Consider the following 242,356-nt stretch of genomic DNA (forward strand, 5'->3'; position numbering starts at 1 on the left):
GGTCACCAGCAAAACCCAAGTCATTATTTACCTTCTCCCTTACTCTTACTAGTTCAGCTGTGAATTCTCTCTTCTGGTTCAATCTCCCCTTTCTCTTCTCTCCTCTCCTCCATCTCTCTCATTTTCCTGTTGTTTCCTCTAGTGTTCTTCACTAACAATTTCATCTATGCTCTCAGGCTTTCTACCATTGTTTCCCTTGGTCTCCTTGCCTACCTGTAGACTGGCTTGTTTCTGAAGACAGTACTTCCCTGCAGCCCTTTCAAATGCAGGCTGCTAGCTTTCCCACATTCCCTGGGTGTTGGAATCTGGACACCAGTTTGCAGTCTTTTTCCCATTTCACTGCAGCTTCCAGACATTTACTCCTCAACCCTTATGTAAATTTCTTGTGCCTTTGAGGTTAATGCTATCTGGCTATGCCATCTGCCTCTTACATTGCTGTCCACCAACCTCCTTGTCTCTCTATTCATTCACTAAAGTTTGGGCACCTGGCTCTCAGCCTTTGCTTCAACCCTACGCCCTGCCATCACCCTAGGAGACGTCTGCATCCACGTGGATGACCATCTGGCACTCTGGCATCTTCAGTCTTTGGTCTCCTCATTTTCCATGAGCTTTTCCTTGACCCTATCTTCCCATCCAATGTCACTGTTATGCTTTGGGCCTTTGCCATCATGAAGAGCTCACCATCTGTGAATTACTGTCTTCCATCATTCCAGCCCATAGTCAACCACCTAACATCATAATCATAAGAAGCTTATCCAGAATAGGATTTAATTCCCTCTTTTTAGAGGAAGGCCCTGCACGTGGGTACACAACTGGGCACATGTTGCTGATAAGGCGGCAAATAAAATCTTACATTATTTAAAATCTTATATGCAATAAAATTGATGAACTTGTGTACCTAGTATGTGAAATAATGAAATTCAGAAGCCTATTTCAATGAACTTAAATTCTTTTTTTTTTTTTAATATTTATTTATTTTGACAGAGAGAGAGAGAGAGAGCAGGGAAGGGGCAGAGAGAGAGAAACCCAAGCAGGTTCTGCACTGTCAGCACAGAGCCCGATGTAAGGCTCCATCCCACAAACCATAAGATCATGACCTGAACCAAAATCAAGAGTCAGATGCTTAACTGACTGAGCCACCCAGGCACCCCTCAGATTCTCTTTTTTTTAGGAAAAAGTAATCTATTATAAAAGGAGACTCTCTTTGGGGCTTTCTACACAGAAACCTGAAATGGGTAATATATGGCCCTAGGCATCCTAAATTGCCTTACCCAGATACCTCAAAGTTTTACCCCTGACATTTTATCCTTAAGCTAGAGATAGGTAACATTATTATTATGTTTTTCTCAGATATTTAGGTTTTACAGTGAAAAAGTTTCAGATGCCTTTTCTGAAAAGGTTATGGGCCTTATACAAGGAATCAGCTTTCTATCAAAGCATGATTCACAACATGATTCTGCGATATGTATTAAGAATATTACAAATATTTATACCCTTGGACATTTAAAAAATTATTTTATTTTATTTTTTTAAGTTTATTTATTTATTTTGAGAGAGAGAGAGAGAGAGAGAGAGAGAGAACAAGCAAGTACAAGCAGGGGAGGGGCAGAGAGAGAGGAAGAGAGAGAATCCCAAGCAAGCTCCGTGCTGTCAGCACAGAGCCAGACACAGGGCTTGAACTCACTAACCACGAAATCACGACCTGAGCTGAAATCAAGAGTCAGATGCTCAGTCTATTGACTGAACCACCCAGGCACTCCATACCCTTGGACATTTTTATGGGCAGAGGGAACACAGGATAGGGAGGCAGGGACACATGCGGGCGGGTCCTTTCTATTTATTTCATTCCTCCAGTAAGGGATGTGTGGAAAGGGAGATTGCTTCCCATCTTTTCATCAGGCATAAAACAATGCACAGTGATCTTGAAATTCAGTTCTCTCCAGAGCTATCATTCTCGGTTGGGAGGAAGTTCAGGGATGTTGCAAGGAGACATGTTGACTTATTTATCTACGAACACACTTTGGACTATTTTTTAGTATCTCTGTGTCACTGGCTCATGGTGTTTTGTTTTCCTACTTTTTATGTGTGCATAAGGTCTGGATAGTTTGGCTGGCGATGATGGGAAATGAAAGTAGCCTGAAGGGAATGGGTAAGGCACAGCTGATAATTATTTGATAGAGACAGGCATACTCTGGCCCAGGTACAGATATTGGGTGCACAGAAAGATAGCAGATACAGTGGGACAGTGAAAACAGCAGAAGACCAGAAATCAGAAAATTCAGAGTAAGGATTTTTTGACTTAATAGCCTTGTGACTTGAGACCGTTTGCTTAGTTTTTCTGAGCCCCGATTTCCTTACCTGTAAAATGGGGATTTTTTTTCCTTTCTCTTTTCCTTTCCTCTTTTCCTTTTTTTTTTCCTTTCCTCACAGGGTCGTTGTGAGGATGAAATAAATCACTTAATGTGTGTGAAAGTGCTTTCACAATAGTAAAGTACTACAGAATAAAGGTAAGGTGTTCTTGGAGGGTGGGGCGTGGTACTCTCCTGAGCTCAGAGGTGAATTTGAAGATAAGTAGATAAACTGACTTGCGAAATCTGTGAGGCTGACATGTTAGCAATGATCGATTGTAAACTTACAAAAACGGTTGATGGACGCCTGGGTGGCTCAGTCAGTTAAGTGTCCGACTCTAGATTTCGGCTTAGGTCATGATCTCACGGTTTGTGAGTTGCAGTCCTGGATCAGGCTCTCCACTGACAGTGTGGAGCCTGCTTGGGACTCTCTCTCTCTCCCCCTCTCTCTCTCTGCCCCTCCCCAGCTCACTCTCTCTCTCTCTTTCTCAAAGTAAGCAAATAAAAACTTTAAAAAAATGGTCAAGATAAGTTGTAGTTTGGGGAATTATAAAATGATTGAGTGAAGATGAAAAAAATATCAGAAATTTAGTATATTAAGAAGTACCTCTAATTTTGAAAATATGCTGCATAGTTAAGCTACATCAAATGTTTTACTATGCAAATAAAAACACATATAAGCCCTTTCATAAGACCTTTTTCTTTTTTTTTTTTTTTAATGTTTACTTATTTTTGAGACAGAGAGAGACAGAGCATGAACGGGGGAGGGTCACAGAGAGAAGGAGACACAGAATCTGAAACAGGCTCCAGGCTCTGAGCTGTCAGCACAGAGCCCGACGCGGGGCTCGAACCCATGAACCGTGAGATCATGACCTGAGCCGAAGTCGGACGCTTAACCGACTGAGCCACCCAGGCGCCCCGACCTTTTTCTTTTAGAATAATGATTTCCCGGTTTAAAAATATTCCCTAGATCCTAGTTAGATGTAGGAATGGTTTAGGTGTTCTACTTTACTTACCAAGAATAATCTTTTATAATTTACTTAAAACAATCAAACAAACAATAATCAAGCAAAAAGCAAAAGTCGATTCCAAAATCCTCAATCATAATCACATTTTTCTGGCAAAGGTATGGATGTTCCTCCTAAGGAACATATCTCCTAAGTTTTTTTTTTTTTTTTTAATGTTTATTTATTTTTGGGAGAAAGAGAGAGAGGGAGAGAGAGGAGACATAGAATCAGAAGCAGGCTCCAGGCTCTGAGTTGTCAGCACAGAGCCCAATGTGGGGCTTGAACCCACAAACTATGATATCATTTACCTGAGCTGAATTCAGACGCTCAACGGACTGAGCCACCCAGGCCCCCCCTCGTATCTTCCAAGTTTTGACTTCAGTTAGTCCTTTATCCCTCACATCCTGGGCTTCATAAACCCCATCGCTTGTTTTATGCACACCAGTTCTCAAATTGGGTTCCCTTCCATCATCTCCAAAACCATCTTCTTAACCTATGCTTGTTAACCTATGCTCGTTAACCTTCTGCCTGGGTAACTTCCAGAACCTTCAGTGCAATGTTCTGTGGTCATACTTTGGCATTGTTTCAAAGCAGTGCAAAATTATTTATTGAATCTTTACTGCTTTCTACTCCTTTGCCTTTTCTTTAAGCTAAACCAATCCTTTTGCCTGTATGTCCACCAAATAGAATGTTTTGTTCATTTTAGGTTTTTAGTACATGTTGAATCCAAGAGAATAGTTTTGTTTACCAAACTTGCAGTGTAAGCTGGACACTATTTGAGCAAACACAAATGTATGTATCCCTGTTTATTATATAAAACATGAGTTTAGAGTTTTCGATTTGAAACCACCATATGAGATGGTGAAAAGCATAACACACTCCCTTCTTCGCGGGAAGCAGTTCTTGGGAACTGTAGAGGTTGTCCAGGATCCCAGCAGAGAAGTTGGACTGGTTAGAGGTGACAGTGGAGCTGTGAAGTGGATGAATTTGGCCAAAGGAGCATATGATTGAGAAAGAAAGGAGTCATTTTCTAAAGGGAAAAATGGCAGTTGGGCAAGCTTGGAGGAAGGAGAATGGGAGAGCTGAAACGTGAAAGAATTCAAAAATATTTGTAAGAATGTAAAGTCCATGAGGACAGGGATATTTCTGTCTGTGTTGTCCACGGTTGTATCTATTTCTAGCACCCAGAATAGCACCAGACATGAAACAGACACTCAATAAACATTCACTAAATGAGTAAGTATATGAGGAATAGATGATCCGTGTGTAAAAGATGTCAGAGAGTGTGAAAAAAGTCAGGGCTAAAACAAAGTCGCACAAACGTCATGGCAAATGCTAGATAATGGGAGATTGAGAAACAGAAACTGAATCTGTTTTTTTGCAAAGCTTGTTGGTTCCTCATCCCAATTCCAAATTCCTCATCCAAATTCCCCTCAAAATGATCAAATGAATATGTGAATAGGGTGACTCCAAGTCAGCCCTGTCCACATGACAGAAATAGCAAGTAATTTTTACTGGACCCTATATGGATGGGTGGTTCTTCATTGGAAGCCCAAGAGTGGAAGTACTCTTGTTCTGAAACCACGACATCTTTGGAATGCAAATGGAAAAGGCCTAGTAGTTTCCCTTTAAGAGGGACAGGCAATGAGGTAGGCAGTGAGGCCATTAGTGGCACATTCTTTGGCCTCTCTCCTGTTCTGCATGTCTTATGAAAGCCTGAAATCATTATTCAGGCTCCATCCAGAGACCACACTCTGTAGGTCATCCCTCCCAGTCTATTAGAAGGCTGTACTGATGTGGGAAACAAAGGAAAATGAAAAACTGAATTTCCTTTCTGCCTACAGTGCATTGACAAGTCCTTGGGACAGGCAGAGTGACATTCCTTTGGAAGCTCAGCTGCCTTGATGATGACCCTTTGCTAAGGGCAAAAGGGAATCTTAGGTTAACATTATCTCAACCTTCAAGATCATGTAAGTCTACTTTAACATATAAAATTCCTTTGGAAACTTCCTTTGTCTCTACCTCCAAAGATGTATGTCAGCAATCATCCTCCAAGCATATGGCCCTCTGATATACATCTGAAGAGTCTCTTGACTAAGGTTTTACTAGACAGTTATAAATGACCTTTTCCTAACAATAGCCAGCCCCCTCAAGGCCCTGGAAACCATGTTTCTAAAATTCTTTAGTGACTTATGCTGTCTCTAATCCCCTCCCAATCTGAGGGTATATAATCAGTCACTCATCACAACCTCGGTGCAACTCTTTCTGCCGATGGATCCTGTCCCTGTGCTTTAACAAAACCATCTTTTTGCACCAAAAATGTCTCAAGAATTCTTTCTTGGCTGTTGGTTCTGAACCCCAACACTTCAATCCACATCATTTGGCATCCTAACATGGGGTTAAGACTTCTCATCTGGACTCTGAGCCTCGGTACAAACTTGGTGAGTATTTTCTCTTCTCTTCCTTTACTTTCATTTCATTTCAGGGACTTTTCAGGGAGTATGGTCTTATTGGAACAATATTTTCTTTCCTTTTTCTTTTCTTGTCTTGTCTTTTCTTTTCTTTTGTCAATGTTTATTTATTTTGAGAGTGCATGGGACAAGGGCAGAGAGCAAGGGAGGGAAAGAGAATCCCAAGCAGGCTCTGCAGTATCAGCACAGAGCCCAGTGGAGGACTTGAACTCATGAACTGTGAGATCTTGACCCAAGATCTGAAATCAAGAGTCAGACATTTAACCAACTGAGCCACCCAGGTGCCCCAGTCTTATTGGAACACTTTCATGTCGATTGCTCGGGCTGCAATCCTCTAGCTTGTGGCTACTCTACAGGGAGGGGAAAGCCTGCCTTTTGGCTGGAAGTTAGTACCATGGCCAGAATGGAAAAAAGACCCAGAAACTTGATGCCCTCTTTTTATTCCTGTCCTTGCACAAAGTTGTCTGTCTTGGGCATAGGACAGCCACCTAAATAACCAGGACAATTGCTAATCTTAAGACTCCTATGTGAGGTTTCTTCTTCATTGGTCTAATATGATGCCTTCCACATCCCTGGTCTAGCAGCTTCTGGCCAACAGACTTCCACTGGGAGTGGCCAGAACCCGATTGAATTAAAGCCCAACCAGGGACCATTTCCTAGAGATGTTAGCTATAAAAACTATATGTGTTGGAATGTCATTTAGACTATGATGGACTTCTATCTTTACTGTTTTATCTCAATGTCCATTAATAACTACTTAAGCTACAGAATTGGGGAATTTCCCCTTGTAAAGCTTTTCTAGTGTTTTCCATGGGTTAAAAACAGCACAACCTTCACAGCAAGGCTTGGACATGGTATGGCACAGTATTTCAGTCCATTTACCAGGCACCCATCCGTAGCCTAGGATACAATAGGGAAGGAAGGGGAAGGGAGGGGGAGGCTAGCATCCTTCCTACAGGGCCTTTATGGCAAGATGGTGATCAATAGTGATTTTCATTGGAGGGACATCTCTGGTCGCTTTTGATATGCAGAACCTCTGACATACCCTGTGTGTGATGCCATCTGGGAGTTAGGGGGGATTTTTGGTAATGGACCCTCTCTCTTTAGTTCTCAAGGACTCATCCTTGGAATGCCTTTTAACCCACTGGAAAAAACTTGGATTACAAAATTTAGAAAAGGACTGGTCTTCTGTAACACTGCATGGCCTCAGTAGTATCTATTAGTTAGATCTCTTTTGCAGAAAACAGGGCAAATGTTCAGAGGGACCTTAGGTCCAGGCCTTCAGGGCTCTAAATCAGGACCCGGACCTAAGGGCCTCTTCCAGAATGTGTTTGGTCACTAACCAGGCCAGTAAACTCCCTCCTGATATATTGGATGATAATTATCTAAATAGGCCTCCTCCTAAGAGAAACCAATTGCTTGAGGGAAAAATAGGCCATCCCTAACAAAGGGGATACTGACTCTCTCACTGTTCCTCCTCCTAACAGATGTTGGGCCTTCTCCCTCATTCATTTCCCAGGTTAATGGCTGTAATTGGAGCCAATTGTGGCTAGTCTATCTTAGGACAGAGACTTTAAGGAATATTTCCAAACATCTACTGAAACTCCCTTTGTTTCAGGGAAATTCTCTGTCTTCCCTGGCCCAACATGGACTGCATATTTCCACTTTGGTGGAAAAAAGCCATGGCATCTGCTCATCTGTCTGAGCTGATGAAGTTTAGAACCAGGAACCCTCTTTCTCTGCCTTCTGGTTGCCCCTCACCTCTTCTGCCTGCCCCCCACCGCCTCTCCTGTTTCTGCACCACCTTGGGTGCAGCCTGTATAACTAGTTCCTATACCAACCTCGGTACCTCTGGCACCATTGGCTCCTTCTCCTACCCTTGAGGTCAAGGAGTGAACACCACCCCCCTAGGACCACCCACTTCAGGTTTCCCCAGAGGTGCCCCAGGTAAAAATTGACAATGGGGTACAAATTGATTGACTTTTTTAAGCAGATCCAGGTAGAAGAGAATTCTGTATTTAAGCTAATTTAAGTTTGTTGGTTTAAGTAAAATAGACATGTCTTTAGAGTTGTCAGCATTAAATGTGAAACTTCTATTCTACCAAGGTTTATTAAGCTCACGTTATCTCTGTTGCAATTTGTTACCAAAAAGGTGACTTAAAAATGATGGTTAATTTTGTCTGTCTCAAACCTTTTCATGGTTAATTGTTAAGATCACTCTCAAAGTCTTTGGTAACCTGAAACTTTAAAGTTTTGCTTGGATAATAAATTGGGTTGAATTCATTGGAACCCAGGTTTTTTCCAAATAGGATAATACTAAAGCATTGATTACTAAACATAAGGTTTATTTGCTTTTGACTTCTTATTGCAGAGAAACTAAGGATATTTGGGTCTGTTAGAAAACATGCTTTGTGCTTGACTGATTCATGAATTTGCCGTCTAAAGAATTCTGGTGTAACAGTTCACAACTGATTACTACTTAGTTTTCACCGGAGACTAAGATTTCTAAGAATGCAAAATTCTGCTAAATGTAATGAAGACTGAAATAAGGGAAGCAACTCTGTATGTAGGAAAGTAGGAGATGTGTAAGGAAGGTATAAGGAATGGAAATACATTTTTGTTGAAGGTAAAAGAAGGTAATTTTGGCCTAAATGAGACTGATTGGAGAGAAATGGCTTGGGACAAAATCTGAATGTAAAGGAAAGTTGTAGAGGGTTTATGAAGTGGAATCTTTGGAAAGGAATTCTATGTGTGGTCAGGATGGCCTAAGGTGAAAATGAATGAATTTTAAAAGTACACTGGTGGGGCACCTGGGGTGGTTCAGTTGGTTAAGCATCTGACTTTGGCTCAGGTCATGATCTCATGGTTTGGTTTGTGAGTTCGGGCCCCACGTTGGGCTCAGTGCAGAGCCCACTTTGGATCCTCAGTCTCTCTCTCTCTCTCTCTCTCTCTCTCTCTCTCTCTCTGCTCCTCCCACCTCTCCCCCCACCTCCTGCTTTTACACATGTGTGTGCACTCTCTTGCGCATTCTCTTTCTCAAAAATAAACATTAAAAGATGAGCACTAGCATAAGATTGAAATTCTGCTTTCTCTTTGTTAAAAAGACAAAGTTTCTTGGACTGTTGGTCTTCTCTTGATAAGAAAATGTAAACCAAGTTGTTTTCTCTTTTCTTTGCCCAGAAAAAAGTTTCTATGTTGTGCCTTTATCAGGTCTTTGGTGAGCTACAATCCTATTTAGGCATGTGCTTTAAAACTTTCTAAGGTTTTAACAAACTTCCCCAAGATTTAAATCATAAATGAAGTCTTTTTGACTAATTAAGCTTGTTAATTTGGTATGCTACATTCTGATATAAGGTCATCACTCAATATTCTGATTATTGAAGTGTTCTGTGTCACAGAAAAAACCAAATATCCTTATCAACTGCATTATAACCAACTCTCATATCAGATCTTTAACAATGTCTATTGCTAAGTTTGTTGTCATTTATAATTGTTCTCATGATCTTACAAAAGGTGTTTCATTTTCAAGGAGACTCATAATAAGGACTTTTAGGACGAATAGAGATATTTGACATCTTTAAGATCGTAAAACTGAAATGATCTTTAAGATCATAAAACTGAAATGCATTTCCAGAACTAACTAAAAGCTGCAATCAAACTGAAGAAAAATTAGTAAAGTGGGATTAAATACATTGAGAAAAGTGATTATAGTTTTTGTGACTTTTGTTTGAAACATTGCTGGTTCTCTTGTGTTTGCTCTTCCAGATTAAGGAAACTTAAGATATCTCTGATTTAGAGAAACATGATCAAGTATTCACTTGGGAACAAACAGAAGCATATAACTTTTCTCTCTATCTGAATCCTCTGAAAGTCAAAAGTCTCAGTGGGAAGTCTTTCTTCCATGGCAATCATAGTCATTTGCATAAGTTCAATAGGAATCTGTTCTCCTCGTAACATGATGCCACTGGAAGCACTGGTGATTTTACCTAGATTTGACTGGAATGTCATATTTGACAGAGACATGCACAGACTCAGATATGTCCAGACAGCTTTAAGCAAGTAAGGTTGACTTTATGAAACATGGAGCAATAAAGCTCCCGGGAAATGTTGCTTACAGAGTTCCCAGCAGCCTTACCAGGAGAGTAAAGAATGTCACTTCCTGGCAGGTGCAGGAACCTCAGGATGCTTTGAGGACCTCGTGAAGAGGAAACTCATGCTATCCTAACTACCTCCCAACCTGAAGGTATATAATCAGTCACCCATCACAACCCCAGTGCAGCTCTTTCTGCCCATGGGTCCTGTCCCCATGCTTTAATAAAACCATCTTTTTGCATGAAAGATGTCTCATGAATTCTTTCTTGGGCATCGGTTCTGAACCCCAACACTCCAAACCACATCAGTAACTGCTGTTTCTATAGCTGCATTTGCCTCAGTCCACAAAGGAAGGAGGAGGAGAGGGGAGGGTCTGAGATCAGCAGTTAAGTACAGTCTAAGCTATTGTTTGAGCTGAAGGGCTGGGTCTGGGATTCAAATGGCAGCCCATGCTTCTCAGGAGACTGCTGATGGATGCCCCCTTACTGGGTTAGGAAAAGCTGAGCAAGATCAGGGGGAAAGAACACATGTGATCCAGGTGGCCATGGGGAAGAGTAAAGGAAACCAGAAGGTCAAGGATGGGGTTTACCTTTTAGTAGCAACAAAGAGAAATCAAGGGAGTGGGGGGTGTACAGAAACCTGGAAGGGAGTGTGACCCAGAAAGGACAGAGGGACATCTCTGAATGCAGTAAAATGAACTGCCACTGCAGTACGAATCAACTCCTTTACAAGTTGACTGAGAATTCTCGCCTTTTCCCTCCCAAGTTCTTTTCCATGCCACAGAGAAGCAAACTAAGAGATGAGGAAGAAGAGTCAGAGTATAGTGCATGTGTAAAAGCCATCTATAGGCTTGAGATCCACTAATTTCTATTAAGGTGCTTGATGATTGTGACCAGAAAAGAATGATTTTATGGCTCATTAATGAGTACATTAACATATTTCCTCCTACTTGGTAGTGGGGAAGTACATTTTCTTTCTTTGCAGGGGGTCCATTTTCAACATTTGCTCCTGGGAAATGTTTCTTGTGATAGAACCCAACAGCCAGAGATCACCAGAAACAAATCAATATCTCAGCAAAGTTAGATTTATTTTATTCTTTCTCTTGTCTTCTCCCTCCTGGGAGACTGTATTAAACCAAATGAGGGGTGCCTGGGTGGCTCAGTCGGTTAAGCGTCCGACTTCGGCTCAGGTCATGATCTCCCAGTTCGTGGGTTCGAGCCCCACGTCAGGCTCTGTGCTGACAGCTCAGAGCCTGGAGCCTGTTTCGGATTCTGTGTCTCCCTCTCTCTCTGACCCTCCCCTGTTCATGTTCTGTCTCTGTCTCAAAAATAAATAAATGTTAAAATAAAAATAAAAATAAAAAAACAAACCAACTGATACCAAAGGTGTGTATGTGCTGAATAAAGATCATTTACAAGCATACTGTTACTTGATGCCCCACAGGTGACACAAAGGAAGAGTTGCCATCATGAAAGAAGATGGGCCAGAATTTGAATAACCCTAATGAAATGCATACTGTAAAGGTCAGGTTTCTTCCCAAGATCTGTGCCCTCTAGCTGTTTCAGTGAAGAGCTGACAAGTATCAGCATATAATGAATATGACTTGCGATGGAGAAGAAAACAATTTATTTATAAAGTCCAAAATCTAGAAACCAATAAAAGTAAACCAAAATGTATGCCTCAGTATATCATTGTATATTCTGATTGTATGTAATTCTTCCTTTTTTTTTATTCTTAGGAAGTCATGAAAATCAAGATCTGTGAAAATCAGCAGCTTTTTATTCTTGCTGTTTTGATGTTATTAGATTCAGGTGACAAACCATTCATTCATTTAAAAAAAAGTTATCATACTGCTGGGATACAGAAAAGAATCTGACACAGATCCAACCCTTTAGGAACTCAAAGTCCCAAGAATACCCTTCCTCCATGGTGTTTTAGAACCACCTCTAAAGAAAAGAAAAGGCAGGATGCTTCTTCTTTCAAGATATGGTATATATATATGGCTATTATATTTATGATTCCTTTAAACTTAAATTAGGAAGAAGTTCTAGGAGTATTTTGTAGACTAAGAAAAGATAGTTGTCACAGATTGAAAAATAGCCACATATTATTTCATCCCTGTACGTATGCCCATTAGTAATGTGGCTTTCCTGTATTCCCATTCACAGGCTAGCTCTATTTCTCCATCCAGTAAATCTGGGCTTGGCCATGTGACTTGCTTTGCCAACATTAGCCACATTAACAAATGTGCTACAAGTAGACGCTTGAAAAGTGCTTGTGTGTTAGGGCTTGTTGTCTTACTGCACTTGGAACCCTAAGAGAACCATGTGAATGGGCTTGAGCTACCTTGCTGAAGGAAGAAAGACACATGTGAGAGGCTAAGAGAAAAATTACCAGGTGTACTCAAAACTGCAAAGAAAAGATCCCCCCCCCCGCCGTTCCTGAAACCAGCCAGGGCGTGCCCGGTTGTAGTCTGACATAAAGGCGGGAACCAATCAAGTTCTGCTGAATGGTTTAAAATAAAGGCGGGAACCAATCGAGTTCTGCTGAGCGTTCAAATTTAAATGTTAACCAACAACAGCTCTGTAACCTCTAAAAAAGGTCCCTAACTTGTTTGTGTGGGGCTATAAAAGAAGCTGTAAAATCCTTACTCGGGGCCTCTTAGCGCCACCGGCAACGAGTGCGCGGAGGACCGGGTTCGAACCTGCAATAAACGACCCTTGCCGCTTGGCTTTGATTCTGGACTCTGGTGGTTTGTTTTCGGGGGGTCTCTCGAATCGGGGCATATCAACATGGTCATGTCCATGTCACCCTGCTAACAGATGCCAACCACCATGAGGCTCCCCTGGACCATGAAACTCCAGCTGAGCCGCCTACCACCTGGAGATGTAGGAATGAACCAGCACACATCATCTGAGCAGACCCAGACCACAACTACCCATTGGAAAGCATGCACTGCATTTTTCCCATCCACAGAATTGTGAAAAGTAATAACGTTTGTTGTTTTAAGCCGCTAATTCGAGGTGCTGTTATGCAGTAAAGCTAAATGATACAATAGTATTTCTTAATATCTTAAAACTTTAAAAACTTTAATTTAACCCAATGCAACCATGGGATTAGGATGAAGTAGAGAGTAAAGATATAGTCGTATCCTGTAACATTCCTCAAGACTGCCTATCAATTAAACGTTGTATGGTGTGATTGACATACAAAAAGCTGTAGACATTTAATGTACACAACTTGATGTGTTTGGGAATTGGTAGAGGTCTCTATTGTTTTTTTTATGATCTCTAGTACAAGATCTGAACTTGAAATTGGTTAGGGGTAAGATTTCTAGCTAGTAGATGAATAAAAGAACAGCTGAATGTCCCGGCTTTTGTTCCGGCTCTAACATACTATGAGTCAATGTTTGCTTTAGTGAATGATCAGTATTTATTGCCTTTTAGTTCAACATTGGGCTATGTTTTAAACATGAAAATTATCATGCTGAGTTCTTCCCACCAACCACTCATCACTCAGCTGCTCCTTCCCTCTATGCAATGGCTCCAAGGCATACATTCAAGGAAGTGAATGTGCTTGGCTGTAAGCCAGGTGGACACAGCAGTTGTCTCTGTGATGTCTTTGTCACCTTCTATGCCTCCACCTACTTTAATTGAGATTTCTGTTCCACGATGCCAACCAAGTGCTTCTTGTCAAGGTCACAAAGAACTCCATATTGCTAAATCCAATGGACACTTTTCAGTTTCTATTTTAACCTCTCAGCAGTATACGACACTGCTGACCAATCCCTTCTTAAAGTATGTTCCTCCTGTAGCTTCTATTACCACATTGTTTTCTGGTTTTCTGCCTACTACTCTGAACATTGCGCAGTCTTTTTTGAGGGCCCTTTTGTATCTCTCCATCCTTTAACTATTGGTGTTCCTTTAGGTCATGTCCTGGGTCACCTTCTCTTCTTGTTCTACACACCCTTCCAGGGCAGTCTCATCTGTGACATACCTTCATGTCTTCTGTGTATTAATCTCTTTCAAATTCAGGTCTCCAGTTAAAATCTCTTTCCTGAGGATCAGAAATCAAGCCATCTACTGAGCAGCTCCTTTTTGCTCTCTCCCAGGCCCCTCAATCTCAACATGTCCAAAACTGAAGGCTGAATCCTTCTCTCCCTCCCCCAGTCCCCAGCCCCTCTACGGTCCCATCTATAGCATCATGACACCACCATCTATGTGGTTACCCAGGACAGAAACTCAGGAACCATCCTTGATGTCTTCCTCAATTAATTAACAAAACCTGTTGGGTCAACCCTCTCCACAGTTCTTGAATAAATCCTGGTCTCTTTAGTTTTCTTTCTTCATTTCAGAGAATGTGTGTTCCCAAATCATTTGCATCTCTATGCCAGCCAAGGCCCAGCCTTTTGAAAGTAAAATGCCAAACACTTGACTCCATTGCTATTTTTATTTTGCCAGATAGTACCTGCCTTGAAGCAGAAAGAAAAATGCCCAGGATGACTTAATCTGAAAGGGCCAGAGGGCATACAAATGTCAGTGGATGTATGTGAAACTTTATTTTAAAATACTATCCAGCCACATCTATAGGAATTTCTACAGCTTAACAATTTCCCCATTTGTTTTTCTAGAGCTCCGTATCTACTTCATAGCAAATAGTAATTATATAAATAGCATAGATTGTTTTTTTCATCTTCATCATTTTAGTTTTGAATCACCTATGTTGGAAACTCAGATGTTTGTTTTCTAATCTCTTGCATATCCTTGAAAGATACTTTCCCAGTCTGCAGAGATTTCAAAACTTTTTTTAATGTTTATTTATTTTTGAGGGAGACACAGTGTGAGTGGAGGAGGGGCAGAGAGAGAGGGAGACACAGAATCCAAAGCAGGCTCCAGGCTCTGAGCTGTCAGCACAGAGCCCAACGTGGGGCTCGAACTCATGAACCACAAGATCATGACCTGAGCTGAAGTCAGACGCTTAACTGACTGAGCCACCCAGGTGCCCCTCCAGTCTGCAGAGATTTTTCATTTCCACATTTGTTTGGTATTTTTCACCCCAAACTGTCTACTGTACACCACAAAATTATAATTTTGTAAAATAAAAGATCACACTCTCAACTGTTTAGTGACTCCTCACTGTTTACAGTTTTGTTTTGTTTTGTTCTTTCTCAAAGATAATTACAGATAATTTTTTTTCTGTAAAGATAATGACAATCAAGAGGACCACCTTTGAAAATCTCCCTGTGCAGACATCACTAATATTTTGGACTGAGGAAGAAGATGGGTTATGGGAATATCTTCTCCCAAAATTCTTCTTCATGTATTTCCAAATATTTGTTAGGTACCATGTGGCAATCGGCAGGCCCATGGACGATGGCTCTGTGATCTGAGAGCTCTGTGTGGGCTAGAGATCAGAAGATTAAGGACTATATGCACATATGTTTGTAGTTGGTGGGTATATGGGATACCTCTTGTACATCATCTGGCACGAGTGACCAGATGTGTAGGTGTAACTTGGGGGTGCCTGGTCTCAGCTGTACTGTGTATCCCTGGCTGGCCTATTACTTCTCTGTTCTTGCTGTGAAGGATGTCTTCAGGAACTCACTGAGACATTGTGACAGATGCACAAACTAGAAGTACAAGAGAACAACATTCCATGGGGCAATCTTAACCAATCAGGGATGGCAGCCAGGGTATAATGTGCATAAGTTTACTTTCATTACTTCTTTTAGCCTCAGTCCCTTGCTCTGTAAACTATAGAGAAAAATTTCTACCTAATAATAAATACCCTCCAGTGTAATGGGGATTAAATGAGATAAAGTATGTATAGGTCTACTAAAGAATAGATGCTCAATAAATGTTAATTGCCCTCTCCTTTCCTACACTTATAAAATTGTGTTAATGAGTGTTACTATTTTGGTTATTTTTTTCACTATTAGGCTTTAAAAATAATTTAAAGAGAATAATCTTTTAAACATAAAACTTTTGTTGTTGTTGTTTTTTAAGTAGGCTCCATTTAAGTACTTTTTTTTTTTCAAAGTAAAATGGAACCCAAAGTGGGGCTTGAACTCACAAGTCTGTGAGATCAAGACCTGAGCTGAGATCAAGAGTCAGACACTCGGGGTGCCTGGGTGGCTCAGTCGGTTAAGCATCTGACTTCGGTTCAGGTCAGGATCTCACAGTTCGTGGTTTGAGCCCTGCATTGGGCTCTGTGCTGATAGCTCAGAACCTGTACCCTGCTTCAGATTCTGTGTCTCCCTCTGTCTCTCTGCCCTTCCCTCACTAGTGCTCTGTCTCTCTGTGTCTGTCTGTCTGTCTCTCTCTGTCTCAAAAATAAATAAACATTAAGAAAAAAAGAAAAAAAAAAAGAGTCAGACACTCAACCAACCAAGCCACCCAGCTGCCCCAAAACATAAAACTCTTTGGAAATTGGAATTGCTAACCAATAATCAATCACTATAGTCAAGAAGCATAGTTGAAAGAACATCCTGTGTATAATCAGAAAAATCTAGATTCTAGTTCTCCTCTCAACTATTACTGCCTATATCACTCTGGACAACTTGTGGCAACTCACAGAACATTGGATAAGGAAATAGGTTTGTTCCAACTCCTAAGCAACGGTTGGCAGGAGGGCGGGAAGCAAGAAGAAGAGAATGTTTAATAGTAACACAGTCAACAGAGAATTTATTTCTAGCTTTCATTCCAAGTAGGAAGTGATTCTCAACAACTAGGTTTAAAAACATATACCATACAAAATGATTTGTGGAAAGGACACCATGACTCCATATTCCACAGATGTAGCAACAGAGCTCAGTAATTCATAGCCATGTGGGAATTTTGCAGCCACTAATAGGCAAAGAGCTTTATTGTAGTTAGCTGATAAAACCCCAGTCTTCAAAGAATTTCTGTGACCAAGCTAAGAAGCAAAACTAACTCCCTGACATCACTTTTAAGGACCCCAAAGCAAGAAGCAGGCATCTAAATGAGTGGGGAAGCAAATTGTGAGTCATACAGAGAATCCATACTGAACTCTAACTAGTGCCTTTAGGCCACTAAGGATTTTAGGAAAGAAAAGCTAGAGATTATATCAAGACATGCTCTACATCTTTTAGAATTTGTCATAGATGTTTATGGACAGCGAACTGTTTATATGTCTCATTAATGGGTGTCAGTTCAGTTATTCTCACCAACTTTTATTTCTTTAAAAAATACTGAGCTATTTTTGGGTGTCGTTTGAGGTGTTTTCGTGGTGGTAAAAAACATATAACATTAAATGTTCCATCTTCACCATTTTATTTCTTTTTTTAAAGTAAGTTTATTTATTTAAGTAACCTCTACACCTGACATGGGGCTCAAACTCACCACCCCGAGATCAAGAGCCACAGTCTCCACCAGGTAAGCCAGCCAGGTGTTCCTCTATCCTAACCATTTTAGAATGTACCATTTAGAGTTTCAGTAGTGTTAAGGATATTTACATTGTTGGGCAACAGATCTCTAGAAACTTTTCATCTTGCAACACTGAAATTTGACACCCACTAAACACTAATTCTCCCTTCTTCCTAGCTCTTGGCAATGACTTTTCTACTTTCTATGATTTTGACTACTTTAGATACTTCATTTGAGTGGAAACACATAGTATTTGTTCTTTTGTGACTGACTTATTTCACTTAGCATAATGTCCTCAAGATTCATGCACAGTTTTAGCATGTAACCGGATTTCATTCTTTTTAAGGCTGCAGAACATTCCATTATAAGTATATACCACATTTTCTTTATCCATTCATCTTTCTAAAAAAACTTTAACTGCAGTAGTTAACATACGGTGTTGTATTAGTTTCCAGTGTATAACAACAGTGATTCAGCACTCATACATCTCCCTGCCCTTATCACAACAAGTGCACTCCTGAATCCCCATCACCTATTTCACCCCCCATGGCCAGTGTTTGGTAACGATCAGTTTTTCTCTAGAGTTAGAGTCTGTTTCCTGGTTTGTCTCTGTCTCTCTCTCTGTTTTTTCCCCCTTTGTTCATTGTTTAATTTCCCCCTTTGCTCATTTCATTCATTCCACATATGAGTGAAATCACATGATATTTGTCTTTAACTGATTTCACTTAGCATAATACTCTCTGGTTCCATCCATGTCATTGCAAATATCCATTTGTCTTTTGATGGATATTTGGGTTGCTTCCACCTCTTGGTTATCATGAATAATGCTGCCGTGTGTCTGATACTTCTTTGAGATCCTTCTTTGAATTATATATAAAATAATATATATAATATAATGTATAATAATTAATAATATATAATCAGACTATATGTAGTCAGAGTGGAATTGCTGGATCACATAGGAGTTCTATTTTTAAATTTTTGAGAAACATCTGTACTGTTTTCCATAGTGGCTGCACCATTTTATATTCCCACCAACAGTGCGTGAGGGTTTCAATTTCTCTGCACTCTGGTGAACACTTTTAAGTGAGCTTCTCACTGTGGTTGCGATTTACATTTGTCTTATGATTACTAATGTTGAGCATCTTTTCCTGTGCTTGTTGGCCACTCCCATATCTTTGGAAAATTGTCTATTCAAGCCCTTTCTCTATTTTTAAGTCAGGTTATTTTGTTGTTGAGTTGTAGAAATCCCTTATATAGGTCCTTTTCTGGATATCAACCTATATATGTCAGATATGTGATTTGCAAATATTTTCTCCCATTTTGTAGGTTCCCTTTTCATTCTGATGATGGTTTCCTTTGATGCACAAAAGTTTTTAACTTTGATGTCATCCTATTTGTCTATTTTCGCTTCTGTTGCCTGTGCTTTTGGTGTTGTATCCAAGAAGTCATTGGCAAGTCCAATGTCCTAAAGATTTTCCCTATGTTTTCTTCTGGAGTTTTGTAGTTTTAGGTCTTACCCCTACGTGGTTAATCCATTTTGAGCTAAGTTTTGCATCTGTTGTAAGGTAAGGGTTCGACTTCATGTTTTTTGGATGTGGATATCCCATTTCTTCCACATCGTTTGTTGAAGAAACTACTCTTTCCCCATGTGTTGTCTTGTTGAAAATCATTTGGCCATATATACAAGGGGTTACTTCTGGGCTTTTTATTCTTTTCTATTGGTCTATCTATGTGTCTTTACACCAGTACTACACCATCTTAATTACTTCTGCTTTGTAGTATTATTTGAAATGAGGAAGTATAAGGTTTCCAGCTTTGTTCTTTTTCAAGATTGTTTTGGCTATTTGCAGTCCCTTAAGATTCCATATGAATTTTAGGAATTTTTTTTTCCTGCGAAAAATACCTTTGGGATTTTGACAGGGATTGCATTGAATGTGTATATCTCCTTGGGTAGTATGGACATTTTAACAATATTGTTTTCCATTCCATGAACAAGGAATGTTTTTCCTTTTTAAGTTTTATTTTTTTGTATCTTTGAGTTTTTAAAACAGTGTTTCATAGTATTCAGTGTACAAGTCTTTTACCTCCTTGGTTAAGTTTATTTCTAAGTGTTTTATTCTTTTTTTAATGGTACAGTAAATGTTTCTTTTTTTTTAAATGTTTTTTGTTTTTTGAGAGAGAGAGAGAGAGAGCGTGCGTATGCATGAGAGAGAGAAGGGGAGGGTCAGAGAGAGAGGAAGAGAGAGAGAATTCCAAACAGGCTCCACACTGTCAGTGCAGAGCCCAACACAGGGCTCGAACCCACCAACCATGAGATCATGACCTTAGCCGAAATCAAGAGTTGTATGCTTAACTGACTGAGCCACCCAGGCACTCTAGGATTATTTTCTTAATTTCCTTTCCAGATTGGTCACTGGTAATGTATAGAAATGTAACTGATTTTTGCATTTTGATTTTTTGATCCTGCGTCTTTGTTAATTTCTTTTATTAGTTGTAATAGGCTCATGTGTGTGTACATGTATGTGTAGTATTTAGAGTTTTCCATATATAAGACCATGTCATCTTTGAACAGAGATAATTTACTTCTTATTTTCCAATCTGGATGCCTTTCTTTCTTTCTTTCTTTCTTTCTTTCTTTCTTTCTTTCTTTCTTTCTTTCTTTCTTTCTTTCTTTTAGATTTTTGAACATCGGAATTAATATTCTTGTGTGATATAAGGGGCGCCTGGGTGGCTCGGTCCGTTAAGCGCCCGACTTTGGCTCAGGTCATGATCTCACAGTTGGTGAGTTCAAGCCCCGCATCGGGCTCTGTGCTGACAGCTGGGAACCTGGAGCCTGCTTTGGATTCTGTGTCTCCCTCTCTCTCTGCCCCTCCCCCGCTCACGTTCTCCCTCTCTCTATCAAAAATAAACATAAAAAAGAAAAAGATTCTTGTGTGATATGAAGCACCTGGTGAGGAAAAACCAGGGCCTTTGCTACCCTGTATGGCATCTTTGTATAAATAAGAGAAGCAAGCCACTTCTTTCAAGTAGTTGCAGCCTGCACCAGGGAACATGATACAGAGAAGAGGGCACAGGATGAATTTCAGTCCCTCTGATCCCCTTGACTAAATGTTCTTGGGTAGTAGACACTTGTGCATCATTTCACAACCTCTTGGCCTCACCTTTTATTCCAGCCACAGCTGCAGTGACCAGTTCTGGGCAGGCATTAGCCATTTTCATGCAGATGCCCTTGAATAGTGCCTCACCCAACACCCTAGTCCTCTCACTTCCTGCTTTGGGGCTTTTGTGATTCCCTTTATGGGGACACTCATAGGAATCTTCTTGGCACTCACACATATGCAAGATTAAAGCGTGGGGTTGCGAATGGGGAAGAAGGGACAAGAAGGGACAATAGGAGGGGGGCAGTTAATAATGCCCCCTGAGGCAACCCTTGACCAACGGGGTAAAAGGGTCAATGAATAAATGCTCTGCCCCCTCCACAAACCTCCATGGAAGTTTCTGAAGACACATTTCATAAGACTTGTTAAAGGGTCCCACAGGATAGACCAATTGATTGTCTGATGTAAGACATGCTCATAGAACTGTATGTAGGAGGGGTGCCTGGGTGGCTCAGTCAGTTAAGCCTCTGACTTCAGCTCAGGTCATGATCTCACACTCTGTGAGTTCGAGCCCCGCATCTGGCTCTGTGCTGACAGCTTGGAGCCTGCTTTGGATTCTGTGTCTCCCTCTCTCTCCCCCTCCCCTGCTCATGCTCTGTCTGTCTCTGTCTCAAAAATAAATAAAAGCATTAAGTTAAAAAAAAAAAAAAAAAAAGAACTGTATGTAGCAGCGCAGACAATATCTCTAACACCACCTGCTTCAGATTTCACCTTAAAGAGACTCATTTGTTTTGGGTGCTTTACATGCTACATAACCACTTCGTAGTTTCTGAGTTCTTCATCCTCTTTATAAAACAGAAGTAAAAACATTTAACAATGTATTTAAAGTGTAAAGCACTAAATACATTTAAATTATTAAATATAAATCATTCTTTCTGTTCTCAAGTTTCACATCCATTACCATATAAACAAATATTTGCCTTTATAGAAAATCAGTTATACAGATGTCTAGACTCATGATGACAGGGAGTGAGGGTTTTAGACTGAGCTGCTGACTCTAGAGAGAGCTCTTTTCTACTTTATCTTTTAATCTATCTAGACAGCAGGATTGTGGAGCTCAATCAGCCTGATTTGGGCTCCATCATGGCCCCAACTTTCCCGAAATTAATGCCAACTCTGACCCCTTGGTCTGTGTGATTTGCCCTTCCTGCCTGTGTCCCAATGTAAGCACCACTCATCCTAGATGGGTCTTTGAAATCTTTTAGAATTTGATAATGCCAATCAGGTGAGGGCAGCTTCGATCTGCTCCCCCACCCCCCGGCCCCTAGCACCACCCAAAATTTTACCTTCGCTTCAGTCTCTTCTCTGTCAATGCTTCTATAGATGCTACTCTGTGATGCCAAAATCGGTCTACGTTTAGTTTATTGCTGTATTGGAATTTTATCTTATTTTTGTTTTCATAAATAGCCTGCCATTCACAGATGAGAGAAACTACTACATAAAAACTCTTATGTCTTATATTATTAAAATGTAATCAGATTATTGTCATTTGATAAAACACCTTTGCTTCTTCATTTGGCCCTAAATGTTTTTTCATTACTGGAGTCAAACTGGTATCGGAGAAAACTGTAGTTATCTGCTTTTTATAATGCATGATTATCACGTTACTGACTTCACTGTGCTATTTTTGGTACTGTGAAGTGAAGGCTGGGTGTTTAGGGGCTTAGGTCAAGGCCCTTTTTGCCATTGGCTGTGTGATCTTGGACAGCCACTTAATTTCTCTGGCTCCACCTTCCACCTTTATTAAATGTGACTGTTGGACTAGACATACCACCTGCTCTAAATACTATGAGTATCTCCTCTCTGCCTTTGGGTTAACTGAGCACCCTGGGTCAAGATGTCAGTATTAGTGTGTCTTACTTTCATATTTTCTCAATTGTCCTTTTCATTGTTTGTTTATTTTAAAGTCACACCAGTACTTTTCTTGGAATCTTACTATGGCATATGTCAAAGGCAAACACACCATGTGTCTTTGCCTGTGTATTTCTATTCAAGGAATATCATTAAATGTAGAGACTTCCAGCCCATATTCAAATGTTCTGGTTTTCTATATAGTACAGACTGTTCCACACTTAATGATGGTTCCACTTAACGATTTTTTGACTTTATTAGGGGAGAAAGTGATATGCATTTAGTAGAAACTATATTTCCAGTTTTGAATTTTGACCTTTTCCTGGACTGATGATATGCAGTATGATGCTCTCTTGTGATGCTGGGCAGTGGCAGCTCCCAGTCAGCCACGCTATGAGTCCAAGATCAAGGTCTAAGAAGCTTTAGTTTCTCCTGAGGCCACTCTCCTCGGCTTGCACATGATCACCTTCTCACTGTGTCCTCACTTGGTCCTTTCTCTATGCCTGTGCATCTCTGGTGACTCTTTGTGTGGTCAGATTCCCTGTTATAAGGGCACTAGTCAGGTTGGATTAAAGCCCACATTAACAGCACTATTTTAATTGACGCACCTCTTTAAAGGACTGTCTCCAGTCACAGTCACATTCTGAGATACTAAGGGTTAAGGCTTCTACATTCAAATTTGGTACGTACAAATTAGTACGTAGCATTCTCCATATAAGGTAAGATAAGATAAGGGAAGATAAGGTAAATCAGCAGCTCCAAGAAGTTTATAAGAATAAAGTTGTGATAAGAAAAGAGCATTTCATAAAAATATATATTGGGAAAAGTCTATTGAATTATTTTAACTTTTCCAATCCATTCTGAGTATGTTAAGATACACTAGGTGTCTCAAAGAGAAAGAAGACCAGACACAATACTCACTTGCTAGGTGTTGGCCAGGCTGATTTTTAAAAGTGTTTTGTCAGTTGCTGAAAGGCATTAAAGTTTCCAGTTATGGCTGTGGATTACTTCTCTCTTCAGTTTTATTGGTTTTTATCCCATGCATTTCAAAGGTCTAATATTAGAAGCACACACATTTAGGAGTATGTCTTCTTGATGAATTGGTCCTTTTATTGTATGAAATACTCTTTTGCCTTGAAATCTACTTTGATTGATATTAATATGCCCACAGTAACTTCTCACATTTACTGTTTGCATGATGCATCTTTTTCCTTCACTGTATTTGTGTCTTTATAATTAAGTTTCACCCTTTGTAAAGAGTATGTAATTCAGTCTTGCTTTTTAAATTCAAATGCCCTTGAATTAGAGTACACAGTTCATTGATATTTTATGTAGTCATTGAGATGGTTGGGGTTAGCATCCATCAGTCTGTACTTGTTTTCCGGTTGTCATGGGATCTTTGTTCCTCTGTTATTCCTTTCCTGCTTTCTTTTTGTTTAATTGAATTTTTAACATTCCTACTTATTTCTCCTATTGTTTTTTAAATTTACTGGGGTGGCTAGGTGGCTCAGTGGGTTGAGCATCTGACTTTGGGTCAGGTCATGATCTCCACCTGGTTTTGTGAGTTCATGCCCCACACTGATCTCACTGCTGTCAGTGTGGAGCCCCCTTCAGATCCTCTGTCTCCCTCTCTCTCTGTCCCTCCCCCACTTGTACTCTCTCTCTCAAAAATAAACTAAACATAAAAAAATTTCTTAAAATTATAGTCTATGTTAAATTTACACTGTAGCACTTCATGTAAAATACAGTTTACAAGAGTATAGTTCCTTTTACTCCATTCTTTATGCTAACTTGTCATCTGTTTTACTTCTATGGGCTTTATAAACCTCATACACAACGTTACTACTTTTGCTTTAAATTGTCTTTTAAAGGAACGAAAAGAAAGATAGCCTTTTAAATATCTACATGTTTATTAGCTTACATACTTTTCATGCCTTCCTATAAGTCTGAGATTCCATTTGGTTTCATTTTTTCTTTCAGCTTGAAAAAATGTCTTAGCATTTCTATTTTTATAAATCAGCTGACAACAAGTTCTTTCAGTTTTCATTGATCTGAAAAGGTTTTTATTTTACCCTCATTTCAATGATAATTTTGCTGGATATAGCAATTTAAGTTGATGGTGCTTTTTTGCCCTTGCAACACTTTAAAATTTCACTTTCTGACTTTTTTCTCCACTGTTTTTGCTGAGGTACCAGTTTGAGTTTGTATTATAGTTCGCCTGAGCATAATATACCTTTTTCTCTGGCTTCTGTTAAGATTTTTCTCCTCATCTTTGATTTTTCTGCATTTTGACTATGAAATGTCTCAGTATGTTTTTCTTTGTGTGTTTATCCTCCATAAGTTTCACCAAGCTTCTTGGATCTGTAAACTGACTTTCCAATAACCAACTTTAGGAACATTTCATCCATCTTTACTTCAAATATATTTTTTCTGCTCTGTTCTTCTTCTCTTTTCATTCGGGTACTCTCATTATACATGTTAGATCATTGGTATCTTTCTAGAGATTACCAAGACTCTATTCATTAACAATTTTTTTTTTTCATGTTCTTCAGATTGAATGATTTCTTTTAATTTGTCTTCAAGCTCACCAACTTTTTCTTATGCAATTTTTGGTCTGCTGTTATGCTTATTTCATGAATATTATATTTCAGGTAATGTAATTTACAGGTTTTAGAATTTCCATTTGGTTATTTAAAAAATTTTTTTTTAATGTTTATTTATTTTTGAGAGAGAGAGAGAGAGACAGAACACAAACAAGAGAGGGACATAGAGAGAGGGAAACACAGAATCTGAAGCAGGCTCCAGGCTCTGATCTGTCAGCACAGAGCCTGACACAGGGTTCAAACTCATGAGCCATGAAATCATGACCTGAGCCAAAGTCGGACGCTTAACTGACTGAGCCACCCAGGTGCCCCCTCCATTTGGTTATTTTTTATAATTTCCATTTTTATGCTGAGATTTCCCAGGTGTTTACTAGTTTACATTTTCTGTTATATCCTTAAACATATTTATAACGGTTACTTTTATGTCCTTGTCTGCCCATCCTAACACTTAGGTCACCTTTGGGTCTATGAACAAAACTTTATGGGCATGCAACTATGCTCACTCATTTACATGTTGTCTGTGGCTGCTTCCATGCTACAATGACAGAATTGAGACATTGTGAAAGGGCACATATGACTTGCAAGCCTGGAGTTTTTTCTCTTTGGTCTTGTAAGAAAAATTTTACCAACTTCTGCTCTAAAGAATGCCCCAGACTTGAGGCCACATTACTTCCTCCAATCACATGGCCTTTCTGGGGTCTCTGGAAGTGATCAAAGAGCCCAGAAATGTCTCCCACTCTGGTTGGGTTGGAACTCCAAAGCCTCTCAGCACTGAGCTACCTCTGTTAGTACTCAATCCTAGGGCAGCCACTCTCTGCTGGGCCTTACAGAGTTTTGCCCTGCTTATGTGCAGCTCTGCCCTCAGCCAAGGATCTATCAGGAGCTGCCACACAGACTTCTAAGAACTCATCTCTGCAGCTCCATTCTCTCTGATGCCATGCCCTACAAATTCCTTTAGCAGCCCTGAACTTCACTCTTGCCCTCTTCAGTGCAGGGCAAGAGGGACATAGAATCTGTGTCTTCCAGAGTCTTCTGTGCCCTTCTAGCACTTCACTTCTTGGCCCTGTGGTTTGGAAGGTTTCCCTAGGCAAAAATCCAGGGTGAATGTGCTGTTCACTTCATGGGCTTCCCTTTCTCAAGGACCTCTGTCCTGTGCTGCCTGGTGTCCAACGTCTAAAAATAATTGTCTCATTTATTTGTCATTTATTGTTGTTGATGGCAGGAGGACAAGCCTGGTACTGGTTACTCGGGAAGAAAGTTGCTCTTTATTTCTTTTTTACTCTTTTTTTTTTTTTTTTTTTTTTTTTAACGTTTATTTATCTTTGGGACAGAGAGAGACAGAGCATGAACAGGGGAGGGGCAGAGAGAGAGGGAGACACAGAATCGGAAGCAGGCTCCAGGCTCTGGGCCATCAGCCCCGAGCCCGACGCGGGGCTCGAACTCATGGACCGCGAGATCGTGACCTGAGCTGAAGTCGGAAGCCCAACCGACTGAGCCACCCAGGCGCCCCATTATTCCTTTTTTACTCTTACATTTAATCATATGCAATTATGACTGAAATGGCCTCTAAGTTACAGTGAATAAAAGCATAGTCTTAGATGAAATGTGTAAAGACTTTAATTAAATCTACCTAACAACTATATTTCTTTTTTGCTAATTGGGCTATCCCTCTGTCTTTTTACTTAGTAATTGGAGACATCCTCCATTCATGTATTTTGCTTTTGTTTTGGGGAAAAATAAAGATTTAATGACTACCATGCTGTTCTATACTCATAGGAAATGTTCAAACCCATTACAACATCATCTGTGTATATTTTACTTTATTTTTATTATTTATTTAGAGAGAGAGGCAGAGAGAGAGCATGCCAGAGGTGGAGAGGGGCAGAGGGAGAGAGAGAGAATCTTAAGCAGAAATTGTGCTGTGCATGGAGCCCAACGTGGGGCTTGATCCCACAACCCTGGGATCATGACCTGAGCCAAAATCAAGAGTCAGATATTCAACCAACTGAGCCACCCAGGCACACCTATTTAATTTTTTAAATTGAACGTTAGTCGACATACAATATTATATTAGTTTTGAGTGTATAACACAGTGATTCAACAATTACATACATTACAAAAAGGTCACCACAATAAGTGTAGTTACCATCAGTCACCCTACAAAGTTACAATGTTATTGACTATATTCCCTGTGCTGTATTTTCAATCCATTATGTATTTATTTTATCCTTTAAAACTACCACTACTAGAAAATAATTCAAAGCTAATAGCACTATTTCCTATGCTAAAAATATTTGTAGAATTGGGAAAATATTATCTCAAACTGTCTATAGACGTCATGTTTTATTGCTGCAGCCTCTTGTCAGGTTGTGCTAGCTGGAGTTTCTGCTGATGGTCCTTAAATTTCAATTTCAGGGAATTGGAAGCAGGTTATTTTCTAGAAGGTACTGCATTATGCTGATTGTGCAAAGTGCCAATATGGATAGCTTAGTTTCTGGGCCACAAAGAAGCTCTAAATTAGCAGATTAATTTGGACTGCCTTCTTAAAATTTCAGTTATTTGACAGTTTACCTCAACTTTAGAACTTCTTGCATCAGGAAATCTTAGTGATTTTACATTACTAAGTACCTCTTAGATGTTAAATTGATAAGCATCAATGTGAATTTTTGGAATAAGCGCCCATAGACACAGAGATAAATTCCAGTTCAGAGGAGTAACTGAAGTTCTGAGATGTGTGTAAATCATGTCATAAGAGGAACTACCAAAGGAATTAGGGCTGATGATGAAAGTGTTAAGTGTTAATTTTTCAGCACACTTTAAGGGCTGTTTTAAGTGCAGAAAGGACTATGCAGAGGCTTGTTTAAGCTTTTGAAGTTAATAAATTTATTATAGTTACACATTCAAAACCCTTAAGGTTTGAAGTTCAGCTTACAAATCTTATTTTATTATATATCAAGCACATTTTTGCAATCACTTGTAAGGGTCTTTGACTAATATTTGGCTCTATTTATGGATCTGTTAATCAAATATCTTCAAATACTTTACACTGCATTTGTATATTTAATGTATTTCAGGTTAGGTCTTTAGCCTTAAAAATCTTTTGACCAATAAACCTTTCCAAGTGTTTAAATAATTCTTAGAAATCTGATACATTAAACTTATAACAAACTTAAAATTCTATTTTTTGGGGGTGGGGGGGAAAGCCTGAAAAACAAAATGATTAAAATTAAGGACGTGTGTTCATCCAAAGACACGGCAAAGAGACTGAAAGGCAGGTCACCAAAGGACTTAACACTTGCAATTTGCATATTGAAAAAGGCCCATGTTAGAATAGGTCAGGAATTCCTTGAAATCGATGAGTGAGGCAGAAGACCTTCCTTAATACTTCCTGACCTTTGAGTGGGGAAGATCTGGAGAGGGGAATCTATGAGGTGAGTGGCTGCTGAGGTAGCTGTTTAGTGATGGTGGCAAGAGGCTGGGGGACAGAGTGTTGGATAATCCCTGGTGGCTCCAGGACTGGTGGGGGCAGGGAGACGCAGGTAGATGCCCATGGTGGGGGGGCTCCTCCTCTGTTGACACCCGTTCCCCTGGGCCTGGGAGACCTCCTCCAGGAGGTGCTGGAAGGTGCTCTGTGGAAACTCTTTCCTCCTCTTCAGAGCACTCCACTCCGGCCTGCCCTCATTTCCTGGCCTGAGGTGGGGGTCCTCAGAATCCCCTTCCACATGCTTAGGCTCTTGCTCCAGTTTCTTCTCCCAGAGTTTCAAGGTCAGTCCAGTCATTTCATCTGCCACCGAGGAGTCCAGCATCCTGGGACGATAAAGAGACAGGGGACACTACAGGCCCACCTTCCCACCTGGTGCTCAGGTTATCTGCAAGAAAGAACTGTTCAGCTGGAGAGTGAACTTAAGATTCTCTTAAATGTTCCAGTGCTTCTTCCCAATGTAGAAGATTTCAACCAAAAATTACAAGTTGATACTGACTACTCAATTACACATTTAAATTCTAATTAGGGGGCACCTGGATGGTTAAGTCAGTTGAGCATCTAACTTCAGCTTAGGTCATGATCTCATGGTTCGTGAGTTTGAGCCCCGCATCAGGCTCCCTGCTGTTGGCATGAGCCCACTTTGGATCCTCTGTCCCCCGTCCCCCTTTCTCTCTTTGCCCTTCCCTCGCTCATTCTCCTTCCCTCCCTCAAAAATAAATAAAACAAAACTTCTAATTAGAAGGTAGACACTCTGATAGACTTATTTCTCCTAAATGTTCCTAATACAGAAAGCACTAAATTTGCACACACTCTAGTCTCAATAGAGTAACATATGGCCTTGGTTATCTTAAATATTTCTGTGCTTGGTTCTGAATCCTCTGTGGAGTCAAAAGATACTTCTTCACTATGGAAACCATTTCCTTGTCCCATGCATTTTGGGGCTGACTATCTCAGCTTGCCTGACGTGGCTTACTGCCTGGAAACTTCAGCCAGAAGAAGGCTTACTATATATTCTTTTTGGCAATCTTGACGGGACACACTGAATCCGCTTTTGCAGCTTTGTCATTGACTCTGTGATTTCCGGAGCCAAAAGGTCACTTAGCCCTCAAACCTCTAATTCTCTCTACAGGAAAGCCTGCAGACCCTCTTCTCTTGACTCTTAACATTTGCGAACAAATACAACAAATACAAGTTGTCTACATACAACTTGGCTGCCCTTTGGGTTTTCTGGAAGCTCGTAAGAGCTATTGCAAATACCGAAGTGATAGCAAATTGAATTTTTGAAATCTCTTCTGGCTTTGTAGACTAGTTGGTTGCAGCTCCAAAGTCATATTCCTGGTAGGTGTGTGACTCCAAAGTCATATTCCTGGTAGGCTCCTGGAGAGCCCTTGTAACTGCAGTCACAACAATTCTGTGATTTTCACAGAATAATTTCACGTGTTTATCAGAATCAGGCATCCACAGGTGCCTTTTTGTGTCTACGTAACAGGTGTTTCTCAAACAATCTGGCCATTCAGTTATGACTCATCTTAGTTTACAGTCCTGGGTTATTGTGTTTGTAATGTTCCTCCACTCCTTCCTCCACCACCATCCATTCTCCTGAATCTCTTCTTCTCTCCATTATACACAACAAATGAGTGCCTACTTCAAGCTGGATGTGATGCTAAAAATAGAAAGGTAAGCTAGATAGGGGAGCCTGGCTGGCTTAGTCACTGGAGCATCTGGCTCTTGATTTTGGGGTCAGGAGTTCGAGCTCCATGTCGGGTGTAGAGATTACTTAAAAAAAACGTTAACAAGGCAAGTAAGGAAGACGGATATAGTTATTAAACAAATATACCCTAATAACATTTTAAAACTTTAAAAAATTGAGCTATAACTTTCATATCGTAAAACGTACACATCTTAAGGATAAGCTCAATGGGTTACCAATAAATTAGGAGTTATCATAAGTGCCAGGAAACTTATTCAAGGATAATTGCAATTTTACCAATGAGCATATATCCCAAATAAAATCAATGGACTTTGTCTTGAAATGTCAGTTTGAAGGCCATTACTCAGATATTTGTGAGTTGTTGGTTTGGAGCGGGATCAATAAACTATGGCCTATGGGGCAGTGTAGACTATTTCTGTATGGTCTAGGAGTTAAGAATGTTTTTTTTTTTTTTTTTTTTTAATTTAAAAAAAAAATTTTTTTTTTTAACGTTTATTTATTTTTGGAACAGAGAGAGACAGAGCATGAACGGGGGAGGGGAAGAGAGAGAGGGAGAAACAGAATTGGAAGCAGGCTCCAGGCTCTCAGCCATCAGCCCAGAGCCCGACGCGGGGCTCGAACTCACGAACCGCGAGATCGTGACCTGAGCCGAAGTCGGACGCTCAACCGACTGAGCCACCCAGGCGCCCCGGAGCTAAGAATGTTTTAAAATTTTTACATGATTTAAAGCAAATAGGAGAGGGAGAAGAAGGAACAGAAACTATATGTGAGCAGCAAAGCTTAAAATATTTATTAACTGGAACCTTTAGAGAAAAAAAAATTTGCTGACCCTGAAGCTACAGAGAAAAGAAAGTTAACTAGAAGCCAAGGATAATGGCTCTTTTTCTTTGCTCTCTAGCCTAGTAAGCCAGATGTGTCAACAGGTTCTCTCTCACTGGCACTGACATGTTGTTTAATCAGAAAAGGGTTTAAATTTTTACTAGCTAATGTCAGCCCCACCTAGTCATATTAAATGCAGGGAAGAGTTTGCTAAAACACCTTGCCAGACTACTAAGCCAGGACACTCAGAGGTGGTGACTCTCAACCTTAAGAAGGCCTGGATTTTTCAGAAATATAGAAATAGTTATGGCTGTGTTTACCTATTTTCAAGGCTATGCGTGTGTTTGGAAGACTTTGCCATAGATATTGTCATCATCTGGAACCTTTGCAGTAGATGGGGGCTGGGGAGAAAGCAGATCAAGTATGCATGGGGCTCTGATTCAGCACATATCCTGCCACATATCCTATCCCTCCTTCTCTCTCCAAATAATCTTTATGCTGTTTCCTCAAGTCTAATCCAGCTCACAGTATGCTTCATTCAGCAGTCAATATCCTACTCTCCAGAGGGAAATTCCGGCTCAAATAAGGCCAGGCTGGCCAGCATTTGGTCTGATTACCGATGGGGGCTACATGGGAGTTTCTAGGCAGTGTCGGTGTTAGAATTGTCGCTGTGGTTTGGGTTGGTCGATATTGCTGGATCGGCTATGGTTACTGGCATAGAGAGGAGAGGCTAGAAATAACTAAGAGAATGTTTGAGCCCTAACAAAATGGGTGGGTCTCGGGAGAAAGTTTGTCCTGGAAAGGGAAGTAGAGTGTAAGCCAAGAAATTTGTGCAAAAGCCAAGCAAGAATGACTGGGGTCAGAGACAGATTGCCATTTGTTGGGCTCAAGGCTCTGTTGGGGCACATGGCATTCCAGGCTAGGGGTAGGAAAATGAACTGCAGACCTTATCCATTTGCAGGGTCTCAAACAGCCTTGGGTTGACTGTTGGAACTGAACTTGTCAGTTGGAGGTTGAATGGCGATTGCTGAGTGTGATTGGGTTGGTAAAGCCCAGTTTTGACAGGACTAAGCTATTATTGTTATTATTATTACAAAAAGTATTTGATGGCATTTGCCATTTTATTGAGCAATTTCTATGTGCCAGACACCTTATAAATCATATCCCTACTCCTTACTACAACTTTATTGAAGCATGTACTATTACCCCTATTTTCCAGAGCAGACAACTGTAGGTCAAGGAAGTGAAGTGACTAACTTGGGCTGGTAAGTTGATTTTTTGTTCCAAATCTCTCAGAGCCCTAAGTATAAAACTGCTTAATTTTATGCCTAATGTTTCTTCCATAAGGGGCATTTAAAAAATTCTTACAACCATAAAGCAATTACTTATTCTACATCCTGGAATATGGTCCTCCCTAGGGATTTTGGATACAGAATAAATCTAACCTCAGAATCTTCTGACATGTTAGTATAATGTACTTACTTAGCCAATTCTAACTAAACATCTTTTTTATGTCATGCACTGTGCCAGTTGATGAGTGTATGGTAGCAAATGAAATATGCATGGTCACAGCCCTCATTGGGCTTCCAATAAAATGGGTTAGATAGACACTGAACAAGAAAATAAGAGGAGCCTGGGCAGCTCAGTCAGTTAAGTGTCTGACTTTAGCACAGGTCATGATATCACAGTTTGTGAGTTCCAGCCCCGCTTCAGGCTCTGTGCTGACAGCTCAGAGCCTGGAGTCTGTTTTGGATTCTGTGTCTCCCTCTCTCTCTGCCCCTCCCCTGCTTGTGCTCTGTCTCTGTCTCTCAAAAATGAATAAATGTTAAAAAATTAAAAAAAAAAAGAAAAGAAGATAATAGGTGTGTAATCATAAACTTTGCAATGTCTATCTTAGTTCACTGGGTGGTGTGTGAGGGATATTAATAAAGGGATTTACTTAAAAATGTTTTTTTGAGAGAGAGACAGAGTGAGGTCAGGGGAACAGCAGAGAGAAAGGGAGACACAGAATCCAAAGCAGGCTCCAGGTTCCAAGCTGTTGGCACAGAGCCCAGCGCAGAACTCGAACCCAGGAACCATGAGATCATGACCTGAGCCAAAGTCAGATACTTAACTGACTGAGCCACCCAGGTGCCCCTAAGGGGATTTGCTTTAGATTAAGTAATCAGGGAAGGCCTCTTAGAGGAAGTAACATGCCTGAGCCTGAAGGCTGAGCTAGCTGGAAGCACCTAGAAGCAATGGTGCTCGTGATTTGCCCCTGGGGGACATTCAGCAATGTCTACAGATATTTTGCTTGTCACAACAGGGGGGGGAGGGGGAAGGGGTGGTTTTGCTGGTAGTTTTGTCAGTATCTAGTGAATAGAGGCCAGAGATGCTATTGAACCTCCTTCAGTGCAAAGGGCAGCCCCTCACGCCAAAGAATTTTCAGGCCCCAAGTGGCGCTGAGATTGAGAAATGACATTTGAGGTTATTCAAAAGTAGTCAGCAAGCTCGCATTTTCCAGGAATTCTCAGATTTACTCCAAACAAGGGGGGATTCTTAGATGAAGCATTGTAATAACAGTTTCCTTACCTGCTTTTAGAGTCTAGTAAAAAAGCCCCTAGTACAATTTTAAGCATAAATTAAGCAGGTCAGATGCTGGCTACTGACTCTCTTACATCATTGGATTTTTCTAGCAAAAGTTGCCCTTCTCACTTTGATCTTTCACACGTGTCCACGTTTCTTGCTGGGGCTGACTAGGTAACCTCTAGACAGGGTCCGACTAGGTCATTTCTAATGGCTTAATATGTCACTATTCCCAGAACAATGCAGCACTATAGAAATTTCTGTACGTTTTTCTAGACTAAGTAGGAGCAAAAAGGTAAAAAACATTTTGACACAGCTGTCAGTGGGTGACACTGAGCAAGCTTCTAAACATCAATTTTCTTATCCGTAACACTGGCATTGCCTTCATGGAACAGTTTCTTGACTATTTTGGTATTGTGGCAATTCAGAGCCAAGGTTGAAAATCCTGACTGCTTCATGGAGGGGATTAAAGAAAATAAAATATAAAGAAAAAAAAAAGACATACCTTCTTTCATTCTGCCAATGGCATTTTCTAAACTAGCCAGAAAAGAAGTAATTTGATTAAAATAAACAAAGATACATGAAAGCTCTGTAAATAATTGGATGTGACAGAGCAAGAATGCTGTAGAAATATTGATGTGAGCACTTTTCCATTCGCTTTGATTCAGGCATTGCAGACAAGCCAATGATCTTCAGCCCTGGCTCCACTTCCCTGAAACTTTCCCTGACGAGTCTTTCTTGCTTTTCTGGGAACTCCTTATGTGAGGGCCCCCTCCCCTTTTTCTTTTTTCTTTTTCAATAACTTAAAGCTCATTTGCCTGGCCCTTACTTCAACACCCAGAATGTTGGGATAGATGGATGATCGAATGGATGGGGAAAACTGAATATTTGACACTGAACTGTTCTATCCATGGGGGTTTGATGTGAAGGACACAACACGATGACCTTTCTAGTTAGTGTACAATCTGTCCATATCATAACCAGCTGGTAGGGCTTTGCCAGTGACTTCTCAGTGTCCTGTCAGGTTCCGTCTTCCTCTGTTCTCTCTACATCAGATTATTATCTTTAAGACTGAAAGTGAGGAGTGCCTGGGTGGCTCAGGTAGTTAAGCATCTGACTTGGGCTCAGGTCCGTGATCTCATGGTTCATGAGTTTGAGCCTCAAGCTGGGCTCCCTGTTGTCAGCGCAGAGCCTGCTTGGGATCCTCTGCCTCCCTCTCTCTCTGCCCGTCCTCCATTCTCTCTCTCTCTCTCAAAAATAAATAAAAACAATAATAATAAAAAAGACTGAAAGTGTTACTCAGGATTTTTCTCTATTGGATATTTTGCATGTTCTTCACATACTTAATTGCTTATGATTTCACATGTAGGAAACGGGACTAGTTACTTCAAATTACTAGTTAAATCAAAACTAGTCAAATCAAATTTCAAACTCTACAACACAACACTCCCCAGGGTGCCTCAGTATTTGAAATGCTGCTCCAAGAACTTAAGTACAGTTTTTAGTTCTCAGCTTATATATTAGAATTATTTCAGTGCTTTAAAAAAAAACTGGGGGTTTTAGGGGCACCTGGGTGGCTCAGTTGGTTGGGCGACTGACTTCGGCTCGGGTCATGATCTCATGGTTCATGGGTTCGAGCCCCGTGTCGGGCACTGTGCTGACAGCCTGCTTCTGGTTCTGTGTCTCCCTCTCTCTGCACCTCCCCTGCTCGTGCTCTGTCTCTTTCTAACTCTCAAAAAATAAATAAATGTTAATAAAAAAAAACTTAAAAAAAAAAATAAAACTGGGGATTTTATTCTAGAGTAAGATTCCGGTACTCTCTAGCTGTAGCTCTGCCCTTTCCCCAGCATTTGACATGGGCTGGTTTCCATCCTCTCCTCTCATTCAGATACTTATCTCTTAACCTTGACTGTTGGAACTACAGCAAATGTTTTCAGGCACTGTAAATATGTCAAAGTAAACATAGTGTTGACAGTGTAAGGGCAGTGTCCAGCCCTAATGCTGACCATTTAACAGATCCTATCCGCCCCCCCCTTTTTTTGACAAATATAATTAAGAGCATGCTATTTCATGAGATCTACTGTGTCCAAAAAAAGAAAGAAGACAGTGGAGTTATTAAATAAACTGTTGCCATATATTTCACAGGGCAAACAAAAGTACTTACCATTTAAAAGTAAACCAAGAAGAAAATGCCCACTTTCACAATGCAGAAGGTTCTGGTTGCCTAGGTTAAGGAGGGGAGGAGACTCAGTGGAGTCGAGAAAGTGGGAGAGGTGGGGGACAGGAAAGGGAGAAGATGGAACCTCTTCTGTCCCTGGAAGCAGGGGGCATTAAGTTATGGTGAAGGCAAGGAATGGCACCTGGATTGTTCCTTTGTGAGCTGAGCAATGTTGACATTCATTCACTCATTTCTCAGTGTTCACTGAGTGCTTACCACTGGCCAGATGCTGTTCTAGGTGCTTGGGATATATCAGAGAACAAAACAAAGATGCTTGGCCTTCTGGCGTTTACGTTTTAGCAAGGAAAGACACACAGTACATATGGAAAATAAGTAACTGTACAGGAAGTCAGAAAGTGATAAGTGTTATGGGAAAAAGAAAAATTAAAGCAGGGGATCCACAGTATGCAGTTAGTTCATGGTCAGGACATGATATGGCCTGGATAGTGGCCAGGGTAGTTAGGTCTTCTTGAGAAGGAACGATGTGAACAAGGACTTGAAGGAAGTTAGGGGTTTAGCCAAGTAGCCAAGTGAGGAAGAGTATTGCAGGCAGAGGAAACAGCCAGTACAAAGGCCTTGTGCAGGGAGGGAGTTAGGAGTGGTCAGGAAAACAACAAGGAGCTCAGAATGACGGCACTGGCATGTAAGAGGATGAGGTGATGGCAAAGGAAGCAAATCTAAAAACCGCACAGGGCTTTGTGTATTCACTCTTTGTCTCTTCTAGCTCACCTGAGCCTCCCCCACCCCCAACTTCTAAAACCCTTCTATGATTCCCTTTGGAATTCACTACCCATTGTCACAAAACACACTTATAATATCAGCCCAGACTCTAAATAGTGTCTTCCTCTTCTTGTTCTAATGTGGACTCTACTTCTCAAGCAGCCCTCCAGGGGGTGGATAGCCCTCATGCTACTAGGCCTGGGGGTGGGGAAGGGGGGGTTCAGCTATTCTGATGGGCAAATATTTTCCACCCTTTTAAACTCCATTTATAAGATGGCTTGCTCTATTTGGTATATATATATATGTATATATATATACAATAAACCATATACCAATATGGTATACAAATATACCAATAAACATTATATATATATATATGTATGTGTGTGTGTATATATATATATATACACACACACATACATATATAATGTTATATATATATATACACACACATACATATATATATAATGTTATATATATATAACATATATAACATTATATATATATATATATATATATATATATATATATATATAATGTTTATTTATTTTTGAGAGAGAGAGCAGGAGCAGAGATGGGGCAGAGAGGGAGGGGGGAGGGAGACAGAAAATCTGATGTGGGCTCTGCACTGACAGAAGAGAGCCTGATGTGGGGCTTGAACTCATGAACCATGAGATCATGACCTGAGCCAAAGTCAAGAGCTTAACCGACTGAGCCACACTGGTGCCTATTTGTTTGTTTGTTTATTTATTGTTAAATGTTTATTTTTGAGGGAGAGAGAGAGGAGAGAAAGAGAGAGAGAGAGAGAGAGAGAGAGAGAGAGAGACAGAGAGAGAGGCTATAGCTGATTTTTTAAAAATGGTGCTTTGAAACAGAAAATCTGGGTTCAATTCCTGCTGTGACTATTAATTGTATGACTTTGGCAAGTCATTTAATGTCTTGTATCCTCTGTTCCATTCCTTATGAGATGGATGTAATAAAAATCTATCTTTCAGGTTGGTAGTGAAGGTAAAATATGGTAATGTGTCTACGAGTGCTTTCTGAACCACACAAGGATGAGCCCTGTTATCCTGTGGCCCACGTGGCCAGAGCCGACCATTATATCCTCCTGGCACTCTTATCTCTGGGCCCAAGCCTTACTGTGAACACTTGAGATTCTCTACCCAAGGGCTTTGCTCTGGTCCTGGGAACATGCACAGCAGCATTGTGGCAAGCCTGAGTGCCAGAGAGTCAATGCCCCCAGGAGCAGCTCTGAAGCAATGGTGGACAGAAATTGGTGGACAAATACCCTGGCTTCCTAGCTCCTGGTTGGGACAACTCTGAGGTAATCTCTGTTCTGTCTCCTAGGGTTCCCCAGCAGGATTATGCACCCATCGCCCCCTGTGACAGTTGACTTGATAATATACCCTTTATTAGCTTCCCTACTTTTCCTATTTTATTTCCTTACTCTCTGATGTTTCCTGAGATTACTTCCCAAATAAGTGGCAGAACTAGAGCTTGGTCTCAGCTTATCTGCTTTCAAAGTCTATGCCTTCAACCACTAAATTCTAATACCTCTGATACTGCTTCAGATACTGTTCCAGATAAGAACCCAGATGAGGGTTGTGTTATACGTGTAACTGGGTTTTCCTGCTTCATGGATCTGAGTCCCATTCGTCACATTCTTTTAGATTTTCATGTTGAGCGTAAGAGCGCTCAGGAGCCCCAGTTGCCAGGTTAACGGGCAGTCCAACAGCCCCGCTTCCAGGTTCCTTTCTATGAATCGTTGGCATACTCCGCCCCCCACCAAACACCGCGGTACTTCTAAGGTCTGAAGAGGGCCTTTGTCTGACTTTTAAGTGATCTATCAGCTGTTGCCATTCTCCCCACCCCCATCCCCACCACGCACAGCCTGTGAGAGAGAAAACAAATCCTCCCCCATCAGCAGACGATGACAGTCCCCTGTGAAGTGGTGTCTCCTGCTCAACACCTGGCGTCTCAGTTCCTCAGGGGTGGGGGTGGGGGGTGGGGGCGGGGGGTGGGGATCCCATCCCTCAGCTCGGGACCTTGATGCAGGCGCGCCCCTTCCCCAGCCCGTGTGCTCCACGCCTGTGCCTTGGATCACAAGCCCCACGTCCTGCTGGCAGGCCAGGAGGCCTCCAGCTTCAGCAGGATCTATATGTTTAACGCATTCCTTCCGCATTCACTCGGGGGCCTGTGACCTGAGCTCCCCTCCCTCGTTGAGACCCCTGTTACCCTAGAGTTAATTTCAGAACCATCCTAGTCCATCCCGATAGGCCCTTCTCTTCACATATCTGCAAACCGGGTTGATTAAACAGTCTGCTGCCTCCCTGAAGACTCCGGACTCACTCAAACTGACCCACTGTGTCCCCAGTGTTGAATTTTATGTAACAAGGATCTCAGACTTGCCTGAGACACAAAAGCTTGGGTTCCATCCTAATCCCAGGACAATGCCTGCTTTCTTGCTCTGTGTTTGTTTGCCTAAAATGGCCACTCATGTGACTACCCCAGGGCAAAAGAAGGCTCACCTCTCAGGGACAAATTATTTGAAAACTATTCATCCGTGCACACTCATGTTTTAAAATCCCGGACAAAACTTTTTGACCAGCTTCTGTTTTAAGGAGATACTATTTTTTTCAGGAGCTCTGATTCCAAAGGAAAAACCGGATAAAGTTGAAGAAAGGTCCCCCTCCCCCCTCCCCCCTTTTTCGTGCCTGGAAGAGTACTCACTTAATAGTGTTCTTTTCTTGTAGGGGAGCTGGTGCCAGAAAGAAGTTGAAAATGTCACCCTCTCTGCCTTGTAGAATCGGGACAAACATCATCCTGGAAAGAAGTGAGAAAAAGGAAGGGAGGATGACACAGACTGCATCAGAAAAACTCAAAACTCGCCTGTGAGGAGATTTCACTGAAGAGCCACAGCTGAGATGGCTGGCTACTGTTTGCATCCTAACCCCCTGTGGCTTAAATCTCACAGTCCAGCACAGGATTCATTTTTATTTTTATTGTTTTTGAATGTTTATTTATATTTGAGAGAGACACACAGAATGTGAGCGGGGAGGGCAGAGAGAGAGGGACACACAACATCCGAAGCAGGCTCCAGGCTCTGAGCTGTCAGCACAGAGCCCGACGCGGGGCTCGAACCCACAGACTGCAAGATCGTGACCTGAGCTGAGGTCAAGACGCATAACCGACTGAGCCAGCCAGGTGTCCCCAGGATTCATTTTAACATTTTTAATTTCTCTATTTAATGTATAGAACTCTTGTTTCCCCAGGTGGATTGAAAGCTCCTCAGAGCTCAGCACAGAGTGAACACAGCTGGCTTTTGCTCATGTTCAGGAATTACAACATTCTTTTCAGGTAACCTTATGTTACTGGTCTCATTCTCTTACAAAGTGGGGGAAAGGAAGAGGGGCCAGGGTGGAATAAACAACATACTTACAACGTTACCATGAATGAAATGTCATTGTCTTCAAAACTTCCTGATAAGGACAACTGCACTTATTTTCCTAAAGACGTGTTTTCCTCACTCTGTGTTCCTTTGGCACACTTGTTTCTTTTCTTGCTGCTTTTTTACGTTATTTGCAAATAGGCATGCAAGGAGGCATATTTTAGAAATTCGTGGCATCTCAAAGCCCAATTTTTTGAACACATGTAATGTGTACCAACCCAGCGCAGAGTGCTGGTTGCTGACCCAATGGCTGCCTGAGACTCCTAGTCACCAGTCTCCCTTGAGGTGAGGGGCGGCCACACAGCTTGGTTTTAGCCCACGAGCTGTAAGCAGAAGTCTTCTAGCTGAGGCTGGTGAAACAGCCTCTGCTTTTCTCAGTCAAAAGGGGCAGATTTAATTGTAAGCGCCCTTCACCTTGCCCTTTCTGTCTCAGCACAGGTGAGGTTGCCTTGGTGCATCTGGGAGGAGCTTGTTCTCTACAAGCTGCAGCTCCAGGAAGGGATAACCTGCAGCCGAGGCAGGATTTCCCGAGATCCCATCACCTCCCTGCTGTCCTAGGAGTCTATGTTGGGAATGTGAGTGATTAGAGCCCTGCTGAGGTTGTTTTTTGGATGATTTTTAAATTATATCTTCCCAGGAGAGACATGGACGTTATTAAATTTTTAAACAGTACTTTAGCTGTTTAAGTAACACATGCTTATAAAAATATTTAAACTGTCGGGGCGCCTGAGTGGTTCAGTCAGTTAAGCATCCGACTTCGGCTCAGGTCACGATCTCGCGGTGAGTTTGAGCCCCACGTCAGGCTCTGTGCTGACAGCGCGGAGCCAGGAGCCTGCTTTGGATTCGGTGTCTCCTTCTTTCTCTCTGCTCCTCCCCTCTTCACACTCTGTCTCTCTCACTCTCTCTCTAAAATAATGAATTTTTAAAAAAATATTTAAACCGTTCAAAAGGTATTAAGTTAAAGTCTTCTCTTCTTCCCCTAGAGGACTCATCATTGACATTTCTTATGTGTTCTTCCAAAAACTTTGGGTTATGTGCATGTATATTTATTTACACAAAGAGATCACAGTACGTGATATTCTTCTCTTGCTTTTTAAACCTATCTTTTTCAGCATATGTACATATGCAATATTCTTAAATTTTTAAAAAAGTTTTATTTATTTTTTATTTGAGAGAGAGAGAGAGAGAGAGGGAGAGAGAGTGAGCACATGTGTGAGCAGGGAAGAGGGGCAGAGGAACGGAGAGAGAATCCTCAGCAGGCTCCGTGCTCAGTGTGGAGCGCAATGCAGGGCTCGATCCCACGACTCTGGGATCATGACATGAGCCAAAATCAAGAGTTGGGTGCTCGACCGATTGAGCCACCCAGGTGCCCCACATGTGCCATATTTTTAATTGGCACATGGTGTAAAACACTACATGGATAAATCAGGAACATTAGAGAAAAGCAAATTAAAATGACAGCAGGATACCACACTGTACACCTATTAGAATGATCCAGATAAATTAAAAAACAAACCATAAAAAGCTGACAATACCAAGTGCTGACAAGGATGCAGAGCAACTGAAACTCTCATAAACCGGTGAGAAAGCAAAATGTTACTGCCAGTTTGGAAAACGGTTGACAGTCTCTTATAAAGGTGAATGCGTACTTCATATACAACAAAAATTCCATGCCCAGACATTTACTCAAATGAAATGAAAACATGTTCTTTTTTGGAAATGTTTATTTATTTATTTTGAGAGAGAGAGAGAGAGAGAGAATCCCAAGCAGGCTCCATGCTGTCAGCTCAGAGCCCAATGCAAGGCTCCATTCCACGAACCGTGAGATCATGACCTGAACTAAAATCCAGAGTTGGACGCTTACCTGACTGAGCCACCCTGGTGCCCCAAGACATATATTCTCACGAAAACCTCTCCATGCATATTTATAATGGCTTCATTCATAATCGCCCGAAACTTGAAACAGTGCAAAATTCTTCAGGTGGATAAACCAGCCGTGGTACATCCACACGATGGAGCAGGCCCAGGATTAGGGTGAGGCAAATGAGACACTCAGCTCAGGCACAACATTTAGGGACACCAAAGCACTCAGTAACCAAGATAAATAATATTAATGCAATATTTTTTAAAGATCAAAACTAATGCAAAAAAGTACATGACGAACAAAACATGAAAATTTAATGCAGAAACTGACCCTGCACTGCTACAACCATGAGAGTTAAGCAAGTTGGGGGTGCACGTGCAAGGTGGTAAAAATGATCCAATTTGCATTTTCTTTGGACAATCATGACCATCGTTCCCAAATGAAGGAAATTGGCAAGTTCTTTCCATCATTTATAATTGTACATCTACAGTACTGCAGTGTAAACAGGAAGGTTTTATTTTATTACAAATAAATGTGTGATTTTAAAAATAGTAAGAACTGGGGCACCTGGGTGGCTCAGTCGGTTAAGCGGCCGACTTCGGCTCAGGTCATGATCTCACGGTCCATGAGTTCGAGATCTCACGGTCCGTGAGTTCGAGCCCCGCGTCGGGCTCTGTGCTGACAGCTCAGAGCCTGGAGCCTGTTTCGGATTCTGTGTCTCCCTCTCTCTGAACCTCCCCCGTTCATGCTCTGTCTCTCTCTGTCTCAAAAATAAATAAACGTAAAAAAAAAAAAATTTAAAATAGTAAGAACTGAAGTGAGGTATACAAATTTTATTTAATAAATATTTACTTAAAAATAAAATATTTATTTTTGATTTATATTTATTTCTGAAATATATAAATAGTGTATAAATCATATATTTTACTTTTCGGGAATAAAACTTGGTCACTTCAAATGTTTTATGAAAAAAAATTTTAATCAGGAAAATAAACTTAGGAGGCTTTTACACTTTATTTACTTAAGACAATGATAAAAAATTCACTGTGTTTCATATCTTTATATCAAACCTATTTTTTAAACTACTTTTCGTTTTACTAACTTGTCTAGAAAGCTAGTATGTAATTTTCTATTTGTAATTGTTGATTTATATACATATATATGTATACACACACATATATAGAGTGGTTTTTAATTAAAATTAAAGTTTTAATTAAAGTAAATTTTAAATTGTGGTAAAATACACATAAAAAATTACCATCTTAATCATTTTTAAGTGTATAGTTGAATAGTGTTATGTATATTCACATTGTTGTACAACCACCAGAACTTTTTCATCTTGCAAAATTGAAAGTCTCTGCCTATTGAACAATAACATCCCTTTCCCCCATCCCCGGCCCTGGTAACCACTGTTCTACTTTCTATCCTTAGGAATTTGACTGTCCTTGGTACCACATTTAAGTGGAATCATACAGTATTTGTCCTTTTGACTGGCTTATTCAGTTAGCATAATGATTCATCCATGTTGCACTGTGTGTCAGAAGTTCCTTCCTTTTTAAGGCTGAATATATACTATTGCAAATGTACACATTTTTTAGTGTTTATTTATTTTTGAGAGAGAGACGGAGCATGAGCAGGGGAGGGGTAGAAAGAGGGAGACACAGAATCTGAAGCAGGCTCCAGGCTGTGAGCTATCAGCACGAAGCCTGATGCGGGGCTCGAACCCATGAACCATGAAATCATGACCTGAGCCAAAGTCGGACGCTTAACTGACTGAGCCACCCAGGTGCCCCATGTATACCATAGTTTAATTATCCATCAATCTGTCAATGGATGCTTGGGTTGCTTCCACCTTTTGACTGTTGTAAATAATACTGCTATGAATGTGGTTGTACAATACCTTTTTGAGACCCTGCTTTCAATTCTTTGGCCTATATATCCGGAAGTTGAATAACTGGGCTACACACTAATACCATTTTTGAGTTTTTGAGGAACTGCCATGCTGCTTTCTACGGCAGCTGCACCATTTTGCATTTCCGCGAACCATTCACAGGGATTTAAAAAAATTTTTGACACAAACTTTTACGTACATATACTTGATTGTTAAATACTATAATTTATATGAATTAAGCTAATTCCAATTCACTATATATTATATTTACTTGAACTGCATATGGATTAAAAATAAATATGTTTTATACTAAAATTTATTTTTCAGAAATATGGCATCTAAAACTGTATGTGATGATAAAATGCTCAGGAAAAGGAGAAAGAATGCATATAGAAATGGATCAAAATGATATGGGGCAGTTACAAGTTTGGCTAGACAGCAAAGCACTTGTACTTCAACCACTGAAGGGGAGCCTGGGTGGCTCAGTCCATTGAACGGCTGACTTCAGCTCACATCATGATATCGTGGTCCGTGGGTTCAAGCCCCGCATCAGGCTCTGTGCTGACAGCTCAGAGCCTGGAGCCTGTTTCAGATTCTGTGTCTCCCTCTTTCTCTGACCCTCCCCTGTTTATGCTCTCTCTCTCTCTCTGTCTCAAAAATAAATAAATGTTAAAAAAAAATTTAAAAAAATAATTGAGTGTCTAATATTGGCATTGTTAGAATAGAACAAGCAAATTCAGTTTTCTAAAGAATCATTTTGAATGTGAAGAAAAATCTGAAGAAAAGAAAATGTACATTTCAGAAACTAGTAACAAGAATATGAGCAAGAGAGCAAGAAAAATGACATTTGTAATAAATTTTAATAATGTTCCATTGTGGCCACCAATTTTCAGTAAAAAAAAAACTGATGTTAATAAACATAATCCAGGATAGGATCCAGATTATAATGACTTTCACATAGTGGCTGAAGATTTCAAGAGACCATTTTTAAAAAAAAAATTATTTAAGGGGGGTGAGAAGAGAGGCAGAGGGGGAGAGAGAGAGAGAGAGAGAGAGAGAGAGAGAGAGACAGAGAGAGAGAGAATCTTAAGCAGGCAGTACGCTCAGTGTGGAGCCTGACACAGGGCTCAATCCCATGACCGTGAGATCACGACGTGAGCTGAAATCAAAAGTCAAATGCTTAACAACTGAGCCGCCCAGCCACCCCTCAAGATACTTTAAAAAAAAAAAAATGTTTTAAAGGCAAATAGATTCATTGTGACTGGCTGATTTATTTTAAAAAGTGTTTTTCTTTTTTTTCACGTGTACTTTTTAGCAGTGATACTACAAAATCAGATATTTGCAACTTACAAACAGTTTTAAAAACAGATATTTGCAACTCAAAAACAGCTTTCAAAGACTGGAAGATTTAAGCATTTTTTCCCCATAAAAATTCCTTGTTTTATCATGATGCTTTTCTAAAATGAAAGTGTTTTCAAACTGTTTAATAGATAATACTTAGCAGAAGGAAGTAAAATTAGAGGAAAAAAATGGTGGAATAGTTTGTAAGTGATTTTAGATGTTATATTTGGTGCAAAAATGATTTACGTCTTAGAGAATGGCAAGAAATTATTGGAAGTCTAGATGCTGGAATGTTTCTAAATTTAGTTGAACTTATAGATCATGAATGTCAATAAAGCTAATCACATGGCTATTATAAAAATGAACCCATGATTTACTTGTCTAACAAAATTCAAAACAAATTAGTAATGCTACTAGGAAATCCTAGTAAATCTGAAAACTATTGAGAATAAAGGAAGCAGAGTAATTTTGATTGTACACCTTATATAGCTCATTGTGAACAGGTGTGTCAGATTATTAGGTATATTCACATGATGAATAATGTCATCAATAAAAGAAATTTCTACTGACTTTACTGAAATAAAAAAAAAACTGGATATGGCCTATCTTGTGAAACTATTAATAAATTAGAAAAGATAGTATTAACATAAAAATGCTTGTGTCCAGGGGTGTGACAATGGAGCAAACATGGCTGGTGTATACAAGGGTGTACAAGCCAGTATTTCCTCCCAAAATTGATTGTCCCAAGTCTGTGCAATACTTAGCTCATAGTTTTAATATGCAAAAATGTTGCTTCTGTGAATTGAAATATAAACTGTCTTGAGTATGGAATAAAGTACATTTACTTTTTTTTTTTTAATTCAATGAACATGGAACATTATTATGTCTGTTTTAAGAATGATATTATGGAACATCTGACAGGCATAAAGATCAATTGCACCAAGGGACCTTTTACACAAATTAAAAACACTCACCAAATATTAAAAGATATACTATCAAATGACAAAATACATTATGCTGTAACCAAAAGCATCTTAGTGCAATAGATTACATATTTTATGAAACTTACATGTATGGGATGTTTTAAAGCAACAACAAAAAAGTTAATAAAGCTCTATGTTAAAAACGTGACTGTATGGGGCACCTGGGTGGCTCGGTCGGTTAAGCGTCCGACTTGGGCTCAGGTCATGATCTCGCGGTTCGTGAGTTCAAGCCCCGCGTCGGGCTCTGTGCTGACAGCTCAGAGCCTGGAGCCTGTTTCGATTCTGTGTCTCCCTCTCTCTCTGACCCTCCCCTGTTCATGCTCTGTCTCTTTCTGTCTCAAAAATAAATAAAAACGTTAAAAAAAAATTAAACAAAAACAAAACCAAAATGTGACTGTACATAATGCTGCATGCTTAATAGAAGGCCTATCCCTTTGCTTATAACAAATGAAAAAATTACTTTTAAAGCATATTTGATGAATGTAAACTTTAACAAAAGATATGAATATATATCCAGAATTTGAAAATAAATGAAAAGAAAAATTAGGAAGTAAGAAATTTACAAATCACTGCATGAGAGTATCAATTATTATGGAAAAAAATGCACATCACACAAAAACTATGTCAGTTGGTGAGTTCAAGCCCCACATGGGGCTCTGTGCTGACAGCTCAGAGCCTGGAGCCTGCTTCAGATTCTGTGTCTCCCTCTCTCTCTCTGCCCTTCCCCTGCTCATGCTCTGTCTCTCTCTCTCTCTCTCTCTCAAAAATAAATAAACATTTAAAAAAAGCTTTTGGGGGAGGGGAAAATGGGTGATGAGCATTGAGGAGGGCACTTACTGGGATGAGCACTGGGTGTTGTATGTAAGCAATAAATCACAGGAATCTACCCCCAAAACCGAGAGCACACTGTATACACTGTATGTTAGCCAACTTGACGATAAATTATATTTTTCAAAAAAAAAAGCTTTTATTTTTAAGTAATCTCTACATCCAATGTGTGGGTCAAACTCACGACCCTGAGATCGAGAGTCACTTGCTCCACCAACCGAGCCAGGTCTTGATTTAAAAACAAGATTTAAAAAACAATCTCAGAAGTTATCTTGAGATTTAAAAACAAAATTTTTTTTAAATGTTTATTTATTATTGAGAGACAGAGAGAGACAGAGCATCAACATGGGAGGGGCAGAGAGAGAGAGAGGGAGACACAGAATCTGAAGCAGTCTCCAGGCTCCAGCTGCCAACCTAGAGACTCGCAAACCGCGAGATCATGACCTGAGCCGAAGTCGGAGGCTTAATGGACTGAGCCACCCAGGTGCCCCGAGATTTTTTTTTTAATGATGCTAATCTTAGTGCAATAATCTTCTACAAAAGAAAATGAGATAAGCAAAGAAGTGGATTTTGAAAATATTAATGATGAGTTTGCTTCCATTAAAGCCAAGAAAGTAAAATTACAACAAATTCTGCTTTGGTCTAAATATAATTTTTATACTTAATGTGAATTACATCCATTTTTCAAGTCTTCAATATTTTTCAGCTACTTAAATGTTCTAGAAAGAAAATGCCCATAAAATACATGAAAATATGTAGATAGGGGTGCATAGTTTTCCTTTTGCCATAGGCTCCAATATGGCTCCGCACGGCATTGCAGTGGGAATACTGCTCAGCATCGGGAAGGAACAAATACCTGACTGATGTATCTCTAAGGTGTTGCGCAAAGTTGACAAGCCAATTCAGAAGGTCCTAGATGTATGATTCCATTTAGAACATTCAGAAATAGAAAAAACTATAGGAAGGGAAAGGAAGTCACTGGTTGCAAAGGGCTGGGATTGGGGAACGGACTGGCTATGTAGGTACAGGGAAAGATTTGGGGGATGATGGAAGTGTTCAATACCTTGATTGTGGTTGTAGTTCCACAACGGTATGCTTTTGTGAAAACCTATAGAATTGTGAGCATTTATTTTTCTCTATGAGCCTTAGACTTCACAGCAGAGCAGCATGCAAAAAATTCTCTTTGGAGAGGATGACTTTGGCTATGGTAAGTAGCATAAATTGGTGTTAATGTTTCAAGAAACCAGGAGGCCAGTTTGAATCTGGTGTAATAGCCCTTATAGAAACGGTTCACTCTGAATTCCTTTTTGTCCTTCTTGATTATTGTGGTTCTCCACTTTGCCCTACTTCTTTTACGGCCTATTATCTAACGAACATCTTAGTTGTTTATGGGGTCTTACTGTTCCTTGCAAGTAATAGATCTAAGATGTTAAAGGAGTCCTCCAGAATTGCCTCACCCCACTTGAGGCTGAGATGGTTCAAAAGACTCTCGGGAGCACATATTTTTTCAAGGTTAGACTTAATTACCTTTTAGTAAAATCTTGGCATAGGGACAACCATATTCAGGGTGCATGTCAGAGCAAAGGTTTTTAGTCTTTGGAGGTTTTCGCCCACATCTCAATTATGTTTTCCATTATCCTCTTGGCAAGCTAGCTAGATTGCTAAATCACACGGAGTTCTCCTAAGACTTTGTGTATTCGAAGATGTACGTTGTCCTCCCAAGCGACGAACAGTAGTAAAGTATTATTACTCTATATTTCTGTAGTTCATTTTACAGATAGATTATACGAATCCTTTTATAGAGGATTGTAACTCAGGGTTGGAAGAAGCTTTAGGGCCTTGTTATTCAAAATGTGGCCCACCATCATGGGGTGCTTGGGTGGCTCAGTTGGTTGAGCCTCCAACTTCGGCTCAGGTCATGATCTCATGGTTTGTGAGTTCGAGCATCACATTGGGCTTGCTGCTGTCAGTGCAGAGCCTGCTTCAGATCCCCTGTCCCTGCTCTCTCTCTGCTTCTACCTTGCACCATCTCTCTTTTGCTCTTTCTCAAAAATAAACAAACATTTAAAAAAATGTGGTCCACCAGTCAGCATGTGCATCACCCGGAAGTTGGGAGAAATGCAGAATCTCAGGGCCCAACTCCAGATCTGCTAAATCAGAATGCATAGTTGAACAACCCCGCCTCCCCATTTGTGTGCACATTTTTGAAGTGTTGGAACACTGCTGTCCTTGCGCTTTGGCCTCATCACTTATGTGGTGCTCAGCTCTGCCACAGCACCCCTGCAAAGAGTTCAAGCGAGGTGAATTTATTGTATATTGCACCTTCCATTACTATTTATACAATGCTTGTGTAATATCTTGTACAACATAATATAGATATGGAACACAATAACGCATTGAATACTTTGGTTGTTATTTATCATGTAAATGAATGTGTTACAGTAGGAGTTTGAAAAGCACACGGAGTATTCACAGGGAACTACTAGATATCATTTGTATGGTAATGCTGAGAAGCCTGCTTAGGTATTTTCAGGTAGAGGATCATCTCTGAGTAACACACAAGATCAAAGACCTCTGCTGCAGCTACTTTACTTACACTGGACGTCCTGTGGCAACACAGGTGGGCAAATAGTAACATTAACTTGTACTGGTCAGTGATATTTCTGGGACTAGTCTTAGGACTAGTTTAGCATTCAAATGTATGTAATGTTTAAAATTTAGGGGGCGCCTGGGTGGCTCAGTCGGTTAAGCGTCCAACTTCGGCTCAGGTCATGATTCGCGGTTCGTGAGTTCAAGCCCTGCATCAGGCTCTGTGCTGATGGCTCAGAGCCTGGAGCCTGTTTCAGATTCTGTGTTTCCCTCTCTGACCCTCCCCCGTTCATGCTCTGTCTCTCTCTGTCTCAAAAATAAATAAACGTTAAAAAGAAAATTAAAAAAAAAATTTAGAAAGAATTCTTGATGCCCTCCTCATAGGTGACTATAGAAATGGTTTAAATTCCTAATTTTTTTTTTGAGAGAGAGAGAGAGAGAGGGAGAGAGAGAGAGAGAGATTGACAGTGAGTGAGGGAGAGGGGCAGAGGGAAAGAGAGAGAGAATCCCAAGCAGTGCAGGGCTTGATCCCACGATGCTGGGATCATGACCTGAGCGGGAATCAAGAGTCAGATGCTCAACCAACTAAGCCACCCAGGCACCCCTAAATTACTCAGTGTTAAGAGGCATATTAATTGTACCTTCTTCCAGGTTCTCAAATGTCCGCATTTTTTTAAACCTGTGATTACTTATGTAATTACCCTGTGCTTTCTGCTAAACTGTGTATTTACATCGAGATCATCTTTCTAAGTGTGGTTCCACGATCCCCTATTCAAACCATTGAGAAGAAGTTTTTCGGAATTCAGAACTTCAAATATTATTATGTAATATTCCAAGCAGAGCCTGTGACAGCACCCCTTAACCAAACATTAATATTTCTGCAACGTATGAAATAAACATTCACACTAATTCATATGAATGAAGCCTCTAAATATGTTTTTCTCATGTCAGATCAAGCTTTTGCCACAAAATCAGTTACAACATTTTTTCTGTTTTCATGGTTTTTGTCTTGTTTTTACATTTTGCAAACTGTGGATAAAGGAAGATGGACCTGTTTATCATAACAAAATGAGAAGACATTTTAGGAGTGCTTCAGTTCACCTTTTGCTTATGAGTAGGGAGGGACTAGGCAAAAATGAAGGTACATAAGATGTTTATCAAAACTAAAATGTGTTGAAATAGTCCATAACTTTCTGAATGTTTAATAAGCAACACGGTCAAAATATCATGTGAGGCCAGGGGTTAACCCTGTATCTGCTGATGCCAATTCTCACTGGCCCTGTTTCTTTCTGAAAGACCCTAATTTTAGCTAATGAGCCAAATTAAAAATACTTGCTTCATCAGACTATCTTGCCAACTTTGGGGCCATGTGACCCTGTAGCGTTGCATGAGATATATGCAGAGGGTTTCTGGGGAAACTTCTGTTTTCCTGATGTAGATCCAGCCTTCTTACTTTCTCTTCTCTTCTCCCTGCCTGGGTGTTGCTGTAGTACGTAGGGGTACAGTGGCTCCCTTGCAACAAAGAAGTGGTCAGCATGAAGATGAAAGCCTCATGTTCAGGATGGTGGAAGTGAAAAGCAGGAAAAGCCTCTTGAGCCTCCAGGGCAACGTTGGACTACCCCAGCTTCTTGTTGCACAGGGCAAGTGTATCATTTAAGATACTGTTTTTGAGTCTGTTATTTGCACCTACACATTCCTAAATGCTGTGCAGTATCACTGATTTTTCCCCTCTTTTTTATTTTTATATGCAATAAACTGACTCTACCCATCTGGCTTCCCTGGAATGATAATTATAGCTCTGTACAATGTCCATACCCATTATTACTTGCCTTACCAATTAGAAACACCTTTAACTTGCGTTGGTTTTCAAGGCTATCTTTCATCTACCAAGAAAAATTATGGTACAATGCTTCCCTCACCAGTAGCTTTTGTCCACTTCTCTTCAACATGTGTTCACTCTGGTAAAATGATGCCCTTTTCTCCTAATAAAAATGACTATCAAGCAAGGACTGCAGAGGCTGAAACAAAACATTTAGAATAATTTTTTAAAAATAACTTTTCTAAATAACTTTGGAATAATCAAAAAGTTTTATTTGTCAGTTTCATATTTGTTTCCTTCATTTTTTTGCCTATTCTTAGGCAAAATTTACAACAAAGTTTAGTCAGTAATTGGTCAGCTTTGTATTCAATACAGGTCAAATCAGTAGATTATAATTCAATCATTCCATTTAACTCCCTTCCAAATCTGTATGCTCTTTTTTTTTTTTTTAAGTTTATTTATTTGGGCACCTGGGTGGCTCAGTCCTTAAGCACCTGACTTTCGCTCACGTCATGATCTCACGATTTGAGAGTTCCAGTCCAACGAACCCCATTTCAGGTGAACACGAGCCCCACGTCCAGTAAAAACAGGAACCTACTTTGGGTGAGCCCTGTTTCTTTCTCTCCACCCAGTCTCTGCCCTTCAGGGATTCATTCTCTCTCTCTCTCTCTCTCTCTCTCTCTCTCTAGCTCTCTGTCCCTCACTCACTTGTGCCCTCTCTCTCAAAAAATAGACAAATAAACAAATAAATAAATAAAGCTTATTTATTATTTTTGAGACAGAGGGACAGAGAGAGAGACAGAGACAGAGACTATGTGAGTGGGGCAGGGGCAGAGAGAGAGAGAATCCCAAGCAGGTTCTGTGCTGTCAGAGCAGAGCCACACTCAAGGATTGATCTCATGAAAGGTGAGATCGTGACTTGAGCCAAAATAGTCAGACATTTAACCAACTGAGCCATCCAGGCACCTCCAAATCTGTATGTTCTTTTCTTGCCTTATAGATTCTCTTCCTTCTTTTATCTCTTTGACATTTGAAATGTTTGTTTTAAACTTCCCTTCAGATGATTCTACAGCATGTAGTTCATTCAGGGTGATTCCTTACATATTGGTGTCTGCCGACTCTCTCCTTGGCCTGTGAGCATATCTTCAGAAGTAATCAAGGCCTCTATTTGGGTTCTATTTGATTTCAGGGTATAGAAGAATCTCCAAGGTTTGGTTTCTTGTTGTAGAAATGTACCCCAACACACATATAATTTAGGATATGATAAAAATGGCATTTGAAATCAATAGGGAAAAGACAGTTATTTGATAAATGGTATTTGTAAACTTGAATGGTTATCTGGAAAAAGATGAAGTTATATCCATATCTTATATTTTATACCCAAGTAAATTCCAGATGAACCAGACATTTAAACAAACAAACAATTAAAGTGTCAAAAGAATTCATGGGAGAATCTTCTCTTATAATCTTTGAGTGGAAAAGTTATAAGCTACACAATAAAATTCAACTTCATAAAAAATCTGTATGGCAAATGCCAATATGGCAAAGATAAGAGATAAGCAAGAACCTAGGAGAAAATATTTGCAAGACATTTCACAATTAAAGGCTAAATTCCCCAGTATATAAAAAGTATCTTCAAAGAAATAAGCCAACAATCAAATAGGAACATGAATAAAGGTGTAAAAAGATGGTGTATAGAAAAAGATCTACAAATGGCCCTTATACCCATGAACATACACCCAATCGCACTCATAAATGCAAATTAGATCTACAGAGAGGAAATCAGTTTTTTCTTGTCAGATTGGCAAAGATCCTAAGTTTAATAACACTCTATGTTGGCAAATGAATGAGAAAACAGACCCTTGGAGCTTAAACTGGAAAAAACATGTCACTGGAGTAATTTTATAAATGTATAAAAATTGCATATACATTATGTCATTTGACCCAACAAATCCACCTTTAAAAATGTTTTCCCATAGATTTACTTCCCTGTGTGTGAAATAATACATTTAAACGTTTATCATAGCAAAAAATTAGGAAGTAAAAGCTTATCAGTAGGGGACTGGTTCATTAAAGGAATGTGTGGCAGAGAAAAGATCAGGAAAGTCTTGAATAGGAACAATATCCGTGATATATTTTGTGTGTGTGTGTGTGTGTGTGTGTGTGTGTGTGTGTGTGTGTGTAAAATGCAAACTATAGGTCACTGTGTGTATAGCATTTGGTAGAACTTGTGTGAGGAGGAAAACTATGTATATGCATGTGCATTTGCATGTGTATGAATAAATATTTCTGTAGAGATGCACAAGAAGCTGGCATCATTGGTTGCCTTGGGTAGAGGTGTGAGTGGCTGGAGGTCAGAGCTGAGAGAGAAACACCTTTCAAATGTATTGCATTTTTAAAAAATTAAATGGCACTAAAGTATATACTTTATACATTAAAGTACATACTTTAATAGATTCAAATTACATAAATCTCAAGAATGCACAAAACAAATTATGGTGACAGAGGTAAGAATAGTATTACCTCTATGGGGAGATGTTTACTGGGAACAGGCAAGAGACAGCCTTCTTAGAGGAGCACAGAGATGTCCTCTATCCTGAACTGAACATTAGTTACGTAGGTAAATGCATGTGGGAGAATCCATCAACTCCACATTTCACATGTGTGCCCTTTACAGGACATATATTGCACCTCAGTACATTTCTTTAAAGTGTATGCTTTGAGCAAGGAAGTTGATATATACAACCAAATACTAACATTCTGTGGACTCCTTGTTCACTGTAATCTTAGTTCAAGTTATAACTGTTTTCCCTCATTTGGTTTTAAGCTTTTAAAAAAGAGTTTTCATGTAAGAATGTATATGGATGCATATGAATCTCAATGCAGAGAGAAGTTGCTGCCACTCTGTAGTGTTCCTTCTCATTTCTTATGAAAAGTAATCCTTTGGTGACTTCATTTCAGTGTCCAGTTATCATTCCATTTTTCTACAGCCATGTTCTGTGTGGATGTGTGTGTGTGTGTGTGTGTGTGTGTGTGTGTACTCGTGAATAAGAACATACCCAGGTATGAATAGACCCAAGTCACATGCTCTTAAGAATTTGATATTGGACTTTGCTTCCATGTTGAATGAATTTCTAAACATTAGCTCAGTGCAGCTTGAGTACTGTACAATGAGTCAACAAAAGCTCAAATCTAAGAGTGTGAACCAATAACAAATTCCTTTCGAAAAGGAACTTTGATCTTTACCATAACACTGCCTGCTTCTACCATGTAATCTCTCATATTCTTTTTGTGTAACAAGTGTGTTTTCCCGCATGGAATGTTTTTCTAACAACAGTGGTGAGGTGTGACATGGCAACATGATTGGAGCAATGTTTGGGTCCTAAAGGAATAGGAATAAGTGCCAATGACCAAAACATATGATGGTGCTGAGTCACTGTGATTTGGTGATTGTCTAGTGAAAAGCATATACAGAGAGCTTGGCTTTCACTTCCTTTCTTTTGCTGAAATAAGCTGGAGACACTGTTACATGACTGCCTTTCTTTCACTAAATCTCACATTTCAGGTGCTTCTCCCTCACATAATAAAATGCAAAGCACACAGGTGGCCACGTCCCTGGGGGGAACTGAGCCTGTCTGGCTGCCTCAAAGCCTCAACTAGATTTGCCTTGGAATTTTAGGTAGGGGTGGAAGATTGGGATTCATGCTTAGGAATGAGCACACTGAAATTTAATGAGCAAAGGAGTGTGTGTATGTGTGTGTGTGTGTGTGTGTCTTAAACTCACTCCTAGGTAGTTAAGAAACTTATTCAAGGTTGAACAGAGTAGGGGTATTTCAAATTGCTTTAGAAAGAAAATTACAAAAAAACAATCTAGGAGCCAGAGAACCTTTTGGAATACCAGTAAGAGGGCTCCAGCATAGGTGAGATGAAGGCCTTTTTGATAAATAACAGCAAGGTCCACCTGGCAAGATTAGCCATGATAGATGTGGTGGTGACAATGTGGATGGAAGAATCAACTGAGACCATCCTTCCTCGGTATATGTGTGTGTATGTGAAGGTGTGGTGGTGGTGATGGGCGTGTTAGAGTCAAGACTTAGAGTAAGACAATGTTAAGAATGCCAAAGAGTATTGTGAGTGATCCAGGATCCTCTTGGGATAAAAGATGGGCTGGAAGGCTTGGGGCTTCTGAGGGTCTACTGAGTGGCACCCAAATCACCAAATCACTAAAATACATTTTCATTACCTTTATGTTTGTTACTCTTGTCCTTGGTAGCTCTCGGCACAACAGATGGTAGTTATCTGCCAGTTCCATTGGATCGGAAGCTCCTTGACCAAAGGGGACATATTGGATTGATCTCAATACCCCTGATGTTTAGCAAATGTTTCTATTGAGTTAGTAAATAAATCCATCTTCTAGTTTTTCTTCAAAACTCTGAGATGTGAAGAAAAACTTAGTGTTTCAGGACTTTTGCTTCTATACTCACACGTTCATACAGAGTAAGCACCATACAAGTGTTAACTATGCTTGCCATGATTACTACTATTTCTAAGTTTTCTTTGAACCCTCATATGTAAATATTTAACCGACTTTGGGGACAGCACAGTGGCTCAGTCAGTTAAGCAGCCGGCTCTTGGTTTCGTCTCAGGTCATGATCTCAGAGTTTGTGGGTTCAAGCCCTGAATTGGGCTCCACACTGTCAGCGGGATTCTCTCTCTCTCTGTATATATATATTTGCCCCTCCCCTGCTCTGTCTCTCTCTCTCTCTCTCAAAATAAATAAATAAGCTTAAACAAAAATTTAACTGACTTTGGTATTTTTATCTAATTACATTCCTCTGGTTCCTTCCTTTTATTTTTCATTTTATTTTTAAATTTGTGTGTGTAGTTTTATTTTTTAATTTTTATTTTAAGTAGGTTCCACACCCAATGTAGGGCTTGAACTCACAACCCTGAGCCAACTGAGCCAGCCAGACAACCCCTCTGGTTCCTTCCTTATAATTTAACTGTATGCCACGTGGCCTTATACACAAAAATTTTAAGTTTTATTTTTAGAATCCCACTATTTTCTGCACAAATGTTTATATTTCCCATATTTCCTGTTTCTTCTGAACATTTTCCCAATGACTGGAGTCGTGAAAGCCATCCTCAGGAGCTGATTCAATATCTACAGCGCTGGTTAGACACAGTCTCAGGGAGTTTGAAGCCAGTGTGTAGTGTTTGCTCTTAACTTAAAGAGTATCCCTCCCTTGACCTTGCTACAGCATCCAATTGCCATTTCATTTTCCACAATCATGTGTGACAAAGTGGACTTTTCCACCCTACTCACTTTTATCTCAGCTAGCTGCTGCCTGACTTTGGCTTCACTGCTCTTCAGAACACACCACTTCCTTTTTTTTTTTTTTTTTTAATTTTTTTTAATGTTTATTTACTTTTGAGAGATAGAGTATGAGCAGGGGAGGGGCAGAGAGAGAGGGAGACCCAGAATCTGAAGCAGGCTCCAGGCTCTGAGCGGTCAGCACAGAGCCCGACGTGGGGCTGGAACTCATGAACGGAGAGATCATGGCCTGAGCCAAAGTTGAACCCTTAACCGACTGAGCCACGCAGGTGCCCTGGAATACACCACTTCCTATAAGGCCTCAGTGCTTTCTTCTGACCTTGAGCCAGTAAGCTCTTTTCATACTCCTCTTTCATGCTTAGTTGGTCTGACATTATTAAAAAAATAAAATAAAACAAAAATCCCTCCTCAACCAAAAGCCTTTTCTTTAAGATAGTCTCTTCTTCCTGACAGGTATGACCCTGAGCTCCTTTTTTTTTTTTAAACCCATCTGGTGAACAGGTTAATGCTGATTTTTCTTTGTCACACCCATTATTGGCATCCTTTTGCTTTCTGAGGTGAACCCACGACTCTCTACCCTCTGTAGGTCCTCATGTGTGTGGTCCCCTTCCTGTGCATCTTTACCCTGATCAGGACACTCTTAATTCCACTTGGTTTTCTAAGCCAATTTAAAAACTCATACATTCAAGGAAAAACATAACTTCTTTTTTTTTTAATTTTTAATATTTATTTATTATTATATTTTTTTAACTTTCATTCAGTTTTGAGAGACAGAGCATGAACGGGGGTGGGGCAAAGAGAAGGGGAGACACAGGATCTGAAGCAGGCTCCAGGCTCTGAGCTGTCAGCACAGAGCCAGACATGGGGCTCGAACTTACGAGCAGCGTGATCATGACCTGAACAGAAGTAAGACGCTCAACTGACTGAGCCACCCAGGCGCCCTTTGGAAAAACATATCTTCTTAAATGTTCCCTACTCTAATAACTCCCGTAGGGTTTCTGTGAAAAGTGTTTTCTTCATATAATACTAATGTATCAACACATGTGCGCTTCCTAGTAAATATTCTTAACCTTTTGTCTTTTCATGAATGGGTATTGTTCCTTGAGACTCTTCTATTTGGGTTCTTTCCAAAATGCATAATATAATCTTCCATCCACAATGGATACCAACTAACTGTTGGTTAAAGTAGATAACAATTAAAAATATAATATTCACTCCTGCCAGCTAAGTAAATATTTAACTTACTTAATATGACTCAGTGACAATTTGTTCAGATACTGCACTTCCCTGCTCTCAGGGTACTGCTGTCTGTTGGTGCTTCTCTGGGTCTTCCGTTCCCACCTAGCTCAGATGTAGAGTGTGGGGCTTATGCAATAGACCAGAACATTGTTCTTATAAATTTTACTACCTATATCACATGCCAACCTATCATAAAAGCCACGTTTTCATTTGCTAGGCTGAAGGCTTATAAAAGAGGTGAGAGATTTATTTGAGAGAGAAGGAACCTATAGAAGCTTCTAGTGACAGATTGCTGGGGTTGAAGTTCAGGTTTTGCCATGTTCTAGCTGTGTGATTTTGTACAGTTCCTTCCTTAACTTCTGTGTGCCTCAGTTTCCTGTCATAAAAAGGCAGCCATGATAATTGTATTACTCTCCTAGAGTTATTACGAGGAGCAAATGAGTAAACATATGAAACAGAGTAAGCTCTATGTATTACAAGCTTCCACTGCCACAACTACTACTATTTTTAGGTTTGCTTTGAGTCTTTGTATGTGGATGTGGATTCAGATGCTACACATAAGGATTCATGAAAATGAGTCATTGGGTTGATTCACCCTTAAGAAATAGATTCTGGCAGGTTAGAAGAGCAGACACCAAGTTCCCCCTGCTAAGACAAAGCCAGTGCCAGAAGGGATTGAGGAGAGTGAAAACTAGTTCCTGTTCTAACAACTGCTCTGACTCTTTACAACGGTTGCTGTCAAGACAAGGAAAGGCTGAGGAACTCTTCCAGATTGAAGGAGATGAAAGGGGCAAGGCAGCTAAATGCAACTCAGAACGCTGTGTTGGATCCGGGGTGGCCATAAAGGACATTGTTCGGAAAACTGGAAGTGTGCGAACAGAAACTGAATGATAAAGAGTGATTATGGCATCAGTGCTAAATGTATAACTGCAATGTGGTTATGTAAGAGGATACTCTTGTTCTGGTTGTGTGTGTGTGTGTGTGTGTATGTGTGTACACATGGAGAGAGAAAAGAGTGAGATGAGAGAGAGACTGGAAAAGTAAATGTGGCAAAATGTTAACATTGGATGAACTGGGGTAGTACAGGATTCTCTTTCCTGTTTTTGCAACTTTTCTATAAATTCGAAATTATTTTGAAATAAAAAATGAAAAAGAAAATTAGTCCTGTGATTTGAAGACCCAGTTTTCCAACTTAAAAGATGGAGGAGTTTTAATTTATGGTCTTTGAGAAGGATTATAATATTTTCTGAGCTGCTAATTGGCATATTTTGTCTGAAGAGTCTTTTAAGATGTTTCAAATTAAAAAAATCCTCCAAAGATGACAAATTAAGGCACATATTGAATATACTTCTATTGAAAAGAATAAAAATTCATGAGAAAAAATAATTTAATAAACTGCATCTATTGGTTTATAGAAGAGTTGAATTGTCATTTGACCATTTTAAAGTCAATGGTATATTGATCCATTTGTATTGTCTGAAGAACTCAGTTTGCTTAACAATGAACTCTTTTCTCAAAATTTTGAAACAAACAACAGACTAATGGATTTGAGTTATCAATTTTGAAACCTCCAATTCATCATAAGTTCTTAATATAAAAAATACAAGGGTACTTAAAAATATAAGTTGACCCCAAAGTGAAAGGACAAGGTTGTATATTTTCTTTAGGTCTGAAATACATTCATAGAATAAAAGTTTATAAGTAAATTTTATCATCTTTGACACACTGTTTCTTTTTCTGTGTCATATTCAGCCATTAAGTGCTCTTTAATATATGCTTTTATAATACAAATTTAACTATCAAAATCATATTACCAAATAGTAGTGAATGTTCAAAACATCGCAAGTTGGTTCCAGTTTAAAATAGAATGTGCTGTAAGGTACCTGGGTGGCTCAGTTGGTTAGGCGTCTGACTCTGGCTTAGGTCATGATCTCATGGTTCTTGAGTTTGAGCCTTGCAGCAGGCTCTACACTAACAAGGTGAAGCCTGCCTGGGAATCTCTCTCTCTCTCTCTCTCTCTCTCTCTCTCTCTCTCTGCCCCTCCCCTCATTCTCAAATAAAAATAAAAAATAAACTTAAAAATAAATAAATAAATAAAATGGAATGTGCTCCAGTGCAATCTCTTCTAGTTTTATGCATCCAGTATCTTACCCAGATGAACGCACATAAAAATGATGAATCCATTATCAATTCCAGTGACACTGGAAATGAAGTTTGAGTGGCAGTCAGAATCTGAGAGGGAATGTCATTAGGTGAAAATCTTACGGAGCTTTCTGAGGATCTCTATCAGGAGCCATCAAAGCTTTACCCCTGACATGGAAGATCTTGCTGGGGGTTGAGAGAGGCTTTGCATACTCCTTGGTTCAAGAACTCAGGACAGTTGCTAGCCAAAAACTGGGCAGCCATTACTCAGCTGTGAGTGTTAAAAATAAAAAGATAAACAATGGGAAAAAAAAGGAAGAAGAAGGAAGGCAAGAAAGAAGATAAAGGTAGTGATAACAATGTCATTAAAACCAAAAATAATTTGTCAGGAAAACAAGGATCATTTTATTTTTTAAATATTTTTTTGAGTTTATTTATTTATTTATTTTGAGAGTGAGAGTGTGAGCATGAGTGGGGGAGTGGCAGAGAGAAAGGGAGAGGGAGAATCCCAAGTATTCTCTGTGCTGTCAGTACAGAGCCCAATGTGGGGCTTGATCTCATGAATCATGAGATTATGACCTGAGCCTAAATGAAGAGTTGGAGGCTTAAACTACTGAGCCACCCATGCACGCCAACAAGGATCATTTTATATAGATAAAAGAAGATGTAAAATTCCTGAGCCTTCTTAGAAATATAGCCTTAAAAGAAATAAAGAAAAAACTTTCTGGAATATCAAAGAGAAAATGATAAATATAATTGTAAGAGGAATTAAAATATTTTTCTCAAGATTTTGTAGAGAGCAAAAAGTAAAATAAGATTGACTCAGTAGGTAGGTATTGAACTTTGTATTTTATAAGCAGAGGCTATACCTTTGCCATGCATCTGTGGACCATTTGCAGCGGCTGGTCATATACTTGGACACAGAAGTCCAATTATATAAGAAAAATGAGAAAATGGGGGTACCCAGGTGGCTCAGTCAGCTGAGCATCCTAATCTTGATTTTGGCTCGGGCCACAGTCTCATGGCTCCTGAGATCAAGCCCCATGTTGGGCTCTGTGCTGACAGTGCAGAGCCTGCTTGGGATTCTCTCTCTCTCTCCCTTTCTCTCTGTCCCTCTCCTGCTCATACTCTCTCCCTCAAAATAAATAAATTTAAAAAAGAGAAAATGTAAACATATTTATATAATCATAGCTAACATACACAAAGAAAGGTTTAAGCAAACAAAACGCTTCAGTCCGTGAATTATCTAACAGTTTCCAAAATAGTCTTAGAATATAAACGTTTCCAAAACTCCAAAGTTAATTTATAATCTTTAGGCAGATATTCACTGCAACTCTATTTGTAACAATAGAATGCTGGAAATAATCCAAATGTTTGTCAATAGGGGACTCAGACACTCACCACTGGAGAAGTGTGGCTAGAAATAAGGAGCTTCTTATGCTTCTATGGATATGTACTCTGTAGAATGTTATTACCTGAAAAAAACAAGATGGAAGAAGATATATTTCACTATTTACCCCCAAAATGTGGCAGGGATATGAATATTTGCTTATATTTGAAATCATAACAACAAAAGGGCATAATAAAAACACTGAAAAAAAAATTGGTTATATTGGGACTACAGTGAAGGAAACACAGATTGAAAACTACATTTTGGATTATACCTTGTTTTGTGAATTTGAGCTTGGAACCATTTTTATATCATTATAAAAATCAAATTAAATTTCAAAAGTAATTCCTAAAACAGAAAGTAAGATAAAGATTACTGTGTTGAGTTAGTAGCTTAACTATACAAAGATAAATTATTTCAAGGGGCTTAAAAAACAGCGATTTAATGTATAACCATTGGGTTATATCCTAGGAATAAAAAGAATTCCAAGTACACCTTAATATGATAAATACTATATATATAAATACTATATATATATATATATATATATATATATATATATATATACACACACACATATACATACACACGCATATGCACACGCACATACCTACATACATACATATGTTTTTCCTTGCCAGAATGCTAGAATTTCTGGGATATTCTGATGATTCAGTAGGACAGAATATGGGACAGAATACTGGAAAGTAGCACTTAGAAAATCTAAGATTGTAAATGCTGAATCCACCTAAGGGCTATGTGTTACTGAAATTTGCAAGGTGACTGCCTTTGCTGGGACCCAAACCTGATAAGAGCAAAAATTTTATTGGGAAAATCTTTTAAGTAAAAGAATAGTTAGGGGCGCCTGGGTGGCTTGGTCGGTTAAGCGTTCGACTTCGGCTCAGGTCATGATCTCACGGTCCGTGGGTTCGAGCCCCGCATCGGGCTATGTGCTGACAGCTCAAAGCCTGGAGCCTGTTTCGGATTCTGTGTCTCCCTCTCTCTCTGCCCCTCCCCTGTTCATGCTCTGTCTCTCTGTCTCAAAAATAAATAAACGTTAAAAAAAATTAAAAAAAAAAGAATAGTTATTAAGTGGAGGTGTAGGGTATATTTGAGGTCTTAGCCTGTAAACAGAAAGTTGCAAGCAATTCCTTCATAAACTTTCTGTCTTAAAATATATATATAGATATAAACGTATCACTATATTAGTCCCTAAAAATCCCATCACTTCCCAGGAGTTCACACTATTCCTGAGATTTGCTTTCATGCAAGATTTTCTAGTGATTTAATAGTCCTTGTTTTCAAACTATCAGGTAGAAAAAATAGTCATTTCATTGGACAATAAGCTACGATTTTGATTCAAAGAAGAGTCAGAAGATTCTGAAATGTGCACTGGAGTATTTTTGGAATGTGATTCAAATGGGTAAAGTTTAAACTGGAAACAGCAAAAAGTTAAACATTTTCTATTTATAAAAAGTCAAACTATTTTTTCCTCACCTGGTTAAAAAGTTGGTACCAAAGTCACTAAATAGTTTCATATAATAGATAATCCTTTGTTGGATTGATTCCTACTTCTATTTCAGGAACGTACTGTGGTTTTCCCCTTTGGTTACCACCTCTACGTATCTTATGTTATCAAGCTATCTTTCATAAAATCTTCTAAGTGCTCTTTTATTCTGTATGGAAAATAGTGTGGGTGTGGGAATAACTAACTGGTTAAATTTAAAAACCACAAAGACAGACACAGATGTGACATGTATTACTGTCTTCATGTTAACAACCTTATGACATCATTTTCTAAGCTGTTTCTGAGAATGAAATTCCCAGCCACATCATCAGCTAATTTCACTCAAATTCATTATCTGGATTTGGTGTTTCTCCTGCATGGTTAAAGCTTGGAATTTGAAGGCTTGAAATTTCTTGGAATCAAAAGTGATTTAATAAACAAAGTTAATTTCAATGAGTGATAGATTTGAAGTTTTTGCCAACACAGAGTCAAAGAGATCTATTAAGGCTCTAAAATAAGTAATTTTTTAAAAGATATCATTGGACATTTTGGTTCCCCCAAAGGACTCTGAATTGGCTAAGCATTTAATAATAAGAATGACTTTAAACTTCCTTTTCATCTCAGTATATTAAAAAATCAGTTAATTTAACATCATCAAAGTGTAATTCCCCATTCACATCTTTCTTTCACAATAAAATTTTATCTGCAGAATTCCAGTTTGATCCTTATGCAGCACTGTGCTGAGTTCTCCTGCCCAGCTGCCTGAGGTATTCATCTGAGTCTGTAGTAGGCATATGAAAGCATATTCCACCCATGTGGGACCAGAAGTTACCCCCAGAGCAGAAAGTCTTCTATCCTCAGCCCACTGCCTTGTAAACTTGCCCTTTAACTCCATACACTTTTGGACCTACAGTTACATTAACTCCAAGGAGGCAAGTACTTTGTTCTCTCAGGAGGGAAGGCCAGATCCCCACAGTATATTGTGTAGAGGCTTCTTGGGTGCCTGCCCTCAGCCTGGAACTTTGCATTTGCTCTCTCATTCCATCCAGTCAACAACACCAAGAGGGAAAAAATCTCCATTAAAAATTTTTTTAAAATTCCAGTATAGTTTACATACAGAGTTATATTAGTTTCAGATGTACAATATAGTGACTCAACAATTCCATACACCACCTAGTGCTCATCACAAGTGCCATCCTTAGTCCCCATCCCCTATCTTACCCATTCCCCCCACTCCCTGCCCTGGTAACCATCAGTTTGTTCTTTGTAGTTAAGAGTCTGTTTCTTGCTTTGTATCTCTCTTCTTTTTTTATCTTCATCATTTTTTTTGTTTTTTTTTAATGTTTATTGATTTTTGAGAGAGAGAGAGAGAGAGAGAGGGAGAGACAGAGAGAGCATGCATGAGTGTGTGTAAGCAGGAAAGGGGCAGAGAGAGAAAGAGAAAGAGAATGAGAATCTCAAGCAGGCTCCTCACTGTCAGTGCAGAACCTGATATGGGGCTCCAATCCATGAACTGTGAGATCATGACCCGAGCCAAAGTCAGACACTTAACCAACTGAGCCATTCAGGCACCCCTTTCTATTTGTTTCTTAAATTCCACATATGAGTGAAAATCATATGGTATTTGTCTTTCTCTTACTGACTGATTTCACTTAGCATTATTTTCTCTAGTTCCATCCATGTCATTGCAAATGGCAAGATTTCCTTTTTTATGGCTGAATGATACGCCATCATATATATATATATATATATATATATATATATATATATATACACACACACACACACACACACACCACATCTTGCTTATCCATTCACGTATTGATGGATACTTGGGCTGCTTCCATAATTTAGCTCTTATAGATAATACTGCTATAAACATAGGGGTGCATATCCCTTTGAGCTAGTGTTTTTGTATTTTTTGGGTAAGTACCCAATAGTGTAATTACTGAATTGTAGGGTAGTTCTATTTTTAACTTTTTGAGGAAACTATGTTTTCCATGGTAGCTGCACAGTTTGCATTTCCACCAACAGTGCATGAATGTTCCTTTTTCTCCACATTCTTGCTAACACTACTGTTGAAGAAATCTCCATTGAAATTGGGGACACTTCCTGTGTGAACTAGTACCAACCATGGCCACATGGCAGAAAGCAGAGCCTTGGGAAACTGACTGATATGTGTTGACCAGGCCATAGGCCTGAGGGAAATAAAGCAGTTGTGGGTACACGGGGGTGGAAGTCAGGAAGTTACCACAATAACTTGGGAGGTAGGGCTTTGCAAGAAGCTGGGGAAATAAACATTTTTCAAGTTTCATATTTCTCTGTTAAGGCCGGAGAAAATTGGAGCGTGTTTTATAGTAGAAATGAGTCAGCCAGACCGCTCTGTAGGTCTATAGGGCAAAAACATTTTGTTGAAAAGCCCCATGAGTATTATTCTCACGGAATGGTCTTTTCCTAATTCTAGGGTCTTTTATGTTCTCTGTAAAATGGAGTGTGCATGTTTGGGTGGGAATATATCGGCCACAAGTCTCTCCATCTTTTATTTTTCCTTTCCATGTTGTTTACTGTCTCTTTTCCTCTTGCTCTATCCAAAGATACCAGTCAAAGGAGCCAAGCAAAGTGCCCCCCTTTTGTAGAGTTAAACATCTTCATATACGGATAGATGGTTCTGTTGGGTAGGTGAGTGCAAGATCTGGTTGTAGCAAAGCTGGGCAGCACATCAGCAACTCCAGATGCTTAGGCCACCTCTCTGTCACCCTTCTTCCCCCCACGTGGCACTGTGCCCTGAAGGTCAGATGGAGGCAGGGCCTGGGCCTGCCAAGTTTTTTTTACTGGTATTCACGTATCCTTTTTCTATGTGCCAATTCAGCATGATCTAGGCAAGGATGATTTATTTTGTAAGGACTGAAAATGACTGAAAGTAGCTCAAGTAAAGGAGGGTCGACTGGAAGACTTTGAGGTTATGTCCCGGAGTTCATTTGTAGGAAGTGTGCCTGGACCACCTGGGAACTCTTTCACTCTTGCACTGTCTCCCTGAGTGAGGTGCCAACTGGTCCTGCTATTTTCCAGGATGGATGTGGCAAGGCTCACCTGACATAACTCCAGGGCTGTAACGACTATATGACTGCACCATTTTGTTTTAAAAAGTGGTGTTCCTCTTAGCCAATGTGTTATATACAAGCTGTTACAAGGGATGCTGCAAAATGCCTGCAATAAAATTCTTGTTAATTCACATTCATTTAAAAACGTTAAGTGGATTTCATTTAATTTTCATGCAAGTGCAGGATTGGAAGTTGTCACATCAACACTAGATGGTCAAGTAGATAATGAAAGGATGCCAGAATTCCAAAAGGGTTGGGAGTCATTGTTGGGGGTATCAAAGAATTTGTTTCCCCCATAGGCACAGGGCATTGAGCCAGCATACCTCATAATTCCTTCCCTTCCATCCTCTTCTCTATTTTCCACCCCTTTCTTGTAGTCAGTTCAACCAGGGGGATGTGGATGTCAGGTATTTCTGTTAGCGTTTTAACATCCAAATAGTTATTTCTCAGACACATGGTGACTTGTAAGGGTTGGTGCTGTTCTGATACTTATCCTTTGGAAGTTTAAAAAGTCTTTATTTTGAGGGTGCTCAGGTGGCTCAATCAGTTAAACATCCAACTTTGGCTCAGTCATAATCTCGTGGTTCATGAGCTCAAGCCCCACACCGGGCTCTATGCTGACAGTTCAGAGCCTGGAGCTTGCTTTGGATTCTGTGTCTCCCTTGCTCTCTGCCCTTCCTTCGCTCATGCTCTGTCTCTCTCTCTCTGTCTCTCTCAAAAATAAATAAACATTAAAATAAATAAATAGTCTTCATTTTGTATTAAATATTTGACCAGAGGCCAGGGTCCAGAAGGTCAGACTCAGATGATAAACCAGTAGGTTGTAAATAGCTCCATAAAGGTCATTGAATCCAAACTGATCTAGAGTGAAGGATTAAGATAAAGGAACAGAAAGGCAAGTGTAGATTCATGCAAAGAATTAACAACATAAATATTCAGGGGGATAAAGAATGGAAAGAACTTGCAGTGGTCTTCGTTCTCAGGTAAAATGCCACGTTGGTCACCTCTATTGCTACGGCTGTGACCCTACTGTACTACTTATGCCACTGTAACATCCAGAAGATGGGACTTGATGAGTCATGCACACTTCCAGAGTGTTTGGTCAGGGAAACCCTGGGAGTACTAGGATGGTGAATACTGTCAGCACCAAAAGGACAAGAGATGATCTTTCATCAGATAAGATAAAGAAAGGACATTCAGAGACACAGAATATGGAAGCAATTATCTGCCCTCCTAGGAGAGGATGCTGTAATCAAGTACAACAAGCATTTGGGTGAACTCCTGCATCTAGGCTTGGAGGGAGTTGATGCCACCTGGCAGATGAGTGGGAGAACTTTCATTAGTCCCAGGTGTTCTTCGAGGGCCACACATCCAGAGCATTATAGTTGTTTTTTTTTTTTTTTTAATTTTTTTTTAATGTTTATTTATTTTTGAGAGAGAGAGAGTGCGAGCAGGGGAGGGAGACACAGAGCAGAGAGAGGGGGAGACACAGAATCTGAAGCAGGCTCCAGGCTCTGAGCTGTCAGCACACAGCCTGACGTGAGGCTCGAACCCATGAACTGTGAGATTATGACCTGAGCTGAAATTGTACCCTTAACCGACTGAGCCACACAGGAGCCCCGGGAGCCTTTTAGCTTTAAGGCAAGAGTGGGACCAATATTTCTAGTCCATTTGTGAATGATCCCAGAGAAAGAAGCAGAGGAGAGGAAGATACGACTTTTTATCCACCCTGGAGGAGGCCCTAAAGCCTCATTAGTATCTCAACTGTTTGGTCTAAATTGAAGGGTGTAAATACAGTGTTCTTTTTAAACCTAAAGTTAAATTTGATTGATTGATGAATTGATTGATCAGTGGTCACTGGGAACTTAAACATGAATATTATATGATCAAAGCCCTTAAGGAGGTTAGAGTTTAAAAGGGGAATACAAATATCTATGATACTGTGTGATAAGGGCAACAATAAAGCAAGTACAAGATATAAGGAATCTTCTGGGCTTTGCATTGGACAAAATGTCCTTGGGAGGTCCTTTCCCTGCAAGCCAGTATGGGCTCAGCTCCAACTCCAGTGATTCTAAATGAGTCTAAAGATAACAGATTATCTCACATCTGGAACCGTGCCCACTGTCTGAAATTTCCCAGTGGCCACCAATAAGGTCTGGTCCCTACAGGCCCATTAGTTATTATCTATCCTACATTGCTACTTCTGGAACAGACACCAGACATGTAGTATTAGAAACAGTACCACAGGGCTTTGTCCCAAACAATCTTTGAAATAGGCCTGTTTCCACTCTGGCTCGTGCTGGGGAAGCAGCACCTTTGCTTCCTGATTTCTGTCACATGTCTTCCTGCAGTTTTGTCTCCTAAGACCAGCTGGCGGAAGAGCTCAAAGTGCAAGGAGCCAGTCATGAGGGACCTGGAGCTCAAGAAATGAACAGTAAATACTTAGCACATCATAAACATGGATAATTTAACAAGACATACAGATAGATGGCCCCAGTGGACTTATACTGGATTAGTAGACTGCCTCTTGCTCTTAGTGGTTCTTTCCGTGCTGGTTTTTGGGGAAAAAGCATAAAAGAAATTCTGTTAGGAAGATGAGAAAAAAATGCTTCTGTTTTAGACAAAGCTTGTGAGGGTTCAAGGATCACCCATCTATTGGCCAAAATGAGTTTCAGTGGCTTAAAAATGAGAAAGATAAGTACAGGCATTTTTGCCTTCTCATTGTACTTAAAGGCAGATTTTACAAGTCTTTCTTCTCCACCTGAAAACAGGACTTGAGAAATAGTAAAAAGAGATACTGGATATGACTAGAGTTTCAGCATCCTAAAGATGAATATTGTTCTTAGAAGTAAATGCTTGGTTCCAGAAGCTTTCTGAATACCATGTAGCGCTGAAGAAACTATCACTGCTGGCTCAGACCTTGATAAGATAATAACATATATTAGATGTTTTCCCTAGTCAGACACACTTCTAAGTGTCATATATATGTGTGTGTGTGTGTGTGTGTGTGTGTGTATATGTATATGTATATATACACACACACACATATACACAATTTATATATGTATATATACACACTATATATTCTAATATGTGATAGATAGATAGATACAGATATACTAATTTATTCTCTTAGGACATAAGGGATTAGCAGACCTTTCAAGTCCTGGTATGTTCTAAGACAAGTTAACCCAGAAACTGTCATGGAAAAACAGATTCAGCAAAAAGGGACCAGCCAACACGTTATGCAGAAGTCCCCGTGGCTTAGTGGCAGGGATTGGACATTGTGCCCTTAGGGGAAAAGCGATGAGATCAGAGCAGACTGGGAGAGATCAGGTCTGGCACTTGTGCAGCAGGCCTGGATTCAAAGATGATCTGATGGGAAGCTGGGCAGACAGTTGGGCCGAGGCATTCATCCATAGGGGACGGCCAGAGAGGCACAGTTTGGATTGAGAATGTGGGTGCACCAGATCAAAGCAGCAGGCCTGAGGAAGGGGTGCTGGGGCCTAGAGAGAAACCTCAGCCCCTGGGATAAAGTGGCAGTTGCTTTTTATAGAGCACTGGTGTATGGGGTGCTCTGGGAGAACGCTGTGAAGGGTGTGGGGTCTCCAGCACTATTTGGGCATACCCTCCCATGGTTTGGTGACCCAGGCAGAAAAAGGGACAAAGTACAAGAATAACAACAGCAGGGAGAAGTTGTGCTAGATTTCATCCCAACACCAAAATGTAGTTACAAACAAGTAGAAGAAGATTTTTACACCCTACTCTGAGCCCTAGAAGGCTATACTGGACTGGGATTCATTCTCCTTTACCATCAGGTCTAGGATTCTTTTTTTTTTTTTTTTTAATAAAAAAAAATGTTTATTTATTTTTGAGAGAGAGAGATAGAGAGCAAGCAAGGAAGGGGCAGAGAGAGGGTGACACAGAATCTGAAGTAAGCTCCAGGCTCTGAGCTGTCAGCACAGAGCCCAACACGGGGCTCAAACCCACGAACCATGAGATCGTGACCTGAGCTGAAGTTAGATGTTTAACTGCCTGAGCCACCCAGGCGCCCCAGGTCTAGGATTCTGACTGTTAATAATACTGACTTTGGGGATCTCCATTCTTAGGATTACTCAGGGTTTGTTGTTTAAATCTTACTTGGCTTGTACTAATAGGCACTAATGCCAAGCTTTTACCACTAAATTCATAGGCTTGTCAAATAAATGGTAATACCAAGAGATCTGCTGCAAGTTACTACTTGTAACCCATGTGTAATCCATTCTTGCTTGGTGTCTTAAGGTATTCTTTAGTTCCTAATCCCTAAACCTAAATAAAGAGTTGGCAACCTTTTTCTTTTAAGACCAGTGGTAAATACTTTAGGCCTTGCTGGCAATATTCATTTCTGCCACTGTGGTGGGAATCTGTGATAGACAGTAAGACAAATAGGTATGGCTGTGTTCCAGTAAAACTTTATTGACAAAACAGGCAGCAATCAGATTTGGCATGTGGACCACCGCAGCTGATCCACGATAGAAATGAACAGACAAACAGATATATACATTTTATACTCTCCATGAGCAATTTTTAAATTCTAATTGTTTTTTTTTCCTAAAGGATGGGGGGTAGGAGGAACCATCTTACCTGTGTGTCCCTGTCATTTACCTTCTAGCTTCCATTTGTAACTCTGGAAGCGAATAGCCTCAAACCAAACTTCCTGTCTGCTTTTAAGATACAGAAGCAGTTGGAACGTGTTATTGCGGGTTTTTTATTTTAAGGACCGAGATCCTGTTTGCTACTTTTTCCTCCCATCTAGTGAAGTTCTTCATACACAGACGGCCTCTGGTAAGAGTTGAGTAGTGTCTCTTACGCGGCCACTACTCTTTCTTTCTCCCATTTCACTGGCAACAATGACCATCTAATTTGGCCTTCTTTGGCACTGCTTATCCAAATAGAGAGTTAATGTATTCAAAGATGAGGCAAATGCAGTTTCTTTCAAAATGCAGGAAAATACCAAACGCAGAACTCGAGTGAGAAACTACTAGAAGAGACTGATCCTGGCCAAAATCAAGTCCAAAGGTTAAACATGTTTGCCCTCCTTATCTAAGGAATGAAAATGCTCAGATGCAGGGCAGAACCTGATAAACACCAAATTGTCTTCAGCAATTAGCAACTTCCGTCACCTGTTATTGCTTGGCTAGTGTCTTCCCAAAAGATATAGGAAAATGCTAATTTAGCCCTTGAGGCCTGTGAATGTCACCTTAATTGGAAATAGGGTCTTTGCAGATGTAATCAAGTTAAGGTGAAGTCATTAGGGTAGATCCTAATCTAATATGACTGGTATTTTCATAAGGTGACAGAAATCTGGACACAGACACACACACAGAGGAGAATGCCACGTAAAGACAGAGATGTGCAGGGAGAAGGAGGCCACATGACAATGGAAGCAAAGATGGGAATGAGGTAGCCACAAGGCAAGAGATATCAGAGATGGCTGATAACTTTCAGGAGCCAGGGGAGAAGCATGGCATAGGCTCGCTCTCAGGCCTCCAGAACCTTGCTGGCACTTTGATTTTGGACTTCTAAGCCTCCAGAACCATGAAAGCACAAACAGCTATTGTTTTAAGTTATTCAGCCTGTGGTAATTTGTGGTCCTAGGAAACTAAGATACCAACTATGGGCTGACACAGAATAATTCAAATAAATTTCATAGAGCGTTCCCCTCTCCTCTTGTTAAATGTCCTGCTCACTGTCTAGATACCTCAGTAACGGAGTCAGCTCAGTAATTCTGCCATCAGATGCACAGGCCACATTTGATTTTGATTTATCTTTCAGATAACCCGGGACTTTCAAAGTTAAATGGAAATGATCATTTTAATACTTTGCCTGATGTGGATTCAGAGCCAGGCCAAAGGCAGTTTGGCAACCTGTCAGCAACTGATAGTATGACTGAAAAACCTGATATGTCAGCTATTGTTCTACCGTATTAGCTTCTTTGGGTCCTATGAACTCATGAAATATAACAAAGCGCTGTATTGTCTAAACTCTTCTGAATATATGGCTAGCGGTCACATAACTCCTTTTGTCTTAGTCTACGCCTGTCAAAGAGGAATTCTCTGGTGTCTTTGTTTTCCTTTAGAGCTTTCCCCTCTAATTTGATCTGTACTTGATGACATGGTCATAAAGAACACCACGTACCTGGTAGAGCAGAATCGCACGTAAGCATTGTTAGAGTCAAAGGAAGGAAATTTCCCAGGCAGAAGAATTCTAAGAGCTAACGTTTATTGATTCCTGTGTGCCAAACTCTTCTTCAGATGCTTGACAGCAGATACCATTTTTATTCTTACAAGGACCCTATTGGGCAGGTGTTATTTCTCTCCTCCCTTTACAGCAAACAAACCAATTGATGGCAGTGATGAGTAGAAGTCACCAGAGGTCACGGGGCTGATGAGCACCAGGGCTAAGATTATGAACCCAGGTGGTCTGGATGCAAAGTCTTTTCCTTAACCATTACTCTGTTGGCTTTCTACCTGGGAAATACTCCCATCCTGGATCTGAACCTTGGTGTGTTTTCCTCACTGAAAAGCATTGTTTTTATGGCCTTTTCAGCTAATGGAAATTTTGGATCTATGTGTTTGCCCAAGGTTGTAGGATCATCTCTGCAGGAAGGGGATGGAATGAGCCCCTGAAGTCCAGTTCTGGAGTATTTGTGATTGTTGATGTTACAGAGGCCTCTTGATCTTTGAATGATCTGGGCCACAGGGGCACCATTTTTAAGCAGTCACATTTTCTCCAACTAGACCCACTAACCAGAAATATCACCACATTTTCAAAATGAAATGTTTTGTTTTCGTATCATGTTATTATACAATAAAATTAGTGCCAGTGATTGATTGCAGGTCTACTTACCTCCTTACACAGCACACATCTGGGATGAGACATCAGAGATCCAGGGAAGAGAGGGCCAGAGTCCAGTGCCTCTTTTGGGAGGGCTCCTATAGGCCAGCATCTCCTACTGTTGAAGTGGTCAAGAGGGAAATGGATTAGGGAAAGGATGGATCAGGATTGCTTCTAGGATAGGAGTTTAATCCCATCGTCCCCAAAACCCCCTGCCCACAAAAATTTTTTTATTAAAACTCTTTTGACTATTCTAAAATGACTTTCCTAGATAACCTAATCTATTTATACACATAATTGAAAATCAATGTTATGCCCAACTGAATCATAAAGAAAGAACAAAAGGAAAGTAAGTGGAAAGTAAATAGTATGATACCTCTAGCTCAGGACCAACTATAGCAAAGTCATAATGATGTAGTCAAATGTTTGCACCCATATGTGGAATCTGCAAATGTGAGTATGTGCTGATACAGGGTGTGGTGTGAGTCACCTATCGAGAGTAGCCTTACCTCAGGAGATGAGATTTTTCCAGTGGTGAGTAATCTAAGTAAAGTTATTAGCGAAACAGCATATAAGCTCCCCCTGATTAAAAAAATTGTCAACAAAGCAACATATAATTTTCCCTCCAATTTAGTGGCGTTGCGGGGATATTCAGCCTATATCAAAACCCAGAGAAAACACTGTGTGAATGTGGGAAATAGACTGGGGTCCTGACTTTGTCACCTACGTGAATTAATTCAATGGTTAAGCAGGATGTGGGACTATCTAGTTGTGGGACCATCCACAGTTCCATGATATCCACCATACCCAAACTTCAACTGTTGGGACATACAACCGCCCCTTTAAATTTCCACACCTCCAGGTGCTGGATCACTCCAACTGGCGGCCACTAGGTTAGGGCTTCCTTATTTCCAAATGTCTTTTGTCCCCTTGTCCTCTCCTGTCTCTGCCTTCCTCTCTTCTCCCTTCTCTTTTCCTCTGCTGCCACTCCTGTTCATCTCCCGTGTTCCCTTGCCTTTCCCCTCCTTGCTCTGCTTTTCCCATCTCCTCCTCCTTCGCACTTTCATCAGGGAGGAGGTGGTGGCCCTCTTGTAAGAGCAGAGTTGAGGGGTTCCTGTCTCTGGTGGAGAGTATATCTCATAAGACTGCCTGCAGCTATTTTCCCAGCCCTGAACATCCTCACACTGCATTTTCTCTGTCTCTCTCTCCAAATTTTGATCTGTAATTTCAACTGTATAGGTCAGAAAAATACAGTCAGAGAAACACTGTGGTATCAGAGCCTTAACTCTTTAATATAATTTTAATATAGACTCTTAAACACCAAATAATGGCTAAAGTATACATACATTATTGCCTTTAAGTTTCATCTTATCCCCATTTTACAGATGAGGGACAGAGACACAGAAATTAAATGACAGGCCCAGCCTACAGAGTTCATAAACAGCAGAGCTGGGATGTTGTGTTAACTCGGCAAGGGGTGTCATGATGGCAGTTCCTATCCCCAGAGAACTGGCTACCTAGCGCACAGGAAAAACCTGAAAACGAATAGGTGAAAATTTGACAGCTAATATTTATTGGGTATTGTCATGTGTCATTAAGTGTGTTCTACACACATTATCTTATTAATTTTTTTAAATGTTTATTGATTTTGAGAGGGAGAGAGAGAGAGAGGACAATTGAGAGAGAGAGAGAGAGAGAGAGCGAGCGAGCATGTGGGGAGGGGCAGAGAGAGAGGGGAGAGAGAGAGTCCCAAGCAGACTCCATGCTGTCATCATGGAGCCTGACTCAGGCCTGAACCGACAAACTGTGAGATCATGACCTGAGCCTAAATCAAGAGTCAGACGCTTACTGAATGAGCCACCCAGGTGCCCCTCTTATTAATCTTTTTAATAAACCTGTAATGCCCATGATTTTGTTGTTGTTGCTGTTTGTTTGTTTTTTAGCGTCACCATGCACTTGCAGGTAAGGGACCACAGGTAGAGAGGCTGCTAGTAAGTACTTGGTCTGGGATTCAGACACAGACTGCCTGGGGAGCCTGGGTTCTCACCCACTAGTCTAAGCCCTGGGATTTCAAGAGAGGGAAATGTTTCTGGCAGCTGGGATCAGGGAGCGGCATTGCAGCTGAGCTTAGGGTTGGGGTAAATTTCCACAGGTGGAGAGGGGGAGGCATATTCCGTGCCTGGAATGGGTGGAGCCTGGGGGACAAGGAGAGGTAGTCACACAGTGCTTTCTCCTTTTACATTAAAAACTGTTTTTTAATTAAAAAAATTTTTTTTACATCTATTTATTTTTGAGAGACAGAGAGAGACAAAGCGGAAGCAGGGGAGGGGCAGAGAGAGGGAGACAGATAGGCTGTTGGCTGTCGAAGCAGGCTGCTGGCTCTGAGCTGTCAGCACAGACTGTGACATAGGGCTCGAACCCATGAACCATGAGATCATGACTTGAGCCAAAGTCAGACACTCAAACGACTGAGCCACCCAGGCACCCCTCCTTTTACATTTTAAAGGCATGCTTTGTTTGTTTGTTTTCTAAATGTTCATTTATTTTGAGAGAGAGAGAGAGCATGAGTTGAGGGGGACACACAGAGAGAGAGAGACAGACAGACAGACAGAATCTCAAGAGGGCCATGTCTTGACAGCCCCTACTGAGGGCTCATGTTCCATGAGATCATGACCTGAGATGAAACCAAGAACCTGATGCTTAAAGGACTGACTCACCCAGACGCCCCTGTTTGTTTGTTTGTTTTTAATTCCAGTTGAATATTGAAGAGAATGAGCCTTACTATTGAACATCTGAATTAGAACAAATACATCTTTATCTGTTCTGGGTGACTATTGAAATAGTTTGTGAGAGGGGCACCTGGGTAGCTCAGTCTTTTAAGTGTCTGACTCTTGATTTCGGCTCAGGTCATGATCTCGTAGTTTATGAGTTTGAGCCCCCCATCAGGCTCCACACTAATACTGTGGAGCCTGCTTGGGATTCTCTCTCTCTCTGCCCCTACCAAACTCATGTGCTCTCTCTCTTTCTTAAAATAATAAATAAATTTAAAAGAAAAAACACTTATTTTTAAAAAATGAAATAGTTTGTGAGAAAGCACCATGGTCATTCCTGCCTGGCGCTCTGTGCACTCTGTGTACCAGGAAATGGTCTGAAGGCAAAGGCCGGAGCTCCAGTCCTCACTCTGCCTGTCAATCTTGGGCCTTCTACCTGATCCTCCCCATTCTTCCACAAGTGTGGGGTAATGACACAGGCCATGGTTATCCTGGAAAGACCCTGGAAGGCCGAAGGAGGGAACAGGGGTGCCCAGCTTCAGAGGTGAGGTGCTACGAAACTCTAAGGCATCAAACATTTTTATTAGTCTGCTTAATCTGTCCTTTTAATATGTAGTAGTAATTAACATTGGCCCTGGGCAACTCAGAACAGGAATGTTGCAACCTCAGTTAATTTGTAGAGTGCCCTGGTGTTTGCACATACATGCTCTAATTCAATCTTTACTAATTTTCCTATGAAGGAAGCAGGATGATTATGATCAACTGCCATTTTTACAAAAACTGAGACCCAAACAATTTGTTTACCAAATGTGAGATCTGGGTATAAAATTCCAGGCTTCCGACTCGCAGTTTAGACTACTTCCCAAGGACCATAGAAGAGGCTTTCTGGGGACAACCCTTGCTAAATTTCTTGGCAAAATTCAAGACAGGCAAGAGCACAGACTTGCTAATGCTGTTTGCACATAGTACATAACCCACAGTGACACTGAATTTCTAAATCTTTTTAAAAATTCAGCTCCAAGTTTGCCCCTCTTGCTTTAACCCCTCCAGATAGAATCTGCCACTCCTGCAGCAATCCCGTGAGGCTGCCCACCTGCCCCTGTAATTACACGTACTGCGTTGTACAACAATAATTCGTTTACATGTCTGTTCCCTCCACCTCTTCCCCTTGTCTCCCCACCCCCCGGGGACAGTGACACAGGGCCAGCCATCTTGGGTCTCCAGTACCCAGCAGGTTGCTAGATGTAATAAATGCCCAAGAAGGATCTTTATGTTTTTCATAAAAGGAAAAACTTAATTCGACTGCATAAAATTCAGAAATATTTGAACAGTAAGGAATATCAAAAATGAAATAAAGTTAAAAAGAAATCGAAAAATAAGAAATGGCTACAAAATATCAAATCCTCTAATCTATGAATTAATAATAAAAATATTACTAAGTTCAGCTAGGGATGCTGCTGCCATTTGGGGCTGTGTGTATGTGTTGTTTTAAATACCAGTCAAAACATTTTGAGGTAATACTTTTACTGATTTCTAAAAAATTTTAATGTTGATTTATTTACTTTGAAAGAGAAAGAGCATACACATATGTGAGGGAAGGGCAGAGAGAAAGAGAGAAAGAGAAAGAGAAGGAGAGAGAATCCCAAGCAGGCTCCACACCACCAACACAGAGCCCAGCTCAGGGATCAAACTCTCAAACCGTGAGATCATGACCTGAGCTGAAATCAAGAGTCAGACGCTTAACCGACTGAGCCACCCAGGTGCCCGGGGACTTTTACTGATTTCTAGTAGCAGCTCAGAGGGCATAGAAATGGTCTTTACTCTTCTAAATGTCTCCATTTGGTCATGTCAAGGTTCAATGATAATTTAAGTAATAATGGACCTTTTTCTTGAAGCAAAATGCAATATATCATCTATATTCTATAGGGCCTACTGAAGTGGAAACGACGTACCTACAAGAATTACAGAACAATCATCTATATTAGAAAAACACTACCTTAGTAATTATCATTCTATCAGACCTTACTAACAGCACATGTTTCATCAATTAAGTAATAGTAGTTGAACTAAAAAGAGATGTATCAAAATGACTTCTAAAGTCTTTATTTTTTTAATGTTTATTTATTTTTGAGAGAGAGAAGAGCATGAGCAGGGTGGAGGCAGAGATAGAGGGAGAGAGAGGGTACGAAGTAGGCTCTGTGGCACAGCGCAGAGTCCTATATGGGGCTCAAACTTACGAAATGTGAGATCATGACCTGAACTGAAGTCAGACGCTTAACCAACCGAGCCACCCAGGTGTCCCTCAAAATGACTTTTAAAGAGAGAGGATGCAGGAAAATCACTCGGTTGTTGTGGATACACAGAGACTGGGGGCTTTGAAAGTTGAATCAGACCAGCATGTGACCCTGGATTCCAGAGACATCACAGCTTAACCCTCCCTTTCCCCTGGGGACCTGATGACCCAGGGGATGCCCCAATTCTCTTGGGCCTGTGCCCAGGGCTGTTTGTTGAATAATAGGGGCTTTAGTTTTCTACTGTTGCTGGACAAATCACCCCAACTCAGTGCCTTAAAGCAACACACATTTATTGCCTTTTATTCTGCAGGTTGCAAGTGTGGGTTAGCTTGCTGGTTTCTCAGCTCCAGGTTTCACAGGCTGTCATCAAGGTGTCGACAGGACACATTCTTCTGGAGAGGCTCATTCCAGGCTCATTCTGGTTGTTATTGGCAAAATCCAGTGCTTTGCAGCTGTAGGACTAAGGTCCTCATCTCCTCGCTAACTGACAGCTGGGGGCTGGCTGTAGCTTCTAGAGGCTTCTCTTCAATCTCTGCACGCGGACACCTATGCCTCAGTGGCAGCAATAGTGCAGTCAATCCTTCTCACACTTGGAAGCTCCTTTCTCTGCTGCTGCATCTCTGACTCCAGCTGGAAGTGGAGTCTCATGTTAAGGTCTCAAGCGATTAGATTGGATCCAGTTGGTTAATCCAGGCTTGTCTCCTCACCTCATGAGTCATAGCCTTAATTACATCTGTAAAGCCCCTTTCGCCATGGAACAGAACATACGTACAGGATCCAGACATTTGGGTGTGGGTGTGGACATTAACCAGCCCCGCATAAGACCCCGTGGGAAAACTAGAATTTAAACTGTGCTTCAGCCAACTTTTGGGTGTTTAGCCATTTCCTGGTCCTGGCTTGTTGAGCTTTCTCTCAGTTGGCAACCAACCTTCTTGAGCTTCTTTTCCCATAGGAGATAATCAGTCCAGCTTGCAAAGAAGGAAGCTGTGCACTGCCATTCTTCCCCCAGGTCTCCAGCCATCTTCTGGGTGGGAGCTGTGTTTCCAGTTTATAGTGCTGATGCTTTCCTACATTTTAACAAGTTTTTTTTTCTCAACTTCTAAGGTAAATTACCTCCTCAACTGGTTTTCTGCAAAGTTTCATAATATGTTCTTGACACAGTTCAGGCAGTATTTGATGTTTCAATGGAAGCTCTTAAATCTCCCCATCAGGCTGTGAATTTTCAGCCACTAAAGATGGTTGTTTGGATTAGAAACTTTTTGTGACCTGTAAGCTCATTTGATTTTATTCAAAAAACTTTTTTTAATTTTATAGTTTTTTTAATTAAAAATTTTTTTAAGTATTTATTTTTTGAGAGAGACAGAGACAGTGCAAGTGGGGGAGGGGCAGAGAGAGCAAGTGCTGCACTGTCAGCATAGAGCCCAATGCAGGGCTTGAACCCATGAAACCTCGAGATCATGACCTGAGCTGAAACCAAGAGTCAGACACTTAACAGACTGAGCCACCTAGGCACCCCAATATTATTTTAAAAACTTTTAAAATTCCTTGTTTCTTTCCTTGAAATCTTCTAAGGAAACATTTAAGTTAGCGGCATCAATGAGTTTCTTCAAATTGACTTGTGGCTGACCATTTAGGCAGCCATGTCCAGTTCTCTTTTTTCTACAAGCTGCCATCATCCACGTGGCCATCTCTAAATGGAGCAGGCGAGTGGATCATCTCCAGCACGGTTTCAGTCAGAGATTTCAATGAGCCCCCTTTATCCTGTATGGCCTGTTTTATTCACGTGGCTTAAATTTTCAAGTATTTCTCCCCCTACTTTTCATCTATCATATCACCTCTTGGGATGAGCGTTTTCATCCAAGCCACCCATTATTTTCCTCAGAAGTTGTTCTACATTCTTCTGAGATTCCTTTAAGACATTTTTTTAAATGTTTATTTATTTTTGAGAGAGAGAAGGTGAGAGAGGTGGGGCCGGGGAGAGGATCCAAAGTGGGTGCCATGCTGACAGTGGACAGCTGAATGCTGGGCTTGAACTTATGAACTCCGAGATCATGACCTGAGCTGAAGTCAGATGCTTAACCGACCAAGCCACCAGGGCGCCCCACCTTTAAAGACACTTTTGATGTAGGGACAGGAGCCAAGATGGCAAAACAGCATGGAAGTTTTTTTTGTGTCTCGCATCCATGAAATACAGCCAGGTCAACACTAAACCATGCTGCACACCTAGAAAACTGATTTGAGGATTAACACAACAATCTGCACAACCTGAACCACAGAACTCAGCAGGTACGTGGTGCAGAGAGGTGAACTGGGGGAGACAGAAGCCACAGAGGGCAGGGAACTGTTTTTGCTTGCAGGGAGAGGACAGAGATGGGAGGAGAGTACGGGAAAAGCACCACACCCCAAAAGCAGCTGGAGAGAAAGTGGAGAAGTGGAAACAGCTGCAGGGAATGAACAAAACAGGGACAAAGGAGAAAGGAGAGGGTTTAAATTCCATTAAGACTCTATAAACAGGGGAGTGCAGAGTCTGAGGCTCTGCAGCTCGGTACCTGGTGGTGCTCTGGTGGGAAGGGTGAATCCCCAGGAGCAGAGAGCAAGGTCCTCAGGTCCTTGGGCCACATGTGGAGAGGTGGTTCCCTTGCTGGGAGCTGCAGTGTCTGTGTGGCCCCTCACCCCCAAAAGGAAAAGGCCCCAGTGGACCTGGGAGAACAACCACATCCACTAGTGCTGGAACAAGGTCGTTGAGGGTGAAGCCTGGCACCAGGTGTGTGTTGTGATTTGCCATAATCCCTGAAATGTTGCTGCTGCACGATCGCGTGAACTTTTTCTGGGGTGGGCTGGCACTCAGCTGCAGTCTCTGGGCACCGGCAGCAGCACAATCATGCAAATGTTCCTGGGTGCGACCGGCACCCAGCCATTGCTCAGTGAGACGATTCCCCAGAAGGTCTGAGCTGGTCAAAGCCGCAGTCCTTCACAAGCGAGGGGCTGGGAAACACAGCCGCATCTGAGACAAAACTCGGGAGGGAGGTGCTACCTGGGGCTTGGTCACGGACAGCGTCAAAGCGGGAAGTGGGAGGAAGCCAAAGACAAAGGACAGGTGCGCGATTGCTGATCGGTGAGCAGAGTTCCAATACTAGAGACTGGGTAGCTGGGTAACACCATTTTCAACCCTGCGGCCTATGCACATACACACCTACAAGCACCATAACCATCCACCCCAGTAAGCTAAGCAGCGCCATCTAGTGGAGAATTGAGCCATTACACTAAGCCCCGCCCAACTGGGCCAACCTTGCTCTTCAGGAACACAAGTCTCTCTGCCTGCTTAGTTTATGGACAATAAAGAGCTTCATAGTTTGACTTCTAGGGGAAAATTAAGTAATTTCAATCGTATTTCAGTCTGTTCACTGGTCCATCTATTCAATTTTCTTTTTCTCTTTTTTGTTTTTTTTTCTTGAATACATAAAGAGAAAAAAATTTTTATTTTCAATTTTTATCAAAAACATTTCTCTTTAATGTTTTCTACTATATTTTTTACTTTTGTGTAAATTTTTTCAGACTCTATTTCCATCATTTCATTTTATTCTATTTCAGTATATTCATTTTTTCAAATTTTCAAATGATTTCCTTTTTAAAATTTTTCTTCCCCCCTTTTTTTTCTAATCTATGAAGCCCCATTCAACAACTAGATGGAAACATACCTAGGATCTAGCATCATGTATTTGACTTGTGTGTGTGTGTGTGTGTGTGTGTGTGTGTATGTGTGTGTTGTTTTTAATTTTTTAATTTTAATTTTTTTAATTTTAATTTTTCTAATTTTAATTTTTTTACCTCATTAATTCCTTTTCTCCTTCAAAATGATGAAACAAAGGAATTCACCCCAAAATAAAGAGCAGGAAGAAATGAAAGCCAAGGGGGCGCCTGGGTGGCTCAGTCGGTTGAGCGCCGACTTCGGCTCAGGTCACGATCTCGCGGTCCGTGAGTTCGAGCCCCGCATCGGGTCCCTGTGCTGACAGCTCAGAGCCCGGAGCCTGTTTCAGATTCTGTGTCTCCCTCTCTCTGACCCTCCCCCATTCATGCTCTGTCTCTCTCTGTCTCAAAAATAAATAAACGTTAAAAAAAAAAAATTAAAAAAAAAAAAAAAGAAATGAAAGCCAGGGACTTAACCAACACATATACAAGCAAAATGTCTTAACCAGAATTTAGAATCATGATAATAAGAATACTAGCTAGAGTCAAAAATAGATTAGAATCCTTTTCTGTGGAGATAAAAGAAGTAAAAGCTAGTCAGGATGAAATAAAAAGTGCTATAACTGAGCTGCAATCTCGAATGGATGCCATGGCAGCAAAGATGGATGAGGCAGAGCAGAAAATCAGAGATATAGAGGACAAACTTATGGAGAATAATGAAGCAGAAAAAAAGAGGGAGACTAAGGCAAAAGAGCACGATTTAAGAATTAGAGAAATCAGTGATTCATTAAAAAGGAACACCATTAGAATCTTAGGGGTCCCAGAAAGTGAAGAGAGAAAAAAGGGTAGAAGGGTTATGTGAGCAAATCATAGTGGAAAACTTTCCTAACCTGGGGAAAGACAAAGACATCAAAATACAGGAAGCACAGAGGACTCCCATTATATTCAACAAAAATCAACCATCAACAAGGCATATCATCGTCAAATTCACAAAATACTCAGGCAAGGAGAGAATCATGAACACAGCAAGGGAAAAAAGTCCTTAACCTACAAGGGAAGACAGATCAGGTTTGCAGCAGACCTATCCACAGAAACTTGGCAGGCCAGAAAGGAGTGGTGGGATATATTCAGTGTACTGAATCGGAAAGATATGCAGCCAAGAATTCTTTACCCAGCAAGGCTGCCATTCAAAATAGAAGGAGAAATAAAAAGTTTCCCAGAAAAACAAAAATTAAAGGAGTTCACGACCACTAAACCAGTCCTGCAAGAAATTTTAAGGGGGACTCTTTGAGGGGAGAAAAGATGAAAAAGAAAGAAAGAAAGAAAGAAAGAAAGAAAGAAAGAAAGAAAGAAAGAAAGAAAGAAAGAAAGAAAGAAAGAAAGTCCAAAAGCAACAAAGACTAGAAAGTACCAGAGAACACCACCAGAAACTCCATCTCTACAAGCAACATAATGTCAATAAATTCATATCTTTCAGTACTCACTCTAAACGTCAATGGACTAAATGCTCCAATCAAAAGACACAGGGTAACAGAATGGGTAAGAAAACAAGATCCATCTATATGTTGTTTACAAGAGACCCACTTTAGACCTAAAGACACATTCAGATTGAAAGTAAGGGGATGCAGAACCATCTATCACACTAATGGTCGACAAAAGAAAGCCGGAGTAGCCATACTTTTATCAGACAATCTAGACTTCAAAATAAAGACTGTACCAAGAGATGAATAAGGGCATTATATCATAATTAAGGGGTCTATCTCCCAAGAAGACCTAACAATTGTAAACATTTATGCTCCAAATGTGGAAGAACCCAAATATATAAATCAGGAAAAAACTGAGAGTTTCCTCCTAAGGTGAGGAACAAGACAGGGATGTCCACTCTAACCACTGTTACTCAACATAGTATTGGAAGTCTTAGCTTCAGCAACCAGACAACATAAAGAAATAAAAGGCATCCAAATCGTCCAGGAGGAGGTCAAACTTTCACTTTGCAATGACATGATGCTGTATATGGAAAACCCAAAAGATTCCACTAAAAAACTGCCAGAACCGATCCATGAATTCAGCAAAGTCGCAGGATATAAAATCAATGCACAGAAATCAGTTGCATTCCTATATACCAACAATGAAGCAACAGAAAGAGAAATCAAGGAATCGATCCCATTTACAATTGCACCGAACACCATAAAATACTTAGGAATAAATCTAACCAAAGAGGTGAAAAATCTATACATTGAAAACTACAGAAAACTTATGAAAGAAATTGAAGAAGACATATAAAAATGGAAAAAGATTCCATGCTCCTGGATAGGAAGAACAGATATTGTTAAAATGTCACTACTACCCAAAACAATCTACATATTCAATGCAATCCCTATCAAAATAACACCAGCATTCTTCACATAGCTAGAACAAACAATCCTAAAACTTGGATAGAACCACAAAAGACCCCAAATAGCCAAAGCAATATTGAAAAAGAAAACCAAAGCTGGGGGCATCACAATCCCAGACTTCAAGCTGTATTACAAAGCTGTAATCATCAAGACAATATGGTACTGGCACAAAAACAGACACTCAGATCAATGGAACAGAATACAGAACCCAGAAATGGACCCACAAACATATCGCCAACTAATCTTTGACTAAGCAGGAATGAATATCCAATGGAATAAAGACAGTCTCTTCAGCAAGTGGTGCTGCTGGGAAAACTGGACAGCGACATGCAGAAAAATGAACGTGGACCACTTTCTTAACACCATACACAAAAATAACCTCAAAATGGATGAAAGACCTAAATGTAAGACAGGAAGCCATCAAAATTCTCGAGGAGAAAGCAGGCAAAAACTTCTTTTGACCTCAGCCACAGCAACTTCTTACTCAACAAGTCTCCAGAGACAAGGGAAACCAAAGCAAAAAGGAACTACTGGGACCTCATCAAAATAAAAACTTTCTGCACAGCGAAGGAAACAATCAGCAAAACTAAAAGACGGGAATGGGAGAAGATGGAATGGGAGAAGATATTTGCAAAGGACATATCAGATAAAGGGTAGTATCCAAAATCTATAGAAAACTTATCCAACTCAACACCCAAAAAACAAATAATCCAGTAAAGAAATGGGCAAAAGACATGAATAGACATGTCTCCAAAGAAGACATCCAGATGGCCAACTGACACATGAAAAAGTGCTCAACATCACTCATCATCAGGGAAATACAAATCAAAACCACAACGAGATACCACCTCACACCTATCAGAATGGCTAACATTAACAACTCAGGCAACAACAGATGTTGGTGAGGATGTGGAGAAAGAGGATCTCTTTTGCACTGCTGGTGGGAATGCAAACTGGTGCAATCACTCTGGAAAGCAGCATGGAGGTTCCTCAAAAAATTAAAAACAGAACTTCCCTATGACCCAGCAATTGCACTAATAGGTATTTACCAAGGGATACAGGTATGCTGTTCGAAGGGGCACATGCACCCCAATGTTTATAACAGCACTATTGATAGTAGCCAAAGTATGGAAAGAGCCCAAATGTCCACCGATGGATGAATGGATAAAGAAGATATGGTATATATATATATATATACACACACACAAAATGGAGTATTATTTGGCAATCAAAAAGAATGAAATCTTCCATTTGCAACTATGTGGTTGGAACTGGAGGGTATTATGCTAAGCAAAATTATACAGTCAGAGAAAGTCAAATATATGACTTCCCTCATATGAGGACTTTAAGACACAGAACAGATGAATACAAGGGAAGGGAAGCAAAAATATAAAAACAGGGAGGGGGACAAAACATAAGAGACTCAAATATGGAGAACAAACAGAGAGTTACTGGAGGGGATGTGGGAGGGGGGATGGGCTAAATGGGTAAGGGGCATTAAGGAATCTACTCCTGAAATCATTGTTGCACTATATGCTAACTTGGATGTAAATTAAAAAAATAAAATAAAATAAAATCCATAAAAATAAAATAAATAAAATAAAATGAGCTTGCTTTTCCCCAGCACACAAACACACACAAAAGTAAATAAAGTGGAAGTTTGTACTATCTAACCTTCAGTTGTTACCTGTATTTCCCAAGACTATTATCCACATCCTCTGTGGATCAACATGGATCAACTGCACTTCCTAAAATCTTTTTATTTCTCAAATTTTAGGGCCTGGGTAATTGTTGTAATTTAATGGGAAATATTCTATGCAAGCCATATCCTTGTATTAGAAACGCTTGGGGCGCCTGGGTGGTGCAGTCGGTTAAGCGTCAGACTTCAGCCAGGTCACGATCTCACGGTCCGTGAGTTCGAGCCCCGCGTCAGGCTCTGGGCTGATGGCTCGGAGCCTGGAGCCTGTTTCCGATTCTGTGTCTCCCTCTCTCTCTGCCCCTCCCCCATTCATGCTCTGTCTCTCTCTGTCCCAAAAATAAATAAATAAAATAAAATAAAATAAAATAAAAAAATAAAAAATAGAAACGCTTGACTGCTCTTGCTGTGAGATTTTCCTAACCTCTTTAAATGGGTCGTATTTGTAAATTTCAACATGGCTTTTACCTTGGTCCTTTTCTCCTTTACCTAAAGAACAAATACATCTTACCATTGATGGTTTAAAAAAAAATAAAGGCATATTTTGATGTGAGTTACTAGGGACTGGAGGGATTTTGAATCATCTGCAAGTGACCATGTGTCTGTCCTTGAAGGCGAGTCTTTATTATTCCATGAAATGAAATGAAAGTTTGGGTGTCTTGCTTTTAAGGTTTTTTTTTTAAGTTTATTTATTTTGAGAGAGAAAGAGAGCAAGAGCGGGGAGGGGGGGAGAGAGGGAGAGAGAGAGAGAGAGAGAGAGAGAGAGAGAGAGAGAGAGAGAGAATCCCAAGCCCCATGTGGGGCTTGAACTTATAAATCATGAGATCATGACCTGGGGCGAAGTCAAGAGTCGGACGCTTTACCAACTGAGCCACCCGGGTGCCCCATACGTGTCTCGCTTTTCTATGATCTGTCAGGAAGGCCTGCTGTATCCTCTAGAGAAGAGATGAACTTGCTCAGCTTTCAGTCAAGGGCTGCCGAATATGGTGCTTGGCCCATCGGAGGACTCACCTCCACTGGTGGTGACTTGAGTCCTTCTTGGTCTTGTGAGCAGACCAGTCTTCTCCCTGACTTTGCCATATTCTTCCACCCTGGGGCAGATGATCTTTTGCCTAGTTCTTTTCCTCCTCTTTAAAGAACATGGGCTCTTTACTATAAAGAGCCAATGCCAAAACCATGAGAAAACCCAGAGAGAACTGGGCATTGTCTCGAGTGTTCCGACAAGCCTGGCAGAGCACAACACAGCTGCTCAGGACTGCCGGAAAGTCATTGTTGTGGCAGTCAGCAGGCCCTCCATCGCTCCAAAGGGTCCCACAGTGCCACCTCTGGTTGCTAGTATCCTCTGAGCCACATGACTGGCACAGGCCCCTGCAAAGTGTGCCACCTCGAACCCAACAACTGCCTCAATCCAGGACAGACCATTAGTGGGACTGGGAGAGGGGGAGGCCAGGGTTCGTACTTTTGCTCTGCCCAAGCAGAGAGTAAGTGCACAAAAAAATTATTTGTATGGTGCACTGAGGAGGCTATGTAAAAGGCTGATGCAGCCAGAGAAGACCAGCCTGTGAGCACTGGCCTCTCTAGGCTCCACCTGCAAACCTACAGCAAAATCCCTACAGCAAACCTAGGAGGCATCACAGCCATGCTGTGCCGGAACCCAGGCTGTGTGTGTCAGGGCATAATGGTGGCACCCACTGCAGCAGAGGACTCACATCCCCCCAGCCCTGGGTGATGCTCACTCTTCTGATTTAAAGTTTCCTTCTGCAGCCCAGAACCCTGATCTGCCTACAGACATCACAGGGAGTTACCACCCCTGAAGGCTTCCTCTCTCTTCTGTGTTTGGTCAGTGCAGGCTGGGGGTGGGGGTGGGGGTGGCCGCAGAGGACAGAGGGCTTCACCAAAGGTACTAGCTTACAGAGCTGGATTTCAACTGGAAGAATTCAGGAGGAATCAAGGTGGGACTGAGACGGACAATGTCTTAGTATTTTGGGGATTTTCGATGGAGCCAATTTGTCCCCATTCAATGCAAGCATTCCACAGGGAGACTCCCTTCCAATGGCCTTCTCACTTCCAGCGCATGGCTCCCAAGGTTGCCCAGGGTCAGTCTCCCGTCTCTCACATCACTTTCAGAAGTGTGCTTCTGCGTTGTGTCTCTGAAGGACAGGCAGATCTCCCTCTCAGCGGAATTTGCAACGTTTTATCTTTTTATTTATTTATTTTTTTAATGTTTTATTTAATTTTGAGAGAGCATGAGCAGGGGGAGGGCAGGGGGGGGGCAGAGGATCCAAAGCAGGCTCCGTGCTCAGGCCTAGAGCCTTACTGTTCATTGTTCAGGACTCTGCCTTGTCCTCTGTATCTTTAAACTTGAAAGACAGAACCACTGATGGAGGCTGCTCTGGGGTTCTGAAAGGTGCCGGGGTTTGGGCTGCAGGGACCCTGCTCCCAGGAGTCCCTCTATTTATCTCTCATTGCTGAATCAGAAGAAGTCCTCTGGGCATCAATGGGTAGGCTCCAAACTTCTCAGGTTCCTACATGTGACCATGAACACAGCTGCCCTCAAGAAGTATTTACAGAACTGAACGTTACCTATGAACTCATTTAGCTGTCATGTAAAGTAAGGTGTTGGAGTCAGAACGGCTGTAAATCTCAGGATGCAAGCATGTAGTGACATGATAAGATATAAATACAGATATGTCTCTGTCTCTCTTTATCTCCCTATCTTTGTCTCTTAGTCTGCTTGGGCTGAGACCGCCATAATAAAATACCATAGACCAGGTGGCTTAAACAACTCTTTATTTCTCACAGTTCCGGAGGCTGAAAATCTGAAATAAGGGTACCAGTGTGGTTGGATTCTGGGCGAAGGCCCTCTTCCTGGTTTACAGATGGCCGTCTTCTAATTTGTATCCTCACGTGGCAGAGAGAGCTGACTCTTCCTCTTCTCTGGGGACACTGATCCCATCATGGGACTCCACCCTCATGACCTAAGTACCTCCCAAAGGCCCCACCTCCAAATGTCATCATATATGGTTTCAACATATAAATTTCAGGGGACACATTCAGTCTGTAACAGTATAACTATATATATATATATATATATATATATATATACACACATATACATACATGCACACTCACACACACACATATGTATATATATTTATAATAGGATTAGTTTCAGCCCTTAGCTGGTGTTTAGTGCTTACTAAATATACATATATATGCACATCATTTGATAGACTGTATATAAATATGGATATATACATAAATACCAATATATGTATTCCATCAAATGTATGTATATACATAACTATATTGAATAAACAGTTTAAATATGGACACTAAATATTTATTACTAAATAAATACACTAAATAAACACTTACCAGCTAAATGCTGAAACTAGTCCTAATTTGCTTTTAAAGATTTGGCAATTATAGAGAGAAAGCAATGAGATTTTAGAAAGTTTAATGGGAAAATAACTATATAAATATTATCAATCTTTTGAGATTTTTTTTTTACAAATGTTTCTTTCTTTTTTTAATGTTTATTTATTTTTGAGAGAGAGAGAGCACAAGTAGGGGAGGGGCAGAGAGAGAGGGAGACACAGAATCCAAAGCAGCTCCAGGCTCTGAGCTGTCAACACAGAGGAGGACCTGGGGCTTGAACCCACGAGCTGTGAGATCGTGACCTGAGCTGAAGTCGGACCCTTAACCGACTGAGCCACCCAGGTGCCCCTGACAGATTTTTTTAAAAACAGAAATGTACAGTAAAGGTTTGACTGGATAATTCCTTCCACCTGTACTGTTTCTTGAAAATGTAACTCTTGGCTGCCATTCGTTTAGAGAAGACCTATTTTCGTGGTCTTGTACGGTACTTGTGCTCACCTCTTCCGGGGTAAGGGAAAGCGATTTGAGTATCATAGACACACAGTAAGTATTTACTCATTGAATAAGTGAATATCATTAGAATAGGAATCTGGCAAGCAGTCAGTCATGATGATTTTATCATTTCATTCATTCATTCATCCATTCACTCAACAAAAAATACTGATACCCTGGCTGTACACCAAGAATTGTTCTAGACACTAGAGGTACAGCAGTGAACGGGGGAGACAGTGTTCTCACTTTGAAGGAACGTATTCTGAAAGGGGTGGCGGAATGTACATAAACCGGCAAGGAAATATCCAGGAGCTGCAGGGCTGTGACGTGTTGTGTGTGAGAGGTGGAGGCAGGGAGGGGGGCTCGCCCAGCAGAAGCAGTAGTTGCAGAGAGTTGCAGCAGTGTCCAGAGTGCAGTGCAGAAGCCCGGAAGGACAAGAAACAGATGCCCCAACCACTCTCTTCTGCCCTCTGCCTCCTCCTGATGCCTCATTGGGTAAATACAACCTATGGAACAAAGAGTCTGAGTCCGGAGGATGTAGTCCCTGGGGGTCAGCCTCTGAGAGCACAGAGCAGGACAAAGACAGACAGAGCAGGATCAGGGGTATGGGGTTGGGAAATAAAAGAATACTGTCCAAGTGTAGTCAATTAGAAAACTTTTACTTCTCCTTCTTTCCCTTCTTCTGCTTCTCTTTCTTTTTGGGAGAAGGAGAGAGAGAATCTTAAGCAGACTCTACATTCGCTTAGCGCAGAGCCTGATGCGGGGCTTGATCTCATGACCCTGGGATCCCACAACCTGAGCTGAAATCAAGAGTTAGACACTTGACCAACTCAGCCACCAAGGCACTCCAACTTCCACCCCTTCTAAAAGGCTCTGTGAGGCCAGGCTCTAAGTTAGGTTTATCTTTCTCTTCTGCACAGGACCTCAGGAGCACGAAACTTGGCAATAAGTAAATGCCTGTTAATTTGATTGTACTTTGTAGGGTCGCCTCTGCCCAAATGAGTATGCATCAGGTAGCAGTGTCCCATGGGAATTCTGGTTCTTCACTTTCCCTGGGGGAAACATAGCACCTTTTCATGATGGTGTTCCAACAGTGTTCTTGGTACATGGTTATGTTCAATGAATATTTGCTAAACAAGGAAAGGATTCTTTCTGCATACAGCATTTCCTTTGTTACTCACATGCAAAATTGTGATAGAATAAAACACTTCTTGGGGGCACCTGGGTGGCTCAGTCGGTTAAGTGTCAGCCTTCGGCTCAGGTCACGATCGCACAGTTCATGAGTTTGAGCCCCGCATCGGGCTCTGTGCTGACAGCGGAGGGCCTGGAGCCTGCTTTGGATTCTGTGTCTCCCTCTCTCTCTCTTTGTCCTTCCCCTCCTTGTGCTCTCTCTCTCTCTCTCTCTCAAAAGTAAATAAATAAACCTTAAAAAAATAAGAATAAAACAGTTCTCAGCTTGGAGCTCTACACTAAATGGAAAGGTTGCATAAAGGTTAGGGAAGAAGACTTGGGGGTCAGATTATAGCCATTTCATTTTCTTTCTCCCTTTCTCATTAAGGAATCCTCTCTTCTTGTTATTAAGAATAGATCCATGTATTTCCTCTTTTAGACTCTACATAATGTGTTCTATTCTCTCCAAACAATCATGCATTGGGAACTTCCTTGTATGACTGGAGTAAGAGGAATTTAATCACAGATGTATGATTTCTAGTCAATATTGTTTTAGAAGAGGTAAAATCAAGAAGAATTTAGAGTATTCTAGAAGTAGAGGGGCAGGGAGACCCAAAGAGGGAGGGATGAGGGGGTGATTCTGGTATTGGATGGGTTTCCTTGATGATTTGGGGGAGCCAGATTTATACCAATTCTCAAGGCTTACAGAATACATGTAATGTATGCTGTAGACCTATCAGGACCCTGAATTGAGAAAAGGCTGCAAGAGTCATCTGGACTTGTTCTTCACAAAGAAAAAGGCAAGATACAATAGAGGAGCTGAGTGCAAGTCTTATGAGGCAGGAAAGGGAAAGAGGAGAACCCGCTGTGCTGTGACCACATCCAGAAGTTTAGGGGAGGCAGTTTGCCTGGGAAGCTCCTTGCTCCCTGGACAACCAGGGAGGAAGATGAGAGCAGTGGTTTCCAAAATGTAATCATTCAATGTGCAGAGACAACGCTGTATGAAATCCATTCTTCTTCCTCTTGGGCTCACATGAAGATTGTTTCTCCAGCTCCCTTGTATCTAGGTACAGCCATATGCTTAGTTCTGGCCAAAGTGATGTAGGTGGAATTGACATAGGTTACTTCCATACCTGGCCCACCAAAAACAGATCCTGCTCAGTTTCCCCCCCTAATTGTTGGTAGTGATGTCTCCAAGATGGAAAAGCAATTTCTGAATGCAGAGTCTATAGTGATAACCTAAATGTGAGCACAAAGCAAAAACAGCTAGATAAAAAGATGTAAGTCCTCCATTCATATCACTGGACACTTCCCTCCTGTGGGTACATGTTGCAACAGTGGGGATGGAGGTAAGGTAAAGAGAAATGTTTGTCACTATAATCAAGGTCTCACTTCTTCCATTTTGATATATCACCCTTATCTGTACTAGATGAATCGTAATTTTAAGAGGTCTTCTTTTTTGAAAGTTGCAGTCACTTCCATAGCTGTGACTGAATATCAAGGCAAAATCTGAACAGTAATTTCTCCAGGATGAGTCAGACTGACTTTAAAAGGTGCTTTTCTGAAAGGGATAAGGAAAGAAGACATATAGGATCTTTAGGCTAACCAGAGACTACTGTATTTGTCAAAAGGTTGGGGAAAAGGGCCTCCCCCTCACCACTCTTTAAGGAGCATGTCTGGTCTGAAACTGGGTGGAAGATTGGCATTGGCATAAGGAATAATGCATCCTACACCTACATTCATAGACCATCTTGTGAATGTAGCTAGAAAGGAAAAGAAGGGCCAAGAAGAGTATTTCTAGAGGGTGTGGGTTGGATTCCTTCAAGTCCCTTTCCTGAAATGGACTTCCTAATCCACTTCCCCTGCAACCCCGGTGAGGGGAAAGCCTAGAGGTAGTTTTGAATATCTTTCGGTCTCTAGTCTATCAAATTTGCAAACGCAGTGTGTGCAGTATGGTTATTCCTTTGATACATACTGGAGTGCCTTAGATGTAATTAGTGTCTTTAAATAATTTCACGTGTGCTAAGAATTGGATAAACAGACTAGTATGTGGACATGGGAGGGAGTGCAGACCGGTGGGGAAGCTTGGAGTTATAAATGTGGGAGTTCAAAGAAAAGTCAAGGAAGCTCTGGGGCACCTGCCAGTGTGCTCAGAACTGGGAATGTGGCACCAGGCTGTTTCCGTTTGGGGGCCGTTCTAGTCTCTTTCATGGTGGCAAAGCTTGGAGAAGTTTAAGAAAAAGTAATCACTGCCATTTAGAATTTTCTAGAAATGACTAAGGGCCTCAACTGAGTGTTATTCTTTAACTACTAAGCCAGATCAAAGACTGGGCATCTTATGTTGGTTATATTTCATTTGCTCATTTGGAAGGTGAGGTGGAAGAGTAAGGCTGTGAGGGTTTGTTGGCACAACAATACAGTTTCATTTCCTAACATGTAGTTTCGATGCAAATGATGATGAACCAGAGTCCATGCCGGGTTGGCTGTGGTCAGGGTGGGAACGAAACTAGAAACCACCACACTTCATCTATGACTTGTAAGTGGTCAGGGCTGAGACAGACCAAACGTAGGCTTTTGTCTGAGCTACAAAGCAAATCACTCTCGATGTATAAAAATACATTTTTCCTTTAGCAGTCCTCAAGCAGCTGAAACAGCTCTTCAATCATCTCATTTCGTTTTCTTGTTGTGTTTTGCTGAAGTGAGTCACCATGAAAACTAACTAGAGGAAGAAACCACACACCCCAGTTATCACACAAAGGACACTACAAAACTGTCCACGTGGATCACTGACTGAGCTCTTACTGAATGCAGCTTTATTGGTAGTGATGAGGTTACAGACACCACATACATTTTAGTTTGTTGTTCCTTATATGGTACCAGAATGTTTTAAGCAAAGAATTTTTTTTTTTTTTTTGCCAGAATTTGCTGACTAGATACAAAGTTGTTTTAAAAGGAGTATCCAAGACAAGCATTTCATCTCAAATTCTCTGGGAAGGAAATTTAAATGGTTTTTACCTTCTGAATGTGCTGGAGGGTAAATTTTAATATTTTAGATTCTTTAGTTCTCATAATTACCATGGGAGGAGCATTGAGGAAATTTTGCTACAGTTTTTACTGATATGAAGAGACATACTGAAAAATAATTCCTTATAATGCTACCTTGTGCTAGAAGACATATTCATCCGTGGCTGGGATGGGGATATAGCTCATTCAGAGAACATTCGTTCAGAAAAGAATTCAGAAGAATCATTCAGAGAAGATTACATAAACTTATTACTTTGTAACTCAGGGAAAAAATTAAATGAAGTGATTTTAGTTTCTTTTATCTAGTGCCTTGGATAAATTCTGAAGGCATTTGGCCGAGATAACCAGCAAAGAATTGACCTTTTAACACTTACATATTTCCAGGGAAGCCTCTAGTTACATGCATATTCGTAAAATACACTTACTATAATTGCTGTGATGCCTTAACCATAGAACCATTCAGTACATTTTCACTTCCTTCTTGCCTCAATTACACCTCCTCACTCGTAACACCTTGCTACCGTCTAATTACTGTTTAGAATTATATTAATCTGTACCATCACTGACCTTCTATTCATAACCAGTCTTACAACAGAGAAAGTAAACACAAAACTCATTCAATGACACCGAAAGCAACTGGAGCATCAGGGACGACAGTGGCACGCTAACAACGGACAGACCACATGACAGTCTTGTTTCCTTGAGACTCGCACATCAGGTCTCTGGCCCATTCAGAAAAAGAAAGCTTCTTATTTCAGCTACTGGGTAACTTGCTATTGCTCTGATAGGCGGAACTGATGTTTTTATTTAGTCACAGGATGTTGGCACTACAAAAATAACACGTCCTTTTCTTTGAGAAAAATAAAAGGAGGTATAGGGTTGGATCCTGAGACCAGAAGTGTAATTGAATGCTTTAAACACATGGAAAATGAAGTGCTTTTCCAGTTGGGAAACATGGAGAAACCGTCGCGGTTCCAGGGGCAACTGCTTCAATGGCAGGATTAAAGAGTACGTTTCGCTCGTGCGCAAAAAGTGACGCACATTAGTTTGATTCTACATACTTTCGTGTCTTTCAGTTGTCAGTGAGGGATGTTTCAGGACACAGCACTTTCACCAACACTTAATGTTCCATGCTCCCTACCAATTTGTTACGTCAGAAATTCCAGGATCCGAAATTCATATTGGTCTTTATTTATGGACCTAACTGTTGAAACAGAAGGGAGAGCAGCAACGTCCCCAGGAACCTGGTACGCCCAGACACGTGGGTTTTCTCAGTCTTCAAATAAACAACGTAGAAAATACATTACATGGTAATTTCAAATGATTTACTCAGCTCCAACATGTCTCCAATCTCAACTCTAAAAAGCCACTTCCGTGTCTGCACCGAGCTCTCATCAAGCTCTGATTGCTGAAAAATCCTCTAGTGTCAATCTCTCCTCATTCTTCCAAGATAAAATGTTACAACTGATTGATTGATTCTCATTTCATTCCAAGCCACAGGCCCTCCACTTCACCGAACTTCTAGGATCTCAACAGGAGAGGCTACTAGTGCACATCAGGAATTATGTCTATTTGCCCACTTATGACCTACAATCCATAAGAAATCACTTTTTTTCTCTCAAAATTTGTAATATACTATAGGCATCTCAACTGTACAAGAACATACATTTATATCAAACTAAAAGATGTTATAGTCACCCTCACACAGGCTTTGTGGGTTGTGGCCAAAATAATTTATTAAAAATGAAAAGTTTATTTTCCCAATGATGTTTCAAGGACAAGGGTTATCTGTGGTGTGTACAATGGTAACTTAAGGGGCTCAGTGATTTAACTTGCTCCATAAACTAGTTTCTTATACAGCTTTACTTTCCAGCCTGAACAGAGAGTCAAGGGAGCAGATACCTTTAGATTTGCTCCGTACGTGGAGAAGCTCTGAATGTTCTGTGTGGGGTGAGGAAACAGCCCAGTGTTTTTACATTAACAATGCCTTGTTCTCAACTTATAGTGTCGTAGGTTTTACCCAAGTGTTACCATTAAATACACAGAAATTGAACTTTTCATAAGGGGCAATGATATAAAATTGTTCCACAAAGTGTACTACATGAACCACTTTTCACAGTTCAAATAAAATATTTTAAATATAAATATTGTAACTCTAGCAAAAACCTATCTACACAAGGTAGGAGAAATGGGATTAATGAGAACCCAGTTACATTTCCACGTATCCCGTGTTTAACCATTTAAATAGTTTTATTTTTCAAAACCTAATTGCACATAACCCATAACTGATAGGCCACTTCTCCAAAACAAAGAAACTATCAAAGAATAAAGTGATAAATTATAAGAAAGGAAAATATGTATCATTTACTACAATCATTCCCTTGCTCCAAAACTTGGCAAACATGTAAGAAAATGATATCAAGTGGATACACCTTAATTTGCAAAGCTAATTTGGAGCAGACGAAGTGAAAACATATATAACAGAATGGGCATATATTATTTTGATATTTCCATGTGAGATAAATGTGTTAGATTTTTAATTAAGAAATCAAGAGGATTGCTGTGAAATGGAAAACAATGACATTTACCACCAGGATGTTATTGCCAAACCCAAGAATTCCAAACGTTCCCTTCATTCTCATCCATTAAAAAAAAAAAAAAATGGGGGAAATCACATTACTGTTACCAGTTGTATAACCTTCGGGCTACATAAGCTTTAAGTTAATGATCCTTATAGCCATAGTTTTATTTGGTGTTCTTTCTTGGGGCTTACATTGGGTCAAGGTTGCATCTCCGTGTAGTTTTTAGGGTCAGAGTAAGGCTCCCATCATACTTGCAATTTCTTTAATAGGGGAGGAAGGTTGAAGTGCAAACACTTGTAGAAAAAACAACAAAATGATCTAAATTTACACCATAAACTAAATGACTAGTGGTTCTCTTCTTTGAGAGCAGTGTTTTTTTGATAGCAACTACACTGGAGACTGAGGCACAGAGGAAAAAGAGAACAAGGGATAAACCAAAGGTATCAATGTGACAGTTACAGGGAGGAATCCCTGTTACTTTCCAGTCAGACGTTGTTTTAAGCTTTATGACTTTGTCACGGGATGCCTTTCAATATTCTTTACTCAGTCACGTATAGAAAAAGAAACTGCATTTAAATATAGAATTAAGTCTTTATGGATATAGACGGATTTCCATTTTAAAATAAAAGCTATAAATGCTTTTAACTTCCTAAAGAAAAAGAGAAAGAGGAAGATAAACTTTTGTACATGAAACTGCTTACTCGAATAAGCTTCCCGTCTACTGAAGGGTAAAAGAAAATTCTCAGATGTGGGTGTAACCGCTATGCATGAAGGGAAAACGCCCTGGTGGAAGGCTGCTTGCAATGAATTCTGTCTGCTACCCAATGGCGGGTGAAAGGAGTGGTTTCTTTTCTTTGTGGCTTACAGAAAAAAAAAAAAAAAAAAAAAAAAAAAAAAAAAAAAAAAAAAAAAAAGACCCAGAGGTAGATTAAGCCATACCCGGAATTTAAAACCACCAAGACATAGGCCTCGATATAGTTTAAGATACAATCACTGTAGTAAAGGTTATATATTTTCCTTTCCGCTAACTCAAAGGTTACCCACGAACGCCTATTTGTTCTTCCTGCGTCCCCGCATCTACCTGGGTTCAGATACTGACTGGCACGGAGGACACCGAGCTGGCTCGGGATTCCCGGGTCACGCTGTTGGGCATCGAGAGGGTGCAGCAGGACACGCCCACGGTGGCCTCCGGCAACTCGTCGTCCTCCATCCACTCGTTGAGCTCCGGGCTGAAGCACTGGATGCACTTCTTGTATTTCTTCTCGCCCTCGTTCCAGCCCCCCACGAGATAGGCGCGGCCGTGCAGCGCCGAGGCGCCCGCCGTGCTCACGCCAACCAGCAGCGGCGCCGCGTAGCTCCATTGGCCAGTCGCGGGGCTGTAGCACTCCACGGTCAGCACGTCCACGCGCTCCCCGCGCGCCCCCAGCTGGCTACCCCCCATCACGTACACCCTGTCGCCCAGCGTGACCGCGCAGTGCCAGCCCCGCGGCGTGCTCAGGCCCGGCAGCTCCTGCCACGAGTCGCCGGCGGGGTCGTACGCGCACACCGAGCGCGAGTACGCGCTGCCGATGTACCCGCCGGTCACCAGCACCCGGCCGTCGGTGACCGCGCTGGCGTGGCAGCAGCGCGCCACCTCCAGGGGCGTCTTCGGCTGCCACTGATTGGTGGAGGGCACGTAGCATTCCAGCGAGGCCAGACTGCCTTCGGTATTGCGGCCGCCCACGGCGTAAAGGAGCCCGTTGAACACGCTCAGGCTGAAGTGCGTGCGCTTCTGGTTCATGCTGGCCAGGTGTATCCAGGTGTTGAAGCGGGGATCATATCTGAAAATGGCAGAGGAAGTGTGACAGCCTTGTTGGCGGCAGCTGGAGAACCCACGTGAGTCCACAAATGGAAATGTTGACACTTCCTGCAAGGAGGCTTCCCTACCAACAGAGCGCAGCCCCTCACCTGGAGGCTGGTGTTTCTCTGTCAGCCAGTAAAAGAGCGTGACACTTGGAAAAGGCAAGGTAGGCATTGGTGACTCCTCCTCCTCCCGTTTATAAAACCCGCTGTCACTTGGAGAAGTCCCCACAGAGCCCAACCTTCCAGTCCCTCTTCCTCCATATTCAAATATCCATCATGGGGAAGATTTATGCATGTAGGGGAGGCCGTGCAAACTGGGTATTTGTGGCAAGCAGAAAGGGAACACTGCCACATTGACGTCAATTCCACATATCTACAGACACCAGCCATCCCTCGCTCATTCTCACTGCTTAAGATAGGAGTTGGCTAGTTGGATTTCTCCATCTCTCACCAATACCTTCTCATTTACACACGTGTCCTGGCCATTGCAAGAGTAAAGCTAAGTCACTCAACCAAGTCTTCTATCATCGGTTTAGAATGAGATCAATGGAACTCATATCCAAAAACATCAACAGATGCCTAATTTTTGATACCTTTCTATTTTCTAGCACCTCTGCATAGGGAAGATTTTTTAGGTTAGAGGTATATTTTTTCAGTGTTTGATATTACAGTTATTATGCCACAAGGCATTGAAATCAATACTGCAAAAGCAGTGGCTAGAATACTAATAAGAGTTACCAGCAGGAGGAAAATAAGCAGTCATAGAAAACCTGTTTCAACTGTTTACATAGTTCCAAAGTATTGTAAACACAGATTCTTTCCATTAGTTTGATGTTCCTTCATTTTTGTCCCATTTAACCTCCAAATCAAAGCTTAACCACTCTTATAAAGGACAAAAATCAGTTAATTGTTTGGATTCCTTTAAATGACACACAGACTTATAATGAAATAATAAAGAATTTTTTTCATGATATGCTGTATAAATTTTCAGATCTTGCTCATTAGTTGTTTGACTTTGTACTTGTACCATGATAGAAGCATGACTTTCTGACATTTCAAATATATGAAAGTTGTTATTATAAATATACAAAAATAACATGGCATTTGAGTTCCATTTTCTGAAGGCTTTATTATACTTTTACTGTTTCTACATGCATCAAAAATGTAGATATTTTCTAAGGTATTCAGTCCTCAAATAAATGTTTAAAATTAATTACCTGTCACGTGTTTAACGATCTCATTGTATCTGCCAATTATAAATCTGACAGTCATCAGTGACAGTCACTTAAAATAAATTTTGTATTATTGTGATCTTTCTTACCATCTAGTGTTAAAAACTACATTTGTACCTAGTTTGTTTTCAGAAAAACAATGTATTGGGAAGGGCACCATACTATAAATGAGAAAATGTGAATTACTACTTACTAGTGGTATAACTTCTCTGGGTATCAGATTTCTCACGTGTATAATCAGAATAACCACATCTTCCCAGCTCATTTCCTAGGCTTATTCAGAAATCTGGAGTGCACTATTTATATATGCATGTATTTTATGTAATGTGAACTGTTGTGTACACGTAATGTGGGATTATTGTTATTGATTTACTGAGCCAATGAACTAACAGAAATGACTAATTTACTTCTGTCAGGGAAAATGTCTTGAGTTTCTAATAAAGGATCAAATACCTGCAGAAATTGCTGACTGCGTGCTTGGCTTGATTTCTTGCATCATTCTGGTCTTCGCCACCAGCCACGTAAAGAAATCCGTCCATCACAGCCACACACTGATTAAAACTCTTGGCTGGCATTTCTGTAAGCTTGCTCCATCCATTTTCAGGGTCTCTGTACAAGATGTCTCTACTAAGGGACTTCTCAGTGAGGCCTGGGCGTCCCCCAACAGTGACAAGGACTCGACAGCCCCCACGGATTCTCGTGCGCCTAGACTGCAATGTGTTTTGATGATATGGAAGTAAGTGGTAGTTCATAGCATCTACGAGAAGTTTGTGGCAGTCAGCATCTTGCATCATTCTTGGTACAGACTGAACATAGTTGACCAGGTCTTGTGCAGAGATGGTACCAAAGCGAATATTGCTCAAGAGATCTGCAGCATACCTTACTCTCTTTTGGTCAAATTCTAACCACTTCATTGCAATCTGGAATGCTACTATTTCAGAAGGCAACTGTAAGTCATCATCTATGAGAAGTTCATTAATTTGCTCAAAGGTAAGTTTCAAAAACTGATCTGATTCTGCAAATTCAAGGAAGTTATCCCGGATAAATTTTTGGGTTGCTGCTTTTGCATTTTTCAAAGAGTATGTTTCAGCAATGTTAGCAATGTACATGCAATTCTCAACACTCATCTCCCGTATCAGAAAATCACTGCACATCTTCACAAGGGTGTGGATCTGAAGATAAACAGCAGCAGAAATAATGCTTCCTATCGTGTACAAGGAGAGAGTCAGCTTTCCGGTGTAGGCATATGCGATGACAGTAGCCAGGCCTAGTGGTGAGATATCATTGAGATCCACCCTTTGGGTAGATGGGTCTTTTTTTAGGATGTTGTAAAAGTATTCACTGCATGAAGCCATCACTGACTTGTGAACATCAAAAGATTTGGTTTTGGTGCCAATGACTAAGTCGCAAAGGAAGTTCTCCTGCCTCATTCTACTTAAGCCTTCCAAGAGATTGGGGCCGTAAGAAGCATCTGTTAGTTCAGAAGAAATGCAGTTAAGGCCATTGCCTCCCTCTAGGAGCCCATTCAAAGCATTTAATTTGTTTAGGGGGCTATCTTCTACGATTATGGTCATCTCATTGATATCTCCTTTGTTCTTTTTGACAGTCTTCTTTTTGGGGGCCATGTTGGCAAACACACTGTCACAGGCAAGATTTTGCTACAAAAAAAAAAAAAAAAAGAAAAGAAAAGAAAGAAAGAAAAAGAAAGAAAAGAAAGAAAGGCATGGTTTTATTTTAACTGTGCATTGGGCTTTGAAATGTTACACTGAAAACCATCTTTTTCATAATAGTTTTTTAATAGCATAATGTAGATTAAACCTCAAAAATGGGCTTAAAGACTTACATTAAACCAGATGCACATTTTATGGACAGTTTGCTTCAGCATCAAGCACTGAAGACAATTCTAGAAAGATTTATATTATCAAATGAGACCTCTCAATACCTATATTGCCAAGTAACTATATAGCAGAAATGATCAAATATTCTCTGTTCTAGCTGTATAGTATTTATAGAATAGTAGTTAAACATCACTTGAAGGGCTTAGTTTATTCTCATGAAAAAATGAATTATAACTACTCTGAAGTTTTCCTCAATAAAATACTAAAATTCAGGAATCCATGTGAAATGTATATATATATTAGAATAAATGTGGAATTTAAAAATCAGTGGGTAAGGATTTGTAATGACACATTAGTTCAATTAATTTCTACTCTACATAGTCACTAAAATAACTTCCAGATGGATGAAATCCCTAAGTCACACTCACACACACACATACACATACACACACACGCAGTGTGTACAAAAAGTAGAGCAAAGTAGGTGTTTTTTTTCTTTTTCTTTTTTAATTTTAGGGTAGGAAAGGCCCTCTTAAGCATAATCCCAAATCCAGAAGTCATAGGGGAAAAGACTGAAATATCTGAATACAAAAAAAGGAAACTATAAAATAACACCAGCCATTTAAAAGGCAAGAAATTGATGTTTAAAAAATGTTTGTCACATTCTTTTTTTCAATGTTTATTTATTTATTTTTAGAGAGAGAGTGTGCACGCAAGTCAGGGAGAGGCAGATAGAGAGGGAGAGAGAGAATCCCAAACGGGCTTGATCTTAAGAACTGCGAGATCATAACCTGAACCAAAACAAAAAATTGGATGCTTAACCTCTGAGCCACCCAGGCACACCCCACCTTTTTAAAAATTGTAACACTCTTGACAGATAATAAGTTAATTAACATGATATTTAAAGAACTCCAACAATTAATTAACAATAAAATAATCCAATTAAAAATTATCTAAGACTATGACTAGGTAACTAGATTGTTCACAGAAAATACAAATAGTTGATCAATACATTTTTTAAAGCTAAACTATAATCAGGGAACTGTCAACTGAAATACAGAAATCCTTTTTATTTATTTTTTTGTGGATTCATTTTGCTTATCAGATGGTTAAAATATTTTTTAATCTTCATATATCAGATACTGGTGTGGTGCTCTCCACACACATTATTGATGGGAGTATGATTGATACAGTCTTTGCTTTGATGCTAAATCTAAATCTAGGAATGTGCCTCATAGAGTATTATCCTCATAAAGATATATTTATATGGATAGTATCCATTTTCCATTATCAATGTTATAAATATTTGAGCCAGTTTAAACCGATATGAAGTGGCTCTGAACCTTTAAGGTGATTTAAGCTTTAGTATTAAACAGACTTGAAATATACTAAGTTTAACAAATACATGCTTAGCCCTTAAAATATCATTAATTAAACTGTTTCAGACTTGTTAAAAATATTGAGCTTAGTCACCAGAAGATGTTATATTTGGACTTTTCAGTGGGTTTTATTTACACCAGGATGGTAGTATTCACTTTTTTGTGAGATTACTGTTTTTTTTTTTTAATTTTGAAGATTGCAAAATCAGTATTTATAAATCAACAACTCACTTTGGTAGATATTATTCCAGATAATCGGATAAGCTTATACAAACTTATATTTGCATATTTTTGAGCAGTGATGTGTTGATAAACCAGCTCTCTTAAAGGTGAAAAAGTCCTTCTTTGTAAAGTATGGATTTCTTTAGTGCAAATACACTCATTGTGGCTGCTTTTAAGCTATCCACTGCTTAACAATCAGCTTGTCAAATTCCTGAAAATGTAACAGTTGGCTTTGAGAAGCCAGTACAAGTCAGCTCCAGCATACCACTCACTATATGAGAACTTACATCAAAACACATTGATGCTGTATTATTCAGCAGTTTGTTTTTTCTCACCTACCATAAGTTATGTACTTCCTTCCGTATCAGTACACACATGCATTCACATCATTCTGATAGTTGCATAGCATCCCATACTAAAGATGTATAAAACTTATGCAATTATTCTCCTACTGATGGGTATTTGGGTATTCAGGCATTTCATAGTTTTTTGAAGGCTGTGTGTGTGTGTGTGTGTGTGTGTCTTTTAAGTCTCACTGTTGAATTCATTCTGAAGGGTAAAACTTGGCTTTGATCCTTCTTGAACGGCCTTCAATTTAATTACTGGAATATATGTTAAGAATTCCGTAACCTTTTTATTTTGTTTGTCCTTATTCCTTTGATGTAGAAGAATCATAGCAAGTACGTGGGAAACAGAGAAGATCTATCTCTTTGCCAGGGCCTTTTGTCCTCCTCATTAAGTTCAGATTGTCATATTCATATTTATATTTGTTTACAAGACGGCAGCACATATGTCCTGCTTCATTCTTTCCTGCAAGCAATGCCAGATGCATCCTGACCTTGTGAAATAGATTTCCAAACACGCATCAGTTTAGTCTTCAAATGCCTTTGACTTAGGTGGTTAGTGTCCTCTTGATGGATTTTTCTGGGGAAATGTAAAAATTTTGTTCAGCAAGTACTTATCAGACACCTACTGCTGTCTGGGCAGCACTGTGCTGGGAGTGATGGAGTAATACAATACGTAATTTATGTTAGACAGACAAGGCATACAAGTATAAAATGGCAACAAGTAACTAGGTAAACACAATAACTTTTTTTAAACATCAGTTTCTACCATCTGGAGTAGAAGCACCAATGTCTTTGGGAAAAGCCTGGTCTATTTTCTTGGAAGAGCCCCTTGGACAATTTTTTATTCCCATAAATGTTGGGCTTATAATCACTCATTATTTTGGAGGAAATCCTGAACTTGAAGAGTAGTATCAATGTTTTAGACCGAAAAGGTAAATATTCTGTTCATCTATCATTAAATGATTACAGTAGTCCCCTTTTTATCTGTGGTTTTACTTTCCTCTCTTTCCATTACCCATGGTCAGCTGTGGTCTGGAGGCAGATGATGTCCTTCTGGACAGAAGACCAATAGTAGCCTAAATGCTACATCACAACGCCTATGTCATTCACCTCACTTCATCTCGTCACGTAAGCATTTTATCATCTCACAGCATCACAAGAAGGGTGAGTAAGGTACAGTAAGATATTTTAAGAGAGAGCACATTCACATAGCTTGGATTATAGTATGTTGTCATAGTTATTCTATTTTATTATTATTGTTGTTAATCTCTTACTGCGCCTAATTTGTAAACTTTATCCGAGGTATGTATGTATAGGAAAAAACATAGAGTGTGTGTATGTATATAGGCATATATATATATATATATATATATATATATATATATAAGCTTCAGTACTATTTGCAGTTTTAGGCATCACCGGGGGTCTTGGAAGATATCCCCTGTGGATAAGGGGTGACTACTGTATTCATTGGTAGCATATAGAATATCTTAAATATCTTAAGATATTCAACAACTGATAAAACAGGGCGCCTACTAAATAGCATGGATTCACAGGCGCCTACTAAATAGCATGGATTCTGGAGCTGAGTTCCAGAGGCTTCCCTGGAGCACTCTGTGTAAGACATCAGTTGCTGGATAACAGTGGGGCCCAGGGGCTTCTTGGAGAAGGTGGAGGGGTGGGAGGGAATCAGGGGGAGGTCAGGGCAGCAAATATCCGGATATACAGAAGGATCAACTCTGTACGGAAGGATCTCACTATTTTAACAACTGGTATACCGTACTGAATCATTATTGTCTCAGAGACAGGGTATAATCATGAGGTTTCTGAAGAAAAGAGAAAATCTAGCTTCAACAAAGCAGCAATATTATGGGGCTCTGGAGACAAAGGGCCAGCAGGGAATTCCAAAGGAAAGGGTGACCAGTGGACCCTGGGAGCAATAATATATGATTGCCAGTTTTAAATCTTCCTTTTCTACATTGTTACTCTCCTATATCACACTTAATTGAGGAATCTCAAGTATCCTTAATAAAGTCTGATAAATTGCTGACTAGCTCCCTCTCTGCCTGTAGGAGTATCATCTGGTATTGTCGTGAACACCTCAGCCTCTACAGAAGGACTGCTTCAGTTTAACAAGCAGCTCTAGGGGTGAGGGTGGGAAGCTGTGGATTGGGTGGGGGGGAGAAGCAGGGGAAACTATCAAGTGACTGTAGGGAATATAAAAAGCAGGATGTGGGGTACCTGGGGGGCTCAGATCGTTAAGCCTCCGGCTCTTGATTTCTGCTCAGGTCATGATCTCACAGCTCCTGAGTTCAAGCCCTGCATTGGGCTCTGTGCTGACAGTGCGGACAGAGCCTGCATGGTATTCTCTGTCTCCCTCTCTCTCTCTGCCCCTCCTCCGCTTGTGCTCTCTCAGAGACTCAAAATAAATAAATAAACTTAAAAAAAATAAAGGCAGGGTGATTTTGTAGAGGAGTCAAGAGTTGGAAAAAAGAAATAGCATAGGATGAGTTCCCCTACCCTTGCAAAGTTTTGTGGTGGTTTTTTTGTGGGTTGTTTTGTTTTGTTGGTGGCTTTTTGCCTAAGAGCAGACTGCAACTGGCACTTCATAGGGCAGCTACACCTCCAACAGAAAGTATCGCTGCATCGAAGAACCAGAGGACAGTTTGTGGCAATCACATCCACTGCAAAGTGAGCTGGGAATTCTGGGAAAAAGAGATCCTCAAAGGGGAACTCAGTGGAAATTTAGATCTTCAGGAAGGAATGAAAAGTATCAGAAATGATAAATATCTGGATGCATATAAAAGACTTTTTTTCCCTCTAAACTTCTTTAAAATTCATACAACTCTTCAAAGCAAAATTGATAAATTGTCTTGCGGGGTTTCTAATATTTCTAGATGTAGCACATACAACAATTACAGCATAAAGGGTGGGGTGATGGTAAGTGAATCTATATGGTTGCAAGGTTACTACATTTTATGTGGAATGGTAAATATTAACTTCTGTAGCCTGTGAGAATTTAACTTTGCATATTGTAATCTCTAGAGTAGTGCTGTCCAATAGAAATGTAACATGAGTCACACATGCAATTAAAGAATTTCCAGTAGTGACATTAAAATGTTAAAAAGAAACAAGTGAAATTAATTTTAATAATATAGTTTATTCAACCATATACATGCAAAATCTTATCATTTCACTATGTAATTGGTATAAAATTATTAATGTGATATTTTACATTCTTCATTCATCCCAAGTCTTCAAAATGCAAGGTGTATTTTATACTTACAGTGCAGCTCATTTTGGACTAGCTACACCTAAAGTGTTTAATAGTCACATGTGACTGATGACCATGGTATTGGACAGCAAAGCCCTAGAATAACCACTTACAGAATGCAGAGTACGGGGCGCCTGGGTGGCTCAGTTGGTTAAGTGTCCGACTTTCGCTCATGATCTCACAGTTTGTGAGTTTGAGCCCTGCATTGGGCTCCCTGCTGTCGACATGAAGCCCACTTCAGATCCCCTGTACCCCCCTTTCTCTGCCCCTCCCCTGTTTGTACTCTCTCTCTCTCTCTCAAAAATAAATAAAAACATTAAAAAAAAGAATGCCAAGTATAGCTGAAAGACCAATAGATTAAATGGAATTCAAAAGAAGGCAGGGAAGTTGGAGCAGAGAGACAAAAATTAGAGGGGACAAAACCCCTGCTAAGTAATTTAATGGTAAACCTAAATCCAATTATATTACTAATTATATTAAATGTCAGTGGGTTGAACATAACAGGCACAGATTCTCAGAACGGATAAGAAAAGCAAGAGTAAGACCCAAATATATGCTGTCTACAAGAGACTCACTATAAAGACACAGATAGGTAAAAAATAAATGGGTACAAAAAGATTTACTGTAGAAATAGTAGACATAAGAAGACTGGAGTGGATATGTTAATATCAGGTGAAATACATTTCAATAAAAAAACAATTACCATTGGTAAAGAGGGAATTTCATAATGATAAGAAGGTCAAATCATCATGAGAATATAACAACTATAAACATATATATGCAAATAACAGACTTTCTTTTTACTTATTTAAAAAAAAATTTTTTTTTAACGTTTATTTATTTTTGAGACAGAGAGAAACAGAGCATGAACGGGGGAGGGTCAGAGAGAGAGAGAGGGAGACACAGAATCTGAAACAGGCTCCAGGCTCTGAGCTGTCAGCACAGAGCCTGACGCGGGGCTCGAACTCACGGACCGTGAGATCATGACCTAAGCCGAAGTCGGAGGCTTAACCGACTGAGCTACCCAGGCGCCCCAATAACAGACTTTCAAAGTTACGTGAAGCAAAACAAGTGACAGAATTAAAAGGAGAAATGGGCAATTCCTCAATTATACTTGAAAATATTAATAACTCTCAGACACTAACAGAACTACTAGGCAAAGAAATCAGTAAAGTTATAGATTACCTGAACAACATTATTAATCACCTTGATTTAACTGATATTTCTATGACATTACACCCAACAACTGCAGAATACAAATTCTCCTCAGGTGCACATGGTTCTCTCACCAAGACAGATCAGACCCTATGCTGGACCACAAAACATGTCTCAGTAAATTTAAAGGCACTGAAGCCATACTGAGTACATTCTCTGATCATACTGGAATTAAATTTAGAAATTAGTAACAATAATCTAGAAAAACCACCATTATTTGGAAATTAAACAGTATACTTCTAAATAATCCATGTGTCAAAGAAGAAGTCACAAGAGAAATTAGATAATATTTCAAACTAAATGATAATGAAATGTGATATAAATACAGCTCTGCTACCAATCCAAAGTAAGACTCACCATAGATTACCTAACCTCTTAGAGTCTCCACTGACTTGTCTTTAAAGTGAAGATAATAATAGTGCCTGCCTGCAAGGTTGCAAATGAAAACGTAATGAGAAATTAATGCCTATACAGCACTCAGCCGAGTATCTAGCAAAAAGTGAGCATTCAAAAAATTTCAATCATTTTCATAAAAATCAACAACATTGTGTTGTGGGTCTTTGGGAATAGGAAAGTAACTTGTTTAAGCCTTGAGGTGAAGCGAATCAGAGAAAGATGCCACATTATGGAAAAGCAATCATGAGGAGCAGGGGACAAGCATACACAGGGACCCAGAATGAGAAATGGCAAACAGCAACCTGGAAGCAGGGGGCTGTTTCTAGAAACTATGAACATTTCTAAGAATTTTTGAAAATCCTAGAGAGAGAAATGGAATTTGTGCAATTATGCAGTATGAGGAGCAGATTATTGTTATTTTGATATGAATGATAAAGGTAACCCTAGAAATTTAGAAGACTTGGGACATTTGGTTATCGGTTATGTAGCAACACAAAATTACATGAAACAGATTGAACCTGTAAGACTGGGCCTAAGGATTCAAATACAAGGGCTATTTTGGTGAAGTGGTGTTGGGATGGGAGGGTTTGCAGATAATAGGTTTTGGTGGTCCTGGTACAAAACAAAGGGTTTTTAAGAGGAGTGGGTGGGGGGGGGGGGGTGGGAGCAGAGAAGATCACTTAGTAGTAGAGGAAATGCCTCATGCTGAAGCAGGGAGGCATGACTCAGCATGGTACATGCAGACTCAGATGGCTGTCATGAGGGATAGGTGGGCAGGCATATTAGGCCAAAACATAAAGGTTGTTGGATTCTGGGAAGGGTCTGAACTCAATAAATTAGTATGTGATCAAGAAGGATTAAGAAATCTCCAGGATGGGAGAAGAAGATGACCTGAGGCCCTAGTGAAATCAGTAAAAGTTCTTCCAGGCCTCCGTCTCTTATCTCCTGTTGCCACTTTTAATTTCCTTTATATATAGATATAGATATAGATATAGTTATAGATATAGATATAGATATAGATATATACATATCTATCTTTCTATCTACCTAGATATATATGTACATGTATATGTACAGTTGACTCTTGAACTGAACTTCCACACAGGTTTTTTCAATAAATACACTGGAGGTTTTTTTGGAGATTTGCAATAACTGAAAACACTTGCAGACAAACCATATAATCTAGAAATAGTGAAAAAATTAAGAAAAAGTCTGGTACGTCATGAATGCATAAAATGTATGTAGATACTAGTCTATTTTATCATCTGCTACCATAAGATACACACAAACCTGTTATAAACAATTTAAAATTTATGAAAACGTACACACACAAACACAGACCATGTGTGGCACCATTTGTAGTTGAGAGAAACGTAAACAAACATAAAGATGCAGAATTAAGTCATAACTGCATAAAATTAATTGCAATAATTTTTCAGCACCCTCCTGTTGCTACTGCAGTGAGCTTAAGAGTTGCAAATATTTGGGGCGCCTGGGTGGCGCAGTCGGTTAAGTGGCCGACTTCAGCCAGGTCACGATCTCGCGTCTGTGAGTTCGAGCCCCGCGTCGGGCTCTGTGCTGACAGCTCGGAGCCTGGAGCCTGTTTCCAATTCTGTGTCTCCCTCTCTCTCTGCCCCTCCCCTGTTCATGCTCTGTGTCTCTCTGTCCCAAAAATAAATAAAAAACATTGAAAAAAAATTAAAAAAAAAAAAAAAAAAAAAAAAAAAAAAGAGTTGCAAATATTCTCTTAACATGCTGCGTGACCCTAATCACCTCTGCATAAACAGTCTGTCTCTCCAGGAAATTTTTCTTATGGTCCTTGTGATCAGTAGTTAAGTTTTGGGGGAATCAAAAGCTATACGCAGATTTTTGAGTGTGCAGGGGTTTGGCTCCCCTAACCTCCATGTTGCTCAAGGGTCAGCTGTTTATTATGTATATATAATTTTATTATTTAAATGATATTTTAAATAATATTAATCAGTTCAATTAATTTAGTATAATTAATATTTTAAAAACATTTTATTTTTAAGTAATCTCTATACCCAACATGGGCTCAAAGCCACAACCCCAAGATCAAGAGTTGCGTGCTCTACCGACTGAGGCAGCCAGGTGCCCCTATTAATTAAAATTTTATTTTATTTTATTTTATTTTATTTTATTTTATTTTATTTATTTAATTTATTTTTAAGACATGCTCTTTGTTGACATTTTTTAAATGTTTATTTATTTTTGAAAGAGAGAGAGAGAGAGCGCAAGCAGGGGACGGACAGAGAGAGAGGGAGACACGGAATCCGAAGTAGGTTCCAGGCTCTGAGCCATCAGCACAGAGTCTGACACAGGGCTCAAACTCACGAACCGAGAGATCATGACCTGAGCCGAAGTCGCACGCCTGACTGGCTGAGCCACCCAGGCATCACTTAATTAATATTCTAGGTAACATTTTAATATGTACATTTTTAAAATAAGAGAGGTCTTTTAGAGCCCTCAAAATCCAGGTAACTGGCTTCTTAAGCGCTCTCTAGGCGAGTTAGAGGGAGAGAAGTCGTCAGGAGACTATAAAAGACTACTGAAACCAGAGCTTGCCTTCAACTTCCTAGTGGCCATATTTTCCCAGACATGCTCACATATTCAATCATTCTGTACTAGAGCTGCCACTACATCCTTTTTCTAGGTGTGCACCTTGGAGGTGAGGCTGTGTATCCACCTGGCCAGGTGTTCTTAGTGTGGGCTATGTTCCTCCAATAAGGACCCTAAAGTCTCCTCACAGGACTCTGAGGGTCAGTCACTGCTCTGAAGCTGGGCAAAGCTCTGATGATGTCCTCTAGGCTGCAGAGATGTTCACGGGCTCCTGTATCCCGACAGATGCTTTTCCACTGGGCCTGCTCCTCTAATTCCTATTGGCCCTGCATGGGGCTCTGGCCACTGCTTTTCTCAATTCGAGGAGGATTACAGGTCAGCAAGAGTGGTAAGGGCAGCTACTCAGGGCCCTACTGCAGAGAAGACTAGCTTTCTCATTATGGCAGATCAAAACCCAAGAGGCTCCGTTCTCATCAGGCAGACAGACAAGCCTCCAACAAACTCTACAGATCCCTCACCCTGGGGCCTTGCTGGGGAGTACAAGCACAGGGATGTTACAGTGGGCGTATGTGTGCACACACACACATATACACTCACCGTGCCACGTGACCGACCATCATTCTTTCACAGTCACATTTAAATGAAGAGCAAGGACAGCTTGAAATGAAGGGAGTTGTAAAAGGGCAGCCTAAGGAGCAGATGTGTGAAGGTAAAGTGGAACAATTTAATCCACTGCTATTTACTCATTCCGTCATGGCGCTGGGCTTCCAAGCTGATTGTACAACGAATGATCAGAAAGAACTGAATATTTACAAAATATATTACTCAGTCACTGCAAATGCAAATGGCTCAGTCACTCAGGTCATATGCAAACATATATTCAGAAACAATTTGTACAGGAACTCTTTACTGTTTCTTCTACAATTATACAAATGTTCACTGTGTGCCTTGGGTCATACTGTAAGTGATGGCTGATGATGGTCACAGTGACAGCCCCACAATGTGGTTGTGAGGAACAGATGTTTTACAAATGAGTTGCATACATATGTTCATATGTAATCTAGAGTATAACCTAGAAATTAAGCAATAAATTTTGAAAGCATTCCGCTTTCATTGATTCAATTATATATTAACTCACAGTTGGATGAGGGTTTTAATTACTGTTATTTTTTTAAAGCTTTTTTCTCTTTTTTTAACTGAGTGAGTGTCTTGTGGTCAAGCTGCTGAGACATTGTCCAGGCTTCTTGGCAGGGCAACGACCACGATTACCATAGAGGGAGGTTAGGAAGGCTTTGACTGGGGTCATGGTCTAGATGGTGAGAAGCACAGCCTTGCTGAGGTGTCCTAGGCTGGGAGAGTTTCAAGACTGTTTCTCTGTTGTTCTTAAAGCACAACAGGCTTGATTCTCCCTCCCTACCCAGGGGGGGGGGCTCTAGGAAGCTGTGGGTCTCCCCACCACCACTCCAGGATCAAAGAAAGGAAGAACCACACATGCTCCCTGAGACAGTTAGGCCTTGCAGTTTTCACACAGCCCCTACCATAGTAGGACTCACTGGAAAGAGGAACTGGTCCAGTTAGTTACAGCAGAAGAGGTTGTGTAATGGGATGAACAGCTAAGTATAACGGAAGGCACTGCAAATCCTTTCCTTTCCCTTCTCTTTTTGGGTGAAAGACTGCACAGGGTGCAGAGGGTTATAGAAAGCTCGCTATACTTCCAAACTATCCCTTCATTCTGTGCAGAAACCCCAGACAATTCTCTTTTTCTGGTGATGGACACCATAGCCTCCCTCCTTCTGTCTCTGCTCTGTCCAATATTACCCGGAGCAGCCTCTTGGGTCCCCTGGAAGGGCTGCCCATTAGAAACTAGGTAGAAGGGTACTAGAGATGCAATTCCACACTTTCCTCCCATTGTCCACCGCAGATCTTGGCTCTTGTGTAATTTCTATTACGATGGTGTCATGTATTCAACATCTGATGAACACATGGCAACAGTCATGTGAGCCATCACAGTTTTCATCATCTTTCGTATTTGCCAAATTTAAGTACATTCATAATTAATTCCTAACTATAAGCCACCAAGCATGAATCTACACTATGTATTAAATGTAAACTGTTACCTCCATGTCTGTTCAAAATAATTATATAGCTAGCATTTATTAATTGAGACCTTACTGTGTGCTGAGCCCTGAGTTAAGTACTTGATGTGACTTTTTTTTTTAAATTTAAGCATCACTGAAATCCTAAAAGATAGGGTATATTATGTTCATTTTACCAATGAAGAAATTAAGGTTCAGAGAGAGTTTAAAAACGTATCAAGGTCACACAAGTATGTAGTGTGCAGTGGAGCACAGATTCAAACCCAGATTGAGTCCTGACCCCTATAATCACCTCTCTTAGACCCAGGGTAGGCTAAACTCTGTAGCAGGTTAAAAAGTTAGCTCTTTCCAGCATGGGAAGACACAGACTAAGTGAGGCAGAACCAAGGTTCTAAGATAAAAATTTGGATACAGAGAACACGAAATGGAGTTATAAAAACTCCAAACACTAAAATAAAGGAAATGCCTTTTTGAATGTAAAATAAATTTGAGGAGGAACAGAGCCTGTGGATTTCTTAATCCTGTTACGGGTAGTAAAGATATAAAACTCTAATTGGTTGGGTAAGCCAAAAACAGAAATAGGTTCAAGGAGATCCTACAGGAATGTGTTGATCAGAGAATAAAGCACTTCCTTTTATTATGTGTTGGGATGAATATGAAATTATCAATTTTTGTTTAAAAACAAGTATTAATTCCATATGGTTTAACTTAGCTAGAGAATTGCGCCTGGCTTTTATGTGTAAAGGATACAGAAACCATACGCAGAGTTGACTGTAATTCCACTCACTAAGACCGCACACAGGATGCAAAGAACTAGTACTAAAATGTTTGGGTTTTGGTTTTGTTGAAATCTCTTCTTAGACTTTTGTATGTATACGGGTTGTGGGACTGGTTGGAAATGTAATTATTCAGATTACTGTCTCTTTGGTTGTCACAGAACTGGAAATTGAGTTTTGGTGATCTTTTTGCTCTAACCATCTAATGGAAGTATGGCAAAACCTCAACCGAGTAGGAATTCACTTCAATCATCCATCAAATGAGGACATGTGTACCTCTCAGTTCTAAAAGTTTACAGAGAGTTAAGGTGAAACAGCTGGCTTTGGCTGCCAGAATTGTCAAAGTCTGGTCCCATATCTTTTCTCCCCTCAATATGGTTTTTCAAAACCCTACAATCAATTTTATCAGATACAGATAAACCAACTGGGACAGAAGATTGCCAGATTTAGCAAATAAAAATACTAGATGTCCAGTTAAATTTGAATTTCAGATAAACCTTGAATCATATTTTAGAATAAGTATACCCCCTGAAATATTTGGGACATACTTATACAAAAAACTGGGTGGTTTATCTGAAATTCAAATGTAGTTTGGGTATCCTGTATTTTATCTGGAAACCTTGCTCTGGCTAAGGTTTCAAATGAGTCCGTGAATTCCATGAAAATTTCTGGAATGTTATGCAACATGTTACGCCTGTGTGTTTGTGTTTTTCTGTGGAGCGGGCTTAGAGATTTCATGAAATCTTCTGAAAAGGACCCGTAACCCAAAATAGACCCAGAACCATTGGGCTGAGAATGGTCAGACAAGAAATAGTCAAAATTCTACTGTCTTCAAGGAGTGGGCAAGTCACTGTGAAAGAATTACACTGTGTCCCGGCCTGATACAGCTCTCAAATGAAAATCTTCTAGAGCTGACTATAGGAAAGAATTGTCACTTTATATTTAAGAACATTCTCTTTTCTGCTGCCCTCCACCCTTGCCTCCTGGGAGAGACTCCACATGGGGCAAGCTGAAAAGCCATGTGTGCTAAAGTGTCACTGTCACTCTCATGCCAGAATGAGCTGGGATCCCAGAATGTGTCCTTGCCAAAGGGGCGAATCAGCTGCGCCTTCTCCCTGTCCTGTCACATTCCTGTGGCTGCATCTGTCCGAGCTCATCAGGACTGACTCCTGGAATAGAAACACTCCAGCCTCTGCTGCTTGCCATTTTAAGTTAAGTTGGACTTGAGGGGGGTTTTCCACTTTACCGTTTCATTTCTAACCCAAAACGTATGATCAGCATAGCCATATGTGTACATCGGGAACAAAAACTTGTCTTATGGTTCAGTCAACAATACTTTCTTTTCATAGGGGGAGTTTCTATCTTGCCAGTAGGAATATTTCTAGGAATTCAAAGAGTTTATCAACCAAAAAGTTGGTAGACTTTTGTGCTACCAACTGAATTGAAACGTACTGTATTTCATCTAAATGGATCAGGTACTAAATGTTTACATGGTTCCTGATCAAAATGAAGAGGGAATTCTAAACCTTGTGAACCAAACCTAATAATGTTACTTTGTCCCTCCTTTCTTTATAAAACAGAGAGGAAGAAAAAAAATACATTAGGCTTTAGAGACTTAAAATTATTAATAGAAACGACTAGCAATTTTACTATTTAAAGGCATCCCTCTCATGCATTTCTATCCCTAGGCATTCTCCTAATCTATGGCATTCCTTACATTTCAAGAAAATGTTTTCTGGCTCCCAATTTCCCATCCGGCACAGGCACAGAACGGTACCGCCCGCTGTAGATGGCAGTCAGTGAATTGCTCCGGAGCCGGGAGCACGCGGTCACGGCCACCCTCTCCCACCCACACACCCATACGCACCCTCGAATCTAGAAGACAGGAATTGGAGAGCGTGGCCCCAGCTCCTTACCCTCCTGTGCGAAGTGGCGTCCAGACGTGTGATGGTGAGTTTTCAGCAGCAGGCTCCTCTTGGGAAGCAATCTGTGGAAAGAGAGAGAGAGGGAGGGAGGGAGGGAGAAGGAAAATGCGGTGGGGAGCCACCAGCAGCCACCTGACAAAGTCCCAGCAGCAGCAATTTTTAGAGTGACCCTTGGCCGTCCAACCAAATGAGGTGTCAGAGCTTGAGCTCCTCAGCCCGACTGGCCTGGAGTAGGAGGGGACCCCCCCCCCCCCCCCCCCCCCCCCCCCCCCCCCCCGGGGCTTCAACTCTCAGCCTCCTGGGGCAGAGGCGGGGCTCTGGTTGCTGGGGAGGGGTTGGGTTTCTTGACCTGCTCAGTAGTTTAAAAAAAAAAAAGAGTCAAGAGTCAGCCACCCTGGGTGTGAGGAAAGGAAATTAGTTAGCTGGGTATTTAATTATTGGAAGCAGGGACCGGGAAGGCATCCTTGGTAAGAAGAAGGGAAGGCTGTGAATCACAAATTAGCTTCTAGAACGGTAAATAGCCTGGTCACCTCAGGTCCTCCCCAAAGCCCGAGTTTATAAATAGGTTGTTCTTTAGAAGAGGAGCACATGTTTAGGAGGACAAGGTGTGTTCTTTGATACCTCACATGTGATATCGACATCATTACGGTCATGGTATAGTTGAACAGAGTGAGGTTTGCGACCAGTCCCTGACTCTGCAGTGATGCACAGGGAGGTCTGCGATGAACACACGCTCTGGCATACAGGCAGGTGGAAAGATGTCCACTTTGGCAGCACTTCCTGTGAAAAAAAAAAAAATCAGAGGATTACAATTGACCACAAGCTTTTGATAGACACTATGAGTGTGAAATGGCTGTGAAGCATTAATGTGATATTAGGCTGCAATAATGGAGAAATGGATCAGGGAAAATTAATGTTCTAAATTAGTCTTCATTACTCAGGTGATGTGTTAGGCATTGCTTTGCCCCTTGGCACACTGGGAAATTATTCTGCATCCTGAAGGAGATGTCTGGAATGAAGAGAACTTCAGAAGCTGTGCATATTGGGCCTGTCTGAAGCAAAGTATCGAGAGAGGACTTAGGATAGATGAAACTCCTGTGTCAAGTGTTTTGGGGGTTGTTGTGCAACAAGGGGATTCAGTAAAAATTCTTGCAACATAACAAGGCCAAATTTGGGCCCCATGGGTGGAAGTCCAGGGAAATATTAAAAATAAGAAAGGAAAATTCCGGTAACAACTGGGTTCTAATGATGAAAAAGGATCCTAATGATGAAAAGGAGCCAGTTCCTTATGAGGGGAAGCGGGGAAATAAAAGAAGCTATAGGATTGGGTGAGGTAGGAGGGACTATCGCTCTGGCTGGCCCTTGCACTAGATCATGTCTGATATCTTCCCAACTCTATGATTCTATGATTTCCGTAGGTACTGGGCTTAGTCCTCCTGTCACCTCTCAGCTCACTGGTTAGAATCTTAGTTATCACTTCTACTTAAATTCCATTCAGCTTTTTTAGAATGGGAAACTATTTTGATTTTTTTTTTAATTCTTTGTTTTCACCCATAGATCTTCAGCTTCGAATGTGTCAGAAATAAATCAGAGAAGTTCTTTATTCTATGGTTTACATAAAGCTAATAGAGGACCACTTCCATGTGATCCTTCCTGTTTCCACCTCCTTGATTGCAGTCAAGGGCCAGGGCATTCAACTCTCACCTTAGTAGAATGATAAAAATCAGCTTATATCAGTATTTATGATGATACTTATATGATTATGGAAAGGTCCTTCAAGAAGTAAGAAGGAATGACCTGGGAACCTTGTTAAAAATCAGTTTTGATAAGGTAGGCCTGGGGTGGGGCCCGAGATTCTGTTTTTCTTTTCTTTCTAACGTTTATTTTTGAGAGACAGAGAGAGAGTGCAAGCAGGGGAGGAGCAGAGAGAGAGGGAGACACAGAATCCGAAGCAGGCTCCAGGCTCTGAGCTGTCAGCACAGAGCCCGATGCCGGGCTGGAACTCACTGACTGTGAGATCATGACCTAAGCTGAAGTCGGACACTCAACCCACTGAGCCACCCTGGTGCCCCGATTCTGTTTTTCTAACAAGCTCACAGGTAATGCTGATATTGCTGGTCCCAGGGCCACACTTGGAGTAGCGAGGATTTAGAATGCTTGGGCTACTCAACATCTGAAGGAAAGGGTTTGTTAAAAAGGCAATAGAAGCCATTCTATCAGAACACATTCAATGTTCCAATACCAAATCCACCAGGACGAAGTCCACAACCTTTCTTTCTTTGCCTTGTTAAAATGGAACAGCCCCTCCTTCTAAACCCCTCTGCTGGTGCTTTGGGTTACAGACATAGCCATCTGTTCAGGAACCTTGCTGTATCAATTCTTCCTACTCTCCTGTACCCCCCCACCCCCATTTCTGCTGGCCAATTTCTACCTATATTTAATGGTACACAAACTCTTCTATTTAAAACAAGTGCAACAAAACAAAGCTTTCAATTTTGTCCATATTTTCTCCAGATAATGCCATATTTCTCTTCACTTCTTTATAGGCAACCTTCTCAGCTGTATTGTGTGTATTTATATCTGTAGCCTCTATCATGTTGCTTCCCATTTTCTCCCCAAATCAATCCAACTAAGTTTCCCTGTTTGCCCTTCTACCAAAGTGCTAGTGCCAAGGTCATAAATAACCCCGAGTAACTAGTTTTTTGGACATTTGTCAGAGCCTGACCTTTCTGAATTATTCCACACAGTTGACCAATCACTTCTACTAAAATTTTTTTCTTCCTATTGGTTTTGACTTTTCTCCAATTTCTCTGGTCTTTTATTCTCATTTTCCTTTTCTTGAAGAAGATCTTCTGTGCAACTTTTGAAGATCAAAGTGCTTCAGAGCTGTCCTCGACTCTCTTCAATCCTCAAAGCTGCATTTGGTAGATGATCTCAGACATCCTTAGATATCTCACAGACTCCTTAAAATTCATTATTTCCAGGATTAAAGTCATCTTTTCCCTCAAAATATGTTCTTTCTACAATATTGCCTTTGGTAGTATACAAGCCATCACTCATCTAGTTCTATAAAGGGTGAACTTGGGATCATTATTTGCCTCTTCCTCACCACCCTGCACCCCTGTATCCACATCTTATAATTCACCATGTCCTGTTATTACATATCTGTAATATATTTCCCACTGCTTCCATTATGGTCCTGGCTATCATCACCTCTCACTTGAACCATTATGAAATCCCCCAAAATGGCTTTCCTGTGTCTACTCTTGCTTCTCTCCAATCTGTCCTTAACACAATGTAACCAAAGTGATATTTTCAAATCTGGTCATGTAACTTCCCTGCAGAAAATTCAATAGCTTTCCATTTCCTCAGGATAAAGTCCCAAATCTCTCTCTGGCTTACATTGCCTTTCAGCCACCTGATCCCTGTTTTCCTCTACAATATCTTCATGCTCTAGCAAAGCCAGTCCTCTCCAAGTACCTCAAATATACCACCTCTCTCTCTGGCCTTAAGTCATCATACTTGCTCCTGAGGTGCCATCTATTTCCCCTTCCACTTCACAGTTCAACAACCCCTCATTGGACTAGAAGTGCCATAAATAACAAAAGCTAGCATGTACTTACTCTGTACCAGGTAACTGTGATAGGTAGCTTCTACGATGGTCCCCAAATGATCTCTGCCTCCTGGGATTCATAGCATTAAATAATCTCTTAGCTTTCAGCAACTTACTTCTAAACAATAGAATACCTCAAAGTTGAGGGACTATGATTTCTATGACTAGATTGCAAGAGATTCCTATTTCCACATTAAAAGAAGACTTTCTCTATTCCTGTCTTTAATGAAGCTCAGTGCAACATCTGAAATACCCAGGCAAGGAACAACCTCTAGAAAATGAAGCCCTTAGGCCAACATTCCCCCAAAGATGTGAATCCTGCCAACACCCCTGCATGAACTTTCAAGTGGATCCTTCTTCAGTTGAGCCTTCGGATGAGACTCAACCTTGGCAAATATCCTGGATAAGCACCAGCAGGTGGTTAACACTGCCATGACCCCTGGCCAAAGCCATTAGCCTGGAAATCAAGCTCCGTATGTTGGTCAAAGCTTGAGAGAGTGCTTCAGTTAAAATCAAGGAGGAGGAAACTACTAAGGACTAGTTTTTTTCCTTCTGTTGCCTTTGTTTCTGGCACCAAGGATCCCCAGTGTGCACCGATGTTGTATTTTTAACATGTCAAAATCTGTCAGTTCAAATGTGTTGTGCACAGTTGTGTGTGGCCTTGGCTGACATGAAGCTGCTCTGTGAGGTTTGCTTATCAGCTAATGACTTAGTAATCAAACCGTGCAGTACTTTGTGCAGTACTGTGATTTCACAGTTAAGCTTGGATCTCTGATCTACTGAAACTGTGAGATAATAAATGTGTATTGTTTCAAGCTGCTAAGTTATGCAGCAGTAGGTAACTAACCCTTCCATGTACCTTTCATGGATAAGCTAACATAATCCTCACAACATTTTTACCAGCTAGGATTCATGTTTTATAGATTAAAAAAGTGAAGAACTCTTAACTTATCCTAGATCACATGCTGGTAAGGGATGGAACCAGAATTTAGACCCACATGGTCAGGCTCCATGGCCCATGCTTTTAATCACTTCATTTTGCATGAAACAGTGACTGTATCTGATTTGTGTATAACTCTAGTCCCAACCAACAACACAGCATTTGACACACACTAGTGCTCAATAATTGGTTAATTGATTACTTAATTTAGAAAAGTGCTAAATGAGTGATGAATAAATTTTGGGTTTGTTCATGCAAAAGAATTTTAGAAGAGTATTCTCAGTTATAATTGAGTCTCAAAGGCTTTTTTTCATTTTGTAGTATGCAGGCATAGAATGGGCTACATGCTCATTGACTGAAAATTATAGGTGCATACCAGCAGCATTTTTCACAGAACTAGAACCAACAATCCTAAAATTTGTATGGATCACAAAAGGCCCTGAATAGCCAAAGCAATCTTGAAAAAGAAACACAAAGTTGGAGTGATCACAATCCCAGATTTCTAGGCACTTGTACCCCAATGTTTATAGCAGCACTTTCAACAATAGCCAAATTATGGAAAGAGCCTAAATGTACATCAACTGATGGATGGATAAAGAAATTGTGGTTTATATGCACAATGGAATACTACGTGGCAATGATGAAGAATGAAATATGGCCTTTTGTAGCAACATGGATGAACTGGAGAGTGTTATGCTAAGTGAAATAAGTCATACAGAGAAAGACAGATACCATATGTGTTCACTCTTATGTGGATCCTTAACAGAAACAGAAACAGAAACTTAACAGAAGACCATGGGGGAGGGGAAGGAAAAAAAAAAGTTAGAGAGGGAGACAGCCAAACCATAAGAGACTCTTAAAAACTGAGAATAAACTGAGGGTTGATGAGGGGAGGGTGGGAGGGAGGGGAGGGTAGGTGATGGGCATGGAGGAGGGCACCTGTTGGGATGAGCACTGGGTGTTGTATGGAAACCAATTTGACAAATTTCATATAAAAAAAAGCTGTAGTAGTCAAAATGGTATGGTATTGGGACAAAAATAGACACATAGATCGATGGAGCAGAATAGAAAGCCCAGAAAGAAACCCACAACTATATGGTCAATTAATCTTCAACAAAGGAGGAAAGGATATACAATGGGGGAAAGACAATCTCGTCAACAGATGGTGCTGGGGAAACTGGAGAGCCACATGCAAAAGAATGAAACCGGACCACTTTCTTATACTATACTCAACAATAAACTCAAAATGGATTAAAGACCTAAATGTGAAACCTGAAACCATAAAAATCCTAGTAGGGAGCACAGGCAGCAATTTATCTGACATTGGCCATAATAACATCTTTCTAGATATGTCTCCTGAGGCAAGAAGATAAAAGCAAAAATAAACTATTGAGATTACAGTAAAATAAAAAGTTTCTGCACAGTGCAGGAAACAAACAACAAAACTAAAAGGCAGACTACTGAATGGGAGGAGATATTTGTAAATGACATATCCAATAAAGGGTTAGTACTCAAAATATATAAAAAAACTGATACAACTCAACACCCAAAAGACACACACACACAAAAGACACACACACACACCCCATGGAATATTATTCAGCCATAAAAAAGAATGAAATCCTGCCCCTTACAAACAACATGGATAGATCTAGAGAGTATAATGCTAAGTGAAATAAGTCAGTTAAGAGAAACAGAAATGCCATATGATTTCATTCATGTGTGGAATTTAAGAAACAAAACAAATGGGGGGGGGGGGAAGAGACAAACTAAAAAAACTCCCCAAACCCAGTCTTTTAACTATAGAGAACAAACAGATGGTTACCAGAGGGGAGTTGGCGGGGTGGGGGGGGGGGGGGTTGGTAAAACAGGTGAAGGGGATTAACAGCACACTCATCTTGATGACACTAAGTAATATATGGAATTGCTGAATCACTATATTGTACACCTGAAACTAATACACTGTATGTTAACTATACTGGAATTAATTTAAAAATACAGGTGCATTTCAGAGTGCAAAACAGTGTAATGTAAGCATTATGTAAGCATATGTAAGTTTAGATGTTCTAAGAGTTGCTTTAGAAATTAGAAAAGGGGAACAGATGACATTAATTTAATAATATATTTTACTGAACTCAATATATCTATAATATTGTTTCAATAGACAATTGATATAAAATTATGAGATATTTTACATTCTAAGTAAATACTAAGTGCTCAAAATCTTTTATATTTTCAGTACATTTCAAGTGCTGAAATTTGGATTTGCCTTATTTCAAGTGCCCAATATTAGTATTAGGCACTGCATACGTGGACACTGCAGGAGTATCGACAGCCTAGGTGTATGGACAACACAGGTGTATGGACAGTGCAGGTATAAAGAAAACTTGGAAGGAAGATGCAGCCTCTGGGAGTCAACAGGGTATCTCTTATTCTTGTAATTACTCCTTCTGTTATGATCTCAAGAGGTACTAGAAACTATTCAAAATAAAAACTGAACTTTAGGGACAGAAGTGGTCTTAAAGTTTTTCTTTAAGTGGGACCTGGAAAAGAAATCATGACTTGTCATCTTAAACAGTAGCCTGAGAAGAGTTTAAGCATGTCCTTCATCTTCTAAAATTTAGGTTCCCAGAAATATACAGTTTCATTTCAGGCAGAAGACAGGAAAGTTTGAGAGAACAAAACTGACAGGTTTTGCATCCTAGACAGTGAGGCTGGAGAAGATTGCCCTTTGTTTAGCAAAGGCAAGGCTATAGTAAGTCTTTGGTTGTGCAGAGTCATCAAGGAGCCAGAAAGGCCAGGAGGCAAAACAGGCGATAGAAAGTGACGCTGACACTTTTTACTTCTGGCTGCTGGACATGTGAACCCCTTGCTGATGGTTGTATACTTATTTTCTACTGTATGAGATTGGGTGGCAAGCAGAGTCTGTCTCTGCCATAAAAGCCAAGAAGCCAGATGCTTAATTTGTCAGCTATGGCATGGATGGGCATAAGTCATGGGTTTGGCTCATCAGATGCCCGCACCCCAGATTAGAAATTGGGAGCTAATGATGCAAAGAAGCAGGGCAGAGAGGAAGCTGTTCTGGCCAGAGGGGGGCGGTGGGGAATGGCTGAGCCGCATCAGCAACATCTGTCTGCCACAGCAGAACTGGCAGTGGGGCCAGTGGTGGCCTCTGCATCCAGATCTAGAGGTTTTCGGACTTCCTGCCATGGCTTCTACTGTTCTGTGGGGGCTGTGGTGTCTGGGCCTCTCCGCTCTGGCTCCAGCTGCAGAGGCTTTGTTTGTTCTCTTCCTCTCTCTGGCCTGTTTCTCTGGCCAGTCAGGAGTGAGTCCGTGGGCTCCACAGTATCCTTTCAGTGCATTTCTTTCCTCTTTAGTTACTCAGCTGACAGGCCCAGGAGCTCAGCTCCTCGGTATAATGAAATGGGGGGACTTGAGGGGGGGAAACTCAGAGGGCAGCCTGGAAGCAGGGAAGCACAGAGCCGGTGGGAGTCTTGAGGGAGAAGGGCTGAGTTAGGAGATGTGAGCTGTAGTCTGCAGGTGGTGGGGCAGGGAGTCAGAAATGGAGCCATTTCTGATGCAGGGTGGCTGATGTACCTGTAACAACAAACGTGCCTAATGATTCATTCTCAGCAGTTTGTATTTCTGCGTTGTAAATACTCTCCATGGCACAAAAGTTTGAGTAAAGGCTGCTCTACATAATGTTCTGGGTGGGTGTTTTCAGTGGAAATCATAGAAAAGTCACCCGCATTGGCGCAGAGTAAAAATGACAGGAGAGTTATGGAGATGAGCTGTGAGGAGGTGAGCAGTTACTTGGAGTCACAGGTGACATACGTGAGCCTAGGTCCCTGGGTAATTCCCCGAAATCCTGGTGAGGGCATGGCTGTGACTTAGAAAGGTGAAGCCAATTTTATTTAAATATCAGAAAGGCTTGGAGATGTCATCTGACATGTTAATCTATTTGTCATCACTAAGAAGGACTAGCTCAGGGATCAGTCACAGGGGACAACAGATAGTTTCTCATCTTTATTGTGGGAGTAAATCTTTGAAAGAGGATCTGTTAGTGACTCTCTAAAACAAATGGAACAGGCGGAGCCGGGTTCCTATGCCAAGAATTTCAGATAATAGACATGAAGCATTGCCTTTTCAAGGTGACACAAAGGGATCTATTTAATTATTGTAAACACATAGGTTTTATGGAGAAAACATTGGCTAGGTAAGTCAAGCATAGAGGCGTTCAAAGGTCCCATTGAACTCTTACTTTTGGAAGATAAACATGAGGTCAATCAATGAAGTAAAAACTTTCATGGATACTATAGCTGATTCATGAATGTATGCAGCCCATTCCAAAAGCATCTACAGATGCCAATTGCGCATGGACTGTGCTCAGTAGAGTTAAGAGGTTCTTGACGTTAAGAGGACATTTACAAGCCACATGATCTGTTGTGACATTTTAAAAGTGGCAGTTCTGTTTTGGTATAAAGACACACTTGTAAAGGAGAAAACATACTCATTGCAAGCACTTCTAAAAGTATGACAGTTTTGGGGTGCCTGAGTGGCTCAGTCGGTTGAGCGTCCGACTTTGGCTCAGGTCATGATCTTGCGGTCTGTGAGTTCAAGCCCCGCGTCGGGCTCTGTGCTGATGGCTCAGTGCCTGGAGCCTGCTTCGGATTCTGTGTCTCCCTCTCTCTCTGACCCTCCCCCGGTCATGCTCTGTCAAAAATAAATAAAACATTCAAAAAAAATTAAAAAAAAAATAAAAGTATGACAGTTTTCAAAATATATGGCATGCTTCTCCGATGATTGCAAGTGTACAGTCACTGAGGGTTGCTTTTAGACATCAAATAATAAAAACAATCTACATATGAAAGCTGAGGACTAACACTCACTTTGGTTTGGCACTATTGAAGAGTCATCTAAAATGTAGAAGCCCCTTATTCAGGGAATTTGCTTTCCCGGCCATTGTGAGTTAAAATGATATAATTTTCTTTATTCCCAAGTGTTGAGTGGTGTTTCTTCATCACTTACCTTCTTCTTGTAGAGTCCTTCCCTGACCTGTCTTCTTCCTCTTCTTCCCAAGTTGTGTTAGGTGCCTCCTTCCATGGTCCTGTGATGCCATGGATATAGCTGTCTCTTGTGGCACTTACTACATTATATTAATGTGGTTTTCTCCTCCCTGACCTGGGACATCTTAGAGGACAAGGTCTTTTTTTTTTTTTTTTTTTTCTTTAGCTTCTATATCAGTATGATGCCTGGTACATGGTCAGTGCTCAAGAAAGCTTGTCACCCTAGGGATGATCCATTTGCTTGCATTAATGACCCACTATCCCTGGAATTAAACAAGATTGAAACAAGATTAGAAAAGATGCCAAAGATTAGTTTCTCATTAGTCGCATCGTCAAATTACCTTCAAAAGGTAATTGAAAGACTAAAAGCCCCTTCCATTCAATGCCCTAGACAAGTGATGGCCTCGTTCTGTCCTTCTTGCCATGCTCTTCTTTTTTCCCATCTAGCTATTCCACTAAAATATTTTTCCTTTGCCTCACCATGATCAAGAGTGAAATCATTCTGGAAGATTTAAAGAAGTTGAAAGGAGAGATGTGAGGCCTTTTCGGTAAAGTTAAATCTATCATTTTTCATTCCTGCCCCTCCCCCTTTAAAGAAGGCCAGCCATCATAAAATTTTGAAACCATAGTGGCTTGTGTTTATGCAAGTTGAGATCAATTATATGTTATCTTAAAACAGCTTTAAATTTCAAAAGCTATTTCTGAACAGAAAAATTGATTAAAATTATCTTTTGAAAGCTTGATGTCTGTCCCTGAGTCCTCTCGGGCAACACAGTGACTCCACGCTATGTGGAAAACAGCTGGAAAGAATAAGATGATCAAAACTCAGATGTTATAGGTTCCTTATTGTTTCCACTTAGGAGGTCCCTCCACATCCTCACTCAATGCATATTCATTCTTTCTTCACATATTCCAATCAAGTTGGTTCCCAGGCAGTAAAGAAGACATTCACAGCAAGAGGCGGTGGATTGATCAGGATGGAGGCAAACTGATGAAAATGTGACACAGGACTTCCCAAACCCTCAGTTTTACATCATAGGGTAGGGGCACTCATTTCTGAGCACCATTGTGAGAGGACTCAAGACAGTTGTCCTGTGGACCAAATTTAGCCTTTACAATGTTTTTTGTTTTTTATTTTATTGGACTAATATATTTTTTAAACTTCTTTTTTTAATGCTTATTTATTTTTGAGAGATATAGCACAAGTGGTGGAGGGGCAGAGAAAGAGGGAGACACAGAATCTGAAGCAGTCTCCAGGCTCTGAGCTGTCAGCATTGAGCCCAATGTGGGGCTTGAACTCACCAACTGTGAGTCCATGACCTGAGCTGAAGTTGGCCGCTTAACTGACTGAGCCATCTAGGCACCCTGCTAATATATTTTTTAAATAAATGTATATTCATTTTTGAGAGAGAAAGAGAGCTCAAGTGAGGAAGGGGCAGAGAAACAGGGGAAACAGAGGATCCGAAGCAGGCTCTGCGCTGACAGCAGCGAGGCTGATGTGGGGCTTGAGCTCATGAACTGTGAGATCATGACCTGAGCTGAAGTCGGATGCTCAACCAGCTGAGCAACCCAGGTGCCCCTTAGCCAATAGTTTTATTTTTTTTTTTTATTTTTATTTTTTTTAAATTTTTTTTTCAACTTTTTATTTATTTTTGGGACAGAGAGAGACAGAGCATGAACGGGGGAGGGACAGAGAGAGAGGGAGACACAGAACGGAAACAGGCTCCAGGCTCTGAGCCATCAGCCCAGAGCCTGACGCGGGGCTCGAACTCACGGACCGTGAGATCGTGACCTGGCTGAAGTCGGACGCCCAACCGACTGCGCCACCCAGGCGCCCCGCCAATAGTTTTAAATAAAGAGGTTTTCACAGAACAATATCTTGCTGCATAGAACAATTTCCATAGAAAGGTGGTTTCATGAACAGTCATACAATCTAGCGATACTGGCCCTGTCCATCTACGTGAGAACAACAGCTGAAGCTGAGTGGTGACTGCACCCATTAGGGCATATGCCCCAACGCATCAGTTTCCATTGCCCACATGGGGTTTGCCCGGCACTTATCCTGGATGGTTTTCTCATTTCTCCTTAGTCATGGTAGGCAATTGAGTTTACCATGAAGAGCTTCATATCATAGTTCACTGTCTAATTGTCTACCATTCTAAAATTAGAAGCAACTTTGTAGAAGTGACTTCTTCAGGTTTGAGATTAGACTAGAATATCCTCAGCAAGGAGTCACTTAACCATTTATAGTTTTTCAGTAACAGGGAATTCTCCATGACACCAAGAAGATATTTTCACTCTCCCTGCTCTCCCCACCTAGAATTAGCTACTTTTATTTATGTAAAACTCAAAGTATGTTCTGTAGAAACTTTGTTCCAAGGGATGTTAAGATTGGTGTTACATAAAAGAAAAATTTCAGTAGCCAGGTATTTATTCATTTATCAGCAAAGATAAATGACTGCTTTTCTTTTCTTTTGTTTTTTTTCTTTTCTTTCCCCTTTTCTTTTCCTTTCTTTCCCCTTCCTTCCTTCCTTCCTTCCTTCCTTCCTTCCTTCCTTCCTTCCTTCCTTCTAGTGAAGGACTTCTTAGACCCTTTAAAACACTTATTGTGCATTGTTAGTCTCTAAAAGGAGAATAAACATGTAGCCTTTTCTCATATATATTTGATCAAAACCTATTTTCATGGGACTACCCTGTGGCACAAGTGTTCCATGGAATAACCTTAGAAAACGCATATAGGAATTCCTAGGGACTTCCAACTTTTCTTATGTGGTCTTACACTATTTCTGAAAAGTCGGTCAGAAGCAAGATACAGCAACTTGCTCCGGAACAGAAATGGTGGCTGTGATGAAAGTGGGTTGAAATCCCAGAATCCTGTCACCTAGTAGTAGCAGAATGCATATGGAATGCACACACTGATCACTAAGTTTGGGGGTAAATGGTCTTAGTTAAACCCAAAATTGTGGAGAAGGAAAGTGTGATCACCTTAAAAAAGGAACACGGATGTTAATGGAGAATCAATGATAACAAAATATATAATAATAATAATAATAATGGGAAGTGATAAGGAGATTAAGGAGGTAATTAATGAGGGTTAGCTTTATTTTCATAAAAAGTGAAAGCACTACTTTGTTTAATGTTCATGTTTTATATAAAAGTATAATATATGTTACAAGCATATCCTTTAGAAAAGCAAGCCATACCAGGGGTTAGAGTCTCATTTTTACCTCCTGTCAAAATTAAGTCCTAACAAAACTGAAATGGAAGAGAACAAAACAAAAATTTTTCCCATTATCATCATTAAATTATCATCATTAAAGACAAGCAGGCTAGTTAATAAGTCTCCTTTTGTACTCAGAATTTAATGTTAGCTAAAATATGTATATTAATGTTTTGGGGCCATCTCAAGAAGAATAGCACGGTCATAACCACTGTCAGGTGAGGAATGCAGTAGAATAGCAGTGGAGAAAACTGGAAACTAAAGAGTGTATATTCTAAAATCCCACTCCCATATCACAGGTAGCAACATTGGTGTTTATTTCCTACTATTTGTTAGTGTCCAATGTGTTTTTTATCATTATAATCTTATTATACTTATAGTTTTTATTATAATTATTTATTATGGTAAAGTATCCATAACAAAATGCATCATTTTAACCATTTTTAGGTGTACATTTTAGTGGTATTGAGTATCTTCGCACTGTGGTGCAGCCATCACCTCCCGCCATCTCCGGAACTTTTTCATCTTTCCAAACTGAAATTCTGTTAATTCTTCCACAATAATTTTATTTTTATTTTTTTAATTTTTAAGGTTTATTTATTTTTGAGAGGGAAAGAGAGTGAGAGAAAGCAGGGAAGAGGCAGAGAGGGGGGAGACACAGAATCCAAAGCAAGCTCCAGGCTTTGAGCTGTCAGCACAGAGCCCGACGTGGGGCTTGAACTCACAAGCAGCGAGATTATGACCTGAGCCAAAGTCGGGCACTTAACCAACTGAGCCATCCAGGTGCCCTTAAAATAATTTTAATTCCATTAAAAATAACTCCCTATCCCCCCCCCCTCCAGTCCTTGGCAACCACCAACTAGTCCCTTCTTGCTTTTTAATGAGTCTATTCTTTTAAAGACATTCTTTGGGATAACATCTTCTATCTGTTGGAGGTAATTCTATTCTTAGGAGTGGTAATGAATGCAAATGATCATTCATGATATTTTTGGAGACCCAGTTATGCTCATGCATCCACAATGGTTAAGGTCTTGTTTATTCACTGGGTCATTCATTCATTCAACAACAAATTGTTGCATCATATGTTGCTCTGGATTTCCCTGAGAGCAGAGCCTATATACACCTATATAGGTATACGCCTCTATGGGAGGTGTATTTGGGAAGTGATCGCAGGGAAGAGTGAGAGGCCAGAGGACTGAAAAAGAACAGAGAGAAAGACAGCACAAGGATGCATTAAGAAGTTGCCTAGCACTGTGGGCTGCTGTGCCTCAGCCCTCTGGATCTCTTGAGAAGCTTTCTGAAATGGATCTCATATAACTGTCCACTGACCAAGAGTGGCCCCACAGGCACTAACACCCTGGCTTCTGGCTTGTGTATTCTTGTGAGTCAAGTAGGTTCTCCCAGGATTCCACACCTTGGGCCAGTGACGTACTGACAGATTTTACCTGCACAATGTAGGTGAAAGTTTGCACAGAACTGGGGGCTGAGGTGATGACTGGAGCAAGGGATATGCATATGTGGTGCTCCAGACACAGACATTGAACTAGGCACTGGACTGGAGCCAAAATGGTGAGCAAAAGAAGGCAGGGGCCTTTTCTCCTGGGACTTACAGATGGTGACAGCAGACAGGAGCATGGGGGCAGTGGCAGAACTGTTATGCTGGATACTCATGACCCTGATGACTATGAATGGGCCATGCAACCACTTGAGAATAGCTGCTGGGCACTGTACTAGGCAGATGGGTGAATACACTGAGGAACCAGAAGACATAGGCTCAGCCTCACAAATCTGGTGGGGAAGGCCCTGACAAACAAATAATTCCCACCAAACAATGAACTACCATTGTAACAGGTGCTGTGAACGAGAAGTTGGCCATATTTGGAGAGGCATAACAGGGGTTCTGGTAAAGTCAGTTGTGTCAGGACAGGTTGGAAGTTTTCTTCATAGAAACTATATCTAATCTGAGACCTGAAGGATGATGCACTATTAAATAAGCATTAATCAGACATTATAGCTCAGCTGCTAGGAATGCCCTGTAAATTATTACCTTTTTTTTTTTTTTTTTTCTCAAATTGCTCACAGTCCGGTTGGGGAGATGAATGATGATTACATCATCAGAAAAAGACTAACTAGACTTAGGTATAATGGAAGCAAAGGGAAGCAGCCCCAAGAAGCTGGTGACGTTTCAGCACAGGAGATCATGTTTGGCATGGTCCTGAAGGCTTTGGAGGTATTTTCTGGGTGAGTCAGGTAAAGGACTCCATTAAAATGTGTTTCTCCAATGGGCAGAGGAAATTGCAGTGCAATTCATAAGACCTTAAAGAGAATTTCAAGTGTAGCTTTTACTTTTTTTAAGTTTATTTATTTATTTTGAGACAGAGGGAGAGAGAGAATCCCAAGCAGGCTCTGTGCTGAAGTGGGGCTCAAACTCACAAACCGTGGGATCATGACGTGAGCCAAAATCAAGAGTCAGTTGCTTAACTGACTGTGCCACTCAGATGCCCTTACCTTTTACTTTTAGGATAAACTTTTTATTTATTTATTTAAAAAAATTTTTAATGTTTATTTTTTTCCTTTTGAGAGAGAGAGAGAGAGAGAGAGAGAGAGAGAGAGAGAGAGAGTGAATGGGGGAGGGGCAGAGAGAGGGGAGACACAGAATCCAAAGCAGGCTCCAGGCTCTGAGCTGTCAGCATAGAGCCTGATGCAGGGCTTGAACCCACGAACCTCGGAGATCAAATGTGTTTATTATCACAGGGTATCAGGAAAAAATGTTTTAGTTATCTGTTGCCATTTAGGAATTTAGGCCCAGTATGTTGAGAGAGATTCTAATTTCAAGAAGAAAAAAAAAAAATCACCTTTTCATGTGATATAGCCTAATCTCTAAATGTTGGTAACTAATTTGTTTTCAACATTGCCCATGGCAACAAAACACAAAACACATGTTTTGCAACTCCTACTCTGCAGTGTCTTTGGGCATCAGGGTCATATCCACCTAATGGCCACATAGTTTCACTGCAGTTAAAGGGGCTTGAAGGAAATTTGCTTCTTTCAGTGCTGACCTTGAAAACTGTAACGTACAAGGCTGACCCAATGACAAGGTCCCAAAGAAGAACTCAGCAGGAGGGAAGTGGGGGTCTGGCCTCAGTTTTGATCTCACAATGGCAAAGGCTAGGTCTGGAGAAGCATGGGACTGGGGTGACACCCATCAGGACCATGCTAGCTTAGTCCTCTGCTGTGGAAAACACAGCTGAGCCCATGAGTGTGGACCTGGAGGGCTACCTCTCATGGCTTCAGCAACTGCATTCTTGAGCAGTGTATCATCCTATGGGGTTTATGGCCATAGCCTTTTAATTTATTTTTATTATTTTTGAGTGTGGGGGGGAGGTGCAGAGAGAGAGGGAGACAGAAAATCAGAAGCGAGCTCCACACTGACAGCAGCGAGCCAGATATGGGGATCAAACTCACAAACTGTGGGATCACAACCTGAGCTGAAGTCTGATGCTCAACCGACTGAGCCACCCAGGTGCCCCACAGCCATAATCTTTTGATAGGGTTTAAGGCTGTTTCATGACACAAATTAGGAAATATTTCACCTGACATCTCTTAAACAATCATTCTAACTTCTAAAGCAGGAAAAGAGGCTAAGATTATCCCATTCTTGTGTCTTTTTGATGCTTGCCAGACCAAGTTTTCACAGACATGATAACATAATTTGAGTGAATATGGATATTCAATGTCAATCTCTCCACCAATAGGACCCCTCTCTGGCTCCTGTACCCTTCCACTTAGATTTGGTCTGGCAGATGTTTCAAGGCTAATGTAAATTGTGCATTTCTGTGAAGCATTTCTGTGAAAGTTCTCTGAATGCCTGATTCCCTTCTGTTGGCTCATCCTCCTGCATAAAGTGTTTCCGTGTACAACAGTCATTGGGTCCACAGTTGGTCAATTATTGTTTTGTTTTTTTTTAAATGTTAACTTATTAAAACATTTTTTTAATGTTTATTTTTTACTTTTGAGAGAGAGACAGAGTGCCAGTGGGGGAGGGGCAGAGAGAGAGGGGGAGACACAGAATCTGAAGCAGGCTCCAGACTCCGAGCTGTCAGCACAGATTCCAATGTGGGGCTCAAACCCATGAACTGTGAGATCATGACTTGAGCTGAAGTTGGGTGCTTCACTGACTGAGCCGCCCAGGTGCCCCAAGTGTTTACTTATTTTTGAGAGAGAGAGAGAGCACACGCAAGTGACAGAGGGGCAGAGAGACAGGGGAACAGAGGATCCAAAGTGGAGGCTCCAATTCATGACCTGTGACATCATGACTTGAGCTAAAGTTGGGCGCTTAACCAACTGAGCCACCAGGCACCCAAAATGTTTACTTATTTTTGAGACACACACACACACACACACACAGAACACGGTAAGCAAGAGAGGGGCAGAGAGACAGGGGACAGAGGATCTGAAATGGGGCCTCAAACTCAGGACCCATGAGATCATGACCTGGGCTAAAGTTGGATGCTTAACCAACTGAGCCACCCAGGCACTCTCTTGGTCAATTAGTTTTAAAAGTCAATTAAAGGTGTAACAAGAGCAATTTCTGTCCTGTTTGAAGGAAGGTATAAGAACAAACAATAAACTCATACTCCAAAGTGTCCTATGTAAACCAGGTGGTCAAAAAAATTCTGTTTTTGTGACCCTTAGAAGTAATTTAAGATGGGGCTAGGAAGTTGAAGAGGAGAGTAAAGAGGATCAAAGAGAGAGGATTCTTATGGAGAAAGTTCTTGGAGAGCTGTGACATTTCCCCTTTAATTTAGTAGGGGGAGAGGTGTGCTTTATCACTTCCCAATCCAAGTGAAAAAGGCTTTGAGGCAGTCACCTAAGCTTGATGTGTGTTCTCTGGGTTTCAGTGAGCTAGTGACTCTGAGGATGACTGTTCAGATGGTACACTGCACAACTGTAAGGTGCCATCCACACAGATGGCAATGTGTATAATCTGTACAACTGTACTTGGAGACCCTAGGTGTTGACAAGCTCTTATGGCTAGAACTCTAAGCTGTTCTTTCACCAACATTGGGACAAGGAGGTGAGTTTTTCTGGTTTGTTGTTTGGATTCATGTGAGGGAGCTGGCCTAGAGTCTTCTTAAGAAGGACCACCAAGAAAGGGCCTTCTGGAGAGTTCTTCAGACTAGCAGCCTGAGGGTTGAGTGTAGGCAGTGAGAGCAGGCAGGCAGAGGAATGATCGCTTTCATCATGTGCTTTTCAGCGGGGATTCGCAATGGGGAGAATACCTCATGACAGACTCAACCCTGTACACCCAAGACCAATGGGCAGCCATGCCAGGTTGCGGACGTATTATCCATGGAAGACTGTGCCCTTTGTCTTAACCCGCTTGTCCCAGGCCCAACCCTGGAGGGGATGGAAAGGCAGTTAGTAAGGGGAGGCACTGAAAGAGGATGGACATCCACTTGTCCTAATGGCCCTTGTGTCCCCGACTCCCAAGACCTTGGGTTTCGTGGCCTAAATCAAGCCTCAGCTCAGGGAGGGGGAAAATATGGAATTTTGTTATTAAACTAAACTGATTATTTTAATTACTAAAACAAGGCTTTCCTTAAGACCAAAGGTGATCTCAGGACATTTCACACCCAGAGTGACTGGGAGGGCTGCTTGAGCCTTCATATAAGGACAGGAAAGAATCAGCCCACTCAGTGTGTACATTAGAGGCGATGGCAGAGACAAATTCTCTTTGGGCCCTGCAGAGTGCCAAGCCTTCTGTGACCAGAACACATGGGAAATCTTTCCAAGAGATGCCTACCCATACTGGAGATACTTTATTTTAACTTGACACATAGAGATACTCACCCCCAATCTTTTGACATAGAGCCAAGGCCTTCTGTGTGAGCACAGGTAGATGGACCTTTCTTAAATTCACGCACAAAACGTCAATTGTGAATTCAATTTTGGTTTCCTTATTTTGGACAGAAAAATTTTCAAACCTTGCCAAGCAACCTGAATATAATTGTACATGCATATGACTTCTTTTCTCTTGTCTTCTACAGTTGTCTCACCCATGCGCATTTTTAGATACTTGCATTTATTGGGTCTTTTGAAAGCCTTCAATGTAGCATTTCATGGGAACAGTTTACTTTTTGGACTCCTATTTCATTGGTTTACATAATGTTTAATTAAATTATGTAATTCAATAACAAGTGCTACTGGCATAAACAGGTTTGGGAACACACCCAGCTGCCTCTTGGTAAACACACAGCTGAACCTGTGGGAGCAGAAGCACATGGGTGTGCTGGAGAGTAGCCACCACCTCGTGTACCCTGATCATTGGTCTGTATGTCTCACAGAGAGAATGCAGAGCACAGAATTTTCTGGTGAGGTGGTCAGTGGAGGTCGGGTGGGTGAGCCATCCACTTTTGAGGCGCAAAGTTGGAAGTAACCAGCATGCAAAAGGTACCATTCACTGGGTCCCTACTATATGCCTGGTGGGGCCCTGGACACTTTACACACATAAGTCCATTTAGCTTTCAGAGATATTATTTCCCTCTATTTTACAGTCGAGAAAAGTGGAGTCTCCATACAGTAAGTAATTTACCCTGGGTCACTAAATGGAATAGTCAGCATTTCCCAACCTAATGTGCAAATGAATTCCCTGGGAGGTGTGATTCAAGATGCACACTTTGATGGAGTAGGTCTCCGGTGGGGCCTGAGAGTCTGCATTTCTAACAGGCTCTCAGATCCTGTTGATACTGCTGGTCTGCAGACCATGCATTGGGTGCCTCAGTCCTACCCCTGAGATTCTGACTTACTTGTTCTGAGATGGAGCACAGGCATCACTGTTTTCTAAAATCTTTCCAGGGAACTTTTTAAAATTTTTTTTATTTTTAAAAATTTTTTTTCAATATATGAAGTTTATTGTTAAATTGGTTTCCATACAACACCCAGTGCTCATCCCAAAAGGTGCCCTCCTCAATACCCATCACCCACCCTCCCCTCCCTCCCACCCCCCTCAGTTTGTTCTCAGTCTTTAAGAGTCTCTTATGCTTTGGCTCTCTCCCACTCTAACCTCTTTTTTTTTTTTCCTTCCCCTCCCCCATGGGTTTCTGTTAAGTTTCTCAGGATCCACATAAGAGTGAAACCATATGGTATCTGTCTTTCTCTGTATGGCTTATTTCACTTAGCATCACACTCTCCAGTTCCATCCATGTTGCTACAAAGGGCCATATTTCATTCTTTCTCATTGCCACGTAGTACTCCATTGTGTATATAAACCACAATTTCTTTATCCATTCATCAGTTGATGGACATTTAGGCTCTTTCCATAATTTGGCTATTGTTGAGAGTCCTGCTATAAACATTAGGGTACAAGTGCCCCTATGCATCAGTACTCCTGTATCCCTTGAGTAAATTCCTAGCAGTGCTATTGCTGGGTCATAGGGTAGGTATATTTTTAATTTTTTGAGGAACCTCCACACTGTCCAGGGAACTTTTTTTTAAAAAAAACATTTATTTATTATTGAGAGACAGAGAGAGACAGAGCATGAGCGTGGGAGGGCAGAGAGAAAAGGAGACAGAATCCGAAGCAGGCTCCAGGCTCTGAGCTATCAGCACAGAGCCCGACGCGGGGCTTGAACTCACAAATTGTGAGATCATGACCTGAGCCGAAGTTGGATGCTTAATCAACTGAGCCACCCAGGCATGCCCCAGGGAACTTTTTTTAAAGCTCACTTATTTTTGAGAGAGAGAGAGAGAGAGAGAGAGAGAGAGAGAGAGAGAGAGTAAGCAAGCAGGGGAGGAGCATAGAGGGAGAGATAAAATCCCAAGCAGGCTCTGTGCTGTCAGTGTAGAGCCCAATGCTGGGGTTTGATCTCATGAGAGATGATGAACTAAACCAAAATCAAGAGTTGGAGGCTTAACTGACTGAGCCACTCAGGTGCTCCTCCAGGGAAATTTTATACACCGAGGACAGGTGATGAGTAGCTTGGACCCCAGTGAGGGCAGAAAAGTTGGACACCTGGACTGATAGATACTTAATTTTGAATACTGCAGCTAAATCAAGTGTTTCAAAAACATAAGACTAATAACATTTGAAACAATATAAAAGTTCATAAAATAAAACTTAAAACTCCTCCATTCCCTACATAACATGAAGAATTTTCTTAAAACTCAAATTAAACCATCCCTGCATACACCTATGTGACAATATTGTAATTCAGTGACATGTCACAAGCTTTTTTCATTGTTGGTACACGCAGAACTATTTCGTCCTTAATGACACTGCATTGCATCCTCTAGCGTGGTTAAGTCAGAATTCATCTCACCAATCTTTTACAGGAACACATTCAGTTGATTCTAATTTTTCAGTTTTATAGGTAACACTTTGTGTACATATCCATGGTTAAGTTGTTTTGTAGAATGGACTTCTAGATGTGGAATTCCTGGGTTATTTAAATATTTATTCTCAAATTGACCCCCACAAGGCTCACCAAATTACATTCCCACCATCACGTATAGAAATACCTCTTCCCCACCACCTTGCAACTACTGGGTATTATCAATCTTTTCAATGTTAACCGATCTAATGTAAGAGACATGGATCCCAATGATGCTTTAGTTTGCATGTCATAATGAATGTATGAAGATGAATGTCTCTTCATATGTTTATTGGACTTAAGCATTTCTCCTTTGGATTTGCCCCTTTAGTTATGTGGTTGCCTACCATATTATATTAATCTTTTGTCTACAATTTATGCTACAATTTTCTTTCATGACTTCTGAATTTATTTTTACTTAAGAAAGTAACTTATCCCAAGATTATAAAATAGTCACTGGTTTTTCCATCTACTACTTGGATAGACTTGTCATTCATTAATCTTTCCAGTCAGAATTGAAGACAGGAACTCTTGAAGTAGAACTCTTACTTTGTTTCTTTTGCTTCTGAAATACCATTCTCAGCACTATTCATGGAGCAGGCCATTGTCACTCCTGGATTTGAAATACCCCCTGTATCAGATAATCAATCTCACACAGTCTGGTCTCTTCCTTCCACCTCTTTCTTTATTTTCTGTTTTAATTTCTGCAGTTTCACAGGACTTTTAGAAAGACAACTCTTTCCTTGTTATTCTTTTTTTTTTAACGTTTATTTATTTTTGAGAGAGAGAGATAGACAGAGTGGGAGTGGGGGAGGGGCACAGAAAGAGGGAGACACAGAATCCCAAGCAGGCTCCAGGCTCTGAGCTGTCAGCACAGAGTGCCACACAGGCTTGAACCCATGGACCATGAGATCATGACCTGAGCCGAAGTCAGCACTTAACTGACTGAGCCAGCCAGGCACCCCTTTCCTTGTTATTTATTTATTTTTTTTAACGTTTATTTATTTTTGAGACAGAGAGAGACAGAGCATGAATGGGGGAGCATCAGAGAGAGAGGGAGACACAGAATCTGAAACAGGCTCCAGGCTCTGAGCTGTCAGCACAGAGCTTGATGCAGGGCTCGAACTCACAGACTGTGAGATCATGACCTGAGCCGAAGTCAGACTGAGCCACCCAGGCGCCCCCTTTTCCTTGTTATTCTTTAGTTTTTCTTCTTTTTTAAACAAATTTCTTCTCTACGATGAATTTAAAATTCCCATGTCAGGTTCTAAGGAAGCCTAACTGGATTTTTTTTTTTTTTTTTTTTTTTTACTGAAATTGCATTTTAATCCACTAATGTGGATTCTTTTTTTTAAAGAGTAACCTGTTTTTTAACGTTTATTTATTTTTGAGTCAGAGAGAGACAGAGCATGAACGGGGGAGGGGCAGAGAGAGAGGGAGACACAGAATCGGAAGCAGGATCCAGGCTCTGAGCCATCAGCTCAGAGCCTGACATAGGGATCGAGCTCATGGACCGCGAGACCGTGACCTGAGCTGAAGTCGGACGCTTAACTGACTGAGCCACCCAGGCTCCCCTCACTAATGTGGATTCTTATAGCATTTTTAGTATTTGGTGTCCCACGCGGAAATAAGATATGTCTTTCCATATATATATAAATATGTATGGAGATATATATATGGATATATATATGGATATATAAAATATATATATATATATACCAGTTAACTAAACTGTGATTACAATTACGTGGCAGAAGCTATGCAAAAAAAAAGAATGAAAACTGATACAAGTAAAATGATAATAATTGTCCTCGGTTGTCGGGGTAGTTTTTTCTACATTTCTGGGGTTTTTTCTTGCATACTCATTAATTTCATATTTGAAAAAATGTACTAAGACAAGCAATTAAATTTTTAGGCCTTATGAGCCTAGTAAGATGGATAATTAGGAGATAAATATATATATTTATATTTATATAATATAACCGAGGACATACACATATATGTGTATACATATATATATATATTTATTTATTTTGGGAGGAGTGGGGAGGGGCAGAGAGAGAGAGAGAGAGGGAGAGAATCCCAGTCAGGCTTCATGCTCAGTGCAGAGCCCAACACAGGGCTCTACCCCACCACTGTGAGATCATATGAAGCATTTTCTTAAAACTCAAATTAAACTATGCTTGCATACACCTATGTGACAATATTGTAACTCAGTGACATGTTACTCACCAAACCGAAATTGAGACAAATGCTCAACAGACTGAGCCACCCAGGTGCCCCTAACTGGTGTGCTTTTTGAAAGAATAAGTGCATTCAATATGCCAACACTGTTGTACTGGAAGTTTGTTTTATAAAGAACCATGTGCTTGTCACTAATGGGCAGAAACGCTCATGTAACTTCTGCTACTCAGATTATTGGGTTCAGTCTCTCCTTCTGCTGCCAGCCTGGCTTGCTGGCATTTATACCAGCCAATTATAGCCCAGCGTCATGGAGCCCTGTCTCCCTCACACCACACATAGCTGCTGACCTCATCGCACACTCAGCCATTCCATTTCAGGCCTCTGCCGGATTCACTCTTATCGCACAGGGGACATTGAGGTTGCTAGGAGTTTTTAATTCCATTTGAGAAGCAAGCTAGATCGTGACATAGTCAAGATTTCCAAAGAAGTTGTTCGAAAACCATTTCTCACATGGCTCTCATCGACATAAACATAAATATGGTTTGGGTTTGGATGGGTTGTTTGCTGCTTCTTCTGTATTACTTTAAATTTGATTTCCTCACATGTTCATTTTGTGACTTATGCAGATTGCTCTTTATTCCTTCAGCTCTCTACTCATTCACCTTAACAATGAGGATTTCCTTGGCCTAATTATATAAAATAGGAATCCCCATCCTGACACCCCAGCCAGATAAGTCCTTCACATACACAGGCCTGGAGCAAGTGTGAAGGGAGGTCCACATACCATATGTCTCAGTATGTTAAAGGCCCAGCAGGACTTCATGTATACATGTGACCGCCTCATCAGCCTGTCCTAGCTCCCTCCACACTCCTTCCCCAAAAGCCACCTTTGGCGTCTCCTTGGGCCTGGAGGTACACACACTTGATTTTTTCTTCTTATATGATGATTATGCATTTTTTGGACTTGTTATTTTTATGGCTTAAAACCCCAACTATAGGGGCGCCTGGATGGCTCAGTGGGTTAAGCATCTGACTTCAGCTTAGGTCATGGTCTCATGGGTCATGAGTTCAAGCCCCACATCAGGCTGTGTGCTCCTCCTAGCTCAGAGCCTGGAGCGTGCTTCAGACTCTGTGTCTCCTTCTCTCTCTGCCATTAGCCTGCTCATGCTCTCTCTCTGTCTCTCTCTCAAAAATAAATAAACAGGGGCGCCTGGGTGGCTCAGTCGGTTAAGTGTCCGACTTCGGCTCAGGTCACGATCTCGCGGTCTGTGAGTTCGAGCCCCGCGTCGGGCTCTGTGCTGACTGCTCAGAGCCTGGAGCCCGTTTCAGATTCTGTGTCTCCCTCTCTCTCTGACCCTTCCCCGTTCATGCTCTGTCTCTCTCTGTCTCAAAAATAAATAAATGTTAAAAAAAATTAAAAATAAATAAATAAATAAATAAACATTAAAAAAAAACCCAACTATATCTTTTTTTCCATTATTTATCTAGTTGATTGTTGCTGCTTAATAAGAGATATTTCTAGCCACCTCTGAATATGACTTTGTCCTTCTGTTCCACCCTTCCTTTTCCTTTTCCAGGTAAAGACAACCTTTTTCAAATCCCCTTGGCCATGTGACTACATTCTGGCTAATGAGATGGCAGCAGAAGCGGGATGTGGGACTTCTAGGAAGTCTCCTTCCTAGGAGGGAAAGAGGGAAAAAAAACATCTTTCATTTTGAAAAAGATGTTCTTATTCAAGGTAAATGATTAGCTTCCTCTTTGTTTTCTCTTCTGGTTATTATACTAGTCAAGTATCCTAAGTCTTTTTGAACGAATCTTAATTTGCGTTTCTCTAGAAAACTATCTGAAAAAGTTATATAGATTTTTAAGCTTACTGACTAGTATGCTCTTCAAGTGGTTTTATTCCCTACTTCATTTATAACTATAGACTCTTTTTTATCCATAATGTTACTTATACATTATCTCTTTTGGTGTGATCGTTTGCTAGGTTAGATTTAGTAATTTTATTACTTTCCAACTTTTTATTTTTTTTAAGATACCTATTTATTTATTTTAAGTAGGCTCCACACCCAACATGGGGCTCACAACCCTGAGATCAAGAGTCACATGCTCTACCAACTGAGCATATTTGACTTTTATTTTTAATTGCTATTCGTTTTTTCTTTCAATTTCTTGGTTTCTGCCTTTATCTTCCTTATTTCCTTCCTTTCTTACCTTTTTTCTTTGATTTTATTTGTTATTTTTTGGTTTCTTGAATTTTGTGCTAGATCCATTTATTTTCAATTTTCCTTATTTTCCAATATATACACTTACAAGCATACATTTTTCTTTAGGTATGATTTTGGCTACTTGAAATAGCAGGTGTAAGGCACTTAGAAATGTTGAGGCACATGGTAGGCACAACTTTTTAAAAGTGGGCTTTCATGTGTCACGTAAAAGTCTTTAAAATTAAAAGAACTGTTTAAATTATTACCTTCACTAAATATTTTCCTAGTCACATTTCCATATATATTTACATTTCCTGTAACCAAATTAAAGAAGAAATCCTTTTTTTTTTCTTTTTAAAATATTTATTTTGTATGCTTTTAAAAATTAAAGACTTTTCCTTTAGAGCAGTTTTAGTCAGGCTCACAACAATGAGAGGAAGGTAGAGGGATTTTCCTTATGCCTCCTGCTCCCACACATGCCTACCTCTCCCTTTACCAACCCCAACCAGAGTGGTGCGTTTGCTACAGTTGATAAACCTACACTGACATGGTTAAGTACCCTAAGTCCATACTTTACATTAGGGTTCACTCTTGGTGTTGTACATTCTATGGGGTAATTTTTTTTCCTATGGGATATTTTTAATTGTTGTTTCTTTTTCATTCCTTCTCAATCTTGGCTGTTTGTCAGAATTACCCAGGAAGCTTGTTACCTGATACCAAGGCTCCAACTCAAATACTATCAGAATCTCTAAGCATTAGACCCAGACATTGCACATTTTAAAGCTCTCCAGATGATTCCCAGGTATAGCCAAGGCTGAGATTTACATCTATCTCTATTTTCTGTCCCATCTTTCCTAATCATAAGCCACAGCCCTTCAGAACTCTTAAAAGTCTAATAAAAATGGGTGGATGTAAATGTAACGCAGAAATTTTAATAACTTACATAACACTCTGGCAATATTTACTCATTGACATTGGAAATCTATAATACCTAATTGAACATTACTCTAAATATATATTAATAAATGAGTTTCCTCAGCAATTTGGGACAGATAGTTTCCTCAGCAATTAAAGGGTGAATAGATTTTCAGGCTAGTTCAGAAAAGCCTGTATAACCCGCAATGTAGCTTAAATGGTTATTTAAACAGAAATGTATTAGGCACAATTGAATTAAGGACACTGTTTTCAAGGCTGGTGATCAAATAAAATCAGTTCTAATTAGAAAACAAAGTAAAGAGAGGGTAGGATTTCCCATATATATAAATGTATAATTATTTTCCTAGTCTCTGAAAGGGGCATCCTGGTGTGGTACAAGCATAGTTATCATCTCGAGCTGAGAAATAGAGGATTTCAAGTCCAGTTTGATTACCTGCCATTTAGATGAAATTTGGGCAGAAGTCTAAACTCTCTGAGCCTTAGTATCTTTAAATGCAAAATGGGGACAACCTATCTTGAGGGAATGTTTCAGAGGTTACATTGTGTTGAGAAGGTGCTTGGTAGATCCTTTCTATGAGACCACTCACACTGCTTCTTATTTATCATTATATTAAACCTAAGATGGGGTGCCTGGGGGGCTCCATCAGTTGAGCGTCTGACTTCGGTTCAGGTTATGATCTCACAGTTCATGAGTTGGAGCTCCATATCGGGCTCACGCTGGCAGCACAGAGTCTGCTTTGCATTCTTTGTTCCCCTCTCTTTCTGTCCCTGCCGCACTTGTGCTCTCTCTCTCAAAAATAAAATGAACATTAAAAAAAATTAAACTTAAGATATCCCTTTTTTTCTTTGCTGCAGTGATATCTCCAGGGCTATTCACTAAGCATGATGAATTGTATAACCAGGAAGGAAGAAAGAAATGCTGTGGTGGTTGCTGCTGATCTCAGGCCAGCTAGGGTTACTTTTTAGCTGAGCCTCAAGGAGGCATTGCGCAACCAGACTTTCTTATGTGCCGCCTCTTTAAAGGTGAAAAGTCAAGTCACACTCTTCTGTGATCTCTGTTTTCTTTGTAAAAGTTTGTATAAATCTTATAAGGCATATAGGCACGCTTTCTCTTCTCTGACTGTTTTTCTGGCCAGTTTGAATTCGTGATTAAAATATGCCCAGAGTAGCTTCCCCCGCCCCCCAGGTTGTCACAAAAGGAGTCATTCTGTGAGTAGTAGAAAACTTATATACCAGCAATTCACTCCTAAGACTGTAAAGCTGGCCCGATTTGAGGATAATTGATGCCATCCCAGAGCCATTGTGGGGTTGTCCTCTAAATTAAAAGCAGAATGAGGTACAAAGGAACTGCTTAATTTATATTTGTGCCTAAGACTTATAAGAGACAGAAAGAGTGAGAAGCCTTCATAGTGACTGAATTACAGTATTGGGTTGTAGTTTGATTGTGGAATGCCAAACTCATGTACAACTGTGGTCCAAATTTACATAGCTAATAAGTTTTACTGGCCTGAGTGATCAGCTGTGAATGAGTTTGTCCAGAAAAGTTTAAAATATTAACTCGTTGGTCCCTCACAGAAATGGTTTGCAGACCCCTGGTCTAGAAAATATGCAGGCAGCTCTGAGAAAAGAGGCCAAGAAGACCGAGAGCCTGAAATGTCTCAGCACTGCCACAGACCTTTGCTCATTCACTGTTTCATTTAGTCCCAACAAGTGAGCAGGATAAGAGGTATTTCCCCCATTTTCACAGGGGCAAAAAATGTTGTTCTCAAGATGAGAAGTCAAAGTCTACATGGCTAGTGAATGTGGGGCTTGAATTAAAGTCCAAGACAGTCTGATGCCAAAGTTCTTTTATTTCTTTCAACAATATTTCTTCCTTCTGGGTATGCAATGTCAAAAAAAAAAGTCCAGTTTCTGAATTTATGTACAGTGAGGTGTGGCTCAAGTTCAAGAACACTAACAGCGAGCATTCAAGCAAAGGAGGCCATGAGGAACTGAAGGCAGGGTCCTGGACTAATGTTAGAAATAAGGATTCTGGAATCTTGGTGAAGCAAGAAGCAATCAATAGGATGTGTGTTCAGAGGCTTGAGGGTGAAAATAGGCTAGGGGAGGAAACATTTGGAGTTCTCCTAGGATCCTCCAGCTTCTAACCAGACTGGGCATCAGTGTGACCTTCGCATGCCCAGCCAGTCCAGTGAACCTTCTGTTAGCTTACTAAGGGTGAACTCACATGTCAGAAATTAAATTCCAATCACTGCATAACATGTTTTTGATCATAGATACATATTTCCCAATCACCTGTCTTGATTTCCCTATCAGGTAACAAAAACCAGCTGGAGAATATGGGATGTCTTATCAGTGGCACTGAGGCCACTGCTGAGACAGAGCGACTGCCCTGTCTTGGCCCCAGTGGGGACCCACACTTTAGTAAAGTCATTATGGGTCCAAGGTCTGAAACTGAACTTCAGAGTCCAAAGAACAGTATTTTCATCGGTTCATCTAGTCATGATTGGGATTTAAAGGGCAGATTCATACCAATAAAAGCCAACTAACTGATTAATCCTGTTGGAAGTTGATAGCAGAGTGGAACAGAGTGCTCATGCCTCATGACCGACATCCTCTTGATCCTCTGGACGTTATTCTTATTTTGCATCCTTCTATATTGCATGTAGGCCCCCATTGCATGTTTGCACTGGATGCTGTTCTGAAATGCTCTATGAATGAGGACCCTGGAGCCAGATCCAGGATTTGCATTCTAGTTTCCTTGGTTTCAAGCCCTATGACCTGGGCAGCTTACTATCTCTTTACACCTCCATTTCATTCTTAAAAAAAATTTTTTTTATGTTTATTTACTTATTTATTTTTGAGAGAGAGAGAGAGAGAGAGAGAGAGAGAGAGAGCATGAGCAGGGGAGGGGCAGAGAGAGAGAGGGAGACACAGAATCTGAAGCAGGCTTCAGGCTCCGAGGTGTCAGCACAGAGCCCGACGCGGGGCTCAAACTCATGAACTGCAAGATCATGACCTGAGCCCAAGTCGGACGCTCAACCAACTGAGCCACCCAGGCGCCCCTCCATTTCATTCTTAAAATGGGAATAATAATAGTAACATGGTTATTGTGACGCTAAAATGCAAAGATACCTGAACGCAATAAACACAGACCCAGGCACATAGTAAACATTTAAAAATATTTGTTTAATTTATTGGCATATATATTTATCTTTTAAAGATGTAAGAAGACCCTTCCTCCTACTTTACTATTACCATCAGCATTAGATGTTATCTCTTGGGATGGGATCTCTAATGATGACCATCTTCTATAATATTAATTCTTATCAATATCTGAAATTGGAGCTAAATTTTCTTGAACTTGTCTCAAAATAATAGTGTGCCCCATGCATCTGGAGGTGAATACATGTTTGCATTCCATCCTGATAAAAGAATAGCACTGAGGGACAGCTGTTTTCTACACATTATCTCTAACAGTTCCACCAAATGGCTGCTATGTTTGCAATCCCATGAGTGGAAATCAACACGGGTGGTCAGAGGCTATATATGAAAATTTTTAACAACTTCTGGGGGGTGGAATTATTATTTTTCACCACTTTCCATATTTTTCTGTATTTCTGAATATTTCATAATGAACATATATTGGTGTGTGTGTGTGTGTGTGTGTGTGTGTGTGAGAGAGAGAGAGAGAGAGAGAGAGAGAGAGAGAGAGAGAGACCAGAGAAATAAAAATCTATTTATGACTTAAAAATAAGAATTTTCCCAAATTGCAACTGGTAAGCAGGGCAAGTCAGTAATGAACCTGAACCTGCCCCTGGTGATAAAGCCCATGTCCATTGCATCTCTCATGAATTCAACAACTATTTGTTGGTTGTCTCCAATGCTCTGTGCCAGGTGCTGTTCTACGAACAGGGGAAGCAATGAACAAAACTAGCAAAAGTCTCTGCCCTCCTGGAGAGCATGCAGGGGAGAGAAAGACAACAAGTAATTAAAAAGTATAAATCATGTATCAGATTGTGGTCAATGCTGTGTAGAAAAAGAAAACAGAGGAAAAGCGGATAAGGAAGCACAGGGTAGGGTAGGATTTAACCAGGCATATGACTGAGAGTGACCTCACCAAATAATCTAAATTGTTTAACATGGAATGTCAGACAAATTAGTAGTTTGCATTGTACAAAAATGTTAGCATGGCTGTCATGCAAGGGACAAAAAGTATGATAGTCAACATTTTCCCTGTTCATCTGCAATGAGCTTAAGAATGCTTTTGTAGGGGGGCACCTGGGTGGCTCAGTGGGTTAAGCGTCTAACTCTTGATTTTGGCTCCGGTCATGATCTCACGTTTCGTGAGCTCCAGCCCTGCATCGGGCTCTGTGCTGGCAGTGCGGAGCCTGCTTGGGATTCTCCCTCTCTCCCACCCTCTCTGCCCCTCTCCTACTTGTTCTCTCTCTCTTTCTCTCAAAATAAATAAATTAACTTAAAGAAAAAGAATGCTTTTGAAAAATCTGATAGATTCTAAATACATTTTAAATAAATTAGCTATGTGTGTACTATCCAAATCTTCTTTTGGCCTCGCTTGTATTACAAATAAAATATAAATGCCAACGTTAAAATAATAGTCCACTCAGTCAATAAGAATTGGCTATCACATCAAAACAGAACTTAAATCCTGGATGAGTGTGTATTAAGAAGGGCCAAACCAAGAAACCAGTTATTGAAAAATTTAGGTGGGCATGCTCAAAAGTCTAAGTGTTTTTTCTAAGTCTCTCATGCAACTGATTAACGCCTGTTCTTTATCCCGTACTTTATCATTGATGATTACTTTTTAGTCTATATAAAATAATATACGGGGGGAAAAGTTAGTGAATTTAAAAAAATACTAAAATGTGCCTTACTTGTAGAGTAGGCATTATATAAAGTAAACATCATACTGACCCCTCCCACAAAGTCCAGTTAAAAGGTTCACATTTGAACATGTTGGTATGCATTATTTTCAAATCTATATTTGCACATACATACTGAATCTGTTTCTGTAACTATGTAATATATAAAACTCTTCCATACACACTCCTGTGATTTTTACATATTGAACATGGCTTGCCTTCTTACCTCCAACACAAAACATTCTAAGTGATACCTAAACTGTTTTAAATTGTCTGTAGAAACAATGATTAACATTTGTGGAATGCGGTAACTACGTGATGGCAGCAATATGACATGAAAAAAATACTAATGGGACATAGAGTTGTATGTCTGTGGTTGAGAGATGATAAATTTTATGGAAAAGGTCTTCTTCAGTGGGACTTGTCTAATCTTTAACTGGCACCAAACACTAAAATGATAGTAGCACAAAGTCAATGTCACCTGGAAGGTTGGGCCTGGTAAGTTTACCTTCAAAGTACAAATTTTAGTCTCAAGTTTGTCCGTAAAGAGTCAGACAAAAAACACCAGATATTTCACTTGTCTACACAAAATAACAAGTTTTAAAAAGTATCTCATTCTGGGGGGTGCCTGGGTGGCTCAGTTGGTTAAGCGACCAACTCTTGGTTTCAGCTCAGGTCATGATCTCACAGTTCATGGGTTTGAGTCCTGTGTTGGGCTCCATGCTGACAGCGTGGGACCTGCTTGGAATTCTCTCTTTCTCCCTCTCTCTGCCCCTCCCCTGTGTTCACGTGTGCTCTCTCTCTCAAAAATAAATAAACTTAAAAAATAAAGTATTTTATCCTGATAAAGGTGATTTCAGTTTCTTGGTAAGAAGAAAAATTTGGGGGGCAGCAAATATCACTTGTCCTTCTCCACATGCAAAACCTCTGGTGGTGAGAATGGATATGTTCTTACCTATGAATTGTCTAATAATCCTTTCTACTTTCTTAAGTATTGAAATTACCTGAATCTTCTAACTGAAATATCCACAAGTACTTCCTTTACCTTAGTCACTTTCTACCCTCCTATTTCTCAGACATCTTGGAGGAAGCCTGATATTCTAATAGCCATGTTTTCTAGGCCACAAAACTGAGGCTATGGAGGACTACCTCTATCTATGGTGATAAAATGAACACCTAAGATGCACTTCCCAAGATGCTCCACATTTTCCCCCAACTGAATGAATACTTTTGCTCTGGAGCATAAGATCCAGAGGGCAAAGGCCTCTCTGAAGAGATGATGTTTGAACTGAGCAATGGATGACCATTGCATAAAGCAGTGTTCCAGGCAGAAGGAGCAGCAATCCTTCATCCAGCAGGTGGCTTTCTTTGGGGAGGGCTGTCACAGAGGCAGCCAGTCCTAGTGACCTTCCACGCTCCCCTCCCTCCATGGGATACTCATGCCAAATGGTGGATGTACAGGGTACCCTCTACTGCCCCCCTCAGCCCTGTCATCTCTCTCCAATCTCCTTTCCTTTGTTCAGTCTGGGGCAGATCTATTTAAACAGAGGAAAAGAGAGGCAAGCCTCCCTTCCTGTCCAGAGTCTGGGGAGAGGAGATGACCTTCCCTTCTCCCACCTGGTCATCTTATAATGAATGGGGGTAGAGGTGGGTAGGTTAGGGAGCAGAACTTCTGGTTCTTGAATTGGTGCTTCTCCATCAACCCCGGGGGGAAGAGGCTGACTCCAGCTGCTAGGCGTGGTAGGGTCTTTTCCCCTTTAGGCCTCAGCAAAATTCCATACAATAGGAAAAAAACATTTACCTGATACTCTATTACTCTGGTATAATAGCCATCATTTGGGGAGTATTGGGGGGTGAGATCTGGGGTGTGTGTGGAAGCCTATGTGAGCCACTCAAGCAATGAAAAGTAGATGACTTTCCAGTACAGCTACAACCAGTGAACCTGGGACAGGAGCTTGGGATTCCACCCTTGCTGGTGTGGAAATGAGCAGAAATATCCACAAATGGCAGCTGCAAATGTTCACAGTCTAGATGAGGCTTTTGCCATTTGGAAGTGAGCCAGACTTAGTCAATGACTTTGCACCTGTTTATCTGAAGGCTCTTAAAATGATAATCCGAAGAGAGCAGGAATATTTATACACTTGATTAAGTCAGGGTTCTTGTGTGGGTGGAATAAAACAACCAAGTTTATGAGTTTTAGGGCTCAAATTGGTCAGGAGTTGGTGAAGATTTCATTTTTTTTTCTTTTAATCCAGTTAAACAGGTTTCATTTTTCTTTTGCTTCAGTTATGAAGGGTCTCAGATAATTCATTAGCCTAACTCCATATGACTGGAGGTGTCCTAAGTGGTGATCTCAGCTGAAGGTTTGAATATTTAAAAACACTGTGTGGAGCATACTCAGACCTGTACCCACAATCAGTTCTAAGGAGCTGATCAGACTGAGTCCATCCCTCACTGACAGACACCATGACAGATGCCAGAGGAGTTCTTTGAACGTGGGCCTTTCCTCTTCAGAAAACGACATTTTCAGTTGAGAGCTAAGTTGTGCAGCTGGACAGAGTTTGACATGGACAAGGCATTCCCAAACCTTATCCTGGCTATCTCCTGCAAATTTCTAGAATATTACAAATTGAGAACCAAAACTATTTGCTCACAGCTGGCGTGAAGCTAAGGCATCTTCATTTGTTGCAAATAGCCTGCCAATGCTAAGAAAAGAATTCATTTCATCAGTGGCTTAGATTACTGATTAACTGGGCTCCAATTTAAGCTGTTTCAAACAACCATACTAAAATTAACCAAATAGCCATGTTACTTTAAAAGTAGCCTGTAGCAGGCAATCAATAAATATGTGCTGAATGGAAGAACAAATCTGTCTTCACTAGTGTTTATGAGGTGGGCAGGGAGATGTTAGAAGACTGGAAGGGCTGTTGGACTTAATGCCTGTGATTGAGGGTATACTGACACCAGTGATGTGACACAGTGTCCAGTCAGCCCCTCAATCCCAAAACCCAAGGGCGATTCTGGATTACTGCTGCCCACCTGCATGTCCACAGCCTGTCAGCAAGTCCTGTGAGGCCCACCTCCAAAATATAAGCAGATTTTCTTTTTTCTCCACCTCCACTACCTCAGACAGCTTCAGTTGAAAAGACTAGCCTCCCACACACTGTTTCCACTTACACCCACACAGCAACCTCAGGAACCATCCTGGGACACTGCTCTACTGATAACCCTTCCGCGCACTCTGCTCGTCCGAGCCCACAAGGCCCTTTATAACTTGACCTCCCCTTCCCTCACCTCTTTTTGTACCTTCTATCCCTTGGCTCAATACTCTTTGGAAACATTGGCCTGCTTTTCATTCCTCAGATGTGTCTCATGGCCTTTGCACTTGCTGTTTCCTCTGCCTTGAAGGTTCCCCATGTGGCTCACCACTTCTCTCTCAGGTCACAGCTCAGACGTAATCTTCTTAGAGATGCCCTTCCTGGCCTCCTTAGTCACTACTCAGTCACTTTTTATGAAATTACCATGCTTCATTCCCTTTATAGCATTTATTGTAATCTGACATTCTGTGTTTATTTGCTCACTGTCTCCTTCTAGCAGAGGCAGTGACTTCATCTGTCTTATTCACCACTATTCCCAGCACTTGCTCATTGTTCAACCAATAATTGTTGAGTAAATGAAGTGGATGTTTCTTTTCCCCTGATATTTTCTTCTATTTGGATTGTGACAAAAAAAAATCACACAAGTATAACATGTGACATTTGAGAGGAAGGTGAGATCATCTATTACCATTTCTTCACTTTGGGATGGGCAAGTGGGGACTGAAGCTCCAAGGTGATTTGCCCAACATCACATAGCTTATCGGGGCAGAGTCCAGAATAAAGCCACATCTCATGATTCAATCTGGCACCCTCTCTACAAAAACCATGGACAGGGCCAGGCTCCAAAACAATTGGATTTTGTGGCCCAGTTAACAGTAGAAAGGAATGTATGTTGAAACATGGAAGGAAAGATGGGAAAGAAAATATTATAAGACCTCTTAAAATAACAGATATATGTAAGAAGATCTCACAATAACAAATAAAGGAAAATATGTATATGGGAAGAGTAGTCATTATTATTAGCAGTGGGAAAAAGGAGTACAATCTGCTGAGTTCTTTTTTTTAAGTTAATTTTAATTTATTTATTTCGAGAGAAAGAGAGAAAGCACAAACAGGGAGGGGCAGAGAGAAGGAGAGGCAGAATCCCAAGCAGTCTCTATGCCATCAGTGTGGAGCCCTATGTGGGGCTTGAACTCATGAACTGTGAGATCATGACCCGAGCTGAGATTAAGAGTTGGATGCTTAACCGACTGAGCCACCCAGGTGTCCCATAATCTGCTGAATTCTATCCCAGGGGCTCCCAACAGTGAATGTGCATGTGGGAAGGGTGTACTTGTTACTCTGTAAGACAACATTGATGTGGAGGCACCATGGCAGGCTAGAGAGGGCACACCTTGCCTCAGACATTCACATTCACTTAAACACTGTTCTGGACAAATATAAACTTTTTATGGGGTCAGATTCAGCCTAGAGGCAGTTAGTTTGAGTCCCCTGACATAAATCCTCAGAATCTGGTTGGTTCTCAGGTTATACCAAATATATAATGAACTTGACTTGTGGTTTAGTGTTGAACAGATCTACTCTGATGGGAGAAATGATAAAAAAAAAAAAAGCCATTGGATTGTTTCTAAATCTAAGTCATCTTCTCTTTCTACCAAAGCCATGCCCAGGGTTTCACAAATAAGTGACCACTTAGGCAGAAAATCACTCAGGAGATGGTAAGGAGAAGAGGGGTTTGGTTTGTTGGTTAGTGCTATGCACTCAGCACTCCACACACACACCATTTTTTTCTTTATTTGGATTCCAGGCTGTAACAGGTTGTGTCTGAGCCTGGAAGATGGTCAAGTATTCTGGAAAGAGGTCATTCCTGGTCACTGGGGTGGGAATCCCAGAATGTGTCATTGCGTTAGGAAGGAACCCATGGTTGGGTTGAGCGAGGGCAATGGAAAAAGGGGAAAAGGTCTAAGGATTAATATCAAAGAAGGATATAGTAAGAGGAATTAAAGTAATTAAAGGGAGAACTCTTTGCATGATAAAACCTCTGAAAGTAAGAAGACTCTTCAGGGCTTCATCAAACAGTTTATTTAGTGAAATTTAACTTATACTCCCTATGTAACAGCAGCTTGAAGGTAAGTTCTATTTATTTCTTAATATTCACTTGTTTACTTATTCATATATTATTTGTTGGGTGTCTAGCACACCCTAGGCACTTATAGACTAAGAATACGGTGGATAACAGCAACAACAAAATGACATGTGTTCATAAAGCTACATTTTAGTTGTGGAGATAGTATCTTAATAAGTAAATCACATAGTGGGTTAAATTTCAACTGAGAGGTACTTTCATAGGCGCTTCATGCATGTCTGATCTTCATGTGGGAAAGACAGATGGCATTCCTGAGAGAGAGATGGACAGTCAAGTGCAGAGCTGAGGGAAAAGTAAGAGTCTGCCAGGCAGAGCTTGTGGAGAAAGATTCCAGGAGGAGGAAGTAGCATGTGCAAAGATTGTGTGAAGGCAGGAGACCTTGGAGGAAATTCGAGGAGACCCCTGTAGCTGGAGCTGAGCACATGATTGAGCCAGAGTGCGAAAAGGAGTCAGAGCTGTAGGTGGGGCTAGACCGTGTACACGGCAGACCCAAGGAGTAAAGTAAAATAGACCAAGCAGACTTTGAACACTTTCCAGTGGTAAAATTCAAAAACAGCTGGATAATACCAGCGTGGGTGAGCATGGGAAAACAGTGCTCTTCTGAAATGCCGGGAGACACGTTTCTGGAGGACAATTGGGCGAAGTATATTGTGGTTCACTCTTGAACAATGTGGGGGGTGGGGAAGTTAGGAGTGCCACCACCCACATAGTTGAAAATCCAGTATAACTTTTGACTTCCCCAAAACTTAATTACTAATAGCCTACTGTTGATCTGAACCCTTACAGATAACAAAACAGTCAATTAACATATTTCGCATGCTATATGTATTATATATTGTTTTCTTACAATAAAGTAAGCTAGAGAAAATAAAATGTTGTTCATCAAACCTTAAGGAAAATCCATTTTCAGTACTGTACTATACTGCTAAATCTTCATGAAAGTGCATCCTCACAGTTCAAATCGTTGCTCAAGGGTCAACTGCATAAGGCTTCCTATAATATCCTTTGATACAACAGTTCTACTTCTAGGAACTTGTACTAAAGAAATAATCAGATGAAGACACTAAGAGAGTGTTATTTAACTTTGCATGAAGGAGAATTTCACAAATTGGAGGTTGTTACCGCTTTTCTGTTCTTCTGAATTTTTCTTCCTGAGTATGCAAAGCAGTTTACTCATCTGAACAGATTGCTTTTTCTGCCTATGCCCATAACCAAGTAAAAATAAAAATCAAACATTGCTAGTTTGGTCAATGTCTTAGTTGTTCTCAATATGATAAGGCCATTTGCTAAGAATGTGGGCATTTAAAAAAGAAAAATCTAAACCACATGTCTTGTGGACCTTGCTATTTAAGGTACTGTTCAGGAGCCACAAATCACTGCCTGTCCGTGGCGACTGTTTTAGGTAATGTGATTTTGCAACACGGCAGCTTGGACACTGTGCTGCTTATGTCGGCAAGTGATATGGTTCAGTTTTCCTGTCTCACATAATATGGTGCCCCTGGTACATGGATTATAAGCCTTCATGTCTACAACTATGACTTTTAAAGGTGATTTAAATGTGGTTCCATGCATTTGGAATGTCATCAAGAACTGGGGCTACCAACCATCACCCTAGAATACATATAATCGTGTTAATATTCAGCATCATGGGGCTTAATAGGGCTCCAGTAAACGGTAAATGAGTCCTACCTCAAGTTTCACAGTCAAGAAGACAGATTCAGCCTGCTTCCAATGCTCAAGTGACCAGGAAACAGGAGGTAAATGAACTTCCCTGAATCTGTTTCCTTACTTGCAGACTGGCAATAATGATAGTATCATCTCATCAGGTTATTTATGGGGACAAATGAGCTAATACAAATAAAGAACTAAGAGCCAGTATGCCCCCAAAGTGACAACTATCCCTATCCACAAAAAAGAGATGCCACGAGAGATGAAATTTTCCAAATTCAAAGCTTTGAATCCACTGGGAGGAAAATGCTGTTACTGAAGACAAAGGGGGCATGTCTAAGGGGGCATGCTGCTTCAAGCAACTCGGTCTTTTTGTTACTAGCCCAAAAGTGACAGAAGCAGCACTCCTTGGTTTCCAGGACAGAGAGGAAGGGGGTGGACCTGGGCAACAAGTGGGGATGAGCAGTGGCCAGAATTAACATTACTGCCCTGGAGGAGGGGAGGCAGTGGGGGTAAGCTTGTGGAGGCAAATTTATTTATTTATTTATTTATTTATTTATTTATTTATTTAGCTTAGATTCATTTATTTATTTAATATAATTTATTGTCAAGTTGGCTAACATAGAGTGTATACAGTGTGCTTTTGGTTTTGGGGGTAGATTCCCTTGATTCATCGCTTACACACAACACCCAGTGCTCATCCCAACAATGATCCCATCCCTCCTCAATGCCCATCACCCACTTTCCCCTCTCCACCCCCCCACTTCAACCCTCAGTTTGTTCTCTGTATTTGAGAGTCTCTTATGGTTTGCCTCCCTCCCTCTCTGTAACTATTTTTTCCCCTTCCCTTCCCCCATAGTCTTCTGTTAAGTTTCTCAAGTTCTACATATGAGTGAAAACATATGATATCTTTCTCCGGCTGACTTATTTCACTTAGCATAATACCCTCCAGTTCCACCCATGTTGCTGCAAATGGCAGGATTTCATTCTTTCTCATTGCCAAGTAGCATTCCATTATATAATGTAAACCAAACCACATCTTCTTTATCCATTTCAGTTGATAGACATTTAGGCTCTTTCCATAATTTGGCTATTGTTGAAAGCGTTGCTATAAACATTGGGGTACATGTGCCCTTATGCATCAGCACTCCTGTATTCTTTGGATAAATTCCTAGTAGTGCTATTGCTGGGTCATAGGGTAGTTCTATTTTTAATTTTTTGAGGAACCTCCACACTGAGTTCCAGAGCAGCTGCACCAGTTTGCATTTCCACCAACAGCGCAAGAGGGTTCCTGTTTCTCCACATCATCGTGTGGAGGCAAATTTAAAGAAAACAGACTTTGACCCGACATAAACAATGAATGGTTACCTTGGGAAAAGTCATCTCTAGATAGCCACAGGCTATATGATTTTCCAATAAGCACAAACCTCCCAAATCCTGAAGAGTCTTATTTCATTTTTTTTTTTTTTTTTTTAATTTTTTTTTTTCAACGTTTTTTATTCATTTTTTGGGACAGAGAGAGACAGAGCATGAACGGGGGAGGGGCAGAGAGAGAGGGAGACACAGAATCGGAAACAGGCTCCAGGCTCCGAGCCATCAGCCCAGAGCCTGACGCGGGGCTCGAACTCACGGACCGCGAGATCGTGACCTGGCTGAAGTCGGACGCTTAACCGACTGCGCCACCCAGGCGCCCCATAGTCTTATTTCATTTTTAAAGAAATGTCTTTTCCTTATTTACTTGACATCGTTCAAAGGGACATTTTGTGAAGGTTCTATGCACAGACCCTAAAGTCAGGAATGTCTGCATTTGTTTCCTGCCTCTGCCCCTCTCTTGGCTATGTGAACTTAGGCAAGTTAATGAGCCTCTCTGGGCCAGGGATGATATTAATTACATCCATTTCAATCAGCTGCTGTGAAAATTCAGATAATATATGTAAAGTGTTTCAATATTGACTAGCACCTACCAAAATGCTAACTATTATTATAATTATTATTTTTCTTTTTTCATCTTCTGGTCCCTGGACTCCTCATTTTTATAGATGCTTGGCACCTTTATGGATATTTTTCTCCTTACCAAACTTGAGACCCAGCTTGTCATTTTACAGTAACATTTTCCAACATTCTGAATCCTCTGCCACCATGACCCCAAGATTGGCTGCTGAAACGGAGTGGTGCCATGAGAATCAAAGTGCATGTCTGTGTTGTCAAGTGAGATGTCAACATTTCTGCAATGATGTCAAGGCTGATACAATGCAAGAATACCAGCATTAAGAAAAAAAATGTTTATTTATTTTTGAGAGAGAAAGGTGGAGGAGGGAAGAGAGAGAGAGAGAGAGAGAGAGAGAGAGAGAGAGAGAGAGAGAGAGAATCCCAAGCAGGCTCCACACCATCAGTGCAGAGTTTCATGTGGGGCTCAAACTCATGAACCATGGGGTCATGACTTGAGCTGAAATCAAGAATCAGACACTTAGCTAACTAAGCCACCCAGGTCCCCCAATATACCAGCTTTGAAATCACATCCACCTGAGTTCAAATCCTGCCTCTGGTAGTTAACAGTTTACTCGGCCTTAGACAGCATGGTCTCTCATGCCTCCATTTGCTAACCTATGAAATTGAGCCGCAGTATCTATGGGGCTGGGCTAGACATCTTCCATGTGCCCTGCCAGATGTCGCTCTACCCATCTCCATTTAGTTCTATGCTCTGAAACTCCTTTGCCCTCTGGCTCCATATGGGAAGGACCCAGAGGTAGGTTCACACCTCCGCCTCCTGGAAGGGCCCGCAGTGGTTTGGACTTCTTCAAACACAGTTTGACTGTCACTGCTGAGCACAAAAAAAACTTGCCCATGGAGTAAGTCTAACTTTGTAGTCTGTAATTTGACATAGTTCCTGATCTGACAGGAGTCTAACTTTTATTTCCTCTTAGTCCCCTTGATGGCCCCCCATACTGATGAAACTGAATTACTTGCTCACTGTTTCCTGAACACGTCCTTGTGCCTCTACTTCTGCTGTTCCCTGCTAGGGCCTGATCACACATGACTAAATCCTACCTTATGCATTGGTCTGGCTCACATGCCTTTAAGGTATTCTCTCCCTTGACTCCTAAACACAGGAATTGCTCTCTTGCAAGAACTCCTATATCCTATCTGATATGACTGTGTGTGTATCTTTCTCTCAGCACTTTATCATGACCTGCTTCATATTACAATTATGTGCTTCATTTCCCATGTTGTTTTGTAACTTCCATGGAGAAATGTCTGTATTTTACTCATCCTGTGCCTCCCACAAGGGCTTGCCCATGCAGGGTGCTCAACAAAGACTTCATGAATGGTGTGTATGGTGCTGTTGGTGGGTGAGGTCCATACGCTGGCTGCAAGACTTTAAAAGGACTTCTTTTGGGTGTTCTTCAGCTGTATAACCAAGTACTGTGTTTCTGTATAGTACTGCTCAGGGCAAGGGAAAGGATGAGGAGTAAATTCATCTCTAATCTCTGTTTTGAATCACTACTACTTATAGTTCATGACAAAACACTGTCTAAAAAGGCTCGCTAGGGGTAACCCTGCATGAATGATGATATTCCAGAACAGATGGCAGGCTCTGGGGGAGGGGAATGTGTGAAGGGAGAGCGTAAAGGGAAATTTTCACTCTCTGCCTGCCAACCAGGAAAAATCGAATACGTCCTCCACACTAGTGTCTTTGATTCCCCTCTTAACAAGAGGACACACCATAATAAATTAAGATTTACGTCTTTGCAATAAATGCTGCCAAGATGCATTGAACTTGTGTTATGTGTCCCAGCACGGCCATGTGCTTTGGGGGATACTGAGGACCACAGGCAGGGTCTCTGCCCCTAATTTATTGCTCAGGTTTACATGGGAAGCAAAATCTAAACATAATACCATCCATAGAGAGGAGGCATATGGATGGATTCATTATTTGACAGACTCTGCCCTGAAGCCATTCATGAATTGAAAGCATTTTAATATAATTTGAGGTTACATTAGGTGGGCCAGATTCTCCATGCCTGAGTTACTCTCTGGGAAGAAATGAGGTTCCTTTAAGGTAGCCAGGGGTAAAAATAGCTCACTGTGGACTTTGAATTGGAGCTAAACATTTACCTCGTATGAAGCAACCTTTGCTGGCTACCTGCCTTTCTGGCTCCAGATTGGGCCTTTACTTCTGTCCCTCATCTCAGAAACTCAAACCGACGCGCTGCTCATGGCCATTTGAGGGAAGTGCCCAGAATGGTCTTGGATCCTGTGGGTTGGCCACAGGGGCACAGGCGACCTGCTGGGGCTGCGGCTGGCAGGGGGAAGGAGCAGGTTGGGTTACAGAACACCCAGCAAGTGGAGCACATGTCTTCCTCTCCTGAGCTCCCATCTAGCTAGTATTGAAATTTACTTCACACAGTCTGTGACTTGGAAACGAAGAAATAAAATTTCACATTTATAATGTCACTTAATCTATTGGTAACTGCTTGATTCTTGCTGTTGTTGTCCGTTTTCCCAGCAACCTGCTTCACAGAGTGATTGGGAGGTGAGCTGAAGTAGGTTAAAGCACATGGTAAGCATGCAAAAATATTAGGTGTTATGGGGGGCATGGGAGGCTCAGTAGGTTAAGTGTCTGACTTTTGCTCAGGTCATGATCTCACAGTTCATGAGTTCGAGCCCTGCATCGATTCCCTACTTGGGATTCTCTCTCTCTCTCTCTCTCTCTCTCTCTCTCTCTCTCTCTCTCTCCCTCTCTCTTCCTCTCTCTCTCTCTGCCCCTCCCTGACTTGTACTCTATCTCTCAAAAATAAATAAACTTAAAAAAATGAATCTTAGGTGTTATATTGTAAAATTCATCACTTGCTACTTTGTGTCTCAACCCATTAACTCCTTGAGAGCAGAACATATATTTGACTCCTCCTTGATTCAACCTAGCACAAAGCATAGGTAAATTCCTCCCTTCTATTCTTTAATACTTTCTGATGATGTATCCTAAAAAAGTAATATTTAATACTAACTGCTAGTCCTCTTCCTTGTTTTATACCCACATATATATTATACATATTCCTCAATCCAGCACCTACTGGTTCAGGAGAAAAGCACTCTGCATCTCTTGACCAGCAGGGCTCATCACTTAGAGCTGAATTTGGAGTGGCTCAGGGAGGGCATTGGTGTCCCCTCATTTGTGAAGGTTTTTTCTTTATTTCTTTTCTTTTCTTTTTCTTCTCCTTCTTATTCTTTTTTCTTTTCTTTTTTTCTTTTTTTTTTTTTTTTGCCACAGATGAATAGACATCAGCTCTTGCAGCTGCTCTATTGACCCTGTCCAAAGGAAATCCACTTTAAAAATAGAATTGAAGGGAACAAATGGTCTGCCTGATAACCTATTTTGAGGGGTAGGGGGTTGGAGGATTCAAAAATGAAAGTATGTTATCAAGTAGGATGAGAAATATAAAGATTGGAAAAGTTTTAAGGCATGATTTTTAGCATAAAGTTCAATTGGCCAAATTCATAGCCATATGCCACCTATAGAGATTAAACGTGTAAAATTGTCAATATCAGATACAGCCTAATGTTTTGAAGTTTTACATGATCCTTCCTATATATAGCAAGGCTCTTGGTATCTTAGGAACACAATTATAAAAATTTTCATCATAAACCACAGGCCTTTAAAATGATGTCAAGGGGAAAGCCCTAAAGACTCCACCAAAAAAAAACTTCTAGAACTGATGAAATAATTCAGTAAAGTTGCATGATATAGAACAAATGTACAGAAATTTGTTGCATTTCTATATACTAATAATGAAGGAGCGGAAAGTGAAATTAAGAAAATAATCTCATCGGCAATTGCCAAATAATAAAACATGTAGGAATAAACTTTACTGAAGAGGTGAAAGACTTGTATTCTGAAAACTATAAAACTGATGAAAGAAATTGAAGACAAGGCAAAGAAATGGAAAGACATTCCATGCTCATGGTTTGGAAGAACCGATATTGTTAAAATGTCCTTACTACCCAAAGCAATCTACAGATTTAATGCAATCCCTATCAAAATACCAACAGCATTTTCCACAGAACAAACAATACTAAAATTTGTAGAGAACCATGAAATACCCTGAATAGCGAAAGCAATCTTGAAAAAGAAAAACAAAACTGGAGGTATCACCATTCTAGACTTCAAGTTCTGTCACAAAGCTGTAGTAAACAAAACAGTATGGTACTGGCACACAAACAGACACATAGATCAATAGAACAGAATAGAGAGCCAGAAACAAACCCACAATTATATAGTCAATTAATATTCAACAAAGGAGGAAAGAATATACAATGAGAAAAATTCTCTTCAACAAACGGTGCTAGGAAAACTGGACAGCTACATGCAAAAGAATTAAATTGGACCACTTTCTTATACCATACAAAAATAAATTCAAAATAGATTAAAGACATAAATATGAGACCTTAAATCATAAAAATCCTAGAAGAGAATACAGGCAGTAATTTTTCTGACATAGGCCGTGACAATAATTTTCTGGATAGGGCTCCTGAAGCCAGGAAAACAAAAACAAAAATAAACTGTTGGGACTACATCAAAATAAAAAGCTTCTGCACAGTAAAGGAAACAAATAGAAAAACTAAAAGGCAATCTACTGAATGGGAGAAGATATTTGCAAAGGATATATCTTAATAAAGGGTTAGTACCCAAAATATATAAAAAACTGATACAACTCAACACCCAAAAAACAAATAATCCTATTAAAAAATGGGCAGAAGACATCAACATTTATCCAAAGAAGACATCCAGGTGGCCAACAGACACATGAAAAGATGCTCATCATCACTCATCATCAGGGAAATGAAAATCAAAACCACAATGAGATATTGCCTCATACCTGTCAGAATGGCTAACATAAAAAACACAAGAAACAACATGCGTTGGTGAGGATATGGAGAAAAAGAAACACTTTTGCACTGTTGGTGGGGAATGTAAACTGGTGCAGCCATTATGGAAAACAGTATGGAGTTTCCTCAAAAAAGTTAGAAATAGAATTACCGTATGATTCGATAATCACACTACTGGATATTTACCCCCAAAATAAAGAAACATTAACCCAAAAGGATACATGGCACCCCTTTGATTATTGCAGAATTATCTACAATAGCCAAATTATGGAACCAGCCCAAGTGTCCATTGATAGATTAATGGATAAAGAAGAGGCGGTACATATAAACAATGGAATATTATTCAGCCACAAAAAGGAATGAATCTTGCCATTTGCAATAGCATGGATGGAGCTAGAGGGTATAATGCTAAGTGGAAGTCAGTCAGAGAAAGACAAATACCACATGATTTCACTCATATGTGGAATTTAAGAAACAAAACAAATGAACAGGGAAAATGAGAGAGAGAGAGAGAGAGAGAGAGAGAGAAACCAAGACACAAACTCCTAACTACAGAGAACAAAGAGGTGGTTAACGGAGGGGAGGTGGGCAGGAGGATGGGTGAAATAGGTGAAGGGGATTAAAAAGTACACTTATGATGAGCACTGAGAAATGTATAGAGTTGTTGAATCAGTTTTGTACGCCTGAAACAAATACAACACTATTATTAACAATACTGGACTTAAAATGAAAAAACTTAATGAAGGAAATAATAAAATGGTGCCAAGGGGCTTCCAGGTTTCCCAACTCTTCAGAGAACACATAGTTCCCAGGGACTCTTGGTATTATCATGGTACAAACTGAGTACTCACCAAACACATAACGTCACCCTGGACTTTCTCTATGAACTCACAGCCCAAAGCCTTGCCTGGGAGACCTTGTTCCTGTGGGCTTCCAATTTTCCCTTCTCCCAGGGTAAATTGGAAGTGATCTAAATGAAGGGAGAGCAAATCAAACAGCAGAATCACAACCTACAACTTGAGTGGACTGATGTTATACATGGAAGCCCCTAGAAGTGTGGCTAAAACCATTAACTTTTTTTAGTGTATGTTCTTATGTAGGGTTTTTAATATGTTAAAACCTCATGTAGGGTTAAAACCTTATGTAGGGTTTAATATGTTAAAACCTTATGTAGGGTTTAATACATATGTTAATATGTAGGGTTTTATGTAGGGTTGGTTTCCATACAACACCCAGTGCTCATCCCAAAAGGTGCCCTCCTCAATGTCCATCCCCCACCCTCCCCTCCCTCCCACCCCCCATCAACCCTCAGTTTATTCTCAGTATTACTCTGCCTTATAGAGGCAGAAGATCCCTTGAGGCAGTCAGAAGGAAGGAACTGAGGAGAAGCCCAGGCCAGGACCTCAGGAGCCCCTATGCTCTGCTAATTTCTTCAAAACCATCTAAGTCATCCTCCAGTGCCTGGGATTGATGGGGTTGCCAGAATCTTCTGGGTGGGGTGTCATGATTCCAGACCAGGACTTATTTAGAGCCCTTGGTTCCCCATGGGCTCTGGCCTGTTTTTCTCTCTTTTGAGGAACTCTCTGATCCTCTACCCCAACTTCCTCCCATTGTCCACATGTGGGGTTGTTAAGTGCTGATGAGCATGGGGGACTTTGTGCTTATGGGATCTTCTGTGGGCCCTGGCTGGGCCCCAGTTCCAAACTGGAGGCTTGACAAGTGGATCATCTCCACTATCTTGCTCAGTATTTCTCACATAGAATTGCATGACATTGGGTAGCCGGTGTGGGGCTGACATGCTGATTTTGAGTTATTCAAATTGTTTAAGTCCCTGGCAAGAAATTTGTTCCTCCTCTCCACCCCCTTACCCTTGAGGCAGCCCTGGAGAAGACAAGTGGAGGGAAAGAGGAATGAATGGAAAACTGGCAAAATGAGGGTGGCAATTTAATAAAAGGCCTGAGAGAAACCAGGAAACCCACCTGAGAAGATTCTGGGGAATGTCTATGGTCAGGTGTCTAAGAATTTTGTATATGCTAACTTGTTGAATCCTCACAACAATCCTAGGAGGTAGGAACTATGGCCACCCCAATTTACAAAAGAGGGGGAAAGAAGAAGGAAAGAAGGAAGGAAGGAAGGAAGGAAGGAAGGAAGGAAGGAAGGAAGGAAGGAAGGAAGGAAGGAAAGTCCAGAGAAATTAGGTACCACCTAAGATTACACAGGAGCTAGAAAGTGGTAGAGACGGCTTTTAGTCATTAGGGTTAACTCCAGAGTCTATGGTCCAAAACACTTGGCTATTTGTGACTAATGTGGATTCTTAATTTATTAACTGCGTAGCGTGTGATATAACCACTTCCATTGCCCCCCAACTTTCCAGTAAACTTTATAAGTGACTGGTTATGTTTTAAATTTTGCTTTGTTTAGAAACCAGTAAAAAGGCTATTTCTTATTTAGATATATAAAGTAAAGAGGCAGGAATGCCTGGGCAGCAGTGAACATGTGACCATAAGACTTTCTGGAGTTCAAACCAATCTTTGGGAAGGCGTATATATCAGTCAGGATACCAACAGGGAAAGCCAACAACCTCATAGTGTTTAACTGAGAGTTTAATGAAGAAACTCTGGGGGGACAGAATTAAGGGAACCAGCAAAGGAGGGTGGAGCACCAAGGGACTAGCCATAGACAGAAGCTTTTATATGCTTTGTCCTTAAGGCGCAAAGGGAGGTAACTGTGTTGTCAAGTCTTGAGAGAGCTTGGAACCTTGGAAGGTAGATCACCTACCCAGAGCTATGACTACAGAATGAAGAACCATGGACACAGGAAAGAAGCAGAGACAGTAAATATCTCCTCCTCTTTCTCTTTCCAACCTCTGATATCCTGCATATGTTTCCATTGGTCAAACCCAACCCAGAAGCCAGAAGGCAAAGGGACCTTGATGATGCAAACTAAGGGTCAGCATCTGGGGGGGCCTCAGATGGTTAAGCATCTGACACTTTTTTCTCCCAATGCTTATTTATTTTTGAGAGAGAGAGAAAGAAATAAAGAGTACGAGTGGGGAGGGGAAGAGAGAGAGGGAGACACAGAATCCCAAGCAGGCTCTAGGTTTTTAGCTGTCAGCACAGAGCCTGAGGTGGGGTTCGAACACATGAACCTGACCCGAAGATTAGGACCTGAGTCGAAGTTGGATGCTTAATCGATTGAGTCACCCAGGTGCCCCAAGCATCTGACTCTTGATTTTGGCTCAGGTCATAATCTCACGGTTCGTGGGTTCGAGCCCCACGTAGGGCTCCATGCTGACAGTACAGAGCCTGCTTGGGTTTCTCCCTCTCCTCTCTTTCTTCCTCTCCCCTGCACTCACTCACTGTCTTTCTTTCTCAAAATAAATAAGTAGATACACTTAAAAAAAAATAAAGGTCAGCCTCTGAAGACACAGAGGAGGCAGAGAAAGATGAAGGAGAAGGAAACATAAAATTATAGCACTGAGATTGGAACTTTCATAAGCTTTGGAAGTACTGGAAGAGTGTGTGTGTGTGTGTGTGTGTGTGTGTGTGTGTGTGTGTGTTTAGAAAGACACTAGTTTGGGTTTGGGTTCAGGCTCTAAGCTGAGCTTCAGTTGTTCCTAGATTTCACCAAAAGTCCAGATATGTACTAGGAAAATGGAAGTCTGTAAAGGCATATGCTTGGACTTCCCAGGAGCCTGGGTACATCTCGAGGTCTCTCTATGACTGAGAACAGCCTTCTGCACTTGTCTGAGTCAGTGTGAAGATCCCAGGGCTTGGCCTGAACAATCTGGCTTCCTGAGGCTAATGGTCACCTCTCTTGACTAGTCCACTGGACCAGCCCACTGTCAGAGGGGCTCATTCTATTCAGATGTCAGTGATAGTGATGAGTGAGGCATCCACAGACTACTTCTGAGTGTCAGAGAAAGTATTCAGAACATTGCACAGCTCATGTAAGAGAGACTACTTTATGATTTATTATTTTAAAAAATTATATAATGTCATCTGCACTCAACATGCTATGTAAGTGACACATGATTCTCATTTGATTGGTTATTTTAGGTGAAACCTTCATTAGAAATAGTGGTTGCTACGGGGCGCCTGGGTGGCGCAGTCGGTTAAGCGTCCGACTTCAGCCAGGTCACGATCTCGCGGTCCGTGAGTTCGAGCCCCGCGTCAGGCTCTGGGCTGATGGCTCGGAGCCTGGAGCCTGTTTCCGATTCTGTGTCTCCCTCTCTCTGCCCCTCCCCCGTTCATGCTCTGTCTCTCTCTGTCCCAAAAATAAATAAAAAACGTTGAAAAAAAAATTAAAAAAAAAAAAAAAAAAAGAAATAGTGGTTGCTTTCATGTTTCATTAATCTTAAGACAGAGGACTTTTAGGCAAGGGGTAATGATCTTTCAGAATAAGTTTCTCCTATATAGGCTTTCGTTTATTACCTTGAAAGTCCAACAAGGTCTACTTGTTTGGACTTGAAGTAATGTCATTTGACACTGGAATTGCTACCCCTTAGAATAAGATTATACTGATCACAGTAAAATGTGACTCTCATCTCATAGTTTTCTCTCTACCTTGTAAACCTGAAAATTGGAATAGGAACAAGAGTTGACGGTTTTTAGGAAGCAAATTGTTGTTAGTGCCTAACAACTCATTTGCAACAATTTATTCTAGCAGAAAATGTCAGGTGTGTGTTCGCCATCCTGTCACTGGAGGCAGTGATGATTTATTTGCTCCCTGACAATGGAAAACTGAGGGATTTAGAAGGTCAGGGACAACATATTGATGTGGATTTTGTAGGGTAGGGTTACTCCAGACTCCAGCAGTAGTATTTGGAGTCCTGTGGCTTTGCTGAAACCTTCTAGCGCTTTTCGCTAACCCACGTAACTGGGTTTTTCATCTGATCTTTGCTTCTACTTGATACGGTAAAAAACAAACAAACAAACAAACAAAACCCCACAAACCATAATGTGGCTAATACAATGTTCATGATTAGGTTGCATAAGGTGATGCTGTGATATGATCTCTGAGATTATCTTTGAAATGTTTGAAGTGTCATTTTGTTCTTACCTTTTTCAGAGGAGTGTTGGCCCTTTAGGCTAGGGATTTCTTGTCCCCCCCCCCTTTTTTTTTAATCTTTTTGTTTTTCAGTGCTCCTCATCATCTTGGCCTTGGCTATGTGGTTATTTCAAGGCCACTGTCATCCAAATGCTACTCAGTGAAGTGATGCAGCCTCTTAGTGTTGGATTCCAGGCCCAAAGCCCTACCAGAGGACAGGGAGGGGGTGCAGACTAGGCCAGAGAAGCTACAAGAGAGAGAAGAGGACCATGTTCTGAAATGCCATCCCATTAAAACTGTCCATGTGAAGGATAAATTCCAGCAAATATACCTTCTGATGCTTTGCTGAACTTCTAAGATCTGAAGGCAAGCTCTAAGGGCAAAAATCTTAAACATAAAAAAACCAGAAACACATAGAAGTAGGGCTAACCCTGAGACTCTCCCAGCTCCCCATACAGCCAAGATACCCAGAGACATCACATTCTCAGTGAACTGAAGGGGTAGGCTGGGAAAAAAAATCTGCCTGCCAGCAAAAGTCACCACCAAAACAAAAACAAAAGCAAAAGCAAAAGCAAAAAACACAAACAAAAAAACTGTTGGTGGGGGGAAAAAAAGACAATAACAATTTCTTCTCTAAAGACCTCTAGTCAGAGGCCTGCCTTTTTGAAGATCTGGGATTCCAATCCACACTACCCACCTAGTCAGGGACACCCCAAACCTAGAAATGAAGTGACCCCAGGTTAGTGGCAGCCCTGGCACACCCTCTCTGGAGAGAATTACCCTCAGTCAAGTTCCCACAAGTTCCCACAGGTTATCAAAACCTAAGCTTATAATAAAAAGATTACTAGGTGCCTTAAGAAACCATATATACCATGAGTGAGGCTCACCAGAACCACAAAACAAAACAAAACAAAACAAAACCAAGAAAAACAAACACCAGTTCAAGACCCTGGTAAGATCTCAGATATTAAAAATTTCACGCCAAGCTCGGCCGGGATTCCCAGTGCTGTGAGCAAGCTCTGTGGTGTTCACAGCATCTGTCATGGTTTGTCCGCTAAACTGTATCGTCGCTGTGTCCCAGAACATGGGCATCGGCAAGAACGGGGACCTGCCCTGGCCGCCGCTCGGGAATGAATTCAAGTATTTCCAAAGAATGACCACAACCTCATCAGTAGGAGGTAAACAGAATTTGGTGATTATGGGTAGGAAGACATGGTTCTCTATTGCCAAGAAGAATCAACCTTTAAAGGACAGAATTAATATAGTTCTCAGTAGAGAACCTCCAGGAACCTCCACAAGGAACTCATTTTCTTGCTAAAAGTCTGGATGATGCCTTAAAACTTATTGAGCAACCAGAATTAGCACATAAAGTGGACATGGTTTGGGTAGTGGGAGGCAGTTCTGTTTATAAGGAAGCCATGAACAGGCCAGGCCATCTTAGACTACTTGTGACAAGGCTTATGCAGGAATTTGAAAGTGACACATTTTTTCCAGAAGTTGATTTGGAGAAATATAAACTTCTCCCAGAATACCCAGGTGTTCTTTCTGATATCCAGGAGGAGAAAGGCATTAAGTACAAATTTGAAGTATATGAGAAGAACAATTAATGTGAAGGTGTTTTCTGGTTTATTCCAAGTTAGTTGTTCCCCCTCCCTTCCAATTCTATTTTTTTTTTTTAATATTAGAAAAAAAGACTTTTGTGACTTTAGGTCAATGGGTAATCATTTCTTTTAAAAAAATGCTTTTTTAACATTTATTTATTTTTGAGAGACAGAGAGAGACAGAGCATGAGTAGGGGAGGGGCAGAGAGAGAGGGAGACACAGAATTCGAGCAGGCTCCAGGTTCTGAGCTGCCAGCACAGAGCCCGACGCGGGGCTCGAACTTACAAACCATGAGATCATGACCTGAGCCAAAGTTGGACGCTCAACAGACTGAGCCACCCAGGCGCCCCAATGGGTAATTATTTCTAAGCAATGAGATTTTGTAAGTTAATCCTAATTAGACTATAGTTAAGATTAGTTTTAACTAGACCATATCAGATAACCATTTGTGAAACCTTTTTTGCTATAGCTGTATAATGCCCATCAAGGACCAGCACCTGCCTACAGTAGCATATCTTTTAAAAACCCAAGTGAAAAAATTCCCTGAGAGCATGAGTTGAAACCAGGACCTATAGAGATAGAACTAGACAGACTTGTCCAAAGGTCAGACATGGATTATAAACAGAAGAGATAGAACTCAGATATTAAAAGAAAATTAAATCAAAATAGGGACTTTGAATTCTCTATGCATTTCACTCTTCTCAAAAAAGGTTCTGTTCATTCAGGCAATCATTAAGTTGAGGGAACTCTGGTATATTCCACTGGGATAGTAAAGAGGCAGGTAGGACACTGCCTTTTTGAAGGTTAAAAGAAAAGGTCTGAGACCTCTAAAAACTCTGTGTCTGATCTTCTGTGAGATTCCATGGATGTTACAATGATAGAAGAATAAATTGTTCTTTACAAAAAAGAGTGACTTAAAACAAGCATATGGCTAAAATTAGAAACTGAAAAGGTAATGAACTGAAACTAGATAATGCTAGAAACCAAAATTATGAAGTTGGAAACAAAATTAAACTTCACTGAATTAAAAAGTGAAAATTAAAACATGTTTTCTTATCATGTTAGCAAAGATTTGGATTGTTTAGTAACCAAAGAAGGAGCATTTTTTGCCTTGTAAATTAATACAACTTTTTTAGAGTTTAAGTTAACAATATCAATTAAAATTATTCTGGGTTTGGACCCAGAGCTGAGCTTCCACTTCTAAATATTAATCCTGAACAACAAAGAGATAGACCCAAGGGGGAAAAAAAAAGATTTCAGATATTAAAATTATCAGATATAGAACATAAAATAATTTTTAGATGCGCATTTATTTATTTTGAGAAACAGAGAGAGAGAGAACATGCATGCACATTCATGTGAGTGAGCGGGGAGGGGAAGGGACAGAGAGAAAGGGAGAGAGAGAGAATCTGAAGCCGACTCCCTGATGTCAGTGCAGAGCCTGATGAGGGGCTCAATCCACAACCAACCGTGAGATCATGACCAGAGCCAAAATCAAGAATCAGACACTTAACCGACTGAGCTACCCAAGACACTCCTAGAACATAGAATAATTATCCATGAAATGCACACTTACAGAGAGGTTACATATTTTTACTATCACATTTTAAAATAACCGTTTTCTAATTAAAAAGATAGAACTAAAATACTGGACAATGAACAGTCAGTCAACATTATCAACTGAGAAGGAGTGATTCAAAGTACAAAATCTTAGGATTCCTGTCATTTTTGGAAGCAGAATCCATATTTTATTTTACTTGAAGCTTTGCTAAATTATATATATAATTTTAAAGGTAACCATCAAAAGAATAAAAAAATAGAATGTATAATGTACAAATAGTAGAGTGGAAAGAAATAATCTGAAAGACATCAGGAGAAAAAAAGAAACATGAAAAGAAGATGAAAGGAATAAATACAAATTTATCAATAATTGTAATGAATGTATACAGTAGTCCCCCTTTACCCATGACTTTGTTTTCTGACGTCTCAGTTACCCACAGTCAAGTGCAGTCCAGAAGTAGATGATCCTTTTCTGACTTATTGTCAGAAGGTCAGTAGTAACGTAATGCTACGTCACAGTGCCAACGTCATTCACCTCATGTCATCGCATCACATGGGCTTATTGTCATCTCACATCATCACAAGAAGGGTGAGAGGCACCTGGCTAGATCAGTCAGTGGAGCATGTGATCTCAGGGTTGTAAGTTTGAGCCCCATGTTGGGTAGAGATTACTTAAAACTAAAATTTTTAAAAGAAAAAGAAGAAGGGTGAGAAGAGGACAATAAGATATTTTGAGAGAGAGAGACACCACATTCACATGACTTTTACTACAGTGTATTGTCATATTTTTTCTATTTTATTATTAATTATTCATCTCTCACTGTGCCTAATTTATAAACTAAACATTATCGTAAGTATGTATGTACAGGAAAAAAACAGTATATATAGGGTTTGGTACTATCTGCGGTTTCAGGCACCTGGGGATCTTAGAATGTACCCCCTTTGGTTAAGGGAGGACTAGTGTACCAATTTTTTTTTTTTAACGTTGAAAAGAAAGTTTCTAATTGTAAAAGTGCTTTCACCCTCCCTGTGTGTGGCCTTGGAGCTGCCCCACCCTTTTTCCCATCACTGCTCCTACCACCACCTTTCACCCACAGATGGTGGGTGGTTCAGGACGGTGGTGGCTTTCTCCTGTCACCCCTTGGCAGTCCCTTAAGGACCAACTCGTGACCTCAAGGTGCCTTACCTGAGGCAGCCATTCAGCAGTGTCTGAGTTACTCATCTTGGTGGTAAGTTACAGTGGCAGATGTTTCTCTGTTATAGCATCTCTTAGAATGCTTGTTTCTGATGCTAAGTCTGCATTCAACATGAAAAGGAAACATGTCTCTGAAGGTAACAAGGGACGCTGAGGCGTGCAACCTTTGTTTCTAAGGAGGAGATTATCTGGGGGGGGGGTGCAGAACAACCAGCAGAACACCCAAAGGATGCAAAAAGTCCATCAAAATCTGGGAGCAGCTCTCACTCTGGAGCAGATAATAAAAATGAAAGGAAAGTAAATCTTTAAAAAAGAAAAAAAAAAAAAAACGGAAGGACTTAATGTTGGCTATCCAGAAAGTCAGGAAAAATGATATATTAAAATTTTTTTAAATATTTATTTATTTTTGAGAGAGAGACGGACAGACAGAGCGCGAACAGGGGAGGGGCAGAGAGAGAGGGAGACACGGAATCCAAAGCAGGCTCCAGGCTCTGAGCTGTCAGCACAGAGCTCAACACCCACTAACCGCAAGATCGTGACCTGATCTGAAGTCAGACACTTAACCAACTGAGCCACCCAGGCGCCCCAAAAGGAGATAATTTTTGAATGGCATTTTGTCCTAAGTCTGCTAAAGAAAAAAATAAGAGAGAACTAATATTCTGGTGGAACAGCAAGGCCCCGGGCATTTAGAAAAATATTCCCAGAGCATTTACATGGATTTTAAGACCATAACAAAACAAAACAAAAAACCCCCACAATGCTTTGCTTTTTTTTCTTTTAACTCTTACTTAAGATACTTCTAATATATAACCTTATCCAAGGTTAAAGCAGGAATGAGAAGTACAGCCCATCCCATTTTAATGAATTCACCCTGGTTCCCAGAGATCTCAGCCATCACCCAGGTGTCTACTTGATATAGAGCTAGGCTGCCACCAAGTGGCGGACGGTGGTTGTTCCTGCTCTGTCTTCCAGGAAGTATAACTGATTTTGTGTTTCCAGGGCGTGACTTTTGGCAATTTCCTCTCTTCCGAAGTCAAGTCCAAATCTAAAATCACACTTTAAGTGTCCCAAACCGCTTTTGCTGGTTGATTTTTTTCCACCAAATAAATAGGCGTTGGAGCTTGCTGGGGCCCTACTCCTAACTTCTTGAGAAAGGGGTTCAGAACAGTCCAACATCCAGTTAACCATCAGATTAGTTGAGAGTTTCATTTGTAAAGTAAATTCAACTCAGACTGTCTCACACCCAAAATCTGAATTTATTTTCTCCTGTAACTAGGAAGTCTGGCTGTGGAACTGGTCTCAAAGACCCCCCAGCACCCAAGGCATGTGTGGCGTAGGACACAACTGGGAGTCACAGAGCAAGGTTTGTTTTGTTGTTCCCTTGTGCTCACGCTCAGCATCCCCACTGATTCAGAGGTCGCCTTTCCTCAAGAAAGGATAAGGATTGTTATAGCAGGAAAGCAAAGAGGAAATGTAATGCTTATCTTTTCAATTTCTAAACATATTTAACAATTTTCCATAACACAGATTTTTGAAAGAAAGCTTTGGATCTGCAAAACCAGAGAGTTCTGAGAGAAGAAAGACTTACCAAGAATCAAAAGAGCTAAACTCTAAAGGAATCAGGGGGTAGGGGATGTGCCTTGACCAGTAGGTAGAAGAGGAAATAGTTGGCCCTGGTCCTGCAGACCAAATTAGGATTGCCCAGATGTGGAGTTTGAAAGAGGAAGAGATGCAGTATGCTCTAGAGGGAAGCTGGTGATCCTATGAATGGAGGAGCGCACCTGGGGGGGGATTTTCCCAAGAGGCTCTGGGGTCAGCACTGGGGTACTGCCCAGCAGCATTTGAGATTAAATACCTCGTTTGAATCTCCCACTGAAATTTAAAAAAAAATACATATTTTAAACAATCTTCTTAAAAGCATTGATGACCTGGAAAAAATGTAAAGAGTATTGAGGATAAAAGCTATCATAGAAACATGAAGTGATGAGAACATAGATGTTGTTCTTCCAAAAGGAGTAAATGTGAGTTTTGAGTTTTAAAGGACTTGCTAAGGGGCACCTGGGTGGCTCAGTTGGTTGAGCATCCTCACTCTTGATCTCAGGTCAGGTCTTGATCTTAGGGTCATGAGGTCAAGCCCCACATTGGGTTCCATGCTGGGTATAGAGGACCTACCAGTTACAGAGTACAAGAAAAAAAAGCCCCATAAAATAGGAGACATCACCCTGCGTTCTGTAAACAGACCTTCCATCACCAGCTTCATAATTTTTTGGGCCCCATGCAAAATGAAAATGTGGGGGTCCTCATTAAAAATTATTAAGAATTTTAAGACAGTAACAGCAGAGCATTAAACTAAGTAAGGGGCTCTTCTGAGCTCACTGTCCTATGCAACCCTTTGTGGAAGGGTGAAGTAGATGTAAGCCCAACTCCCACCAACCCCAGCAGACTGCCTTTCTAAACAGTCACAACATAGCCTTCGTGTGAGTTTGTAACTGAAATTCGGACTGTCTGAGTTATCCCAAAATACCTCCAGCCAGGAATTTAGTGTAAGGGAGACTTGGGTTGGTAATCCCACAGGGCACTGGACAGAATCCAAGACAAATCCTGCTTGATAGAATCCAACTTCAATCCAAAGACTAAATCAATCTCCTTATTTCCAGATCCAAGTAAAACAGTTCACAGCTACAAATCATATACTACACAAGGAAGCAAGCTACCATGAACAAGAACCAACAGAAATAAGAAAATTGTAAAACAAACAAAACAGAGCTACAAAACACCGAACATTAAAAGGCAATGTTTTTTTAAATTAAATTAAATTAAATTAAATTAAATTAAATTAAATTAAATTAAATATGTAGTGTCCTGATGTGCCACTCCACTACAGTTTGGCAAGATATTACCATGGGAGGAAACTGGGTAAACAATGCATGGGATCTCTTTGCATTATTCCTCACAACTACATGAGAATCTGCAATTATCACAACATAAAAAGTGTAATAAAATTTTTTTTCTTATTTTTTTTTTTTTTTAAATTTTTTTTCAACGTTTTTTATTTATTTTTGGGACAGAGAGAGACAGAGCATGAACGGGGAAGGGGCAGAGAGAGAGGGAGACACAGAATCGGAAACAGGCTCCAGGCTCTGAGCCATCAGCCCAGAGCCTGACGCGGGGCTCGAACTCACGGACCGCGAGATCGTGACCTGGCTGAAGTCGGACGCTTAACCGACTGCGCCACCCAGGTGCCCCTAAAAGTGTAATAAAATTTTGAGGAAAAACTAGATAATATGAAAAGTGAATAGGATAATTAAAAGGATGAACAAGTAAAAATTTTAAAGTAGGTAGAATTGAAAAGAAAGAAAGAAAGAAAGAAAGAAAGAAAGAAAGAAAGAAAGAAAGAAAGAAAAGAAAAGAAATGAACCAAAAAAGAAAAGAAAAAGAATTAGTTAACTAGAAGAATTTTCCAAAGAAATTTTACGAATGCAGCTCAGAGAGAAAAAGAGACGGAAAAAGCTGACACGTTAAGAAATGAGTGGGGCAGAGTGAGTAGATCTAACATGTCGAATTAGAGTTCTCCATGAAGAGGAGAAGGTCAGAATAGGAGAGAGGAAATACTTAAGGAGATGACAGCTGAGAATTTTCCACAATTGGTGAAGGACACTAATCCACACCAAACGTCATAATAAAAATAAACGACAAAACAGCCATGGTGAAGACAGGATTACTTCCAAAGGAACAAAATCAGACCAGTGAATTGTTGACAACTCATTTAGAACCTTCCCGCATGCACTGAAAACCTTTCAATAATTTCCCATCAGTTTCTGGGTACAGGCTAAAATATTTTGCACGGTCTACAATGCCATACGTCAACAGTCTTCTTTAGGAGCCACTGTCACTTCAGCAATCTGTGCTCCATGGTTTTCTTCCAATTTCTGGTATAACTGCCATATTCCCTCCTGACTGGAAACTTCAGACATTCTGTCACTGTCTGAATCACCCACTCCCTCCCTCCTTCACAACTGTTTCTCACCCTGCAGGACTCTGATAAAACATCTTTTCCTTAGGAAGTGCAGCACACAGTTGTTGAATCTGTGTTTGTTTTTTGTTTTACAACCCAACGTCTGAGCTCCACCTCAAGGGGATTCTTATAAATTGTATCCTTTAACTGATAAGGCTTCAAATGTCATATTCAGAATAGCTATTAGAAAGTATTCAGCATATGTAATACGACTGCCAATAACTGAAACTTATTTTCTGGTGTGGTTTAGTAAAATGTCTCCATACTGAATAGTGAAAGTTTTGTACTTTTTTTTTAATCAAGAAAGTGTATTTTTCTTATGTGAACTACTCTATCTTCAAATTTTCTAAATTCCAGTGTAAATTCAGTTGAAGATAACTATTTATGTGAAACACTTCTACAAAGTGGCAAGGCCATTTTTAAGAAAATAGGATCAAGAAGTCGCTCTTCTTTTTACATGTACAAAAAAGGTAGAAGTTATCACATCCACAAAATGTGCCAGAGTCTTATTGTCTCTTGGTGCTATAACAAATCATTCTTCTGTCTTTTCAAAGCAAGATGATTTGGTCTCCAAATACATATGGGTTTGGTGCAAGTACAAAGACCTTTGTTTGGGGTAGTCTGGAAGCATTCAGTGAGTTTTCAGGTGGAGGATGATATGCAGAGTTATTAATTTAAATGATGCTCTTTATTTGTTTTATTTTTAAAAATTCCACATGTCAGTGGAACCATATGATATTTGTCTTTCTCTATCTGACTTATTTCACTTGGCATAATACCCTCCAGGTCTATCCATGTTGTTACAAATGGCAAGTTCTTGTCCTTTTTTATGGCTGAGTAATATTTCAGTGTGTGTGTGTGTGTGTGTGTGTGTGTGTGTGTGTGTGTACCACACCTTTATCTCTTCATCTAACAATGGACACATGGAGTGCTTCCATATTTTAGCTATTATACATAATGATACAATAAACATAGGGGTGCATAGATCTTTTTGAATGTTTTCATTTCTTTAAAAAAATTTTTCTTTAACGTTCATTTTTGAGACAGAGAGAGACAGAGCATGAACAGGGGAGGGTCAGAGAGAGGGAGACACAGAATCTCAAACAGGCTCCAGGCTCCGAGCTGTCAGCACAGAGCCCGACGCGGGGCTCGAACTGACAGGCTGTGAGATCAGGACCTGAGCCGAAGTCGGATGCTTAACCGACTGAGCCACCCAGGCGCCCCCTAATGTTTTCATTTTCTTTGGGTAAATGTCCAATAGTGGAATTACTGGATCACATGGCATTTCCAATTTTTTGAGGAACCTTCATACTGTTTCTACCATGGCTGTACCAATTCACATTCCCGCCAAATGCACAAGTGTTCCTTTTTCTACACGTCTTTGCCAGTACTTCTTGTTTGCTGTCTTTTTGATCCTAACCATTCTGACAGATTCTCACTGTGGTTTTGACTTGCATTTCCCTGATGATTAGTGATGTACAGCATGTTTTCATGTGTCTGTTGGTCATCTCTATGTCTTCTTTGGAGAAATGTCTATCCAGGTCCTCTGTCCATTTATTACTTTTTTTGGTGCTGAGTTGTATAAGTCCTTTGTATACGTAGAATATTAACCCCTAATTGGATATATCATTTGCAAATATCTTCTCCCATTCAGTAGGTTGTCTTTTCATTTTGTTGATGGTTTTCTTTGCTGTGCAGAAGCTTTTTATTTTGGCATAGCCCCAATAGTTTATTTTTGATTTTGTTTCTCTTGCCTTAGGAAACATATATCTAGAAAAATATTGTATGGCCAATGTCAAAGAAATTACTGCCTATATTTTCTTTTAAGAGTTTTATGTATTAGTTATTGTTGTTATCTCTCAGAGTGCCTAATTTAAGGTTTGGGATATATGTAGTGACTGAGATGGCCTCTCTCAGAAAAGCAGAGAATTTGACTCACATTTAAGGTGATAATATTTATCTTCCAGAACTTGTTTCTGCAAAGCCCAAATCATTGAGAACATTAAAAAAAATCAGTTAGGTCATAAGAAAACAGAACACAAATAATAAGAAAATCTGCCCATAATTATTTCAACCTTTTATAAATCTAGTCAGATGGAAATATACTCATTTAAGGATTATCAGAATAGGAACTATGTTAAGTCTGCAAATGAAGGTATTAAGAAATATAATTGTGTATCCCCTAAGTTTTGCTTGGAAGAGAGCAGGCCTGTTCTGCAGCCTAATGCTCATCAGTCTCATGATATGTACCAGACATAAATTCAGAAGTGTTATTAAATTCTATGTCATAATTCTGTTGCTGATAATAAAATAGAACCATAACTAAAGACTAAATTCATTGATTTTTTTTTTGTTCACTTATTTATTTTGAGAAAGAAAGCACAAGCAGGGGAGAGGCAGAGAGAGAGGGAGAGAGAGAGAGAATCCCAACCAAGTTTTGCACTGTCAGCGTGGAGCCTGACTCAGGACTCGAACTCACTGAACCATGAGATCATGACCTGAGCTGAGATCAAGAGTCAGAGGCTCAACCCACTGAGCCACCCAGGTGGCCCTCATTGATATTTTTATTTGAAAGGTAGTCCTGTACTTTAAGCACGTGTGCATTTATGCTATACCCTAGAGAGTTAAAGGACCATCGGTCTTAGACATCACAGAGTTGTGATGTGGTGTTTTTTTTTGTTGTTGTTGTTATTTGTTTTGTTTTGTTTTTGAGGAGGCATAAAAACATGGTTTATTCCAACACTGCAATGTGTAACAGGAGAATGGGAGGGGAGGTTGGTGGTGGGTGTGGATTCCCAGACCCTCTCCTCCATCACCCAGCTCCAGACCAGGCTGGAGCTCTAGGAAAAGGAGGCTCTGGGGGTTGAAGTGGGGGGTAGACTCTGCTGGGTTATCATTGGGAGGGTCACAAACAAGGGCTAGAGTTGGAGAGGATGTGGTTGGTGGCACGTGGGGCTGGTAGTGAGGTGGGACAGGGTGGGAAGTTTTGGCCTGATGTTGGTTGGGATCAAGGCTAGGGCAGGGGGAGGCGGGGCTTCCATTGGGAGTGTCCGAGGTTAAAATAGGGAAAAGCCACCGAGGGTGGGAAAAAGAGGAGGGTGTGTCACAGTTTGACGTCAAGGGTCACAGTCTGCTCAGGGCATAGTCTGGGATTTGGGTCATGGTTTGGGGTGAGGGGTCACAGTCTGGGGCCGGCTAACCATTTTTAGGAGTCGGAAGTCACAGCCTGGGGTCAGGGGTTTCTGTGTGGCAGGGTCAAGGTCTGGGGTCACAGTTTGGGGAACGCGTCTCGCAGTTTTGAGTCCCAATGGGTGAAAGGTTAAAAACGGGCATCCCCAGAGACGTGGCTGGGGCCCGGGAGGTCACAGAGACCAGGAGGCCGTGGCCTGGGCTTGGGGGTGGGGCGCGGGTTCGACGGGTCCCCCCACGTCTGGAGCCATCTGGTGACGCTAAAAAGTCATCAGCAGGAAAACTGGCACTTCTCTCCTCAGGCTAGGGGCTGTTTCTCAGGATTCTCTTCTCTCCATGGATCCAGGCTGTAGTTGCCAGGAGAGGAACTGGAAGCCGATGCGGGCAAGAGGCCGTTACCCTCGGAGGCACTGTTCCTGACCAGGGGCCACCTTGTCCTGGCTGTCCTCTGCTCCTCGTCCAGCTTGTCCTTTCACCTGCAGGTCTGACCAGCCCACAGCAGCCAGCCCTTGGCTGAGGCCCACAGAGGTGGGAGTATCCTCGGTAGAAGAAGCTTCCACAGACCTCTCTGGCAGCTGTCCCTTGCAGGTCCCACCTCGGTGGCCCACACACAGCTTGCCACACACTCCCACGGGCTTAGACTCAGGCAGGACCTGGTGCTGTTGTGTCTGTTAGTGACTGTTTTCTCGGCTGTGCCACTTCTCCATGCAGACCTTCCTCAGCTCCCAGCACCTCTGACATTCTGTAAGCTCCACTTTGAATATTAAACTTACATCCCTGTAAGACTTGACATGGCTCTGTTTTCCTGCCTGAACTCTGACTGATACGTTTTAAGTTTGACTTTGGTTAAAAAAACAAAACAAACAAACAAAAACTTGGGTGATTAGTTAGGGGATGATGAGATCAGATAACATGCACTGGATCGTCTCCAAACCTTTAAGACAGAAGTCACAGTGGCTGTGTTGATTGTGAATAAAAGTGTGAACTTGGCCACCAGACAAACTGGCTTCACCAATGAATAACTATGTCATTCTGGGCAGCTTATTTGATCTCTCATATTCCATCTCCATAAAGCGTGGAATTGATCACCCCTTGGTCAGAGGATTGTTTTAAGGATTGCATAAAATAATTCATGTAGTGTTTAGCCAGTATCTAGCGCAAAGTTTAAAAATTAAAAAAAGGTACTCTCATATATCTCTTATTTCAGACTTGAGAGTTTCTGGGAATACTGCAGAAAAAAAAATACTCTAAAAACATCTCTGCTTAACCTAACTATTAATGCTAGATAAGGAATTTGTAAAAGACCTTTAAAAATGGACAGTTAAAACTGACAAAGGAATAAAGAAAATCCTCAAAGGTGATGCATGTATAACACACGTACATATATAGCACAAATACAGAAAAGAAATTAAGCACCGAAGCCACTGGCTGCTGTACGAACATTTCTCCACCTAGTGGGACCTAGAATTTTTTTTTCTAAGTTTTTTAAAAATGTTCATTTATTTTTGAGAGAGTGCAAGCAGGGGGGAGGGGCAGAGAAGGAGACAGGATCCAAAGTGGGCTCTGTGCGCTGACAGCAATGAGCCTGTGGGGTGCAACCTCACGAACCTGCAAGATAATGATCTGAGTTGAAGTGGGACGCTTAACTGACTGAGCCACCCAGGTGCCCCCGCTCACCCAAAATGTTTCTGTCTGAGAATAATTGACACATAATGTTACATTAGTTTCAGATGCATGACATAGTGATGCAATTTCTCTATTCATTTTGCTGTGCTCACTGCAAGTGTAGCTACAATCTGGGGACCTAGAAATTTGATTTTAATAGCATCTTGAGATGCAAGCCACGGGGAAGACAGGGGGCCCTGTAAGGTAAATATTTGGATGAGAGAGCCCCATTTAAGTCAGCCAATAGGGACCCCAAAAGGAACTTGGAGGGAGGGAGCACTGCCATTCCCCGAAGCTCCCTGTGCCATCACCTGACACTGGCTGCATCCTAACATCGCTGTTTACAAGGTGGCTCTCTCCATTAGCATCCCCATTACCACTCCCTCCCTTTGCCCTGGATTTGAAGGTAGTAACCACTCTGCTGCTAATGCTCTGCTTTACTTTTTGCGCTCTCTCTCGTGTGTCCCTGCACCTTTCCCACACATTAGTAAATAAACCCTCCTGGGACTTGGGCATGCTACCTGTTTCCTGCTGGGACCCTGACCGAAACACTTTCCAGCTTCTCCAGGACACGATGTAAAGTCGTTGAGAGTTAGAACTCACTTTTTCTTGCTTTGAATCTCTCTTACAGTGCTCCATGCTTGGGGGGAAAATGTTCAATAAAGGCTGTGAGAAGTACTGGCATTACAAAATATGAACATAAAATATGTGATCGCTAAAAGTCTTCCTTGGAAGTACTCTGTTTCCATCCGAGATGAAATGATGAGGGTTGAATGTTGCTCTGTCTCTTTTGGAGCCACTGTGGTCCACGTGAAGGTGGTTTCTTGGGCTAGTTGTCATGTGACACAAACCTAGGTCTCCACGGTTCCCTTTGAGTTGGCTGCATGAAATCACTGCAAGTGGGGAATTATTGGAAGTGTTTGAATAGACCTAGGAAGGCCAGTGTAGCCCCTGGGCAGCTAGCTTTCTATCCCTGAAGTGGACGTGTGCCATGTTGCTACTGAGGTAAACCACTTTTCAAATAACCTCAAAATTCCCTTCTTTCCTTCTCTCTGAAGGAGCCAGCTGTCATGTTCACTACAAGATAGTGTCACTACTCAAAGGTGTTTGAAGCAAATGCTACCCTTTACCTTTGGTTCCTACTCTTCTCCCGGTAAAATTCCAAAGGAACCTTCCTTGCTGGATGCTTTATTCTGTGCTTGTTTTATTAGGAGCTACCTATCAACTGCTGCAGTGGCTGAAATATTGAAATGCTACCAGCGTCTGAGCTGGGGCTGCTGCTCTGCTCTGCCCTCTAGTGGCAGGAGGATGCCAGAGCGGCGGCTCCTCTGCCCTCCTGCGGCTGAGGCTGCCAAAGCTGAACCTTCAGCCCCGGGCAGTTTCTCAGTAATGGAGTTCTTGCTTGATGCAGCTTTCTTTCCAGAAGAGGATCGACTTTAAGGGACAGCAGCTGTCTTGGACCCTCGTTTGAATCAAGGTGCCCAAGAAATGTAGGCCATCCTGATGCGTACAATATGCTACTTTGGAGTAACTACTACGGGATCCAGGCCCTTTAATGTGAGCCTACAATTCAGCATGCTGGAAAAAGGATGTCAAGATGTCAGGGATGTGGCAGGGCCAGAGTCCCGTCTTCACCATCACCTCTGTCTTTCTCTGTCCTCTCGTACTCCCTCCTGATGGGGAATGTATTAGTCAGTCAGGTTCTCCAGAGAAACAGAAACAATAGTAATCTGTCTATGTGTCTATCTATCTATTTATCTGGAGATTTATTATAAAGAAGCTGGCTTACACAATTACCGAAACTCAGAAGTCCCATAATCTACTGTCTGTAACTTAGAACCCCAGGAAAGCTGATAGTTACAATTCCAGTCAGAGCCTGAGAACCCGGAGCTCCAACGGTGTAAATCCCAGGCCACGGGCAGGAGAAGACCCATGTCTTAGCTCAAACAGTCAGGCAGAGAGAGAGAATTCAACCTCCCTCTGTCTTTTCATTCTATTCATCTTCCCAGTAGGTTGGATGATGTCCACGTTGGGGAGGGCAACCTACTTTACTCCGTTCACCAATTCAAATGCTCCTCTCCTAGAAACACCCTCAACAGATACACAGAAATAATGTTTAATCAGATTATCTGGACCTCCCATGGCCCAGTCAAGTTGACATGTAAATTCACCATCATAGGGAAAAATTATTTGAAAGACAATGCAACATGACAAAATTAAGGAATGTGCTAGCATAATAATGAGAGCAGGCTAATGGTAGCAGTGTCAGCCACATAGATGCTGTAAGATAAAGAGATGAAAATTGCCAACCATCACCACATATACTGTATAAGATAGCACAGAGCGGGCTGCCACCCAAAGTCCAGAGTGAAGCAGAGAAGGAGCTTCAGAGGCTGGGGCATCTCACTCTGCTCTTCAGAGATGAAACTGGGAGCCCCAGGGAGGGGCAGAGTGGGAGCCAGAGCATCCCGAAAGGATGATGTAAGAAAGACCAGAGGGAGGGGTGCCTGGGTGGCTCAGTCAGTTCAGTGGCTGACTTCAGCTCAGGTCATGATCTCATGGTTCGTGAGTTCAAGCCCCGCATTGGGCTGTCTGTTGTCAGTGCAGAGCCTGCTTAGGATCTGCTGTCCCCTACCTCTCTCTCTGCCCCTCCACTGCTCATTCTCTCTCTCTCTCAAAAAATAAATAAACATTAAAAAAAAAAAAAGAAAGACCAAAGGGGGGAATTTTCAGATGCCCTTTTGGACTGTGGGGGGGGGGACTCTTAGAAATTTAAAGTCTAAATAAAAAAAAAAAGACTTATGAACAGTAAAAATATTTTGCAATGTTTTCTACCCTCTGTTGATTCATTTTAGTTGTAATGTTAATTTCTTTGTGGTAACGTATTTTACCTACAAACCATTCCAGGTGCAAAAAGTTTAACACAGGGTTCAGTTCATTCCTGGTGCTCAAGAAAGTGAAGATGCCCATATCCTAATTGGGATTTTGTGTTTTCCCTGTGGAATGTCATCAGTGTATAACTCAATATGCCTCCACCCTGACTTCACATTAGAATAATCTAGAGATTTTTCTAAAATTAAATCACAACAGGGAGGGGTTGTGGGGCTCGACATTTGCATTTTAGAAGCTCCGCAAGTAATCTTGGTGTTGCCAAAACTGAGAACCACTCTATGAGCACTTCAGGCACATTCAGTGGGTTAGCTAGACATTTTGGAGAAGGGGAGACAGGTTCTAAAATGACTCCTAGACTGGCCTGCAGGGGTCCCAGATGCACCCCTGCGCACACAATAAGAATGATATTCAAATGGCTTCTTTCAGTGCAGTGTGGTCATGTTATTGTTTTCTTCCTAAATTGCTTTTATCCCAAACCTTCTGAAATCTAGAAAAGTGCATAGTTGAAAAAACCATGGTTTTTCTGTACCAGCTATTGACTTTTCTCTCTTATTTTGCATTTGGATATTTTTTTTTCCTGTTACATATTCTATTGCACTGAAAGCACTTTATTATATTTACCTACTAACTGGATTTTTCTCACCTCAGCCCCCTTGTGAGAAAATGGAGATTTTTTTCCCCCCAACAAGTGTGTGCAAGTGAGATCCTTGGAAATAAGCAAGTAATCACAGATTAAACCTCTTTCTGCCTTGTCTTTCTCCTTCCCTCAGTGACTTCTTTTTTTCAACGTTTTTTTATTTTTTATTTTTTTATTTTTTTTATTTTTGGGACAGAGAGAGACAGAGCATGAACGGGGGAGGGGCAGAGAGAGAGGGAGACACAGAATCGGAAACAGGCTCCAGGCTCCGAGCCATCAGCCCAGAGCCCGACGCGGGGCTCGAACTCACGGACCGCAAGATCATGACCTGGCTGAACTCGGACGCTTAACCGACTGCGCCACCCAGGCGCCCCCCCTCAGTGACTTCTGATTTGGTCCTTGAGCCTCTGGCACATTCACTTATTAAATCTGTGGGGAAATAAATGCTACCTGCTCACTCACACCCAAATCTGGCTTAGATTCTCCTCTGAGCTGTACTGCATTTAGAAAGCTGTATTCTCTTGATTAATTCACCTGTGTTGGCCTTGCTGCCTAAACTGTAAACCTGTAGAAGGGAATACTTAAATAAAATTACTTTGTTTCTGAGTTTTGCTGTTGTTGATAGCAGTAGTGGTGTGGTAATTTTTTGTTTGTTGGCTTTTTAATTCAATCATGACAATAGAAACTATTGCTGGTGCTTGGGGGAAGAAATCTAGAACATCACTGAAGCCAGCAGCTTTGTGGAACCTACCACATAAAATATGTTGATAAAGGTAAAGGACATGCTGATTCTAATCTGACCTTTTCCAGATAGGGGCTATGTAGAAGATGAGGGAAAATAGGGGAAAGAACGTAGCATCTGCAAAGAGAACAGGCCCACTGCCCGAGAACGGTGCTGTCTTCTGTGGACGGCATTTTGTTGGCAGATTGCAAACACTTTCTCCAAATTGCAGGCACATTTTGAGTCCTGACAATGTGGCTCATGAGGCAATTTGTAGTCAGTTTCTTTCACAAAATGATGATGTTTAAGAACATCTTGTAATTAGGTCAAAGGAAAACAGTGTTTATTCTATGAGCTGAGAATAGGCAGCATGTCTGAGTTCTAATTAACCCAGTGGTTGATTCACTAATGCCAAGCGTCTGTTGTCAAGGAAGATATTAAAGCAGTTCCACAGGTAACATTTTGCAAGGGGCTTCTTTCTAACAGCAGTTTACATGGGCAAACGATGGTAGCAATGCATACCCTAACCCAGTCTGATGAAATGTTTACCTACTAATTGGATTTTTCTCACCTCAACCCCCTTGTGAGAAAATGGAGATTTTTTTCCCCCAACAAATGTGTGTAAGTGAGGTCCTTGGAAATAAGCAAGTAATCACAGATCAAAGTATTAGCCCATGCATTCTGAACAAGCACAAACAGCAAAGCTCAAGAGAGAAAGCTCTGTTTTGTTTTCAATGCTAGATCACAATCGGCTCCTTCAGAGCCCCAGAGAGCCAGAGTCAGAACAGGCTGCCTCGGGAGCTCTTGTTCCACATTATGCTTTCCTTTTGCAGAGTTAAGGCTTTGACTGAAATGCTAATTGTGAAAAAAATCTCCTCGGGAGCTTGTAGGGTTCCACTCTGTCCCACTTGGAGATAGTTATGAAGTCCCTTTCTGATAAAGCTCCACAATCCTACAAAAAGTCAGACTAATTAATGAAAAAACAGGACTTCACCTGGTACCTCAAAGTTGAAGGATGGAGTAGAAAATTAACCTTAGTCACTTCAGTGTGGCAGAAATGCTAGGTATTCCTGCTGCCCAAATTCCTCTGTCCATTCTCGATAACACATTAAACACACACACACACACACACACACACACACACACACACACACACCTTTTAGTCTTTTTGGGGAGTGTGTTTCCTTCCTGATGTTTCTTCACGTGGGAGGCAGGTTAAGGAGAGAAGGGATTGTCTAGGTGGAGGGAAGAGGCTGGATTTAAGAACCTTAACCCTTTTCCAGAGGCACGAACCTAGACATAGCAGGACTCCAGTCTCTGCAAATTTAGACAGATACCCAAGCTATGGCTCTCATGCTCAGCGCCTCACTTTCCCTCCTGTGCAGGCTGCCACCCTCAGTCCTGACTTCCCTTTACTGCCTCTGTGACCATCCTCCTCTTGAAGGAAAGCTGCCTTTGGAATAGTCTGGCCTCCTTGGCTCTTGACTGATAAGAAAGGGCTGGAGAAAATCCTGCATGGCTATATATGTCTCTCTCTCTCTCTCTCTCTCTCTGTCCATATAAATATGTGTACATAGATATATACATCTTTAGGGTCCTCTCTAATGCAGTTGTCTACTGCCCACCAAAATCTCAAAAGATCTTCCACTTCCTGCCCACCCTTTAATTTTGTTGTAAGACCAGGGAGATCAAATATGAAACCTCCCATTTTAACCTGTGGGTTGCTGAGGCTGAAAATCTGAACAGGGTTGGCCCTGAGCAAAATTGTGAAATAGGTATTAGGTATCTTCCTTCACCTTTTGCTTCTCTTCCCTCCCTGTCTGCCTCCCTTTAATCCCTCTTCTTTGTTTATTCTATGCAGAGCCTTCCAAGAGCAAATTCTCAGCTAGCTCCAAATCCTTCCACCTTCTACCTCTTTAACTTATCACCAATAGGGTCTCAAGGCATTTTAATTCCCTGCAGTGACAAGCTGGTGGGTAGGGAATCCTTTCTGTCCCCTAGGATCATGCTTCTGGAGAGCCTGCCTTGGGATAGGTATAGTCAAGTTCTCCCTGGAAACGTCAGGCTCTCCAAAAACCTGTTCTAGCACTCTGCTGCATCACCAGCATAACCTGCAAAATGTGGATTTTCTTTAAACAGAAGATTGGCAATAGTTACTGATGTGAATTTTTCTGTTTTCATTTGCTTTTTTGATCTCAGAGGGATTTCTTATCGCTTTAATCCAAGCAGCTACTGTTTTCATGGGACACAACAATTTTTTCAGATACAATTTTTTTTTCCCAAAAGGAACAAGCGTGGGTGAACAAAGATCTGGGTTCTCATTCTTACCTGCCAGTGAGTAGTTGTGTGACCTTGAGCAAGTTGCATCCATTCATTCTACAAGCATGAGAACCCTGCTCTGTGCCAGGCACTGGGATATAATGGTGAAGGCGGCACAGGAAACTGATTCAAGAAACAGGACATTACAGCTTGCTGTATAGGAGGTCTGCCCAGGGCACCCAAGAAGAGAGAGGAATGCACTTTAAAGTTTCTTTGGAGGGGGGACCTTTCACAGAGCAGGTAGAATGTCAGCTCTAGTGCTGTGAAAGACTTTGTCAGCTGCACTAGACTGCAGGCTTTTGGACAGCACCTATTGCTTTGAAAGCTGTGTGTTTGAAAAATATATATTTCTACTGGTGGTGATAGTTAACATTTGATCGTGCACATGTGACTTTCGATGTCTAAGGTTGACAAATGTCTCACCTACCAAGTAATAGACTTTTGAACACTCTAAGTCAAAATCTCTTTCATCTCATTTCAGTTCCATCCTATTTTTGTGACTGCAAATCGATCATTATTATGTTGTTTTATCCAACAAAGCCTATTTAGAATTATCTGAATATTTATTAGTTTCTTTGATTATGCCTTTTTGCATCTCACACCTTCCTTCTGAGTTCAATTTTGTTCTTCTTGAAGTATTAGGGTTTGTTATAGGTGCACCTCTCAATTATTATTATTATTTAATGGTAGTTTAGTCTGGCATAGGATGTTAGCTGGATGACTATCTTCTCTCAGCACCTGAAGATATTATTGCATGGTCTTCTGACTAGAGCATTGCTGTTGAGAATTCTCCGATCAATCTATTTATTGTTCATTTTGGGTACATGTTTCTGACTTTTGCTGCTAAGATCTTTGTCTCTGGTATTCTGCTGTTTCACTACAGTGTGTTTCAGAGTGGATTTACTTTTATTTATACTAGTCAGGACTTCCATGAACTTTCTGAATCAGATGACTTATGTGTGTCATAAACTTTGGAAAATTCTTAGTCATCGTAACTTCCAATATTGCCTCTTACTTATTTCTTCGTATATTCTCCTTCGGGAGCTCCTGTTAGGTAACATTTCATCTCATCCCCAATGTCTCTTCATCTCTGTTCACAGTTTTCATCTAGTAATCTCTCTGTGATTCATGCTCACATATACCTCCAGTTTGACAGTGCTCTCTTAGCCCTTCCTAATCTGCCTATTGAGTTTTTAATTTCAAAGAATGCATTTGTGTGTTTCTTTTTTCCCCTCATCTTTGCAGTTTTATTTTTCTCCTGATTCTTATTGTTTTATGCTTCAGATTCTGTGTCTCCCTCTCTCTCTCCCCCTTCCCGCTCACACTGTCTCTCTCTCTCTCAAAAATAAACATTTAAAAAAATTTTTAAAGAATGTTTGGTATAACTCATTAAGCATTTCTAAGTGTTTTATCATTGGGGGTTCTACAATTTTCTATACTGTTAGAAATGAACACCCCTATATACTCTAAGAAGTAGATCACAAAGGAATTTTAACTAGGCAGAATCATTTTGTTGTTGTTGTTGTTTTGCTTTTATTTCATTTCATTTTATTTTTTATAGTCTCAGGAGTAGAATTTAGTGATTCATCACTTACATATAACATCCAGTCTCATCCCAACAAGTGCCCTCCTTCATGCCCATTGCCCATTTAACCCATACCCCCACCCAACACCCCACCAGCAACCCTCAATTTGTCCTCTGTATTTAGGAGTCAGAAATCATTCTGTTATGTGAAAGGGTGATCATATTTGATAGCTAATGTGCTAATGAGAACTAGCCGTGTTTAACATACTATTACCCAAAAAATTGGGAATAGGGGACTTAAATGAATCAAGAACAAAACTAATGCTATTTGAGGTAAGAGGTAATCAAGAAGAAAATGATACAGCTGTAGGGGGCCTCAGAGATTAATGCATTCATTGATTCATCAGTTTTTTTATTTATGTTTCCTATGACCCAGAAACCGCTGGAGATGTAGTTCTTCCCTTTACAAAGCTCACCTGCTGTTGGGCAGCAACACCGTGAACAGTAAACAAATGATTAAATAACGTAGATGGTGATAAAGGCTACAGAGAAATAGAGGGACTGGGAGGTGTTAGTTTCCAACAAGTAGCGTCAGCTGAGTGCTAAACATTTAGAAGGAGCCCATCATGAGAAGAGCTAGGGAAGGACACTCCAGTAGGGAGATAGCCTGCAATCCAGCTGGTGGAGCACATAGGGAATCCAAGGGAGAAACCAGAGCAGACAGAGGGTCCTCAGAACACAGAAACTGACTTTGGCCGCAGTTGGGACTCTGATCATACCTTTTCTCTTCTCCAATCCCCAGCTCTCCACATGCCACTAATCCTCTTGCCAGCTGTCCTGTTCAGGCTCATCGTTAAGCAAGCTGTCATCTACCATGTCAAATATTTCTAAGCGCTCACACGAGCCATAAGAAGACGTAGAACACCTGCTTCTGTGGTATTTTATAATGCTGGCACCAAATCCTCGGAGCCTTTGCAATTAACGACAATCTATGAGTTCTTGCACCTGTTGTTTTTATATAATTCTGTCCGTGTTCCTGTGAATAACCACTAATTATGTTCTGGTATAACAAATATAAAAATTGCTATCGTGGTTTTTAGAAAACAAAGAAAGTGCTTGATATGTTGATAGAAAAAACCTCTAGCTTTAATTATAAAATTCCCATATACCTTTGTTAGGTGTAGATCTATACAGCTGTGCTTCAGGTTAACCAGAATAAGAATAAATATATACCCATATATGCATGCATACATGTATTTATGTGATTGTATGGAAAGACTGGAATTTATTGTGTTTCTTTCCTCATAATATTACTAATTAAGAGCTCTATATTGTTAACAGTTTTTTAAAAGTATTGTTTACTTGATTTTGCTTTATTTTCATAATAATGACGTGAGGTCAGTAGTATTATCCCCCTTCTTTTACAATGATTTGAATACTGAGTCCTCAAAAACTGGACTGACCTGTCATGATGGCTCCACAGAAAATATTACTAAGACCAGAGTAAGGGTAAAGTGTGCAGTCCATCTCTGAACATCATCAACATTTACACCTTAATTTGCAATAGTTCAATATTTAAATAGCTATGTAATTTCCTACCATTAGTAAGAAGGTGGCTGTGCATGCCTTTTCTTTTGAAATAAACATTCATTGACCAAGATTTATTATTGAATATAATATCAAAATCAAAATTTTGTCTGTTATACTTAGACATCTATGATTTTATTTTCTTTACCTTGTTTTTTGAAGGCCTTTCTATAGGAAGTCAGGGTCTTCTATGAATTCTACAATGGGATATATTTCTGAAACATTAATCACATGAGAAGGAGTTATTTTCACTAATCCTTTGTATAGCAACTGAAAACAGATCTCGAGCTGAGTGTTGAGAACATTAAGCTTCAACGTGAAAAACACTCCGTGGGAGGAGTATCCTGGCATAGTTATGCTTTCCTGGGGCACAGACTTAATTTAATCTTAGCATCAGAGCCGCTAATGGTGCGGCTGTTGGCAAGATTAGGATTTGTCAAGTGACTTTTCCCAGTGACAGTGTTGTCTCAGTGCTGGCACTGTCTGCCCATCCCATCAAGTTCTTTCAGTACACACTTCAGGACAAGTTAGAACGGCAAACCAGGGATGGGAAAGCGTTTCTGTTGTATCTATGTTGCATTTCGGGTTTTGTTTTACTTGCTCTAGGTAATTCTCTTTACTTCTTGTCCTTGATGGCAAGTACTCTGTTCTCTGCTAATCGTCTGTAAAACACATCAGTCAGGAAAATCAACTGCTGTGGAATCACACACAGCTGATTTATTTTTTCTTTCTTTTTTTATATTTTTCAGAGAGAGAAAGAGACAGAGAGAGAAAGAGAGAGAGAGAACGCACATGTGTGAGCAGGGAAGGGCAGAGAGAGAGGGGGACAGAGGATCCAAAGCGGGCTTGGTGCTGACAGCAGAGAGTCCGATGCATGGCTCGAACCCATGAACCGTGAGATCACAACCTGAGCCAGAGTTGGACGCTTAACCAACTGAGCCACCCAGGTGCTCCCCCCCAGCTGATTTCTAACCATCACTTGAATAGCTAAGCTTTTGCGGGGACACTTACATGGAGTAACAGCTCTTGGAAGCAAAGTAATGATCAGAATATAAGGCCTCCTTATCATCCTTTCCTTATTTATTAAATTTTAGGTGTCATAGAAACAGATAAAAATCCCAGCAGTCACTGCCATGTTGTCACTTGATTGAACAACACTTTGGAAACTGAGACAGTACTTGTCACAAAGAAATTAGAAAAATGTTGTGGGGTCAGGCTATAGTTACTAGGTTGGGTGATATAAGTTCTCCTTCCTCCACCTCTGCTTACAAATTTCTCCCTTAAGGCAGAAGTTTGAATCTTGAATGTAAGGAGACTATTATAGAAATTAGGAATTTTTGGAGCACCTGGGTGGCTCAGTAGTTTAAGTGACTCTGGGTTTTGGCTTAGGTCATGACTTCACAGTTCGTGGGATCGACCCCCACGTTGGACTCTGTGCTTGGGATTCTTCCTCTCCCTCTCTCTCTGTCCCTCCCCGCTTGTGTGCATACACACACACACTCTGTCTCAAAATAAATAAACTTAAAAAAAATTAAAGAAATTAGGAATTTTCCAAGTTAATAACAGCTAATGGTTATGTGATAAACGTATACCAAGTGCTTTATATATAACAGCTAATCCTCACCTACCCAGTGAGCCTGGTATGTCAGCCCCTTTTTACAGATCAGGAAAAGAAGGGGTAGAGCATTTAGGCACCTACAGTAAAGAAGGAATGGGGCAAGATCCGAACCCAGACAACCTCACCCCAGGGCCTGCGTGCTTAATCACCAGTATGTAGAACATGGATTGCTTGTTATGTGCAGAGCATCTTTCTAGGTATGTCCTCAGGAATCTTATATTCTAATAAGTTAAGAGTCTGGGAGGAGGACGGATAATGCAGAGTCCAAAATCCTTTGCCTCATCTTCACGGCCCTTTATTTTGTGATTCAACTTATTTTCCAAGTCTTTTCACCTATCACCTACCATTTTCCTACCTGAGCCCTGGACTCACTGCGATGTTTCAAGAGAAGCTCTCATGTTCACAGCTCCATGCCTTGGTTTACTTGACTACAATATGTTGTTCTCTGTCCCCATTCAAAATTGGTTTTTCTCTGGGTGAATCTTAATGACCCTCCATGATGCCCTCCTTACACTTGAACTCATAGTATTCCTTCCCTGCTCTTATAATAGCTCCTGTGATCCAGGTATAATTCTGTGTGCTTCGTATCTCTCACTGACACAAGCCTTGAGGACACCTAGAAGAGTGTTCTAGGGACAGGGAATGGAAAATTCAAAGGCTCCAAGCAGGAGTGTGTTAAGCATGTACCAAACCACAAGGAGGCCACTAACATCTAAGAGTAACAGAGCAAAAATGAGCTATATGAATGATCCAGGCCAGCCAGAGGTCTTTCCAGGTCTCCTGGATAACCCAGCACTCAGGGTTGCCCAGTGGAGTGGTTCTTTGGAAGATTATCACTATTGATTTTTGTGTAGCCTCAAAATATGTGAAACAACATTCTCAGAACTAAAGGGGAGAAGTAGATCAATCCATGATCATAATGGGAGATTTTAACACAACTCTTTTGCTAAAAGTTATAAAAAGAATGAGCAAACCAAAAAAAAAAAAAAAAAAGTAAAAATGTGAGGATTTGAGCAACATGATTAACAAATTTGATGAAATTAATATATAGAGAAGAGTGAACCAACTGAATTCTAGAAAGGAAGTCTTAACAAACATAAAAAACTGAAATAATAGAACACTTGCCTAGTTCAGTCAGTAGAGTGTGCGACTCTTGATCTTGGAGTCAAAACTTTAAGCCCCTGTTGGATGTAGAGATCAGTTAACTTAAATAAATAAATAAATAAATAAATAAATAAATAAAAACTGAAATAAAGCAGAGTATGTTCTCTGACCACAATGTAATTAAGCTACTAATAACTAACAAAAATACCTATACAAACTCCCACAATTTTAAAAATTAATAATATATTACTAAACAATCTGATAGGTCAACCCAAAAATCACAATAGGAATTCAAATATATTTTTAATTGAACGTGTTAAAAATGCGATGTATCAAAACTTGTAGGGCTGCATCTGAAGCTGTGTTCCCAGAGAAATTTATACACTTAAATGTAGCCTTTAGAGAAGTAGAAAAACTGAAAATGAAAAATCTCAATATTTCAACAACGTAGAAAAAGAACAGCAAACTCAGATTAAGTAGAGAAGGTAAATAATAAAGAACAAAATAGAAAATAATAAAACAGAAAACAAATAATGAGGTTTATCTGATCCTTAAAAACAAAACAAAACAAAACAAAACAAAACAAAACAAAACCTATGAAATTGACAAACACCTGGCCAGTCTGACCAGGAAAAGCAGGGGAGGGAGGGTAGTGGAGGGGGGAGACAGGAAGAGAGAGGGAAAAAGGAATTGGCAGGGTAGGGAGTGCAACTAAACAAGTTTAGAAATGAAAAAACAATCATTGAAAAGATCATTAAGGTGACCATGCAAATAATTTTATACTGATAATTTTGCAAATCTGGGTAAAGTTGACAAATTGAAAATCTCAATGTATCAAAATGAACACAGTAAGAATAGGAGGATTTGAATAATGTCACATCTATCAAAGGAAGTGAGCCTATAATTAAAATCTTCCCCACCTGAGATGTTTCACTAGTGCATTCCACTAAACATTGAAAAAAGTTATAACATCAATCTTACACAAACTTTTCCAGAGAATAGGAAAGAAATAGGAAAGAAATTTATGGGATTTACATAGCCTTTATACCCAAGCCTGACAATGACACACAAAGAAAGAAATTATAATCCATTCTCTCTCATGAACATGCATGCAAAATTTTTTTAAAAATAACAAGGAATCAAGTTTGTAATAGGTAAAAAGAATAATACCTCATGAACAAATTGGATTTATTTGACATGTAAGATTGGTTTTAAAGTTAAAAATCAATGTAATTCATCACAGTAATGGATATAAAAAATCATATTATCATCTCAATAGATGCAGAAAAAGTTTTTTTTATAAAATTCAATACCCATTTATAATAAAAATTCTTGCCTTCCCAAACGTATCTGGAAAACCCATGCTTAAGAGTTAAATATTGAGGGGTGTTTTGGTGGCTCATTTGGTTAAGCATCTGACTATTGATCTCAGCTCAGGTCTTGATCTCAGGGTCATGAGCTCAAGCCCTGTATTGGGCTCCATGCCCAGTGTGGAGCCAACTTAAAAAAAAAAAAAAAAAGAAAGAGTTTGGGGCACCTAGGTGGTTCAGTCCGTTAAGCCTCCGACTTCAGCTCAGGTCATGATCTTACAGTTCGTGGATTTAAGCCACATGTTGGGCTTTGTGCCAACAGCTCAGAGCCTGGAGTCTGCTTCAGATTCTGTCTGTCTGTCTGTCTGTCTGTCTCTCTCCCTTGGCCCCTCCCCCGCTCATGCTCTGTCTCTCAAAAATAAATAAACATTAAAAAAAAAACAGTTAAATATTGAAAATTTTTTAAAAATCAAGAATGAGACAAGAATGGCTAGTTCATTGTGCTGGAGGTCCTAGCCAGTGCAATTAGGTAAGGAAAAAGGAAATAAACCCTATTAGAATTGGAAAGGGAGACATAGATCTGTCATTATTTATACATAATTTCATATGTAGAAGAATCTAAAGTATCTACAGATAAACGGTTGAATTAAGAGGAGAATTAAAGAAGGTCACTGGGTACACAGTCAGTAAAACAAAATCATGTATTTAGTTTCTATACACAGTTAAATTTCTATAAGCTAGCAATAAACAATTAGAAAATCGAGTGTTAAACATAGTGCCATTTACCAGTAGTATACACAAGCCATGTGTCTAAGAACCAATCTAAAAACATGTGCAAGATCTCTACACAGAAAACTATAAAACATTGTTGGGGGAAATTGAAGATCTAACTAAAGGAGAGATAAAGCAGGTTCACAAAGTAGAGTAATAGTATAGAAATGTTGTTTTCTTACCACTCCAAAACGTAGTGGCTTAAACCAGCCACAATTCTGTCATTACTCATAATTCTACGGATTGACTGGGACTCAGTGGGCGGTTGTGGTGGTGTCACTTCAGGTGTCTCATGGAGCTGCGATTAAACATTAGCTGGAATTACAACAGCCAGGATGGCTTCACTCACTGACACCTTGTGGGGGGAAGGCTGGGAGGTTGGGCTCAGCTGAGACAACTGGGCTCCTCTCTTTGTTTCCATGGATCTAGCCCTCTTCCCTGTCCACATGACCTTTCCATATGATCCCTCCATCAGGGTATCTGAATGTCTTCTATGACAACTCAGAGATCCCCAAAATGCAAAAGTGAAAGCTGCCTGGCCTTGTTGAGCCTTATGTCCAGAACCGGCATGATGTTGTTTCTGCCATATTCTAATAGTTAAAACAAGTCACAAAGTTAACCCAGATGTCATGTGGGAGGGGACTAATTACATAAGAACAAGAATACTGGGTGTCATGTTTAAGATGAGATATTACAGTGTACTTTCTGGTCTTTAAGGATTCACATCCCGCACAGATAAAATATACTTACATTCACCTCTCTCTGGACTCCCAAAGCTCATCCCATATGGCATCTTGTAATCTAAGTCACGTCCAAATTCAGATGGGGCTCATGAGATGTTTTCCTGCAGATATATTGAGGTAGTGCAGACCGTGAATTAAAAAGACAAGTTATCTCTATCCCCCTTCTCCTGAATACACACAGACACATACACTCAATATACCTTCATAAGCTAGGGATACGATGACCAAAATAAATGCTTGCATTCAAAACAGGGGAGTGAAGGGGCGACTGGGTGGCTCAGTCGGTTGGGCGTCCGACTTTGGCTCAGGTCATGATCTCGCGGTCCATGAGTTCCAGCCGCGCGTCAGGCTCTGGGCTGATGGCTCAGAGCCTGGAGCCTGCTTCCGATTCTGTGTCTCCCTCTCTCTCTGCCCCTCCCCCGTTCATGCTCTGTCTCTCTGTCTCAAAAATAAATAAACGTTAAAAAAATTAAAAACAAACAAACAAAAAAAACCAGGGGAGTGAAAAGGAGGTGCAAAGCGGTCATTGATACATAGCAATTCCCAAATCCACTGGGCATATGTTGCTAGTCCTGCTTCTTGGAATAGATCTCCGTTGCTCTTCACCCTAGCCTCTGGAGAGCCCTCTATCCTGCTTTTTCCACTGGATGTTTGTAGCTGAGAAGCCTTAACCTACTTCCTCCCCATAGAAGTTTGAGGGCTTAGAGGCCTCTTTTCATTTGGAAATGTCTCTGCCCAGGCCAACACAGTTCTTTAAGAACTTTTTTGGGTTTCTGATGAATCAAGTGATAAATTGACTCCAAGTGATAAGATGACTCTCATAGATAAAAGACTCTCTTACTCTTCTGCTTCACTTATCCATTGCTCTTGAACACACTCCCCAAACAAAGTGGCTTAAAATAACAGCAATGTGTTATTTCTTATGATTTGGTGGGTTGTCTGGAAAATGCTGATAAACTGGACTCTATTAAAGTTATAAAGAACCTCTAAAAACAATAACAGAACAGACAACCTTGAGGGGAAAAGTACATGTGTAAGGGGTGATGTAAACAGGCACTTCAGAAAATAGGATATCTAAATGGCCAATAAATATATGAATGCTCAACTTCATTAGTCATTAGAGAAATTAAAATTAAAACAACAACAATACTCAAAATGATAGCTAAAATAAAAGAGCTGATTACAAGCAAAATTGTTGGGGGAGTATAAATACACACAACTACTTTGAAAAACTGTCATTATCTGTTAAACATATCACATACCTTATGACCCAGCAATTCCATTTTTAGGTATATGTCCACCAGAAACATATACACACATGTGCACCAAAAGACATGTGCATGCATGTTCATAGAAACATTTTTTTTAAAGTAGACTCCATGCCTAATGTGGGGCTTGAACTCACAACCCTGAGATCATGAGTCAGATGCTTTACTGACTGAGCCACCCAGGTGCCCCAGAAGCATTATTTTTAATGTCTCAAAATAGGAACAACTCTAATATCCACCAACAATTTGAAAAACAAATCAATACATGCAATGTTGACATAAATTAAATACTATAAAGCAAGGAAAACAAATGAGCTGCTCTATACAGCATGGGATAAATCTCACAAATACAATGAACGGTAAACTAAAGAAACCAGACAGAGAAAGTACATGTGATGTGCTTTCATTTGTATAAAGTACTAGTTAGTGGAGAGAGGGACTCATAACTTTCCATTTGTTGGCCAGGTGATGGTTACACCAGTTGTTCTTTTTGTAATAATTCATTGAGCTATGCACCTTGGGCAAAAGTTTATTGTAAAAAGGAGGGAATGTGTGAACACTTTAATTTAATAGAGCATACAAATGAAAATAATCCATTCTCCCTGGGAGAGCCTTCATAGTTGAGTTATGAATGAGGAGGAAATGTGCACCAGGCCAACTGGGGGAAGAAAGTATTCTGGGAATAGGCATTCTTTAAGCCAAGTGACTAAAGTGTGAAACAATTGGCCATAAACTGGGGCTCTGCAAGAAATGTCAACTCACAGGCTAGGAGGAAGGGAAGGTGAGAGGGATGGAAGAAACAGGAAAGATCCAGGCCAAGTAATTCAGATTTTATAATGCTGTAGGAAGGTACCGAGAGGTTTTAAGTATGGAAGCATAGGTTCTGGTTTGCATTAAAAAAAAAAAAAATCAGGCTGAGTACAGGGTGATTGGAAGAGAATGCCTGATAAAGTGTGCCCACCTCCATACCTTCTCCCCAGTTATTTCGCTCGTACCAAAGGTAGAGTGAGTGAGAGGTCAGATCACAGCTCCAGAAAATAACAAAGCTCACAGGTGAATTCAGTCTCACTCTGTGTCTTCAGCCTCATTAGGACCAGAAAGTCACTGGCTATCAGAACTGGATGACAGGTACAGAATTCTCAGTGATAATTAGTCCACTGAAATGTCTTAGTGCTGATGACTGAATCATTGTCCAAAGTCTAAAATACCAGGAAAGACACTGAAGTACCTGTGTATGCGTTCATTTGCTACAACTAGCTTTTCCTGTCCTTCATCAAGCCAAAACTAGCTATTCTAGGTTTTTCTTAGTCAAAACCAGTTATACCTGTTATAATACTTTACCTCCCACAGCTAGCTTGTTACAGACATATTTTCACAAATGTAAACTGAGAAAATCTACCTTGTCAGAGTCACACAAATGGGAACCTAACAAACATATAGATGTCCAACCTAACTATTAATCAGATAAGTGCTATAATTAAGATGAAATATCATTTCACAGGTACCGTGTTGGCAAAGATTTTGAAGTCTGACAACACAACTGGGAAAAAAGAGAACCTTCATATACCGCAGAGGAGAATGGAAATTGGTTTGACTGTTCCGGAGTGCAATTTGTTAACACCTTATAGAGCTAAAAATGCACCAGTTCATCAAACCAGACATGCCACTTCTAGGTAGAAACTGTCTCAAGATCCTCAAATTCTCTGAATAAAAAACCGAGTGTTAACATTCCAACCTGTTGAGGATCAATATTTTTGTAAAATACAGTAAAAACATAAAACAAATAAAACATAAACATAGACAAAATAGCACCTGGGTAGCTCAGTTGGTTAAGCGTTCGACTTTGGCTCAGGTCATGATCTCGTGGTTTGTGAGTTCGAGCCCCGCATCGGGCTCTATGCTGACAGCTCAGAGCCTGCAGCCTGCTTCAGATTCTGTGTCTCCCTCTCTCTCCGCCCCTCCCCTGCTCACACTTTGTCTCTACCCAGCCCCCCTCTCAAAAAATGAATAAACATTAAAGAAAATTTTTAAAAATACAAAATACAAGCCTGCATATGATACTTTTTTTTTTCTTGTCAGTTCAGCAGACATCAAAGTACCCAGGTAATTTGCTTTTCAAGTTTCTGAAAGCTTATTCTCAATTTCTGTACTTTGTAGTCATTATCTGGTAATAGTCTTCAGTCCACACTTTGAGGAGCCCAGACAATGCTAACGCTAGCCCGTAGGAACAAGGACATGCATCGAGAGGATGTTCATTGCAGTACTGTTTTAAATATAAAAAAGTTTAAGTTCACTACCATAGTGGAAAATAAACATTATAGTCAAACAGTGAAATACAATACAGCAATTAAAATGAATAGATCTAGGGGCACCTGGGTGGCTCAGTTGGTTAAGTGTCCAACTTTGGCTTAGGTCATGATCTCACCGTTTGTGAGTTCCAGCCCTGCATCAGGCTCTGTGCTGACAGCTTGGAGCCTGGAGCCTGCTTTGGATTCTGTGTCTCCCTCTCTCTTTGCCCCTCCCCCGCCCATGCTCTGTCTCTCTCTTTCTCTCTCTCTCTCTTTCTCAAAAATAAATAAACATTAAAAATTGAAAAAATGAATAGTTCTATAGATATTAACATGGATGAATCTTGAAACTAAAAGATTGAGTGAAAAAAAATTGTTGATGGAATCTTTCTTGCATGGCATCATTTGGAAGTTTCAAAAATACTCAAAACAACATCATATGAAAGTGTTATAGATATAAATGCATTTATTACAATTAAGGAATGCGAGATTACATACCAGCTTCAGGGTAGTAATTTTGCTTTGGGAAGTGTGAGAAGGAATATGAGGTAAGGAACCTGATTTTATCTGTAATGTTGTATTTCTTTAAAAAAATTGAAACAGATACTATATAATGTAAATATTTGTTAAATTCGGGTATTGGGTACATAGGTGCCATGTTATTTCCTTTTAAAACATGTTTGAATTATTTCATAAGTTTTCACTTAAAAAGGCAATGAAAAGAGTTCAAAGAAATTCAGTACATGTTTGAAAAACAAACAGTTTTAAAGTGTCACAGTTTATTTGGCCAGAATATATGTAGCTTTAGAGAAATAGACTTTATCGTATTAAAACTTTAATCAGTTTCGGTTCACAACAAAATTGAAGGGATGGTACAGAGATTTTCCCTTGTACCCCCTACCCCCACACAGAGAAAACTCCCCCATCAGAGAGGTACATTTGTTAAAACTGATAAACCCACACTGACACATCATAATCACCCAAAGTCCATAGTTCACTCTTGCTGTTGTATATTTTGTGGATTTGGACACATGAATTAATCGTGTACTTTTCATTTCAAAGTTCTCTCTTAAAACTGGAATAGTCCACACACTCATGAATAAATGAATGAATGAAAAAAGCTGCCCTGCTCTGAACACAAAATCTGTGTTCCAGTCTCATCTCTTCCTATAATAACCTGTGTAGATATCAACAAGTCTCAAATCACAGTGGGAAACTTAGAGGTCACCTACTCCACCCTCCTCATTATAAAAGAAACTTGCTTAGAGAGGCAGTGAATTGACCAACGCCACACACTGATTGTTGCTGAAACCAAGATGAGGGTTGGACATTTGAACATTTTCTTCATTAGAAAAGTCAAAGTCATTTAGAAACAAAAGTACAGCATTATAACTGCTCCTTGTGTCTCTAAGTGTCAATTTCTGACACTTAAATCCAATAGCCCACACTATTTCTTCTTCAAAACTCAGTTGAGGGATCCCTGGCCCATAAGAAGCAGGGAAAGAATGCTGGCTTTGGAGTCAGGCAGATCTCAGTATGATTTCCAGCCTTGCTCTGTGCTGAGGGCCATATGACCTTGAGTCCACGTTTACTCATCTTCAAGTATGGGAAAAAACAAACTACAAGTCATATAAGGAGTCCCTGGCACATGATGGACACAATGAGTGTCTAATGAATGCTCTTTTCTTTCATGATCCTTAACTGCTAAGGCACAGAGAGCATAAAATGACTCCATGCCTGCCTGGAAGTGATGAGATGGACATGTGACAAACAACTGCAATAGAGTGAGGCAAGGGCCAACCTAGATACATTCAGAGTACTCTGAGATAATCGAACAAGCAGCAAGTCACTATTTTGCTATACTACATTGCCACTTAATGTGTCTGAGTTACAATTTATTCACTTATAAAATGGTTCTAGGGGTGCCTGGGTGGCTCAGTTGGTTGAGCAACCGACTTCGGCTCAGGTCATGATCTCACGGTTTGTGAGTTCGAGCCCCGTGTCGAGCTCTGTGCTGACAGCTTAGAGCCTGGAGCCTGCTTCAGATTCTGTGTCTCCTTCTCTCTCTCTGCCCCTCCCCCATTCATGCTCTGTCTCTTTCTGTCTCAGAAATAAATAAACATTAAAAAAAAATTTATGAAATGGTTCTCTGCTTACTATTCTGCTGATTCAAAAGTGAGCGCAGAAAAAAATGAAAGTGCTGGTATGTCATCGAGCATAATGCCAATGCATTGTTTGTCACCCCCACTCCCTGACACAAGTGGGAGGCAGAATAATGGCCTTTCAAACATGTCCACATGCCTAGGTTGCATGGCAAGGAGGAATTAAGGTTGTAGGTGGGATTAAGTTTGCTAACTAGCTACTCCTAAAATAAGGAAATCATCCTGGATTAACAGGGTGGGCCCAATATAATCACAAGGTCTTTTAAAGGTGGAAGAGGGATGCAGAAGCTCAGAGGTAGTTTTGAAGATGCTCCACTGCTGGCTTTGAAGATGGAGGAAGGAAATACAGAGCAAAGGAATGCTGTTGGCCTCTGGCAGCTGGCAAAGGCAAGGAAACAGATTCTCTCCCAGAGTTTCCAGGAGGAATGGAGCCATGCCAACAGCCCGACTTTAGCCCACAAGACCCATTTCAGAACTGTGAAATAATAAATTTCTGCTGTTTTTAGGCCATTACATTTGTGATAATTTGTTTACAGCGGCAGTAGGAAACCAGCACAAACCACAAACTCAATACTCGGAAGACAACAGCATAAAGAATGGGTTGGTGCAAAAGGCAGCACAGACTGTGAGTCCTGGTTTCCTTCTTTTAGATTTCAAGGTCATCAAACCAGAGACACTGGGTTAAAAACCAGAGACACTGCCCTTTCATGGTCAATCTGGACCTAGAATCAGCAGGATGGGGTCTTTCGTTGAATATCCTCTAGATCTACTTAGCTCTGACAGGCATAGGCTGGGCTCATCTCTACTCACTACTGGCCCCAGTATATTCCATGACGGACATCGAACATGGATCCCCCAGAAAAGCCCCAACTCCTACGTGTCAGAACATTTCTCTCGGGCCAAATACTGCACACGAATGTTCCTTTATTTCTCCTGATTCTTATTCCAGATATTTAGGTCCACCAGATAAAACTGGTAATCCTCTCTCAGAATGTAGATCAAAGGTCTCTCTCCTACAGTAAGTTCGCTTTTTGGTCCCAGCTCTTCACTTCCCTGTAGCAGTATCCATATCCATGTAATGGAACGGTTGAGTATACTTCCCTACTCCTTGACTTTGGGCTTGGCCAGATTACTTGCTTTGGCCAATGGAATTTTGGTGACTGCGGCAAGAGCAGAGAATGAAATGATTTCTGCACAGTCAAGCTCTCTTGCTTTTTAGTGACTCACTATGAGACCATCTGGTCTGAGGAGGAGGATGAGAACCATGGAGAGCAGATCTGAACCCAACCTGCAGCTTAGAGAGTGCAGCCCAAAGCCTGGAGTCAAGCACAGCCCAGGGAATTGGCTCTCATCTTGCAGACCATAAGCCTCAGAAGCATTCAGTCATCACGTCTTTGAGCAGTTTGTTGCAAAGCATTATTGTGGCAATTGCTGATGGATAATACCTCCTACACGAAAGCTTTTATAGTAACTCTTCCTCAGTAGAAGTGACCAACAGTATCCTCTTTTGTGCCCATTGTACTGTTACAGATTTATATACCTGCCTCCCCAAATGAACTGAAGTTTCTCAAGGGCAGGTACAGAATATCATTTGACTTTGTATCTATGATCCCTAGCATGATGGCCAAAATATAATGGGCCCCTATGCTTTTTTTTTTTTAATGAAAAGCTACAATTAAACCAATAAACAAATGAATGAATGTAAGGAAGACACTATTCCAAGTCTGAGACCTTGAAGTAGGGGCAGTGCAGGAGAGTCGGAAATCATGGGTTTCTGGGCTGCTGGAAGTGTCTTCAAATACATAAGGAGCCAAGCTTGGTGAGTAGATGGAATAAATCATATTTTTAAAACACAGATGTTCTGTTTTTCAGGTATCTATGCATGCTATTGTGATGAATGAAATACATTTATCTCTAAGTAATAAGAAGTGTGTAGTTACTTGTATTATGTATTTTCGCACATAATGTATAAAAAAAACCTCTCATTTCGTATGAGGAATGAAAAGTTTTGACATTACTACAAAATGGGGCAACAACTGTTCTAGACTATTCCCTCTAAAGAAGGGAACTCAGCACTGTGCTGGGTCTCCCTTGCTTGTTGACTGGTAGACCATGTAGCAGGGACTTGGCATGTCTGTCTGGCTTAGTCTTTCCTGAGTGTCTGGGTCACTGCACATTTACATCACAAGGGCAAGGCTACTGTCAGACTTCAAGATACCTCAAAGAAAATTATAAGCTTTCACTCTTTCTCTACCCTTCCTATCACAAAAGCTGTCACATCACTGCATTTTCCAGCTCAGTCTTTGGGTGTAATTATAGTCATTGCCATGAGCATTCTTCCAAAAGAGAGGCTTATTTAATAGGGGGGAGCTCACACGCACAAAAGGAAAGACTGCCAGAATAGGAGTAATGATTGAACACTGAGAGTTTTAAACATAAAAACTATACACTGAAGGTGGCAGGGAACTGACTTAACCGTGTGCCTTCCTGTCCTGAATATTTATAGCAGCAAAGGTTTCTGTGCAGACGCCCTTTCTCCTTAAGTGGGTTTATTTCCTTTATTCTAATTCATTTAAAGGATGCCATCTCTAATCTGTGGATGGAATAGTAGATAGAAATATTTAAGGGTTTGAAGGCATGCTATGGCGACTGAGAATGGAGGTTGGGGAGAGGGAAGCAAATAGATCAATGGTGATTTCACTTAGAATTTTTTTATCTATTCACGGGTGACTCTTCTTTATTTTTTCAAATTTTTTTTTTAACATTTATTTATTTTTGAAAAAGAGAGAGAGAGAGTGCAAGCAGGGGAAGGGAAGAGAGACGGAGACACAGATTCCAAAGCAAGCTCCAAGCTCCAAGCTGTCAGCACAGAACCTGACGCGGAGCTCGAACCCACGGACCCTGAGATCATGACCTGAGCCGAAGTCGGACGCCCAACCAACTGAGGCATCCAGGCACCCCTCAAGTTCTTGACTTAAGCCAGGACACAGGCATAGTTCTCTGGGGCTGACAGAGCTAATAGGAAACTCTGGGGAGGATGTTAGGTAAAAAAACATTTATTGATGAACACATGAATGAGTGAGTGAATAAACGAACAAATGCTTCAGACTAACCGTTTGCTCTCCTGCCCCCTCAATCACCCTTCCCTGAGCACCCTACCCTCCTGTGGCAATAAAGTACTTTCTATTTCCCAAACATCATGCTTCCTCATGCTGTAAACTCTGGCTCCCTTATCTCCCCATGCAGACCACCATAGCCTGGTAGCTTCCTCCTCAACCTTCAAGTCACAACTCAAGCTCCGTGCTCTGATAGTACTTTATACAAATATAATGGTACAAAACGTATTATAGTGCAATTCTCCCAGCTTCAGTGCAGGAACCATGCATTTTAATCACCGCAGCTAGTCATCTGCCTTAACGCCTGGCGCATCGCAGGTATTCAGTAAGTGATCACCAAATGACCTATCTGACTCTTCCAGTGCCTTCCAAATCAGACTATAAATTACTTCAGTGCAGGATGATCTCTTCTACAATTCTTTCCTTATACATCTTCCTTCCCCAGCATATATCAGTCCCTCACCCTGTCCCAGAATTGACCAAGCAGCAAAAGGAATAAGACATAGTTGTGGGTTTTGGGAAGGAGGAAAGAGGGAAAAAATCACTGGATGAATTTTAGCTGGAGGTGACATCACCAGATTTGCCTGTGAGAAAGAAACGTTATAGTTTATATACAGTAGCATTTTGAAGTAGACAAGAAGGTCATAGTGATAGTACAGAAGAAAGATGATTACAGGTTAATGCAGATTTTAACTAGGATCAGGGCAGTGGGAATACAGAGCTGGGGATATAGATCATGTGTCTCAGAGACAGCATTTATAGGATTTGGTGGCTGACTAAAAATGATGCAAAAGATGGAAAGAGTCTAGGATGACTGGAAGGTAGTCACCTTGGGTGAACCGTGTGCCCTTCAGTAGGTGGGGGTACAGGGGGAGTAGGTCCACCAGAAGAAGGGCGAAGGGCCCTGAGTTAAGTGTCTCTTTTAGTGCAAATGAAAACCCCACAGATCCTCCAGAAGATAAATACCCACCAGCCGTCAGTTGTTCCGGAGGAGAGCAGTCTGGTCTAAAGATACAGATTTCAGAGTCATTAGCGAACAAGTGGAAGTTGAAGGTTAGGTAATGATTTATTTTGCCCAAGGATATTGTATACAGAAGAGGTTTTAGGGATCTGGGGTGGGAAATTATATGGTTATATAGAAAATGTTGGGGAGTTGACTTAAACTACCTGCCTTCCATTGCTAAATATGTGCAGAAGCAGTTTTAAAGAAGTGAGTATTGATAGTGTAACACCTTTCCTCCGGGGCTGGCTGTGTGTAATTTGAAAAGCTCCCTACGTATGTCTGATATAATCTCCCATCTCGTGAGCCACTGTGGAACATACTTCCACAACACTCGATATACCTATCTACGTGTCTGACTTTCCTACTAGATTCTGCGCTGTTTGAGAGCAGGAATTTTATCTTGCTCAAATCTATATCCCCAGCACTTAGCACAGTATCTGGCACACGGGTATCCAAATGCTGTAGGAGTCAGATGATCTTGTTGATTATTATTGATTTCATGGGTATGGCTTGTCACCGACATCTTAAATGTGAGAAAAGGAGGCCTCACAAGATTGAATAACTTCGTCATGTCATGCCGCTAAGAAGTGGTTCAGCAAATATCTTGCCCCAGTGGCAATCCAGTGCTCTCTCACCATGGCCCATTGCCTCTGCTCACTTAGACCCACTGCCATCACCAGGCAGGGTGGGAAGATAACTTAGCAACTGGCTGTAGCGTTTCTGAACACCTTGCTAAATTAAATTCAAAGTACCCTCTAAAGTTTGCTCAGCTTGCCTTCCCACTCTCGGCTAGCAGACGTCTTGAAATATCAGGTGAGAAGAATAAATATTAAGATAGGAGCCATATCAGAGTGGACTCACTGTACAGAAATACTCAGGCTGGCTGGAGAAATAGAAGGAATGACTAAGTGAAGGAGAAGTGTGTGTCATAATTCTAGATAAGCCTCACCCCTTTTATCTGATCAAATAAGGAATTTGTTTTCACATGTTTCTTATGTGAATAATCCAATTTTTCAAGCAGGAAATTAAAAGCTTTGCTGCTCTTTAGATCTGTCTTTAACCAAAAAAATTGACATGTGGTTTCTGTATTTAATATATGGAATATATGCTAAAGAAAAAAAAAAGAAAAAGGCTAGAGTGGATTTTTATGAGAGGAAATTTTATGATGGAAAAATGTAGAGGAGCAGTACAGAAACCCAGCTCATCCATGGTTTGGGAACAAACAGCCCTTGACTTGTAAACACCTACTACCGATGAGGTAACATGGACTCTCAGCTGGCCAGAACTCCTCCGGGAAAGCTGTCATGGAGAATGTGGCAGCTTTCCGAGAGCCTAGGCATCCAAGGGTGGTAAAAGGAAGACCCTGAAAAATCAACAAAGCTTGGAGGAGCTGTCTCAGTGGGTATACTCTCAAGGGGCAGGGATGCTGCTTAGATTTCTCTTTGTGAAATGAGCCTCAATGAGGAAGAACTACGAATGTTAGGAGGGTGGAGGCCACAACCAGTCATGTAACTGGATGGGGGTTAGTATAATCTGTTTGCTTTGGAACAAATAGCAGTAGCTCCAGAAGCGAGGGGAGCTGGGTTGGGGGAGCTGGCCAACACTGCCCACTCCTCTGAGTCAGGCAACGTGGATGGGCTTCACTCCACCTAAGGATCCAAAGGACAGAGGAAATAAGAGGCAGGAGACAGGTACAAGAAGAAAGTAGAGTGCCAAAGACCAGATTTGCCCAAGTAGAAACTTGGCCATGGGATGACCACGTACTAGGAAAGGGGAAGGGATTCTCTTTCTCTTTTACTACAGACCTGGAAGCCTTCCCGGAGCTTTCTTGGCTTCAAGTCTCCTTTCCTTTCTCTGTGATTCAAGGTCCTTTGTTCATCCTTTGCTTATAATGGATGTTTTTGTAGTTATCTGAATTGACCCCTTGAGTTAAGCTCATGAGAGGGAAATAACACTTAACAGTAATCGAATGTACTGGCTACTTTAAAATTGTTATTTCATTTCAGTCTTATGCCAATCCTGTAAAGAGAGAACTATTATTATCCTCAGGAAACCAAGCCTCAGAAAGTTAAATATTTTATTCATATTCACCAAGAAGTAAGGGGCAGGGCAGAAATTCAAATCTGAACCCGAAATCTTCCTTCCAGAGATTTGCTTGTCTCCCATGAGGCCCCAAATCAGTTCTTGCATGCCATTTTCCTCTCAGAGTACCTAGCATGGCAACTTGCACATGCTAAGTACTCAATACAAGTTTATTGAATTGATTTTGAGTTTGTCAGTTTTTTTTTGGGGGGGGGGTCCATTTTTATTGAATTGACTTCAGGGTATTATTATTACATGAGAATGTATGTTAGTAGAGACGTCCCAGACATAAATCTTGTCTACCTTCTTGGAGTCTCTCAAGTGCCTCACCCACCTACAGTCCACTCTACTCTAGATTTGGACAGGAGGCCACATTTCAGGACATTGGTCTGGCTTCCTGGGAGCTTCTGAAAGGCCAGATGACAACACTGAAATATGGGGGGATCAGGTCCCAGTGGGATAAAGTTCAATGAAAGGTAAGTGGGAGAGAAGGGAGCCAGATGGATAAACCGTGTCCTTTCTTTTCTCGTAACCTTTGTGGAGAAAGTCCTACTGAATGGTGAAAGTGTTATGCTTTCTGAGCTATCTGGCAAGTACTGGTTGGCAGGGTAACTCATTGCCTCATAAGGCCTTGCATTTTTTCTTATGGCACTTTCGTTCTTCTTCACCTGCACTGCCCTGGGCTGGCACTTCCCAAGTAAAACGTCACCGCTGAGGCTAAGGAATAATGTGCTAGGTCATAACATAAATAATCCAATAGGGGGCACCTGGCTGGCTCAGTCCGAAGATCATGCTACTCTTGATCTCAGGGTCAAGAGTTCCTGCTCCCCATTGCACATAGACTTATTTAAACAAAGAAAAGAAAAGAAGAAAAGAAAAGAAAAGAGGAAAGGAAAGGAAAGGAAAGGAAAGGAAAGGAAAGGAAAGGAAAGGAAAGGAAAGGAAAGGAAAGGAAAGGATCCAGGGAAACTGTAACAAACATATATGCACCTAGCAACAGAGACATAAAATAGATTTATAAAGAAAAACTGATGAGATTGGCAAACTCTTAAGTCATACTGGGAGATTTTACTATACTCCCCTCAGAAGCTGGTAGATTTCAATACTTCTCACTTTGAAGTTGAGACAAAGAGAAAAGAAATTAAGTGTACCAGATCCAAATGAGAAAAATGATGCAAAATATCTTTGAAAACCCAACTGGAACGTGGAATCCTATTGAATAATCATAACATAGCTTCTATGGAAATATAGGTTTGGGGTTTCAGAAAAATGTCATAGTTTAGGATATAACAAATTTCTAAGTCAAGAAGAACCCAGTTCTCAAAGTCAGGGTGCAGTGCTATGGCACCTAGATTCCCACGTGCAGATATTGCTGGCCCCAGGCTCCTGGGTCACTGTACATGGAAGATCACCCTTCCATCTGGTCAGAGCCCATGCTGAGCTGTTAGAAGGTAGGCTTTTGAGGATTTTTTTGGTCTCTGCCCCCAGCCTCCCAATCTTTTAACTCTTTCCATGTGATGAAAAACTGCATACCAAGCAAAGTTAGCCCAGAAACTGGAGAACTGTGAGAAAGTTGTTTTGATGCTAATGCTTCTACTGAGTTTTGCATTTGAAATTCTTGGTGGTCTTTTACAGTAAATACACATAAAATTTTACCCTCTCATAGTTTCTCATGTACCATATATTCAGGTTACTATTAATTTGAATTCCTGCCTCCCTGAACAATCTGCAGTTTTCTAATGACACATTGGATTAATTTAAAAAACACTTGCCATTTTTTTCTTCATTATAAAAGCAACACTTATTCGTTGTAGAAGACTTGGTAAATACAGAAAAGCAGAAAGAAGAAAATAAAATTCACTCATTATCCTACCACTCAGTGGTTTCGCATTTTATCTTAACCCCATCACAACTTTTTGAAACTGACTGACTAGATTTTCCTGAAGTTCTCAGGCTGGCTTTTCCTTCCCACCTCTGTCCTTTCTTTCTGTTCTCCTTCTGGCCTCTCTCCCGCCCCATTTCCTTTACACCTGCTGTTCATCACTAAATAACAATCGCCTTCCCAAATTACTATTTCAAATTTCGTTATATTTTATTAACTCAGAAAATTTAGGTGTAAGAGATCCATAGGTGAAGACATGAATTTGTCCATCAGATTTGATGTAAAAGGTAACTACTAGCACAAGTCACGGGAGGGATGGATTGGGTGAGACACGAGAATCAGTACCTGGAGCTACCCCAAAAGCTCACTTTCTCCCAGTTCTACCGAGTCACCAGTCTGGATGAGCAAAAGCTATTTACTGTGCTCTAATAATAATGATACATAGGCACATAGCACTCACTATGTGCCAAGCCCTTTTAGAAGCACTTTGTATATGTTAACTTATTTAGTTTTTATACTAGTTTTGTGTCAGAAGTACTAGTGATATCATCCCATTTTGCGGAGAAGGACACTGGGACATGAAAAAATTAAGTCACTTGCTCAATGTTCCAAAGCTACTAAGAAACAGAGATTGGATTTGAACCCTGCCCATCTGTTTCCAGACTTGGTCTTTCAAACCACTGTGCTACCCTGCATCCAAAGTCCCTTCATATTCTGTAAGTGGTGATTTCCACAGCATGGGATGTGAGAGACAACTTTAGGCATGGAGAACTTTCTAAAATACTTTGTATTTACTTAAGTGTGTGTTAGAAAAAAATATCCTTCACAAGAGTGATATCGCAAATATTTTTGCTCTGGATGAATAAAGCTTAAAGTCAATTTCAAGAACCATATTAATAACAGTACAGATGGTATATAAAGGTTGCAAAAATAAAAGTGACACGCTAATGAAATCTAGGAAACACTGTTCATTTAAAACCAACATCTCACCTCCAACTCAACGCATCTTGGGGAGATTCCCCACCAGCAGAATGGATCAAAGATGGCTGACTCTAATCCTTGCCCATACTGAATTCTGCTAGCACACTAAGTGAGGGTCTTTGGTGGAACTGCTTTTTAAAAAAGTCATACCCTTTCCTCTCCTATAAATTAAAATTCTACTAGTTTATTAGACATTTTCTGTGTTGAAAAACTGCCAGTCTGGGTTTCTTAGTCTAAGGTTCTAACCAAGGAGTGGTCAGGAAACTGATAGGTATTCTGTTGCTAATCTTTTCTACATTTTTATTGACTTTCAGAGGGTTTTGTTAGAAGTAACACAGGTTGTGTGTAGTGCTTACACCCAATGCCTTGGCCATGGGCTGGCTGGATGAGAGGCAAATAGACCTCCCCTCACTGACATGCACCAAATTCTGCCCCAAAGGAATCAGGGTCAGGAGGGACAGTGTTTTGGCAGCTCTGATAGCCATTTGCAGTGGATAAATAAACATGTATTCTGTATACAGTTCCTTTAAATTTATGTTTCAAAGACTTGAAATCCTACAAATCCATAATCCTACAAACTTCTTGGCTATATAGAAATTGAGGATGTTTTTCAATTTTGTACAAGGTCCTTTTTATGTCAATGCAAGAGGCATTTTTTTCTCTAGTTTCAGTTATAGAAATAATAGACCTTTATTTTAGGAAATTGTGAATATACTGTTTTGATACAATAAATCTCAGAGTCCAATTAGTAGCCCTCTCTCTTAGTAAGTAGTGGCTTTCATACCTCAGAAACACAGAACACAGTGCATACAATTTTTTTTAGTTTTTAAAATTTATTTGTTTATTTATTTAGAGAGAACAAGTGAGGGAGGGGCAGAGAGAGAGAGGGAGAGAGAGAATCCCAAGCAGGCTCTGTGCTATCAGTACAGAGCTACACGTCAGGCTCGCTCTCACATACTGTGAGATCATGACCTGAGCTGAAATTGGGCTTAACCAACTGAGCCACCCAGGTGCCCCTCTTCATTCTTTCACTCAAAATTATTTTCTTCTATGGCATAGTATCTGTATAATCCACTTTATAGGTTGTATGGAATAAAACAGAAGCAACTCAATAAAACTATTATTCCCCAAATACTAAGTGTTCAGTAGAATGTGACTCAAATCAGTAAAAGCATACTTTATTTATTTATTTTTTTACTGCCAGTTTCAGTAAATGGGGTTTCAGAAACCCCATTTTTTTTTTTTTTTTTTTTTTTTACTGCCAGTCACAATTAATTTGGCTTGGTGGGGCAAACCTAATTCAGGGGTATTTTCCAATCCCACTCCCAGACATATATATTCACAGTACATTTGACAGCATATTTTTTCCTCTTCCTGCCTTATGTCTCAATAGGAGAACTAATTGCCTGAGTGTGGAGCTCAAGCAAGTGGACATATCCTTTTTTTTTTTTTTTTTTTTTTTTTTCCGGACAGACTACCCAATCTTATTTTATTTTATTTTTATTTTTATTTTTATTTTTTTAATGTGTATTTATTTTTGAGAGAGAGGGAGACAGAGCATGAGCAGGGGAGGGGCAGAGAGAGAGGGAGACACAGAACCTGAAGCAGGCTCCAGGCTCTGAGCTGTCAGCACAGAGCCTGATGCGGGCCTCGAACTCATGAACTGTGAGATCATGACCTGAGTCAAAGTCGGATGCTTAACCAACTGAGCCACCCAGGCACCCCAATTTTAGACTGGGTCTGGGTATTTGTGATTATATGCATGATTCTTTTGCTTTATGACAGTTCATGGTCATTCTAGATCATAGATCTATTTATTAAAATTTTTTTTTTTAACATTTATTTATTTTTGAGACAGAGAGAGACAGAGCATGAATGGGGGAGGGGCAGAGAGAGAGGGAGACACAGAATCTGAAATAGGCTCCAGGCTCTGAGCCGTCAGCACAGAGCCCGACGCGGGCCTCGAACCCACGGACAGTGAGATTGTGACCTGAGCCGAAGTCGGACGCTTAGCCAACTGAGCCACCCAGGTGCCCCGATCATAGATCTATTTAAAAGAAAAAGAAAAAAGCCTCTAAAGAAATTCACAGCACAAAGAAAGAAGTTGGAAAACCTAAGTGTTGGTCAAAACACTTCCCTGAGACTGGTCAGGGTGCACCCTGCCTCTGTAAGGGCTCATTGCAAAATAAATGCTGAATACGATTTTTGCTTTTTTTTGTTTTTTGTTTTTTGTTTTGTCAAAGTGAAAGTTCCCTTCAGATTTCTTTTGGTTAGCAAAGAGAGGTATTAATATAGGCATTAATCAATACAGGTATTAAAAAGTAGGCAATACCTGTGTCCAGAAATGTACCATGTAGTACATTGGTTTCCATACTTTGCTGCACATTGGAATCACCTAAGAATCTTTAAAATATACAGATGTCCCCTTCCTATCAGACATACTTATTTTATTGGTAAGGGTGCAGCACAGGGATTTTGATAAGCTCTCTAGGTAATTCTAATGTGCAACAAATCTTAAGAACCATCTTAAGCTAGTAGATGCCATCTGACCTTTGGGCACATAATATCCAAAAGTGCTTAGCAAAATTATAATAGAAAACTTGATCTGCCTAAGCCTTCTACTGGAAAGGATCTTCTGAGCTTTCAACTCAGACACTTTAGATTCATTTTCTGGTAGTTTTTATGAAAGTTTTTCTAGGTTTTAACTGTTAACTGTTAAAAGGCCAACCTTGATAGTCAAGCAAAACTAGGAAAAAAAATAGTTATTTAGGGTAACATAAAATTAGTTATTAACGTATTAGTTATTAACATAAAATTAGTTATTTAGGGTAACATAAAATCGATATTGTAAGTAGAATCTTAAATGATGCAAAGAAAAATAGTTCAAAGTAGCATGAACAACTGCTTTGTAAACAAATTGATAATGGAAATTTCCTATTAAAATATGTAGGATCCTAATGGGGCGCCTGGGTGGCTCAGTCAGTTGGGCACCCGTCTTTAATTCAGGTCAGTATCTCATGTTTCGTGAGTTCGAGCTCCGCATCAGGCTCTGTGCTGACAGCTCAGAGCCTAGAGCCTGTTTCAGATCTGTGTCTCCCTTTCTCTTTGCCCCTCCTCCACTCACACTCTGTCTCTCTCTCAAAAATAAATATTAAAATTAAATAAATAAATAAATAAATAAATAAATAAATAAATAAAATATGTAGGATCCTAAAAATGGGTTCTGGATCCAACTTCCAAATTGTGTCAGGGATTCCCCCCTCCTTAAATGAAAAGCAATTCTCCGGACTCCAGCTGGGTGTACTACAACTCAACTCAATTCTGACACTATCTACCTGGAGGTAGTGTCAGATCTCACAGATTTAGGGCTCAATCCCACAAAACTGTCCCCACAACTTCAGATATCAACTGAAAGCCCAGGCTTCTGACCCACTGGCCACAGATTGAAGGTTCCAACAACCCCAACCTTGGATTCAATTAATTTGCTAGAGCTGCTCACAGAACTCGAAAAAAACATTTTACTTACTAGATTACTGGGTTTTTTTTTTTTTTATAAAAGGGTATATAATTCAGGAACAGCCATATGGAAGAGATGCCCAGGGCAAAGTATGAGGAAAGACAGCAAAGCTTCCATCCCCTTTCTAAACACACCACTCTCCCAGGACCTCCAAGCTCCAATCTGGAGTTCTCTGAACCCTGTCCTTTTGGGGTTTTATAGAGGTTTCATTACAGAGGCATGGTTGAAAAAAGGAAGCATTTGAAACTGTATATTATTCAACATCTAGTCCCCTCTACCCTCCTGGAGGTCAGCAGGAAATGGGACTGAAAGTTCCACCCCTATAATCACAAGATTGGTTCTCCTGGCAACCAGCCCTCAACCTCAGGTGCATTCAAAAAGTTACCTTATTAATCTAACATAAGACAGCTTTAGCACTCTCATCACTAAGGAAATTCCAAGGATTTTAGGAGCTCTGTGCCAGGAATAGTGAACCAAGATCAAATATATCCTATTATAAATCACAATATCACAGATCCGTATGAAAAAAAGTAATAAAACTTTATTGAGCTATAATAGAAGCTTTAAATGAATGGGAAAATACAGTGTGTTTCTGGGCAAAAGGACTAGAAATACAATATTATATTTACCCAGATGGATCAAAGAGTCAGACCTCTGTTTGAATCCCAGCTCTTCTATTTATTAACTTCTTGAACTTGGACCAGGATTCATGGGAATATGGGAAGATGCATACTATCAGGCCTCAGGAGGTCAGGAGGACCAAGGCTTTTTGGGATCCAACACAGCTGCAGGGTCCAGGTCATCGAGAGCAGTGCTTCCCAAACGTCAGTAGGCAAATCAGCTGGGAACCTGGTCAGGTTGCAGATTCTGATTTAAGTCTGGGATTTGGCCTGAGTTTCTGCATTTCTAACAAGTTTGTGGTGATGCTGAGGCTGCTGGTCTGCAGACCACACTTTGGGGAGAGGAGATATCTATTTCCTCAGCTGTGAGAGTTACTAGAGTCCCTGTGCTTTCTCTGTCCTGTGTCTCTCCAGGAATCTGTAGCTTCTGTTCCATGTCCAGTTGCTAATATCTTAATTACAATTTCCACAACAGAAAAGTCTGGATGGATTGATTAATATCAGTGTGATGAAAATATAGGCACCTTTTGAAATACTCTTTTGTACCCTCTAAAGGTACCTTCTATATAGTATCACTTACATAATCAGAAATTTAACAAAAACATATTTTATGCTATTTGTAACTAACATTATCACTTTGGCTGTCTTAGTCGTGATGCTGGATACCTACAGAGCTGTAGAGAAAAACAGAGATTTGAGAAGCAGGGAATAGAAGCCAGAGCACTAAAGAGCACATCCTAAGGACACAGCCAGCATGTTTGGAAGGGGCTGCAGGATTCCAAAGGGGCCAGTAAATTGCATTCGAACACCAAGATGTAGAAGCCACTTGTAGGCAACAGGCTTGAGCCATGGAAACTTGAGCAACGCAAAGGGGCTCACAGCGACCACCCCCCCCCCCCCCAGCTGACTGACACAAACAGGCTCATTATGCCCTAGGCCTTAGCCAACCAATGGGATCCTTACAACTGGGCACAGTTCCTAAGATGACCAAAACAAGTAAAATTCCATATGTCTCTATACTCTTTTACTCTGCCCTGTAACTATAGCCCCTCAGCATTGCTTCGTGGCAGACAGTCTCTCCTTTGCTGTCCTGCCTGCTGTTCCCTTGTAGTGTATTCAATAAACTTCTATCTCCTTTGGTCGGACTTGGGTGAATTCTTTCACCGCCCTCGACGCAGGCCCCTATCCAATCAGGACAACCCACATGAGAGCCTTGCTCTCCTGAACCGAGGAGATTCCTCATGTTCTTATCGGTCAGTGAGTCTTAAACTGCACTGCAGCTTGTGAAGATTAATAAAGGGAAATCTTGTTTCCCCTTTAAATTTTGTTAAAATCCCTATTAATAAGGGAAATCCAACAGGAAGAGTGGGACTTTGGGAGTGTTTACTAACTACCCTAGCCAGCAAAGAAAGGTTTTCCTCCTACCCCAGTGGCAATAGCCCAGCCAATGAGAGACTGTCACAGCTCAGTCAATAAAAAGCCACTATACAGCAAACTCTCAGTTTATCCGGTGGACTTTTTACTTCTAACAGCCTTCCCAATACCCCACTTTGCTCTATGAAAGAGCCGCCCTCTGCTTTGTTCTGTGGATTTGCCTATGGTTTTGCTATAGCTTCCTAGTTCTGGATTGCAATTCTCTGCCATGCCCAAATAAACCCATCTTTTGCCAGTAAAATAACTGGCAGTTTTAGTTCTTAAGGTTAACAATCTGTATGGGCTCACTTTGTAAGGGAGTCGGAGAGCTCTGTCATTCTATCACTGCTTCCTTCTTTTTTTTATTAATTTTTTTAATATTTATTTTTGAGATATATATATATATAGAGAGAGAGAGAGAGAGAGTGCACAAGCAGGGTAAGGGCAGAACGACAGGAAGACACAGAATCCAAAGCAGGCTCTAGTTGGTCAGCACAGAGCCCAATGCCGGGCTCAAACTCACAAACCATGAAATCACGACCTGAGCCAAAGGTGGATGCTTAACCGACTGAACAACCCAAGCGCCCCTATCTCTACTTCCTTCTCTAGACAGGCTTGCAAGGACTCTGCTGCCTGCCACTCAAGGGAACACAGATAAAAGGAGCAAGAGAAGATCATCAGAGAGTATACATAGGAGCTAGAGTTGGCCTCTCGGTAACTAAAAGTTCTAATAAAATATTTCTCCAGATCTGTACTAATGACTAGCTTAGGGCTTAACCAGACCAAGATGGTATGTTTTACCAGCCTCTTTTATGTTCAGCTAAGTAACTTCATCAGAGAAACAAATGTTGAACATAATGTAGTTAGGTGTAAATCAACTTATAGCCCTCCCCTTCTTTTAAAAGCTCTAGGGTTCAACTAAAAATTCCTTCAAATAATGGCCCAAAGACCCCAGCCTCCCAGTAGGCCAGAGCCAAAGGGTGGCTCCACTGTGCTAGGCTTCAGATACTGTTTCAGTAAAAGAAAAGGGCTCTCTTTAGCCTGGGTCCTTGCCGCCCCCAGCAGCACCCCCCCCCCCCCCCCCCAGCGCTGGTCATTAGCCTTTTGTTTGTATCAGTTACAAGAAGCCAGAGGTAAGAGAGGACTGCTTTCTGGACTCAACGGGCTGGGATGTCAGCTGATCCTGCCTCATGCAGACCCCACCTCCCATTCCCTAGTTGACCTTAAGTACAAATGACACCTGCCCAGAGACCGAAACCGAAGGACAACCTTCGAGGCTGCCATTTACAGGGTTCTGCCCCCACAACCTGAGTTCCTCGCTGGGGGTGCTCAGGGCCCACATAAGCTACTAGTAGCATCTTATGAGCTGCTGAAGGTAGGGCGGGGCTAAGGACCCGACAGTATTTACCAGTTCAGCACAGATACCATTTAGATCATATGGTACAGACCTTATCCCATTGTGATGAGCCAACTGATATGTGTAGATATTTATAATTGAGTCATTAAATAGTTATTCACTTTAGTTTGTTTTGCTGACATTCTCACTTGATCCCTGAAGACCCTCAAACACCAGTGGTTTTATGATGTAATAAAGACTTTCTGTGGTGGCTTGAGGCTATTTACTTCCTTCTTCTATGCATTGTTATGGCAGTTGAGAGAAATCAAAATTAAATGAGGAGGAAAATCAGTGTGCCTCTAGGGGTAAGGACAAAGGGGGAAAATGTCCATAGGCGAGGCAAAGCTAAATAGCATCTTTGGAAAATTAGAAATGTCTACTGGGTGATTTTTAAAATGTTTACTGCAGGTGTGGTGCAAACTCCCTCTGCTATCTCTCCCATAAAATATTCAGTAAAATATATGGTATTAACTATAGTTAGTGTGAATGTGTGAATGGAATATTTCAGAGTACGCCAAGATCTGCTACGCTCCACGTTGTGGTGGATGTAAAGAAAACATGACAGGACTCTTGGGCACAGGGGCTGGGAGACAGGCGCCCACCAGTGGGGCGCTGTTTGGGGAACTGTTACTCACATTGCAATGTAGGCGAATGTTGTCCCCTAAAGTTGTGATGTTCTCAATCTGCACAACCATCCATGGTGGTCTTAAATTCAGGGTCAGCTGATAGGTAGACTATGCTTTGTTTTTTATATCAGCACATTTATAGAGCATTTCCTGAGTATATGAGTAGGATTTTATTCTTGCCCTTGAGTTTCCTTTCTGCTTTAGGGAAGGCAAAATTAAATGTAAAGATAAAAATGTAAAGTGGCACATGCTGAATGTCACATGAATGACGCTGAAAACTCTTCTCAGATATACTAGTGCTATGGGATGCTCTGTGAAAAGCATCCTGAGGCCAATTAAGTTGGGGAAACATATTATGTCCTTTCCTTGGAGACTCACCATGCACATGAGCATATTAAAGGAGTCTAGACAATAAAATCTGCCTATCTTTTGTTAGCCCAGAGTTTCCTATCTATTTCAACATGAAACATGTTTTTGTGTAACATCTATGGACATTCCAAGAAAATGGGGGAGATTTTGTTGTAGAAGGTGCATGCAGAGGATTTAAGGAGGGAAGGAATCACTCTGGGCCGGAATTACTGTTCTATGGAAGCATTTCAGGGATGCGAAGGAAAAGCAGTACAGCCTTATGAGATAGGCAACGTGTAGGTGAACAGAGCTGGGGTGGGAAAAGAATACCCAGGAATCATGACAGCAAGGCAGGAAGGTAGGAACACACAGCGGGGTTTGGAGACCTTTGAGCCTTGACTTTTGGGAAGAAGCAGGGTAAAAAACATTTTGAGAACCTTTTAAAAAAATTTTAGAGTTTATTTATTTATTTTGAGAGAGACAGGGAGAGTGCAAGTGAGGGAGGGACAGAAAGAGAGAGAATCCCAAGCAGGCTCCACACTGTCAGTGCAGAGCCCCACGTGGGGCTCTGGCTCATGAAACTGTGAGAGCATGACCTGAGCTGAAATCAAGAGTCAGACGCTTACTGATGAGCCACCGAGGCACTCCAAGATTTTTAGAGTCTTAAATGTCAGGCTACAGCTTTAACTTCATTCTGTGCATCACAGTAAATAAAGGTTCTTTTTTATATATAAAAAAAAAAAAGGTTATTTATTTATTTTTTTTTCAACTTTTTTTAATTTTATTTTTGGGACAGAGAGAGACAGAGCATGAACGGGGGAGGGGCAGAGAGAGAGGGAGACACAGAATCGGAAACAGGCTCCAGGCTCCGAGCCATCAGCCCAGAGCCTGACGCGGGGCTCGAACTCACGGACCGCGAGATCGTGACCTGGCTGAAGTCGGACGCTTAACCGACTGCGCCACCCAGGCGCCCAAAAAGGTTATTTTTTAAAAAGGTTCTTGCATGGAAAATTGCCATGTACCAAGCAATGTACAAGGATGTTAGAGGTGTTAAAATAATTAAAGGAGACTGTCAGACTGAGGTGGGTTTTAACGTAACACTTTGGTGGTTGGTCTGCACAAGCAAACCAAGATCTAAGCCTGTAAATGCCTCAAGGTCATGAAATCAAAATGCTAAGGACAACCACTCACAAAGAGCCAAACAGGTTTTAAATTATAGCTGATCATAATTTCCTTCTTCTGCCTTTTCTCTATAAAATTCTCCTTTGGCTCCTGTGGGGGAACTCGTCTAACCACTTCCGGTGTGCAATGCCTGATTCAAATTGATCTGTGTTCAGATCAACTCTCAGAAATTTTAATATGCCACAGTCTATATCTTGACAGAGGAGAAAGACTGTTCGTAGAAAGGAGAGTGGTTAGGAGACCAAGATGAGGAGACCCGAGCCAGGGCAGTGGCTGCAGTGAATGGACAGTAAGGGAGATATGAAGAATCTAACAGAGAGAATCAACTGGTGGCAGTGGTAGCGGGGGTGGGTGGAGGGAATGAGGGGGTTCCCACGAATGACGCCAGGGGTGGTCCCGGTAGCAAAAACAGGGAAACAGGAGGGCAGGCGGTTCTGAGAGGGGCAGGGCAAGTTTCACCCTGGCCTGTGTTTCAAGGTCAGTGGGTTAATATGCGTCTGGCACAGCCGCAGTCTCCTGTTCCTTCCTGAGCCACATGAACATGAGATTTGGCCACAACTATCCTTGCCTTTGAAGTGCAGAGAACTGTTCAGATTGAAGTTATATATGATCAAGTCCAAGTGGACTTTAAGATTGAAGACATTCAGAATCCCCTCCTCTAATCAAACTCTTTTATCTTTCCCGAGCAGTAATTACATCCTCCAATTTTTGAGCACCCACTGTGTACCTGGCATAAACTGGATGTTTTACATACACTCTCTTGTCATTTTCATAACAACCATATAAGGCAGACTTTATTAATTTCATTGTTTTTCAAAAAAGGAAACTTAATTAGCTTTGGTTAACTCAGAGCCCTCAAATTTATTTGTACTGGAAAACCAAGGCTCAGAGAGGTAAAGTATATTATCCATGATCACACAGCTAGGATTTGAGCCCATGTTTGACAGACTCCAAGTTCTGTGCTATTTCCGGCACATTTCCTGACTCTTACTGAAAATACTCATCTCATCCTGATGTTTCTTCTCCTTTTAGACTATAATCTGCATTCTGGCTTCACATATTTCAATTATTTACTGTTCTAAGCAGCAGCTCAAAATCAACATTTTTCGCAGCTCACACACATTTTTCGGTTCTCACTTTCCCCATCCTCAATCCTGCTTAACTCTTACGTGATTTTGTATTTCTGGTCCAATAATGTCAGGTACTGCTAAATATCATCTTATTACAATGGAGAGTAAAACCTTCTGAAGCTGGAGGATTTATTCAGCCCCTAAAACATTAACTTGGGAGCCCAGGTAGGTAAAGTAGCTAGAGATGCTCAAAGAAGAACCCAGTCCTATGAAGATGCAGCCAGACCTCCCGGGATCAGGCCAGGACCTGGGCACCAGTTTTAGCTGTGGACCAAGAATGATGCTAAATGAGTCCACAGGGCACATTCCAGGGGTCACATGAGTACTTGAGACTTTGTGCGAGGGGATGAGCAGGGCTCAGGTCTAGAAGAGCCAGAGGTCATGCCATCAACATCTGAATGGACAGAGTGTAGGCTGCCAGATGTAATGGAAATCCAGCATTCTGCGTGTTTTCTCAAGAGCAGCCTGTGATCTCTCCCATGGAGAAACTCACTGGTGCAGCCTGAAACAGAGTATCTACAATGGCCTGGGCTGAGGCCTCTCTGAAGTCAGCCATCTTTGAATCAGCCCTTCTCCACTCCCTGTTACATTGCCTACAGCAGTACCCTACCTGCTTCAGGCCCCAGAGGCTCACCCTGTCCACACAACTGCATCAGGCCTTTACTATAAATTTGGAGACGGTTCCTTGTAAGCATCAACTTCCTTCCTTTCCACGTTGGCAAATCCCTCAGTATTTTTATTTATCTCCTTCCAACCTCTTCCTTCTGGAAACTAATACAATTCTGCTCCCACTTCCTTCAGTGGTTCTTCTATCACCTGCCTGTTCACTGCCCTGCTCCCTCCACTCTTATTACCCAGATCTCCTGTTTCTTAAAGGACCTGCTTTTGATGGCCTTCCCTATTTAAGCTGTCACTCTTTTTCTTCCTTCCTTCTTGGGTTTCTACTCCCTCACCTCCAATTATCATTAAATTTTTTGCAGAAATACCTTGACTTCTGCAGAAATATCTCTTTCCCAGAGAATCAGGGACCTCCCGTGGACCCCTTCCCCACTTCTTCCATGACTCTCTCCTCTATGATGCTCAGTCCCCTAGTGCCGCTCCTGCACCTTCTTTGTGTTTTTATTGGGTCTTTTCCCCACAGTCTGTATGTAGACCAGTCCCGAGATTTTGGCCTGTCCTTCTTTCCTCCTTACTCTTATTATCTCCCTAAGAGAAGATAAAACTTCCATGACTTAAGCTGCATACTCTGCACCGCACAGGTCGGTCTACTTCTCTGTCTCCAGCACAAACCTGCTGAATTCTAGCTCTGCTCTTTCAATTGGGGAAATTAAAAAAAAAATTTTTTTTATTTAAATCCAAGCTAGTTAACAGATAGTGTAGTAATGGTTTCAGGAGAATTGAGTGATTCATCACTTATATATAACATCCAGTGCTCATCACAACAAGTGCCCTCCTTAATGTCCTTCACCCATTTTGCCCATCCCCCCACCCAATGCCCCTCCAGCAACTCTGTTTGTTCTTTGTATATAAGAGTCTCTATGGTTTGCCTTACTCTCTGTTTTTATCTTATTTTCAATTGGGAAAATATCTTAACCTGCCTGTCCTGATTGGGCCTCAGGGTGCCCATCATTCTCTATCTGCCCTCCCTCCCCAACCTCAGGTAAAAACAGTTATCCTAATTATAGCTACTTTTAATGAGCACTTACTATGCACTGCAGGTCATTTTCTTCACTGCAGAGCTGGGATTCAAAGCCAGGTGTAATTGAATCCCCAGTTAACTTTTATACTTTGAGAAGAGCTTAGGATAGTGGTTAAATGCATGGCAGCTGATGCTAGATTACCTGGATTCCTACCCTGGTTCTGCCACTTCCGAGCTGGTGATTTTTAGCCTGATTCTTAATCGCATCTGTGCATCAATTTCACAATTTATGAAATGGAGACAGTGGTGTCCACTTCTTGGGCTGTTCTAAGGCCCAAGAACTTAGAACCGTGTCTGGCACAGAGTGAGGGCTATGTAAATGTTAGCTATTATGCAGCATTATCACTTCTTGTCACCCCTGTTTCTTGTTAATCAAGTAACCATTCTTACGTTGATCTTTGCGTTTACAACACCCTTTTGACAAATACTGTCATTATTTTGGTGAAAATCAGTATTTGTTTTTCAAATACATCTCTCCCTCACTATGGCTTATTTTTTCACTCCTTGATTGCAAGAAGTAGAATAGATAACTGGTCTGCCCTCCTGTATTCAGTGTTTCTCAAACTGTGTGCAAAGGTCAACTGCATCAGCATCAAAGGGAGTACTTGTTAAAAGTGCAAATATTGGGCCCATACTTAGACATATTGATTCAGTGAGTCTGGAGTGAGGCCCAGTAATGCAAATTTTAACAAATTCCTCAAACGGCTCTGATGTCGACAATTTTGAGAACCCTTCATCCCTCCTGCTCCTTCCACCACCATGTAGCGCATCTCAGTGGTGGATCAATCTGGTCGGGTGTCAGAATAATCTGAGCTTCTTCTAATTTAATTTCAACCTTCATCAAAGTAAAATATGCTTGTGAGTTCGAAAGTCAAATACGATTACATGGCATATAATTAAAATCCACAACGCCTTGCCCCATCCCGACTCTCTGGATTCCTGCTTCCCATAAGCAACCAACCATTTTCATCTCTTTCTAGGTTTCTTAATAATGTGCATATATTGCTATTTTAATTTTCCAATTTCAGACATTATCTGTATCCATTCTGTTATGGCAGGAAAGGAGAGGCTATAACTCTCCCGCCTCCACCTCACGCCCCCACCCCCAGTATCCACACGCCCACTCAGCCCTCCCCACCCTACATACTAACACTGCCAACTCTACATCATGGGGCTATATCATGATTTTTGGTTAAAGCTTTATTTGAACCATCACAGCCAGTATGACTATTTTTGCCTTCTCATGAGCTCTGGTGCCAGATACTTGATTTGGGCTCCTGGCTACATTACCTCTAAACTTGCAGGGGTGAAACCACTCTCTGCCTCACAAACCTCATCTTTAAAATGGGGATGATAATAGTAATACTCATCACATAAGACTGTAGTAAGGAATCAGTGATTTAATACATGGAAAACACTTAGAACAATAACTGGTGCATAGTAAGTGATTAATAAATTTTAGGTATTCTTATCATGTTTATTACCTGTAAATACCTGAGGTCTAAATTGTCCATTGGAGTTTAAGCCTTTGTAATTTAGTCAGTCACATCGGGAAAAATATTGTTTTTATTTATATATCAGAGACCTCCCTCTTGGAGCCTCTCTCTCCTGTCCCAATCTGGGTTATGCTCCTAAGGACAGCCACACAGGTGTTTATCCTGGGACTTCCCTTTGTTATCATCTTGAGAATCTCTTGATCTCTCCACCAATCACATGCCAGGGACAGGGTATGGATTAGTTCTGTGAATTTAGTAGAATATCAGAAAGGAATGAAGATAAATGAAGGTGTTCAATCTGCCATGTTTAAATAAATCTGGAAAGCTCTTAAAAAATGAGATTTCTGATGCCCCAGCAAACACATTCTGGATATATAAATTCACACATGGGGCTCATGAACTTGTGTTTAAAAATTTTCCCCTAAGTAATTTTGATAGAAAACAGAGAAGACCATGGGGCGCCTGGGTGGCGCAGTCGGTTAAGCGTCCGACTTCAGCCAGGTCACGATCTCGCGGTCCGTGAGTTCGAGCCCCGCGTCAGGCTCTGGGCTGATGGCTTGGAGCCTGGAGCCTGCTTCCGACTCTGTGTCTCCCTCTCTCTCTGCCCCTCCCCCGTTCATGCTATGTCTCTCTCTGTCCCAAAAATAAATAAAAAAAAAAAAAAAAAAAAAAAAGAAAACAGAGAAGACCAGATTCCTAAGAATATAGTTCCTATCAGAGGCTCATAGAGACTAAAATCACTTTTATTATCTTAGTTTTTCGTAAGACTTAGAAAAAAACAAAGAGTCAGAAGCAACAGATGAGTAAATCATTAGAAAAAGCTTAGAGTCCCAACCCAGTAATGAAGGGGAGAGGCATAATTACTCTAAAAATTCCAAGGTAAGGAAAACTATTGAACTTAACCATGATACTCATCTGTGAGCTTCCTTACAACCAAAGGGTAAAAAAGACTACATGAATGGATTAACTGGCCAGGAATTAAAAGAAGCATGCCGAGTTCATTTGCAGAGAGGTCACTTTAGCCATGAGTCTGCTCACAAATTTTCGTTTGTCTTATTTCTACCAAGACATTTGAATTTCAGGGTTCCTCAAGCTCTGACTGCAGGCTCTTGGCTTACAAACTTCTCTTCCACTTATCCGCTGCCAATTTAAATTCTCTGAACACATGCAGATCTTCACTGTCTTTGTCTATGCTTCTTCTCACCCTGCATTCATTCCTGCTAAGTAGTATCCATTTTTTCCTGACGCATTTCAAATGGGCCCCTCCCAAACTAGCCACGATATGGGTAATCACAGTATTAGATAATATTTACAAAGCTCTTATGTGCCAGGCTTTGTGAGAGTCAGGTGTTAACTCATTTAACATTTACCCTCCAAGGCAGGTACTGTTATCCCCCCATGGCACAGATGAAAACCCTGAGTCTTGGATAGGTCATGTAACCGGTCTGAGATCCCACTGCTAGATCACACTGATCCCAAACCTGTGTTTCCTAGCCTCCTGTATTTGGATCCTCTTAGAATTCTGTTTGTAATTCTGTTTTGCCACTTATCCTCTGTATTATACTCATGCTAGTTATGTATTTATTCTATCTCCATTAATTTGAAGGCACCTTGAGTACAGGGGTAGTTTCTGACTTATTTTTATATGTTTCTCAGATTATAGCATAATTTATATATATATATGTGTGTGTGTGTGTGTGTGTGTGTATACGTATATAACATATATATATATATATAACATATGTGTGTATTTTTTTATTGTAAAAATAAAGGAATCTTAAAAAACAAAACAAAACAAAACTCCTAGCCCTGCTCATGAAGGAATGAAGAAGAGAAATGAGTAGGCAGCTATTTTATTGATTTGTATGATAAGTGTGAGCCAGGTTTGGTTCTTAAATGATTCAGCATCCTACCCCTTGGACCATCAGCATCAGAGTATCTGGGCACGTATCAGCAATGCAGAGTCTCAGGCCCCACTCCAGACTGACTGAATCAGCATCTGGATTTTAACAAGATTCTCAGGTGGTTCCTATGCACGTTCAAGTTTGAGAAGCCCTTCTACAGCCCCTTAGTTTCCACTGGGGTCTTAGATGAATTCTGGATCATCATGAAAATGATAAAATGAAGGAGTAGTTCCAGAATCCCCAAGGGTTCTGGGTTAAAAATCTGCCTGGACCTATGTAGAGCTTTTCAACTGCTTTTCATCAGGGGAGGCCCTTGGAAGTTTCCTTTGAATCTTTAAAGTCCTTGACAAAACAAGAGAAGCTTCTGACATCTGAAACTGTATTGATTGTAACAGCGACAGACAATCAGAATGACCCTCTGTGGACTCTCCATTGACATTTTGGGAGATCCTTCTCCTGCTCCATCAATTGACCATCGGCACTAATACCCACTAGCACATTATCAAATGACTCCTGAATGCTGCCAGTGCCCCAGTCACTGTAGTAGACACACAGTGACCCCGGTAGTGAACTCTCAGATATAAATAAAACTGCTTTATGAGGATAGGATATACTGAGCCTGAGTGAAAGTGCAAAATCATGAGATAGGCTCCATGGAATTTCCTTCTCCTTCCATCATCCCTTTTGGCATGAACCCCACCTCTCCTCAAAAAGCTTAGTTCTTTCAGGGACCCTGGGTGGCTCAGTTGGTTGAGCATCTGACTCTTGATTTCAGCTCAGGTCATGATCCCAGCGACAAGGGGTAGAGTCCCACACTGGGTTCCATGCTGAGTGTGGAGCCTGCTTAGGATTCTCTCTCTCTCTCTCTCTCTGCCCCTCTTCCCTGCTTGTGTGCCCTCTCTCTCCCCAAAATATAAATAAATAAGTAAATAAATAAATAAACAGATAAATCTTACTTAAAAAAAAAAAAGATCTTAGTCCAGTGCTGCTGTACTTTAGATTCCTGAAGTGGCTACACGCTAAGCAAAGTCACTTTAACAAGGTTCTGAAGACTTTTCTTGATCCTGCCACTGTATGTCCTCAGTCATATTGCTTCACCATAAGGGGTTTCCGTGTCCCCAGCTGTAAATGAGGAGTTGTGTTGCAGAAGATACCATCAACCTTTATCAATTGCATAAGTGTCTTAGGCTCTGGAGTAATTATCTTAGAAGGGACCTTTGAAACAAAGTAGTCTTAATGACAGTAGAATTGCTATTAAGCTTATGTTTCCAAAATGTCTTACTCTTAAAAGCAAATCAACACATGAATAATGTGGCATAATGGTATGAGTCCTCATTTTGTCTATCCATTTGTTTCTAGTATTTTCTAAATTACCCACTGTGAATACATTGGCATCCCTTAGCTGAGTATACAGAATAAAAGCTTTCCCCTCCTCTTTCCCCTTTAATTGGTTAAACTCATCGGGAATCACTTTGGATAACTCTTTAGAAGAATAAGTAAGATTAAAAATGTTATTTCTATTATACGCTTAGGCAAAGCGGAGATGTTATGAGGCTTTTAAAGTATAAAAGAGTGAAATGTATGCTACCGAACTGAACACAATCTGTATCAATACTTCGTTAGTTAGAGCAGTGATTCTCAACTAGAGGCGATTTTGCTGCTCCCCACCCCCACCCAGCCGGAGAACATTTGTTAATGTCTGAAGACATTTTTGGTTATCACAGCTTGGAAGAGGGTGTTACTGGCATCCGGGGGGGTAGAGGCAGGGGTGCTGGTACATATCCTATAACTCACAGGACACTCCCTCTCCAACGAAGAGTTATCTAATCCAAATTGTTAATAGTGCCAAGGTGGAAAAACCTTGATTTCAAGATACAGACAGGATGGTTCGAACTTGTCTTCCAGTTTTTAGACATAGTTCTTGTTAAACGTAAACAAAAATAAAAGTCACCACATGAAGTTTCTCCACATTTCATAGGGATAGAGTTAGAGGCATTCAGCTGAGGGTAATGTAATCACCACTTCTGACTTTATTTTGGAGCACAGAGTTTAATTGCATACGACAGTACCCACGGTGAGATAAGAAAATTGTCATGATGGTACAAGAAGAAATAACTACCCTCAAAAGTCCTGGGAAAGTTTTAACAACAAAAGTGGTAGCCAGCAGAAATCGAAGCAGATAACTGTCACACTGTTTCTAAAACAGCTGAACCCTCCTGGAGGCAACTGCCATCAGCACGCTGTGTCAAAAGGACCTTGTCAAGTAAAGGCTGTAATTGCCAACAGGTTCCCTGGGCAAGAGAGGGAGAGAAAAAACTGGAAAATTTCCATCACTCTGTGAATTGCTTTAACACAGAACACAAAGGGGAGGTGGATGGGATGTGACAGCTTTTAAGCAAATGCTCTAGGTGAGCCAGGAATAGAGTGACCCTGCAGATGTTTAATGAGCCTACTTCACTTCACTCTGCTCCACTAGATGTAGACTGTCTTTCCAAAAAAAAAAGTCATTGACTTGATATGTCAATGTTTTTGCATTAAGATGTCTTACAACCTCTTGGTTGCCTATGAATGCACTGCAAAATGTATAGCCTTATAGAATTATAGTCTCTTAGAAATATAAGGAGATAAAGAAATTAATGGTGGATACTGTTTACTCCTGCATGGCACAGAAGACAGAAAACCCTGAAACATGGCGAGCATATGAAACATCAGAAACTTTTGGGTCAGTGAAGGATAGGTACCTTCCCTTTCTTCCTCCTCACTAGAAAACACCCCAAAATCATATAGTGTTGCCTCAATGCTATCAATCAGTAGATAATAAAGGATGGTAGGTAAGAAGCTAAGAATGGAGGAACTGTGTCTGGCAGGACAGAGTTTTCTGGAGAGGTGCACATGTGGGGAACAGATGAGACGCTGGCATGGTTTCCAGATGCTGATTTCCAAGGTTCCAAGGTGAGTGGCGAGGGATGGGGTGTATATATGTCCCAGTCACTAGCCCAAATGCAACCCCATCTAAATTAGAAAAGAGGCCCTTTCCTCGACACTTTTCTGCTATCTTCCAGAAAATTGTCATAATAATTATACAAGTCTGCAATGACTACTATGTCAACATCTCCTCCCTCCTCCCCATCCTGAGTTGTGCAAAACACAATCTGCAAAATTATAAAGAAGGTGCTCTGGTGAAGAGATCAGTGGTCATCAAAGTCTGAAATTTTAAAATTCAATGGTTGGTCCCAGCTTTTTCCAAGTTAACAAAAGGAAGCTCTTTCTTCATAGCACAAAACTAGCTAACAAATTTAGGAAGAAGGAGACCTAGAAAAAGCATTATTTTTGCAGTTCCCATCGAAATAATTGATGCAGGCAAAAATCACCAACGAATGCTAAAACTACTTAGTAGGTGAAAGATGGTTGGAGAACAATATTTATGTGGTGCTTAAGCAGCACCCTACAAATTACTTGTGTGTGTTTTTAAACAAACACGTCCTTTTCTTTTCCCCCAACGAACTCTCCCAATATACATTTTATTTATACACTGTAATCCTATGCTACTGTATTGATGTATTTCTACAACATACACACAAAAATCCATCCAAAAGAGTGAGATAAAAACAACTGGAATAAGCTGTTATAGGTTTTTCTCCTGACATCCCAAATCATGGTCTTTCCTGCACACTTTGGAAAGCATCAATTTAGTCTATGCAATATTTTGTGCCTGGAGATTTCTCTGATGATTGAAATCATTGGCCAAAGCAGAAGAAATAAAAGACATGGTAGAACAACTTGACAAGGGTTCAAGACCTCAAAAAGACTCTCCTTCTCCACCCCTGAATGGTGAAGATGAATCCTTCTGACCCGAAGAGAGCCAAATGTGTTATCTGTTGTGTCTCTCCGTTTCTGGAGACATCAGATGTGATTATGATTTTTGTGCTTTTCTCTCCATCCCACATTCTCCATGTGTTGCTCATTTTTACCATTTGCTTTGGGTTTCATGCCATTCTGTAGCATTTCCCTTGCATTCCCTGTCCTGGGCTTTTACTCCCACTTCAAGCTGCCGGTTCATTTCAGAACAACTTGTTGCATTCCTAAAACAGACAAAAGTGGGCCACTCTTCAAAGAACAGGATGGAGACAGGGACCAGGGGAGGCATCTACAAGCTGTGATGTACTTAAGGAGTGAGAGAGGATTGTATTTGGTTTGTTTTTGTTTCAAATATGTCTTTATAATGGAGGAATCTGGTGGTCCCCACCTTAACCAAGTAACCACACGTAGCATCGCTAATCTGATGAGTTGTGAAATGAAACACACAGCATCAACTATGAAGTATACTTACCAAAAAAGGTTTAACCTGCATTTAATCAAGCTTTTACACCTAATTTCCTTTTCATAGGAAATACAAGTGATAAAGAAACAAAATAACGCCACGATGAGTCAGATCCAGAATGTAGGTCTGGTCTTGGGCAAAGCTGTTATCATATTAAACAACAAGTTAACCACTTTGTTGCCCCAAATTAGAGAACTTATTAACTATTAACATTACTATAGTTGTGAAGGGTGAATAGCAACACTTGTACTGAAAAGTCTCCTGGCCAAAATACCATATATCTTTATTTATTTATTTAATTTATTTTTTAAATGTTTATTTACTTTTGAGAGAGAGAAAGAGAGTAAGTGGGGGAAGTGCAGAGAAAGAAGGAGACACAGAATCTGAAGCAGGCTCCAGACTCTGAGCTGCCAGCACAGAGCCTGACACGGGGCTCAAACTCAGGAACCATGAGATCATGACCTGAGCCGAAGTTGGACGCTTAACTGACTGAGTCACCCAGGTGCTCCAGAAATAGCCAACTTTAAGTCTTTTGGGTATTTTTTCAAATCGGTATTATCATGTCTTTAAATAATGTGCTCTTATTGGAGTTTTTTAGTTTATCAGTGTGAGACCCGCTATGACAAATGAAGATTTAGCTCTATTATCTCATCTCTCCGTCCTCCAATATAGTTGTATCATCACTTTTAGTGAAATTAATGAAAAATAATTGCATGTAAGTATCATTGCAGAACCAGGTAGTATCCTATGAGCATACTTCTTTCTTGTATGCCTTTGTCCTTGTCCTTCTAAGCAGTTTTCCTTTCCTTTTGTAATGTTTTCCTAATGTAATAATCCTTTTTTGTTGGTGTTTTTGTTTGTTTCTTCTTGTTCTTTAAAAGCACCACAGTATGTATCTGGTGCCATTATTATTATTATTATTATTATTATTATTATTATTATTATTTTCCAGAAGAGCTTTCTGTGATGCTCCAACCTCTACTGGTACATCTCTATATCTCCTTTGTAGTATATCCTTTGAGGATCTCTTCTCTTTTGTGGTATACTATCTTGTTTGCTACAGCATATTTTCTGGAAAATTCCTAAGATGGGAAAGAAATTATTTCTGAGTCTTTGCATGTCAGAGAATGTCTTTATATTACATTTGAATCATAATCTCGCTGAATGCACACTAGGAGATTGGAAAGCATATCCTTTGATGTTTGGAAGGCACTGCTCTATTGTTAGGCATTGTTTAATTTTCAGATTGTTTGTTGCAAGAGTTTAGAAATATAGTTGACTTTTATATATTGGTTTTGTATTCTGCAGCCTTGCTTAACTTGTTTGTTAGTTCTAACAGTTTTTAAATGGATTCTTCATGATTATCTGTATGTAAGATTGTATCATCTTCAAAAAGAGATAGCTTGGGGCGCCTGGGTGGCGCAGTCGGTTAAGCGTCCGACTTCAGCCAGGTCACGATCTCGCGGTCCATGAGTTCGAGCCCAGCGTCGGGCTCTGGGCTGATGGCTCGGAGCCTGGAGCCTGTTTCCGATTCTGTGTCTCCCTCTCTCTCTGCTCCTCCCCCATTCATGCTCTGTCTCTCTCTGTCCCAAAAATAAATAAAAAACGTTGGAAAAAAAAAAAACAAAAAAAACAAAAAGAGATAGCTTTATGTCTTTTTTTTTTTTTCCTATCTGGATGCTTTGTATTTCTTTTTCCTGTCGAATTGTCCTGGCTAGAACCTCTAGTACACTGGTGAATAGAAGTGACAAGGATGGATGTATGTCCTTATCTTGTTCCTGATCTTGGAGGGTAAGCATCCAGTGTTTACTAACATTTAATCATGAAAGGGTATTGCATTTTGCAAATGTTTTTCTTGTGTCTGTTGAGACGATTGTGTGATTTTCATTTTTTATTGATAGAGTGTATTATATTAGTTGATTTTGGGGTATTAATTCCTGGGATAAATCCCATTTGGGTACGGTATGTAATTCTTTTTATTTATATGTAGAATTCATTTTATATATAAAATCCTTATGTTTCTTTTTTATATGCCTTTTATAGGCTTGCTAGTATTTTATTGAGGATTTTCATATCTGTATTTACAAGAGATACTTGCTTGTAATTTTCTTCTATTGTTTTTGTCTGGTTTTGGTATCAGAGCACTTCTGGCCTCAGAGATGAGCTGGCACGTGATGTCCTGCCCGTTCTGGGAATATGGCCTTCAGACTGGGAACTGGGGGGCAGGGAGCCTTTGTTATTGGTAGCACATGTCTGAAATGGAGTTGCTGTCTCTCTGATCTGGGAAGTAGGGGAAGGAGTAGGTCTTGTTTCAAATGCCACACACTCTTGTTTTTATAAAGTTTTAGCAGGTTTTCTTGACTAAGTGTGTCTTCATTTGCTCTTTGCCCTTAGGATAATCTCCAGAGATTTTCAACTGTTGTTTTTTAAACATAATTTTGTTTTTGTTCTTGAACACAAGTTTTGCTAGGCAGTAGGTCTGTAAAGTCTTTTACACTGTCATGTCAGAAAACAGAAGTAAAACTCTTTTTGTACCTCCGCTAAGGGTCTTTTTGCTTTTCAAAGTTATCTTGGTGTCTCTATTTAATACACGGCAAATCCCCAAAATGTCCTATGACTTTTGATTGGCCATTCATGTTTACAAGTCAGGTATTGAAGAGCTGATTACTCTGCAGAGGGACAAGGGCAGACACCTGGAAACTAATGTGAGTCAATTACAGAATTTATCTCGAGATTATTGGGCAAATTATGGTTTCAGAATAGAATATAAAAGAAAACAAAAAAAAAATCGGAAGTCTGAAGGAAAAGTGAGCGTGCTAATCAGTTCATCTTTCCGAGTTGAAGCAAATCATCACTGTCTAGAGTAGAAAAATCTAGCTCTTCTCCCCCGGCCCTGGCATTCTTGCAAACACTCTCCACACTTGAATAATTTCAGTAACTATTTTTCTTTAATTTTAGAAGGATCTTTTAGAAAAAAATGTCTTTTGAGTAAAGGAACATATACCTAAGTTTCAGTCATGCCTGTAATTTAAGTGTAATTAAGACAAAATCAGATTTTTCTCTTAAAAATATCATGTGTAGTATTATCCTATCTTTATAAAATAATTTCTACATGTATCTGTTTACCTCTTTGACTAACTACATTGCTTATATATCTACCAACCTTCTGTCTCTATATATGCATAGAGTGTATAACAATGTATAGCAATTCCTAATGCTAGTTATTTCCTGGGCAGTAGGACCTGGAGTGCTTTGTTACTTTCTCCCTTTAATTTTTGGTATTGATTGACATTTTAAACTTTTTAAATTTATTTTTTATTTTTTCATGTTTATTTTTGAGAGAGAGAGAGAGAGACAGAACACGAGTTGGGGAGGGGCAGAGAGAGGGAGACACAGAATCCAAAGCAGGCTCCAGGCTCTGAGCTGTGAGCACAGAGCCTGATACGAGCCTGACCCCATGAACTATGAGATCATGACCTGAACTGAAGTTGGACACTTAACCGACTGAGCCACCCAGGTGCCCCTAAACTTTTTTTTAAAGTTTGTTTATTTTGAGAGAGAGAGAGAGAGAGAGAGAGAGAGCGAGCATGATGAGCAGGGGAGGAGCAGAGAGGGAGGGAGAGAGAGGATCCCAAGCAGGCTCCTCTGTCAGCACAGAGCCCGATGTGGGGCTTTAACCCACAAAACTGAGAGATCATGACCTGAGCCAAAACCAAGAGTCGGACACTTAACCTACTGAGCCACCCAGGCGCCCCATGTATTGATTGACATTTTAAATAAAAATTACGTGTCAATTAAAGAAAAATGTCAATATGAGGCAAAAGCAAAACTCAACCCACTAACAGAGAAACCAGTCAACCAAACAGTCAGGGCTGGGACTTTGGCGAAGCCAATGAGGAACCTGGGATACAAAGTCTGGGCAGGCACTCCCTTGCAGAATCACACGAATGCACCCTCAGCTCCTCTTTGACACCACTGTAGCCCTGGACAGCTTTGCAAACAACACGGGGAGGGCTGGCAGGTCAATGCAGGTGATGAACAGCATGTCTGGAATTCTGGGTAGATGAGTAAAGCATACTTCTCCTGAAAAAACTACTTGCAAAAGAAACAAGCCTTTACACTTTAAATGTTAATTATCCGACACTCGGGAACTAACCAACTTCTAGTCTTCCCATTCCTCCCTGACCCTTGATTAGGCACTTGAGTGAGTTGCCTGCACGGCTGCAGACTGGAGGGGGGGTGCTGCCGTGAGCTGCCGGTTCTCTGGCTTCATCTAGGACTTTCCTGATCACCCTAGCTAAAATGACACAATACCCTCCTTTGTCCTTTGTCTGCCTGTTTCCTGCTTTAATGTCTCCCTAGTAGTACTCATATTCCAAACGTATTCATCCTTTCTGCATACGGTTTTATTTTGTATATTATGTGTTGATTTCCTGTCTTGCCTTGTTAGTATATAAGCTCTGGGACGCCACCCTCATGGAAGCCTGATGGTGCACAATAGGTTTCCACAGTATTTGCTGAATGGAAGAATGAATGAGTTCATTGTACACTCACTGAATGACTGTGGACCTGGTGCTGTTATCACAATATGAAAAATGCACGGTCTTTATGTCCCACAGAGAGAGTCCACATGACAGTCTCCCTCCCTGCCTCTATTCCCGGAAACAGTCACTGGCCTCACACAATCATTATCTCACAGTCACATACAATTGTTTTTACCCACCTTTCCGTTTTCTCATATTCTCTCTCTTTGTTTTTCTTCCTTCAACTCTTGCCCAACTAGCATAGGGAAATTTTTCTTCTTCCCTTAAAAGAAGTCACTCCGACTGATAAGCATGAAAGGCAATACTAGTCATAACACACTCATGAAAATAAAGTCAGTTGTGAAGAGAAAACAAGAGTACTATTAATTGTGAACATCTATTAAGTGCTTGCTATATACCTGGTTCTCTGCCAAGCAATTTATATGCCTTGCCTCATTTAATCAGTACAGATAAAGAAACTAAGGCAACAAGAAGTAACTTGTCCAGGTCACAGAGCCAATAACTGGTCTGAACCCATGTCAGTCTGATTCCAGAGCCCAGGTCCTTCCAGGAGTAAGAGAGAGGCTGTGCTGTTCATTTCTAACATAATCCCCTCTGTGGGTTTTCCCCACCACCCTCTTCCCACACTACATCCTCATCCGCACTGCAAGCAGCTGCTCTCTCCATGTTCCCATGGCCCTCTACGCATGCTACCTCAGCTGTGATCACATAAAGTGCTAGGTTTGTGTCTGCAAGGTTCAGCTGGATGGATACATTTTCACTCATGATCAGTGTTATGAGGTATTTGCTGACCTTATTCATTGCAATGAATAAGTTGTAACAGAAGCAGGCTTTGGAGCTACTGTGTATACATATGTATATGTGGAGGATAGGGGAGAGGAAGTTCAAAACCTAGCACCTGCTGCTTACTAGAAGTGTTAAGTTGGGCAAAGTATTTAACCCCTCTGAACGTCAGTACTCATGTGTGATGTGGGGATAATGATGCTATTGTTACAGTGTAATGAAAATAATCTAAGATGTGTCTATAAGGTGCCTGGCATGGTGCCTAGCACAACACAGGTGCTTAGTGAGGCTTCTTCTCTTCATCTCTTTCCTGTACAACCCTCTGCCTACCCTGACTCTGACTCTTCAGTTGTACCTCATACAACATTTCAGCTATGTTATGTGTTACCTCTGGTTTGTATTAGGTATCTATTACTGTGCAACAAATTACCCCAAACTTAGCAGCTTAAAACAATAAATAAATATTTTTTTAAGTTTCTTTATTTACTTTGAGAGAGAGCAAGAGAGAGTGAGGGAGGGGCCGAGAGACAGAGGGAGAGAGAGAGAACACCAAGCAGGCTCCACACGTCAGGACAGAGCTGGATGCAAGGCTTGATCTCATGACTGTGGGATCACAACCTAAGCCAAAGCCAAGAGTCAGATGTTTAACTGACCGAGCGACCTGGTGCCCCAACAATAAACATTACCTCAAAGTTCTATGCATCAGTTATGCTGGGAACATCCCAGTGAAGCTGGGAACAGCTTAGCTAGTGGTTCTGGTTCAGTCTCTCATGAGGTTGTAGTCAAGATGTCACCTGCACCTGCAGTCATCTCAAGGCTCAACTGGGGGAGAATTTGCTTCCAAGCTCCCTCATGTGGCTGTTTACACGCTTCAGAAGGTTTGCTTTCAAGCTTACTCGTGTGGACCTCTCCACAGGACTGTCTCAGGCTATGGTAGCTGACTTCCCCCAGAGGAAGCAATCCAAAAGAATGAGAGAGAGCACTCAAGAAGGAAGCCATAGTCTTTTTATAATCAAATCTCAGTTGTGATATCCTATGACTTTTGCTGTATTTTGTATTCATTATAAGTAAGTTAAAAGTCTAGGCAATACTCAAGAGTTGGGAATAATTCAGAGAACGAATATCAAGATGTGGAGATAATTAGTTCCATATGAGATTTTGTCCACTGCGTGGTTTAAATAGTCACAAAGAGCTAGCCTAGGGAATGTGATGTGCCCAATTGTTTCACTGATTTCATAGAAAAGTTTTTATATAAGGGATAGTCCTACATTTATATAAGGACTTACACAGTTTGGAAACATACAAATTGTTAAGAAGGATAACTGGCTATACCAGTAATAAAGCTTTAACATACTCCACAATATAAAAATAATAAGATAATACTTCTTTTCATAGTCTTACAAGTTTTTACACCATCTTTACTTTTCAATTTCCACTCTATGCATAATTACTCTTTTCCTCTGAACTGGTTTGTTTCTTAAAAACCATTTCCCCTTTGACTGTCTCCTTGGTACATTTTCCACTTCCCCCTCTTTAGTCTACACACACACACACACACACACACACACACACACACTTCCTTCCTTAGAGAGCACCAAAGATCAGGTAGGTAGTCATGGTGACTTATAAATATTAGTCCTAGCCCCATATTTGGAGGGAAACTTATGTTTTTATTCCCAATTAAGTCACAGTATGCTCCAGCCACCTCCCTAGAGTGAAGTGTCCTGCCTCAGGATGATCTTGGCCCCATTTCCCCCTTTGTCTTAGTCATAGCATTACCTAATTGCATTAGCCTCCCAAGAGGGAATGACATGGGTCAAATTTGATATTTGTGCCTTCTCAGGTTTAAAAGAAAGATTATACAAATACAAAAACATACATAAGCAACTAGTAAACATATAAAGTATTATAAATACTAACATTTTATTGGATAAATATTAAAACATATACTTTATATAAATATTATCTGCTTTGATATTAAAAAGGTAGATTCAACAATAGCAGGTTGACATTTTGCCTTCTTCCATTTCTATAAATTACTGAGAGTCTATTTTGTTAGAGACAGTATTTAATTATTGGGTTGTCTATGACTGCCAATAAGTCTATTAAACTTAGCAATTTTTGCTTTTAAAATATTCTTTCTCAGCAAAGTAGACAGAAATGAGACAGATGAACAGTTAAAGAAAGAAATATAAGGGGTCATAGGCAGGTAAATAGTCTGAGGAAAAAGGATTTGATGTTGGGAAAGGGGGAGAGAAAAACTGAGCAGCTGGCTGTGAATCATGAAAGCAAACTGTTTATAAAAATGAAAACCTGATAGGATCATTTACTTAGGAGGCGCTTTACTTAGAGTTGCCAGAGATTTTATATACTTTTTTTTTTTTATCCCATCTGCTTTGGTTAGGATGAGAAACAGCAACGAAAGACATGAACCTTTTGATATCCAATGTTATTTTGTTGAAGAGCCAGGACTGAGATTAACTGAATTCCTAATCCAGTAAAGTTTATTAATAATGGCACTTTATGATCTGTAAGAGAATTGGTTTAAGTTTTTACTTATAAATGTGAAATTTATTATTTTCTACATCACTTAAGAGATTTAAAAATCTGAAATAAGTCTGTCAAATGAACTATACTTATATTCTCACGTGTATGTGAACTCAGTAGAGGGGTTCCATAACAGGTGAGATGAAGCAGAAAAAATGATCAGAGCACCTGAAGCCAGGGCAGTGGAATTCATCCAATCAGAAGAGCAAAAAGAAAAAAAAAAGAATGAAGCTAGCTTAAGGGACTTATGGGCAAACTTCAAGTGGTCCAGCTTTCATATATAAGGGTCCCAGAAAAAGAACAGTGAGAGTAAGGGGCAGGCAGAAAACTTATTTGAAAATATAATGGCTGAAAGCTTCCTTAATCTGGAAAAGGAAACAGATATTCAATCCAGGAAACTCAGAGCATTTCAAATAAGATGATTGCAAAAAGACCCAAATCAAGACACATTATAATTCAATTGTCAAAAGTTAAAGACAAGAAAAGATTCTTAAAAGCAGCAAGGGAAAAACAACTTGTTCTGTACAAGGGAATCCTCATAAGACTATCAGAATTTTCAGTGGAAACTTTAAATACCAGAAGGAAGTTTTTAAAAAAAACCTGAAAGAAATGGAAGGAAAAAAAACTGTCAATCAAGAATACCCTACCTAGCAAAGTTGTCTTTCAAAAATGAAGGAGAAATAAAGAGTATTCCAGACAAGGAAAAGCAGAGGGAGTACATCATCATTATACCAGTCTTACAAGAAATGTAAAAGGACCTTCTTTAAGCTGAAACAGAAGAGCACTAATAAGTAAGAGGAAAACATATGAAAGTATAAATATCACTGGTAATTATAAATATATTGTTATAGTTAAAATACTCTAGGGGTACCTGGGTGGCTCAGTCGGTTAAGCGTCCGACTTTGGCTTAGGTCACAATCTCATGGTTTGTGGGTTCGAGCCCTGTATCAAGCTCTCTGCTGACAGCTCAGAACCTGGAGCCTGCTTCGGATTCTGTGTCTCCCTCTCTCTCTGCCCCTCCCCCACTGGCACTCTGTCTCTTCCTCTCTCTCAAAAATAAATAAACATAGGGGCGCCTGGGTGGCACAGTCGGTTAAGCGTCCGACTTCAGCCAGGTCACGATCTTGCGGTCCATGAGTTCAAGCCCCGCGTCAGGCTCTGGGCTGATGGCTCGGAGCCTGGAGCCTGTTTCCGATTCTGTGTCTCCCTCTCTCTGCCCCTCCCCCGTTCATGCTCTGTCTCTCTCTGTCCCAAAAAAAAAAAAAAAAAAAAAAAAAAAAGTTAAAAAAATAAAAAATAAAATAATATTGTAATAATAGTAGTCAATCACTTACAGATCAAGTATGAAGGTTAAAAGACAAGAGCATTAAAAATAACTATAACTACAATAATTTCTTAAAGGATACACAAGATTAAAAGACTTTTATTTTGACAACAAAATAAAAAGAAATGTGGGGCGTGGAGAAAAAATATGAAGCTTTAATGTGTTAGAAGTTAAGTTGTTTTCAGCTAAAAATAGACTGTTATGAATATAAGATGTTTTATGTAAGCCTTATGATAACCACAAAGCAAAAACCTATAGTAGTTACACAAAAGAAAATGAAAGGAATCTAAGCACATCATTGCAGAAAATAATTAAATTACAAAGAAAGGGACCAAGAGGAAAGAAACAAAGGAATTACTAAACAGCTAGAAAATTAACACGGCATTAATAAGGCCGTATCTATCAACAATTACTTTAAATGTAAATGGACTAAATTCTCTAGTCAAAAGATGCAGAGTAGCTGTATGCATAAAAGAACAAGATCCAACAATATGCTGCCTACAAGAGACTTACTTCAACTTTAAAGACACACACAAATTGAAAACGAAAGTATGGAAAAAAGACATTTCATGCAAATGGAAACCAAAAAAAAAAAAAAAAAAGCAGAGATAGCTATACTTATATAAGATGAACGGCTTTAGTCCAAAGACTACTAAGAGACAAAAGAAGGTCATTATATAATAGTAAAGGGATCAATCCAACAAGATGATATAACATTTATAAATATTTATGAACCCAATGTAAGAGCACCTAAATATATAAAGCAAATATGAAGGGAGATCTAGATAAAGATCTGAAAGGAGAAATAGACAGTAATATAATACTAGTATGGGGTGCCTATGTGGCTCAGTCAGTTAAGTGTCTGACTTTGGCTCAGGTCATAATCTCGTGGTTCAGGAGTTTGAGCTCCGCATCAGGCTGTCTGCTGTTAGCACGGAGCCCACTTGGGATTCTCTGTCTGCTCCCCTCCTGCCCCTCCCCTGCTTGCATGCGCTCTCTCTCTTTCAAAAATAAATAAACGTTTAAAAAAATAGTAGAGGACTTCAATACATGTAACAATGGATAGACCATCCAGACAATAAGAAAACACTTAAACTACATGTTAGATCAGATGGACTTAACAGACATTTACAGAACATTCCATCGAACAGCAAAATATACATTCTTCTCAAGTGAATAAGGAATATTCTCCAGTTTTGGTCGTATGTTAAACCATAAAACAAATATTAATACACTTAAGAATATTGAAATCAGAGCAGCACCCTTTCCAAACACAATGGTATGAAACTAGCAATCAATTACAAAAAGAAAAATGAAAAATTCACAAATATGTGGAGATGAAACAACACGCTACTGAACATATAATGAGTCAAAAAAGGGATAAAAATAATAATTACTTGAGAGAAATGAAAACAGAAATACAACATACCAAAACATAGGATACAGCAAAAGCAGTTCTATGAAGGAAGTTCATAGCAATAAATTTCTAAATTACGAAAAATAAAAGATCTCAAATAACCTAATTTCATACCTCAAGGCACTAGAAAAAGAAGAACAAACAAAGCCCCCAAATTAGTAGATGGAAGGAGATAACAAAGATCAGAGTACAAGTAAAAGAAATAAAGAGTAAAACACATTAGAAAAGATGAATGAAATGAACGAAACTATGAGATAGCTTTTTGAAAAGATAAACAAAATAGGCAAATCTTTAGCTAGAGTTACCAGAAAATAAAGAGAGAGGAATCAAATAAAATTATTAATGAAGGATGAGACATTACAACTAACATCATAAAAATTAAAAGGATCATAAGACGCTACTATGAGCAATTACATGTTGACAGATTGGACAACTTAGAAGAAATGGATAAATTCCTAGAAACAAACAACCTGAATCATGAAGAAATAGAAAATCTGGACATACTGAACACCTGTAAGGAGATCATATCAGTAATCAAAAACCTTCCAACAACAAAAATTCTAGAACTAGATGGCTTCACTGGTGAATTCTATCAAATTATTCAAGAAGAACTAATACCAGTCCTTCTCAATCTCTTCCAAAAAGTAGAAGAGGGAACACTTACAAATTCACATTATGTTGGGGTACCTGGGTAGCTCAGTTGTTTAAGTGTCTGACTCTTGATTTTGGCTCATGTCATGATCTCACAGTGCTGAGATTGAGCCCTGTGTTAAACCTGCTTGGGATTCTCTCTCTCCCTCTCTCTCTCCCCACCTCTTTCTGCCTCTCTCCCCACTTGTGTTCTCTCTCTCTTTCTAGAATTAAAAAAAAAATCACTTTATGAGGCCAACATTACCCCGATACCAAAATCAGAGAAGGAAAGGAAATTACAGGTCAATATCTCTTATGAACATAGAGGCAAAAATCCTCAACAAAATATTAGCAAACCAAATTCAACAATATACCATACACCATGATCAGGAGGGATTTGCTCTAGGGATACAAGTTTTGTTCAATATTCACAAATCAATGTGATATACCACACTAACAAAACGAAGGATAAAAAGTCATATAATCACCTCAACAGATACAGAAAAAGCATTTGACAAAATTCAGTATTGACTGTCACGATAAAAGTGCTCAACAAATTGGGTATAGGAGGCACAAATCTCAAAATAATAAAGTCCATATATGACAAGCCCACAGCTACTCAACAGTGAAAAAATGAGAGTTTCTTCTAAGATCAGGAACAAGAGCAGAAGGGCCATGCTTTCCACTTTTATTCAATACAGTACTAAAAGATCTAGCCAGAGCTACTAGGCAAATAATAATAATAATAGGTATCCCAATCAGAAAAGAAGATACAAAACTGTCTCTATTTTCAGATGACATAATATCATATATAGAAAATCCCAATGACTCCATCAAAAAACTTTTAGAATTAATAACAAATTCACTAAAGATTCAGGATATAATATGAATAGACTAAAATTAGTTGTGTTTCTGGACATTAACAATGAACTATCAGAAAGAGAAATTAAGAAAGCAACCCCATTTACACCTGCATCAAAAATAATAAAATAAATTTTATGGGAATAAATTTAACCAAGGTTGTGAAAGATCTGTACACTGAAAACTATAAGATGTAGATGAAAGAAATTTATGAAAACACAAGTAAATTCTCTGTTTATGGATTAAAAGAATTAATATTGTTGAAATGACTAACCAAAGCAATCTATAGATTCAATGCAATCCTTACCAAAATTCCAATGATATGTTCCACAGAAATAGAACAAACAATCCTAAAATATGTATGGAACTACAAAAGATCCCAAATAGCCAAAATTGGCTATTTGGCTATCCAAATAGTCAAAGCAATCTTGAGAAAGAACAAGGCTAGAGGCAACAAGCTTCCTATTTCAAACTATATCACACAGCTAAAGTAATCAAAGTAGTACAGTGCTGGCATTAAGAGCAGGCACGTAGATTAATGGAACACAACAGAGGGCCCAGAAATAAACCCATGCATATATGCTCAATTAATTTACAACAAAGGAGCCTAGAATATACAATGGGGAAAGGACATCTGTGTATATTTAAATGACTAAAAGATACATTCTGGACAATTGAGATTATGTGTGTTAATAGCTCTTTTGATCTATAAAGCATTATATGAATGTAAAGCATTGCCGGAACCTGAGGAAAGACTGCTATAATTATAAGCCTCCTCTAGGCTTCATCTCACAAGTTTTCTGTTTTATTGGAAAAAGAGGCTGTGAAGCAGTGGCCTGGAAAAAGATGAATTCAGTTGCAGTTGCTTGTTTTGATTGGTTTGTCTGGTGCACCCTCTTTCACGTTGAAATACTTTTACAGTCTCATTTCTACCAATCCACTATATTGTTTTCCCACATGGTAGGCTTTCTTTTAAGCTGGTAACTGAGAAAAAGTACTGACAATGACTAATGCCTAATGGGTAGTTTTCTGCAGTACAGAAAGCTGTTTCCACTACATTAACCCAAAATCTTCTCATCAGCTTTTTGAGGGTGGCAGTTTTCATCTCTTTTGTAGAAATAGAGAAATGAATATGGAGTTAATATGATTCACCTATGATCTAATCCGTAATAGTGGCAGATGCAAAAATTCAATGCAAAATCATGAGTTCTTTATACCACAGCACATGACAGATTAGTGTTTGGCCCATTTCCACCAAGGCGAAATGATGCTCAATATTTGATTCATCATTAGCACATTTATTAGGAGACTGAGAAAAATAGAAAAGCAAATGAAAGTCAAGCTGCTCACTTGTAACTTCTCTGAATGGAGGAGTAGATTAAAATCTATGTAATACGAAATTTTGGATTTTCCACATACTACTACAATTTGTGAAACTGAATAAAGAAATAATAATTATAATTAATAAAAAGCAAGGAATCGTGTTTTTCTCTGAGTAAGGACTAAGTGGTTACTATAAGACTGACCTTTCTGCAGATAACAATTATAATCCTAGACCAAAAAAACCCAAACAAACAAAAAAAACTATCTGAAGGTGCTAGAGGGTGACCAAAAGCAAGCAGGAACTGAAGGGGACTATACACTTGGAAGGAGGGAATGACATGGTGTGAGTTTTCTGTTATTATGTCTTTGACAA

At 40.6% G+C, this 242,356-nt stretch overlaps 2 protein-coding genes and 3 long non-coding RNA genes across 8 annotated transcripts; 3 read left to right on the forward strand and 2 right to left on the reverse strand.

Annotated features, from left to right (window-relative positions):
• Nucleotides 1-50,248: 50,248 nt before the first annotated feature.
• LOC131514367 (uncharacterized) lies at nucleotides 50,249-51,147 on the forward strand. The gene is made up of 2 exons (XR_009263045.1): nucleotides 50,249-50,520; nucleotides 50,870-51,147. It is a non-coding gene; the product is annotated as an uncharacterized LOC131514367 (long non-coding RNA).
• Nucleotides 51,148-68,415: 17,268 nt separating this feature from the next.
• On the reverse strand, nucleotides 68,416-116,135 carry KLHL31 (kelch like family member 31). Of its 3 annotated transcripts, XR_009263039.1 has the most exons (5): nucleotides 115,343-115,457; nucleotides 99,809-101,013; nucleotides 97,363-98,101; nucleotides 72,801-72,906; nucleotides 68,416-68,463 (listed from the first exon to the last, which is right to left on the reverse strand). XR_009263039.1 is itself a non-coding variant. In XM_058734273.1 (4 exons), exons 3-4 carry the CDS (start codon nucleotides 100,978-100,980, stop codon nucleotides 97,369-97,371), a joined length of 1,905 nt encoding a protein of 634 aa, XP_058590256.1. In that variant the 5' UTR covers nucleotides 100,981-101,013; nucleotides 115,392-115,462; nucleotides 116,022-116,135; the 3' UTR covers nucleotides 93,467-97,368. The 3 variants fall into 3 exon arrangements, 2 of the variants coding, with proteins under 2 accessions (XP_058590256.1, XP_058590255.1); XM_058734273.1 differs by lacking the exons at nucleotides 68,416-68,463; nucleotides 72,801-72,906 and adding an exon at nucleotides 116,022-116,135 and having other exon boundaries at nucleotides 93,467-98,101; nucleotides 115,392-115,462; XM_058734272.1 differs by lacking the exons at nucleotides 68,416-68,463; nucleotides 72,801-72,906 and having other exon boundaries at nucleotides 93,467-98,101.
• Nucleotides 115,314-197,197, forward strand: LOC131514364 (uncharacterized). 2 transcript variants are annotated; one of them, XR_009263041.1, is made up of 4 exons: nucleotides 115,314-115,425; nucleotides 140,373-140,533; nucleotides 171,301-171,387; nucleotides 196,890-197,197. It is a non-coding gene; the product is annotated as an uncharacterized LOC131514364 (long non-coding RNA). The 2 variants fall into 2 exon arrangements; XR_009263040.1 differs by lacking the exons at nucleotides 171,301-171,387; nucleotides 196,890-197,197 and adding an exon at nucleotides 143,514-143,773.
• On the forward strand, nucleotides 166,660-167,375 carry LOC131514363 (dihydrofolate reductase-like). The gene is given in 2 exon segments (XM_058734274.1): nucleotides 166,660-166,946; nucleotides 166,948-167,375. Coding segments are annotated over 2 exon segments (564 nt in total). The 5' UTR covers nucleotides 166,660-166,709; the 3' UTR covers nucleotides 167,275-167,375.
• Nucleotides 197,198-212,938: 15,741 nt separating the features above from the next.
• On the reverse strand, nucleotides 212,939-216,014 carry LOC131513450 (uncharacterized). Its single transcript, XR_009262592.1, has 2 exons — nucleotides 215,901-216,014; nucleotides 212,939-213,520 (listed from the first exon to the last, which is right to left on the reverse strand). It is a non-coding gene; the product is annotated as an uncharacterized LOC131513450 (long non-coding RNA).
• Between the last annotated feature and the right edge of the window lie 26,342 nt (nucleotides 216,015-242,356).

The sequence above is a fragment of the Neofelis nebulosa genome, chromosome 6 (assembly GCF_028018385.1).
Source record: "Neofelis nebulosa isolate mNeoNeb1 chromosome 6, mNeoNeb1.pri, whole genome shotgun sequence".
Lineage (NCBI taxonomy): Eukaryota > Metazoa > Chordata > Mammalia > Carnivora > Felidae > Neofelis > Neofelis nebulosa.

What these genes read in the sequence shown, in the direction of transcription:
- KLHL31 (XM_058734273.1), bottom strand. Translation starts at nt 100,980, where the DNA reads ATGGCCCCCAAAAAGAAGACTGTCAAAAAGAACAAAGGAGATATCAAT. An exon ending in GCAGTCAGCAATTTCTGCAG is followed by an intron (nt 98,102 to 99,808) that starts GTATTTGATCCT and finishes TGCCATTTTCAG; the next exon opens with ATATGATCCCCGCTTCAACA.